The following is a 288,358-nucleotide window of genomic DNA, read 5'->3' on the forward strand; positions in this document are numbered from 1 at the left end:
AATATCAAGGAGAGTTTTGCTTCCGCTCCCATCCTAGTACAACCTGATATTTCGTTAGCCTTCATAGTTGAGGTTGATGCTTCTGAGGTAGGGGTGGGTGCGGTCTTGTCTCAGGGTTCCTCTCCTGCCAAATGGCAACCGTGTGCCTTTTTCTCAAAGAAACTCTCCTCCGCAGAGAGAAATTATGATGTGGGAGATAGGGAATTGTTGGCCATCAAGTTGGCTTTTGAGGAATGGCGCCATTGGCTAGAGGGAGCCAGACACCCTATTACCGTGTTTACTGACCATAAAAATCTGGCCTACTTAGCGTCTGAACCCGAGACAGGCCAGATGGTCTTTGTTCTTTTCAAGGTTTAATTTTGTTGTTACGTTCCGCCCTGGGGTTAAGAATGTGAAGGCAGATGCCCTGTCACGTTGTTTTCCGGGAGGTGGGAATTTTGAAGACCCGGGTCCCATTTTGGCTGAAGGTGTGGTGGTCTCTGCTCTTTTTCCTGAATTGGAGGCAGAGGTGCAGGCAGCCCAGTCAGAAGCTCCTGATCTTTGTCCTCCTGGGAGGTTGTTTGTGCCTCTCCCTTTGAGACACAAGATTTTTAAAGAACACCACGACACGGTCCTTGCTGGGCACCCGGGGGCAAGAGCCACACTGGATCTCATCGCTCGGAGATTCTGGTGGCCTGCGCTTCGTAAGTCGGTTGAGGGTTTTGTGGCAGCTTGCGAGACTTGCGCTCGTGCCAAGGTCCCTCATTCACGGCCATCAGGTCCTCTCCTTCCTTTGCCCATTCCTTCCCGTCCTTGGACACATCTGTCCATGGACTTCATAACGGACTTGCCTCGTTCCTCGGGGAAGTCTGTGATTCTGGTGGTGGTGGACCGTTTTAGCAAAATGGTGCATTTTATCCCTTTTCCTGGTTTGCCCAATGCTAAGACGCTGGCGCAGGCATTTATTGACCACATTGTCAAATTGCATGGGATTCCTTCAGACATAGTCTCTGATAGGGGCACGCAGTTTGTTTCCAGATTCTGGAAGGCTTTCTGTTCTCGCTTGGGGGTTCGGTTGTCATTCTCTTCTGCTTTCCATCCGCAGTCGAATGGCCAGACAGAGCGCGTCAATCAGAATCTGGAGACATATCTGCGCTGTTTTGTGGCGGAGAATCAGAAGGATTGGTGTTCTTTTTTGTCCCTTGCTGAGTTTGCTTTAAATAACCGTCGTCAGGAGTCCTCTGATAAGTCACCATTTTTTGGTGCATATGGGTTCCATCCGCAGTTTGGGACTTTCTCGGGAGAGGGCTCTTCTGGTTTGCCTGATGAGGACAGATTCTCCTCGTCTTTGTCATCTATTTGGCAAAAGATTCAGGATAATCTAAAGAGCATGAGTGAGAGATATAAGCGTGTGGCGGATAAGAGACGTGTGCCTGGTCCGGACCTGAATGTTGGTGATCTGGTGTGGTTGTCTACCAAGAATATCAAATTGAAGGTTTCCTCCTGGAAGTTGGGTCCTAGGTTTATTGGGCCTTACAAGATCCTGTCTGTCATCAATCCTGTTGCCTACCGTCTTGATCTTCCTCAGACTTGGAAGATCCATAATGTTTTTCATAAGTCCTTATTGAAACCTTATGTTCAACCTATTGTACCCTCGCCTTTGCCTCCTCCTCCGATTATGGTTGATGGAAATCTTGAATTTCAGGTCTCTAGGATTGTGGATTCTCGTCTTGTCCGCGGTTCCCTCCAGTACCTCGTTCATTGGGAGGGTTATGGTCCTGAGGAGAGGATGTGGGTCCCAGTGACGGACATTAAATAAGGCCTCTCGTCTCATCAGGGCTTTCCATAGGTCCCATCCTGAGAAGGTGGGCCCTGAGTGTCCGGAGTCCACTCCTAGAGGGAGGGGTACTGTCACAGCCAGACAGCTGAGAAGCGCTCACAGGAGCTTCTCAGATCCTCCTCCTTGAATTTCTTTGTTTTGGTTTAGTTTCTCATCTCGTTAGTCTATCTCAGCTGTCATGCAGTTAGACTGATCGCTACCCTTTAAGTTCCTCCCCATAATGCAGTAGTGTGCGGCTGATACAACTTCCTGGAGTGTGTGTGCATGCTGTTCCCAGTTCCCAGTTCCCAGTCGTCATTCGTCTGCAAGATAAGTGCTGTTTATGTATTTATGATTTTGTCTTTTCTGGATCCAGGTGACCCTGACTCCCTCTGTGTCAGTGTAGGGAGCCGGTGGTCGTGTCCCTTCACTATTGTAGGGTCTTCAGGTAATAGATAGCCGAGGAACGTGGATATGCGGCCATCCACCTTTGGGGTGTTCGCATAGGCTGAGCAGTGAGGGAGAGTGACAGGTCTATTGCAGGGGTCTCCCTTTGTTCCTTAGTTGTGGATCCAGAGAGACATTGTTTATATGGTATTGTCTTGTTTCCTGTACACCATCCATGACAGGCAGGCTGCGGCCTGAGTTCCAGTGAGAAGATCTCCAGGTCTTTTCCATAGGACGTACAAATGCTCTTTCTCAGCCTCTTAAAGAGTCAGGGCATGCACATCTAAATTCTCCCCCAGCCTATGGCTGGTTTTACTTGGGTATTTAAGACACCGTCCCCTAGGCAAGGCTGCCTGAGCTTTAGGTTTCCTACTGTAGTTCGCTAGTTACCAATGAAGGTGTGCTATCTTGACTGACTGCCTGTGTACTGAACTTCCCCTGTGTTACCGACTCTGATCCTCTGCTGTCTGTCTTGATTTTAGCCCGTTTTGCTTATTGATTCATTGCCACCGATCCTGACCTCAGACTAGTCTCTTGGTTACACACAAACTTTTACCTGACTACGTATATTGCCTGACCATTTAGTACTTTGCACCGGTGTCTCTGACCCCGTAGGTCAACTGGCAACTACAGTATACAGCAACCATCCAAAGAGGTAGTAGCCTGGTACTTCCCCCGTACTTCCCCCTTCCATCACATAACTAGAAGAATAAGACTCGGCTTTAGCAGGTTACAGCTAACAGTTACCTATAACACAGCTTTACCTCACATCAGTGTCATTACTATGAGGAAAGCCGCCATCCTGTATCATCATGAATTAACAATTTTCTTAAAGTCGCAAACACATGCAGCGATCCTGGTATGGAGGTGGAGAGGATAGGAGTGGTAATGCAGATAGGAGTTGTAGAAGTCACAGTGGTTGTCCTTCCCAGACCTTCCTGAGGAGGCTGTGCAGCAAAATAATGGAGTAAACTGTAGTGTGGTGCATTATAATGACAATATCGGTTTTGGTGCAACAAATCCACAGTTCTTTACTTAGCTTGTATAGATTGTATATGGAGGCTAGTTTCTCTCTCTTACAATAAGACTGTTCAAGCTCTCCTTTTTCTGACCTAAAGGGATGCACTTTCTCTATTATAAATATATATATATATATATATATATATATATACACTCACCTAAAGAATTATTAGGAACACCATACTAATACGGTGTTGGACCCCCTTTTGCCTTCAGAACTGCCTTAATTCTATGTGGCATTGATTCCACAAGGTGCTGATAGCATTCTTTAGAAATGTTGGCCCATATTGATAGGATAGCATCTTGCGGTTGATGGAGATTTGAGGGATGCACATCCAGGGCACGAAGCTCCCGTTCCACCACATCCCAAAGATGCTCTATTGGGTTGAGATCTGGTGACTGTGGGGGCCATTTTAGTACAGTGAACTCATTGTCATGTTCAAGAAACCAATTTGAAATGATTCGAGCTTTGTGACATGGTGCATTATCCTGCTGGAAGTAGCCATCAGAGGATGGATACATGTTCTCATTCTGTTTACGCCAAATTCGGACTCTACCATTTGAATGTCTCAACAGAAATCGAGACTCATCAGACCAGGCAACATTTTTCCAGTCTTCAACAGTCCAATTTTGGTGAGCTCGTGCAAATTGTAGCCTCTTCTTCCTATTTGTAGTGGAGATGAGTGGTACCCGGTGGGGTCTTCTGCTGTTGTAGCCCATCCGCCTCAAGGTTGTGCGTGTTGTGGCTTCACAAATGCTTTGCTGCATACCTCAGTTGTAACGAGTGGTTATTTCAGTCAACGTTGCTCTTCCATCAGCTTGAATCAGTCGGCCTATTCTCCTCTGACCTCTAGCATCCACAAGGCATTTTTGCCTACAGGACTGGAGCATACTGGATGTTTTTCCCTTTTCACACCATTCTTTGTAAACCCTAGAAATGGTTGTGCGTGAAAATCCCAGTAACTGAGCAGATTGTGAAATACTCAGACCGGCCCGTCTGGCACCAACAACCATGCCACGCTCAAAATTGCTTAAATAACCTTTCTTTCCCATTCTGACATTCAGTTTGGAGTTCAGGAGATTGTCTTGACCAGGACAACACCCCTAAATGCATTGAAGCAACTGCCATGTGATTGGTTGACTAGATAATTGCATTAATGAGAAATAGAACAGGTGTTCCTAATAATTCTTTAGGTGAGTGTATATATATATATATATCACCCCAGAGTTGTGTTAATAAACTTTTTTACCCCACTACAACCTGTTAAGAGCATTTACATTGTCATCTTGTGTAATTTCATAATATACCCACACAAATGTGCATTGAAAGCCTTGTTAATTGTATATTGCTGTAATTTCCATGTTCACCAGCAGGTGGCAGCAATGCGTTAGCAGGGATTAGAGCCAGTTTAGTGTTTCTGAACTGGAATAGTACATTCCAGTTCAGCTCCCCCTTCTGTGAGCAGAAGTGGGCTACGCCCATATCCTGCCTCATGGGGAGGGAAGGAAGTTGAATTAGTGTGTAACCCACCCCTGCTTGGGGAAGGCTGTGCGTGTAGGAGCTCCCAGTTATAGGGATCCAAGCCAGGATCTTGTCTCAGCTGAGACAATTGAACATCATCCCCTGCCTGAGCCTTGCAGCCTCAGCTGGAAGAAGCAAGCAGACAACTCCAGAACTCCAGGAAGAAGCATACCCTGTGATGATAGCTGTGAGTACAGTCCAGAGACCCAGGAGAAGCCAAATTGCTCCTCAGCTAGTCAGTCCCCACACAGCAGAAGATAGACAGAGCAGAAGCCAAATTCCTGCCACATTACAGAGCTATTAAGCAGACATCCTTTCCTGCAAAGCTCCAGGGACATGATAGAGCAGAAGATATTTTCCTGCCACACATTGCCAATACCTGCTGGGACCAAAGACTAATGCTGTACCTTGCTTGGATGAAAGCTACTTTAAGTAAAGACAAGTTTGAACTTTACCAAAGGTCTGGATCTCAATTTCTGCTGCAAATTCCTCAATTACTCCTACTATCACCACACTCATTTTATTTCAAGTGAGCCAGGATCCAGGAGTCCAGCCGTACACAGGTAGGAGACACCGTTGACACTATTGCCACTACCACACAGAGACATTACACCACTCTGGAATTCCTAACCTGGTACGTGAGTTATAACACCTTAAAAGGCCCTGCAACAGTACCCTGCGCACGCTGCAATTGACATCACGAAGAAAACTATAGACTATTATACCCATATCCTGACCACTGCATAATTTGGCGTTCGTGTAACTGCACCCATGGTCCGGCTCATTGCAAAAGTGGCGTCACGAACAGGATAATAGACTATTACACCCATATTCTGACCTACTGCATAATTTGGCGTCCGTGTAACCGTACCATGTTCCTGCTCATTGCATATATTGTGGCAATTCTGCCTCAAAGAGTCCTTGACCATAGCAGCACCAACCAGTTTTATGCCAAACAGGTAGGAAGCCTTCATCCAGAAACAAGTCTCCCAGATCCCAACACAGAGACATGGCTTCTGAGCCCAGCTGCCTATTTAAGGACAGCCAGGTGCTGCCAAAACCCAGACCGGCACTTAAAATCTGGTCCGGTATTTGACCTCACCTGGCTGTGTCACAATATATAGATATATATGTGTGTGTGTATATATATATATATATATATATATATATATTGTAAGGGATCACTCTCTCTCAGGAGGTCGCAATCACAGGCTTCTCTTCTGACAATTGGGTTCAAGTCCAAAAGGTGCTTTATTTTGGCACTTCAGCACCATCACACACATACACATTGAAAATAAACACCTGCCCGTCTGGGCTCTACCTAATACACGTGTTGTCTCTACCTCACCTATAGAGCACAATTCACACACGGGATTAGATCCAGCTTCCTCAGCCATATACGGTCCAGCAGCCTCCAGGCTGTGATCACACCAGCACCCCTGAGAGGAGATTGTCCAGAAGTCCTCCCAACTCTGACTGTGCGACCCTCTTTCCGTAGGCGTCGCTGGGCCCCCCCTAACTTCAGGCTTTACAAAGCCTCGAGGCCCCTCAGCCCTCCTGGCTGAGATCATACAGAGAATCTCAGGCTCCCCTCTCTCTCAGAATTCCTCAGCCTTTCTTCCTCCAATATACAGAGGGTTGTTTTATCCCTCCTTGATTACAGCAGCATGCCTCACCTGCGATCACCTACGGCAAAAGACAATACATGTAGTGGAAGGGTGTGGACTGGCAAATCCCACTACCAAACCTATCCCCCAGTGCACATGAAATCCAGCCCAGAACAACATCTAGACAAAACTGTCTCAGCAAGCTACACTTTGCTGAAACCACTGCAGCTTTCTGGATTTAAGTTATCTTACCCAGCTGAGGTATCTGGGTGGGATATACATGCCTCACAGTACTTATACAGTACACATCACCACATACCGCCCCCTGTTCTTCAGACCGGAGGTCTGAGCATTTTTTCACATTGCACCGTTTCCTCCGGAAGATGTGGCCAGTGTCACCCTTTTCCCTTTATTCTGCCACTTAAAAGCAAGCAGAGCTCGGTTTGTCACAAAAATCTGTTTTGTATCCCACAACCAGTATTTTATGGGAGTCAGCCTTCTGTTCAGGTGCCTGACTGGCTGTTTACCTAGAGCAGACTTCGGGCCGTGAATCGCCTCTTCTGCTTTCTCAGTGGGAATTTGTTGCGACACATTCTCAATCTCATTATTTGTGGCCACTAGGGATGGGCAAATTTCATATTTTGAAATTTGTTTTCGCTTTGTGTTGTGGTATTAACTGAATTGCATTATGGATTCAGTTACCACGGACCATAACACAATTCCATGACGGAATGCATAACGAAATGCCTTTAGAGGCATTCCGTTATTCATTCCATCATAATAGAAGTCTATGGCCTGCATAACGAGTCCATCCAGTTTCCATAATGCAGGAGAGGACTCCATGGTAACGGAATCCATAACACAATTCAGTAAATACCACAACACAAAGCAAAAACGAATTTCAAAATATGAAATTCGCTCATCCCTAGTGGCCACCAATGATTCCCGATGCTTTCGGTACTCAATCCGGTTCATATCATGAACCCACCCAGGCATTCCTTCACCTGCCTGGTTCCCCTCGTTTGTCACGTTACCTTCGTCAACACTGCAAATGAGCTCATAATCCATAGAACACTGTGGAAACTGCTTATCTGCATCTGGTTCGTGTGGTACACTTTCTAGCACTGCCACATTTTCCTGCACATTTAGCACAGTGGGTTCCCTCAGTTGTGTGCTACTAACATTATCAATCAGCATTATAAAATCAAATTTTTACCAGCAGAGGGAGCTTCTTCTCCGATCACAGCCTGCAAAGGAAAAGGGATGTCATCATCATCATCATATATTTCACATAACTCCACATTTTCATTATGCATTTTAATTAACTTCACATGTTCATTCTGCACCTCATCTGCACCATTGTTTTCAATGGTCATTTCCCTTACACCATCATTTAAAGGGACAGGTATAGGTTCTGCAGGAATTTCGTCACTTGCTGCAGAAGAGTCACCTCTTCCCCACCACTCCCAGAACAAGGGGAAATCACAGCCAAACATTACGTTCTGCATGAGCCTTTTTGCAACACCAAGTTCATAAGTCCCAGTTCCCACTGGAGTCTCACACTCAATGAGAGCCACAGGATAGTCTTTGCTATCCCCATGTGTGTCCTGCACACTTAGCTTTTTGTCCAACACATAGTCCCCAGCTATTAAGCTGGCATGTACCAGGCTCACCTGGCTCTCTGCGTACAACAACGCTTGGACTGGACTGCCATTTACCACAATATCACACACTTTTGTCGCAGCCTCGAGTCCCGGTGTCTTAACACCTACCGGCTTGGCACATAGCGACTGCCGCCAGTTCACACCACAGTTCACGGCTTCTGAGGTAGTAGGGCACTGGTCAGCAAAATGTCCAACCTCCAGAGCCTTGCTCACTATCACATTTTCCATCACACACACCATAAGAGGAACGCTCTTAGCCACAGACGTCACGGGTTCGGCGCTCTCAAGTCCTATACGCACATCTCCACAGCGGTCATCATCCTTCTCTTGGATGTTAGGAACCTCCAGCCCTTGGTTCCTGGTCACACGATCACATACAGGCTCCTCAGTGCAGTTGTTGCCATGGGAAACACCTTGGCCTTGAATCCAGTCTTCTTTCTCAAGCCAACGAGTCGCACACTCTGCTGAAGACTTTTCCTCAGATTCTCCAACCGCACAATTTGAAGCACTTTCTCCACTCCATAGCTGCCAAAACAAGAGAAAGTCTCTGCCCAGTATGAATTCCACCTCCAAGGTCTCACATTTCAAGAGCTCCCACTGTACAGAGCCATAGTCCGTTACAAAGGTCAGAGAAACAGTGATATCTGTCTCTGGCCCTCTCTTCACAAAGTCGAGAACGTCGAACATGACCCGAGACACTTGTTGGCAGGAATCTAGAATGACCCCCAGCGGGATTCCCCCAATCACCAACTCGCATGATTTCTCACATGTTTTGTCAGATCTCCTGATCAAACGATCGTCCATTGCACAGTCCTCCAGCTGGCAACACTCCCAGCAATACTTTGTTGCACCTGATAAGCTCCACCAAGCCGCAGCAACTTCCACATAGGATTTCATAGTGACCCAAAATATTTTTTTCTCCACAGGTCAGTCTCTTTCACTTGGGCTTCTGGCCCTTTAAATCACCGCAGGATTTCCTTGCAACACAGCAAAAGTGTCCAGATTTCCAACAGCCACTTTATCCAGACATTGGGCTTAAATTTCTCCAATACAACCTTCAGCAGCACATGCTCTCTTGTCATACCGTAGCCCCTAGCGACACTTTGCCTTTTAACTTTCTGTTCCCCCTAGCAACATCATCGTGCCCTTTTAGAATAGACACTTGCCCATAGCAACCTGCTGTTGCCTTTTTTGCATGGACACTGCCCGCATTCTCCACCAATTGTAGGGGCTCGCTCTCTCTCAGGCTTCCTCAGCCTTTCTCCCTCCAAGTCATACACAGAGGGTTGTTTTATCCCTACTTGATTACAGCAGCAGGCCTCACCTGCGATCACCTCCAGCAAAATACAATATATGTAGTGGAAAGATGTGGACTGGCAGATCCCACTACGAAACCTATCCCCCAATGCACATGAAATCCAGCCCAGAACAACATCTAGACAAAACTGTCTCAACAAACTACACTTTTGCTGAAACCACTGCAGCTTTCTGGATTTCAGTTATCTCACTCAGCTGAGGTATCTGGGTGGGATATACATGCCTCCTAATATATCTCTTAGTCCTCATGCACACGACCGTTGTTGTGTTCCGTTCCGCAAAATGGGGTTCCGTTGTTCCGTGATCCGTTTCCTTTTTTGTTTCCGTGTGTCTTCCTTTATTTTTGGAGGACCACCAGACATGAAGGAAAGTAAAAAAAAGTTTGCCATGCAAATGATAGGAAAAAAACAGACGCGGACGCGCATGACAATCTTGTGTGCCTCTGCGTTTTTTCACGATCCCATTGACTTGAATGGGTCCGCAAACCGTTTTCCGTGGAAAAAATAGGACAGGTAATATTTTTTTGACGGACTGGAACCACGGATCACGGACGCGGATGACAAACGGTGCATTAGCCGAGTTTTCAACGGACCCATTGAAAGTCAAGTCACAGTTAAAGGGGCGGTCACAGTGAAAGTCACAGTTAAAGGGGCGGTCACAGTGAAAGTCACAGTTAAAGGGGCAGTCACAGTGAAAGTCACAGTTAAAGGGGCGGTCACAGTGAAAGTCACAGTTAAAGGGGCGGTGAAAGTGACAGTTAAAGGGGCGGTCATAGTGAAAGTCACAGTTAAAGGGGCAGTCACAGTTAAAGGAGCGGTCACAGTGAAAGTCACAGTTAAAGGGGCGGTCACTGTGAAAGTCACAGTTAAAGGGGCGGTCAGTGTAAAAGTCACAGTTAAAGGGGCGGTCACTGTGAAAGTCACATTAAAAGGGGCGGCCACTGTGAAAGTGACGTTTAAGGGGGCGGTCACAGTTAAAGGGGCGGTCCCAGTGAAAGTCACAGTTAAAGGGGCGGTCACAATGAAAGTGACATTTGAAGGGGCGGTCATAATGAAAGTCACAGTTAAAGGGGCAGTCACAGTGAAAGTCACATTTAAAGGGGCAGGCACTGTAGAGGTCACTGTTATGGGGGAAATTGTTGATATTTTTTACGACACATGGAAACATAAAATGAAATAGGTGAAATATACCCGTGCGAAGCCGGGTCCTTCTGCTAGTATATATATATATATACAGTACAGACCAAAAGTTTGGACACACCTTCTCATTCAAAGAGTTTTCTTTATTTTCATGACTATAAAAATTGTAGTTTCACACTGAAGGCATCAAAACTATGAATTAACACATGTGGAATTATATACATAACAAACAAGTGTGAAACAACTGAAAATATGTCATATTCTAGGTTCTTCAAAGTAGCCACCTTTTGCTTTGATTACTGCTTTGCACACTCTTGGCATTCTCTTGATGAGCTTCAAGAGGAAGTCCCCTGAAATGGTTTTCACTTCACAGGTGTGCTCTGTCAGGTTTATTAAGTGGGATTTCTTGCCTTATAAATGGGGTTGGGACCATCAGTGGCGTTGAGGAGAAGTCAGGTGGATACACAGCTGATAGTCCTACTGAATAGACTGTTAGAATTTGTATTATGGCAAGAAAAAAACAGCTAAGTAAAGAAAAAACGAGTGGCCATCATTACTTTAAGAAATGAAGGTCAGTCAGTCAGCTGAAAAATTGGGAAAACTTTGAAAGTAAGGGCTATTTGACCATGAAGGAGAGTGATGGGGTGCTGCGCCAGATGACCTGGCCTCCACAGTCACCGGACCTGAACCCAATCGAGATGGTTTGGGGTGAGCTGGACCGCAGAGTGAAGGCAAAGGGCCAACAAGTGCTAAGCATCTCTGGGAACTCCTTCAAGACTGTTGGAAGACCATTTCAGGGGACTACCTCTTGAAGCTCATCAAGAGAATGCCAAGAGTGTGCAAAGCAGTAATCAAAGCAAAAGGTGGCTACTTTGAAGAACCTAGAATATGACATATTTTCAGTTGTTTCACACTTGTTTGTTATGTATATAATTCCACATGTGTTAATTCATAGTTTTGATGCCTTCATAGTCATGAAAATAAGGAAAACTCTTTGAATGAGAAGGTGTGTCCAAACTTTTGGTCTGTACTGTATATATATATATATATATTATATAAAAAATGAGTTTCTGTCTGTCTGTCTAGACGTCTGTCTGTACGTTCTTTATGCGCGACCAAACGACTGGACCGATCTTCACCAAATTTGTCACACAGGTATATCAGGTGTCCGGGAAGGTTTTAGACCCGGGTTTCAACTCTGTAGGACTTACCATTCCTGGTGGGCAGTGATCGGAACTGGGTGCCTGCTGAAATCAATCAGCAGGCACCCTGGGTCAATGCCGAGGGGGGTCCTATGACCCCCCTGTATCGGCAATCACTGCGGATTAACCCCCTCTATGCTGCTTGCGGGGTTTGTGTTTGAGTGAGCCCATCGAGTCCCCGAGCTGCTGTAGAGGGGACTCGATGTCTCAGAAAGCAGCCCTATGCCGTGCAGAGGCTGCCTAATGCCTTGCATGGCATCGGGAACTGCCTTCTACGGGAGCCGAGGAGATCCAGCCTCAGGCTGGGTCTCCTAGGCAACCTGTTAGTGTATGACTCAGTGTCATACACTAACAGGCAATGCATTACAATACAGATGTATTGTAATGCATTGCAGAGGGGATCAGACCCCCAAAAGTGAACATCAGAAATAAAGTAAAGAAAAAAAAAGTAACAGAATAGAAGAAAAAAAACGACCATTTCCCCTTATTTTATAATAAAAAACAGAAAAAAAACCACACATATTAGGTATCGCCGCGTCCGTAATGACCGGCTCTATAAATATATCACATGATCCACCCTGTCCGATAAATACCATAAAAAAAAATAAAAAAAAACACGGTGTGGAATAAAGGCATTTTTGTCACCTTATATCACAAAAAATGCAACACCAAGTGATCAAAAAGGCGTATGCCCCACAAAATAGTACCAATTTAACCGTCACCTCATCCCACAAAAAATTAGCACCTACCTAAGACAATCGCCCAAAAAATAAAAAAAAATATGGCTCAGAATATGGAGACACTAAAACATCATTTCTTTGTTTCAAAAATGCTGGTATTGTGTAAAACTTAAGTAAATAAAAAAAAGTATACATGTTAGGTATCGCCGCGTCCGTAAAAACCTGCTCTATAAAAATATCACATGACCTAACCCCTCAGGTGAACATCGTAAATTTTTAAAAATAAAAATGGTGTGAAAAAAAGCCATTTTTGTCACCTTACATCACAAAAAGTTTAATAGCAAGCGATTAAAAAGGCATACGCACCCCAAAATAGTGCCAATCAAACCATCATCTCATCCCGCAAAAAATTAGACCCTACCTAAGATAATTGCCCAAAAACTGAAAAAAACTATGGCTCTCAGACTATGGAGACACTAAAACATGATTTTTTTTGTTTAAAAAAAGAAATCATTGTGTAAAACTTACATAAATATAAAAAAAAGTAGACATATTAGGTATCACCGCGTCTTTAATAACCATCTCTATAAAAATATCACATGACCTAACTCCTCAGGTGAATACCGTAAAAAAAACTTAAAATAAACGTGCAAAAAAAGCAATTTTTTGTCACCTTACATCACACAAAGTGTAATAGCAAGCGATCAAAATGTCATACAAACCCCAAAATAGTGCCAATCAAACCGTAATCTCATCCCGAAAAAAATTAGCCCTACACAAGACAGTCACCCAAAAAATAAATAAAACTATGGCTTTCAGAATTTGGAGACACTAAAGAATCATTATTTTTTATAAATGCTTTGTTATGTAAAACTGAAACAAATAACCAAAAATATTTTGGTATTGTCGCGTCCGTGACAACCTGCTCAAAAAAAATACCACATGATCTACCCTAAAATAGTACCAACAAAACTGCCACCCTATCCCGTAGTTTCCAAAATGTGGTCACTGTTTTGGAGTTTCTACTCTAGGGGTGCATCAGGGGGGCTTCAAATGGGACATGGTGTCAAAAAAACAGTCCAGCAAAATCTGCCTTCCAAAAACCGTATGGCATTCCTTTCCTTCTGCGCCCTGCCGTGTGTCCGTACAGCAGTTTACAGCCACATATTGGTTGTTTCTGTAAACTACAGAATCAGGGCCATAAATATTCCGTTTTGTTTGGCTGTTAACCCCTTAAGGACACAGCCTTTTTTCACCTTAGGACCAGGCCATTTTTTGCAAATCTGACCAGTGTCATTTTAAGTGCTAATAACTTTAAAACGCTTTGACTTATCCAGGCCATTCTGAGATTGTTTTTTCGTCACATATTGTACTTCATGACACTGGTAAAATGAAGTCAAAAAAAATATTTTTTTTGCACAAAAAAATACCTAATTTACCAAAAATTTTGAAAAATTTGCAAATTTCAAAGTTTCAGTTTCTCTACTTCTGTAATACATAGTAATACCCCCACAAATTGTGATGACTTTACATTCCCCATATGTCTACTTCATGTTTGAATTATTTTGGGAATGATATTTTATTTTTTGGGGATGTTATAAGGCTTAGAAGTTTAGAAGCAAATCCTGAAATTTTTCAGAAATTTACAAAAACTCAATTTTTAGGGACCAGTTTTAGGGACCACTTTGCGAGGCTTACATAATAGAAACCACCCAAAAATGACCCCATCTAAGAAACTACACCCCTCAAGTTATTCAAAACTGATTTTGCATACGTTGTTAACCCTTTAGGTGTTGCACAAGAGTTATTGGCAAATGGGGAGGAAATTTGAGAATTTCATTTTTTTGTAAAATTTTTCATTTTAACCCATTTTTTCCACTAACAAAGCAAGGGTTAACAGCCAAACAAGACTGTATATTTATTGCCCTGACTCTGCCGTTTACAGAAACACCCAATATGTGGCCGTAAACTACTGTACGGCCATACAGCGGGGCGTAGAGTGAAAGGTGCGCCGTTTGGTTTTTGGAGGGCTGAATTTTATGGACTGGTTTATTTACACCATGTCCCATTTGAAGCCCCCCTGATGCACCCCTAGAGTAGAAACTCCATAAAAGTGACCCCATCTAAGAAACTACACCCCTCAAGGTATTCAAAACTTATTTTACAAACTTTGTTAACCCTTTAGGTGTTGCACAAGATTTAATGGAAAATAGAGATACAATTTCAAAATTTTACTTTTTTGGCAGATTTTCCATTTTAATATTTTTTTTCCAATTACAAAGCAAGGGTTAACAGCCAAACAAAACTCATTATTTATGGCCCTGATTCTGTAGTTTACAGAAACACCCCATATGTGGCCGTAAACTACTGTACGGCCACACAGCGGGGCGTAGAGTGAAAGGTGCGCCGTTTGGTTTTTGGAGGGCTGATTTTGCTGGACAGTTTTTTTGACACCATGTCCCATTTGAAGCCCCCCTGATGCACCCCTAGATTATAAACTCCATAAAAGTGACCCCATCTAAGAAACTACACCCCTCAAGGTATTCAAAACTGATTTTACAAACTTTGTTAACCCTTTAGGTGTTGCACAAGATTTAATGGAAAATAGAGATACAATTTAAAAATTTCACTTTTTTGGCAGATTTTCCATTTTAATATTTTTTTTCCAGTTACAAAGCAAAGGTTAACAGCCAAACAAAACTCATTATTTATGGCCCTGATTCTGTAGTTTACAGAAACACCCCATATAAGGTCGTAAACCGCTGTACGGGCACACGGCAAGGCGTAGAAGGAAAGGAATGCCATACGGTTTTTGGAAGGCAGGTTTTGCTGGACTGTTTTTTTTTACACCATGTCCCATTTGAAGCCCCCCTGATGCACCCCTAGAGTAGATACTCCAAAAAAGTGACCCCATTTTAGAAACTACGGGATAGGTTGGCAGTTTTGTTGGTACTAGTTTAGGGTACATATGATTTTTGGTTGCTCTATATTACACTTTTTGTGCGCAAGGTAACAAGAAATAGCTTTTTTGGCACCGTTTTTTTTTTGTTATTTACAACATTCATCTGACAGGTTAGATCATGTGGTAATTTTATAGAGCAGGTTGTCACGGACGCGGCGATACCTAATATGTATACAATTTTTTTTATTTATGTAAGTTTTACACAATGATTTCATTTTTAAAACAAAAAAAATGTTTTAGTGTCTCCATAGTCTAAGAGCCATAGTTTTTTCAATTTTTGGGCAATTATCTTAAGTAGGGTCTCATTTTTTGCGGGATGAGATGATGGTTTGATTGGCATCTATTTTGGGGTGCATATGACTTTTTGATTGCTTTCTATTACACTTTTTGTGACGTAAGATGGACCGCTGTATGGAAAGGGTTAAACGGCTGACATCGCATCGCAGATGTCAGCCGTTTATACCACGGTGTCAGCAATGTGCTGGCACCCTGGTATACCCACTGTACTCCAACGATTATTCAAGGAGAGGCGGGCGGGGGATCACGATCCCGCCTGCCGCACCGCCCGCCTCCCACACCGCCCGCAACCCTCCCCCTGCACCTCCCACCGGGCTAAAATCACTCAGGGGTGTAGGGGGGGGGATACAGATATATTTTAGGAATACTAAAGTTTCTGAGAAATGCAGAAATCGCAGCAAACCGCAGGTCTGAATTGACCTGCGGTTTGCCGCGATCGCCGACGCCGCCGTCCTGAAAAAGTGGGGTTTAGAAATTATCTGAAAAATTTCAAGATTTGCTTCTAAACTTCTAACGTCCCCAAAAAATAAAATGGCATTCACAAAATGATCCAAACATGAAGTAGACATATGGGAAATGTAAAATAATGACTATTTTTGGAGGTATTACTATCTATTATAAAAGTAGAGAAATTGAAATCTAGAAATTAGCAAATTTTTCAAAATTTTTGGTAAATGTAATTTTTTTATAACAAAAATTTTTTTTTTTGGACTCCATTTTACCAGTGTCGTGAAGTACAATATGTGACGAAAAAACTGTCTCAGAATGGCCTGGATAAGTAAAAGCATTTTAAAGTTATTCACACAGTGACACTGGTCAGATTTGCAAAAAATGTCCTGGTCCTTAAGGTGAAAATGAGCCCGGTCCTTAAGGGATTAAATATTCAGTCATATGAGGTGTGTCAGTCAATACAAGTTCATATTTAAAGGGTTTCAGAATTTCTGTTATGTAGCTGACTGACATTAGCGATGTGCTAATGTCAGCACTACATAACAGTGTGTTTTTTACATTTGTCCCTGCAGCGATTCTGCTAAAATACACACTTTTACAATATGCTAATGAGCCTCTAGGAGCACTGTGGAGGTCACTTTTAAAAATATACCCGTGCGAAGCCGGATCCCTCTGCTAATATATATATATATATACTTATAAGGTAGACAGTACGGGAAGGTGTGTATATCCCACTCAGATACCTCAGCTGGGTGGGATGGCTAAAATCTGGAGTGCAGTAGTCTCAGCAGCATGTAGGTTGCTGAGATAATGTTGTTTATGGTATATTCTGGGCTGGAGTTTAGTTGGATTGGCGGAAAGGACTGGTAGTGGGATCTGCCAGGTAGGCTGAGGGAACATGAGGCTAAGTTACAGCCTGTAATTTGGGGGACGCAGTGACGCCTGCGGTACAAGAGTCCCAAGGCCAGAGTTGGGAGGACTGCTGAGCCACAATCCCCCAAAGGGACTCGTATTTGTACAGCCTGGGGGCTGGAGAACTGAAAGGAGCAGATGCTGCTCGTGCTGTGCTGGACACTTTTTGCTGGGTTGCAAAGGAGTTGCTGTGTGGAGTTCAAAAGGCCAGAAGCCTGGTGAGAGAGACTGACTTGTGAAAAAAAAAATATATATTTTTTGGGGGGATCTGGCTAAGTGGACTTGGTTGCCGAAATGTCTGTTACCGTGACTTTCATGACGGAATATGCCAGGCGGTGACAGCATATAAAACTGAGAAAACCTGGCCAGGGACCTGGGTTATGGCCCAAGTGAAATGGCGTGCTTTGATGTAGAGCAGGTGGCTTTGAGGGCGCAATTGCAGTGGGCTCGCGAGACAAATTCTCTAACGCTGAGTGGACCATTTGCAAAAGTCCAAGGTGTCGTGGCTGCAGTTGGAGTTCTGGCAACCCCAGGGAAAAAAAGGAGGTGCAAATGTGCACGGGTCCTAAAGGGTGCGGCTGGAGTGACCGACCGGTAAAGGTCTGGAGTCCCGACCATGGCGTTTCTAGTAGCAACGGTTGCATCATGGAGTCTGCAGGTGTTCGTGGTACTAGGAACCAAGAGAAGGTTGGTGAACTCGGTAGAGGTAGAGGTGTCACGTGATGACGTGAGGTCACGTTGCGCCCTCCTCCTCCCCTCTCCGTCCCACTTGCCTGTCCTGCTCTGGCGTACCCTCCGCTCTGCTCCCGGCTCAGAGGCAACACTGGGGTCCGTCCTCTATCATCCTTCCGCCCCGTCTGATGGCTGCTGCCTTGCATCTATCTGCACCTGGTTGTCTCCCCTGCCTGTTTCCTGCTGCCTTCTCCATCTCCCCGTACCTCTCCTCCTTTTGTGCGGCTGGACTTGCTGCTTTTGCCTTCTTGTGCTTCTGTTGTCCCTTCCCTCTGGTTTTGGACGTGCTGAGGGTTGAGACTTGCTCAGAGTGACGCTGGATGCACGTGCTGTGGCTTGGATCTTCCTGCAGAGATTTATTCTGCCTCCTTCGGGTCTGTGCCTGATGCTCTGTCTCCCCCTGTTGTCCAAAATCGGCAGTAAAAAGCTCCTCTCTTTTGTGGATTCTGGCAGCCTTCAAGAGCCTTTATGAAGAACTCATTCTGAGGTTCCCCTCCTGTCCATGAAAATCCTCTGCAGATGGTGAGATCCTTCCATATAGAAATTTAAGTCTTGTGATCTAGCCCCTTGTTTGTTTTTTTCATTTTGTTTTTTGTTTTCCTCTGAAGAGAAAGGGGAAAGAGAAGAGAGGAAAGAGAGAAGGGGAGGAAAAGGGAAGGAGAAAGGAAATAAAAAATAAAAAAAGGGGGAAGTTATAAGCCAAGATGAGGGAAAGGAAGAAAAAGAAAAAAAGAAACAGGAGGGAGAAGGAGGAAAGGAGAAAAAGGAGAAGAAAGGAAGGAAAAAAATTAAATAAATAACAAAAAAACAAGGAGTAAGGAATAGACAATGGTGCCAAAGCCAAATCGGCGCTCCATAGATTCTGCAAAAACAGGGCAGATATCTGCCGAGACAGCAAAAATCGATCAGCATTTGAAATCTCCTCAAGTAATTACCAGAACAACACTTAAAGTGAAGCAGGATGTATGTTCAAAAAAAAACAATACAGGTATTGGTCCAGAAGAGGTAGTGACGCCCAATGAGTGTCCACAGGGGGGAGAGGGAGAAGGGGGTGACGAATCCATGATTCGTACTGCAGAACTCTCTCCAATAGAAGTATTCTAGTCACGGTTAAAAACAGCAGAAAAGTGGTGCAGGAAATTGCCATTCAGCTGGGGGCAGTCCAGTCGGATGTCTCTTTAATAAGAGAAGATATAAAAAAAATAAGGGACAGAGTTACTGTTATGGAAAAATCCATGGGCTCCCTAGTAAAAATATTAAAATTGGATTCTTTCACTTTAAGGATAGACTACAATCGTCTACAAAAAAAACTGATTGATATCGAAGACAGGTCGAGATGTTGCAACGTTAGCATTGTGGTTCTACCCGAGGGTGCAGAGGAAAATAATCCTGTTGGAATGTTACAGTCGTTAATCCTTGATAACTTTGGGAAATAGCACTTTTCCTCCCTTTTTTTGATTGAGAGGGCGCATCGAATCCCTGGGGGAAACCAACAACGGGTACTTTTGGTCAAGACTCTTGTTTCTCGGGACAGAGACATGATTTTAACCCCTTAAGGACTCAGCCCTATTTCACCCTAAGGACTTGGCCATTTTTTGCAAATCTGACCAGTGTCATTTTAAGTGCTGATAACTTTAAAACGCTGTGACTTACCCAGGCCGTTCTGAGATTGTTTTTTCTTCACATATTGTACTTCTTGACACTGGTAAAATTGGGTCAAAAAAGCAAATTTTTTTGCATATAAAAATACCAAATTTACCAAAAATGTTAAAAAATTTGCAAATTTCAAAGTTTCAGTTTCTCTACTTCTGTAAAACATAGTAATACCCCCAAAAATTGTAATGACTTTACATTCCCCATATGTCTACTTCATGTTTGTATCATTTTGGGAATGCCATTTTATTTTTTGGGGATGTTACATAGCTTAGAAGTTTAGAAGCAAATTTAGAAATTTTTTCAGAAATTTTCCAAATCCCACTTTTTATGGACCAGTCCAGGTCTGAAGTCACTTTGTGAGGCTTACGTAATAGAAACCACCAAAAATGACCCTATTTTAGAAACTACACCCCTCAAGGTATTCAAAACTGATTTTACAAACTTTGTTAACCCTTCAGGTCTTCCACAAGACTTCATGGCAAATGGACATAAAATTTAAGAATTTAGATTTTTTTGGAATATTTTCCAATATAATCCATTTTTTCCAGGAACAAAACAAGGGTTAACTGCCAAAAAAAACTCAATATGGGTTGCCCTGATTCTGTAGCTTGCAGAAACACCCCACATGTTGTCCTAAACTACTGTCTGGCCAAACGGGAGGACATAGAAGGAGGGGAACGCCATATGGTTTTTGCAAGGCAGATTTTGCAGGACTGGTTTTGTTTATACCATGTCCCATTTCAAGCCCCCCGTTGCACCCCAAGAATAGAAATTCCAAAAAAGTGACTCAATCTAAGAAAGTACACCCCTCAAGGTATTCAAAACTAGGTTTACAAACGTTGTTAACCCTTTAGGTGTTCCACAAGAGTTAATGGCAGATGGAGAAACAATTTTGGAATTTCTATTTTTTGGAAAATTTTCCATTTTAACCCATTTTTTCCAGTAATAAAGTAAGGGTTAACTGCGAAACAAAACTCAATATGGGTTGCCCTGATTCTGTAGTTTGCAAAAACACCCCATATGTGGTCTTAAATTACTGTTTGGCCAAACGGGAGGACATAGAAGGAGGGGAATGCCATATGGATTTTGGAAGGTAGATTTTGCAGGACTGGTTTTGCTTATACCATGTCCTATTTCAAGCCCCCCGTTGCACCCCTAGAATAGAAATTCCAAAAAAGTGAATCCATCTAAGAAAGTACACCCCTCAAGGTATTTAAAACTGGGTTTACAAACTTTATTAACCCTTTAGGTGTTCCACAAGAGTTAATGGCAGATGGAGAAACAATTTTGGAATTTCTATTTTTTGGAAAATATTCCATTTTAACCCTTAATTTATTACTGGAAAAAATAGGTTAACAGCCAAACAAAACTCAATATGGGTTGCCCTGATTCTGTAGTTTGAAGAAACACCCCATATGTGGTCGTAAACTACCTTTTGGCTAAAAGGCAGGACATAGAAGAAGGGGAACGCCATATGGTTTTTGGAAGGCAGATTTTGCTGGACTGGTTTATATACACCATGTACCCTTTCAAGCCCCCTGATGCACCCCTAGAGTAGAAACTCCATTAAAGTGACCCCATCTAGGAAACTACGGGATAAGGTGGTTGTTGTTTTGGGACTATTTTAGGGTAAACTTTCAAGTTTTATTGATTTTCCAACATAAGAATATCAGGTAGTAAATATGTCACTTGTATAGGCCAATATCAATGTTAACATATGTAAAGTACATCCATGATATATATATTGTATTTTTACATGGTCAATCCAATAACATACTAATACAATTAAATCCAGAACTTGTGATCCTTCTATGAGATATAATTTATTCCAATATCCTAAAATCCAGGTGTGAGTAGTCGTATAGTCGAAATATATTACTAAAACGTGTCATTATATAGTTGTTCATCCACCGCTCTCTCAGGAAATTTGCTACTGTTGAGATAAGGTTGAAAACCTTCTTCCAAAATGGAAGAATAACAGGGCATGGCCACTACATATGGGATAAACTCCCCTTTTCCCCACAGTTCCTCCAACAGTTTGAACTATAGTTAGGATCCATGTGGGCTATACGGGCTGGAGTCAAGTACCATCTAAGCTGTATTTTCCTATTTTGTTTAATGTGGTTAATGCACTTGGCGTTAACTATCGTCCAATGGAAAGCATTTTTCCACTCCTCAACCGTCCAAGAGCTCCCCAACTCTTCTTCCCACTTCTCCATAAAGCTTAGCTATGTTTCTAACGTAGGGCCAATTGCATGATACGCAGTCGCAAGTCCTTTCCCTTGACCTTCCTTACTGATAAAATACATACTAAAAGGAGTAGTCCTAGACAACCGACCAAGGGGAGGTCTCGCCCTGTGTAGCATATGTCTAACTTGGAGGTATTGATAAAAACAAGTGTTAGGGATACCGTAAGTTTGATGTAAGGTCTCAAATGGTTTTATGTTAGAACCCTTGTACAACTGTTCTAGACACAGAATACCCGCTTTCTCCCATTTATCCAACGAGAGACCAGGAACTCCATACGTGAGTGCAACCAGTGGGATCTCAGATCTCGTAGGAGAGAAAAGCTTCCCTTTCTCTATACAGTGGCACCAGGTCCAAGCTGCAGCCTGCATAGTCAAGAGAGAGGGTGAAAGTTTAGGCGCCTCTAAGGAATGGGCAGCAAGAAAGCCTGGGAGAGATCCCATTTTTGTATAAGTGGATTCTAGTTCGTGCCATCTCTGCTGCGAGGAAGGCGCCCACCACTCTTTTGTTTGTTCAATAAGGTTCGCTTTGTAATAATGAGCAAGGTATTATAAGAGTTAAAATTTTAGGTAATATCATCATTTTGATCACATTAATTCTGGCCACCTATGACATAAAAAGCTTAGAGTATTCGGCATAGTCCGCCAATAGTTCTGTTCTCAGGGAATTAAAGTTACTTCTCACTAAATTTTGTATTTGAGATGTTAGTGAAATGCCCAAGTATGTTATGCCATCCTCTGCCCATTGAAATGGAGCTTTCTCTAGGAGCTCCCTTTTGAGAGGGTCTTGGATCGCAAATGGAAGAACATGCGATTTCGTAACATTAAGTTTATATAAAGAAGCTTGTGCATACTCCTTTAAAACTGCCATGACATTTGGCTCTTTCTGGGCAAGTGAGTGATAGCAGTGCATCATCTGCATATAGCCCAATTTTGTGTGATGTGTTCCCCACTAGTATACCTAAAATACATAGGTCTGTGCGGATTCTTTCTGCCAGGGGCTCCATCACCAGCGCAAACACCAATGGTGATAAAGGGCAACCTTGTCTGGTACCGTTTGTTATATCAAAACTTTTGGAATAAAAGCCGGATGTCAATTCACGAGCTGATGGAAGGGAGTATAGGTTAAAAATAGCTGACAGAATAGGTCCTTGGAACCCAAAATGAGTCAGCACCTCTGTCAGAAACCCCCAGTGCACCCTATCAAAGGCTTTTTTTGCATCAAGAGAAACAAAGATCGTGGGTGCACCGGAGGTATCCGCCAGCTGAAGTAGGTCAATCATTCTACAGGTTCCATCTCTGCATTGACGGCCTGGGATGAAACCAACCTGATCTGTGGACACCAATTTAGGAAGGAGGGGTTGTATTCTCAGGGCTAGCAATTTGGAGAATAACTTCAGGTCATTATTGGGTAAATATAATTTTTGGTTGCTCTATATTACACTTTTTTGAGGCAAGGTAACAAAAAATTGAATTTCTAAAATTGTTTCTAAATTCGCTATTAAGTTTTGTGGAACACCTAAAGGGTTAACAAAGTTTGTAAAGTAACTTTTGAATACCTTGAGGGGTGTAGTTTCTTAGATGGGGTCATTTTTTTGGAGTTTCTAGTCTAGGCTACATCAGGGGGGCTTCTAATGGGACATGGTGTAAATAAACCAGTCCATTAAAATCTGCCTTCCAGAAACCATATGGCATTCCCTTCATTCTATGCCCTGCCATGTGACTATATAGCCATTTACGACCACATATGGGGTGTTTCTGCAAACTACAGAATCAGGGCAATACATATTTAGTTTTGTTTGGCTGTTAACCCTTGCTTTATTACCGGAAAAAAAGGATTCAAATGGAAATTTTGCCAAAAAATGGGTGCTTTGGCACCGTTTTTATTTTATATTTTTAACGTTGTTCATCCGAGGGGTTTGGTCAAATGTTATTTTTATAGGGAAGATTCTTACGGACGCAGCGATACCTAATATGTCTACATTTTAAAATCTATTTAGATTTTACACTATATTATAATTTTAGGAACAAAAAAATAATATTTTAGTATCTCCATAGCCTGGGAGCTACAGTATTTTTTTTTTGTTGGGCGACTATCTAATGTAGGGGCTCATTTTTTCCGGGATGAGATGGCGGTTTTATTGGCACTAATTGGGGGTGCATATGACATTTTGATCGCTCGCTATTACACTTTTTGTGATGTTAGATGACAAAAAATTGCTTTTTTTTACACTTTTTTTTAACGCTGTTCATCCGAGGGGGTTGGGTTAAATGTTATTTTTATAGAGAAGATTTCTACGGACGCGGCGATGCCCAATATGTATGGCTCTCAGACTTTGGAGACACTAAGCAGGCATCCTCAAACTGCGGCCCTCCAGATGTAAAACTACAATTCCCACCATGCCCTGCTGATAGCTGTAGGTTGTCTGGGCATGCTGGGAGTTACAGTTTTACAACATCTGGAGGGCCGCAGTTAGAGGATGCGTGCACTTAAACTAATATTTTTGGAGAATTTTTTTTTTTTCCGTGTCTCCAAAGTCTCCAAAGAGCCATAGTTTTTTATGTTCTCTAGGGGACTGTTGGGGATAATAAAAATGTAGTACTCCATGGAAGTGTGATACTCCCTGAAGCAATTGATAACGCAGAGGCCCGGATGATCGGGGCACGTGTCACATTGAGTGGTGGTGTCCTTCCGTATCCCCCTCCTGTGACACACTCTGCACTTTTCGTCCCTTCTTTCCAGTATGGGGGACCACACCTGGAAAATGTTGGCCAGGGACGATCCGGGCGCCTCCAATTCCTGAGGTACTCTGGCCTGCTCTTTCCCGGTCTGAAAAGATCAGGTCCTTGAGGACTGCCTTATAGAATTGTAGGAATGTCCCTGTGCTGCCAGCGCTTCGGGATAGTACAAAAGCGTTGTACAAGGCAACCTGTACCAAGTAGACCGCAACTTTTTTGTACCATGCCCGGGTTTTGCGCATGGCATTATATGGCTTGAGGACTTGATCAGAGAGATCAACTCTTCCCATATACTGATTCTAGTTGACTATACAATCGGGCTTGAGGACCGTTGCCACGGTACCTCGCACAGACACAGGGGTGATGCTGTTACCGTGGATTGTGGACAGTATAAGGACATCCCTTTTGTCCTAATACCTGACCAGCAACAGGTTTCCACTGGTAAGGGCACGGGTCTCACCCCTGGGATAGGTACCTGGAGGGGGTAGGTAGGGAGGCCGCGTTGATTTTTCCGCACGGTCCCACAAGCGGACGTGGATCTGGCGGCAAGGGACCTGAACAAGGGGATACTAGTATAAAAGTTATCCACGTATAGGTGGTAACCCTTATCTAGCAGTGGGTGCATAAGGTCCCACACGAGTTTCCCGCTAACACCCAGAGTGGGGGGACATTCTGGGGGTTCAATACGGGAATCTCGCCCCTCGTACACACAAAATTTGTAAGTGTACCCTGAGGTACTCTCCCAAATTTTGTACATTTTCACGCCATACCTCGCCCGCTTAGTGGGAATGTATTGGAGGAAACTGAGTCTCCCCTTGAATGCAATGAGAGACTCATCAACCACGACCTCCCTTCCAGGTATGTAGGCCTGCGCAAATTTGGCCCCGAAGTGATCGATGACCGGCCGTATCTTATACAGACGGTCATTATCTGAATAATGCAGACATTTCCGGATGGCCTCAAACCGGGGGCGTGTCATGGCCATACTGTAGAGTGGGGTCTGGTAGAGGACGTCCCCACTCCAGTATTGCCTGACACTGGGTTTTTGCACTAGGCCCATGTGCAGCATGAGGCCCCAAAATGTCCTCATCTCGGCTGCACTGACCAGAGTCCAGCCACCGGGTCTAGCCAAACAGGAGCCAGGGTGCGGAGCAACGAACTGTTGGGCGTACAGGTTCGTCTGCTCCACCATCAGATTCACAAATGGGTCACTGAAAAAAAAACTAAAAAAGTCAATTTCAGTGAAGTGGCAGGGGTGGGTCTAGGGTCTCACAGCTAAGTGCTGTGGACCCCAACCACCAGAAACAATAAATCAGATAACGTATTTTTTTTGATTTTTTTCCTAACTAACTTTTCCCTTCTATCCCTGCCTAATGGTGCCTCTCCCTCACTGACCTTAACCTACCTGGAGGGTGATGGGTGCAGGAGGGTAATGGGTGCCGATGGGGGGATCGCAGGAGCTGGTGAGGACGGTGCTGGACGGTGCAGGTGCAGCAGCAGGAAGAGGAGGGGAGAGAGGAGCGCCAGGAGTTTGAATCTCCCGCCTCTCTCCAGGACCAATCAGCACCATAGACAGCAGCCATCAGCACCACGGCCAGCACCGCCTCTCCCAAATGCTCGGACTGTGATTGGTGGTGTGTAATCACACCACCGATCACCGTCCTTTTCCGGTTCATCGGGTCACCGGAGACCCGAATGGACCGGAAACGCAGCAAACCGCAGGTCTGAATTGACCTGCGGCTAGCTGCGATCGCCGATGCGGGGGGGGGGGGGGGGGGTCACATGACCCCCCCGGCATTGTGACAGGATGCCTGATGAATGATTTCAGCGGACATCCTGTTCCGATTAACCCCCGCCGTGCCGCAATCGCGTTTTAAAGTTAGGACGTACAGGTGCGTCCTGAGTCCTTAAGGACTCTGCAAACGTGGCGTACCGGTACATCCTAAGTCCCTAAGGGGTTAAAGAGGGCCAGGGAGTGCTCCCCAACTACGTATAATGGGAGTCAATTTTTCTTTTTCCGCATTTTTCTAAAGAAGTTCAAGAAAAGAGACGTAGCTATTTTGCTGTTAAAAAACGCTTACAGAGTAAGGACATTTAAGTACTCTTTTCTGTATCCAGCTAAACTGCGTATATCATTTAATGGATTAACTCATTTTTTTGACACACCGGATCTGGCCACTGATTGGCTAGACCGGAATAATGTTTAGTCCTGTGGTTTGGTAATTGGTGGGATTGATGGGGAGGGGTGGTGGTCAAAGTTAAGGGATCTGCTGTTTAATAGTAGCGGATCACGGGGTCTGTGGGCCTGGGGGGGTGGCAATGTTTTTGTTGGGTTGATGGGGGGAGGGAGGTGGGGCAAGCAGGAGGGTGGGTCGCGATGTGTCTCTGGAGTTGATGGGGGGCATAACAATGGGGGAGCAGGAGACTTGCTTACTTTAGTTCCAATACTGTTCTATGTCAATCAGAGTGTTAACCTGGAATGTGCGGGGTTTAAGAGATAAACATAAAAAACAAGCTGTATTTGATTTAGCGCAGAGACATTTACCAGCGGTGATATGTTTCTTGGAGACCCATTTCACTAAGGAGACGACCCGACGAGTCACTAGGGGATGGGTCTCACAGGCATTTCACACTACATTTACTAGCTACTCTAGAGGTGTTTCAGTCTTTTTTCACAAAAGGGTTGATTTTGCCTGGCAACCTCTATTGATAGTCAAGGAAGGTTTGTTTTCCTCTATGGGAAACTTTTTGGTAGACTATCTATTCTGGCTTTTATTTATATTCCTCCCCCATTTTCCTTACATGTACTTAATGCTTTTGTTGACTTTTATGGAGAAATTACCAGAATGCCCCACTCTAGAGTGTGGAGACTTTAATTGTGTCATGAACCCTAAGATTGACAGGATTGGTCTGGAAAACGAACCTCAGTTTTGTACGTCCACCCAGGGATCCTCATTGATGCGATTCTGTAATGAGTCCGGTTTGGTTGATATTTGGGAATTTTTAGGCCGTGGGAGACTTGTCTTCTCTTCTGTAATTAGATCAGGAAGATTTGACATAGCCTTGGTAAATAGAAAATATATGAATCTTGTTAAATTAGTTAGATATGAAACCAGGGCTCTTTCGGATCATGTACCCTTATTAATAGAACTACATATAAACTTAGACAGGGTTAATGCAAGATCACCTTTCAGACTAAATCCATACTGGTTTTCAATCTTAGAGAACGAGGACTTAATTAAGAAGGAGATTGGGTATTTCTGGGATGTAAATGATAACTCGAACAAGATTCAGCTGAAATGGGATGCATTCAAAGCTTTCATGAGAGGAATATTTTTCAGCAATTTAAGGAAGGAATATAGGAAGAGAGAAATGAGTTTAAAAGAAGCTAGTGTACAATACACTAATAAGTTTGTTAAGAAAAAAATGAGGAAAACAGAAGAGCCATGCAAAAAGCAAGTTAGGCCTACATGGATTTTTTTACTTGACAAGGCTCAGCAGACCGTTTTACTTTCAGGGGACAAAAATATTTTTCAGAATCAGGACGACCTGGAAAATTGATAGCAAGGATAATATCCAATCAGGACCCAAAAAAAGAAATACTGAGAATCCAGACTTCACAGGGGTTAATAATTGAGGATCCAGAACAGATAAAGTTAAACTTCTTGAAGCACTTTTTAGAGATTTATCATGCTGATAATATGGTTTCAAAGGAGAGGGTTGACTATTATCTGGACTCCATTATTCTCCCAAAGATTACCGAGGAACAGAGGGAAGCCCTGGACAGAGACATATCCCTTCAAGAGCTGGAGGAGGTCCTTAAGGCCTGTTCAGGGAACTCTTCCCCAGGTTTGGATGGTTTCCCATACGAACTGTATAGGCAATATGGGGAACTCATCCTTCCACGCTTACAGTTTTTTTTCCTGGAATCTCTTAGAGATGAAAGGCTCCCTGAATGTCACAGTAGGTAAGATAAGGGAAGGAAACAGAACACGGCAAAGCAAACAAAACAACTGACTAGGCCCCAAATGCTGGGGAACAAAGGGGTCACCTTCTAGTAATCCCTAAAACACTATCCCTAAGCTGTTATGCCCATGTGCATATCTAAATGGTAGACATGCACATGCCCACGTACCTAAGACTATAACACACTGAACCAAACCCTCAGCTGTAGGGAAGAGGGAAAGAGACACCCAGCTCCTTCAAAAACCGAAGGAGCTAGCGTCTCCCTAGAGGCCTAGTCAAAACAGACACAGAAGGAAAAAGGGAAAAGGACTTATCTAGAGATGTGCTGGAGCAGACGATCCACCAAACTTCCAGAGCTTACACAAGACAGAACTATAACCTGCAAAGGCTATAGTGAGGGAGGAATAAATAGCCTCACAAATTACCTAAAGAGCAACACCTGGGAGGAGACGGGATTCTGCTCAAACCCACAACAAAACAATGTCAGATCGAGTCACGTGCAGCAACTCTGACAGATCTCCTCAGAACACCCACAGGGCAGGGCGTGACAGTACCCCCCCCCCCCTCTACGGGTGACAAGGCGGCTAGCATTAACATCGGTAGCCGGAACCCACATTCTTTCCTCGGGACCATATCCCCTCCAATGCACCAGGTACTGAAGGGAACCCTGAATTCTAGAGATCTCTAACTCCAGATTACCATCATCCAAAACAGGAGGAGGAGGCAAAGGAGATGGTTCCGCAGGTTCCACATATTTCTTCAACAAGGACCTCTGAAACACATTATGGATTTTCCAAGCCTGCGGAAGTTCCAGACGAAACGCCACCGGATTGACAATGGCCGAGATTTTGTAAGGGCCAATAAATCTTGGACCCAATTTCCAAGAGGGTACCTTCAGCTTAATGTTCTTAGTGGACAACCACACAAAATCACCCACACACAGGTCCGGACCAGTCATACGTCTCTTGTCAGCCATCCGTTTATATCTTTCACCCATTTTTTTCAAATTAACTTGAATCTTCAGCCAGATAGATGACAAAGAGGAACATAATTTTTTCTCCTCTTCCGGTATCCCAGAAGATTTGGTCCCAGAAAAAGTACCAAACTGAGGGTGAAAACTATATGCGCCAAAAAATTGTGACTTATCAGTTGACTCCTGCCTACGGTTATTCAAGGCAAACTCAGCTAAAGACAAGAACGAGGACCACTCATCTGATTCTCAGCAACAAAACACCTCAAATAGGTCTCCAGGTTTTGGTTAATGCGCTCAGTTTAAACATTCGACTGAGGATGAAAAGCCGAAGAGAAAGACAACTGAATACCCAGATGAGAACAAAACTCCCTCCAAAACCTGGAAACAAATTGGGTCCCCCTATCAGACACCACATCAGAGAGAATGCCATGTAATTTCCCCAATGTTATCAATAAAAACCTGAGCGAGAGTTTTCACATTGGGCAAATCTGATAATGGTACAAAGTGAGCCATCTTGCTGAAGCGGTCCACTACCACCAAAATCACAGTTTTACCCAGAGGAACTCGGCAAATCAGTAATAAAGTCCATGGACAAATGCGTCCACGGACGAGACGGGATGGACAAGGGAAGAAGAGATCCTGATGGCCGAGTGTGAGCCACCTTCGGCGTGCACAGGTCTCACAAGCTGCTACATAACCCTCAACACTTTTACGCAACCCTGGCCACCAGAATCTCTGGGAAATAAGATCTACAGTGGATCTACTTCCAGGATGTCCCGCAAGGACAGTATCATGATGTTCCTTGAACACCTTGTATCGCAATTCAGAAAGAACAAACAACTTGCTTGGAGGACAAGAATCAGGTGCCTCCTCTTGAGCCCCCAACAGTTCCGTCTCCAGCTCGGGGTAAAGAGCAGAAACCACCACCCTATCAGCCAAAATCGGAGCAGGATCCTCTGAATCTCCTCCCCCAGGAAAGCTACGTGACAAAGCATGCGCTTTGACGTTTTTAATCCCAGAGCGATAGGTGACCACAAAATTGAACCTGGTAAAAAACAATTACCATCTAGCCTGTCTAGGATTCAAACGCTTTGCAGATTGCAGGTAAGCCAGATCCTTATGGCCAGTAAATACCGTAATCGGATGAGTAGCCCCTTCTAGCCAATGACGCCACTCTTCAAAGGCCAATTTTATGGCCAACAACTCTCTATTCCAAACATTATAATTTCTTTCGGCGGCCGAGAGTTTTTTTTGGAGAAAAAAGCACACGGGCGCCATTTGCTAGGAGAGGGACCCTGCGACAAAACTGCTCTGACTCCCACTTCTGACGCGTCAACCTCCACAATGAAGGGTTGCATCAGAATGGGAGCAGAAGCAAAACATTTCTTAATAGCAGAAAAAACCTGTAATGCCTCATCCGACCAGGCAGAGAAGTTAGCGCCCTTCCTAGTCATATCTGTCAAAGGTTTGACAATGGTGGAATAATTCAGGATGAATTTTCTGTAGTAATTAGTAAATCCTAAAAACCGCATCAGGGCTTTCTGATTCTCCGGCCGGTCCCATTACAGTACCGCACGGACCTTTTCGGGATCCATACGAAAACCGGAGGCAGAATGCAAGTACCCCAAAAATGGCAGCTCCTGAACAGTAAACACACATTTTTCCAACTTAGCATACAATTTATTCTCCAGAAGGATCAATAACACTTGTCTCAAATGATCCTGATGAGTCTTCATAGCGGGTGAGTAAATTAGTATGTCATCGAGGTAAATAACAACAAACCTCCCCACCAAATGATGAAAAATGTCATTGATAAAGTGCTGAAAGACTGCTGGAGCATTAGTTAAACCAAAGGGCATGACTAGGTTCTCAAAGTGACCCTCGGGGGTATTGAAGGCCGTTTTCCATTCATTTCCTTCCCTGATTCTGATCAGATTATAAGCTCCCCTTAAATCCAACTTAGAAAACACCTTGGCACCGACAATCTGATCAAATAGAACCAGAATCAAGGGAAGGGGATAAGGATCACGGACAGTAATGAGATTCAGTTCCTGGAAATCTAGGCACGGTCTAAGAGATCCGTCCTTCTTCTTTACGAAAAAGAAGCCAGCGGCCATAGGAGACTTAGATGGTCTAATATGTCCCTTTGCCAAACTCTCGGCAATATACTCCCGCATAGCTACTCTTTCGGGTTGAGAAAGCCGAGATTTTGGCAATTTTGCTCCGGGGATAAGATTGACTGGACAATCATACTCTCGGTGAGGGGGCAACTCCTGAGCTCCACAATCTGGGATTACGTCCAAAAAATCGGAAAGAAACTGAGGCAACACCTTAGTGGACACCCCCGAAATAGAGGCACTAATACAGTTGTTCATACAAAATTCACTCCAATTAATGATTTGTCTTGTTTGCCAATGGTAGGGTTATGTTTTAACAACCATGGTAAACCCAGAACCATCGGATCAGGCAAACCTTTCATAACAAAACAAGAAATGAACTCAACATGAGAATCACCCACCCTCAAATGAATATCCTGAACAATATGAGTTAGACATCTTTGCGAGAGGGGGGCGGAATCTATAGCAAACACTAGTATCTCTTTGCTTAATGCGCTAGTTTTAAAACCATGACTCTGAAGAAATTGAAAATCAATAAGATTAACCCCTGCGCCACCAGGCCGGCCTTTGGGGTGTGCGGGCTGTGCGGCCGCACAGGGTGCCATAGCAACAGGGGCGCCGGGCGGCCGACAGCTCGAAATCATGGGCGTAGGAAGCGGGGGGGGGGGACGGACGGATCCCCCCTAGGAAATAATGAGGGGGGGACAGGCAATGTGTGCGGCGGCGGCGGGGCAGGCACTGAGATGAGCCAGGGCTGGAGATGATAGTTCTCTGCCCCGCCGCCGATGTTCTATTCAGCAGCGCAGTGGAGAAGGAGTCTCTCCCTCCCCCTGTGCTGCTGCCCCCGCCGCTGCCAATAAGAAGAGAGACAGGAGGAGGAGAGGAGGGGCTGTGGCCACTGCGCCACCAATGAAGATAACTGACCTGTAATACAAATACAGGAGGCGGGTGCCGGAATCAAATAGCCGACACCCGACCTCTGTGACAGGGAGCTGCGATCAGCGGCAGTTGAGTTAACCCTTCAGGTGTGGTACCTGAGGGGTTAACTGCCGCTGATCGCAGCTCCCTGTCACAAAGGTCGGGTGCCGGCTATTTGATTCCGGCACCCGCCTCCTGTATTTGTATAAGAAACGTTGGTAGCACAGTGCCCCCCCCCCCCCCTTCCCAACACCCCAGTATAAGAAACATTGGTGGCTCAGTGGGAAGTGCCAATGAGGGTTAAAAAAAAATTAAAAAAAATAACTCACCTCCTCCAGTTGATCGCGTAGCTGCCGGTCTCCTGTTCTTTCTTCAGGACCTGTGGTGACGTCACTGAGCTCATCACATGGTCCATTACCATGGTGATGGATCATGTGATGTATCATGTGATGAACACAGTGATGTCACCACAGGTCCTTTGACAGGTCCTGAAGAAAGAACAGGAGACGATCAATTGGAGGAGGTGAGTTAATATTTTTTTTTTTTTTTTAACCCTTATTGGCACTGCCCACTGCACCACCAATGTTTATTATATTGCGCCACCAATGTTTATTATATTGGGGGGGCGCACTGCGCCACCAATGTTTATTATACTGGGGTGTTGGGGGGGCACACTGCACCACCAATGTTTATTATATTGGGGGGGGCGCACTGCGCCAATGTTTATTATATTGGGGGGGCGCACTGCGCCACCAATGTTTATTATACTGGGGTGTTGGGGGGGCGCACTGCGCCACCAATGTTTATCATACTGGGGTGTTGGGGGGGGGCACTGCGCCACCAATGTTTATTATATTGGGGGGGCACTGCGCCACCAATGTTTATTATACTGGGGTGTTGGGGGGGCGCACTGTGCCACCAATGTTTATTATATTGGGGGGGGGCGCACTGCGCCACCAATGTTTATTATATTGACCTTCTACTAAGCATTCTGTATTAAAGAGTGCTATTATTTTCCCTTATAACCATGTTATAAGGGAAAATAATACAGTGAATAGACTTTCATCCTAGCAACCATGCGTGAAAATCGCACCACATCCGCACTTGCTTGAGATTTTCACGCAGCCCCATTAACTTCTATGGGGCCTGCGTTGCGTGAAAAACGCACAACATAGAGCATGCTGCGATTTTCACGCAATGCACAAGTGATGCGTGAAAATCACCGCTCATGTGCACAGCCCCATAGAAGTGAATGGGTCCGGATTCAGTGCGGGTGCATTCCGGTATTTTGAATGCCAGATCTGGCACTAATACATTCCTATGGGGAAAAATGCTGGATCCGGCATTCAGGCAAATCTTCAGTTTTTTTCGCCAGAGATATAACCGTAGCATGCTGCGGTTTTATCTTTTTCACTGATCAGTCAAAATAACTGAACTGAAGACATCCTGATGCATCCTGAACGGATTTCTCTCCATTCAGAATGCATGGGGATATGTCTGATCAGTTCTTTTCTGGTATAGAGCCCCTAGGACGGAACTCTATGCCGGAAAAGAAAAACGCTAGTAGGAAAGTACCCTAAAATATTAAGTTTAAATCTCCCCTTTCCCAATTTTATATATAATCAATAAATAAACATATTACATAGCGCTGTCCAAACTATTAAATTATTAAAAAATATCTCCTATGCGGTGAGCATTCGCCATTTTTTAGTCACCTTGTCACCCCAAAAAATAGGATAGGACTGCTCTATTATGGGCCGAATGTTTCATAAAATGTGAAATGCACGCGGCTTTTTTTGGTGTTTTTTTTTTTTTTGCGCGGTATTGAGTATCGCAATACTTTTTTATGTTGACGAAAGCGAATCAAAATTTTGGTATCAAAACAACCCTACGCCGATCTGATCGGCGTAGCGTTGCCACGATACCAAAATTTTGATTCGGTTTCGATTTGGGGACTAAAAATTTGATTTGGCTCCTAAATTTTTCAGTTCAGGAGCCAATGGCTACTAGGTATTTTTTTTAGTCTGGAGCACTGTGAGCGCTTCCATTGTGGAAGCGAAGCGCTCATCTCCATAGTGATCTGTTTGTATCGCCGTCCTCAGGACAGCGATACAAACAGAAGGCTGCGGAGGAGCAGGGCAGGGAGGTGTGTCCCTTTCCTGTTCCTCTGATAGGCTGCCGGCACTACTAGGCCGGCAGCCTATCGGAGGCCGGAAGGGTGGCGCGATCCGCCTGAGCCATACAGCGCTGGAGTCGGGACACAGTGACAGGCCGGAAGAGGCCTGCATCGCATCGCTCTAAAGATGAAAGCATAAGTGTTAATTATTTTTTTTTATATATATACAATACTTTGTTTTACTGGCACATGATTGGGGGGGGGCTATTACTGGCACTTGATTGGGGGGGCTATTACTGGCACTTGGTTGGGGGGGCTATTACTGGCACTTGATTGGGGAGGCTATTACTGGCACTTGATTGGGGTGGCTATTACTGGCACTTGATTGGGGGGGCTATTACTGGCACTTGATTGGGGGGCTATTACTGGCACATGATTGGGGGGGCTATTACTGGCACATGATTGGGGGGGCTATTACTGGCACATGATTGGGGGGGCTATTACTGGCACATGATTGGGGGGGCTATTACTGGCACATGATTGGGGGGGCTATTACTGGCACATGATTGGGGGGGCTGTTATTACTGGCACATGATTGGGGGGGGCTGTTATTACTGGCACATGATTGGGGGGGTCTGTTATTACTGGCACATGATTGGGGGGGCTGTTATTACTGGCACATGATTGGGGGGGCTGTTATTACTGGCACATGATTGGGGGTCTGTTATTACTGGCACATGATTGGGGGGGGGCTATTACTGGCACATGATTGGGGGGCTGTTATTACTGGCACATGATTGGGGGGGCTGTTATTACTGGCACATGATTGGGGGGCTGTTATTACTGGCTGATGAGAGGCACTGGGGGGCTGATGAGAGGCACTGGGGGCTGATGAGAGGCACTGGGGGGCTGATGAGAGGCACTGGGGGGCTGATGAGAGGCACTGGGGGGCTGATGAGAGGCACTGGGGGTCTGATGAGAGGCACTGGGGGCTGATGAGAGGCACTGGGGGGCTGATGGGAGGCACTGGGGGGCTGATGAGAGGCACTGGGAGGGCTGATGAGAGGCACTGGGGCTCTTATCTGAGGTCTGATTGGGGGTTATTCATATTGGGGTCTGAGCTGAGGTGTGATCTGAGGTCTTATTAACATTGGGGATCTTATTGGGGCTGTTAGCTGAGGTCTGATTAACATTGGGGGTCTGATTGGTGGTCTGACCTGAGGTGTAATGAAAAATATTTTTTTCTTATTGTGCCCACTTCCAGCCCGGAGCCCAGCTGCCCAGAGCACTGATCCGGAGCAGCTTGGAGAAAAAGGCCTCACAGTCTCCCACACTCCTTCTGCCCGGCCAAGCCAGCCAGCACCCCTGAGTCTTCAGAACTGTAAGTGTGTGTGTGTTTGGGGGGGGGGGGGGTTCACACACACACACACACTTAAAATTTAACGATATAAACAACTCGCAGTTTACTGAATAAGAATATACCCGGCGAGCAAAAATGCTGTCCCCCCCCAGATTTTTGGGGGTTCCTACACCCATGCTCGCAATGTAATATGCGGCAGGCGAGGCGGCACTTGTGTTCTCCCTCGGGGCGGGCCCCCCGCCCCCTCCATCTCCCCCTCCCTGTCTGACCTGATTCCTCCTCCCCTGTGTCTGTCCTGTCACCTGATGATCCTCCGTGCTGTGCGTCTGGCACGTCTGCACCATTTCACAGTTCACACTGACCAATCAGCTTTTCGCAGCGCAAAGATCCTGCTGCTGATTGGCCAGTGTGTAGGACTGGAGCAGCAGGCGCTCCGCTCGCATCCCGCTTGTTCCTGTGTCACTTACCGCGTCAAGGTCTGCCGACTACAGCCCGCCCCAGCCCAGACAGACTGAAGGACTGCTCCGGAGACTGTCGAACTGGACTATAAGGTAAGTTACCTTATAGTAATTTACATGCACTAGAAAACTGATCCATACCCTGCCCAATTTAGCAAAGTGGCAAGATTGAGCAAAAAGTCACAATTGTTTGAGCAAAACAAAGCTTGTGCAAAAATGTGTGGCTTCTTAGTGCCACAATTCTGGTGCAGGGGGAATGATAAATCTTCCCATTGTGTTTTCTAGCACCTTCTGAACTATGTTATAGGCACAGGTGCTAACATTGTTGTGCCCATGGAGGGAAAAGTAGGCTAAATTAATGATGGCACACCAGGGCCGGTGTAACATTATACTTCCCTACCTCGTGAGATTTCCCTACTCTCGTCACTTCCGGTCACACCAGACATGACGTGAGGAGGTGTTCAGCACTGCGCAGGCGCACAACGACGGGTTAGGGAAATTTCACAGCAGAGTGCGCATGCGCCGGGAGCCTGCAGCGCCGCGCAGGCGCACAACGACGGGTTAGGGAAATTTCAAAGCAGAGTGAGCATGCGCCGGGAGCCTGCAGCGCTGCGCAAGCGCACAACGACGTGTTAGGGAAATTTCACAGCAGAGTGCGCATGCGCTGGGAGCCTCGACGGCGGTTAGGGTAGGGAAAAATTATGGGCCAGTGCACAGGTGCGGTGATCGGATGGATGTTCTCAGCTGGACACCGGCCAACACTGCGCATGCGCTGGGAGCCTCACCAGCGTTTAGGGTAGGGAAAAATCACTGGCCCGTACGTAATTTTTCCCTTCCCTAACCGCTGGTGAGGCTCCTGCTGCATGTGCAGTGTCGGCCGGTGTCCAGCTGAGAACATCCATCCGATCACTGCGCCTGTGCACTGGCCCATAGTTTTTCCCTACCCTAACCGCCGGCTAGGCTCCTGGCGCATGCGCACTCTGCTGTGAATTTTCCCTAACCTGTCGTTGTGCGCCTGCGCAGCGCTGCACACCTCCTCACGTCATGTCCGATGCGACCGGAAGTGACGAGGGTAGGGAAATCTCACGAAGTAGGGAAGTATAACATTACACCGGCCTTTGGGGTGTGCGGGCTGGTAACTACTTGGTTGGATAGTCAGCCAGCCTATGCCATGATGCCAGCAACAAGCAGTGTTTTTTTATTTTTTGGGGGGGAAGGGGGGCGCCACAAGGTTAGCTCGCACAGGGCGCCTGAACACCTAAGGCCGGTCCTGTGCGCCACTATCAACAAATACCTTTAACTCAAAATTTCCAGAGTCTAGCGCCACCATGGCAGGCAGGAGGAATTGGGTACTGCAGGTAGGATACGAATATGCCTGCTCTGACTCCCCATTCACACTACCAAGAGTATGGGAGCCTTTTTTTTTCTTTGAAGGAATCCCCTATTTGTTTTTATTACCACTTCGAGGTTTAATAAAAGGGCACACATTAACGAAATGACCTTCTTTACCACAGAAGTAACACAGTCTATTCAGCTTCCTAAAATTCCTATTACCAGAGCAAAAAGTAACCTGACCCAATTGCATAGGCTACTCTCCAGTTCCTGATTCAAGTGTCATAGTACCCCGAGGGACAGGAGGGACTGATTCCACATCAGACAGCACCCCCTGCAGGAGGGGAACCTTGCACCTCTCCCTAAGACGTCTATCAATCCGTACGGCCAAAGACATGGCCGCCTCCAAAGATTCAGGATTTTGATGAAATGCAAGAGCATCTTTTAATATCTCAGATAGCCCCTGACAGAACTGACTACGGAGTGCAGGATCATTCCACTCCGAGTCAGTCTATCATCTTCTAAATTCAGCACAATACGGCTCAGCAGTACGTTCTCCCTGGCACAAGCTGCGCAACTTAGATTCAGCCATAGAGACCCGGTCTGGGTCATCATAAATCAGGCCCAGGGTTCTGAAAAATTCATCCACCAACCGGAGGGACTGTGAACCGGTCGGCAGAGAAAAAAACCAAGACTGAGAGTCACCTTTTAGCAGAGAAATAATAATCCCAACTCTTTGGTTTTCGTCTCCAAATGAAATTGAACGCAGACGAAAATACAATTTACAGGACTCCCTGAACCGAACAAAGTTATCACTTCCCCCGGAAAACCTATCAGCGACCAGTACTCTGACACTGTGCAACCGAATTGCGGAGGTCAGCTACCTCCAAAGACAATCCCTGCATGCGATCAACCAAAGCATCAATAGCTTCCATTTTGCAAATAGCAAGGGAAAAATGACGGTATGGCGGGTTATAATGTCATGGTAGGTAAGATAAGGAAAGGAAACAGAACACGGCAAAGCAAACAAAACAACTGACTAGGCCCCAAATGCTAGGGAACAAAAGGGGTCAACTTCTAGTAATCCCTTAAACACTTTCCCTAAGCTGCTATGCCCATGTGCATATCTCAATAGTAGACATGCACATGCCCACGTACCTAAGACTATAACACACTGAACCAAACCCTCAGCTGTAGGGAAGAGGGAAAGAGACACCCAGCTCCTTCAAAAACTGAAGGAGTTAGCATCTCCCTAGAGGCCTAGTCAAAACAGACATAGAAGGAAAAAGGGAAAAGGACTTATCTAGAGATGTGCTGGAGCAGACGATCCACCAAACTTCCAGAGCTCACACAAGGCAGAACTATAACCCACAAAGGCTATAGGGAGAGGGAGGAATAAATAGCCTCACAAATTACCTAAAGAACAACACCTGGGAGGAGGTGGGATTCTGCTCAAACCCACAACAAAATAAACTGTCAGATCGAGTCACGTGCAGCAATTCTGACAGATCTCCTCAGAACACCCACAGGGCAGGGTGTGACACTGAATCAATGACAGAAGCAGTCATTACATTAATTTCCAAAAAAGGAAAAGATCCCTTAGATATGGAGTCTTATAGACCAATATCGCTGTTAAACACTGATATAAAACTAATATCAAAAGTGCTTGCGCTAAGACTTGCCAATGTCATTACTACAATCATTCATTCTGATCAGAATGGTTTTATTGGGGGCGTGGCCTGGACGTCTGCAGAGATGGCGGCGTGATTCCTGAGCTCCGCTGCTCTTGCTCCTAAATCGGGCCAAATCCGCTTACAGCGGCGCGTCACATGGGGAAAAAGTTACCCCTAAAGAAGCCCACCACCCACCCGTTCTCCCGAGGGGAAAGAACCCTGGATACCTACCTTACCCGCGGCTCCCAGCTTCCGTCTTCCCAGAGCGGCCTTCTCCAACGGTCAGTCACAGGCGCCATTACAGTGCAGACGGCTCCTGCCTTCTCTGTCACAGCAGGTGAGAGCAGCGACGCGATAACAGGGGAACCTTCTCTTTGCCCCCTGGCTGTGGATTTAGTGCCAAAGCGGCCCATAGACACCCCTGACCTGGGCCTGGAGTCCCCTGGCTGGTTACAGGGCTCCCAGTATATAACCACCGCCATGCCGCCCAAAATGGCACCTAAGCAAGCCAGACAACCTGCGGCTACGCCGGCACGCCGCCGAGAGTGGGGAGACAGCCCTGATATTGAGGCAGACACAGCTTCTGTCCCTTTGCACCCCCCTGAAGAAATAAATGTTTGGAGCCAACGTACAGCTTCTGCATTACAGCAGATGCCCACAAAAGAGGATTTTAAAGTTATGGTGGCCGGGGTACATGATGCCTTTAAAGCCGAAATTTCCTCTCTAAGAGTGGACTTCCAACAAGTGTCTGCTCGGGTAGATCAAAAAGAAACGGAGCATGATGACACCAGAAGATATGTGTCCAAATTACAGTCTATTATAGCCACTCAATCCCAAGCTATTAAAGGGAATACTAATCATCTGGAAGATCTGGACAACAGAGGACGTCGTAATAATATACGGGTTAGGGGTCTGCTGGAATCGGAGTCTGATGAGGACTTGGACATTATATTGAACGAACTGTTTCATCTGATTTTGGCGCCCCAAACACCGCTAGTCATTAAACTAGATAGGGCCCACAGAGCGCTTAGGCCGAAAAATACTACGTCACAACCACGAGATGTGATCTGTTGCCTACATGACTTCCGCCTGAAAGAATCCATTATGGCCAAAGCGCGCACCTTACGTACGATCTCTTTTAAAGGCTCAAGTGTTCACCTATACCAGGACTTATCTTGGCTGACCCTACAGAAAAGGAGAAACCTTCAACCTCTCTTAGCATGTTTGAAAGATCTCAAAATCCCATACTGTTGGGGCTTTCCCTTTGCCTTGATTGCTACGAAGAATGGCAAGTCCTCTGTATTGCGCACACACGCGGACCTATCCCATTTTTGTTCCTCTTTGCGCCTTAACACTCCGGTCCTTGATAATTGGGAGATCCCAGACCCTCCTTCAGCTCCTGCTCCATCATGGCACACAGTCCAGTGGAAAAGAAACCGACCTCCATTCCAACCGGGAGCATATGGATCTCCCCTTCGTGACGCGCCTCCTTGAAAGCTTATTTTTGAGGGATTGAACCCCTCTGAGGCCTTCAGATGATTATTTTTTGAGCAGCAGCTCTTAGAATTAGTGCAATTGTTTTCATTGCATTGTTTCTCTCTTTTTTTTAAAATCTATTTTGTCTCAGATATTCCCTGAGTTACCATTCTGGCCTCGCCTGTTATGGCGTCCAGTCAGGTCCCTACCAACAGGACTCTATTTGTTGCCCTCTCTCTTTCCCTCACTCTAGATCTTGAGGTGGGACAGACGTGGGCTTTATTTTTCATTTTTGCTCACGTTATATTGAGTCTTGACTGGGTGATCACACCCATTGTTCAGAATTATATATCATGTTCTATGTCATATATGTTGTCCTTTGTCTTTCCCTTTTCCCTTATGTCTCTTCCTCCTAGGTTCCTTATTGATGTTACACTGAGACGAGTTTCAGTATATGGAGAAGGATGCTCACTACAGGGTCCCTCTCTGGTCATTGGCAAGTACCACATACACTCATGATTAAGTGCATTTCTTTGAACGTTAAAGGTCTCAACTCTAACGCAAAGCGACGTCTAGCTCTCACTGAATGTAAATCTCAAAGGGCAGACGTTGTTTTCCTGCAGGAGACACATTTTGACAGAGAGGGCTCCTTTAAGTTTGCGACCAGATCCTATCCGCGAATATATTCAGCCAGTGCTGACACAAAAACTGCTGGGGTTGCTATTCTTTTATCTACTACATGTCCTATACAAGTTGAATCCACACAGATTGATGGTCACGGTAGATGTGTAATACTCCAGGCCTCCCTCCACGGTGCTCCACTTATTTTATGCAATATTTATGCCCCAAATTCGAACCAGATTCCATTCTTGAAGAAGGTTTTTCGGGAACTGGAAAAATATTTGCCAACAACGCTTGTTATAGGCGGAGATTTTAATGTCGCTTTTTCAGAGTATTGGGATAGATTGACCCTCGGGGACGCACCACCGTCTAGAGCCCAGCGGAAATTATCACGCCTCTTTAGAAAGCTAATTAGACAATATGCTCTGTATGACCTATGGAGGGTCAATAATCCTTCGGCTAGGACATATTCATTTTATTCCCACCCTCACAGGACTCATACTCGTATAGATTATTTCTTTGGGAATACACCTGCCCTTAGGATGTTGACAGATGCTGAATTAGGAAATATCACGTGGTCAGACCACGCGCCAATCTCAGTCACGTTTAATCCAAGGGGTGCTCGTCCTAGGGTATGCCAATGAAGCTCTCGGAGTCTACCAAGGGTCTTATATCTGAAATATATGTGCTCCTCTCCTCCCCGGCCTCTCCAGCATCTGTCCGTCATTCATACATGTCTAAATGGGAATCGCTCTTACACCGTTCTATTTCAGTAGATGATTGGAAGATAATTTGGCAGAGAGCTGCGATGACATCAACGTGTGCTATTCATAGAGAGAACACTTACAAAATAATGATGTTTTGGTACCACACCCCACAGTTATTACATAAGTTTAACCCTGATGTTTCGGATCGTTGTTGGAGATGCAACACGGAGGAGGGATCACATATTCATATCTTCTGGGAATGCCAGATTCTAACCCCATTCTGGATTATGGTACAGGAAATTCTATACAGCTTGTTTGAAATAAAATTTCCATTAGACCCTTACATATATTTGCTGAATATTCCACACATACCTTTGAAGAAACACCTATTAAAATTTATGTTATACATCTTGACTGCGGCTAGACGTTTGCTGGCAAGATTCTGGAAAAGGATAGATTGCACATCACGGGCTGAACTCATAGATAGTGTATTAGAAGTCAGACGCCTAGAACATATGTCAGCTACATTGCTTGCCTCGGTGGACAAATTTGACCGGGTTTGGAAGCAATGGGACATGGTGTTTGATGTCTCAAACTGAATGAATCTATACCTTACCTTACCCACCCTAACCCTAATGTGTCAAGTCTTGTCATTCCCCTTTGTATGTCCGAATCTTTCTTATAGTAAATTTTGTATAACTCTACATAGTTAAAGCGAAAAATAGAAACTTTGTTACTTTAATAGCCTATAGGCTTTTATTACAGTACTATTCATCTATGACCACTGTGTATGTACTTTCTCAGACTTATTCAATATAGAGATATACATACACAAAAATATGATGTATGCTAATTTTTTCTTTGCTGTTCAAATGACTTCAGTTATATCTTTGTATCAGGAATAATGTACTCCAAAGTCATGTTTTTTTGTATGTACATGTTTATTCTTGGAAAAAATCGTCAATAAAAAAGACAATTGATAAAAAAAAAGAATGGTTTTATTCCAAATAAGGGCACTCATTATAACATCCACAGATTATTTGCCAACATACAGGCATCGGGAGAGGGATCCCACTCCATCCTGTTTCTTGACGCAACTAAAGCCTTCGACAGGGTGGAGTGGGAATTCCTATGGAAAACTATGGAAAGAAGGAGTTTTGGGAAGTTTAAAAATATGATCCGGCTCTTATATGATTCCCCCGTGGCAAGAGCATTTACGGGAGTTTAACCACAATATTTTCATTATCTAAGGGAACCAGGCAGCGGTGTCCTCTCTCCCCATTATTATTTGATATTTATATTGAACCTTTGGCCACTAATGTAAGGCAAGATCATTTACTGAAAGGTTTTGGGGTACTGGGTGCAGAGGATCGTGTTTCTTTACACGCAGACTATGTACTTTTTTTTTATAGATCAAACCAATAAGACCCTTTCAAGAATGATTAAATTCATTACTCAATTTGGTGAAGTCTCAGGTTTTGACACTAATTGGTCAAAAACTACTTTGATGCTACTAGACAGATTTGCTCTATCAGTTGAAGGATCCCTAATCATGATCAAAATTGCCGTATTTAGGCTTAAACATCTCCCCAAAAATTGAAGAATATATACAACTAAATATATCCCCAATAATTATCAAAGTAATATCAAAGATCACAGTTTGGAATAAACTTCCTTTATCAAGAGCATATAGAGTCTCTTTAGTTAAAATGGTAATTTTACCCCAGTTCCTGTATGTTATTAGGAGCTCGCCTATTTGGATTAAAGATAATTTTCTTAAAATTAATGGAGAGACTCATCAACGAACTACTTTGGAGAAGGAAGCAAGTAAGGTTAAAGTTGGAGTACTCTTATAAATCATTGGAGATGGGAGGTTTAAATCTTCCATACTTTAAGAGATACTTTATTGCTGCGCAGTTATGGTTGTGGAATATGTGGGATAAAAGCCCTCTTTGCAAGTTCTTGGTAGACACCTCTATATATGACAATATGTTCACCTTGTTGGAAGCTGGACATACACTAACTGGGGAACAGGACTACAGAATTAGCAGACTGTTATTTAATAAAGCTTGGACCACTATTAGAACTTGCCTGCACTCCTCTTTGGAATAATTCTCACTTGAAGGAATTGATGGGATTATTGGGGGATCACTTTTGGTTAAAGAATAATATTATATATGTTGCACAAGTGGTGGATAAAGGAGAAATCCTTCCATTACCTATGTTGATTCAAAGAGAAAATTTGGATGGTTGGAGTTGGTTTAGATATTTTCAGTTACGTGCAGCATTGGTGGGAGTTAGGGGAAAAAAAGATTGATAATTGAACTTGACACATCAATTGAAGAAATGATAAATAATTCACTTTGTAGTATGAAGATTTCTTGTTTTAATAAGATATTAATTAAGACACGGTTTAAGAATTTAGTTTCTCCTGGCCAAAAAGCTTGGGAAAATGAATGTTCTAATACTTTCACAATAGATTGGGATAATATATTTGCTAATTTAAGGTTTGTATCACGTTGTAGTTCAATCTAACATTATACACAGAAAATATATCACTCCGATTTGGTTGAATAAATGCGGGTTGAGGGAAACCTCTAATTGTCCAAGATGTAACACACCTGAAGCAGATTTTCTACATCTGTTTTGGTCCTGCTCAGAGATAAGTAACTATTGGAATTTAATTATCGAATATACACTCACCTAAAGAATTATTAGGAACACACTGTTCTATTTCTCATTAATGCAATTATCTAGTCAACCAATCACATGGCAGTTGCTTCAATGCATTTAGGGGTGTGGTCCTCGTCAAGACAATCTCCTGAACTCCAAACTGAATGTCAAAATGGGAAAAAAAGGTGATTTAAGCAATTTTGAGCGTGGCATGGTTGTTGGTGCCAGACGGGCCGGTCTGAGTATTTCACAATCTGCTCAGTTACTGGGATTTTCACGCATAACCATTTCTAGGGTTTACAAAGAATGGTGTGAAAAGGGAAAAACATCCAGTATGCGGCAGTCCTGTGGGCGAAAATGCCTTGTGGATGCTAAAGGTCAGAGGAGAATGGGCCGACTGATTCAAGCTGATAGAAGAGCAACGTTGACTGAAATAACCACTCGTTACAACCGAGGTATGCAGCAAAGCATTTGTGAAGCCACAACACGCACAACCTTGAGGCGGATGGGCTACAACAGCAGAAGACCCCACCGGGTACCACTCACCTCCACTACAAATAGGAAAAAGAGGCTACAATTTGCACAAGCTCACCAAAATTGGACTGTTGAAGACTGGAAAAATGTTGCCTGGTCTGATGAGTCTCGATTTCTGTTGAGACATTCAAATGGTAGAGTCCGAATTTGGCGTAAACAGAATGAGAACATGTATCCATCATGCCTTGTTACCACTGTGCAGGCTGGAGGTGGTGGTGTAATGGTGTGGGGGATATTTTCTGGGCACACTTTAGGCCCCTTAGTGCCAATTGGGCATCGTTTAAATGCCACGGGCTACCTGAGCATTGTTTCTGACCATGTCCATCCCTTCATGACCACCATGTACCCATCCTCTGATGGCTACTTCCAGCAGGATAATGCACCATGTCACAAAGCTCGAATCATTTCAAATTGGTTTCTTGAACATGACAATGAGTTCACTGTACTAAAATGGCCCCCACAGTCACCAGATCTCAACCCAATAGAGCATCTTTGGAATGTGGTGGAACGGGAGCTTCGTGCCCTGGATGTGCATCCCTCAAATCTCCATCAACTGCAAGATGCTATCCTATCAATATGGGCCAACATTTCTAAAGAATGTTATCAGCACCTTGTTGAATCAATGCCACGTAGAATTAAGGCAGTTCTGAAGGCAAAAGGGGGTCCAACACCGTATTAGTATGGTGTCCCTAATAATTCTTTAGGTGAGTGTATACTGTAAAGACTGAGAATAGTGATCCCACTAACCCCACAATGTCTGTTACTGAATGATCTTTCTAATGTAAAGTGCAGTAAAGACACCAGAATACTCCTCACTAGAATAACGTTCTTGGCCCACCTTCTAGTTACAAGAGTATGGTTTCCTTCAAACCCTCAAAATTTAAACGCATAGATTAATTTAGTGAACAAAGTTAAAGGCTATGAATACACTCTATATAAACAAAGGAACAATGGGGATAAATGGAAGAGGATTTGGTCAGCCTGGAAGATTTAGGGAACATTATGACTTCATACTACTTTGTGAATCATGGGTGTAGATTCTCTGGCTCCCTTTATCCCCCCCACGACCATCACGATAAGAGACACATCGAAAAAAAAGAGTGAGGTGGGGATGGGTTGGGAAAACTAAGCATTTGTATTAATTGCACTTTTTAGTTCTCCTGTGTGAGAACATTTTTGTATGGAACTTAATGCAATAAAGCTTATAAAAAAAAAAAAAGAGATGTCTTGGGAATATCCTCGTCTCCTGAGACTGCCAAACCCGTGATGTCACTGGGTAAAAACGTTCCTGTTGTTGATTGTGGGACAGACCCAGTGAAGTTGAGCCAGTGTCAGTTGCTATCTGCTGGGCCGGTAGGTAATAAGTCACCGAGTTGAGAAACTGCTACAAAAATATGTGACAAGGTGGAAAAAGCAGTGTCTGAACAGGTGGGTAATCCTGTTGTGGTTGCTCCCTCACAGGAATCTGCAGGGGAGACGGTAACTATGTTGCCTAAATTGCCTGTGACCAAAGTTAGTTTTGGGATGGCAAAACTCTGAGATCTTATGCTAGCCCGGGTAAGAGGTAGCACGATGGAGAAACCTTGAAGTGATAAAATGCTAAGTGTACGGGACAGTCATGCGGTTCATACGAACTGTCCGGTGGTTTTCACTGAGCGTGAGACTGCGGTGAAAACTGGGACTTATGGACTTGCTGGTGGAAATACGCTCATACATGAGGGAATGTTGGGCCGTTATTTCCTGTTGTTCCGTGACTTGTGGGGGAAATGGAAACACTTCAGCAGTCAGTGACAAACTCCTGCAGAACTGGTAGCAACACTTTAAGTGAAGTGACCATTAGAAACAATGGTGCGCATAAGATGCAAGGTGATTGTGCCAAGTTGGCGGAAATGCATAATGAAAGTGGGATGTCATGTGAAATATGTGATGTTGATAACATGCCTTTTCCATTGCAGGGTGTGGTCAGGGGAGAAGCACCCCCTGGTGGTAAAAATGTAAATGGTGATGAAGCTTTATTTTCTTCATCTGCTATTTTTCATGAAGAACTATATGACTTGATCAAGAGATTTGAAGAATTGGATATAAGTAGTGTGGAGCGAAGCACAGCTCCAACTCAGTGTCTGGAGAATGTGCAGTCTCTCCGGTGTTCTATATTTAATAAGGAAATGTCCCAAGTGGGGATTAGCTCATCAGTGCCCCTAGAGGTCAGGATTAATAATGACACGAGCGGTAAATGACGTATGTGTTGTGACCGATAGCAACTTAGAGAGTGAAGCTACCATGTCAAGGTCCTGCGAAACTAAGGTGGTTACTAGTACTGACCAGACGACAGTTATACCTGATGAGACGAGAGTTAAGTGGGAAGACGTCAGCTTAGTGTCTGAGACCCATACCCAGGCAGTGATAGATGACCTGACATGTCAGTACAGCTGCAGTCAGAAGGATGATTTCTCTCTCTCCACACGGTCCCTAAATACAATAGAGAAGGGACTAGCTGTCTTTACAGAGCAACTGAAGAAGGCTTGATAGGGGTCAAAGGAGGAGACCCAGGAAGAGATGAGTGAATTGAATGGTCTACTGCCTGATATCCAGGAGAAGAGTAAAGACCAGAAAAACACAAAGGACTATAGTAGACATCGACAAAGGGCTTGAAGAGTCCCTGAGTGGAACTCCCTCAGGGTTTCCAAAAGAGAACGTGGGTACTTCTATGTCTGCCAATGTTCAACAGAAGGAGAATAAGGCTATCTCTCTGGCATGGGCTCTTGAGGAAGCGCCTAAGGAGCGAAGTAAAGGTGAAGGACTGGAAAAACACCTTAGAGCAGAATTGAAAGATATTATAAGCTCAAAGGATGACATCGTGAATAACCTCCAAAAGTTAGAAAAATACAAACCAGGACCTGTTAAGACGACGTTGCTGTTCCAGCCAAAGCAGAAAAGATGGAAGATATCTCTGCTGACCAAGTTGATGAGTCTGATAGGGCTGCGGAAGCCAAAAGACTCATGGTAGAGTGTAGTCCGGGCCTGAAAGACGTCCCCTCCGCCTACAAGCCCTTCCAAGTAGCCAGCAGCTTGCTGGGGAAGAAATACGAGGAGGTGGACGACCAGTATGCGGTTCCTGTCTACTACGATGGGCTGGCTCTCCTGAATCCTGCACGAAAGGAGAACAATATCCTGGGTGAGCCTATGGAGAAAATACCAGAAGACTACGAGTCTGGTGAAGTCCCCGGTGCCTCCTACCTTGGTGAGGAAAAGGAGGAGGAATCAAGAAGGAAAATATATGATGCCGTGCCCAAGAAGAATGAGAAAGCTAACAAAAAGTCTAAATGTAAACTCAAAAAAGACAAAGGCCAAATAAGCTAAGGCCAGTGTGTTGGATGACAAGTCCCCAGGTGCTGCAAAGACCAAAGTTACGACGAAAAGAGCGGCTTCTGAAGTGGGAAAAGCCACTAAAGATGCAGCAGACACTGAATCTGCCCCCAAACCCAAAGAAACCCCTGCAGAAAAGAAGGAAAAAGTGGCCCAGATGTGTGGAAAAGGGGCGAGCCTTGAGAAGCACGATCTGCTGAAGCAGCTGTGTAAGACAAAGGGAGAGCGAGATCAAAGAATAGAAAGAGAGGGCCTGCCTGTCACATGGACACTGGAGTCTCTTTGACAATATCTATTAGGAAGAATGTCAGTTTTGGTGATAAACCAAGCTCTGCTGTCATTGGTGTGAAAAAATAAAGGGAAAGGTGTGTGGCGGATGCCCTCTAACGAGAATTCGGTTATTAAAAGTGTTCACCCCCACAGGTGTGAACAGAGGGGGGGGGTGATATGTGATAAGGTGGACAGTACGGGAAGGTGTGTATATCCCACTCAGATACCTCAGCTTGGTGGGATGGCTAAAATCCGGAGTGCAGTAGTCTCAGCAGCATGTAGGTTGCTGAGACAATGTTGTTTATGGTATGTTCTGGGCTGGATTTTAGTTGGATTGGCGGATAGGACTGGTAGTGGGATCTGCCAATCCACACCCTTCCAGGACGGGTGTTCCCTTGGTCCAGAGAGGATCGCAGGTGAGGTCTGCGATAATCAGGCTGGGATAAAGCACCCAGGGTGTCAGTCTGGGAGAGTGTGTTATCCGGGACCAGAGACCTGCAGAGCTTTGGAGTGGTCTCAGCCGGGTAGGCTGGGGGACCACGAGGCTAAGTGACAGCATGTAATTTGGGGGACGCAGTGACACCTGCGGTACAAGGGTCACAAGGCCAGAGTCGAGAGGACTGCTGGGCCACAATCCCCCAAAGGGACTCGTATTTGTACAGCCTGGGGCTGGAGAACTGTTTGGCTGGAAAACCCGGGCCTGATGCCAGGTATTAATTGTGACCTGTGGTTTAGTCAGGGCTTTAGTTAATGTGTTTATGTAGAGCCCACACGGGCAGGCTTTTATTTTGTATAGTTTTTGTTGGTACTTGTGTCGCAATAAAGCACAGTTTTGATAACAAAAATACGTAGTTTGAGAAGTCTGTAAGCATGACCCCAGAAAGAGAGAGCTAACCCTCACAATATATATATATATATATATATATATATATACTAGCAAAAGGACCCGGCTTTGCATGGGAATATTTAATCTATTTCATTTAATGTTTGTGTGTGTCGTTAAAAGATATTGACAGTATCCCCCATTACAGTGACCTCTACAGCACCCCGCTCCTTTAACAGTGAACTCCACAGTTTCCCACCCCTTAACACTGACCTCCACAGTTCCCCACCACTTTAAAATGGGACCTCCACAGCAGCCCATCCCCTTAATTTTGACCTTCACAGCAGCCCACCCCTTTAACAGTGAGTTTCACAGCACCCCACTCCCTTGACAGTGACCTCCTCAGGGGCCTGTCCCCTTAACAGTGACCTCTAACAGTGACTTGCTGCCTTAACAGTGACCTCCACATCAGTTGCACCTTTAATAGTGGCCCCTGCCCCCTTAACAGTGACCTCCACAGTGTCCGCCCCTTTAACAGTGACTTCCACAGCGGTCTGACGCTTAACAGTAACATCCACAGTGAAAGCCTCTTTAACAGTGACCTCCACAGTGCCTGCCCCTTTAACAGTGACCTCTACAGCGCCCTGCCCATTTAATGCTAGGGCTACACGACGACATGGGTTGCATGACATTTTGTCTTGACAATTTTTATGATGATAGGCTATGGTGTCTCACTGCGACATGTGACATGCTGCGACTGCGACACGACAGTCGCCAAAAAATCCATTGGTGCAACATTAATGTCGCGTGACACATGTAGCAGTGTAGTTGTGCCCTATGAGGTCGTTCGGCTTATTGTTGCATGACACATGTTGTCATGTAGCCCTAGCCTAAAGCTGACCTACAGCAGTGAAGAAAAATGGCTGCGTTGTTATGGAAACCTGGAGTAAAACTGTGTGTATGTGGATACTAAGGGCCTGTGAGCTTCTATTGGCTGATAAGGGACATGTGACCATGTGTACGGAAGTTGGGATATGAAGAGAAAGACTTGCAGGCTTGTATTAGCTAATGCAGGTAATCTTTTGGGAATATCTCAGGAACGGTATGTCCTAGAGAGCTAAGACCCGATCTAAAACCTTCCTGGACACCTGATATACAGGGAGTGCATAATTATTAGGCAAGTTGTATTTTTGAGGATTAATTTTATTATTGAACAACAACCATGTTCTCAATGAACCCAAAAAACTCATTAATATCAAAGCTGAATATTTTTGGAAGTATTTTTTTTTTTTTTTTAGTTTTAGCTATTTTAGGGGGATATCTGTGTGTGCAGGTGACTATTACTGTGCATAATTATTAGGCAACTTAACAAAAAACAAATATATACCCATTTCAATTATTTATTTTTACCAGTGAAACCAATATAACATCTCAACATTCACAAATATACATTTCTGACATTCAAAAACAAAACAAAAACAAATCAGTGACCAATATAGCCACCTTTCTTTGCAAGGACACTCAAAAGCCTGCCATCCATGGATTCTGTCAGTGTTTTGTTCTGTTCACCATCAACATTTCGTGCAGCAGCAACCACAGCCTCCCAGACACTGTTCAGAGAGGTGTACTGTTTTCCCTCCTTGTAAATCTCACATTTGATGATAGACCACAGGTTCTCAATGGGGTTCAGATCAGGTGAACAAGGAGGCCATGTCATTAGATTTTCTTCTTTTATACCCTTTCTCGCCAGCCACGCTGTGGAGTACTTGGACGCGTGTGATGGAGCATTGTCCTGCATGAAAATCATGTTTTTCTTGAAGGATGCAGACTTCTTCCTGTACCACTGCTTGAAGAAGGTGTCTTCCAGAAACTGGCAGTAGGACTGGGAGTTGAGCTTGACTCCATCCTCAACCCGAAAAGGCCCCACAAGCTCATCTTTGATGATACCAGCCCAAACCAGTACTCCACCTCCACCTTGCTGGCGTCTGAGTCGGACTGGAGCTCTCTGCCCTTTACCAATCCAGCCACGGGCCCATCCATCTGGCCCATCAAGACTCACTCTCATTTCATCAGTCCATAAAACCTTAGAAAAATCAGTCTTGACGTTTCAGCTTGTGTGTCTTGTTCAGTGGTGGTCGTCTTTCAGCCTTTCTTACCTTGGCCATGTCTCTGAGTATTGCACACCTTGTGCTTTTGGGCACTCCAGTGATGTTGCAGCTCTGAAATATGGCCAAACTGGTGGCAAGTGGCATCTTGGCAGCTGCACGCTTGACTTTTCTCAGTTCATGGGCAGTTATTTTGCGCCTTGGTTTTTCCACACGCTTCTTGCGACCCTGTTGACTATTTTGAATGAAACGCTTGATTGTTCGATGATCACGCTTCAGAAGCTTTGCAATTTTAAGAGTGCTGCATCCCTCTGCAAGATATCTCACTATTTTTGACTTTTCTGAGCCTGTCAAGTCCTTCTTTTGACCCATTTTGCTAAAGGAAAGGAAGTTGCCTAATAATTATGCACACCTAATATAGGGTGTTGATGTCATTAGACCACACCCCTTCTCATTACGGAGATGCACATCACCTAATATGCTTAATTGGTAGTAGGCTTTCGAGCCATTACAGCTTGGAGTAAGACAACATGCATAAAGAGGATGATGTGGTCAAAATACTCATTTGCCTAATAATTCTGCACGCAGTGTAGCTGTGTTCCAAATTTGGTGAAGATTGGTCCAGTTGTTTAGTCGCGCATAAAGAACAGACAGACAGACGTCGGAACAGACAGAAACTCATTGTGTACCGGCATGTTACCTCCACAGTATTCTTTCCCAGATAGTAAGTGATATGTGTACCAAGTTTAGTAGAAATTGATCAATAGATTTTTGGGTTAGAGAGCAATATGTGTGTAGCAAAAATAGTTGCAGCATACAAACTCCATGCAGCTGCTGTGTAGGGGCGTATGACTCCCACAAGATTTCTTTAAGGTAGCAAGGGATGTGTATACCAAGTTTTGTTGAAATCGATGGTTGCGTGTCTGAGTGATCGCGTAACATACATACATACACACACACACACATATATACGTCCTTCTTTTTATATATATATATATATATATATATATATATACATACTGTGTGTGTGTATATATATATATATATATATATATATAGATATATATATATGTATATATATATATATATATATATATATATACATACACGTATTATATCCACATTATCCTCAAAGGAATACAGTCTCTGAACAGGGGACCCTTTCTGCACTTTGGTTATGGTGGGTAGCTTGTCGTTTATAGTGTTCCCACCACATGCAGAGGAGGCTATATCCAGGCAGAAGGCGGTTACCTTTTCCCTTCTAAGGGCGGGCACATAAACTGCTTGCAGTTTATAGGCTAATAGAATCGCCCTACAGGATCTGCTCCTTGCTGCTCTGAGGTGTTCGCTATAGACTGCAGAAGCTTCCTCCTGGAGAAGAAGGGTGGAGCTAGCCCTACCTAGCCTCTTGGGACCTCCCACTCCCTATACAACCTTATGGGGTAGCAGTGCATGCACATAATACATGAAATACCATTATAACACTTTCAGTGTTTTGCAGTGTATTTCAGGACACTGCACACAGTTTCACAAAACATGAAACTACTACACATTTTCCAGATTCATATTAATTAAAAGCACAGGCATCTCACATTCACATTAATCCTTTACCCATAAGTATAAGGGGAATAAAGGGCAATCAACAAACAATATATCAAGATTTGCATGCAAAACACAGTAATTCCTTGTCCTACAAAGGAAAACATATATTTAGGCCTCCTGCACACGAACGTGTGCTGCCCGTTGCCGTATTGCGGACCGCATTTGCGGATCTGCAATACACATGCGCCGCTCCGTGGGCATTCCGCTCAATGGATGGAGATGCGGAATGGTGCGGAACGGAAGCACAGAACGGAACCCTACAGAAACACTATGGAGTGCTTCCATGGGGTTTCGTCCTGTGCTTCTGTTCCGCAAAAAGATAGAACATGTCCTATCTTTTTACGGAACGGCTGGATCGCGGACCCATTAAAGTGAATGGGTCCGCGATACGCTGTGCCTGCCCCACAGTCTGTGTTCGTGCATTGCTGCCCGCATTTTGCAGGCTGCAGCACGGCCACGGGGCGCAGACATTCATGTACAGGAGGCCTTAATCTAATCAAAACAGCAGTAAGTCCATAACAACAGTTTTTAGTGAAATGGTGTGAAGACTTCCTGAATGCTGTCACTTTGACTGTACTAATGCTGTCTTGGTGTTTAAGAGCTTGAAAATGGTTGGATATAGTCCTAGGAGACCACAAACTGTCGTACATTACTTTTCAGGGCAATTGGGGCACTTTCGATTTGGGCTGAATTATTAGGATCTGAAGACAAATTTAGTGCAAATTGGATTTAAAAAGAATTTCAAGAAATTTGCTCGACTCTTCTGCCTACCTTTGGGATCCTGCATGGGTGAAAACTGACCTGCTGCTTTAAAAGCTTTGAAGTGTTACCCAGCTACACACCATGGAAGAGGTCCGGGAAGTGTAGAATGTGTACTTATTTCAAAATGCTACTTAGGCCTTATTAACTAGAGTTGAGGGAACCCGAACTGTAAAGTTCGGGTTCGTACCGAACTTTAGGTTTTTCAGAACCCGGACCCGAACCCGAACAGACACTTATGCACGTCTAATCCTAGATGTGCACTATATGAAATAGACTTTTTTTTTCACCCCAGTAAGCACAAAGCCGTATTTCTGCCTAAATGTGACACTCACTTATGCACGTCTAATCCCAAATGTGCACTATGTGAAACAGATGTTTTTTTTTACCCCAGTAAGCAAAACAGCTTTTTGCTTACTGGGGTAAAAAAAAAAAAAACATCTGTTTCATATAGTGCACATCTAGGATTAAACGTGCATAAGTGAGTGTCACATTTAGGCCAGAAATACAGCTTTTTGCTTTCTGGGGTGAAAAAAACCCCATCTGTTTCATATAGTGCACATCTAGGATTAGACGTGCATAAGTGTCACATTTAGGCCAGAAATACAGCTTTTTGCTTACTGGGGTGAAAAAACCCCATCTGTTTCATATAGTGCACATCTAGGATTAGACGTGCATAAGTAAGTGTCACATTTAGGCCAGAAATACAGCTTTTTGCTTACTGGGGTGAAAAAACCCTCTAATATACTGCACATCTGGGATTAGACGTGCATAAGTGACTGTGAAATTTAGGCCACAAATACGGCTTTCTCATACTGGGGCATACTGGGGTGAAAAAAAACACATCTGTTTCATATAGTGCACATCTAGGATTAGACATGCATAAGTGAGTGTCTCATTTAGGCCAGAAAAAAGGCTTTTTGCTTACTGGGGTGGAAAAAAAACCCATCTGTTTCATATAGTGCACATCTAGGATTAGACATGCATAAGTGAGTGTCACATTTAGGCCAGAAATACAGCTTTTTGCTTACTGGGGTGAAAAAAACCCATCTGTTTCATATAGTGCACATCTAGTATTAAACGTGCATAAGTAAATGAGAAAAAGAGAAAGTTCAGCAGCTCTCACCTGCCCCTCCTTCAGCTGTGAGCACGGATAACCCGAGTCAGGCAACGGGTAATTATATAAAGAAAGGTTGTAGAAATCCAGCTCCACTTTGATAAAGGAAAATAAATTTATTTTGCTTGCGGTAAAATCTCATCCATTAGTTACAAAAATAGCAGTCTTGTCTACGCGTTTCGGGCTACCAAAGACAAATTTCAGCCCTTCCTCATGACACAGGACTGTGTCATGAGGAAGGGCTGAAATTTCGGGTGAAAAAACCCTCTGATATACTGCATATCTGGTATTAGATGTGCATAAGTGACTGTGAAATTTAGGCCACAAATACGGCTTTTTGCTTACTGGGGTGAAAAAATCCTCTGATATACTGCACATCTAGGATTAGACATGCATAAGTGAGTGTCACATTTAGGCCAGAAATACGGCTTTGTGCTTACTGGGGTGAAAAAACCCTCTGATATACTGCACATCTAGGATTAGACATGCATAAGTGAGTGTCACATTTGGGCCAGAAATACGGCTTTGTGCTTACTGGGGTGAAAAAACCCTCTGATATACTGTACATCTAGGATTAGACGTGCATAAATGAGTGTCACATTTAGGCCAGAAATACAGCTTTTTGCTTACTGGGGTGAAAAAACCCTCTGATATACTGCACATCTGGGATTAGACGTGCATAAGTGAGAGTCACATTTTGGCCAGAAATACGGCTTTTTGCTTACTGGGGTGAAAAAACCCTCTGATATACTGCACATCTGGGATTAGACATGCATAAGTGACTGTGAAATTTAGGCCACAAATACGGCTTTTTGCTTACTGGGGTGAAAAAACCCTCTGATATACTGCACATCTGGGATTAGACGTGCATAAGTGAGTCTCGCATTTAGGCCTGAAATACAGCTTTTTGCTTACTGGGGTTATGAAAACCCTCTGATATAGTGCACATCTAGGATTAGACGTGCATAAGTTACTGTGAAATTAAGGCCACAAATACCGCTGTCATATAGAGTAAAAAAAAATTAGTGCCATACCCTACATCAGGGTTTTTATTGGCGGTTAATTATTTTTAACAGACTTAACCACTTTTTACTTTTCTTTGTGAACGCTAGCTATGAGGCAAACATCTAATAAGGGACGCGGTCATGGTCGTGGTGGTGGTGTTGGTGGAGCCTCTGGTGCTGGGAGAGGACGTGGCCGTTCTGCCACAGCAACACGTCCTACTGAACCTACTACCTCAGGTCCCAGTAGCCGCCAGAATCTACAGCGATATTTGGTCGGGCCTAATGCCGTTCTAAGGATGGTAAGGCCTGAGCAAGTATAGGAGCTAGTCAATTGGGTGGCCGACAGTGGATCCAGCACGTTCACATTATCTCCCACCCAGTCTTCTGCAGAAAGCGCACAGGTGGCGCCTGAAACCCATGCCCATCAGTCTGTCACATCACCCCCGTGCATATCGGGGAACCTGTCTGAGCCTCAAGTCATGCAGCAGTCTCTTATGCTGTTTGAAGACTCTGCTGGCAGGGTTTGCCAAGGGTATCCACCTAGCCCTTCCCCAGAGGTGGAAGACATGGAATACAATGACGCACAACCACTTATGTTTCCTGATGAGGACATGGGAATACCACCTCAGCACGTCTCTGATGATGACGAAACACAGGTGCCAACTGCTGCGTCTTTCTGCAGTGTGCAGACCGAAAAGGAGGTCAGGGAGGAAGACTGGGTGGAAGACGATGCAGGGGACGATGAGGTCCTAGACCCCACATGGAATGAAGGTCGTGCCGCTGACTTTCAGAGTTCGGAGAAAGAGGCAGTGGGGAGACCGAGCCAACAGCGTAGCAAAAGAGAGAGCAGGGTGCAAAAGCAGAGCAGCCGTCGCCAAAACAGTTTGCCTGCTACTGGCCACCGTCACCAGGAACCGAGCACACCAAAGGCAGCTTCAAGGAGTTCCCTGGCATGGCACTTCTTCACACAATGTGCTGACGACAAGACCCGAGTGGTTTGCATGCTGTGCCATCAGAGCCTGAAGCGAGGCATTAACGTTCTGAACCTTAGCACAACCTGCATGACCAGGCATCTACATACGAGACACGGTGTCACGCCCATGTTTATGGTCGTGACTCCTGGATCCGCATGCAGTTGCCTGTGGTTTGGTTTTATTGTCAACCACATGGTGAGGGCTGCTTGTATGTTGTTGCCTCACGTGTGGTTGCCGCTGGCAACATGTTTGTACTTGGCAGTATAGCAGCCTGAGCTGTTGCTAGGCAGCTTTCTGTCAGGTGCATGTGGGTACACCTGGCAACCTCTCTTTGTATGTGTGCACTTACTCGGTGTGTTGTGCACAAGGTTGTATGTGTGCATTGTGACACTTTAGGTCACTTGCGGTTGCCCCTGGCAACGTGTGGTGTAGTGTACATGTGGTGGCAGTGTCTCGGCCTTCTGGCTGTTTCCCTGGACATGGTTGCCACGCATGTCGTTGCCGGTGGTAACAGCTGCACTTTGATTGTTGTTTGTACACTTTCCCTTTAAGTGGCAGTCTTCCGTTGCCTGGTGTAGGAAGGGTTTCTGAGTGTGGGTGTGGCCACTTGGGGCTATTTAGCTCCTGCTGGAAGCCAGAAGTCTGAGGGGTACTTCAGCCATGGTTAGCTTGAGTCATCCTCCTGGTTATATACCATCTGCCAGTGAGGGCCACCCTTGTGGTCATAAGTTTACGTATGATGTTATGAAGATGTTTCTGTGGTCTCTTTGTTTATTGCAGCTATGGTTTCCTGGGTTCCTGTGTGATGTGTTGTGTGTGCTGTGTCCGTTTGTGTTGTAGTGGACAGCAGCACTTGTACATGGGTTCCAGGCTGTGTGTCTGTGGCAGGTAGGTGTTGTACTTGTTTCATTTACCTGCCGTTGCCATATGCTGTTTATGTTCCCCTTCCTTTGCAGTCTGGCCAGTGTGACTCTTGTTCGTCCGTGTCTAGGAGGAACAGGTTGTCTTACCCTGCTCCTAGTCCAGGGCCACCCTGAGGGCTAGTAGGGATCTCAGGTTACAGAGTATGAGCCCTCCCATCATCAGGGTTGGCTCATACGGTTAGGAGACAGGGTCAGAATTAGGGACGTATTAGGAGGTGACCTGCTCCCTGATTCCTGTCCTGGCCTAGCAGCGACCACCATCTTCTGTCATCGCACGGCTGAGGGTTTTTCCCATCCTCAGCCGTGACACATGGGCTGCAGTGGAGTAAGCACCTTCAAAACCAAGAAAGGGCTCAGGCCCCGCCTGCTTCCTCTTCTGCTGCTGCCTCGGCCTCTTCCTCCGCCTCTGGAGGAACGTTGGCACCTGCCGCCCAGCAAACAGAGGATGTGCCACCAACAACACCACCTCCGTCACCAAGCATCTCCACCATGTCACACGGAAGCGTTCAGCTCTCCATCCCACAAACTTTTGAGAGAAAGCGTAAATTCCCACCTAGCCACCCTCGATCCCTGGCCCTGAATGCCAGCATTTCTAAACTACTGGCCTATGAAATGCTGTCATTCAGGCTGATGGAGACGGACAACTTCAAACAGCTCATGTCGCTTGCTGTCCCACAGTATGTCGTTCCCAGCCGCAACTACTTCTCCAGGAGAGCCGTGCCCTCCCTGCACAACCAAGTATCGGATAAAATCAAGTGTGCACTGCGCAATGCCATCTGTGGCAAGGTCCACCTAACCACAGATACGTGGACCAGTAAGCATGGCCAGGGATGCTATATCTCCCTAACTGCACACTGGGTAAATGTAGTGGCGGCTGGGCCCCAGGCGGAGAGCTGTTTGGCGCACGTCCTTCCGCCGCCAAGGATCGCAGGGCATCATTCTTTGCCTCCTGTTGCTTCCTCTTCTTACTCAGCTTCCTCCTCCTCTTCTACCACCTCCTCATCCGGTCAGCGACAGACCTTCACCACCAACTTCAGCACAGCCAGGGGTAAACATCAGCAGGCCGTTCTGAAACTGAAGTGTTTGGGGGACAGGCCCCACACCGCGCAGGAGTTGTGGCGGGGTATAGAACAACAGACCGACGAGTGGTTGCTGCCAGTGAGCCTCAAGCCCGGCCTGGTGGTGTGCGATAATGGGCAAAATCTCGTTGCAGCTTTGAGACTAGCCGGTTTGATGCACATCCCTTGCCTGGCGCATGTGCTGAATTTGGTGGTGCAGAAATTCATTCACAACTACCCCGACATGTCAGAGCTGCTGCATAAAGTGCGGGCCGTCTGTGAGCGCTTCCGGTGTTCTCATCCTGCTGCCGCTCGGCTGTCTGCTCTACAGCGTAACTTCGGCTTTCCCGCTCACCTCCTCATATGCGACGTGCCCACGAGGTGGAACTCCACCTTGCACATGCTGGAGAGACTGTTCGAGCAGCAGCAGGCCATAGTGGAGTTTCAGCTGCAGCACGCACGGGTGAGTCGCACTGCGGAACAGCACCACTTCACCACCAATGACTGGGCCTCCATGCGAGACCTGTGTGCCCTGTTGCGCTGTTTCGAGTACTCCACCAACATGGCCAGTGGCGATGACGCCGTTACAATACCACTTCTATGTCTCCTTGAGAAAACACTTAGGGCGATGATGGAAGAGGATGTGGCCCAGGACGAAGAGGAGGAAGAGGGGTCATCTCTAACACTTTCAGGTCAGTCTTTTAGAAGTGGCTCAGAAAGAGGATTTTTGCAACAGCAGAGGCCAGGTACAAATTTGGCCAGCCAGGGCCCACTACTGGAGGACTAGGAGGAGGAGGATGAGGAGGAGGATGGGGATGAAGCATGTTCACAGCGGGGTGGCATCCAACGCAGCTCGGGCCCATCACTGGTGCGTGGCTGGGGGGATACGGAGGACGCAGACGATACACCTCCCACAGAGGACAGCTTGTCCTTACCTCTGGGCAGCCTGGCACACATGAGCGACTACATGCTGCAGTGCCTGCGCAACGAAAGCAGAGTTGCCCACATTTTAACGTGTGCTGACTACTGGGTGGCCACCCTGCTGGATCCCCGTTACAAGACAATGTGCCATCCTTAATTCCCTCACTGGAGCGTGATCGGAAGATGCGCAACTACAGGCGCACGCTGGTAGATGCGCTTCTGAGAGCATTCCCGACTGATGCCGGGGGACAAGTGGAAGCACAAGGCGAAGGCAGGGGAGGAGAAAGGGGTCGCCAACGCAGCTGTGTCAGCGCCAGCACCTCAGAAGGCAGGGTTAGCATGGCCGACATGTGGAAAAGCTTTGTCATCTCGCCGCAACAACCGGCCCCAACTGCTGATATGGAGCGTGTTAGCAGGAGGCAGCATTTGAACAACATGGTGGAACAGTACCTTTGCACACGACTACATGTACTGACTGCCCCATTTAACTTCTGGGTCTCCAAATTGTCCACATGGCCAGAGCTTGCCCTGTATGCCTTGGAGGTGCTGGCCTGCCCTGCAGCCAGTGTACTCTCTGAACGTGTATTTAGCACGGCAGGAGGCGTCATTACAGACAGACGCAGCCGCCTGTCCACAGCCAACGTGGACAAGCTCACGTTTTATCAAAATGAACCAGGCCTGGATCCCACAAGACTTGTCTGTACCTTGGGCAGAATAGACAGTTCTAACAGCCTCAACCATCCATCCTTGTACTCAAGTGCACTTATTCCTTTTTTTTTTTATATGTCCCAATATTTTGGGGGATACCCCTATGTAAAAATGCAAAATAACACACATCTGTGTTGGCTACCTATTCCTCCTTCGCCGCCGTTTGCACCTAGACCGCCACGTGAGCCTACACGGCCACATCCACCCATTCCTCCTACATCATTCCTAATTTTAATTTTTTTAGGTCTTTTATGTTTTTTTTTATTCATTTCCCTATCCACATTTGTTTGCAGAGCATTTGCCATGCTCTTAAGCACATTTTGCTGCTTTTTGCAGCCCTCTAGCTCTTTCCATGACATTTTTACAGCCATTTTAGTGCTCAAAAGTTCGGGTCCCCATTGACTTCAATGGGGTTTGGGTTCGGGGTCAAGTTCGGGTCCCGAACCCGAATTTATTTTTCAAGTTCGGCCGAACCTGCCGAACCCGGACATCCAGGTGTCCGCTCAACTCTATTATTAACACGTTAGTGAGTCACGGATGTGTGCTGTCTGTGTTCTCCATGGATAGCACACATACCTATTGCTTTTAATGTGTTCATTCACACATCCATTAATTTCCGCGGTCTGTAGGGTCGTGGTTACTATATTGAAGCATGCCCTATTTTTGTCCCTTGTGCCCATTATAGTCTGTGGGTCCATGAAAAACCATGGACACAACATGAATGGCATCCGGGTTTAGTCACTGTTTCATTACTAGTAAATGCTCAGCTGAGCATTGTCCGTGTATTACAGATGACACACAGTGGGCAAAAAAGGACACATGGATCAAACACGGATCCTTCACGGACATCTTCACGAATGAACTGCTAACCGTTTTGTCACTAATGTCGTCACAAACACGGATGTGTGTATGAGGCCTTACCCAAACAACAATTTTAGAATCTGCAAATTACTTTAGGAAAGATATGATTCAGACAACATTTTATCCATTTCCCTAGTCATCAGTAGTGGCACTGGAGAGATTTTATTCAGACAGCATTTTATCCACTTCCATGATGGTTCTCTGTAGTGGCACTGGCATTTCCTACATTTGTGGCAGGTACATCTCTGGTTGGTGGTTCTAAGAAAACACCCAATATCAGCCTGGAATCATCAAATACTCAAAACATCAGAGACTAAAGATTAGTAGGAGATACTGTGAATATGTTGCAGATTTTCATGTAGAAAATCCGTAGCATTGAACAGTACCAGTAATGTGGATGATTTTTTAAGTGGTGGACGTGCCTAGGGCTTGATAGAGATGGCGCACAATAGGGTAGTATGTTCACACTGGGTAACCAATAAAACAAGTAAAAGGCTCACCTTGTCTGGTTACGCTAGAATAGGCGTAACACTATTGTGGGCATAACAGGCAAGATCTGGTTCCAGTAAGGCCGGACTAAGAGCGCAGTGATGGGGGAGGCCATCATGAGGATGGTTTGGGTGTGAGGGATAGAGCAGGAAGGGTTAAGGAGACGAGGTAGAGGTGAGGGTGGAGTTATTTGTCATGGTAACGGGGAGGGGCGTGGCTAACGGCCGAGGAAGAGAGAGGAGTGACGGTATGGCGGCCATCTTGGATAGTAAAAGCAAGTTAACGGACGCAGGAGAGTGTGTGCAGGGCTCCTGTTGCAGCTATCGATGTCTGCGATGGAGATGTTTGTGGAGGAGCTGCTGGAGAGACTTAGACGGGAGGCAGAGGTGCGGGGTCCAGGCTGGCTTCAGGAGCAGGTCGTTGGATGCTTGGTGGACCCAGCTGCAGTAGATGCCCGTATGGATCGGGCTGCCCGGCAGTGGCGGGGACACCCGCCGGCGCGCCTAAGCCCAGTATGCACCCCCAGGGTCCAGCGCAGAGTTAGGAGCTTCTCAAGGGAACCTCCGCGGTGGGGGGTGCCAGCGCTGCCTGCTGTGAGGCGCTCCCGCCACAGGAGGATGGACCCAGAGCAGAGGGGGACCCCCTCTCCCCCGCTCTCTGCAGCATGCGCGTCGGATTCACGACCAGGATCTGTGGGTCGGCCCGCTTGGCGAGGTCAGCAAGTTCAGGGTATGCGGGCTGTGCAGGCAGAGATGGAAGACCTACACAGGCCCAGAGTAATGGATGAAGAGGGATCCATCCACCATGTGGCAGGAGCCATGTTACCACGGGCCGAACCATCCAAGCTCGTCCAGAGGGTTTCCCAGGCTTTCCAGGATGAGCGTCCATGTACCTCCAGGAGCTGAGCAGTTGGAGTTTGCGATCATCCGGTGTCCGGACCTGCGGCAGCGGGCGTCACAGCACCCGCGGTGCTTGGTGAGACATCATGGGGCCCCTATTTAGCTAAGGGTTACTCCCCGGGGGGTCGGATGGTCACGGGTGATTTAGGCAGGGGTTTAGGTCAGTTGTTGGGGGGACTGGCAGGTTGGTTAGCGAGTCTCGGGCCGACTGGGGGGTCGCCGCTGCCAGCATGGGGGTTGGGTCAGGGGACCGGGTCGGTGGCGGGTGCAGTTCTGTCAGTGTCGGTGGAAACGCAGGCCGGGGGGGAGAGGAGGGTCCCAGGCTAGACGATAGGGCGCGGGGGGAGGTGTATGTGTGCTATGAAGGCCCCTTGGGGGCTCATTTGAAGACAGAGGTAAAAGAAAAAATTTGGAAAGGGGAATATGTCGAAACTTTTTCGCTGCTCCCCTTAGAACGCTTTAATTTGGATAGAAATAAGAGGGATGACGGTAAAAAAGTGTCACTACCAGAGCTTTGAGACGTTCTCACAGCTCTGTTTCTCCACCCCTGTGATGATGTCACTACTAGAGTTTGGAGGAGTTCTCACTGCTCTGTTTCTCCGCCCCTGTGATGAAGTCTTTACTTTCTGTTTCCTTCCTCCCAGCTGTTCCTCCTGCGGTTGATTTCCCTGCCTTTAAATCACCCCTCCTCCTATTGTAGGGCGTGGATTATATTTCTCATTTCAGTTGTAGCTCTTGCTTGAGTATCTTCACTTGTAGCTATCAGTTCACTGGACCTGTGTTCTGCTGCAGCAAGCACTCCGGATATTGCCAGCTGTCCTTGGATCCGTCTTCTCTGCGGCTGCAGCACCTTCAGCTAAGTGTGCAGACATTGTTGTGTACCTGGTTATTTTCTGACTGGATCTGAGGTGGCCACGGTTCCCTCCATATACTGAGCAGGGCACCGGTGGCCGTGCCCCTTCCACTATTGTAGGGGTTACAGTGGTCATCAGTCTTAGGTACGTGGGCATGCCTCGTTCCGCCATTTGGATCCGGGCATGTGCTTTAGCAGCATAAGGAGAGCTTTGAGGGTCTGACAGGGGTTACCTTTTATCCTCCCTAGTTTGGGTCCGGTCAGTAGCTCTTTTTACTGTGTATACTCTTGTTGCTCACATACAGCCGTGACATTATAATCCACCAAAACCGTCCTTTTTTGACATGGATCCGCTTTCTGGCCTGGTTGACCGCATGCAGGGTCTTTCTTTGGAAGTAGCGGATCTCCGTCAATCTATGACTCAGCTTCAAGCATTGGGCTCTGCTCCGGCTCATGGAGTCTGTTGCGAGCCAAAGGTCTCACTTCCGGAAACGTTCTCCGGGGGCAGTGAGAATTTTGTTCGCTTTAGAGAGGCATGCAAACTCCATTTTTGCTTGTGTCCCCACTCCTCTGGTAAGGAGGAGCAGAGGGTGAGGATTGTCATCTCCCTGCTCAGGGGTAATGCTCAGACTTGGGCTTTTTCGCTGCCATCAGGGGATCCCTCCCTTCGATCCGTGGAAAGATTTTTCGTGGCCCTGGGGCAGATATATGATGACCCGGATCGTGTTGCTCTGGCCGAATCTAACTTACGTGTTTTATGCCAGAACAAACTGTCTGCGGAGCTTTATTGTTCTGAATTTCGGAGATGGGCAGCTGATTCAGGTTGGAATGATGCTGCACTCCGGAGTCAGTTCTGTCATGGTCTCTCAGAGAGATTGAAAGATGCGTTTGCTTTCCATGAGAGACCAACGTCCTTAGAATCTGCCATGTCATTGGCGGTACGCCTTGACAGGCGTCTAAGAGAAAGAAACAAGACCTCTCTGTCCAGCCATTGTCAGTCTAGGGGCAATGGTGCGGACTCATTCAGTGTGCAGGGGCCTCATCCTGTCTCGCTCCCCTCTGAGGAGGAGCCCATGCAGCTAGGTCGACTTGCCCCTGATAAAAGAGGATTTAGTCCTCAGAGTATGGTGTGTTTTTGTTGTGGGGGCATAGGTCATTTGGCAAATGTTTGTCCGTCTAGGAGATTCTTGAACTGTACTAAGAGCGATAATAAGAGAAAAACCTCAAAAGGTAAATCATCAAATTCTGCTTCATCTGCTACTTTGGGCAAAGTTGATGTAGGAATTGATGTTTTTCCTCTGACCTGCAGTTCCCATTTTCTCCTGTCTGCCAGGGTGGCGCTAGAGAGCAAGGTCATTTCTTGTGAGATTTTTGTCGATAGTGGAGCGGCCGTCAATCTTATTGACACTCAATTTGTAGCCATGCATGGTTTTCAGGTTTGCACATTAGAAAAGGATATACCTGTTTTTGCTATTGACTCTGCTCTACTCTCACAGAGATCTCTGAAGGGCATTGTTCACAATATCCGGCTAGCTGTAGGTGACACTCATGTGGAGGATATATCTTGTTTTGTCCTTAACGGATTGCCTTCTCCTCTAGTTTTGGGGTTACCCTAGCTCACTAGACATAACCCCACTATTGATTGGCAAGGAAGGCAAATAAATGAGTGGAGTGACTTTTGTAGAGAGAATTGTCTCACAGCGACTTTTGCAGAGGTGTCTACTAAAACTGTGCCATCATTTCTCTCTGATTTCTCGGACGTGTTTTCCGAGAGCGGTGTTCAGGAGCTACCTCCTCACCGGGAGTTTGAATGTCCCATTAACCTCATTCCCGGCGCCAAGCTGCTAAAAGCACGCCTCTACAATCTCTCACAACCGTAAAGAATCGCAATGCGAACTTATATCTCCGAGAGTCTCGATAAGGGGCATATTCGTCCCTCAAAGTCACCTGTGGCCGCGGAGTTTTTTTTTGTTAAAAAAAAAAGATGGCTCTCTGAGACCTTGCCTAGATTTTAGGGAGCTGAACCGTATCACGATTCGCGATCCCTATCCCCTTCCTCTGATCCCGGACCTCTTCAACCAAATTGTTGGGGCCAAGGTGTTTTCCAAATTGGATTTGAGAGGCGTGTACAACCTGGTCAGGGTCAGAGAGGGGGATGAATGGAAAACGGCCTTTAATACCCCTAACGGGCATTTCGAGAATCTCGTTATGCCTTTCGGCCTGATGAATGCTCCGGCCGTCTTTCAGCATTTTGTTAATAGTATTTTCTACCATTTAATGGGGAAATTTGTATTGGTGTATCTTGATGATATTTTGATTTTTTCCCCTGATGTTCAGACCCATCAGGATCATCTTTTTCAGGTTCTGCAGATTCTGCGGGAAAATAAATTGTACGCCAAGCTGGAGAAATGTCTTTTTATGGTATCGGAGATTCAATTTCTGGGTTTTCTCCTCTCTGCTTCTGGTTTTCGCATGGATCCGGAGAAGGTCCGTGCTGTACTTGAGTGGGAACTTCCTGAGAATCAGAAGGCATTGATGCGCTTTCTGGGTTTTGCGAACTATTACAGAAAGTTCATTTTGAATTATTCCTCTGTTGTCAAACCCCTTACTGACATGACAAAAAAGGGGGCGGATTTTTCCTCTTGGTCGGAGGAGGCGCTTGCAGCCTTTTCTAAGATTAAAGAGAGTTTTGCGTCTGCTCCCGTCTTGGTGCATCCCGATGTTTCCTTACCTTTTATTGTTGAGGTGGATGCTTCCGAGGTGGGTGTGGGTGCAGTTTTGTCCCAGGGCCCTTCTCCTGCCAAATGGCGACCCTGTGCCTTTTTCTCTAAAAAACTCTCCCCGGCAGAGAGAAACTCTTCAAGGAGCATCATGATACGGTTCTTGCTGGTCACCCCGGGAGTAGAGCCACGGTAGATCTCATTGCTCGGAGATTTTGGTGGCCGGCTCTTCGTAAGTCGGTGGAGGGTTTTGTGGCTGCTTGTGAGACGTGCGCTCGCGCTAAGGTCCCTCGTTCACGGCCTTCAGGTTCCCTTCTCCCGTTACCCATACCTTCCCGTCCTTGGACACACCTGTCCATGGACTTTATCACGGATCTTCCTCGTTCCTCGGGGAAGTCGGTGATCCTGGTGGTGGTGGACCGTTTTAGCAAGATGGCTCATTTCGTACCTTTCCCTGGTTTACCCAATGCTAAAACGTTGGCGCAAGCTTTTGTCGACCATATTGTTAAATTGCACTGCATTCCCTCTGATATTGTTTCCGATAGAGGCACGCAGTTTGTGTCCAGGTTCTGGAAGGCTTTCTGTTCTCGCCTGGGGGTTCGGCTGTCCTTCTCTTCTGCTTTTCACCCGCAGTCGAATGGTCAGACTGAGCGCCTCAATCAGAATCTGGAGACATATTTGCGCTGTTTTGTGGCAGAGAACCAGGAGGATTGGTGTTCATTTCTCCCTCTTGCTGAGTTTGCTCTGAACAACCGTCGTCAGGAATCTTCTGATAAGTCACTATTCTTTGGTGCATATGGGTTCCATCCGCAGTTTGGGACATTCTCGGGGGGAGGCTCTTTCTGGTTTACCTGAGGAGGAGAGATTTTCCTCGTCTTTGTCTACCATTTGGCAAAAGATTCAGAGTAATCTTAGAAAGATGAGTGAGAAGTATAAGCGTGTGGCTGATAAGAGACGTGTGCCTGGTCCGGACCTGAATGTGGGTGATCTGGTGTGGTTGTCTACAAGAAATATTAAACTGAAGGTTCCCTCCTGGAAATTGGGTCCCAAGTTTATTGAGCCTTATAAAATCTTGTCAGTCGTCAATCCTGTTGCCTTCCGTCTTGATCTTCCACGGGTTTGGAAGATACATAATGTATTTCACAGATCTCTCTTAAAACCATATGTCCAGCCCACGGTACCCTCCTCTTTGCCTCCTCCTCTGATTTTGGTTGATGGCAATCTGGAGTTTGAGGTTTCCAGAATTGTGGACTCTCGCATTGTCCGCGGTTCTCTTCAGTACCTCGTTCATTGGAAGGGTTATGGTCCTGAGGAGAGGATGTGGGTTTCGGTGTCGGACATTAAAGCCACTCGCCTCATCAGGGCATTTCATAGGGCTCATCCTGAGAAGGTGGGTCCTGGGTGTCCGGAGTCCACCCGTAGAGGGGGGGTACTGTCACTACCAGAGCTTTGAGACGTTCTCACAGCTCTGTTTCTCCACCCCTGTGATGATGTCACTACTAGAATTTGGAGGAGTTCTCACTGCTCTGTTTCTCCGCCCCTGTGATGAAGTCTTTACTTTCTGTTTCCTTCCTCCCAGCTGTTCCTCCTGCGGTTGATTTCCCTGCCTTTAAATCACCCCTCCTCCTATTGTAGGGCGTGGATTATATTTCTCATTTCAGTTGTAGCTCTTGCTTGAGTATCTTTACTTGTAGCTATCAGTTCACTGGACCTGTGTTCTGCTGCAGCAAGCACTCCGGATATTGCCAGCTGTCCTTGGATCCGTCTTCTCTGCGGCTGCAGCACCTTCAGCTAAGTGTGCAGACATTGTTGTGTACCTGGTTATTTTCTGACTGGATCTGAGGTGGCCACGGTTCCCTCCATATACTGAGCAGGGCACCGGTGGCCGTGCCCCTTCCACTATTGTAGGGGTTACAGTGGTCATCAGTCTTAGGTACGTGGGCATGCCTCGTTCCGCCATTTGGATCCGGGCATGTGCTTTTGCAGCATAGGTAGAGCTTTGAGGGTCTGACAGGAGTCACCCTTTATCCTCCCTAGTTTGGGTCCGGTCAGTAGCTCTTTTTACTGTGTATACTCTTGTTGCTCACATACAGCCGTGACAAAAAGAGGAAGATGAAAAACTGCGTTATCGGTTAATCCCACGCATGTTTACCAATTGGCTGCAGGCTTTCGCTATACTGGCGAGCGTCATTGGTAAGAGGTCTCCGGAATGCTGTTCCGCGTTATTCTGTTACAAGGATGATATAGGTGAGGCGTATCGGGTTTACGGTGGGGTTGGGTGGCTCCGCTATGATGAACAGTTCCGACAACGCAAGGCGGTCAGGCCGGATATTAGGTGGGATCACAAGGATATCGGGCTTTGGTTGAAAGTGACGGCCCCGACTAGGACGGGGCAGTCCTTTCGGGGAAGCCTGGGTGGTCCACGCTGGGAACGCTGGCAGCAGCATCAGCGAAGGGATTATGTTTCCTTTTTAATTAAGGGAACTGCAGATTTGGGGCTAATTGCAAGTTTAAACACGAATGCACTTTGTGCGGTGCCCCTCATGGAGCCAACCGTTGTTTTAGGGGGGGAAGACATAAGGGTGGGGATGCGGGTGGAAAAGGGTCGGACGCCGCTGCGGGTGGAAAAGATGCAGGAGTTTCTAGATAGGTACCCGGATTGGGCGGCGGCTAACTTTATAACTAGTGGTTTTAAGTGCGGTTTCCGTATTCCTTCAGTTACGACGGCGGGGCCTCTGGTCCATAAGAATTTGAGGTCCACGCTTGATCACCCGGAAGTGGTTGCTGACAAATTGTTGAAGGGGGTGGAGCTGGGGCGGATGGCGGGACCCTTCAGGGTGCCGCCGTTGGGTGATTTAAAGGTGTCGCCGTAGGGAGTGGTGCCTAAGAAAGAGCGGAACAAGTTTCGGCTCATTCACTATTTTTCATATCCAAAGGGTGTCGGTCAATGACGGTATAGATCCTGAATTGTGTTCGGTGGTGTATACGTCATTTGATGCGGCTGTGAAGTGGGTACGGCGGTGGGGCAAGGGGACGTTATTGGCCAAGGTTGACATTGAAGCTGCTTTCCGCTTGTTACCGTTTCATGAGGAAAGCATGCATTTGTTGAGTTGTTTTTGAGATGGGGGTTATTATGTGGACAGGTGTCTACCTATGGGGTGTTCGCTTTCTTGCGCATATTTTGAGATGTTTTGTTTATTTTTGGAATGGGTAGTGGTGGATGTTTCGGGTTGTTCATCGGTCATTCACTATCTGGACGATTTTTTGTGTTTAGGCCCGGCAGGTTCAAGGGTTTGTTCGTTGTTACTTCATACGTTGCAGTCGGTTTTTGAGCGGTTTGGAGTCCCCCTGGCAAGCGAGAAGACGGTCCGACCGGTGACAGAATTGTGTTTTCTGGGTATTATCGTAGACACTGTAAGGATGGAGTGTAGACTACCAGAGGACAAACTATTGAATCTACGCCAGGAGGTTTCTCAAGCGATAAAACAGAAAAAGATTAGGTTGCGGGATTTGCAGTCCTTGTTGGGAAAACGTAATTTCGCATGTCATATTATGCCGATGGGTCGAATTTTTAATAGACGCTTGGCCGCGGATACAGCGAGTGTTTCCGCGCCATATCACTTTATACGGCTGCTAAAAGAGTTAAAAGGGGATTTACGTGTATGGGCGGAGTTTTTGCAGCAGTACAATGGTGGGACGTTGCTTATGGGGGACGCTTGTGACAATGTTGATTTCGAATTATATACTGATGCGTCGGGGGGAGTTGGTTTTGGGGCTTATTTTCAGGGTCAATGGTGTGCAGGTACATGGCCGGAGACGTGGGTGGCGCGGGGTTGGACTAAGAACCTGGCTCTTTCAGAACTTTTTCCCATTGTCATGGCGGTGGTGTTGTGGGGGGAGAGATTTGCGAATAGGAAGGTGCGTTTCCATCGTGATAATCTGGGGGTGGTGCAGGCCATCAACAGTTTGTTGGCATCTTCCCCTGCAGTGATTAGGCTCTTGCAATTTTTTGTTCTACAGTGTTTGTCGATCAATGCTTGGGTGGTTGCGAAGCATGTTGCTGGGGTGTCTAACTCTGTGGCGGATGCTCTATCTCGTTTACAGTGGGAGCGGTTCCGGCTTCTAGTGCCAGACGCGGAGGAAGTGGGCCTGGAGTTTCAGAATTGGCTTTGGGAGATCCTAGAGGAGCAGTAATGGGCTTGTTGAAGGACTCGCTTAGTCCCGGTACCTGGAGGGCATATGGTAAGGCGTGAAAGACTTGGGTTATGTGGACTGATAGGTTGGAAGCAGGTGTTGAAGACGAGGAGATGACATTGGTGTTGTTACTGGGACATTTGAAAGAAGAAGGTTGGTCTGTTCCTCAGGTAAACCGTTTCATTTCAGGTTTAGCGTTTGGGTTCAGAGGAGGCCTGTTTCGTTTAAGCTGCTGTTAGGGATAGGAGAGAAGTTGGGCGCGGTTTGTAGTTCTGGGTGGGAAGTGGTTTTATTCAAGGTTGCATTTTCGTTAGCCTTTTTTGGGGTGTTTCGATTAGGGGAATTGGTGAGTGGCAGTGCCAGCTGAGCAGGGGAGGGGGGGGGGTTTGAGGGGTGAGGATGTGGACTTGTATTGGAACAGGGTTGTTGTCTTGATCCGGAAGTTAAAAATGGACCAGGAGGGAAAGGGGCACCAGTGTACGCTATTTTCTGTCCCTGGATGTTTTATGTGCCCTGTCCGGTGTGTGGAGGGGTATTTAACGGGTTTGGGGAGGGATTCTGCTCCGTTTTTGCGGCACGAGGATGGTTCGTTTTTGTCCCGGTTCCAATTTCTGGCAGTGTTTAAGAAATGTTTACGGGCTTTAGGGGTGGAGGGAGCTGGGTATTCTGGGCACTCCTTTAGGATTGGAGCTGCGACTGAGGCGGCCAGACTCTGGGCCAGTGAAGATGTACTTAAAAAAATTGGTCGCTGGGAATCGGTTCGTTTCAGGTCTTACGTTCGACCTGGTCTATTATAGATATGCAGTGTTTATTTGTCTGTGTATGTGTTTAATTCTTTTCTAGTGAAGTGGTAGGGTCAGGTGGTTGGGGGTTAGAGGAATGTTGTGGGGGGTGTCCTTCGGGAGGTGCATCGGTTTGTGCGATTGGATCGCCCTCCGGATATTTTGGTGCTTCATGTTGGAGGAAATGACCTGGGTGTGCGACCTTTCACGGAATTGATCAGGGATGTGAAGTTTGACCTCGTTCGGCTTTAGACGTTATTCCTAAGTCTGAGAACGGTTTGGTCGGACATTGTTCCGCGCAAGGTTTGGAGGGGGGCGAGGTCGGTTGAAGGACTCAACAAGGCTCGGGTAAAGGGCGGTAGGCCGATTCATGGCTAGGAACGGGTGGTTGCGGTTCGGCATGAGGAGTTGGAAAAAGGTGTTGGTAGTTTTTGGAGAGCGGATGGGGTACATCTTAACACTGTCGGAATTGATTTGTGGTCTCTGGGGATCCAGGGCGGTATAGAAACAGCGTTAAGGATGTGAAGGGATGCGCAAGCTTAAGTAGGTCAAGCTGCGCGTTGTTGGAGGCGGGGGAGATCCTCGAAATTGGCAAATATGGTGGTACTTGAGGATGGGAGAGCCCCGCGGGAGGGTCTGGACTCTCATGGAAGATATAGAAATAACGAATTAGGCGTCCATCTGTTAATGCCTCCTAGCTGGGTTCAACGGCTGGGGGCAAGATGGAGTCGCCTGTTTTGTACTTCTGTTTATGTGGTTATTGGGGCTTCTAGGACCTCCCTCGTGATTGGTTAATATATGTTTTTGGTTGCTTTGGTATTTATGTTATTTATTTATTTAACCACTTAAGGACCACAGGTTTATACCCCCCTAAAGACCAGGCCCTTTTTTACAAATCGGCACTACACTACTTTCACCGTTTATTGCTCGGTCATGCAACTTACCACCCAAATGAATTTTACCTCCTTTTCTTCTCACTAATAGAGCTTTCATTTGGTGGTATTTCATTGCTGCTGACATTTTTACTTTTTTTGTTATTAATCGAAATTTAACGATTTTTTTGCAAAAAAATGACATTTTTCACTTTCAGTTGTAAAATTTTGCAAAAAAAAACGAGATCCATATAGAAATTTTGCTCTAAATTTATAGTTCTACATGTCTTTGATAAAAAAAAAATGTTTGGGTAAAAAAAAAATGGTTTGGGTAAAAGTTATAGCGTTTACAAACTATGGTACAAAAATGTGAATTTCCGCTTTTTGAAGCAGCTCTGACTTTCTGAGCACCTGTCACGTTTCCTGAGGTTCTACAATGCCCAGACAGTACAAACACCCCACAAATGACCCCATTTCGGAAAGTACACACCCTAAGGTATTCGCTGATGGGCATAGTGAGTTCATAGAACTTTTTATTTTTTGTCACAAGTTAGTGGAAAATGATGATTTTTTTTTTTATTTTTTTTTTTCATACAAAGTCTCATATTCCACTAACTTGTGACAAAAAATAAAAACTTCCATGAACTCACTATGCCCATCAGCGAATACCTTGGGGTCTCTTCTTTCCAAAATGGGGTCACTTGTGGGGTAGTTATACTGCCCTGGCATTCTAGGGGCCCGAATGTGTGGTAAGGAATTTGAAATCAAATTCTGCAAAAAATGACCAGTGAAATCCGAAAGGTGCTCTTTGGAATATGGGCCCCTTTGCCCACCTAGGCTGCAAAAACGTGTCACACATCTGGTATCTCTGTATTCAGGAGAAGTTGGGGAATGTGTTTTGGGGTGTCTTTTTACATATACCCATGCTGGGTGAGATAAATATCTTGGTCAAATGCCAACTTTGTATAAAAAAATGGGAAAAGTTGTCTTTTGCCAAGATATTTCTCTCACCCAGCATGGGTATATGTAAAATGACACCCCAAAACACATTCCCCACCTTCTCCTGAGTACGGCAATACCAGATGTGTGACACTTTTTTGCAGCCTAGGTGGGCAAAGGGGCCCATATTCGAAAGAGCACCTTTCGGATTTCACAGGTCATTTTTTACAGAATTTGATTTCAAACTCCTTACCACACATTCGGGCCCCTAGAATGCCAGGGCAGTATAACTACCCCACAAGTGACCCCATTTTGGAAAGAAGACACCCCAAGGTATTCCGTGAGGGGCATGGCAAGTTCCTAGAATTTTTTATTTTTTGTCACAAGTTAGTGGAAAATGATGATTTTTTTTTTTTTTTTTTTTTTCATACAAAGTCTCATATTCCACTAACTTGTGACAAAAAATAAAAACTTCCATGAACTCACTATGCCCATCAGCGAATACCTTGGGGTCTCTTCTTTCCAAAATGGGGTCACTTGTGGGGTAGTTATACTGCCCTGGCATTCTAGGGGCCCGAATGTGTGGTAAGGAATTTGAAATCAAATTCTGCAAAAAATGACCAGTGAAATCCGAAAGGTGCTCTTTGGAATATGGGCCCCTTTGCCCACCTAGGCTGCAAAAACGTGTCACACATCTGGTATCTCTGTATTCAGGAGAAGTTGGGGAATGTGTTTTGGGGTGTCTTTTTACATATACCCATGCTGGGTGAGATAAATATCTTGGTCAAATGCCAACTTTGTATAAAAAAATGGGAAAAGTTGTCTTTTGCCAAGATATTTCTCTCACCCAGCATGGGTATATGTAAAATGACACCCCAAAACACATTCCCCACCTTCTCCTGAGTACGGGGATACCAGATGTGTGACACGTTTTTGCAGCCTAGGTGGGCAAAGGGGCCCATATTCCAAAGAGCACCTTTCGGATTTCACAGGTCATTTTTTACAGAATTTGATTTCAAACTCCTTACCACACATTTGGGCCCCTAGAATGCCAGGGCAGTATAACTACCCCACAAGTGACCCCATTTTGGAAAGAAGAGACCCCAAGGTATTCGCTGATGGGCATAGTGAGTTCATGGAAGTTTTTATTTTTTGTCACAAGTTAGTGGAATATGAGACTTTGTATGAAAAAAAAAAAAAAAAAAAAAATCAGCATTTTCCACTAACTTGTGACAAAAAATAAAAAATTCTAGGAACTCGCCATGCCCCTCACGGAATACCTTGGGGTGTCTTCTTTCCAAAATGGGGTCACTTGTTGGGTAGTTATACTGCCCTGGCATTTTCCAGGGGCCCTAATGTGTGGTAAGTAGGTAAATGATCTGTGAAATCCTAAAGGTGCTCTTTGGAATGTGGGCCCCTTTGCCCACCTAGGCTGCAAAAAAGTGTCACACATGTGGTATCGCCGTATTCAGGAGAAGTTGGGGAATGTGTTTTGGGGTGTCATTTTACATATACCCATGCTGGGTGAGAGAAATATCTTGGCAAAAGACAACTTTTCCCATTTTTTTATACAAAGTTGGCATTTGACCAAGATATTTCTCTCACCCAGCATGGGTATATGTAAAATGACACCCCAAAACACATTCCCCAACTTCTCCTGAGTACGGCGATACCAGATGTGTGACACTTTTTTGCAGCCTAGATGCGCAAAGGTGCCCAAATTCCTTTTAGGAGGGCATTTTTAGACATTTGGATACCAGACTTCTTCTCACACTTTGGGGCCCCTAGAATGCCAGGGCAGTATAAATACCCCACATGTGACCCCATTTTGGAAAGAAGACACCCCAAGGTATTCAATGAGGGGCATGGCGAGTTCATAGAAAAAAAATTTTTTTGGCACAAGTTAGCGGAAATTGATATTTTTAATTTTTTTCTCACAAAGTCTCCCGTTCCGCTAACTTGGGACAAAAATTTCAATCTTTCATGGACTCAATATGCCCCTCACGGAATACCTGGGGTGTCTTCTTTCCGAAATGGGGTCACATGTGGGGTATTTATACTGCCCTGGCATTCTAGGGGCCCTAAAGCGTGAGAAGAAGTCTGGAATATAAATGTCTAAAAAATTTTACGCATTTGGTTTCCGTGAGGGGTATGGTGAGTTCATGTGAGATTTTATTTTTTGACACAAGTTAGTGGAATATGAGACTTTGTAAGAAAAAAAAAATAATAATTCCGCTAACTTGGGCCAAAAAAATGTCTGAATGGAGCCTTACAGAGGGGTGATCAATGACAGGGGGGTGATCAATGACAGGGGGGTGATCAATGACAGGGGGGGTGATCAATGACAGGGGGGTGATCAGGGAGTCTATATGGGGTGATCACCACAGTCATTGATCATGCCCCTGTAAGGCTTCATTCAGACGTCCGTATGCGTTTTGCGGATCCGATCCATCTATCAGTGCATCCGTAAAAATCATGCGGACATCTGAATGGAGCTTTACAGGGGGGTAATCAATGACAGGGGGGTGATCAGGGAGTCTATATGGGGTGATCACCACAGTCATTGATCATGCCCCTGTAAGGCTTCATTCAGACATCCGGATGCGTTTTGCGGATCCGATCCATCTATCAGCGGATCCGTAAAAATCATGCGGACGTCTGAATGGAGCTTTACAGGGGGGTAATCAATGACAGGGGGGTGATCAGGGAGTCTATATGGGGTGATCACCACAGTCATTGATCACGCGCCTGTAAGGCTTCATTCAGACGTCCGGATGCGTTTTGCGGATCCGATCCATCTATCAGTGGATCCGTAAAAATCATGCGGACGTCTGAATGGAGCTTTACAGGGGGGTAATCAATGACAGGGGGGTAATCAATGACAGGGGGGTGATCAGGGAGTCTATATGGGGTGATCACCACAGTCATTGATCATGCCCCTGTAAGGCTTCATTCAGACGTCCGGATGCGTTTTGCGGATCCGATCCATCTATCAGCGGATCCGTAAAAATCATGCGGACGTCTGAATGGAGCTTTACAGGGGGGTAATCAATGACAGGGGGGTGATCAGGGAGTCTATATGGGGTGATCACCACAGTCATTGATCACGCGCCTGTAAGGCTTCATTCAGACGTCCGGATGCGTTTTGCGGATCCGATCCATCTATCAGTGGATCCGTAAAAATCATGCGGACGTCTGAATGGAGCTTTACAGGGGGGTAATCAATGACAGGGGGGTAATCAATGACGGGGGGGTGATCAGGGAGTCTATATGGGGTGATCACCACAGTCATTGATCACGCCCCTGTAAGGCTTCATTCAGACGTCCGGATGCGTTTTGCGGATCCGATCCATCTATCAGTGCATCCGTAAAAATCATGCGGACATCTGAATGGAGCTTTACAGGGGGGTAATCAATGACAGGGGGGTGATCACCACAGTCATTGATCATGCCCCTGTAAGGCTTCATTCAGACGTCCAGATGCGTTTTGCGGATCCGATCCATCTATCAGTGCATCCGTAAAAATCATGCGGACATCTGAATGGAGCTTTACAGGGGGGTGATCAGGGAGTCTATATGGGGTGATCACCACAGTCATTGATCATGCCCCTGTAAGGCTTCATTCAGACGTCCGGATGCGTTTTGCGGATCGGATCCATCTATCAGTGCATCCGTAAAAATCATGCGGACATCTGAATGGAGCTTTACAGGGGGGTGATCAGGGAGTCTATATGGGGTGATCACCACAGTCATTGATCATGCCCCTGTAAGGCTTCATTCAGACGTCCGGATGCGTTTTGCGGATCCGATCCATCTATCAGTGCATCCGTAAAAATCATGCGGACGTCTGAATGGAGCTTTACAGGGGGGTAATCAATGACAGGGGTGTAATCAATGACAGGGGGGTGATCAGGGAGTCTATATGGGGTGATCACCACAGTCATTGATCATGCCCCTGTAAGGCTTCATTCAGACGTCCGGATGCGTTTTGCGGATCCGATCCATCTATCAGTGGATCCGTAAAAATCATGCGGACGTCTGAATGGAGCTTTACAGGGGGTTGATCAATGACAGGGGGGTAATCAATGACAGGGGGGTGATCAGGGAGTCTATATGGGGTGATCAGGGGCTAATAAGGGGTTAATAAGTGACGGGGGGGGGGGTGTAGTGTAGTGTAGTGGTGCTTGGTGGTACTTTACTGAGCTACCTGTGTCCTCTGGTGGTCGATCCAAACAAAGGGGACCACCAGAGGACCAGGTAGCAGGTATATTAGACGCTGTTATCAAAACAGCGTCTAATATACCTGTTAGGGGTTAAAAAAAAACACATCTCCAGCCTGCCAGCGAACGATCGCCGCTGGCAGGCTGGAGATCAACTCTCTTACCTTCCGTTCCTGTGAGCGCGCGCGCCTGTGTGCGCGCGTTCACAGGAAATCCCGGCTCACGCGAGATGACGCCTATTGGCGTTAGTGTGACCTGGGAGCGCCGCAGAAATGACGCCTTTCGGCGTTAGCGTGACGGTAAGTGGTTAATAAAACGGCTGCTGTGGCCGATTATATCCGAACCGTGGTTGTTTGTGTTATTTATTAACGGGATTAGGGGTAAAAGGAGACCGAACAGGTAGCCAATACCATTGTCATGGGTGTGCTGCCGCAGCTTGTTGGGTTCCTCAGAAGAGATGTCAAGTCTCTCCGGAGGATCGCTTTAGGAGAAGAAAAGAGTTCCTGCTTCGGCGCTTCAACCCCACTTCAGCCGGTCTTTTTAAGTAATAGTACTTCTTTATTCAATAAAAGGTGCATAAAACAACAACGCGTTTCGGGGAATCTTAAGGCCCCTTCATCAGGTTGAAAAAGTACAGCTATGTCACAGTAATGTGAAGACTTAAATACATCATAAAACTGCCAAAAATCGCACAAAAGACGCACCCCTGGGCGGGAACCAGAATTTCGGCCTGCCCCCAGGGGTGGGTAGATGCGACTTTACATATATACATATTAAATTGCAGATCCATTAAATGAACCAAAGGGCACAGTGAAGAGGGGCTTCGGTGGTGGGGATCTTTATTAAGAATGTTGAAATGTGCAAAATCACAGTTGTTAGGATTATAGAGATCGGGCAGAAAACCCAACAGGAGCGCAGATGGTGTGCAGCAGGAAGGAGGGTCACATGATCAGGAGGCCAACGTTCACGTGCCCAGTATCCATGGATGCCGGAGACGCTGCACGCGACGGACTCCGGTCACGTGTTCCCCAAAGGAGCGGAGAGAGAAAGGTCCTCCTGCTGGTGGAGACGAGTGATTAAGGTGATTGGCACCGCTTGGAAAATCGTCACTGGGAGAGGAAGGGATAGTGGCAGGGGCCATAATGGAGGGGAAGATATAAAGGGACACGTGTATACATATATGATATGTATTAAGGCAATTTGCCTGGATTTGTGGGAGGGGCTAGGTTCCGCCTCCAGCCTATTTAAGGCACTCCCCTTACCTGGCTCCTGCACCGTCTGAGGTCTGAGCTTTTGGAGAGGAAGTCGCTTGTGGAGTTACTGGAGAGTTACCTGCGAGTTACTGAGTTTCTGGAAGTTTTTCGTTGCCATCAGTGGTCTGGATTTGGAGCATTCCGGATCCATTCATCCTGCTTCACCTGGTTCACTGTGGGTCGCGTTTTGCCCGTTAAACTGTGAGTCATCCACACGGTACAGCACGGGGCCACACGATTTTGTCCCCTGTACCATTTCATTTCACAATCGTTTTTCTCGCATGTCACGTTTTTCTCGCTCACAAGTCACTTGCCATTTCATGTCTGTCATGCCTGTTGATGATGCATAGGGGATACGACTACACAGTAGACCTACTCCAGTCTCCACCCTGCAGCAAGCCAGCCCAGGTTATTGTTCCTGGGCTTTTTTCCTCCCATTACAGTTCTCACTTCTGTCACCACCCTGCTACTCACTTACATTCATAGCCCCCCCCCCCCCCCCCCGTTTTCATGTCAAACAGCATGGCCAAAAGTTACACACTTGCTCACATAACCTTGCTCAGCACACAGGCCACACTGCTCACACCCTCCCTCCATGGTCAGCACCGCTGGGCACGCTGCTGCTTCAAGGCGACCCCCCCCGCGCTGCCTCCGGTCCTGTTCCGCCGCTCCTCCTGCCACGCTGCCGATGGAGGCCGGCCGCGTCTCAGTGTCTCAGTGTCTGGTTTGCGCACGCGCGGCCGGGGTACTGCGCATGCGTGGCAGTGCGTCGGCGCGTGCGCAGTGTCCCGGCGGCCGTCCGCCGTTGCGGCTGGTGCGGGGTGCCGCCGCTAGGTCTGTCCGGCCTCTTGACTGGCCGGCGGTGCTCCGTGCAGGGAATCCAGCGGCATGTCCCCGCCCACACAGGCTGCGCAGTCCGGGGGGCATCCAGCTGGTTGCCTTTCACACAACCCTCCATGTCAAACACCCCACCACCATCAGGTCAAACAGCTCCCCACACATAAAACACAAACTCGCCACATTGCCCCAGGGTCCAAAACAAAAACAAAAACATTTTTTAATAAATAAATAAAAAAAATAAAAAAATAAGGGAAACCCGCCACGTAGTCCATGGCCACACGTTCCACCACAAAAAAAAAACATACATAATAAAAACGAAATCCATACAGTTCCGCACGATCACACGTGCTGCTACGTAATTTTGCCAAATCATAGGCCTCATTTCACACATTACCCGCACAGGCGCTGCATTATGGCATGTTCACGCTATGATCCTCTCGGGTCATGCTAATGTTCATACCACAGTCAACTCTCGTCATACTGCTTTCTGTCTACCCCCCCTTTTTTTAGGCGGTCAAGCTTAAGCTTAAGCTTATTTGCGTCGCACGTGTGTCCAGTGAATTTTTCTTGCTACCAGGTATGTACACCTGCTCTTAAACGATTTTACTCCTTACATTTCGGATGGTCCCGGTAGGGTCTGCGTGCTGGCTTTAGGGGCGCTATAATCCCACTAGGTAACCCCCTCTTGGCTTCGCCATTAGTTAGTGGTCCCGCGAGGCCAACACCCCGCCTCAAACGTTCGGAGGCAGCCGCCCATCGAGCCACACGTTAGTAAGCCGCCTCGCGTGTTGCATAGAGAGGGCCTCACCTGTCACTCCCTTCCCCTAGTCCTGTCTTACAGTCACCGAGAGGCCAACACTCCTGCCACTACGACAAGTGGCCTCATTAACCCCTTGCGCCAACTCATAGGTAGAGCCTCTCAAGCCGCTTGGCAATTAGCAGGGCCTCATCTGTCACCATGCAAGTATAATTTTTCGCCGTCCGGCCTAGCTAGCCTGCCAGCACGATCCCGTGTTTTCCAATACTAATCAACTGTTTTGTTTTAGTATGTCTCTGGAAGGGATAGAGAACTTCTCCCTACCGGGCACCCCTGCTAGATCCATCACTTCACCCCAGGGAGACGATCTAGCCAGTCCAGCATCCATCAGATCCTGGACAATTCCGCGCATAACGACGGAGTTGAGGAGACTGCATGTTCCCTTCCCCGCCACGGCAAGGAAAGCGGAGCTTTTCCGGCTACTGCGCACGTCAACCAACAACGCGGAGGCAGGGGAAAGACCTAGCCAGTCCAGCACAGGGGACATACATGCCATGCTGTCCTCTATAATGACATCCATGTCCAAGGTCAACGCCAGGTTGGAGAGGCTGGAGTCGGTCACCACGACCCTCTCCTTGGCAGGACCACCACCGGCAGCGGCACCGGCACCATCCGGATTGCCAGTGATCACGCCAACCGTTAGCCTGGAGGACCAAGAAGTCAGCCCGGCGCACATGATACCGGAGCACTTGAAGAGGGATATCCTGGAAGGTAAGGATGTAAACCTGGCCTCCCTTCTGATTGCCTCCCAGGATGTGGTCGAGAACAAAACCTATGCCTACGACGATGTTTCAGTTGTGGTCAAGTCCAGGGATGCCCGCCTGAATAGGAAACTGACTATTCCCGAATTTGTTTTGGCCTTTGGCATCTATAGGGATGTCGTCTGTGCGGTCTACCCCAACAGGAGGGAGAAATTCGACCTCTACATGCACAAACTGGTGGACCTGGGCAACAAATACGGAGGGACAGCTTTCTATGATTACCATAGATCTTTTTCGGCAAAAGTGGCGGGGGCCTTCTGCAGTGTACTCAAGTTGTGCGTAGTAGGTGTTTCTGAGTGTAGTAGTGCAATATACACTAACCTGGTACAGCTGACTCTCTGCAAGGGCAGGTATAGGTAGGAATAGTTCGTGACGCCAGTGCCAAGTAAACGGTGGCACGCCGTTTGCGGATGCAGGAATAATTTGAGGAAACGTGGTGTTAAAACAGAACTTCAACTTTAGTAGTTTGCAGGCAGAGACAATATTGGAAACGCAGTTCCTCAGCATACAGTCGATTTTGCAATTCGGTCGATGCAGGCAATTCAGTACAGCAGGGTAATTACAGAGTGTTAAACACAGGATTTGCAGGCTGAGGAGCTTGCACTCTAACTCTGTCTGATCCTGGAATGTAGCAATTCTTCACCAAGGCCCATTAACCTAAGTCTGGCTTTATATCCTTGATTATGGCTTAAATAAGTACCTCCTCTGTTTCTCTCAGTACCTCTGGCTCCTCTGATCTTTGCCTCAGTCTCTCCTAGCTTCTGAATGGTTCCTCAGGCCCTTAGGCTAAGATGTTCCTGCTTCTGCATATGGGTATTCAGGAGGGAATCTTCTCCTGAACAGCAGGCTTCAGGCCTGGACTTGTCTCAGACATTATCTAATCTCCAACTGTAGATTACAGACACTAGACTCCGTCTGCCTTGCACTTCCCTGTTTGGGCCTTTTACAAACTAGGGCTCCCCAGCTCCCTCTATGGACTAGAAACTGTAATAACACCCCTAGCAGGCCTGTACTGTACATGCAAATCTCAGTAACAGGAAAATACATACATTACATTACATTCTATAAAACTGACATACAACAACTCCCCATAATTAAGGAGGGACGACAGCACACCAAGTGACCTTTGGTAGTAACGGGTATTACAACTCCCGTATACTACATACCCCACTGCTTTAAGCTGAGTACGACCTCGTACTCCATCATGAGTCGCCCAACTGGAATCTCTACCTGAAATAGAAAAAGAGACATGCAGGCATACATATATGCAATTCATCTGCATTTATATTGACATTAGGTCCAATTGGCAAAAATGAAGTGTGGTGACAAGGGGCGTCGTTCTCTTCTCTCAGGATAATGAATGGAACGGGGGCGCTGACCTGGCACAGCGTAACATTATAACCAGGATAGTCCATGACAATGAATAAGTCCATGATAAAACAGTAGAAAACGGTATAAAAGTTCTTGGAGGCTCAAATAACAAACATGAGTCCGTACCCAGGTTATTTCCATATTAAATCACAGAGGCTCTCATGCGGTGGAGTCCATCTCTGGGCACAATACTTTTAAAAGCGTAAGAATCTCGGAGGCTCAGGTATCTTTTGAGTCTGTCTCCGGGCACGGTTCCTTAGTAACAGGTTGCACAATAAAATGACAGCAGGAAAAGTGCTGTAAAACCCCTGATCAACCTGAAAAGGGGGTGAAGGGTAAAAGGTGCAACAAAGGAACAGGCCACAACTTGGCGTGGGGTAGCAAAAGCAGGCAGGAGATCCTGGAAACAAGCCTGGCCTTGCTGACTTTGTAATTTCAGTGGTCAACACCCACCACTGAGCCGTGGACAAACTGGCAGCCGCAACAAAGGACCAGCAACATAGGACTCCTGTCCTGGAAGGGTTAACATTAACTTCTTAGGAAATAAATCACAGGCCTAGCAGGCTGATTACAGTGGCATATCATATCCACTTGGCTCCGCTGGCAAGTACCGCCTGTAGTATTCTTCTACAGGAGGATGGGCCCACATAACAGTGTCAGGGGGCAGCTGTAGGGTAAAGGGGCCCCTAATAGGTATTGGCCCCATAGGCCTAGGGGTGAACCCTCTGGTGGACCGTGCCGGCCCTGGCATGATCACTGCAGGGTGTGACGTGCTTGGCACCGCCGCAGCAAGCGGTCCGGTGCTCTGGGTGCAGCAATTTACGGCAATCGCGGGTCCGGTCTGGGGCACTGACGGAGCGGTGGCAACAGAAGGCGGTCGGCGGGTGGTGACAGGCACCCTTACCTCATCCTTCCTCGGCGGTGTCTGGATCCTGGCGGTGTAGGTCTTACGCAACTCCCGCAACTTCTCCTCCAGCCGGACGATCTGCTCACCGATGCTCTCTGTGTCGGAGTCGCTGTTCTCTGCTGGCGCCGCCGGCGCAGGTACAGTCACCGATGACGCGGACTCGGCCTCTTCAGGTTCTGGACTTGCATCTGGTCTCCGTCCCATCCGGATGTTCTCAAAGGTAGCACTAAGTCTTTTTAACTGCTCCAGCTCTGATATTGTCTTCTCCCAACGAGGCAGCTCGGGGGAAGGATAGGGGCTCACCCATTTCTCCAACACGGTTGGCTGCCAGAAGACATTCGGCCCAATGAAGGAGCTCCGCTCCTGAAAGGCGTGATGGGCCGGCTCTGGAGAGCGTTCCGGTTCTCGCTCGCAGCCAGAGTAGTCTTCTCCTTCTTCTGCCTCCCAATCCTCAGGTCCTCGCTTCGGACGGGTCACAGCAGTCGCATAGGGGCCTCGCAGGCTCTCGGCAGGGGTGTACTCCACTTCCTCTCCCTCGCGGAGGCTGTGCTGGTACGAAGGGAGGTAGTCTCTTTTGACAGACCTTCGATTCACATAGAGGTCTCTGCCAGTAAGATAGTCCTGAATAAACCCGTAGCCACGGGATTTGTCAAACGACAGCACCACTCCCTTTCTCCTTTCCAGGCGGGGTTGGGTGTGTGTATGCTTCTCATGGATGGTCTTGGTTAATTCCTCATACACGATCTTAGTCTTGGTATTCCGCTTGATAGCGGCCTCTCGAATCTCCGCCATCAGGGCAGACCATTTGAACGATGGCTGGAAAAAGTCCCTCCACGAGCCATAGTAGGGCTCGGGTTCTTTCTCCCTTGTGCGGCAGGCGGGTTGCTCCGGTCCCGGAGCGTAGGCCGGTGGAGCCTCCTCTGGCTCTACACCGGTGTCAGTCATCATTTCAATTACAGGTGCGGACGCTGCAGCAACACTCTGCTCACAATCCAACATGCTCGATCCTACTGAGGAGAGCGATAGGGACGCGTCAATTAAAGTAGTCAGCTCCTCCCATTGCACCGGGAGGCCGCCCCCCAGGTATTCCAGTATAGGGAAGGCGGTGTCCATGCTGGCAGACATGCAAATGTCCAGATAAGCCGTGGCGCCTGCCCTTGACCTTCTTCCCGCTTTTTCTTCAGAAAGGCGCCAATTTTTCCCGCCTTTTCGGGATGAAGGTGACGCAGCAGTAAATTCAGCCAGCTCAGCGGCCATCTTTAGGTACAAACGCTGTCTATTCACTGACAGCAAGCAGGAATGTTTAAAGTCCACAAAACCACACTCCAATGCGGCGATTTTCTTCCTCTGGGTAGCGCAACCCTGCACAGCGCTTTTTAGAGGTTTTTGGAACACTTTGGGTACGATTTTCAGTCCACAAAGTCCACTTTCATTAAACAGGAAAATTGTCACTTTGGTCACAGGGCACTTGTATAAGGCACAAAGTTCACGCTTCTTGCACTAGAAAGCGTGCGAATCCTGTTCGTGACGCCAAAAGAGAGGTGCAGTGTACTCAAGTTGTGCGTAGTAGGTGTTTCTGAGTGTAGTAGTGCAATATACACTAACCTGGTACAGCTGACTCTCTGCAAGGGCAGGTATAGGTAGGAATAGTTCGTGACGCCAGTGCCAAGTAAACGGTGGCACGCCGTTTGCGGATGCAGGAATAATTTGAGGAAACGTGGTGTTAAAACAGAACTTCAACTTTAGTAGTTTGCAGGCAGAGACAATATTGGAAACGCAGTTCCTCAGCATACAGTCGATTTTGCAATTCGGTCGATGCAGGCAATTCAGTACAGCAGGGTAATTACAGAGTGTTAAACACAGGATTTGCAGGCTGAGGAGCTTGCACTCTAACTCTGTCTGATCCTGGAATGTAGCAATTCTTCACCAAGGCCCATTAACCTAAGTCTGGCTTTATATCCTTGATTATGGCTTAAATAAGTACCTCCTCTGTTTCTCTCAGTACCTCTGGCTCCTCTGATCTTTGCCTCAGTCTCTCCTAGCTTCTGAATGGTTCCTCAGGCCCTTAGGCTAAGATGTTCCTGCTTCTGCATATGGGTATTCAGGAGGGAATCTTCTCCTGAACAGCAGGCTTCAGGCCTGGACTTGTCTCAGACATTATCTAATCTCCAACTGTAGATTACAGACACTAGACTCCGTCTGCCTTGCACTTCCCTGTTTGGGCCTTTTACAAACTAGGGCTCCCCAGCTCCCTCTATGGACTAGAAACTGTAATAACACCCCTAGCAGGCCTGTACATGCAAATCTCAGTAACAGGAAAATACATACATTACATTACATTCTATAAAACTGACATACAACAACTCCCCATAATTAAGGAGGGACGACAGCACACCAAGTGACCTTTGGTAGTAACGGGTATTACAACTCCCGTATACTACACTTCTCCCAGTACGGAGTCCGCTCCAACTGGGCAAGGATCGACACAGTCATATTTTGTCGTCACTTCGCAGGCCTGAGGACACCAGCCTGCGCATATTGCTCCTCCACAGCCCACACCACAAGTTTCTGTCCCAACTCGGCAGACAGACATGCCCTCTCGCAAGGGGCCGGTCCCTCTGGGGTTTCAGACAAATCAGCCCGTGACAAACTTGGACGGCCAATCAAATTTCTGGGCAAATCCCAGATTTGCAACAATTTCAATGAGGGGTCCTGCAATTTCGGCGGGTGTAGATTGCTACATATATGTACCAAATGTTTCAGGGCACATGCCAAGTCCATGTGTCCAAATAAAATGTTTACAAAGCCGTATCTAACGACCGTCAATGTGCCAGTTTTCACCGCATTCATGTCACAACACCCATCCAGGCATCTTACAGATTTCCTCGTTTCAGGGTTGACAGAAGGATTCCACACAGGTATCCTGCACATACCAACTGGCACCTTGGAATGTCCAAATCTTCAATCCGCCCAACACAACCCCGCTGCAATTGACGCCCTCATAGCCCAAGAAGTAACCGAGGGCTTCGTGTTAGGGCCTTTCAACACCCCCCCTTTCGCCACATGGCGCACCAACCCCATCGGTATCGTCACTGGGAAATCTTCCCTGAAACAGAGGCTCATCGTCGACTTGTCGGCGACCCACGGATCAACCAACCCCAGTCTCAACTCCATCATTCCCTCTGAGGAATTCTCCCTGCAGTACACTACTATAGACCACGCCATCACCGCCATCACACAAGACCGACATCGCCAACGCCTTCAAATTACTACCCATACACCCTACACTGTGGCACCTTCACGGCATCAAGTGGTCTGGAGTCTACTATTTTTTCTCCCGGTTAACCTTTGGATCCAAGAGCAGCCCGGCCATTTTTGACACATTTGCTGAAGCATTATGCTGGTTGCTTCTAAACACAGCAAGGTGCCCGATGGTATTACATTACCTTGATGATTTCCTTCTGGTGGAAGAGAACACTTCCCCCCCCTCAAGTCTCAAAGCCACCATCAAACTGTTCAAGGAACTAGGGGTACCCATCTCCCCCAAGAAAACAGAGGGACCAGACACAGTCATCACCTTCTTGGGTATTCAGTTGGATTCAGCCGCTATGCAAGCCAGTTTGCCATCCGGGAAGATTCAGGACATCCTCGCCCACATAGACAACTACCTTCAACTTGGCACCTGTAACCGCAAAGAACTACAGTCCCTGCTGGGCTCCCTGAACTTTGCCATGCGCATCATACCTCAGGGTCGCGCTTTCATTTCACGACTTCTGCACCTCTTCCCCTTTTTCCTACACGACTCACACAGGTTGTCCCTGGATGCCCACGCTGCGGCAGATCTGGGCATGTGGAAGAGATTTCTATCCACCTGGAATGGCAGGAGCCTGTTCCTCCCCCAGCTATCGGACTCTTCCCCCTCTATCTGGTCAGATGCGGCATCTACCACAGGCTTCGCGGCCATTTTTGGGAACGATTGGCTGTGGGGCAGCTGGCCTTCTGCGGTCCGGGATTTGGAAGGATTTTCCACTACCTCAGCTCTCTTTGAGATCTATCCCATCGTGGCGGCTGCCGTGGTGTGGGGTCATTCATGGGCAAACATGTCTGTCCGGTGCTATTCAGACAACCAGGCGACCTGTCAGATTATCAATAAGGGTCGTTCCAAATCCCTCACAATCATGAGGTTCCTGCGGAAACTCACTTGGTTGGCAGCTTGCAACAATTTTTTCTTACATTGCTTCCATGTCCCAGGGGTGTGCAATACAGCAGCTGACAATCTGTCTCGCTTTAAATTTCAGGCATTTCATCAGGCTCTCCCGTCAGCGACACCCACGGCCACCATCACTCCATCGTTTCCACAGCTCATTCTGGACTAGAAGTCATCATGCGGCATAGCCAGACGTTGTCCCATTTAGCTCTATCTGACAATACGCATAGAACATACAACAGAGCATTCACACTATTCAACAGGTTCCTGTTGGAACACAACATCACGCAACCTTTTGTCATGACTTCTCTTCTGGGGTTTGCTTCTTTCTGCCACCTTAAACTCAAAATGTCATACAACACCATCAAACTATATCTCACCGGCGTTCAACACCATATGCTAATCTCACACCCCAATTACATCAGTTTCATGTCCTCGCACCAAATCAAAACCATACTCAGGGGTATACAGAAGGCGGAGCCCGCACGCTCAGACCAGAGACTACCCATAAACAATCATATTTTCAAAGCATTATCCGACTTACTAGACACCAGGACTTTTGGAGCAGACACCAACTCCATCATCAAAACAGCCATTTACTTAGCCTTCTACGGATTCCTGAGGCCCGGGGAATTCACTACAACCTCCACGACCCAAACCACGCCTTGTCTCCTTTTCTCCCACTTAGCGAAACACATGGATCATTACATCCTGACCTTACCTCACTCCAAGAACAGTCAGCGTATACCCGTCAACATTCCGTATTACCCCACGCACAACAGATGGTGTCCAGTCAGGGTTCTGGATGCTTACATGCAACGTCACAAGTTTCTACCCTCTCAACCGCTACTTCAACTACATGGTTCGGTACTCACCACTACCACCTTCATGACTCATGTCAGGTCGTCCCTCACACAACTGGGCCTCAACGCAACTAACTACTCAGGGCACTCCTTTCGCATAGGGGCCGCGTCCACAGCCTCCAGTGCCAACATCCCTACTCATGTCATTAAGAAATTAGGGCGCTTGAAATCATCCGCTTACTCGTGATACATTCCCAATCCGGTACAAGAGTTAAGAGATGCTTTCCAAAACATGTCGGGTTGAGCTATTCATGTATTAATTGACTACAATAAACTGGTTACTTCCATTTTTGCCCTCTTCTTTCTCAGGCCTACCTCATCCTCGGTTTCGGCACACCACAACCGACTGCGCTTATTTCCCTACTTTCCTAGGGCTCTTCACTGTACTATTAAAAGCGCCTAACACAAGTATTAAGGCAATTTGCCTGGATTTGTGGGAGGGGCTGAGTTCCGCCTCCAGCCTGTTTAAGGCACTCCCCTTACCTGGCTCCTGCACCGTCTGAGGTCTGAGCTTTTGACCCTCCCACCACTCCACTCATTCACACTCATTTCTTCCATATCTTTTTCCCTTGGGTAGGCCCTCTTCTTTCTCAGGCCTACCTCATCCTCGGTTTTGGCACACCACAACCGACTGCGCTTATTTCCCTACTTTCCTAGGGCTCTTCACTGTACTATTGAAAGCGCCTAACACAAATATATATATACAGTACAGACCAAAAGTTTGGACACACCTTCTCATTCAAAGAGTTTTCTTTATTTTCATGACTATGAAAAATGTAGATTCACACTAAAGGCATCAAAACTAGGAATTAACACATGTGGAATTATATACATAGCAAACAAGTGTGAAACAACTGAAAATATGTCATATTCTAGGTTCTTCAAAGTAGTCACCTTTTGCTTTGATTACTGCTTTGCACACTCTTGGCATTCTCTTGATGAGCTTCAAGAGGTAGTCCCCTGAAATGGTTTTCACTTCACAGGTGTGCCCTGTCAGGTTTAATAAGTGGGATTTCTTGCCTTATAAATGGGGTTGGGACCATCAGTTGCGTTGAGGAGAAGTCAGGTGGATACACAGCTGATAGTCCTACTGAATAGACTGTTAGAATTTGTATTATGGCAGGAAAAAAGCAGCTAAGTAAAGAAAAACGAGTGGCCATCATTACTTTAAGAAATGAAGGTCAGTCAGTCAGCCGAAAAATTGGGAAAACTTTGAAAGTAAGGGCTATTTGACCATGAGGGAGAGTGATGGGGTGTTGCGCCAGATGACCTGGCCTCCACAGTCACCGGACCTGAACCCAATCGAGATGGTTTGGGGTGAGCTGGACCGCAGAGTGAAGGCAAAAGGGCCAACAAGTGCTAAGCATCTCTGGGAACTCCTTCAAGACTGTTGGAAGACCATTTCAGGGGACTACCTCTTGAAGCTCAGAATGTGCAAAGCAGTAATCAAAGCAAAAGGTGGCTACTTTGAAGAACCTAGAATATGACATATTTTCAGTTGTTTCACACTTGTTTGTTATGTATATAATTCCACATGTGTTAATTCATAGTTTTGATGCCTTCAAAGTCATGAAAATAAAGAAAACTCTTTGAATGAGGTGTGTCCAAACTTTTGGTCTGTACTGTATATATATATATATATATATATATATATATATAAAGAGGGAATAAATAAGGGGGGTATGAAATGGGAGGGATGATATAGAAGGGACACCTGTAAACCTATACGTATACACACTTGCTTGACATAAGTGGAGCCAGTAGGAATAGGGGATATGTGAGTGTGCTAACTGATGGGCATATGAAAGTTGGGTAGTGATGAATTAAACACTGGGGAATGAATTTAGTCATAATTAGAGTTGAGCGAACACCTGGATGTTCGGATTCGAGAAGTTCGGCCGAACTTCCCGGAAATGTTCGGGTTCGGGAACCGAACCCGACCCGAACTTCGTCCCGAACCCGAACCCCATTGAAGTCAATGGGGACCCAAACTTTTCGGCACTAAAAAGGCTGTAAAACAGCCCAGGAAAGAGCTAGAGGGCTGCAAAAGGCAGCAACATGTAGGTAAATCCCCTGCAAACAAATGTGGATAGGGAAATTAATAAAAAAAATATATATATATATATAAAAATAAACCAATATCAATTGGAGAGAGGTCCCATAGCAGAGAATCTGGCTTCACATCAGCAGAGAATCAGTCTTCATGCCATAGCAGAGAATCTGGCTTCACGTCACCCACCACTGTAACAGTCCATTGTCATATATTTAGGCCCCGGCACCCAGGCAGAGGAGAGAGGTCCCGTAACAGAGAATCTGGCTTCATGTCAGCAGAGAATCAGTCTGCATGTCATAGCAGAGAATCAGGCTTTACGTCACCCAACACTGGAACAGTCCATTGTCAGATATTTAGCCCCAGGCACCCAGGCAGAGGAGAGAGGTCCCGTAACAGAGAAACTGGCTTCATGTCAGCAGAGAATCAGTCTGCATGTCATAGCAGAGAATCAGGCTTCACGTCACCCACCACTGGAACAGGCCACTGTCACATATTTAGGCCCAGGCACCCAGGCAGAGGAGAGAGGTCCCATAACAGAGATTCAGGCTTCATGTCAGCAGAGAATCAGTCTTCATGTCATAGCAGAGAATCAGGCTTCACGTCACCCACCACTGGAACAGGCCACTGTCACATATTTAGGCCCAGGCACCCAGGCAGGGGAGAGAGGTCCCATAACAGAGATTCAGGCTTCATGTCAGCAGAGAATCAGTCTTCATGTCATAGCAGAGATTCAAGCTTCACGTCACCCACCACTGGAACAGGCCACTGTCAAATATTTAGGCCCAGGCACCCAGACAGAGGAGAGAGGTCCCGTAACAGAGAATCTGGCTTCATGTCAGCACAGAATCAGTCTTCATGTCATAGCAGAGAATCAGGCTTCACGTCACCCACCACTGGAACAGGCCACTGTCACACATTTAGGCCCTGGCACCCAGACAGAGGAGAGAGGTCCCGTAACAGAGAATCTGGCTTCATGTCAGCACAGAATCAGTCTTCATGTCATAGCAGAGAATCAGGCTTCACGTCACCCACCACTGGAACAGGCCACTGTCACACATTTAGGCCCCGGCACCCAGACAGAGGAGAGGTTCATTCAACTTTGGGTTGCCCCGCAATATAATGGTAAAATGAAAATAAAAATAGGATTGAATGAGGAAGTGCCCTGGAGTACAATAATATATTGTTAAGGGGAGGTAGTTAATGTCTAATCTGCACAAGGGATGGACAGGTCCCGTGGGATCCATGCCTGGTTCATTTTTATGAACGTCAGCTTGTCCACATTGGCTGTAGACAAGCGGCTGCGTTTGTCTGTAATGACGCCCCCTGCCGTGCTGAATACACGTTCAGACAAAACGCTGGCCGCCGGGCAGGCCAGCACCTCCAAGGCATAAAAGGCTAGCTCTGGCCACGTGGACAATTTGGAGACCCAGAAGTTGAATGGGGCCAAACCGTCAGTACGTGGAGGGGTGTGCACAGGTACTGTTCCACCATGTTAGTGAAATGTTGCCTCCTGCTAACACGTTCCGTATCAGGTGGTGGTGCAGTTAGCTGTGGCGTGGTGACAAAACTTTTCCACATCTCTGCCATGCTAACCCTGCCCTCAGAGGAGCTGGCCGTGACACAGCTGCGTTGGCGACCTCTTGCTCCTCCTCTGCCTTCGCCTTGGGCTTCCACTGGTTCCCCTGTGACATTTGGGAATGCTGTCAGTAGCTGGTCTACCAACGTGCGCTTGTACTCGCGCATCTTCCTATCACGCTCCAGTGTAGGAAGTAAGGTGGGCACATTGTCTTTGTACCGGGGATCCAGCAGGGTGGCAACCCAGTAGTCCGCACACGTTAAAATGTGGGCAACTCTGCTGTCGTTGCGCAGGCACTGCAGCATGTAGTCGCTCATGTGTGCCAGGCTGCCCAGAGGTAAGGACAAGCTGTCCTCTGTGGGAGGCGTATCGTCATCGTCCTGTGTTTCCCCCCAGCAACGCACCAGTGATGGGCCCGAGCTGCTTTGGGTGCCACCCCGCTGTGAACATGCTTCATCCTCATCCTCCTCCACCTCCTCCTCATCCTCGTCCTCCTCGTCCTCCAGTAGTGGGCCCTGTCTGGCCACATTTGTACCTGGCCTCTGGTGTTGCAAAAAACCTCCCTCTGAGTCACTTCGAAGAGACTGGCCTGAAAGTGCTAAAAATGACCCCTCTTCCTCCTCTTCCTCCTGGGCCACCTCCTCTTCCATCATCGCCCTAAGTGTTTTCTCAAGGAGACATAGAAGTGGTATTGTAACGCTGATAACGGCGTCATCGCCACTGGCCATGTTGGTGGAGTACTCGAAACAGCGCAACAGGGCACACAGGTCTCGCATGGAGGCCCAGTCATTGGTGGTGAAGTGGGTCTGATCCGCAGTGCGACTGACCCGTGCGTGCTGCAGCTGAAACTCCACTATGGCCTGCTGCTGATCGCACAGTCTGTCCATCATGTGCAAGGTGGAGTTCCACCTGGTGGGCACATCGCATATGAGGCGGTGAGCGGGAAGGCCGAAGTTACGCTGTAGCGCAGACAGGCGTGCAGCAGCAGGGTGTGAACGCCGGAAGCGCGAACAGACGGCCCACACTTTATGCAGCAGCTCTGACATGTCGGGGTAGTTGCGAATGAACTTCTGCACCACCAAATTCAGCACATGCGCCAGGCAAGGGATGTGCGTCAAACCGGCTAGTCCCAGAGCTGCAATGAGATTTCGCCCATTATCGCACACCACCAGGCCGGGCTTGAGGCTCACCGGCAGCAACCACTCGTCGGTCTGTTGTTCTATACCCCGCCACAACTCCTGTGCGGTGTGGGGCCTGTCCCCCAAACATATGAGTTTCAGAACGGCCTGCTGACGTTTACCCCGGGCTGTGCTGAAGTTGGTGGTGAAGGTGTGTGGCTGACTGGATGAGCAGGTGGAAGAAGAGGAGGAGGAAGCTGAGTAGGAGGAGGAGGAGACAGGAGGCAAAGAATGTTGCCCTGCGATCCTTGGCGGCGGAAGGACGTGCGCCAAACAGCTCTCCGCCTGGGGCCCAGCCGCCACTACATTTACCCAGTGTGCAGTTAGGGAGATATAGCGTCCCTGGCCGTGCATACTGGTCCACGTATCTGTGGTTAGGTGGACCTTGCCACAGATGGCGTTGCGCAGTGCACACTTGATTTTATCCGACACTTGGTTGTGCAGGGAAGGCACAGCTCTCTTGGAGAAGTAGTGCCGGCTGGGAACAACATACTGTGGGACAGCAAGCGACATGAGCTGTTTGAAGCTGTCTGTGTCCACCAGCCTAAATGACAGTATTTCATAGGCCAGTAGTTTAGAAATGCTGGCATTCAGGGCCAGGGATCGAGGGTGGCTAGGTGGGAATTTACGCTTTCTCTCAAATGTTTGTGAGATGGAGAGCTGAACGCTGCCGTGTGACATGGTTGAGATGCTTGGTGACGCAGGTGGTGGTGTTGGTGGTACATCCCATGTTTGATGGGCGGCAGGTGCCAACGTTCCTCCAGAGGTGGAGGAAGAGGTCGAGGCGGCGGCAGCAGCAGAAGAGGCCGAGGCGGCAGCAGCAGAAGAGGTAGCAGGGGGAGCTTGAGTGACTTCTTTGTTTTTAAGGTGTTTACTCCACTGCAGTTCATGCTTTGCATGCAGGTGCCTGGTCATGCAGGTTGTGCTAAGGTTCAGAACGTTAATGCCTCGCTTCAGGCTCTGATGGCACAGCGTGCAAACCACTCGGGTCTTGTCGTCAGCACATTGTTTAAAGAAGTGCCATGCCAGGGAACTCCTTGAAGCTGCCTTTGGGGTGCTCGGTCCCATATGGCGGCGGTCAGTAGCAGGCGGAGTCTCTTGGCGACGGGTGTTCTGATTTTGCCCACTGCTCCCTCTTTGTCTTTTGCTACGCTGTTGGCTCGGTCTCACCACTGCCTCTTCCTCCAAACTGTGAAAATCAGTGGCACGACCTTCATTCCATGTGGGGTCTAGGACCTCATCGTCCCCTGCATCGTCTTCCACCCAGTCTTGATCCCTGACCTCCTGTTCAGTCTGCACACTGCAGAAAGACGCAGCAGTTGGCACCTGTGTTTCGTCATCATCAGAGACGTGCTGAGGTGGTATTCCCATGTCCTCATCATCAGGAAACATAAGTGCTTGTGCGTTAGTGCATTCTATCTCTTCCACCCCTGGGGAAGGGCTAGGTGGATGCCCTTGGGAAACCCTGGCAGCAGAGTCTTCAAACAGCATAAGAGACTGCTGCATAACTTGAGGCTCAGACAGTTTCCCTGATATGCATGGGGGTGATGTGACAGACAGATGGGCTTGGTTTTCATGCGCCATCTGTGCGCTTTCTGCAGAAGACTGGGTGGGAGATAATGTGAATGTGCTGGATGCACTGTCGGCCACCCAATTGACTAATGCCTGTACCTGCTCAGGCCTTACCATCCTTAGAACGGCATTGGGCCCCACCAAATATCCCTGTAAATTCTGGCGGCTACTGGGACCTGAGGTAGTTGGTACACTAGGACGTGTGGCTGTGGCAGAACAGCCACGTCCTCTCCCAGCACCAGAGGGTTCACTAACACCATTACGACCATGTCCACGTCCGCGTCCCTTTCTAGTTGTTTTCCTCATTGTTACCGTTCACCACAATAAGAAAAATATTATTCGGGCCAATGTATTGAATTAAAATTCAGGCCTTTTTTTACAGACACCTAATACTGTCTGGCTATCTATTTAGGTACCGTATTACACTAATACAGGCACACAAGTAATGACAGATTTGGTTGAATATAAATGTGAGGCCTATTTTTTACGCGCTGTGTGACAGATATACCTTTAATCACAGAATTAGACTTGTATCTGCACGGTAGCGTGTGTGTTAAGTTTTTCAGAATGACACTATCAGCACCTTGAATCTAAGATATCCTTTTTGGGATAGATTTAAAGTAGGCCTGATATAGCAGAAACTACTAATTTTGAGAATGGCAAATTTGGGAATAGTTTTTCAACCCAGAACAAAAACTGTGCTTTTACGGTCACTAAATATAACTTGACCAGCTAAAACTGTACTGATTTGGAGGAATAGAAATGTCAGGCCTATTTTTTACACGCTGTGTGACAGATATACCTTTAATCACAGAATTAGACTTGTATCTGCACGGTAGCGTGTGTGTTAAGTTTTTCAGAATGACACTATCAGCACCTTGAATCTAAGATATCCTTTTTGGGATAGATTTAAAGTAGGCCTGATATAGCAGAAACTACTAATTTTGAGAATGGCAAATTTGGGAATAGTTTTTCAACCCAGAACAAAAACTGTGCTTTTATGGTCACTACAAATAATTTGAACAGCTAAAACAGTACAGATTTGGTTGAATATAAATGTGAGGCCTATTTTTTACGCGCTGTGTGACAGATATACCTTTAATCACAGAATTAGACTTGTATCTGCACTGTAGCGTGTGTGTTAAGTTTTTCAGAATGACACTATCAGCACCTTCAATCTAAGATATCCTTTTTGGGATAGATTTAAAGTAGGCCTGATATAGCAGAAACTACTAATTTTGAGAATGGCAAATTTGGGAATAGTTTTTCAACCCAGAACAAAAACTGTGCTTTTACGGTCACTAAATATAACTTGACCAGCTAAAACTGTACTGATTTGGAGGAATAGAAATGTCAGGCCTATTTTTTAGGCGCTGGGTGACAGGCTCAACTTGCCCCTGATGTAGTATATGGCCAAAAAATAGCCACACTATTGATGGTTAAATTCACTTGGGTGACACAGGCTCAGCCTGCACCTGATGTAGTATATGGCCAAAAAATAACCACACTATTGATGGTTAAATGCACTTGATGAAAGCTTGACCCTGATGTAGGATATAGCAAAAAATAACCACACTATTGATGGTTAAATGCACTTGGGTGACACAGGCTCAGCCTGCACCTGATGTAGGATATAGCAAAAAATAACCACACTATTGATGGTTAAATGCACTTGGTGGTAGCTTGTGCTGGCGCACCACAAGCCACAAAATGGCCGCAGATCACCCCAGAAAAAGTGATATAAAAACGCTCTGGGCAGCCTAAAAAAAGTGAGCAATTCAATATCAGCACTTCAATGATCCACAGCTGAAGATCGATCACTGAATTAAGTCTTTTGGAGGAGTTAATCTGCCTAATCTCGCCCTAACGTCGCAGCAGCAACCTCTCCCTACGCTTGTATCAGCAGAGTGACGTGCAGCGCTACGTGACCCAAGCTTATCTAGAGGCTGGGTCACATGCTGCACTGGCCAATCACAGCCATGCCAATAGTAGGCAAGGCTGTGATGGCCTCTTGGGGCAAGTAGTATGACGCTTGTTGATTGGCTGCTTTGCAGCCTTTCAAAAAGCGCCAAGAAAGCGCCGAACCCCGAACCCGAACCCGGACTTTTACGAAAATGTTCGGGTTCGGGTCCGTGTCACGGACACCCCAAAATTCAGTACGAACCCGAACTATACAGTTCGGGTTCGCTCATCCCTAGTCATAATATAAATAAGTATATAAAAAATATAAAATATATATACAGTACAGACCAAAAGTTTGAACACACCTTCTCATTCAAAGAGTTTTCTTTATTTTCATGACTATGAAAATTGTAGATTCACACTGAAGGCATCAAAACTATGAATTAACACATGTGGAATTATATACATAACAAACAAGTGTTAAACAACTGAAAATATGTCATATTCTAGGTTCTTCAAAGTAGCCACCTTTTGCTTTGATTACTGCTTTGCACACTCTTGGCATTCTCTTGTTGAGATTCAAGAGGTCGTCCCCTGAAATGGTTTTCACTTCACAGGTGTGCCCTGTCAGTTTAATAAGTGGGATTTCTTGCCTTATAAATGGGGTTGGGACCATCAGTTGCATTGAGGAGAAGTCAGGTGGATACACAGCTGATAGTCCTACTGAATAGACTGTTAGAATTTGTATTATGGCAAGAAAAAAGCAGCTAAGTAAAGAAAAACGAGTGGCCATCATTACTTTAAGAAATGAAGGTCAGTCAGTCAGCCGAAAAATTGGGAAAACTTTGAAAGTAAGGGCTATTTGACCATGAAGGAGAGTGATGGGGTGCTGCGCCAGATGACCTGGCCTCCACAGTCACCGGACCTGAACCCAATCGAGATGGTTTGGGGTGAGCTGGACCGCAGAGTGAAGGCAAAAGGGCCAACAAGTGCTAAGCATCTCTGGGAACTCCTTCAAGACTGTTGGAAGACCATTTCAGGGGACTACCTCTTGAAGCTCATCAAGAGAATGCCAAGAGTGTGCAAAGCAGTAATCAAAGCAAAAGGTGGCTACTTTGAAGAACCTAGAATATCACATATTTTCAGTTGTTTCACACTTGTTTGTTATGTATATAATTCCACATGTGTTAATTCATAGTTTTGATGCCTTCATAGTCATGAAAATAAAGAAAACTCTTTGAATGAGAAGGTGTGTCCAAACTTTTGGTCTGTACTGTATATATAAAAGATAAAAAATTATTATGTATAAATTATATAAAAACAGGGGGGTATGGATGATGGGTGGGAGAAGAGATCAATAAAACGAATAAAAGATGCCTGGAATAGGGTGATGGGTGGAGGATATGGGGTAGGAGGGGTGAGGAAAGGTCAGAATCTCATCCATACTTTGTAAAAAATCTGTAGCATAAATTAACCTGCACTGGGGATTTGAAATCTGCAGCTTGTCAATTTATGCTATGGATCTCCACCGCAGGTTCCTTACGTTGCAATGGAAAGGATGTAATTTACAGTCATTTCCGTGGTAAAAGCTGTATTTAATATATGAGGCTTTTGCTGCTTTTTAGTTGCAGTTTTTGCAGCTGAACAATCTTAAAAATCCACTGAGGACTTTTGTGTTTTATTTTCAGTCACATGTGGACGATCAGCAGATTTAGGCCCCTTTCACACGGGCGAGAATTCCGCGTGGGTTCAATGCGTGAGGTGAAGATCAGTAGGAGATGCTGTGAATATGTTGCAGATTTTCATGTAGAAAAGCCATAGCATTGAACAGTACCAGTAATGTGGATGATTTTTGAAGTGGTGGACGTGCCTAGGGCTTGATAGAGATGGCGCACAATAGGGTAGTATGTTCACACTGGGTAACCAATAAAACAAGTAAAATGCTCACCTTGTCTGGTTACGCTAGAATAGGCTTAACAGGCAATATCCGGTTCCTGGGTCACATGATCTTTAGTGGTGCTGAACGAAGATAGAAGAACCTTCTATCTTCATTCAGCAGGACCTGCGCTGACGTCACCGCACTCACCACGTGGTGAGCGCGATGATGTCACCGAAGGTCCTTTTCCAGCCAGGTCCTGCAAGAAGAAGAAAAAAGAAGACGAGCCCGGCTGCGCAATCAAGTGGATGAGGTGAGTTAATTTTTTTTTTATTTTTAACTCCACAATGGACCTTTTACTATGCATTCTGAATTAAAGAATGGTATTTGTTTTTCATTATAACCATGTTATAATGGACAATAATAAAATATACAGAACACCGATCCCAAACCCAAACTTCAGTAAAGAAGTCCGGGTTCGGGTCTGGGTACCACAGTCAGTTTTTTATCACGTGTTTGCAAAACGCATTGCACCCGCGCGATAAAAACTGAACATCGGAACGCAATTGCAATCAAAACTGACTGCAATTGCGTACCTTCTCGCACGATTTTGCCTGATCGCAGACCCAATGCATCCGGACCTAATCCGGACACGCTCGTCTGCAAGGGGCCTTAAGGGCTCTTTCACACTTGCGTTGTTGGGATCCGGCGTGCACTTCCGTTGACGGAGGTGCCCGCTGGATCCGTAACACCGCAAGTGAACTGAAAGCATTTGAAGACTTATCAGTCTTCAAAATGCGTTCACTGGTACTATGGCAGCCAGGACGCTATTAAAGTCCTGGTTGCCTTGGTAGTGGTGGGGAGCGGGGGAGCAGTGTGCTTGCCACCCGTGCGGCTCCCGGGGCGCTCCGGGGTGTGATGTCGGTGCGCCCCATGCGCATGGATCACCGCGTCGTCCATGCGCGTGGGGCGCCCCAGGGGCCGCGCGGACGGTGGGTGTGCTGCTCCCCCGCTCCCCACTACACTTTACCATGGCAGACAGGACTTTAGCGTCCTGGCAGCCATGGTAACCATTCAGAAAAAGCTGAACATCGGATCCGGTAATGCGCCGAAACAACGTTTAGCTTAAGGCAGGATCCGGATTAATGCCTTTCAATGGGCATTAATTCTGGATCCGGCCTTGCGGCAAGTGTTCAGGATTTTTTGCCGGAGCAAAAAGCGCAGCATGCTGCGGTATTTTCTCCGGCCAAAAAACGTTCCGGTCCTGAACTGAAGACATCCTGATGCATCCTGAACGGATTTCTCTCCATTCAGAATGCATTGGGATAATCCTGATCAGGATTTTTCCGGCATAGAGCCCCGACGATGGAACTCTATGCCGGAACAGAACAACGCAAGTGTGAAAGAGCCCTAAGTTGTTTTCATGGACTAAAGTTTTTTTTTCACACATCACAGGTATATCAGTTATAATAGCCGAGATTATGACTACAATGTCTCAATACACCCTGATTTCAAAGGGGTTTTCCTGAGTTTTTAGGTCATTAGTATGTGATCATAAGAGTTCTGCCCCCCTGCCAATCAGTTGTTTGAAGAGGCCGCAGTACTGTAGTGAGCAGCTTACCAAGCACAGTGCCGTCCAATGGATAGCAGCTGTGCTTGATATTAAAGCTCAGACTCATTCACTTCATGGGACTGAGCTGTGCCTAGGCCATGTGACTGATGAACGTGACGTCCCTGGCCTAGAAAGAAACACCATATGCTGCAAAACAACACACCGCTCCATGAACACAGCTCGGCAGAATGTGTATTTGTAGTGGAGAAAGCTGCTCCCGTAAAAGGTCTGGCAGCAGCTTATCTCACTGGGGAACAAAAGCATTGGGTGGGGGAGATTCAGGAGCTCCCCACACACATCAGTGTGTTGGCCAAACCTGCTGTTCTCAGCGGCTTTGGCTGACAAAGGTAAAGTGTGTATGACCAACTTTAGCCTACAAAATTCAGGGCAAAGTAGAAGCCAGCTATGTATATTATACTCTGATTAAGGCCTCTTTCACACAAACGTGTGTGTCCCGTGGCCGTGCTGCGAACCGCAAATTGTGGTCCGCAATGCACGGGCACAGACCGTGGGCCAGCCACATGCGGATCGCGGACCCATTCACTTGAATGGGGTCCGCAATCCGTCCGTTCTGCAAAAACAAGTTCTATCTTTTTGCGGAATGGAAGCACGGAACGGAAACCCACAAAAGCACTCCATAGTGCTTTCGTTCCGTGGTTCAGTTCCGTTCCGCACCGCATCTCCGGATTTGCGGACCCATTCAAGTGAATAGTTCCGCATCCGTGATGCAGAATGCACACGGACGGTGCCCTGTGTATTGCGGACCCGCCGTATGTGGGCCGCAATACAGCCACGGGGACACACGGTCGTGTGAAAGAGGCCTAAAAGCCATGGGCAGATAGGCAGGAGTGCAAGGTCCAAATGAACGTAGCCACTGGCTTAGGGCTCCTGCACATGAATGTATTTTCTTTCCGTGTCCATTCCGTTTTTTTGCGGACCGTATGAAAAACCATTCATTTCAATGGGTCCACTGGTCATCAAGTTACTGCATGTGCATTCCGTTTCTGTATGTCCGTTTCACAAAAAAATGGAAAATGTCATATTATTATCCACCTTAGGGACAAGGATAGTACTGTTCTATTAGGGGCCAGCTGTTCGGTTCCGCCAAATACGGAATGCACACGGACGTCATCCGTATTTTTTGCTGATCAGTTTTTTGTGGACCGCAAAATAAATACGGTCGTGTGCATCAGCCCTTAGGAAGACGCCTCAGCACTTACCAGAGCAGCCATGCTAGGAGTTAGACCCCACCACCAATTGAATACTGATGACTTATCCTGAGGATAGGACATCAGCATTAAACACTTGAAAAAAATCTCTTTAACAGACTATCCTTAAGGGCTCGTTCACACGAACGTATTTTGAGTTCCGTATCCGGGCCGTTTTCTGCGTTCCGCATACGGTTCGTATATACGAAACCATTCATTTCAATGGGTCAGCAAAAGATGCGGACAGCACTCTGTGTGGTGTCCGCATCCGTTGCTCCGTTCCGTGGCCCAGCAAAAATTATGAGGCATGTCCTATTCTTGTCCGTTTTGCGGACAACAATAAGCCTTTCTATAATGGCCTCCTGTTCCGTTCCGCAAATTGCATCCGTTTTTGGGGGCCATAACATTGGTCATCAGTGAAGAAAAAATGAATTACAAAACCAGAGAACCCCTTTTAGCTCCCTTTACACAGGCCAACATCGGGCAACATTGGAAAGGAGCATTTCTAGTAATGATTGTTCACGATAATTGCCAGATGAATAGTGTTGAGTGAAGAGAAGCATCCGAAGTGGTTCTCGGTCTTAATTTTAGGAAAAAATGTATTCTAAACTAAGCTGAATTTCCTCACGCTTCATGGTAATGAATCATTTTTCTAAAATATGGCTGGAGTTGTCTTAGAAAGAACTGAAAAAAAAAGAAATTGATGCAGACACCAAAATCATCATTTCGTGCCAGAAGATTGTGCTGTGTAAACAGTGAGCTGCTGTCCAGAAACAATGACTCTATATGGGGGCTACTGTGATTGCTCATCCGTATACAGCGCAGGAGATTGCTGCATGTAAATGCAGCTCTCACTTCCTCTGACGAGCCTGCAATTATTGGGATGAGCTATTCGTTCCCGATAATGCCTTTTCATACTGTCCGTGTAAAGGGGCCTTTAGCTTAGCTGAGTAATTATATTCATAATTACATAGATTCTTTTATCTGCTGTCTTTCTAATTATATGAGGTTTTGTATGGTAGAAAAATGTTCATTCAGAAAGAAACTATGAGCAGTAAATCTCAATAAAATGAATACCATGGCTTCACTACAAGAAAAAATTAAAATCACATTGATTTTATATACTCGTTGTAGGCAAAATAGGATCAAATGCAGCCACAGACAGTGAGAGAGAAGTTCATTTCAAACAGGGCTTTAGACCCAAAACACAAATCAGCCACTGCTCTGCTGAATGCAAACAACATTTAAGTTTCCCTTACGATACAAGTGTCTTAATACTAATCACTCAAACAAAATTACATTGATATATTTTACCTCACACCAGGAGTAAATGTCCACTTTGAGGATAGCAATAGTAATAGTCTTCCCAGACAGGTTGTCTTCTGAGACGCATTTTGCACCTAAATTGCCCAATAATGAGTTGAAGTGCGTTACAAAGAAAACTTGTATTGTCCAGGGCGGGCATGTTAGGCCTAAGAGAAATGTTGGAGAAATATAACAATCCACAATCACTTTTCTGTCAATGTCTCACATTTTCATTGAACCTGTGGGGTCAAACACCCTTAGCCATCGAGCAGTGTATTCTCGACAAGGCATCTGCATTCTCCTGCAGTTTGCCTGACCTGAGTTCAACCGAAAATTTTAAATTTTTGTAATGTGAGAAAGCACTTTGTGACTCTTGTGTTTCTCTCTTTTGCTTGACTCATCCAAATAAGAGGGGAAATGGTCTGTAACCAATCTGAAATGTCGGCCCAGCAGGTAATACCTCAGTAATTCCAGGGTCCACTTGATTCCCAACATGTTCGACAATACTACTAGTGTTTTTAGAGGGTGTTTAAGCTTCCTGCTCAGATATGTGACAGGTTGTTCTTTTCCTCCAACCTTCTGCGAAAGGCAGTATATCTGATTGTCAGTTTGGACCACAAACTCCTTCCTAAAGTCAAGCATAACCAATTATAATTTCTACATAGAGCGGAGCTCAGGTCCTGAGATGCCCCCTCTGCCTCTGTGTACCACTTGACCATGCCAGATTTCCCTTGGTAAGGTTGCAATACCCCAGATAGGGTATCTGCAATTGTTTGTTATATTTTGTAGAGATGAGCGAAGTTATGAAAACGTTGATTCGACTGCTTTGCCGAATTTCGCAAAGAAATTTGCTTTGTGACGAATTTACTTCACCACAAAGCGCATTTGTAGTAGCAGGCGCAATGACGCAGCATTTGAGATAAAAAATAAAGCCTTTCAGGGGTTTAAAAAATAATAATAATACCTCATCCGTTTGAGTGCGAAGAGGCCGCCACGGCCATACTGATTGAAGAAAACAGGCATAGAAAATGATAAATGAGATGGACCTGCTGGCCCACCCTTTTCCCCATCCACGCCATGCTCCCCTTTTTTAGACCTGGTGTGAGCGACGGAAAAGGGGAAAAAGTCACAATCTATGACTGATAGATGCCAAAAATTTGAGTATATCTGTTTGCAAATGACCCCCTATATGTGGGAATTAATTTTGCAATGTTAAGCAAAATAGGATTAAATGCAGTCAGAGACAGTGACACAGAAGTTGATTTCAAACTTATTTTGATGTACAAAATAAACATATAGTTTTTTTTTAATTATTTAAGGTTGCTTTTATGTCAGTTTTATGTCTGACTTGGCTTTGTGTGCCTGCACCAAATTTATGAACTGGTACACCTTAATAATATTTCTGGCAATGTGGTTTACACCTTCAGGTGCAAAAGTAGACCAGGGGTTGCCTGGTGTAGGTTGACACTTTTGCAAAAGTAGCCCATAGTAAATGAGCTATACTCCATGTCTAATCTCACTTTTAGCTCTTACACATAGGCAATTGTGAAAAGTGGCAAGGATCACGAAATGTTGCAAAAATGTCACAGATGTCATGGAAATGTCGCAGTAGGCATGACTTGTGACTTTTTTACTCCACAAAACTGACATATCTGATTTCATAAATGACCCCCATAGCTTTTACATTCATGCCCAAAACACAATACAATCACTGTTCGGCAGAGCGCTAACTAGACATAAGTTTCCCTTACTATACAAGTGGCTTACTACCAACCACTCAAACGCAATTACATTATGGCCCCATGCAAAAGACTTTATTTTTTGTGGATCGGATGTGGACCCATTCATTTCAATGGAGCCACAAAAAATGTGGACAGCAAACCATGGACAAAAATGGTGACAAGCATTGTGTGTTTTGCCTACCCCCTGTTTGTGGATAGCAATACACATATGCCCGCGTGCATGGGGCCTAATGTGTTTTACCTCACTACAAGAGCAACTGTCCATTTTGAGGCTAGCAATCCCAGTAACCAGGGGTGGATTGGCCATAGACCTTACAGAGAAATTTCCCGGTGGTCCGATGTCAAGGGGGCTGCCTGAGCCCTCCTCACGGCCAGCCAGTGGAAGTTTTTGGGGATGCATTTTGTGTCTGCTGGCAGAATTATGTGATGCACTGTGGTATTTGCGTCTGTTGGGGTGGTATAATGTACAACAATATGATATTGCTGGCCCTGCCTTCTATCAGTATCGACCTAACTACAAAACAGGGCCACTTTTAGTATTTTCTTCAGTGCCACTTAAAGTTCCCAGTCCGCCCCTGAGAGTAACAGTCTCTCCAGATATGTTCCAGCTCCTCAGATGGCTTTCTCTATCTAGAGTACACCCGGCACCTAAATAGCCCAGTAATGAGCTGAACTGTTTTACAAAGGAAACTTGTACTGGCCAGGAAGGGAATGATAGGCCCCACTACCAACTTGCCCATCATTCCATAAAAATCCAGCCCCAAAAATAGGACTTACCAAAGTGCTTAGCAAACAACTATTTGCTATGGGATACTCAGCTTTTCCGGATTCCTTATATCTCATCCAGCTTTCCCTGGATAAGATATATAGTTTCTGAAGCCTAGTACACACATGAGAGGAATTTGGGGTAAATATAATGATCCCTGGTCACTTTTCCTGTCACTTTCTCACAATATGTAGAATATTTTATGCTACTACAGATTTTTTATTACCTATATTATTCCTATAAAACACCATAAATTGTATTTGTTAAAGGAAACTATTCATATGCACACTGCAATCACTTTTATTAGATTATCTCGTAAGAAATAAAGACTTCATCATTGACTCAGTCATGCAGGTTAGATATGGAGTCACATAATAAACAAACATCACTTTGACTCACACGATCAGACAGGATTGTTCCAACCTGTTAATCATTAATGCCACTGATCTGATCACCACCATTTTTTCTATCTTTTTAAGACAACAGATAACCCAATTCGCTGCTGATACGTCACATCCAGTGCAATTATCTCTGCCCCTACTTGACTTTTTGTCAAAATAAAAGCACCTGGAACTCTAGGCACCAACCTGTTGATGAACAACTGCCTTTCGTTTGATAGGAGATTCATGCCAACAAAAGGGCGTGTTTATAGATATACTTTAAAATAGCCACCAGTAATTTCTAACCATTCTTTACAGTCTTTGTCAGACCTGAAAAGCAAATAGTCCATGAAGCCCGTGGAGCATTATACAAGGAGAAGGCAGGATCCCAGGTAATTTCTAATTTCCAGGAGCTTCTCGGTGAACGTTCACTTCTATGAATTACGTTATATATTGATGCTTTTTTTTGGGATGATCATTGAACTACATTCAGATTGAACTTGTGCTGTGGACTACTTTTGATGCATTTCATGATTGGGAATACCTGTAGCTCATAGAATGCCAATTGAGCAGTTTTCAGAGACACAGGAAGGAGAGTGTCCTTTCCAAAATGGTGAATCCCACAAAAGGAATAACCCAAGGATTGAGGACTGCTATGAAACTAAGGTGGCTAAAGAACTTTCATTCACACAAGAGGGATTATGTACCGGAGGGGAAGATCAAATTATGCTGACTCCAGGGGATGAAGAAACATCAATTTGCAATGGAATAAAAACAGGTATTTTTATTATTATTATTATTATTATTATTATTATTATTATTATTATTATTATATACACACATATTAAATTCTCACTATGCTCAGTATTAGGGCTATTGCACACCTCCGTTTTGTATAGAGATGTACTAGTGCTTCCATAGAGGTGTATAGTCCCTCTGCTGTATCTTTATTTCTTTGATTTCATATAGAAAGAAAAATATTGTGGCATGCTCCCTCTGAATCCATATGAATAGAAATATTCTGCCTTAGGGCTCATGCACACAAATGTATTTTCTTTCCGTGTCCGTTCCGTTAGTTTTTTTGGGGACTGTATGCAGGACCAATCATTTCAATGGGTCCATATGGGTCCGTATGCCTGTTCTGCAAAAAAATAGAACATGTCCTATTATTATTATTATTATTATTAGGGGCCAGCTGCTCCGTTCCACAAAACAAAGGAATGCATCTGTATTTTTTGCAGATCCGTGTTTTGCGGACCACAAAATACATACGGTCGTGTGCATGATCCCTTAAAAGCATTTTGTCTGCGGAAGAATATCTTATGTTCAAGGAATCCACCGGACAGTGTACAACAGAGGCTCTATGGCTCCGCATTATCGAAGCCATATAAATTACACTACTAAAGTGCTAAACTGTATGAGCCCTAAGTATAACAATGAACTACGGTATACATACTATTTATCTTGTGACTAGGAGGATATAAAGAAACACACAATGAATAAATATATTGACTTGGTGTTTTCATTACTATTTGTATTTAGAGCTGCACATGACAAATGACACATTTTCATCAGACGATGAAGATCTGGATATTATTTATAGGAAAACCAGTGCAATGTGTAACAAGACAACTCAGAAGAAATCAATCACACAGATCATTAGGGATAAAAAGAAGCAGACACAACTTACTCTACAGTGGTAAGTAAAAAATAATAATTGAAGGAGGGAATAGAAAAATGTCACACATTTAAATGCTTTGATGAGTTTTTTTTAAATCTAGTTGTAGTAATATTATATTTGTATAAAATATTTTACATACATAAACACAATTATAACTTTTATACTGAGGTTTAATATGCAAAATAATTTGGTGCCAGACAGTACTACAATACAGAATATAGTGATACTGGAAACTTAAAAATGAATGCTAGGACAGTAAATGTAAATTTCAATTGGGCCAAGAACGAACTGTAGAGCTGAGTTTGTCACTTCTGCCTTTTTATTGCATTGCTTAAGTTGTAAAACTGAACAAAATAGTGAAGAAAAAAGCCAATTTCTGGTATAACCTCTTAATGAGTGCCTAAACAAGATTTTATGGTGGCCATTAAAGGGAACCTGTCACCTCAAAAACGCATATAAAACTGCCAGCATTACCTTATAGTAGCCCCCCAGTCTCTTCATAATCATATGTTTGATCCGGTAGTCTTATGCTCAATAGCTTAAAAAAACTATATTTTAGGCGCCATCAGCCCTATCTTGCCGGTCAGCTTTAAGTCAAGGGGGCAGCGGCTTCCTTGCTTCAAGTCAAGGTAAACACGCCCTCTAACCGTCACCTCTCTTGTTTGATTGACAGCTTGGTAAGGTGCGATCCCGTCTCCGGCTGCCTCTGTTAGCCGGCTTTCAGCGGCGCACCACGCATGCGTGAGACTTCTGTGATCCCAGCCGCACTTCAGGCAGTCAATCAAACAAGAGAGGGAGGGGACGGTTAGGGGGCGTGCTGACCTTGACTTGAAGCGAGTAAGCCGCTGCCTCCTTGACTTGAAGCTGACCAGCAAGATAGCGCTGATGGCGCTTAAAATATCGTTTTTTTAAGCTATTGAGCATCAGACTACAGGATCAAAAATATGATTATGAACAGACTGGGGGCTACTATGAGGCAATGCTGGCAGTTTTTTATGCGTTTTTGAGGTGACAGGTTCCCTTTAAGAGGATGCACTCAGGGGTGCAGGAGTGCCTTTTACAGTGAATGCTGTGTATAAAACAGAAGCAGTGGCAGAGTTAATATGAATTTAACTAATCTCCTGAAGGGAGAAATATGAAAAAAAAGAAGGAAGGAATACTGTGGAAAGAAGGAAGGAAGGAATACTGTGGAAAGAAGGAAGGAAGGAATACTGTGGTGAGAAAAAGGGAGTGAAGAAAGGAAAAATGAAAGAAGGACTAGGTCATGTTAAATATCAAAATGGACATTAGATGCTAGCAGACACAAATATAAATTCCATTTAAAAATTTCTATAAGTGATGAAAAATACCTACGGTAGTTCTAATTTTAAAAATTCAATGGAGTGAATGTATTTAAGGGGTTTTCCAGTAATAATTCTTTTTTATCAACTGCCCACAGCATACCTCCTGAAACTGACGATTCATACCTACCTGCTCCACCCCACTCTATGCTGCAATCGCGGTCTCCATCTAATGTCAGTCTTAATAACAAACTATAATTAAACTAAATAAAACTACACTGAATTATTCAGGGGATTGTACCACGAGAAATATTCTAAATTTTTCAAACCAGCACCTAGATCTGAAATTGCATGTAATTAAATACTTAGTATAGCGATTTAGTTATTTAATAAAATACATCTGTATAGTGCTACCTGCAGTTTGTTCTTTTCCATCTCTCTGTCCACCTTGCTAGGGTGGTTGCACATGCTCAGTTCCATCCTTCAAATGCCACCAGTTCTATCTACTGTTAGAAGCTGCAAAACAGCACCTGTGTCAAAATTTGCATTGATACACTCAAAAATCCATCAATTATAAAGAAAACCCCAAATATGCATAAAATGCTAAAAAAAAATAGACATACTTGTCATAAAAATTGTACAAAATCACTTTAATAGAACAGAAAATAAAAAAAAAGTACATCTCTTTAAACAGTACAAGTGATAAATAGTAAAAAAAAAGTCCTGATCATTAAATATTAGATCGGTGGGGTTATGGCTCACATTGTGGCCTCTTCATTGTATGCACAATGTACGACCATGTGCCTGGTATTTGCTGTTCAGTTTTATTCGCTTGAATAGGACTGAATTGCAGAAAGGCCATGTGACTGATGAATGTGATGCCACAGGCCCAAACAAGAGCCAATAGTGCGTTCCCCTGGCCATTTGACCCCCATCAATATATAAGTCCTAGAAAGCTCATTTATGGCCCATCACACATGCACTGCAAAGGGGCTAAAGGGTCTCATCAAGACAACCTCGTTTTAAACAAAAGTAGCTGGCACATATGGATGAGCCTCTGGATAAACAAGGGGCCGCACCATAAACTGCTTATGCATTTTGTCTATAAACCTTTACTAGGAGGTGAGTAGCACTGGTACTTATAGTAGTGACTTGTCTTTACAGGTTGGAGGAGAATTATATTGTATGTGAAGGAGTTTGCCTGCCCCGATGCATATTGTATGCCCACTATTTAGACTTCTGCAGAAAGGAGAAATTAGAGCCAGCATGTGCAGCAACTTTTGGAAAGGTATGTAATCAGTTTTTACTAAAGAACCTCTTTGGGTATGTTCACATGCCAAAGCTGAAAAAAACCAAAAGTCAAAATGTGAAGTGAATTTGTGATAACTAACCACAGACACACTGTACACTTGCTATGTATTTTGCAAAATATTTATGTTAGGCTACATGCCCAAATTGCAGATCCGCAAAAAAAAAAAAACGGATGACGTTCCGTATGGCATCCGTTTTTTTTGCGGATCCATTGTAATAATACCTATCATTGTCCACAAACTAGAAAAAAATAGGACATGCACTATTTTTTTTGCGGGGCAACAGAACGGACATACTGATGCGGACAGCCCACGGTCTGCTGTCCGCATTTTTTGCGGACCCATTGAAATGAATGGGTCCGCATCCTATCCGCAAAAAAACTGAATGGACACGGAAACAAACAACGTTCGTGTGCATGAGGCCTTACACTAGCATATATATCTGGCATTGCCTGAGTGTACATCTATCTATATAAATATTTTCTAAAGCTATTTCTTTCCTAGAAATACTTAGAATTGTCTTTGACTAAGGCCTCATGCACACGACCGTTCCGTTTTTTGGGGTCCGTAAACCGCGGATCCGCAAAAAACGGATGCAGCCTGTGTGCCTTCCGCAATTTGCGGAACGAAACGGGCGGCCCATTGTAGAAATGCCTATTCTTGTCCGCAAAACGGACAAGAATAGGACATGCTATATTTTTTTTGCGGGGCCACAGAACGGAGCAACGGATGCGGACAGCACACGGAGTGCTTTCCGCATCTTTTGCGGCTCCATTGAAGTGAATGGGTCTGCACCCGAGCCGCAAAAACTGTGGCTCGGATGAGGACCCGAACAATGGTCGAGTGCATGAGGCCTTAATTAGAGAGGTAAAGAAAACATCCACCATTTTTTTAAAATAATTTATGTTTGTTTCTTCTTCATAGGCCCCCATACACATTGATGGGCAAACCTTCTGTTCTCGGCGAGTTCAGCCAACAATGTGTATGGGGAGCTTGCATCCACCCAAAGAATGAGTATGCCTGCAGCGACTTCTTCCTCTCCTCCCACTAAATACACCTTCGGACGAGACTTTGTGTATGCTGGAGCTGGGAGGGAGTCAGGAGAGATCATTCAGCCAATAGCTATTGAATGTATATGGCTGCACTAACACTTTGGTCATGCATGCAAACTTTACAAAACCTGATACTTCCCCAAGTGCCCATTCATGGAGAAGACATCTTTGTATACGTTTTGGGAGTGCCCCTTTGCCTAGAGACTGTTGAATCTTACATCTCCTCTGCATTTCAATCTGCCTCTCATCTCCCTGAACGTGCTGTCTAAGAACTGTTTGTTGTTCATAGAAACTAATCACAGCACAGCTTTCATTTTACTATAGCAAACCTCCCAACAGTCCCAGATTTTTGCAGCTGCCCTGCAGTCCCAGGATGGCTGAGGTATGTCCTGATTTCAACTGTCTCTGCACCCTGAGTACACAGGGATAGTTGAATGCAACAGTGAAGCAGGGCCTGCTTCACCATTCTCTGACCTGTGGCTCCCCAGCATCAGGCGTGATGAGATGACACATTGGGCCTTCTGGGCTGTGTAGGAGAAGCGCGCAGCTGGGGATCAGCCACAGTGCTCCTTCGACACAGCCCAGAAGGCCCAATGTGTCATCTCATCACGCCTGATGCTGGGGAGCCACAGGTCAGAGAATGGTGAAGCAGGCCCTGCTTCACTGTTGCATTCAACTATCCCTGTGTACTCAGGGTGCAGAGACAGTTGAAATCAGGACATACCTCAGCCATCCTGGGACTGCAGGGCAGCTGCAAAAATCTGGGACTGTTGGGAGGTTTGCTATAGTAAAATGAAAGCTGTGCTGTGATTAGTTTCTATGAACAACAAACAGTTCTTAGACAGCACGTTCAGGGAGATGAGAGGCAGATTGAAATGCAGAGGAGATGTAAGATTCAACAGTCTCTAGGCAAAGGGGCTCCAATGACTGGGAGAACGGATATTGTGTGGGGGCACTATGGGGGCATGAATACTGTGTGGGGTCACTATGGGGCATAAATACTGTGCAGGGGCATAACTACTGTATAGGGGCACTATGGGGGCATAAATACTATGCGGGGGTACTAATGGGCCGCCGCTGCTATGGTCCCTCTTTGACCTTTTCAAAATTTGGGAGGTACCATGTACTAGTAGATCTGTGTTTACCCACCTGTGACTCTCTATCTGATGCAAAACTACAACTCCCATCATGCTGAGACAACCGGCAATCATCAGGGTATGAGAGCCAAAGGTTGGTAAACATAGGTCTATGGTATTGTAAGAATTGATGTTGTAAAATGAAGGCTGTGCTGTCATTGGCTTCTATAGGATCAGAATAAGTGAGAAGCAGTGCCTCAGCAGTTACAGTGTATTATTAATGTATGCATTTTAATGCATGTTGCATCAAAAACCCATTACTTTATTACAACCTTCCAGAACAATGTTGGATGGACTTGACAACCCTCCCCCCCTCAATATTTTAAGTTGGATCATGAAGAGTATATGTACCAGGTTTTGTTTAGATCAGGGATGCTCAACCTGCGGCCCTCCAGCTGTTGTAAAACTACAACTCCCACCATGCCCTTCTGTAGGCTAATAGCTGTAGGCTGTCTGAGAATGATGGGAGTTGTAGTTTTGCAAACAGCTGGAGGGCCGCAGGTTGAGCATGCCTGGTTTAGATCCATCAAGTCATGTGGGAGCCTACAAAGAAGAACATTTTTATATGGATATTTGCGTCCAACTTATTCTGCAGCAACGTACAGGTGTCATCCTCCACATCAATCCCTGCCCTCCAGGAGTATACACAGTAAACATAGCACTTACAACATGATTAAGAATAATGTAGAAAGGGAAATCAATTAGCTAAAATGCTAATATTATCTCAAAATCAAATTTTAAAAAGGCGATAGAGGGATTTTGCAGAAAATTAGTGAAAAGCATAAATCCTACTGCCCTATCTTTAGATATTTATTTCCACAGCTCTAAATGTGCCTCAGCCCTGTATATTTTCCTGCTGTACTATCAATCTACAGTATGTCACCAGTCTGTCACCGGTATCGCCTCCATCCATATACAAGTCCATAATACTGTCTCATAGGGAGGGAACAGAAATACACAGAACAGCCCCTTTAAAATATGGATGCAGTATTGATGTAATACAGAAGATATTTGAATAATTTATGGATGCGTCTGTATTTTAAACAATGTCCATAATGGCTGAAGGTAGCCATGTCTGTAAAGTAACATGTACTTATGTAGTAATCTTAAAAGTAATAAGCATGGCTTGCTGATAAAATATACGGTTGTGTGCAACAGATTTACATCTTTAAAAGAGGAGGTTTACCGCTTTACCGGCGTTCTCCATTTAAAAAAAAGAAAAAAAATCCACTGTCCATAATTCAGCATCCGGCCTAGTAGCTGACAACCCCAGGTGTACCCCATACAGAAAAAAAACACGTGTCCGCAGTCCCACAGTCCCCTGCTTCTGGCTGTTTCTGAAAGTAGCTTGGCCCTGTAACTGCTGCAGCCAATCACTGGCCTCAATCGTCACGTGTGTATGAATAGCGAATCACTGCTAGTGACATTCTAGTGACATGTTGTTCAAGTACATATGACCAGTGAGGCCACTGACAGGGGGCCAGAACCAGGGAGGCATTGCTGGAACTGGGGGACTGTGGACACATGTTTTTTTTTTTCTATGAGGTACACTTTCCGACCACTAGAGTTGATTCATTATTCCATCACATTACACACTGCTCATTTCCATGGTTACGACCACCTTGCAATCCATCAGTGGTGGCTGTGCTTGCACACTATAGGAAAAAGTGCTGTACTCTCTGATGCAGAAGACTGAGAGAGCACAAATAGGCCATCGTTCTTTTCCTTTAGGCCTCTTTCACACGGGCGTGTCCGGATTAGGTCCGGATGCGTCCCAGTGCATTGCGGCAAACCCGCGAGAGTAGGAACGCAATTGCAGTCAGTTTTGACTGCGATTGCGTTCCGATGTTCAGTTTTTATCGTGCGGGTGCAATGTGTTTTGCACGCGCGTGATAAAAAACCGACTGTGGTACCCAGACCCGAACTTCTTCACAGAAGTTCAGGTTTAGGTTAGTTGTAGTATAGATTGTATTATTTCCCCTTATAACATGGTTATATAAATATAAATAATTTAACTCACCTTAATCCACTTGTTCGCGCAGCCAGCTTCTCTTCTGTCTTCATCTGTGAGTAGGGATGAGCGAACCCGAACTGTATAGTTCGGGTTCGTACCGAATTTTGGGGTGTCCGTGACACGGACCCGAACCCGAACATTTTCGTAAAAGTCCGGGTTCGGGTTCGGTGTTCGGCGCTTTCTTGGCGCTTTTTGAAAGGCTGCAAAGCAGCCAATCAACAAGCGTCATACTACTTGCCCCAAGAGGCCATCACAGCCATGCCTACTATTGGCATGGCTGTGATTGGCCAGTGCAGCATGTGACCCAGCCTCTATATAAGCTTGGGTCACGTAGCGCTGCACGTCACTCTGCTGATTCAAGCATAGGGAGAGGTTGCTGCTGCGACGTTAGGGCGAGATTAGGCAGATTAACTCCTCCAAATGACTTAATTCAGTGATCGATCTCCAGCTGTGGATCATTGAAGTGCTAATATCGACTTGCTCACTTTTTTTAGGCTGCCCAGAGCGTTTTTATATCACTTTTTTCTGGGGTGATCGGCGGCCATTTTGTGGCTTGTGGTGCGCCAGCACAAGCTATCACCAAGTGTATTTAACCATCAATAGTGTGGTTATTTTTTGCTATAGCCTACATCAGCTGCAGGCTGAGCCTGTGTCACCGAAGTGCATTTAACCATCAACAGTCTGGTTATTTTTTGGCCATATACTACATCAGCTGCAGGCTGAGCCTGTGTCACCGAAGTGCATTTAACCATCAACAGTCTGGTTATTTTTTGGCCATATACTACATCTGGTGCAGGCTGAGCCTGTGTCACCCAAGTGCATTTAACCATCAATAGTGTGGTTATTTTTTGGCCATATACTACATCAGGGGCAAGTTGAGCCTGTCACCCAGCGCCTAAAAAATAGACCTGACATTTCTATTCAACCAAACCTGTACTGTTTTAGCTGGTCAAGTTATTTGCAGTGACCGTAAAAGCACAGTTTTTGTTCTGGGTTGAAAAACTATTCCCAAATTTGCCATTCTAAAAATAACTAGTTTCTGCTATATCAGGCCTACTTGAAATCTATCCCAAAAAGGATATCTTAGATTCAAGGTGCTGATAGTGTCATTCAGAAAAACTTAACACACACGCTACCGTGCAGATACAAGTCTAATTCTGTGATTAAACCTATACCTGTCACACAGTGCAAAAAAAAACAGGCCTCACATTTCTATTCAACCAAATCTGTACTGTTTTAGCTGGTCAAGTTATTTGTAGTGACCGTAAAAGCACAGTTTTTGTTCTGGGTTGAAAAACTATTCCCAAATTTGACATTCTCAAAATTGTGGTGAACGGGAACAATGAGGAAAACATCTAATAAGGGACGCGGACGTGGACATGGTCGTGGTGGTGTTAGTGGACCCTCTGGTGCTGGGAGAGGACGTGGCCGTTCTGCCACAGCCACACGTCCTAGTGAACCAACTACCTCAGGTCCCAGTAGCCAGCAGAATTTACAGCGATATTTGGTGGGGCCCAATGCCGTTCTAAGGATGGTAAGGCCTAAGCAGGTACAGGCATTAGTCAATTGGGTGGCCGACAGTGGATCCAGCACGTTCACATTATCTCCCACCCAGTCTTCTGCAGAAAGCGCACAGATGGCGCATAAAAACCAAGCCCATCGGTCTGTCACATCACCCCCATGCATATCAGGGAAACTGTCTGAGCCTCAAGTTATGCAGCAGTCTCTTATGCTGTTTGAAGACTCTGCTGCCAGGGTTTCCCAAGGGTATCCACCTAGCCCTTCCCCAGGGGTGGAAGAGATAGAATGCACTAACGCACAACCACTTATGTTTCCTGATGATGAGGACATGGGAATACCACCTCAGCACGTCTCTGATGATGACGAAACACAGGTGCCAACTGCTGCGTCTTTCTGCAGTGTGCAGACTGAACAGGAGGTCAGGGATCAAGACTGGGTGGAAGACGATGCAGGGGACGATGAGGTCCTAGACCCCACATGGAATGAAGGTCGTGCCACTGACTTTCACAGTTCGGAGGAAGAGGCAGTGGTGAGACCGAGCCAACAGCGTAGCAAAAGAGGGAGCAGTGGGCAAAATCAGAACACCCGCCGCCAAGAGACTCCGCCTGCTACTGACCGCCGCCATCTGGGACCGAGCACCCCAAAGGCAGCTTCAAGGAGTTCCCTGGCATGGCACTTCTTCAAACAATGTGCTGACGACAAGACCCGAGTGGTTTGCACGCTGTGCCATCAGAGCCTGAAGCGAGGCATTAACGTTCTGAACCTTAGCACAACCTGCATGACCAGGCACCTGCATGCAAAGCATGAACTGCAGTGGAGTAAACACCTTAAAAACAAGGAAGTCATTCAGGCTCCCCCTGCTACCTCTTCTGCTGCTGCCGCCTCGGCCTCTTCTGCTGCTGCAGCCTCGGCCTCTTCCTCGGCCTCTGGAGGAACGTTGGCACCTGCCGCCCAGCAAACATGGGATGTACCACCAACACCAACACCTGCGTCACCAAGCATCTCAACCATGTCACACGGCAGCGTTCAGCTCTCCATCTCACAAACATTTGAGAGAAAGCGTAAATTCCCACCTAGCCACCCTCGATCCCTGGCCCTGAATGCCAGCATTTCTAAACTACTGGCCTATGAAATGCTGTCATTTAGGCTGGTGGACACACACAGCTTCAAACAGCTCATGTCGCTTGCTGTCCCACAGTATGTTGTTCCCAGCCGGCACTACTTCTCCAAGAGAGCCGTGCCTTCCCTGCACAACCAAGTGTCCGATAAAATCAAGTGTGCACTGCGCAACGCCATCTGTGGCAAGGTCCACCTAACCACAGATACGTGGACCAGTAAGCACGGCCAGGGACGCTATATCTCCCTAACTGCACACTGGGTAAATGTAGTGGCGGCTGGGCCCCAGGCGGAGAGCTGTTTGGCGCACGTCCTTCCGCCGCCAAAGATCGCAGGGCAACATTCTTTGCCTCCTGTCTCCTCCTCCTCCTACTCAGCTTCCTCCTCCTCTTCTTCCACCTGCTCATCCAGTCAGCCACACACCTTCACCACCAACTTCAGCACAGCCCGGGGTAAACGTCAGCAGGCCGTTCTGAAACTCATATGTTTGGGGGACAGGCCCCACACCGCACAGGAGTTGTGGGGGGGTACAGAACAACAGACCGACGAGTGGTTGCTGCCGGTGAGCCTCAAGCCCGGCCTGGTGGTGTGCAATAATGGGCGAAATCTCGTTGCAGCTCTGGGACTAGCCGGTTTGACGCACATCCCTTGCCTGGCGCATGTGCTGAATTTGGTGGTGCAGAAGTTCATTCGCAACTACCCCGACATGTCAGAGCTGCTGCATAAAGTGTGGGCCGTCTGTTCGCGCTTCCGGCGTTCACACCCTGCTGCTGCACGCCTGTCTGCGCTACAGCGTAACTTCGGCCTTCCCACTCACCGCCTCATATGCGATGTGCCCACCAGGTGGAACTCCACCTTGCACATGCTGGACAGACTGTGCGAGCAGCAGCAGGCAATAGTGGAGTTTCAGCTGCAGCACGCACGGGTCAGTCGCACTGCGGAACAGCACCACTTCACCACCAATGACTGGGCCTCCATGCGAGACCTGTGTGCCCTGTTGCGCTGTTTCGAGTACTCCACCAACATGGCCAGCGTTACAATACCACTTCTATGTCTCCTTGAGAAAACACTTAGGGCGATGATAGAAGAGGAGGTGGCCCAGGAGGAAGAGGAGGAAGAGGGGTCATTTTTAGCACTTTCAGGCCAGTCTCTTCGAAGTGACTCAGAGGGAGGTTTTTTGCAACAGCAGAGGCCAGGTACAAATGTGGCCAGACAGGGCCCACTACTGGAGGATGAGGAGGACGAGGAGGACGAGGATGAGGAGGAGGTGGAGGAGGATGAGGATGAAGCATGTTCACAGCGGGCTGGCACCCAAAGCAGCTCGGGCCCATCACTGGTGCGTGGCTGGGGGGAAACACAGGACGATGACGATACGCCTCCCACAGAGGACAGCTTGTCCTTACCTCTGGGCAGCCTGGCACACATGAGCGACTACATGCTGCAGTGCCTGCGCAACGACAGCAGAGTTGCCCACATTTTAACGTGTGCGGACTACTGGGTTGCCACCCTGCTGGATCCCCGGTACAAAGACAATGTGCCCACCTTACTTCCTACACTGGAGCGTGATGGGAAGATGCGCGAGTACAAGCGCACGTTGGTAGACGCGCTACTGAGAGCATTCCCAAATGTCACAGGGGAACCAGTGGAAGCCCAAGGCGAAGGCAGAGGAGGAGCAAGAGGTCGCCAACGCAGCTGTGTCACGGCCAGCTCCTCTGAGGACAGGGTTAGCATGGCAGAGATGTGGAAAAGTTTTGTCACCACGCCACAGCTAACTGCACCACCACCTGATACGGAACGTGTTAGCAGGAGGCAACATTTCACTAACATGGTGGAACAGTACCTGTGCACACCCCTCCACGTACTGACTGATGGTTCGGCCCCATTCAACTTCTGGGTCTCCAAATTGTCCACGTGGCCAGAGCTAGCCTTTTATGCCTTGGAGGTGCTGGACTGCCCGGCGGCCAGCGTTTTGTCTGAACGTGTATTCAGCACGGCAGGGGGCGTCATTACAGACAAACGCAGCCGCCTGTCTACAGCCAATGTGGACAAGCTGACGTTCATAAAAATGAACCAGGCATGGATCCCACAGGACCTGTCCATCCCTTGTGCAGATTAGACATTAACTACCTCCCCTTAACAATATATTATTGTACTCCAGGGCACTTCCTCATTCAATCCTATTTTTATTTTCATTTTACCATTATATTGCGGGGCAACCCAAAGTTGAATGAACCTCTCCTCTGTCTGGGTGCCGGGGCCTAAATGTGTGACAGTGGCCTGTTCCAGTGGTGGGTGACGTGAAGCCTGATTCTCTGCTATGACATGAAGACTGATTCTCTGCTGACATGAAGCCTGAATCTCTGTTACGGGACCTCTCTCCTCTGCCTGGGTGCCTGGGCCTAAATATGTGACAGTGGCCTGTTCCAGTGGTGGGTGACGTGAAGCCTGATTCTCTGCTATGACATGAAGACAGATTCTGTGCTGACATAAGACCAGATTCTCTGTTACGGGACCTCTCTCCTCTGTCTGGGTGCCGGGGCCTAAATATGTGACAGTGGCCTGTTCCAGTGGTGGGTGACGTGAAGCCTGATTCTCTGCTATGACATGAAGACTGATTCTGTGCTGACATAAGGCCAGATTCTCTGTTACGGGACCTCTCTCCTCTGCCTGGGTGCCTGGGCCTAAATATGTGACAGTGGCCTGTTCCAGTGGTGGGTGACGTGAAGCCTGATTTTCTGCTATGACATGAAGACTGATTCTGTGCTGACATAAGGCCAGATTCTCTGTTACGGGACCTCTCTCCTCTGCCTGGGTGCCGGGGCCTAAATGTGTGACAGCGGCCTGTTCCAGTGGTGGGTGACGTGAAGCCTGATTCTCTGCTATGACATGAAGACAGATTCTGTGCTGACATAAGGCCAGATTCTCTGTTACGGGACCTCTCTCCTCTGCCTGGGTGCCTGGGCCTAAATGTGTGACAGTGGCCTGTTCCAGTGGTGGGTGACGTGAAGCCTGATTCTCTGCTATGACATGAAGACTGATTCTCTGCTGACATGAAGCCAGATTCTCTGTTACGGGACCTCTCTCCTCTGTCTGGGTGCCGGGGCCTAAATATGTGACAGTGGCCTGTTCCAGTGGTGGGTGACGTGAAGCCTGATTCTCTGCTATAACATGAAGACTGATTCTCTGCTGACATGAAGCCAGATTCTCTGTTACAGGACCTCTCTCCTCTGTCTGGGTGCCGGGGCCTAAATGTGTGACAGTGGCCTGTTCCAGTGGTGGGTGACGTGAAGCCTGATTCTCTGCTATGACATGAAGACTGATTCTGCGCTGACATAAGGCCAGATTCTCTGTTACGGGACCTCTCTCCTCTGCCTGGGTGCCTGGGCCTAAATATATGACAGTGGCCTGTTCCAGTGGTGGGTGACGTGAAGCCTGATTCTCTGCTATGACATGAAGACTGATTCTGTGCTGACATAAGGCCAGATTCTCTGTTACGGGACCTCTCTCCTCTGCCTGGGTGCCGGGGCCTAAATGTGTGACAGCGGCCTGTTCCAGTGGTGGGTGACGTGAAGCCTGATTCTCTGCTATGACATGAAGACAGATTCTGTGCTGACATAAGGCCAGATTCTCTGTTACGGGACCTCTCTCCTCTGCCTGGGTGCCTGGGCCTAAATGTGTGACAGTGGCCTGTTCCAGTGGTGGGTGACGTGAAGCCTAATTCTCTGCTATGACATGAAGACTGATTCTCTGCTGACATGAAGCCAGATTCTCTGTTACGGGACCTCTCTCCTCTGGGTGCCGGGGCCTAAATATGTGACAGTGGCCTGTTCCAGTGGTGGGTGACGTGAAGCCTGATTCTCTGCTATAACATGAAGACTGATTCTCTGCTGACATGAAGCCAGATTCTCTGTTACGGGACCTCTCTCCTCTGTCTGGGTGCCGGGGCCTAAATGTGTGACAGTGGCCTGTTCCAGTGGTGGGTGACGTGAAGCCTGATTCTCTGCTATGACATGAAGACTGATTCTGCGCTGACATAAGGCCAGATTCTCTGTTACGGGACCTCTCTCCTCTGCCTGGGTGCCTGGGCCTAAATATGTGACAGTGGCCTGTTCCAGTGGTGGGTGACGTGAAGCCTGATTCTCTGCTATGACATGAAGACTGATTCTGCGCTGACATAAGGCCAGATTCTCTGTTACGGGACCTCTCTCCTCTGTCTGGGTGCCGGGGCCTAAATGTGTGACAGTGGCCTGTTCCAGTGGTGGGTGACGTGAAGCCTGATTCTCTGCTATGACATGAAGACTGATTCTGCGCTGACATAAGGCCAGATTCTCTGTTACGGGACCTCTCTCCTCTGTCTGGGTGCCGGGGCCTAAATGTGTGACAGTGGCCTGTTCCAGTGGTGGGTGACGTGAAGCCTGATTCTCTGCTATGACATGAAGACAGATTCTGCGCTGACATAAGGCCAGATTCTCTGTTACGGGACCTCTCTCCTCTGTCTGGGTGCCGGGGCCTAAATGTGTGACAGTGGCCTGTTCCAGTGGTGGGTGACGTGAAGCCTGATTCTCTGCTATGACATGAAGACAGATTCTCTGCTATGGCATGAAGAGACTGATTCTCTGCTGACATGAAGCCAGATTCTTTGCTATGGCATGAAGAGACTGATTCTCTGCTGACGTGAAGCCAGATTCTCTGCTATGGGACCTCTGTCCAATTGATATTGGTTCATTTTTATTTTTTTAATTTTTATTTTAATTCATTTCCCTATCCACATTTGTTTGCAGGGGATTTACCTACATGTTGCTGCCTTTTGCAGCCCTCTAGCTCTTTCCTGGGCTGTTTTACAGCCTTTTTAGTGCCCAAAAGTTCGGGTCCCCATTGACTTCAATGGGGTTTGGGTTCGGGACGAAGTTCGGGTCGGGTTCGGATCCCGAACCCGAACATTTCCGGGAAGTTCGGCTGAACTTCTCGAACCCGAACATCCAGGTGTTCGCTCAACTCTATCTGTGAGCAATAGGACCTTTGATGACATCACTGCGTTCATCACATGGTCCATCACATGATCCATCACCATGGTGATGGATCATGTGATGAGCGTAGTAACGTCATCAAAGGTCTTATTGCTCACAGATGAAGACAGAAGAGATGCCGGCTGCGCAAATAAGTGGATTTAGGTGAGTTAAATTATTATTATTATTTTTTTAACCCCTCCAGCCCTATTTTACTATGCTTTCTGTATTCAGAATGCTATTATTTTCCCTTATAACCATGTTATAAGGGGAAATAATAATGATCGGGTCCCCATCCCGATCATCACCTAGCAACCGTGAAAATCGCACTGCATCCACACTTGCTATGGGGCCTGCGTTACGTGAAAAACGCACAAAGAGGAGCATGCTGCGATTTTCACGCAACGCACACGTGATGCGTGAAAATCACTACTCATGTGCACAGCCCCATAGAAATTAATGGGTCAGGATTCAGTGCGGGTGCAATGCATTGCACCTGCGCGGAAAACTCGCGCATGTGAAAGGGGCCTTAGTGTGCAAGCACGCCACCGAGCAGTGTATAATCTGATGGAAAATTTAAATCCAGCCAGCAAAGGAAGCAATATGGACAATCACAATACATTAGTAAGTGGCTTGTATTAAATTTCTCTACATGATAAATGGCAGTGCTGAAGTGACACAACCCCTTTATGACATTTTCCAGTTTGTGTGTACTACTGTGGAAGTGACTGAATGATATCTCCCTCTCCTGCTGACAGTCATAAAGTATTTTTTCTGCATTAGAAGATCTACTTGCATGATAAATTATATCTAGCTGTCTTACATTTAGACTTTTTCTACACCTAAAATAGCCATATAAAATGGTGAATGAGGCGGGCCTGCCAATCCCTTTCCCCTTTCCCCACCATGCCAACAATTTTAGACCTGGCGTGAATGGGGCTTAGATATTAAGAGCCTTCTTAGGCTAATTTCAGACTGGTACTAGAGATCCGGCAGGCCACGGCTTTCTTCCGGATGATTTTCAGCATATATGCTGTGTTGCGACTGGATCTCCCCAGTCCGTAATGTAGCTAAAGGGGTTGTCTGAGTTATTTTTTTTGTTCGTTGTATCTTTCTAACTAACCAAATGTAAGGGGCTTAAATTCACTTACTTCATCTGCAGTAGCTCCCTTTTCAGATTTCACTTAGGGTCACATGACCTTTGATGTCAGCTTCACTCCCTGCTCTGATAAAGTTTTGTGCACAAGCCTGAGGGAGCCTGAGGAGCAGGTCTGTGTTTGTGCACAAGATGTCACTGTACTGCTGCTGTCTGTCTTGTGTCTCCCTCCCACTGCATTCTTCAGGAAAGATTAACCCCTTCAGCAGCACAGACTTAGAGCTGGAGGCTTTGCTGAGCAGCTGTAGGCAGTGACGAGACATATGAGCTGCCCTCCTCATCCTGCAGACACAGAGCTGACAGACTGGAGGAGTTCTGCAGAGCATTGCAGAAGAATAGCTAGGAAGAAGATCCTGTGTGTTTCAGCAGTATCATTGTACAGCTGGAACTTGTAGTCCTACACGTACAACATAAGTATCCCAGCAGTGAGGCATTTCACTCAGGGCAGCACTTTTATTCACTCCCTTTGCAGAGCAGGGGGAGGGGCACAAATATTCATGAGGAAAACCTCAGAGATTGTTGTTATTGCAGGTAAACAAAGGGCCAGAAATGAACCAGTGAAAGGAGGAATTTTTATTTTTTTTACCTAAACATGCTTAGCTTATGTATATATTGCTGACCATCAGATATACAGTCCTATTTTTTTTTTTACATAACTTGGACAACCCCTTTAATAAGGCTAGATGGAGACTTACAGTACAAGCTTCCAGCAATGTCAGAAGGCAAAGAGGTCCGGCAGGCTGTTCCCTGCCAGAACAGGCTGCCGGACCTCTAGCGCTAGTCTGAAGCTAGCTTTAGATTGCCAGTCAGCTAAGCATACCGCAGACTAGTGATGAGCGGCAGGGGCAACATTCGAATTTGCAATATTTAGTGAATATTTGGTAGACTATTCGTTATACAGTTGCAAGAAAAAGTATGTGAACCCTTTGGAATGATATGGATTTCTGCACAAATTGGTCATCAAATGTGATCTGATCTTCATCTTAGTCACAACAATAGACAATCACAGTCTGCTTAAACTAATAACACACAAAGAATTAAATGTTACCATGTTTTTATTGAACACACCATGTAAACATTCACAGTGCAGGTGGAAAAAGTATGTGAACCCTTGGATTTAATAACTGGTTGAACCTCCTTTGGCAGCAATAACTTCAACCAAACGTTTCCTGTAGTTGCAGATCAGACGTGCACAACGGTCAGGAGTAATTGTTGACCATTCCTCTTTACAGAACTGTTTCAGTTCAGCAATATTCTTGGGATGTCTGGTGTGAATTTCTTTCTTGAGGTCATGCCACAGCATCTCAATCGGGTTGAGGTCAGGACTCTGACTGAGCCACTCCAGAAGGCGTATTTTCTTCTGTTTAAGCCATTCTGTTGTTGATTTACTTCTATGCTTTGGGTCGTTGTCCTGTTGCAACACCCATCTTCGGTTGAGATTCAGCTGGTGGACAGATGGCCTTAAGTTCTCCTGCAAAATGTCTTGATAAACTTGGGAATGAATTTTTCCTTCGATGATAGCAATCCGTCCAGGCCCTGATGCAGCAAAGCAGCCCCAAACCATGATGCCCCCACCATACTTCACAGTTGGGATGAGGTTTTGGTGTTGGTGTGCTGTGCCTCTTTTTCTCCACATATAGTGTTGTGTGTTTCTTCCAAACAACTCAACTTTGGTTTCATCTGTCCACAGAATATTTTGCCAGTACTGCTGTGGAACATCCAGGTGCTCTTGTGCAAACTGTAAACGTGCAGCAATGTTTTTTTTGGACAGCAGTGGCTTCCTCTGTGTTATCCTCCCATGAAATCTATTCTTGTTTAGTGTTTTATGTATTGTATATTCGCTAACAGGGATGTTAGCATATGCCAGAAACTTTTGTAAGTCTTTAGCTGACACTCTAGGATTCTTCTTCACCTCATTGAGCAGTCTGTGCTATGCTCTTGCAGTCATATTTACAGGACAGGCACTCCTAGGGAGAGTAGCAGCAGTGCTGAACTTTCTCCATTTATAGAATTTGTCTTACCGTGGACTGATGAACAGCAAGGCTTTTGGAGATACTTTTATAACCCTTTCCAGCTTTATGCAAGTCAACAATTCTTAATCGTAGGTCTTCTGAGAGCTCTTTTGTGCGAGGCATCATTCACATCAGGCAATGCTTCTTGTGAAAAGCAAACATAGAACTGGTGTGTGTTTTTTATAGGGCAGGGCAGCTGTAACCAACACCTCCAATCTCATCTCATTGATTGGACTCCAGTTGGCTGACACCTCACTCCAATTAGCTCTTGGAGATGTCATTAGTCTAGGGGTTCACATACTTTTTCCACCTGCACTGTGAATGTTTACATGGTGTGTTCAATAAAAACAGGGTAACATTTAATTCTTTGTGTGTTATTAGTTTAAGCAGACTGTGATTGTCTATTGTTGTGACTTAGATGAAGATCAGATCACATTTTATGACCAATTTATGCAGAAATCCATATAATTCCAAAGGGTTCACATACTTTTTCTTGCAACTGTATATTCGCAAATTCGAGATTATTTTCTTGATCGCGAAAAATTGGTAATGTAATATTCCTGTAATGCGCGCGAAATACAGGCGTGGGTCACTATAGCTACATTTTTCAAGCTGCTAGAAGTTTCCTGAGACTGGAGAAAATGGTTGGCACGGCAGAACATTACAATAGCTTTATATGCAGATAGAGTGCTCCAATATGATGCGAATATTTAGGCGCAATACGTGCAACTTCACATTTTAACAGGTCTGACTACATATTAATGATTGATGCCTTAAGTATTGTTGTAAACTTGTGACATCACAGCACTATGTATGTATGGACAGCAGAACCTATCAGCTACACTATATCATTATCTAACCTACTGGCTATCTCCCACTAACTATCTGTATTATATATATAAGCTAACTATCTATCTAATGTAATGACACAGGAAAGCAGAGAGCACAGCAATAACACTGCTGTCTCTCTCAGATCTGCAAAATACTGCATACAAGGGATGCTGGGGAGGTTCCTATATAGTAAGGGGTAGGCAACTTTCCTATTGGTTGCTAGGGATGTTGCTAAGCTCAAAGACATTGCAGCCTTCTCATTGGCCCACAAGCAAAAAGGGAGGTTACTGATAAAAAAAAAAATCTAGTATATTCGAAATTACGAATATATATCGAAGTGCCAATATTTGCGATTAATATTTGTTATTTGAATATTCGCGCCCAACACTACTGTAGACCGCTTGTAATCATATTTTACATAAAAAAAACTATAACTTGTACAGAGCAGTAATATGGTCATGTGCCAGTGCGCTGCTTAATGTGTGAAATACATATTTAATTTCACAGTATCATCAATCACCAAATATAGGTTTTTTATATGGAATTACTCCATTTACCACTGACGGCATTACTGATAGCTTGTAGACTCCATGAACTGAATACAAGAGACAATTATAGCCGCTATCATTCTGTGAAGAGGCCATGCAGACACTGTTCTAATAGCCTTTAACAAGTCACAACTATGGCTTTTCTTACTACAGACAGAACATACAGATGTACATTATATTCTGCCATTGGATTCTGCCAGGCAGCTTGGTGGATTTGAATTCTCTGCAGGCCTGAAGGTTTTTATTGCAAATGAACTGTATTCATTTGTATGACTAAATAAAAAAAAATACTCATAACACAATTCCCACTTGTGATATCCAAAGTGGATCAAAGCCAGAGCTAAAAAAAGCCTCAACATCAGGGCAGCCACGTTATCCAATAAGTACCAGGTATATGTTATATTTCATCATAATAAAATTGGGAAATTTGAAAATTATATTTTTTTTCTTAAAGCTTTAAAGTTGGCCATACACTACAAGAGTTGGCTCTTCCCACTGGAAACAAGCTGCTGCCAGGCATGTCTAGCAGCAGCTTATTCTCCTCTTCCCACTTCTATAAACATGTACACTTGGCAGAACCAAATGTGCTTATTATTGTGTTCATATAAACCTGAATGCATCAAAAAATCTTCATTTGTCAAAGTCCAAAGTCAACAAATAAATCCATTAGAGATTAATGAGAATCATTACAAATTTCACAAAATAATTGTCACCAAACAAATTCGAACTTTTAGCAATTTGTTTCAGACGAGTCATGTAAAAAACAGTGCCGGCGCCATTCTACTGTGGATATTGGCGGGTAAAACCATAAGGGAGTAGGAAGATACAGGATTATATGACATTGGGAGGAAGTGTGGGGAGTGCTTGCCCTGATTTGCTCAGAGGCTTAAAGACAGTTTGATCAGCCAATCAGGGGGAGGTATGGAGCCAGATCCTTCTGCACAGAACGAGGAATTGCCATTCTGTGTTCAACTTGTCACCTGAAATAATATCTTGTGGCAGTGCCTGACAAAAAGCTATTACAGACACAAGCTACTAATCTAGTTTGATAGGGACACTATAAGCAGAGTATAGGGAGATAATAGGGATATACAACTGAATATATTTTAGGGACTCCGACTAGGGAAATATAAATATAAAGAAAGTGAGGGGGTTGGGGTCTGGTCACTAAGGCCCCTTTCACATGGGCGAGTATTCCGCGCGGATGCAATGCGTGAGGTGAACGCATTGCACCCGCACTGAATACCGACCCATTCATTTCTATGGGGCTTTTCAGATGAGCAGTGATTTTCACGCATCACTTATGCGTTGCGTGAAAATCGCAGCATGCTCTATATTCTGCGTTTTTCACACAACGCAGGCCCCATAGAAGTGAATGGGGTTGCGTGAAAATCGCAAGCATCCGCAAGCAAGTGCGGATGCGGTGCGATTTTCACGCACGGTTGCTAGGAGACGATCGGGATGGAGACCCGATCATTATTATTTTCCCTTATAACATGGTTATAAGGGAAAGTAATAGCATCCTGAATACAGAATGCAAAGTAAAATAGTGCTGGAGGGGTTAAAAAATAACTAAAAATTTTTTTACTCACCTTAGTCCACTTGATCGTGTAGCCCGGCATCTCCTTGTGTCTCCTTTGTTGAATAGGACCTGTGGTGAGCATTAAATACAGTTACAGGACCTTTGATGACGTCACTCCGGTCATCACATGGTACGTCACATGATCTTTTATCATGGTGATGGATCATGTGATGACCGGAGTGACGTCATCAAAGGTCCTTTACCCAGGTCCTAAAGAAAGAATACAGAAGGAGATGCCGGCTGCGCTATCAAGTGGAATAAGGTGAGTTAATTTTTTTTATTTTTTTTTAACCCCTCCAGCGCTATTTTACTTTGCATTCTGTATTCAGAATGCTATTATTTTCCCTTATAACCATGTTATAAGGGGAAATAATACAATCTACAGAACACCGATCCCAAGCCCGAACTCCTGTGAAGAAGTTCGGGTTTGGGTACCAAACATGCGCGATTTTTCTCACGCGAGTGCAAAACGCATTACAGTGTTTTGCACTCGCGCGGAAAAATCACGGGTGTTCCCGCAACGCACCCGCACATTTTCCCGCAACGCCCGTGTGAAAGAGGCCTAAGAGTTGCGTGTTTCATAAAGCTTGCTGGTAACTCATTTTGCATTACACACCTGCAAGAAAATATTTTTACAGTTCATATACTTATACCCAGCATCCCAATAGCATACATTCTGCTAAAAAGGCTGAGCAATAAAAAAAAAAAAAAACTGTTTACATTGTGTATTTCAGTGCATTATACCCCTGTTAGGCCCCTTTCACACGAGCGAGTATTGCGCCCGCATGGAATCTGGACCCATTCTTTTCAATGGGTCTGTGTACATGAGCGTTGGTTTTCACGCATCACTTGTGCGTTGAGTGAAAATCACAGAATCGCGATTTCCACGCTGGCCCCGTAGAAGTGAATGGGGCTGCATGAAAATCGCATCCGCAAGCAAGTGCAGATGCATTTTTCACTGATGGTTGCTAAGAGATTTTGTTTGTAAACATTCAGTTTTTTTATCACGCGCATGCTAAACGCATTAAATCGCTTTGCACCCGCGCGATAAAAACTGAACGCAATCACAGACAAAATTGAATGAACTTGCTTGCGAAATCGCGCATTTTTCACTGAACGCAGCCACAACGCATCCGGACCTAATCCGCTCACGCTCGTCTGCAAGGGGCCTTACAAAAAGCATTGTATACTAATGCAATAGAACAGGTAGTAACAGCAACAAAATATATTTTGCTCTAAAAACAATTTGCTCTATGTCATCGGATGCAGTTTTTGCCGTATTCCATCCCTTGGACATTTTGCCAGGGGTCCGTAGTGGCACAGTAATGTACCTTCCCCAAAATGTAATAATTTTTTTAAAATGTTGTTCTTCTCTAGATCATCAGCCACAGTTTTTACCATATCCCATTCCTTGGACTTTTGGCCAGGTGTACCCTGTTCTCTGACACCATGGACATTTGGGGAGGCAGATTGGAACAGCTGCCAGAACTGGCCTAGTTTGCTTCCTCTGTTCTGTTTTATCCAGCCTCTAGTGTAAACTCAGAGAGGGTTCTTAGAGTACGAAGTCGTCGTCAGACCTAAACAGACAAACTTTTCACACACTTCCGGCTGAGGCTGATAAATAGATCTGCCATTGCTGACTGTACCCCATCATGCTACTGCTGCTGCCTGCCTACTACCATCATGTTCCATACCGTATGGATACTGCTTCTTCTGGCAACCTCACAGATGCTACTCCCTGCTGCTAATCCACCAACGGCCACTTCCATTAACCTTACTGTCATTACCATTGCCGCTACAACTACTACCCTAACACAGCCGCGCACACATCAACTTACTACCTTATCTGTTCCATGGTGTGCTGCTACTATTGCTGCCATTATTGCCCCTACACACCTTACCACTTCCACATCCACACTGCAATTCTGCTGCTCCCAAATAAAAGGGTGAATTTTTCCAGGGGTAGAGATCTGCCTCCATTAAAGCACAATTTTTAGTCCCAACAAGCCACCGTTTTTTCCCCCAATAAGGGCTCGTTCACACTAATGTTTTTTTGCATTTCATATATGGGCCGTTTGTTGAGTTCCGTATACGGTCCATATACGGAACCATTCATTTCAATGGTTCCGCAAAAAAAATTGAATGTACTCCGTATGCATTCCGTTTCCGTATTTCCGTTTTTCCATTTCGTTCAAATATAGAACATGTCCTATTATTGCCCACAAATCACTTTCCGTGGCTCCAATCAATGGGTCCGCAAAAAAAACTGAACACATACGAAATGTACTCTGTATGTCTTCCGTATCCGTTCCATTTTTGCGGAACCATCTACTGAAAATGTTATGCCCAGCCCAATTTTTTCTATGTAATTACTGTATACTGTATGTGCCATATGGAAAAACGGAATGGAACCAGAAACACTACTGAAACAAAAAACAGAAAAACGGATCTGTTAAAAACGTCCTGCAAAACACTGAAAAAGCCATACGGTCGTGTGAACAAGCCCTAATACTGTGTGTGTTTAACCACATCTATGCCCAATATGGGACAATTATTGAAAGGTTTCTTATATGAAAAGCATAACACATACAGCTGTGCAGTGTGTTTTCAAACATGCTGTTTGTTAACACTGTCAATGATGCATTTAACCATAGCTATGTATATCAGTGTCACTCTGACATTATTTGCTACTGCTGCCATTGCATTAAATAACTTTAAAGGAGGGGGGGTGAAGAGAGAGAGCAAACATTTGTAGAGTCAAAGGAGACATCACAGTGTCATATGCCACTTTTTAGGCCATGGAGCACATTTGATTTGTGACTAATCGATTTGGCCATGAATAGAATTTTTTCAGTCAGAAGGAATTTTCCCCCCTTTAAGTGGGGAAAATTGGCTTGAACCTCACAGGGGTTTTTCGCCTTCCTCTGGATCAACTTGCAGGATAACAGGCCGAACTGGATGGACAGATGTCTTTTTTCGGCCTTATATACTATGTTACTGTGTAAATCAGACACAAAACGAATTTCAAGAAATTAATTCATCTCCAAAATCAATTAATATATTTAAAGGAAAAATAAAACCTTTACTATACTGTGCATTTTCCATCTCTCCATTCTACCTTCTCCTCACAGTATGCATTTTCAGATGCATAACATTAATCCAACCTTCTATAATTCTTCCCTTTTGTCTAGTCCAGTGGTGCCCAACCATTTTTCGTCTGAGGGCTGCACTAGACTTGGTATAAATTTCACGGGCCGGAACCAGGTAGCTTTGCCAGAAAGAAATGCAAACGCTGTGAGGGGGCACGTGTGAGCATTACTACTGTAAAGAGGGCACATATCTGGCATAACTACTGTGAGGGGGCACATATCAGGGTATAACTACTGTGAGGAGGGCACATATCAGGGCATAAATACTGTGAAGAGGGCACATATCTGGGCATAACTACTGTGAGGAGGCACATATCTGGGCATAACTACTGTGAGGGGCACATATCTGGGCATAACTACTGTGAGGGGGCATGTGTGAGCAATACGTCTTTGAAGAGGGCACATATCTTGGCATTATTACTGTAAGGAGCACATATCTGGGCATAACTACTTTGAGGGGCATGTGTGAGCATTACGTCTGTGTAGAGGGCACATATCTTGGTATTATTACTGTGAGGGGGCACATATCTGGGCATAACTACTGTGAGGGGGCATGTGTGAGCATTACTACTGTGAAGAGGGCACATATCTTGCCATTATTACTGTGAGGGGGCATGTGATGTATACATGTGTGTAATGTATGTAGTGCAGTATGTGATGATCACACACTGCACTACATACATTACACACATGTATACATCACATACTGTGCTGTCACCTTCTTCTGTAGGTCTACCTTGATGTCTCGTCTTTAGGCTTCAGTCAGATCCTCCACCGCCATGCTTGCGCCGTGTGCCCGACACCACCAGGAGCTGGCCCCACCTCCTTTCATCTCCCCCCGGCTTCTCCTACAGCAGGGCGCTCTATATCTCCAGTTCCCGCCCAATCTTACCAATCAGGGGCGTAGCTAGAAATGACTGGGCTCCATAGCAAACATTTTTATCGCCCCCCCCTCCCGGATCTCCCACCCCCACATACCACCCCTTCCAGACTTCCAGAGCTCCCACCCAAACACCCCTCCAGGACCTCCCACCCCAACATCCCCACACCCCTCCCTAGATCCCCGGTAAGTGTCATCCACAGATCCCCCCGTAAGTGTCATCCACAGATCCCCCCCATGTCACCCACAGATCCCCCCCTCAGTGTCATCCACAGATCCCTCCCTCAGTGTCATCCACAGATATCCTCCCCACCCAGAGCCGCATCCTAGCTAATTTATTCATTGCACTTGCCTCTGTATAATTGAAGAGAAGCGCCGTAATTTCGAACAGGCGCACTGGCAGAGGCCAGGAAGACGGTGCATGTGCACTTCAATGCCTCTGCCAGTGCGCCTAAGCGAGATTACGGTGCTTCTCTTCAATTTCACAGAGGCAAGTGCAGCGAATAAATTAGCTAGGAGACGGCGCTGGGCGGGGAAATTGCAGGCACAGGCAGCATCGCTTTGCTGCCTGTGCCGTTCACAGCGCGCCCTGCGCTGATAAAGTCCGGTCACTGTGCGGGCCGCATTTGGCCCGCGGGCCGTAGGTTGGGCATCACTGGTCCAGTCTAATGGCTTCTATTTCCCTCGACAGAAGTTGTCCATTCTATTTAATACAGGCTACATTGATCTTGGCCTTCATTTCTCCATTTTTAACGAGTTTCTGACTGAGCAATTTAGCCCCCTTCCTGACCAGGAACATTTTCCGTACGTGCGTCTTTGAAAGCCATAACTTTTTTCTGCTCGGTTATATAAACACATTTTTTGCCTTTTTACAATGACACATGGGACTTAAAAATAAAGCCCCCTTAAAAATAATGTCATTTTTATTTTAGTACTTTTTTAAAATATTTTTTATAGAATGGAAAAATGTTAAAAAAAAAGGGAACAAAAAGTCTGTATTTCACATTTTGTATTTTTTTTGTTTTAATGGCACAATGTACAACTAAAACATTGTATTGCCTTCCCTTTCCATAACAGTCTTTTAGATTTATGCGATGTATAGGTTATAGTGGTTGGGGGCAAGGCTAGAAGCTGTGTTTCAATGTTGTGACTTTTTTATTATTTTTTCCATTTTGTCTTTATTTTTATTTTAATACACTTTGTACCCTACATAAAGTCCTACAAATTTAATTTATTTTTTATTTTACTGATTTTTCCGGTAACTGGGTCTGACATAGTAGCCCCAGTTACATGGGGAATACAGCCCTCAGAAATGTTTTACATACTGCAAAGCCTTTCTACAGAACTGATTTGGGTCTCTTACGACCCAACCAACCACACACTACCAGTCCCTGAGAGTCACATGACCACTGGGACAAGAGCAGGAGTTGGCATTGCCGCTTCCTGATCTCTATACACAGTGCGGTGTACAGAGCAGTAGGAAGGCAGTGGGGAAGGACGGTAAAAAAACACAGCCCCTGCCATTGTTATGGGGAGCCCTGCTGTTATTAACAGCTGTCTCCCCACTCTCGCTAATCATGCAGCTACGGTCCCTGGACGGACATTTTAAAACATCCATGCAGAGATGTATGCAGACTGCCCAGACATATAGAGTCAAAGGGCGGTCTCCAAGGGGTTAAACTAGATATACCTTAGTCGCCATAAAAATAAATCATATCATTTATGATTATTTGCTATGCCAGGAAACCTGAGATTGTCATCCATAGCTTTTCAGGGCAGCTGGAGCATTTTTGATTCAGGTAAAATTTATTCAGATTCAGATTGAATCACCCAACCGATTCAGTCCAAAACTAATTCAAGAAAGTTGTTTATCACTGCCTACAACTGTTAGGCCCCTTTCACACAGGCGAGTATTCCGCGCGGATGCGATGCGGTAGGTGAACGCATTGCACCCGCACTGAATACCGACCCATTCATTTCTATGAGGCTGTTCAGATGAGCGGTGATTTTCACGCATCACTTGTGCGTTGCGTGAAAATCGCAGCATGCTCTATATTCTGCGTTTTTCACGCAACGCAGGTCCCATAGAAGTGAATGGGGTTGCGTGAAAATCGCAAGCATCCGCAAGCAAGTGCGGATGCGGTGTGATTTTCACGCACGGTTGCTAGGAGATGATCGGGATGGAGACCCGATCATTATTATTTTCCCTTATAACATGGTTATAAGGGAAAATAATAGCATTCTGGATACAGAATGCATAGTAAAACAGTGCTGGAGGGGTTAAAAAAAAAAAAAAAATTTAACTCACCTTAGTCCACTTGATCGCGGCCCGGCATCTCCTTCTGTCTCCTTTGTTGAACAGGACCTGTGGTGAGCATTCTTTACAGGTCAAGGACCTTTGATGACGTCACTCCGGTCATCACATGATCCATCACATGATCTTTTACCATGGTGATGGATCATGTGATGACCGGAGTGACGTCATCAAAGGTCCTTGACCTGTAATGGACTCTCACCACAGGTCATGTTCAGCAAAGGAGACAGAAGGAGATGCCGGGCTACGCGATCAAGTGGACTAAGGTGAGTTAAATTATTTTTTATTTTTTTAACCCCTCCAGCGCTATTTCACTATGCATTCTGTATTCAGAATGCTATTATTTTCTCTTATAACCATGTTATAAGGGAAAATAATACAATCTACAGAACACCGATCCCAAGCCCGAACTTCTGTGAAGAAGTTCGGGTTTGGGTACCAAACATGCGCGATTTTTCTCACGCGAGTGCAAAACGCATTACAATGTTTTGCACTCGCGCGGAAAAATCACGGGTGTTCCCGCAACGCACCCGCACATTTTCCCGCAACGCCCGTGTGAAAGAGGCCTTAAGGTGGATTTACACGAGCCGATGAGCAGCCAATGATCGGGAAGGAAGCGTTTCTTCCTGACAATCAGCTGCTCGTTCAGTGGAGGTGAAGCTCTGCATTTTCATGCAGCGATCACCTCTACAGAATGATAACGAGTGGTCGCTATTGCTTGTTCTCATACAGCTGCATTGTTTCTCGGCAGCAGATCACTGTTTAGACAGCACGAATTGCTGCCCAGAAATGATTTACTTGCCTGCAGGAATGACAGTTTCACCGAATGAATGAGTGTTTTGCTTGTTCATCGAAGATCGGCTGAACCTTTAGATGGGCAGATTATCGGGAACATTTGCCCCCACTAATCTGCTTGAATATCTGCACATATTAATCCAACATTAATTTATTCTTTAAAAAATTTATGCCAAGTATTCATGGGTAGTACTGTTCCAAATTACTTTTCCCATTTTTTCATGAAATTAAATTTCTCTTCCCCAATATTTTTTAGTTTTTTCATAACATAGAGATATTACACAGACTTTGCATAAATATCCTCCACATTCCACTGACCGGTATCTGAGATGTACGGTTGACTTTAGTCCCATTTAGGCTGGCTATCAGCTTTCTAATCATTGCTGATATCCTGTAGAATCCCCAACCTATCATGGCAAATACTTATCATGTAGTCATCTAGAGTGTATGTATTCTGGACCATTGTTGTATAAAGGGTTGACTTGGATTGTGTGACTGTTTATATACTGATAGTCACTCTCAGCTTATCTCTCCAGATGATATCACTTGACATTATTGACTAGTCAAACTTGAAAGGGAAAACATTTCAGAGTTTCACTTTATAACTTAGAATCCACATGAGGAAAAAATCCTTTTTTGGTTTCTTACATTCCCATTCCAGGTCATGTTGATGTCTGTAGGTGTCATTACACCACCAAATTATCATTGCATCCAAATATTTCTATGGAAAATAAAAATACTTGTTCTTTAGTTTTTATTTTTCTGTGCTGATTGACTTCTTCATATACTTTATTTTGATAGCATTTTGTGAGCCTGTTGCAAATCCCTTGAAAATACATAGATTTAAAGGAGTTTTCTGGTACTTAGATACTGATAACCTATCAATATCAGATTGGTGATGTAAACTACACAGGGGACAGAGCTTTATGACCAGAGTATTTCAGCTCAGCTCCCATTGACTTGAAGGGGAAATAAGCTGCAGAACACGACATGGGCCGTATAGAATGGATAGTGCCTTGTGCTTCTAGTTCTGGTCACTGTGTCTTCCAGTAATGGCAGCTGGCAAAAACAGCTGTTCGATAGGGGTCAGGTGTCGGATCCCCATAAATCTGATGTTGGTGTCCTATCCTGAGGATAGGCTATCAATATCTAATTACATTTTATTTCCAATAAAATTTGGCTTTGGCCCCAAATTTTTCATTTTCACAAGGCATAACAGGAGAAAATGCACACCAAAATTTGTTACGCATTTTTGAATACGGCAACACCCCATATGTGGTCATAAACTGCTATTTGGGGGCATGGCAGCATTTATAAGGGAAAGAACAGCATCAGGATTTTCGAACATGGAATTTGCTGAAATTGTTTTTAAAATCACTTTTGTATTAAAAATAAGTTATAGTTTGCATCGCCATATACTAACATCCATAACATTTTTATTTTTTCACCAATGTAGCTGTGTGAGGGCTTGTTTTTGAGGGATGGACTGTAGTTTTTATTGAAATCATTTTAGGATACATATTACTTTTTGGTCACTTTTTATGCAATTTTTTTGGGAGGTGAGGTGACAAAAACAGCAAAGTTGTTTAATTTTTTATGGAGTTCACCACACAGGATTAGTAACATGATACTTTTATAGATTACGTTGTTACGGATGTGGTGATACCAATTATGCATAGTTTAATTTTTATCAATTATAAATGAGTGGATAAGGGAAAAGGCAATTTATTATATTTTGTTTTTAATATTTATTTATTTAAATTTAGTTTTTCTTTACTTTTTTTTGTTTTGTTTTATTTCTTTCCCTTTTTTTTGGGGGGGGGGGGGGGGCTGATGACTGTACTATACTCTGCTATACGCTTCTATGGCAGAGGTAGTACTGTCCATTTTACACTGAAACTAAGCGTGATCAGACCCTCAGGGTCTGTCAGGCTTAGATGCTGTGGAGGACACTATCGTCACCAATGGCAAGCCTGGATGCCTTTCTAAGGAATCCGGTTGCCATAATAACTATCGGGCCGCTGCCATTGCAGAGCAGCAGCCTAATGAGGGAGAGAGGGAGCCCCCTCCCTCTGTTAACCCCATAGATGCTGCGGGTGCCTACTGACAGCGACATCTAAAGGGTTAGATGGCTGGAATCGGTGCCAGCACCGATTTCGGCCATTGCAGCAGAGTGTCAGTAGTATGTCACTTTATACTTTATAGTGTCACAGCCCTTGTTAACAGTTCGGGCAGCACTAAATTACCTGCAATCTGGACGTCCAGTTATGTCCAAATGCACCAAGAGGTTAAAGAAGACCTTTCACCACAAAATGTAGCGTAATCTGCAGACAGGATTCGCTGCATAAATGTGTATACAGAGATAGCTGTCAGTTGCTGTACAAGGGGGTGGATTTAAGTTTAGAAAAAGCAGAGATACAGGCATGGGGCCCCGGTGCAAAACTGATCCATGGGGCCCCCTCCCCGTCGCCCCCCCCAACATGCCTCCACCTCCCCCCCCCACTACCACCCCTACCAGTGGTGTAACTATAGTGTTATGGGCCACAGTACAAAAATTTTTAGAAAGAACCGGCAGATTTTCTTACTAAGGGCTCTTTCCGTGCGGCTAATCCGCTGCGTGAATGAGTGCCAAGCCCCATTCTGGACAGCAGAGACACGGAGCAGTAACATAATTGACTGTGATCTTTTTAGTACAAAATCACGGTGACAACTTTATCTCACTGTGATTTTGTAGTAAAAAGATCACAGAGAGGCAAAGAGCATTATCAATCATGTTAATGCTCTGTGTCTCTGCTGTCCAGAACAGGACTTGTCTGTCTTTCACGCGGGGAATTCCCCGCACGGGATCCGCTAGTGTTAAAGAGCCCTAAGCCCACTGCATGGCTACACTCACCCAGTCCTAATAAAATCTGGTCCTACCTCATCCAGAGTGTCGCTGGCGTCGGCGTGATGTCCGCTGGATCCAGAACAAGGTCCCTGTGGTGAGAAAATAGAATAATCACATAAGGAAGGGATGGTGACTGCCCCTGTGAAATCACCAGCAGATTGCACTGTGCTGGCCTGTAAGACTGAGCCATGCCAATGTATAGCAGGGTAATCTAGGACATTTCCCCTAAGTGCAACCACACAGTACTAATGCCCACCTTGTGGCCCCTCACAGTAGTTAAGCCCACCTTTGTTCCTGTTACAGTAGTTATGCCCAGATATGTGGCCCCTCATAGTAGTTATGCCAAATATGTGTCCCCTTACAGTAGTTATGCCCAGATATGTGCCTCCCTCACAGTAGTAATGCCAGAATATGTGTCCCCTCACAGTAGTAATGCCCAGTTATGTGCCCCCTCACAGTAGTAATGCCAAATATGGGCCCCCTCGCAGTAGTAATGCCCAGATTATGTGTCCCCTCACAGTAGTAATGCCAGATTATGTGTCCCCTCACAGTAGTAATGCCAGATTATGTGCCCCCTCACAGTAGTAATGCCAAATATGTGCCCCCTCACAGTAGTAATGCCATATTATGTGTCCCCTCACAGTAGTAATGCCAGATTATGTGCCCCCTCACAGTAGTAATGCCAGATTATGTGCCCCCTCACAGTAGTAATGACAGATTATGTGCCCCTCACAGTAGTAATGTCAGATTATGTGCCCCTCACAGTAGTTATGCCAGATTATGTGCTCTTTCACAGTATTTATGCCCAATTATGTGCCCCCTCAATGTAGATATGCCCAGATATGTGCCCCCTCAGAGTGGTTATGCCAGATTATGTGTCCCCTCACAGTAGTAATGCCAGATTATGTGTCCCCTCATAGTAGTAATGCCAGATTATGTGTCCCCTCACAGTAGTAATGCCAGATTATGTGCCCCCTCACAGTAGTAATGCCAGATTATGTGCCCCCTTACAGTAGTAATGCCAGATTATGTGCCCCTCACCTAGTAATGTCAGATTATGTGCCCCTCACAGTAGTAATGCCAGTTTATGTGCCCCTCACAGTAGTGATAGCAGATTATGTGCCCCATCACCGTATTTATGCCCAGTTATGTGCCCCCTCAAAGTAGATATGCCCAGATATGTGCCCCCTCAGAGTGGTTATGCCAGATTATGTGCCCCTCACATTATATATGCCCACATATGTGCCCCTCATAGTGGTTATGCCAGATTACGTGCCCCCTCACAGTAGTTATGCCTTCATATGTGCCCCCTCATAGTTATGCCTTCATATGTGCCCCCCTCACAGTAGTTATGCCAGATTAGGTGCCCCCTCAAATTAGTTATGCCAGATTAGGTGCCCCTCAGTAGAGATGCCAACTTTTGTGCCCCCTCACTCTAGTTGCGCCCATCAAACCCCCCCTGACCCCAGTCTGCAGCGTTAGAAAAAAAACAAAAACATACTTACCTTCTTCCCTGATGACAGGAGGCAGATTCCCGGGCTTTCAGCTCCCCTCCCACAGCCAGCAGCACGATGTGGGGCCAGCAGGGGGAGCTCCTGAGCTCTGAAGATCAGTGAAGCAGGGAGCAGAGAGGTTTCCCTGCTTCACTATGGAAACGGAACTGCCTGGCAGTTTGAGTGAGTGCGCACTCCCCTCCCCTTCCTTGACCCTCCGCCCCGCCCCTTCCCATATTATACATGTAATGGAGGCATGGAGCGCTCTGATGGTGCCCGAAATTGCCACTGTACTTCATGCCGGGCACCATCAGAGCATTCTATTACATGTGAGTACAGCGGGGCCCTTGCCAGTGGCCTGGGGGGGGGGTAGTCCACAGGCGGCCGGGCCCCCTGAAGTGCAGGGCCCGGTCGCAACTGCGACCCCTGCGACCCCTATATGTACGCCACTGGATACAGGTATAAATGGGTAGATTACAAATTTTACTGAATATTTTTCCACAAAACTAGATATCAATCTGCTCAGCTCCTCCTGCTCTATAACATGCTGCATGCAGATTGCAATGCATTTTGTGGTAACAAGTCTTCTTTAATAGGAACTTTACTAAGGCAAGCCTGGGTGCAGTCACAAGTTTCCCGGCTGCCCCAGCAACTGCATGGTTCCTGGGAACTCCTCACTGGTGAGCAGTTCTGGAGGCAGAGGGAGCCCCCTCTCTCCAGAATACCAGATGCTGTGGAAGCAATTGAAATGGCATCTGAGTGGTTAAATGTCTGTGATCTGAGTTGTCTCTGATCATGGACACTGCCAGTGGACATCTGCTTTGTAAAATAGCAGGCACTTGCCAACTATGGCCCCACTCAACCCCTGAGTAGGCGACTCTGGCATCCGCTGTACTAGTCTATGGGGGGGTTTAGAAGTGGTTAAAGAAAGCTATGCAGAGCGTTTGGATATATGTATCAGAAAAACTGTAACCATGAAACAGATTAATCTTGAGAAATTATTAGTTTAGATTTTTGGACTTCTAATTTTATGATAATGATGTTAAAAGGCGAAGAATCATTTTAACTGAATTTATGTTTATGCCTAGATGGGTTTGTAAAAATGCATTCTTCCTCTTCCCTTGATGCCTTATTTCATCGTCAAAAGTTACAAACATGTAGATAAAAAGTGGATGCCGAGGATTAGAACAATCTGGTCGCTTGCCTTCATAAACAGCGCCACACCTGTCTACAGGTTTTAGGTGGTATTGCAGGTCATCCCCATTTTATTAAATGGAACTTAGTTTTATGTGACACTCTTTCTGGAAGCAGCCATATTTTAATCCTGTCCAGTTTAAGCTTTGATCCTATTGAAAAGCCATAAAGCTAATTAAGTGTACAATTCGGACTGCATTGTGTTTAAAGTTTTCCAACACAATTTATAATTTCTGTTTTGCAGACAATTCGCCAAAAGTTCCCACTTCTGACCACAAGAAGATTAGGCACCAGAGGACATTCAAAGTAAGACTGGTAGTTTATGTACACTGTGTAAATTGTCTGGTTTGCTAAACATTTGGCATATGTCCCTACAATTAAGCAAAATCAATTTTAAGCGAGGGACTGAGACTAAACTGGATGACAAGAAAACAGTGTTACAGCCCCCTAGAAAATACAGAGATGAATAGTAAAATCTAACATCAACCTCATTTATTAGTTGTGATTTAGCTGGTAGAAAAAAAAACTGATGACAGCTGGCCTCATGATAACATGTTATTGCCAGCTTGAGATAGCTTGCTTATATCAATCTGCTTATCAGTCATTGTTTGTGGCAGGGCATGATAACATGAGGTCCTACCGGCGCGCACACAAAACCTGAACATATGTTGCAGGAAATGTATAGTATCTTTCAAATAAAGAGGCCATAAATATAGCAAATTAAATATCTGGCTCCTTTCAAAACCAGCAATTGGGTAAACTGAAATAATATGTTACCAAAAAATCCCTGAGAATTAGTAAAAAGTAGACAAATGGTATATATTTACTCATATGTGCAGCATGAGTGCTATTATAAACTACAGTATGTCTGTAACATGTATTATAAGCTTGTAGACTGCAAACCCTCATGGGCAGGATCCTTTCTCCCTCTGTATCAATCTGTCATTCATTAAAATAACCTGCGGTCACCACTCCTGACATGTCTGTTTTAGTAAATAATTGTAATCTGCCTGCAATTACAATTCTGCAACATCTTTTCTTAGAACTCAGCATTGTGTCTTTCCTGTTTTATTTCATCTAGATTTATCTTAGGAGTAAATTGACAACTGGGTGTTACCCATTGGGGGGGGGGGGTGTTCATACACTCTATCCAATCAGCTTTGACAGTGTCACACTACGTAGGGACACACCCCTTTGATAAGCAGAAGATCCTGAGCACGGCATTTGTCTCTTCAGTGACTGGAGAAGAGTAAACCCTGCAGCTGCTCAGTACCTGAGGCATAGCCTCCAGCCCTGAGTCTGTGCTGCTGATGGTAGAAGGGGTTCAACTCTGCTGAAGAATCCAGTGGGAGGGAAGACAGCTCAACCAGCAGATCAAGCAGTGCAGGGGGCGTGGCTTATCACTCCAACCAGCATAGACTTTACAGTGACTTTCTGTGCACAGAGGCAGACCTGCTCCTCCTGCTCCTCAGGCTTGTGCAAGGAACATCTTCAGAGCAGGGATAGAAGCTGACATCACAGGTCATGTGACTCTCAGCTAACTAGGGGAATAGGGCCACTGTAGATAAAGGAAGTGAATTGAAAACCCCTTACATTTGCTTAGTCAGAAACATACAAAGAACAAAAAGTAACTGGGACAACCCCTTTAAGATATTAACAGTCACATACTCCTGTATATAGTCCCTTAAAGAGGACCTTTCACCTGGATATCTATAGTCTAATTATTATACTACCTTATAGTGCATCCCTCAGCTCCTTTTCCCTGGCTAATAGCGGGGCGCTCTGATTGGAAGATAACCGCACCCAGGAGAACTTCAAGTCCAGGCCTAATATAACCAAGTCACCTCATTAGCATATGAGGTGCCAAAAGATCTGGTGACCACAGCGGACGAATGGGGGGTTCTTTAGAAAAAAGAATTGCCAAGACATTACTGGGGGACACACTATAAGGTAGTATAATAATTAGATTATAGATTTCCAGGTGAAAGGTCCTCTTTAAGAGTCCTTCAAACATTTTTCACACAACAGAAGTTGCTTACTGGTCTATAATTACCTGTAGAAGACCTAGAACCCTTTTTGAATATGAGCACCACATTTGTGTTGTGTCAGTCGCTGGGCATTATGCCAGTCACTAGAGAATCTCCAAAAATCATGAACAAGGGCACAGCAATGACTGAACTGAGATCTTTAAAAACTTGCAGGTGTAATCCATCTGGACTTGCTCACATTTACCTTATTTAACTTATCTTGGACCATATCTACAGTTAGCCAATTGAATATATTATTGGATGTACTAACAGCCCTGGCACCACTAATATCAGCTCCTTTCTCTTCCTTTGTATATAAGAATTTATCTTGTCTCTAATACTAGTAATGTCTTGTGTCTTTTACAATAGGTACCATTATTATGGCATTGGAATAAAGGAAAGCAGTGCTTATTATCATTCAGTTTACTCAGGAAAAGGGCTAACAAGGTAGTATTTATTACTTTATACAAGTGGTCTCCAACCTGTGGCTTTCTCGCTGCTCCAATTGATAGCAAAATGGTCTTAGTACAGCAAAATAATAGAAAATACTGCTAAAGGCTGAGTATTTTTATAAAATTATTGCCTCTTAAAAAAAAAAGAATTGGTTAAAAACATTATTACATATCATGTCAGTACATGTACAGGTGTATTTGTCCATAACAAGCTACACAAGTGCTTAAATATTATAGTAATTCTGATGATGCTATAATAGGTACTATATTATTATTACTGTGAGTACATTTATTTATTTTTTTACAAGGTTTTCCGGAAGCAAGCTGAAGAGTGAGGTGAGTCTTTGAACCTGTATATACGTATTTTATTAGTAGTAGTAGCAATAGTTGTAGTACCACAGTTATTTTCATCAGGATCATTTAAATCATCATTGAAAAGATTGAGCAGTGTTGCGTGCCTCTCAAGTTTCCACTTTTTTGTGCATTCATAAAGTGTCTTCAGCCCTCTTTTCATATAGACAGAGGCAGATTGGCCATAGACCCTACAGGGAAATTTCCCAGTGGGCCACCAGCCAGGTTCTTAATGAGCTGATTCTTTCTTACGCACCCAGCCAGGAGCTGCAGGTGACCTCCTGAATTCAACTGTATCAACATCCTCAGGACAGTAATACAGTCGAATACTGTGGAACAGATGGCAATATATTGTGCTGCACTGTGGTATTTGGTTCAGCTGAAGTGGTATTTTGTGCTGCACTATGGTATTGCTGGCCCTGCCTACTTCTGTTGTCCCTGCCTACATATGTTGGCCCTACCTAATTATGATGCCCCGTCTTCTGTCAATTTGGATCCACCTGCAACATGGGGCCACTTTTTTCCATGGCCACTTTTAGTTCCCAGTCCGCCCCTGCGAATAGAAGTCCATAGGGTACCAGGATGACCTGATCAGTTGTCTGAATGTGTTACTTTGCATGCTGCCCTATTTTGTTCAGTAGATAAAAATAGAAAATGTATGACTTCAATATGATTTATGAGGTTTGCAAACTAAAAACTCAGTCCATCTTGCATGAGTAGATATGAGTCTATCTTTGATTCTTCCCAAATCAAATCACACAATATTCAGATTCCTTACAATCAGAACTTTTTCTAAACTTTAGGTTAAATTTCCAAATTTTAAAATGAATTCGCTGATCTCTAGATCTGGGTTTTGCAGTGTTTTTTTTTATTTGTTTGATGTGCTGATCCAGCCAAAAATGACAACTTTATTTTACAAGATTTTTTTGCTAACCTCTATGCAATGGATCAGTGAAAAACATCTGTGTGCTTTCCATGGTTTTCAAGGACCTATTGAATAAAACAGGTGTTTTCTGTCCTCTGAATTATAACTAAAATTGCTCTAAACTATACTAATACATTGTAGTAGTTTTACTACATGAAAGTAAGCAAGAATGTTCCTATTCAGTAATCAGAGATAATTAAAAATGAATGGGTATGTAAAGACCCCTCACATATCTGACAACTACTGTATAATATTTTCGTGGAAAATATCTGTTTGTTAAATTTGTCTAATTTTATATTTCGGAAAGTGAAGTGAGTCTGGATTACCATAAATTAAGGCAAATTTACCAAACTTCACGTGTTGTTTGGTACATTTGGGCCAAAATTTTTTTTATTAAAAAACAAGTACATTTTGGAGACTGTACTAATGTGTTTGCATCTGAAATCTGTCTAAAAAGTGGTGCAAATTTGGGCATTTTTTTTTTGCAAAATTAGGCTCAATTAGGGTTTGTACACCTTTTTCCGACTTGCTCAGAAAGGGATAGGGCTTATCTGAAGGGGTGGGGCTTCTCATGAAAGAGGCATGGCCTAAGATGTACCCTTTTATGCCAAAATAGTGCCACAATTCAAGTGTACAATTCAGTTTCAGAGAATGCCAACCAATAGTTGGTATACAGCTCGACAAAAGTGTCCACCCTTGCACCACATTTATTACCCAGCCTGAGACCCTGTGTTAAAGCTGGTGCAGGTCTAGACAGCCTGTCTAAGGCCCCTTTCACACGGGCGATTATTCCGCGCGGATGCGATGCGTGAGTTGAACGCATTGCACCCGCACTGAATACGACCCATTCATTTCTATGGGGCTGTTCACATGAGCGGTGATTTTCACGTATCACTTGTGCGTTGCGTGAAAATCGCAGCATGTTCTATATTCTGCGTTTTTCACGCAACGCAGGCCCCATAGAAGTGAATAGGGTTGCGTGAAAATCGCAAGCATCCGCAAGCAAGTGCGGATGCGGTGCGATTTTCACGCACGGTTGCTAGGAGACGATCGGGATGGAGACCCGATCATTATTATTTTCCCTTATAACATGGTTATAAGGGAAAATAATAGCATTCTGAATACAGAATGCATAGTAAAACATCGCTGGAGGGGTTAAAATAAATAAATAAATAATTTAACTCGCCTTAGTCCACTTGATCGCGTAGCCCGGCATCTCCTTCTGTCTTCATCTGATCTCTGTGCAGCAATAGGACCTGTGGTGACGTCACTTCGGTCATCAAATGATCCATCACATGATCTTTTACCATGGTGATGGATCATGTGATGACTGGAATGACGTCACCACAGGTCCTGTTGCTGCACAGAGATCAGATGAAGACAGAAGGAGATGCAGGGCTACGCGATCAAGTGGACTAAGGTGAGTTAAAAAATTTTTTTATTTTTTTTTAACCCCTCCAGCGATGTTTTACTATGCATTCTGTATTCAGAATGCTATTATTTTCCCTTATAACCATGTTATAAGGGAAAATAATTCAATCTACAGAACACCGATCCCAAGCCCGAACTTCTGTGAAGAAGTTCGGGTTTGGGTACCAAACATGCACGATTTTTCTCACGCGAGTGCAAAACGCATTACAATGTTTTGCACTCGCGCGGAAGAATCGCGGGTGTTCCCATAACGCACCCGCACATTTTCCCGCAAAGCCCGTGTGAAATGGGCCTAAAGGTCCTATTTTTCTGCCAATTATTTCCTTCAGAGAGGCCAATTATCAGGAACGAGCATTCATAGGAACACTTATTCTCTATAATTAGCCCAAACATCCAACATAAGATCACACTACTTAAAAGATAAGTAAATCTGGACTATTGTTTTATTTTTTTTTCTCATTTCTCCCTGCCTCAATGTCACCACTCAATGTGCCATATAATGTACTGTAACTGAGAAACTGTAAAAAAAAAAGTTATTTGTCAGATGGGATATGAAAAAACCCAGTTTCACCATTGTTTTTTGGGTTTCATTTTTACATTATGCAGTTAAAATAATGGCATTGTTCTTTGGTCAGTATGAGTTAAAGAAACCAGATTTAGGGGGCACACCAAATACAATGAACAGAGTGCACACCACGGTATTAATGCACGACCATAGAATAAACCAAAAGAAATACTGCATGGTGGCTAGAAACTGGTGGCTGTAGGTATGTGTGTTGGACTCATATTTAGTCCACACACAGTTCAGTAATTGTATACAATGATTTTATTCTGTGGGTTTTGTGTTTTCTAATATATGATTTATTTTTATAACAAGAAGTGCAGCATTGTATGTGGTATTTATTTAGGTTTATTCTATGGTCAGTATGATTATGAAGGGCTTGTTTTCTGTGTGGTGAGCAGTACTTTTAATTGATACCATTTTGGGGTACATAAGATTTCTTGATAATTTTGTATTCCATAATTTTGAGAGCAGGTGAGGAGACCAAAAAACATCAATTCTGACATTAGAATTTTTTAATGGCATTTACCATGTGAGATAAATAACCAGTGATGAGCGGCAGGGGCAATATTCGAATTTGCGATATTTCGCAAGTATTTGGGCGAATATTCGTCATATATACACAAATTCGAGAATTCGTGATTTCCAGTCATTATTTTCTTGATTGCAAAAATCGGCAATCCGAAAATTTGCGATAAAAATTTGCAATACGAAAATTCGCGATCAGCACTACTCCTAAAGTCAAAGATATTGCAGCCTTCTCATTGGCCCGCAAGCAAGAAGCAGTGAGGAATCATGGGTTCTGATGAAAAAAAATCTAGAATATTCGTGTTTACGAACATATAGCACTATATTCTAGATATTCACGAATTCTCGAAATGCCAATATTCGCGCTAAAAATTTGCGATTAGAATATTCGCGATCAACACTATAAATAACATGATATATTAATATTTTAGACATTTTGGTGACATTGCAATATCAATCCTATACATTTTTTTAAAAAATTTTTATATGATAAATGGGGAAAAGTTTTTTGTATGCATTCTTTTATATTTATATATTTTTAAAAAGCTTTTTTTATATATTTTTATTTTGTTGCCTCTAGGGGACTTGATCTGATTATCTGATTGCTTGTAAAATAAACTGCAATATTTGTGTTAGAGGCAGGGTGTAATAGGAGTCAAAATATGGCAGGGTTAGTGACTTCACAAGGCTGCCAAGACAACTGCTCAGCCCACCCTCTATCTAACTACACAGATGTGGCTGTCATTATTGAGAAGTTAAACGTCCAGGATCAGAGTTAACTTCAATCCCAGCGTCTGCAGGTGTTTATCAGCTGTGCAACCCTCCTCATGCACCTGTTATGTACTTGTACATCCAGGCAAGCGAAAGGGGTTAAAAAGTTGCATTTGAGAAATCTGGAATACATCTACTGATCTAGCCCACCATGCCCACTTTCCCACCCTTCTTTTAAATGAGGCAAAAATTACATAAAATCAGGTAACCAGGTAACCAGAGGAATTTTTTGCCTTCCCAAATTTATAGCGTAATGCTCATGACTTTTTTTTTTTTTTTACATCAGCATAGCTGTGTTTTGCTAGATGAACTGTAGTTTATAGGTGTCATTTTGCAAGCAAAAATAGTTGAATAACTAGAGGTTGAAAAAAGACACAGGACCATCTAGTCCAACCTATAATCCTATTGTTTTGATCCAGAGGAAGGCAAAAACCCCTAGGAGGTAGTAGTTGGCAATTGCCCTATTTAAAACGAAAATTTCCATCCTGATTCCAAATCTGATAATCAGAATAAATCCCAGTAGTACAAAGAGTTGGTTAGTGTAGTGCTACTCCCAATCACTTTAATAGTAACAGCACGGCAGTAAGTAGTCCTTTACACACAATGGCCAGAACTGAAGTTCTAGCATCGACTCCAGGTGCCAGAGCTATGGCAGAATAGCTGATCTGTGGGGGTATGGCTTTCTTTGACACAATAGAAAACGGATACATCCCCGATTGACTTTCGATGGTGTTCATGACGGGTCCATCATTGCTATGTTAAAGATAATACAACCGGATCCGTTCATAACGGATGCAGATGGTTGTATTATCAGAACAGAAGTGTTTTTGCTGATCCAGCAAAAACGCTGGTGTGAAATTAGCCTAGGCTTACTGTCCATCAATATCCACAAGTCTTTTTCAGTGGCAGTGAATTAAACTAAATGTGGTAATGTGCACCATGCAAATGGAGCTAAATGAGTGCCAATCAACTTGATTTATTGTTGATCAGTTCTGCTTGCAGGAAGGAAATCTGTAAATGAGCCCTTACTGTATTCACCAAACAATGTAATGAATGATAAGGTCTCCCTGCACTTTAAGTTAATTAACACTTATAACCAGGTGGCTTGTGAGTTAGCAAATCTAATGCTCACTGTATGTCAGATAAACATTCAAAATGAATCCATTAGTTTTACTAAATGATGTAAAAATTTCCTATTCATTAAAAGGGCCATTACTACTGAGAGGCTTTTCTTAGGCATTAATACACTTAATGGCTAATAAAATAACGTAATAGCATTTTTATCATTATAGATAGAATGCAATATTTACAGTCAATTGATCTGCTATAAAATATAGTGTCAATGCAGATTGGGATGGAGGTAGTACATGGTACACTTATTAGCTCATGAAGAAAGTTGTGTTGTGGGCTGGCTTGGTGGGTATACAAGGTGTGCAATAGGCTGTCTGCACACATACACCTAGTTGTTGTCATGGGTAAAAACAACAATTTATCAGAGTTGCAAAGAAAATGATAATTGGCTTTTCAGCCAAGGGTGACAGTATTTCTGAAACTGTGCAGTTTGTAAACTTTTTGCATGCTGCTGTGGTGAAAGTGTATTGTGAGTGGACAAATGGCACCATTCCAAATAAACGTCGTAGAAACTGTGGAGTACCACGCGCCATTGATATGAGATGTGAAAGATGGCTACAACAGAGTACAAGGACAAACCAACACACTACAGTGGAGTAGCTCACTGCGAAAATAAACCAGGAGGCTAAGAGATGTGTGTCTAAAACGGCAGTTCCGCGAATCCTACTTCGTATGGTGCTCCAATGCAGATGGATGGTCACTGCACCTTTGCTAACAAAGTTGGGTGTTGAGCAGTACTCTTCTGTTTGCCGATTTGCGTCAGTCTAGACCTGCACATGGAAAAGTTTCTCCATCATGTTGATAATACTGAGCTGACTGCTACGGCTTCTACTGCTTGTGGTAGCGGAGACAGCGGGAGGTGGATGACTCTGCAGGGGGAGGAGAGGGGCTTCAGACACACATGTGGCAAGTATCTGCTCATCGATATACACCATGTATCCAGGTAATAAAGTACTTTGGCCTCAGGAAAATATTCCCAGCCCCATTTTGCATTGATAGCAAGGGTCTAAAAGCATGCTATCCAGTAGTTGGTAAGGATTTGCCATTCTTGCCAGCATGCCCAAGGACCAAGTTATTTCTAGCTCCACCCCCCACTGAGATGATTGGTCATCATGGCTAGGGTCATCGTCATCATCAACTTTGTCCTCCTGCACATGCGAATCCTCTTTCTCCAACCCCACATTCTCCAGTGGTTTCTCCCATCCTTATCCTCCACTTCCACCTCCATGGGACTTTCTCAATATGGGTCCCCAACAACTACAGGGCGGACAGCAACATGCGTAAGCTGTTCTTCTTCCGCCATCCCTTATTTCACTGAAAGCATCTTCTCTGAGATAAATATCAGGGGAAGACATTGTTGATGCTGCAGTCATCCCTACTGACAAATCTGATTACCTCTTTGAAAGGGCCTGAGTATGTGACAGGCATCTCTAATGAGCTGCCACTGCACCATGCTGAGGTGATCTGGTGCATGAAAAAAATCATTGGACCAGCCCAGGAGGGTGTTCCTTGCCAGATAAGAATAGCTGACATACAAGGATAGTCTCCTGCAAGCCACTGTACTTTTTCAAATAGTGTTGCACAACTAAATTTATCATGTGCGCAAATGCAAGGAGCATGTGTTATTTCCCCAAAATGCAGTGAGGCTACAATGTTTCTGCCAATGTCGCTGACCATCTTGCCCAGTTTGAGTTGGTGGGGAGACAGCCAGTGAGATGTTTACTGCTTGATGTACTTTAACAACTGATCAGCTGTGTGGCTGCTCTCAGGGGAGGGGGAGCAATGCTCTACCTGACTTGGGACAGCAGAATGTCCTCAGAGGAGGATGTAGAGGAGGTGGATAAGTGCCTGGAATAGGAACCAGATTGACACAAACCTGGAGGTGTCAAGCTGATCCACCATGGCATGCATCTTGCCGCACAGCAACTATCGAAAGGAGTGGTCTACGTTCTCCACCACGTGAGAGTACAAGACAACAAAAAAATTTAGTATAAATAATGCTGGTTATGTATCTTCCAGCTGGCAGCCACTTCTATTTTCCCATAGTAGCTGGTGATGCTGCATCATGTGCTAAAATACTACTGCCTACATGTGTGTCTGGATGCCAACGGCTTTTTTGAATCCTGCAGATCTTGCACACGGCAATGCTTTTGTCGTTCTTAGAGGCATAACCAGTTCCAGAGCTGACCACAATAGAAGCAGATCTGGCTCTACAGTTTTTTGGGAGGTTCTGGCCGTACGTTGTCTCTGTTCTTAATTGCAGCCCCCGTGACCACCACCCTCCTCCTATAAAGTTACCTCCTCCTCAGCACCCTGATACAGCTTTCATGTACTATCCAACACACAATCATCATCTTCATCCTCCACACCACTTTTTTCAGACTGTGATATGTCTTTGTGAGTCATGGCCCCCCTTCTAATTCCTTGCTCTGTATTTTGCCTTTCTGCCTCTGTTGCTGTCATTGCCCCTTTCACCACTACCATGGCTACAAATGCCATTACTACCACCACCAACATAGCTAGGCATGGGGTTTCCCTCCCGTGCCTGAACCTCTTTGTCTTGGCAGTCCCACCACTGACTGTTATCACACAAGTCATCAACAGGGAGACTATCTTGAATATCTTCCATAGCACATGAGGTTTGGCTGCCTCTCCATAGGAAAAAAAGAAGGCTCCCCACTAGGAGGTGTCAGTGAACACAGATAATATGCAAGTGAAAGGCTCTGGGGTCGCAAGGAGGAGGAATGCTGTGACCCCTGGCTCCAAGGCTTGTTAAGCTTGGAAGTGATTTCCACATCATCCTGCTGTGACTGAGAGGAGGAGTGAGCCATCAAGTCACAATGTCATCCTCAGCCATTTCCATCTAAAGATCCGTTTTTTTGAGACTGCAAAAAAGGTCCTGCATGTAGTAATTTTTTCTGTCTTAAAAAAAACTAATCTCTGACCGGTTATGTGAAGCCAGCCTTATCCATTTTAAATGGGATTTCTAAGACCTTTTAACTGATTACCTATTCTCTGAATAAATCATCAGTATCTGATTGGTGGGGGTCCAACACCCGGGACACCTGCCAATCAGCTGCTTGAGAAGGCACTAGCGCTCTTAGAAGCGATGGGGCCTTCTCTCTGCTCACCAAGCAGTGTGTCACATGGCCTATGAAAAGCTGTAGAAGGCCGCAGCTCTACTGCTACTGCCTTCTCAAACAACTAATCGGCAGGGGTCTCAAGTGACGGACCCCAACCGATCAGATACCGATGATAGCTCATCAGTGAAAAACTCTTGGAAAACCCCTTTAATATTTCTTTCGTATGTCTTTCCATTTTAGTCTGGTTCCATAACAATAAAAGTGCAGTTTACACAGGTAGACCCAACTTATAATATTAAGCTAGGGTTATGTAAACCCAACTGTAAATGTATACTTGGTCCATACTTTGCTGATATTGTGGCTAAATTGAAAGTTTGGCCTCTGTTTCCATCTTTACAGATTGAAAATATATGAATAATTAGTACAAAATAACTTTTTAATACATGCACTAGTATGGGATATATAGGAACTAATGCCTTTGTTTTACTGCATATGATAATTATATTCAAATTATTTTATTATTTTGGCACTTACAGGGTGGCTTCACTCGAAAATATTCTCTTAATTCGAAGACTGGAACCCTTCTTCCAGAATTTCCTAATGTCCAACATCTTGTTTTACAAGGAACTTTGTCTAAAGAAAAGGTAAAGTTGACACTGTACTTCCAAACTTCCCAAACTTAGATTTCCTAGATAACAAAATGACTGAAATGTGGTATAACTATTTTGTGATGCTATTGCATATGGATAGGATATACCATAACATTAAAATTTGGGGGAAGTCCTACCTCTAGGACACCAAGTGATCCTGAGAATGATAGTATCAAAGTTCCTGCCATTTTTACCTTCTCTGTGTCACACTGCAACACAGCCCCATTCGAATAAATACAGACATGCCTCAATTCCTTGCACATGGGATGGTTGGAATGTCACTGTACAGTAAAAATGAAAAAATAACTGTACTGTTTAAAGGGGTTCTCTTGGAATGATTTGAAATGCCCTCTAGCAATCTGTCCTAGAATGTGAGCTGAGCAGGAATGGTTGCCACCACTTGCAGAGGTGCCTAGAGGGGGAAGCCTCACTGCACTGCTCTACAATAGATGGTATTGATGTGATCCTGCTTATAATATGCCATCATGGCTGAGCAGCCTGACAGGAAAGCTCACCAATATGTAGTGTATGCAAGTGCCAGAGTGTAGTGTGTAGTGGGTCCCTGCCCCATGATGCTATAGGCAGCTCTGAAAGTGGTGGCAACCAGTCCTCCTCACATTCTATGACAGATTGCAGGCGGCCATTTTTTATAATTCCTGGAGAACCCCTTTAACAAGCACTGCAATTCCTTTATTCACAAGATTTGTAAGGGGCTTGGAAGTAACAGTCTTACTGGTTGGTAATCGATGACATAGCTAAATGCTATCACTTAGAACGGTGAACAAAAAGCTAACCATTTCAGTCCATGGCCTTTTTTGTCCTACTTTTACTTTTTGTATTTTGGGAGTAGTGATGAGCAAATTAATTCTTTAGAATTTAAAATTCTGATCTGTTAGAGAGGGATAGAGTACTGATTGAACAGTTTCAGGCTACTGCAAGATTTTTCCCTGGTGGTAGCCTCAAACTGTTCAATCAGTTATTTTTTCATGAAACTCATTTTTACACCTTTGGATTTCTGGGAAAGACATTCAAATGATCTATTCTTCCAAAAAGAAAAACACTAAGCCTATCTGATGCCAGTAGATATGCTAATGTGTATATATTTGTCTCTAAAGTGCAGGGCAGCATTGGCTGGACTACAATGCTCCTCATGCGTACTAGGTTGTCTCCTTAACAAGAAAGAGTACCCCAACAAAGGCCATTCAGCTAACCAGATCAATTTTCTCTTGAGACACTCAGTTTTCTTATCCATTTCAGACATAAAATGGGGATTGTCAGTCCACTTGTCCTTTTAGAAGGAGAACTGACTTGCATGTCTCTTTTGCAGTGCAGTAGTATGTGTGGGTCTCTCTATCTGATTTGCCTAAAATGAATCAAAATAAATTTGGGACAAATTAGGAGTCTGTAAAGTTGATTTGTTCATCTCTAATATATTACTGTGTTTATAATCTTTATCATTCATTTGGATTTTTTATTTGTCCATAAAAAAAATTGTTGATAATATTTAGCCAAGTTATAGCACACTTGTCTAGCTACCATTTTAAATAATAAGTATTGAATTGGAGATTGATTTGCATTATTGTATTAATCCCTCCTTTTGCAGGTGGACACTCTCATCATGATGTACAAAACCCACTGTCAGTGTGTACTTGATAATGCTATCAATGGGAATTTTGAGGAGGTATTAATGAACTTTATTGAACTAGTTTTTAATCTGTGTAGATACTTTTTAAATTTCATCGTGTGACACACCTAAATACACTATTTATGTTTGTATCCTACTTAGATCCAACACTTTTTATTGCACTTTTGGCAAGGAATGCCAGACCATTTGCTTCCCCTGCTTGAAAATCCTGTAATCATTGATATATTTTGTGTTTGTGACTCAATTCTTTACAAGGTAAGCTTTTTATTTCTTTTTTTGAGAAACCTCCATGGGAACTTTTAAAATGTGAATAATCTTTTTCTATTTGTTTTAGGTTCTCACAGATGTCCTTATACCAGCAACGATGCAGGAAATGCCTGAAAGGTGAAATTCTATTTTATTTTTTATTTTTTTATGCTTGCTACTCTTGTTTGTTTCTATATTATCATTATGTTAAATGGTAACTTTATACATAATTTCACCCAAGGTAATTCAGTTATTATGTTGGGCATTTAGTGATCATATTAGAATAGCTTTGAAAATGAACAAATGATATTTAGTTCCTTAAAACCTGAGAAACAAGAATTTTAAAGGTGCTTTCCAGGGAGTTTTTTTTTTTTAAAGAATGCAGATCAGAAGGGGTTAAGGTATCATCATACACCTCCACTGATCCCCTATCACTGCTATTCCAATGTAAGCAGAGTTGAATAATGTTTCCTTTGTACTTTTAACCCCCCCTGACCCATATTGAAAAAAAAAAAAATCAACATGGAAAATCCAACTAACAACAAAACATGTATAAAGTAGTAGGGCACACCACCACTTGGTTCCACAAGTAGAGTTAACAATATTTTATTTATTCGTTGTGACATATAATATTTATTCAAACATACTAAAATACATGGCTAAAAATATCACTTTAAAATTTATAAAATATATAAAACATCCAAAATACAATAGTATAATTTAGTATAATTTACTGGAATTTGGTGTTTTTCTGTATTTGAACAGATTTTATGCAAGCATGCAGTCTCTGCAAAGGGTTTAATTAGCCCAATTGATGTCCCAATAGATAGTATTTGGGTGTTGGTGGTTGATCTAATAATCAGATACAGTTTTTTAAGCAATCACTTGTATAAGTTTGTCTCCACTTGACATAATCGATTTAGTACCGCTATAATGTCGCTGCCTATTTGCAGAAATAAACCGGGATGATTTTACTCACTGTTTTGAATGGTGCCGGTTTTGTTATATCACTTGTGGCGTCCCACGTGTAGTGAAGATATTTATAGGCTGCGGTACAGTGCGGTTTGAATTGCCGCGATAATCAATCCCATGAGATGACAGTACAGAACCGAAGAAATATAAGCGCTTAAAGAAAGGGATCGGTGAATATTCGTTTTCAAGGAAAAGCTGGATATCTGTCTTCCTTTGCTGAAATTTTCTTCCCTGTTGAGAACTAACCCTGTGTAATACAAACAAACAGCGCAGAAGGAATCTACTACCAGGTGACTTTCAAGACAGCACGGCTATATACGAACACTGAGGATCCCGAAATCTTCACCACCCTCACGGCAATTCAAACCGCACTGTACCGCAGCCTATAAAGATCTTCACTACACGTGGGACGCCACAAGTGATATAACAAAACCGTCACCATTCAAAACAGTGAGTAAAATCATCCCTATTTATTTCTGCAAATAGGCAGCGACATTATAGAGGTACTAAATCGATTATGTGAAATGTGAAGTGGAGACGAACTTATAAAGGATACAAGTGATTGCTTAAAAAACTGTATCTGATTATTAGATCGACCACCAACACCCAAATACTATCTATTGGGACATCAATTGGGCTAATTAAACCCCTTTGGAGAGACTGCATGCTTGCATAAAATCTGTTCAAATACAGAAAAACACCAAATTCCAGTAAATTATGCTAAATTATACTATTGTATTTTGGATGTTTTATATATGATATTTTTAGCCATGTATTTTAGTATGTTTGAATAAATATTATATGTCACAACGAATAAATAAAATATTGTTAACTCTCCTTGTGGAACCAAGTGGTGGTGTGCCCTACTACTTTATACCTTTTTAATTACTTTTAGAGGATTGGGTGAATCCTTCCTGATAGGAGCACCCATACCGTTCTTGATTAGTAAGTGAGCCCTCTCTAAATATTTGAATTTAACAACAAAACATAGCAATTTCAGTATGTAGAAGTAGCACACCCATAATACTTCTACTATCACTAAAAGAGCAAATAGCAGCCAGTTGTTAGTAATTCAAAGCACAAAATGTATAAGCTGGGTTATCACAATGCATTTATAAGGCAATAGCGTGGCACATATCTAGACTGCATACAGTTTACTACAAATTGTTAGTGTTTCATGTCAAGTAATAAAGAAGCACATTTAAACCATGTGCTTCATCTGCACTTGCTGTAAAACACCAGCAAATTACTTTAAACCACATGTGGTTTTGCCTTGTGGTCTTAGTCGTGTGACACAGTACCACCCATGACCACCCACACTCAGGGTACATTTAACAACATCTGACAAAAAAAAAAAACTGCACCAAAAATTAGTCAAAACTCTGAGGATGAAACAAAGTACATTTTCTCTACATGCTTTCTGAATGTGTTGTCACCAGAGATTCTTTATTTGCTTATAGAAATTGGAGGATGACATATTTGTTAAAGAGGTTGGCCAACAACCAATATTTATTATTAGGTAATAAGTGTATGATTTCTGGAGATCCAACCACTGGGAACCCACAGTCCCCTGTCTTATGAAGTGACATGCGTGACCACCACTACATTAACTATCTATGGGATGGTAGAGTACAGTACATGACTATCTATTTAAGTCTGATAAAAGTTAAGGGAGTAGTGATCATGCATGTGCACTACTGCTACATTTAAACATTCTTGTCATTACTTGGGATCTCAACAGTTTGGACCCCTATCATACATTTATCACCTATTCTATGAATAGGTCACAAATGCTGTTGATGGATCAACCCCTTTAATGAATAAAATCCTAAAACTGAGGGAGGTTAAACCTTAGTTTTCTCAAAGCTGTTTACATTTATTGGGGAACTTGATAATGTAATACCATCCAAATTTACTTACCAGTTCACATGTGTTATGAATAAAATATATTTCAGTGTGAGGATGTATAGTAGAGTTGATAGAGTATACACATGTACATACAAGATGGACACATATTGATCTATAACACCTTGATGTGTCCTACATTGTGTTTGTAATCTAGTTTGGTTTGTTAGTTTACTAGCAGATATACGAAACTTTGCTAAACATTGGGAACAGTGGGTCACTTCATCATTGGAAAACCTTCCAGAATGTCTCTCAGAAAAGAAATTGCCAATTGCCCGAAGATTTGTGTCATCCTTGAAAAGACAGACTTCATTTTTGCATTTAGCTCAAGTAAGTCTTGGTCGCAGTAAAAAGTAAGCATTGTTAGGTTTATCGTATCCATAAAAATAAAGTGAGACCAGTGCAAAGTCTAGAATCAAATACAGTTGCAAGAAAAAGTATGTGAACTCTTTGGAATGATATGAATTTCTGCACAAATTGGTCATAAAATGTTATCTGATCTTCATCTAAGTCACAACAATAGACAATCACAGTCTGCTTAAACTAATAACACACAAATAATTAAATGTTACCATGGTTTTATTGAACACACCATGTAAACCTTCACAGGTGGAAAAAGTATGTGAACCCCTAGAGTAATGACATCTCCAAGAGCTAAATGAAGTGAAGTGTCAGCCAACTGGAGTCCAATCAATGAGATGAGATTGGAGGTGTTGGTTACAGCTGCCCTGCCCTATAAAAAACACACACCAGTTCTGGGTTTGTTTTTCACAAGAAGCATTGCCTGATGTGAATGATGCCTTGCACAAAAGAGCTATCAGAAGACCTACGATTAAGAATTGTTGACTTGCATGAAGCTGGAAAGGGTATAAAAGTATCTCCAAAAGCTTTGCTGTTCATCAGTCCACGGTAAGACAAATTGTCTATAAATGGAGAAAGTTCAGCACTGCTGCTACTCTCCCTAGGAGTGGCCGTCCTGTAAAGATGACTGCAAGAGCACAGCGCAGACTGCTCAATGAGGTGAAGAAGAATCCTAGAGTGTCAGCTAAAGACTTACAAAAGTCTCTGGCATATGCTAACATCCCTGTTAGCGAATCTACGATACGTAAAACACTAAACAAGAATGGATTTCATGGGAGAATACCACAGAGGAAGCCACTGCTGTCCCAAAGAAACATTGCTGCACGTTTACAGTTTTCACAAGAGCACCTGGATGTTCCACAGCAGTACTGGCAAAATATTCTGTGGACAGATGAAACCAAACTTGAGTTGTTTGGAAGAAACACACAACACTATGGGCCAGATTTATCATGACTCTGACAGCTCACTCCACTTTCACATATGGCTAAAGTCAGTTTTAGCCAAGTCAGATTTATGATCGGCCCTTTAAGACTGTAATAAATGTGGTTTGACGGTAGCAGTTTATCCGCCAGTAAGCAGCTTTACAAAAGTCGCACATCTTTACGAAAAAGTCGCACGTTTTTATGAAAAAGTCGCATGTTCTATTAAAAAGTCTCATAAGATAAGCATGGTCCTCACTGGAGTGAAATTGCGACTTTTTTGCGACTTTTTAAATAGTCCCAATAGTAAATCTGTCTAGAGATTCATTTACATAAGAAAACACGCCCACTTTCAGAAAACTGGCGAGCATAGTGCAGAGCAGAAAAAAGTCGCAAATTTGTGCGCAGTTTTAGCGTTTGGGACTTTTTTTGGGACTTTTTCACTCCATTATTCTGACCTGAGCTAATGATAAATCTGGCCCTATGTGTGGAGAAAAAGAGGCACAGCACACAAACATCAAAACCTCATCCTAACTGTGAAGTATGGTGGTGGAGGCATCATAGTTTGGGGCTGCTTTGCTGCGTCAGGGCCTGGACGGATTGTTATCATCGAAGGAAAAATGAATTTCCAAGTTTATCAAGACATTTTGCAGGAGAACTTAAGGCCACCTGTCCACTAGCTGAAGCTCAACAGAAGATGGGTGTTGCAACAGGACAACGACCCAAAGCATAGAAGTAAATCAACAACAGAATGGCTTAAACAGAAGAAAATACGTCTTCTGGCCCAGTCAGAGTCCTGACCTCAACCCGATTGAGATGCTGTGGCATGACCTCAAGAAAGCGATTCACACCAAACATCCCAAGAATATTGCTGAACTGAAACAGTTCTGTAAAGAGGAATGGTCAAGAGTTACTCCTGACCGTTGTGCACGTCTGATCTGCAACTACAGGAAACATTTGGTTGAAGTTATTGCTGCCAAAGGAGGTTCAACCAGTTATTAAATCCAAGAGTTCACATACTTTTTCCACCTGCACTGTGAATGTTTACATGGTGTGTTCAATAAAAACATGGTAACATTTAATTCTTTGTGTGTTATTAGTTTAAGCAGACTGTGATTGTCTATTGTTGTGACTTAGATGAAGATCAGATCACATTCTATGACCAATTTGTGCAGAAATCCATGTCATTCCAAAGGGTTCACATACTTTTTCTTGCAACTGTATGCAGGTTTGATGCAGTTTTTGAGGTTGTTTTTACAGATAAAACCAGGACTGGATACAATAAAGTCAAGTAATGTATTTTTTTCTTTTTACATCGTTTGTATGATTGGGTTATGTTATGGTGCTACTGGGAGCGTTTCATCCTCTTTATTGTTTACAGTGCTCAGTATGCATAGCACAGTACATCGAATAGCGGCTCTGCTGGATATTGCAGCATTGTGTCGATAAAGTGAATGGGGCAATGCTACAATATCCAGAACAGACACTACTATATTGTAGGAAAAAACACTCAGAATTAATGACTAGGTTTTTCAGTTTCTCCTTATATAATAAAAAAAAAAAATTATTAGTTTTTAAAGTAAGAATAAGGTTAAATTTACAAGTCCATGATTGACCTATGTCAAGTCCAATATCTATCTAAAAGAGGATCTGCATCACAAATCCAACAGTGAAACTCAGATTTCTGCCACAGATTTGGGCCTCAGATGTTCTAGCAGATCTGCAGGAGGATTCAATAGGACTGATCTGTGTAGAACTGATCTATCGTATGACTTTTCTGAGTAGGATCCACGTGGTCATGTTCATGGTTCTTGTCGATTTTTTTCTGTGGAACAGGCTAAAATCTGTGCATTGGATATGAAATTTTAGCTAGATTTGATGAGGAATTAGGTACTGTACAAACTCCATTCCACCCACGACCCTCATCAAGTTCGCAATGGCTAAACCTAGAAGTTGAATATTTCTTATCACAAATAATAAAAATGTAAGTAAACATTCTTTATGTTTTCACTTCCAGATTGCTCGACCTGCTCTGTTTGATCAGAACATAGTGAATGCCATGACGTCTGACATAGAAAAAGTAGACTTGTATAGTATTGGTTCTCAGGCTCTTCTTAGCAGCTGTAGTGGAGCTGACTCGGATATTGACGTCTACACAGAGTGTGAGTTCATATTTTCTCAATAAGTGGATTCGTTTTCTAAGTCTTAGGGCTTATTCAGACAGCCGTATGCTATCCTCAAAAGTGCGGATCAATTTTTTTTGCGGATTAGATGCTGACCCATTCACTTCTATGGGGCCATTTTCTATTCCACGGTTCCGCAAAACAAATGAAACATGTCCTATACTTGTCTGTGAAAATCAGGACATGGCCCCATTGAAGTCTATGGGTCCACAAAAATACTGAATGCTATCAGTTTTTTTGCGGATGCGTTTTTTTGCGGATCTGCAAAAAAACGGATAGCATTCAGTATTTTTGCAGACAGAATACGGCCGTCTGAATGAGCCCTTAATAATATGTTCATGCAAACAGTGCTTTTAGTCAGATTTGAACCCAGGACCCCAGCACTGAATGGCACTAGGGCTTACTGCTAAGTCATCATGCTGCCCAGCTGGTTCCAACTGAAACAGTATAGTGACAATGTCAATACAGTTCAAAGTAGCACTTCTACCATCAAAGGATTTTAACTGAAGGTGGGCATTTGGGTCAGCATCCCGGCTCTTCACATTTTTCCGAATCAACTGCTGTTTTGACAACTAGCTTGGCAGAAACAGACAGAACCGACCAGATCCGACACCTGGCTAGTGGTTACCTTAAGTTGAAAAAAGATGCAAAACATTTTAAGCTACAATCTATATTACTTAGGTAATTCGTTTTCAGGAAAAGTTGCAATCTTGGCTGGGTGAATTCCCCTTCTTAGTAATACATGCAAAATTTGAGTTCTGTAAATTCAGTATGCTGCTGCCCTACCTGCCTCTCATGAACTAGCCCAGCTACATTCCTTTTCTGTTTTTTCATGATTTCCAATTTTCTAGGCACTGATACCACTACTGTGTGATCTCATATTCTCATTACACTCCCAGGGCTATATTTGCTACTCATGCTGTCCAAGGCACTGAGACTGAAAATCCAATTTTGAAAGGAATGTGTTATCTATATTTTTTCTGTCAGTTAAAACAAGTTATATTTAGCATAAATACTTGACTTAAACAATAGGTAATTTTCTGATGACATAATCCCTTTAAAGGGGTTATCCCATGATTAATGTAAAAAATGAAAACCATACATAGTCTAGTACATGACAACCTCTTTCTAACAATCCTAGAACCACATGGATCCAGAGATCTCACTATTTATTGCTCCAATTGTTCTGCAGCTAGAAGCGGTTGAAGTATGGCACTGAGCATATGCTTCCGTCTCAGTGAGCAGGACAAAGAAACTAGAAAACGAACAAACAGCAGGGGGCGCTATACAGCTAGATTTCATTGAATAACTTAATAGCTAAAATACATTTTTAATTACATGCAATTACAAAAGTATTCAGATCCAAGTGCTGGTTCAAAAACTATAGAATATTATTCGTGGGACAACCTCTTTAATTTGCCTGCCACTTTCATTTGTGTTGAGAATGTGTCTTCCTATCACTTTTATTTAGTAAAAATATCATCATAAAATTATAGAAATAATGGCACGCAGACATATGCACTTACTACATACACTCACTACATCAGGGGCGTTGCTAGGGTCTCAAAATATCTGGGGCCTAAGCCCCAATGAATATGGCCTAATTCTCTAAGTCGACCCTCTGCACACACCGCATTGTACTGTATTTGCTATACATCAGCACATACCTGTCACCTCCAGGGCCTCCCAGGTGACATCTTCTCCGATGTAGATCTTCTCTCTCATCATCTTCTCCATTCGGTCCAGACATCTTCTCTCAGCCGTCTCTGCAGACATCTTAGCTTCCTCAATTCTATCATCATCCCCCAACCTGGAGTCCCAACAGTGTTATCCTGCTGCTTGCTGTGCTCCCAAATACCCCAAAATACTATCCTGAAGAAATAATATTGTCCCCCATAGTAATAGTACTCCCGCCAATAGTAATGCCCTTCTAGAATGCCCTCACCCCCCACTAATCCAACTTTCTCTAACCAGAATATCCCTTTAACCTCTAAACAGTCCCGTTAAAATTGGAAAAACCCTCCCAAACATGTCACTTTTTTATTGTAGATTTTTAATGTATGTCTGCAGTAAATCTTGTTGGCGCACAACTCAGGGGTCACTGTTAAATTTTTAACCCCTTTGTGACATCATTAATTTTAGCCTTAAGGACCAATAATATTTTACCCCTTTGTGTTCTAGCAGCCATAACTTATACATTTTTTCTTCTATATATTTTTTTTAATTTGCGGGATTAGTTGTAGGTCTTTTAGGAACCATTTTGGGGCATACATAGTGTAATGATTAACTTTTATTATTTTATTTTTAGAGGAAAGATAAATAAAACAGTAATTTTTACATTATTTTGTGGAATTTTTTAATGGCGTTCACTGTGTGGTAGCTATTAATATAATTTTATTATGTGGGTTGTACAGTGATGATGATGTCATATTTCTATATATCTTTTAAAAAAAATTTCTTCTCCTGTCAGCTCTGTAACTGCTCTCCCTAATCTTCCAGACTGACGGGGGGGGGGGGGGGGGGGGGGTCAGGGGAGACTGCTTTAGCTGCTCACATCTCTGGTTTAGTGCCAGCTAGAGATATGGACTTTGTATGGTATGAAAGCTGACATTCCAAGCTTTCAGACAATACCAATGACAGCAATCTGCTCAGTAGCAGAGAAGATATCACTGTTAGAAATCAGGATGCTGTGAATGCAGCTGAAAGTGAAAGTAAAAGTAAGTTTTACCAGTGATTATTCCTGACTCGATTTCTAACAGTGATTTCTCCTCTGTTCCTTGGATTTTAGCTGTGATTTTGGTCTTGTATGAAAGCCTGGAATGTCAGCTTTCAAACAAGACCAGTTTGCATGTTGCATGTTTCTAGCTGCTACTAAAGATGGCCTGGCGGTCGTTTTGCGGCGAACTTTGCGTGTTTGCGATTCGCCGAACATGCAAACATATGGCGATGTCCGCCGGCGCCATATTATTTTGCATTGAGCCCAACTTTGACCCATGACACACACATCAGGTGGGAAATGACAGCCAATTGAGACATTTCAGCACATGGACACACCGCCACCCTATAACAGAACCCGATCTGGCAGCCATTTTACATTCTGTGTTTTGCCAGTGTAGGGAAAGGTTGCTTTGTGGAGCAGGGCAGACTGTTAGGGACACCAAACGCTAGCTAAGAGGGCCACAAAAGTCCTTTTAAGGACTGTTATAGGTGTGCTATTGATAGGTGTGATATACTGAGGGGTGTGATATACTTAGAATATACTTTCTAACAGAATATATTATAGTAGTTTGTATTGTGCAGCAGTTGTGTGCCGTACTGCTGCGATACCACAGCTATATAGAGGCAAAAACTGATTGAGGGGTGTGATATACCCATAATATACTTTCTAACATAGAAAATATATAGTGCATTTGTATTGTGCAGCAGTTGTGTGCGGTTCTGCTGCGATACCGCAGGTATATAGAGGGACAAGCGCTATTGGAGCAACTATTTGCAATGGTTGTGATATACCTGTTGCCCAAAAAAAACTGATTGAGGGGTGCAAAATACTTGCTTCCACAAAATACTGTTTGAGGGGTGTGATATGCTTGTTTCCACTAAATATTGATTAAGGGGTTCTATATACCTGCTTCCACAAAATTCAGATTAAGGAGTGCGATATACCTGCTTCCACAAAATACTAATTACGTTTTTTTTTATATATACCTGCCTCCACAAAATACTGATTAAGAGGTTTGATATTCCTGCTTCCACAAAATACTGATTGAGGGGTGCTATATACCTGCTTCCACCAAATACAGATTGAGGGGTGCGATATACCTGCTTCCACCAAATATTAATTAAGGGGTTCTATATACCTTCTTCTACAAAATACAGATTGAAGGGTGCGATATACCTGCTTCCACACAATATTGATTAAAGGGTTCTATATACCTGCTTCCACAAAATACAGATTGAGGGTGCGATATACCTGCTTCCACAAAATACTAATTAAGGGCTTTTTATAAACCTGCTTTCACAAAATACAGATTGAAGGGTGCAATATACCTGCTTCCACAAAATACTGATTAAGGGGAGCGATGTACCTGCTTACACAAAATAAAGATTGAGGGGTGCAATATACCTGCTTCCACCAAATATTGATTGAGGCCTGCGATACACCTGCTTCCACAAAATACTGATTAAGTGATTAAGGGGATTGATATACCTGTTTCCACAAAATACTGATTGAGGTCTGCAATATACCTGCTTCCACCAAATATTGATTAGGGGTTCTATATACCTGCTTCCACCAAATATTGATTAAGTGGTTCTATATATCTGCTTCCACAAAATACAGATTGAAGGGTGCGATATACCTGTTTCCACAAAATACTGATTGAGTCCTGCAATATACCTGCTTCCACAAAATATTGATTAAGGGGTTCTATATGCTTTCTTCCATCAAATATGGATTAAGGGGTTCTATATACCTCCTTCCACAAAATACTGATTAAGGGGTTTGATATACCTGCTTCCACAAAATACAGATTGAGGGGTGCGATATACCTGCTTCCACAAAATACCGATTGAGGGGTACAATATACCTGCTTCCACCAAATATTGATTGAGGCCTGCGATACACCTGCTTCCACAAAATACTTATTAAGCAGATTGATATATCTGTTCCCACCAAATACTGATTGAGGCCTGCGATATACCTGCTTCCACCAAATATTGATTAAGTGGTTCTATATACCTTCTTCCACAAAATACAGATTGAGGGGTGCGATATACGTGCTTCCACAAAATACTGATTAAGGGTTATTTATATACCTGCTTCCACAAAATACAGATTGAAGGGTGCAATATACCTGCTTCCACACAATACTGATTAAGGGGTTCTATATACCTGCTTCCACAAAATACAGATTGAGGGGTGAGATATACCTGCTTCCACAAAATACTGATTGAGGGGGTGCGATATACCTACTTCCACAAAATACTGATTGAGGGGATTAAAATACCTGCTTCCACCAAATATTGATTGAGGCCTGCAATACACCTGCTTCCACAAAATATCGATTAAGGGGTTTGATATACCTGCTTCTACAAAATACTGATTGAGGGGTGCAATATACCTGCTTCCACAAAATACTGATTGAGGGTACTTTCACACTTGCGGCAGAGGAATCTGGCAGGTAGTTCCGTTGCTGGAACTGCCTGCCGGATCCTTCAAAACGTATGCCAACTGATGGCATTTGTAAGACTGATCAGGATCCTGATCCGTCTTACAAATGCATTGAAATGCCGAACCGGTCTTTCCGGTGTCATCTGGAAAAAACGGATCCGGCATTTATTTTTTTCACATTTTTTTATTGCGGTATTTTGAATGCCGGATCCGGCACTAATAGATTCCTAGGGAAAAAATGCAGCATCCGGCATTCCGGCAACTGTTCCGGATTTTTGGCCAGAGATAAAACCGTAGCATACTGAACTGAAGACATCCTGATGCATCCTAAACGGATTGCTCTCCATTCAGAATGCATGGGGATAAAACTGATCAGTTCTTTTCCGGTATAGAGCCCCTAGGATGGAACTCTATGCTGGAAAAGAAAAACACTCGTGTGAAAGTACCCTGAGGGGTGCGATATACCTGCTTCCACAAAATTCAGATTGAGGGGTGTGATATACCTGCTTTCACAAAATATTCATTAAGGGGTTCTATATACCTGCTTCCACAAAACACAGATTGAGGAGTGCGATATACCTGCTTCCACAAAATACAGATTGAGAGGTGCGATATACCTGCTTCCACCAAATATTGAGGCTTGCGATACACCTGCTACTACAAAATACCGATTAAGGGGATTGATATACCTGTTTCCACCAAATACTGATTGAGGCCTGCGATATACCTGCTTCCACAAATACTGCTCTTCTCTATGGACTTTGGCACAGGGTAATTTTGAAAATGACAGGCAGAGGAAGAGGCAGGCCATTCCGCAGGGGTGGTAGGGGTCAGGCAGGTGCACCAGGCCGGAGACTAAGTGGGAAGTTGGAGAAGGTGCGTGCGATTACGTCAAAGGACACACCAGAGTTGGTTGAGTGGCTCGCTCAGCCTTCCGCTTCTGCACCCTCCTCACTCTCTGCTGTGTGCACCCCCAAAGAGACCACCACCACCAGCACCACGACCATAGCCACTTCACTCTAGTCAGAGGAATTATTTTCCCATCCATTCCCAGACCTTACCAATGGGCAGCCATTCTTGGCTTCGGATGAGGAAGAGGAGGTAGCAACAGCCGCCACCCAGCGGTCTGACGTACCCAGGTCAGCCCAAGGAGGGTGGTCCCCGCTGTTGCTGCCTACTCCGATATCTCTAATGTCAGTGGTGGTGAAGGTGACGATGATGACGTGCCGATAGACGTCACGTGGGTGCCCACAAAAGAGGAAGAGGATGGTAGTTCAGAGGGAGAGAAGCAGCAAATAGGGAGGAGAAGGAGGAGCAGCAGGCAGAACTCGCAGTGCACAGGAGGCAAAAAGCAGTCTGCAAATGTATCTGGAGTGAGCCATCCACCATGCATGGTCACATCTTGCGCTTCCAGGATGCTGGCACATGGCTCCGCAGCTGCTGACAATAGTGTTGCCATCTGCAGCTTGTGCTGTCAACGCATAAGTCGCGGTAAGCACAACACTCACCTAGGGACGACCGCCTTAAGAAGGCACCTGGCCTCCCATGACCGAGCCCAGTGGGAGCAACGCCGTCAGAACCCACAAAGCCACACTCCCGGCGCTCCACGTCCTGCCCCTTCTCCTTCTCCTCTCTCCTCCCATTTGTCCTCCACTCCACCTTCAACCGTGCCGTCGTCGTGTTCATCTGGCAGAAGGAAGGCTTCCGTGGCCCAAATTTTCTAGCGTAAAAACTTGATGACGCCGGATAACCCTCTGTATTGTGCTGGCGCCCGCAGTGTGATGTACAGTGGATATAAAAAGTCTACACACCCCTGTTAAAATGTCAGGGTTCTGTGATGTAAAAAAAATGAGACAAAGTTAAATCATTACAGAACTTTTTCCACCTTTAATGTGACCTATAAACAGTACAACTCAATTGAAAAACAAACTGAAATCTTTTAGGTAGAAGGAAGAAAAAATATAAAAAGAAAATAATATGGTTGCATAAGTGTGAACACCCTTAAACTAATACTTTGTTGAAGCACCTTTTGTTTTTTTTACAGCACTCAGTCTTTTTGGGTATGAGTCTATCAGCATGGCACATTTTGACTTGGCAAGATTTGCCCACTCTTGTTTGCAAAAACACTCCAAATCTGTCAGATTGCGAGGGCATCTGCTGTGCACAACCCTCTTCAGATCACCCCACAGATTTTCTATCGGATTCAGGTCTGGGCTCTGGCTGGGCCATTCCAAAACTTTAATCTTCTTCTGGTGAAGCCATTCCTTTGTTGATTTGGATGTATGCTTTGGGTCGTTGTCATGCTGAAAGATGAAGTTCCTCTTCATGTTCAGCTTTCAAGCAGAAGCCTGAAGGTTTTGTGCCAATATTGACTAGTATTTGGAACTGTTCATAATTCCCTCTAGCTTAACTAAGGCCCCAGTTCCAGCTGAAGAAAAATAGCCCCAAAGCATGATGCTGCCACCACCATGCTTCACTGTGGGTATGGAGTTCTTTTGGTGATGTGCAGTGTTGTTTTTGAGGCAAACATATCTTTTGGAATTACGGCCAAAAAGTTCAACCTTGGTTTCATCAGACCATAACAATCTTTTCCCACATGCTTTTGGGAGACTTCAAATGTGTTTTTGCAAAATGTAGCCTGGCTTGGATGTTTTTCTTCGTAAGAAAAGGCTTTTGTCTTGCCACTCTACCCCATAGCCCAGACATATGAAGAATACGGGAGATTGTTGTCACATGTACCACACAGCCAGTACTTGCCAGATATTCCTGCAGCTCCTTTAATGTTGCTGTAGGCCTCTTGGTAGCCACCCAGACCAGTTTTCTTCTCGTCTTTTCATCAATTTTGGAGGGACGTCCAGTTCTTGGTAATGTCACTGTCCACGTCCACTGTGTTCCATGGTATATCTAATGCCTTGGAAATTCTTTTGTACCCTTCCCCTGACTGATACCTTTTAACAATGAGATCCCTCTGATGCTTTGGAAGACCAACTAGAGCAGCTGAACTTTATTTGGGGTTAATCAGAGGCACTTTAAATGATGGCAGGTGTATGCTGACTCCTATTTAACATGATTTTGAATGTGATTGCTTAATTCTGAACACAGCTACATCCCCAGTTATAAGAGGGTGTGCACACTTATGCAACCACATTATTTTGTTTTTGTTTTCTCCCCTCCACCTAAAAGATTTTAGTTTGTTTTTAAATTGAATGGTACAGTTTATAGGTCACATTAAAGGTGGAAAAAGTTCTGAAATTATTTATCTTTGTCTCATTTTTTTACAGCACAGAAACCTGACATTTTAACAGGGGTGTGTAGACTTTTTATATCCACTGTATGTATGTTGTCATTAGAACTGAGCGAATTTCTTAAAAGTTAGATTTGGCTGATTCGCCGAATTTCACAAAAAAATTAGCTTTGTGACAAATTACTTTGTCACAAAGCGCATTTTTTTGTAAGTAGCGGGTGCAATGACAGGGAGCCGTGATAGCGCCACCCCCGTCATTGTACCACTTAGATGCCGCATTTATACATGAGTTTGAGTGTAAAACTAACAATAAAAAAAATTATTAAATCAAACTTACCGCCTCCATTTGCTCGCGACGGGCTGGCCGCCGCCATCTTGCTTGAAGATCTTGGCCAAAATTCTGTGCACCGCAAGATTACGTCATGACGCCGGCTGGCATGGTGACGTATGACGTCATCACTCCAGCGTAATCTCGCACAGCACGTGATTTAAGCCGAGATCTTCAAGCAAGATGGAGGGTGGTGGCCCGTAGCGAGCAAATGGAGGAGGTACGGTAAGTTTAAATTCTTTTGTTTTTTATACTGTTTCAGGCTAAATCGATTTGCTGACACGAAGCATGAGGAAATTCGGCTTCTAGGCGAATCAAATTTATCCTGAAATTCAGACCGAATTCCACTTTGTGGGATTCGATTCACTCATCTCTTCTTGTCATCTGTGCATAAAGTAAGCCCAGCCGACCTTCTTAATAGCAGTGCAGTCAGTAGAGGTTCGGGGCAGGGGTATTTTGATTCAGGGCCCTGGCCCCAGATAGAAAGCCATAGCGACGCCCCTGCACTACATATATGCAAATGCAGATATGTAGCCTTACTAAATGCAGGCATACAACATAAACACAATTAGTGCATATATGCACTACACACATGCAGGTGCTGCGCATTCATTACATATAGGCATGCACTTATATGCACATTTACTAAATACAGGAATGCACCTATTCACTATTCACACACATTCATGCTATGTACCTACTGTAAGACATGCACAGTCAATACCCACATACACTGCTATATGTGTACACTACAATGTTGGTCACACTGATCACTGTATGGATACACAATAACAATGGGAGTCTATAACTGAGGAAAATGTGCCACCTTCATGATATTGCACTAAAAAATACACATAACATATATTACTCGAGCACAATGCAGTCCCCATCTGTCAGGGACGAGACCTGTACATCCAACTGCTGAACATTGCAATTATCTCTATTCCTACAACTTTTAGCTATTTTTCACCACAGAGGTTGGTGGTCCTGGTCACTGTCTGATCAAACCGTGTCCTTCACCTGAATGTGTTTGTGCCCTTCCTGTGACAACCCGCAACAAGTTCTTTATGACAGCCAACACAATATATCACAGAACTGACAAGTGACTGACGATAACAATGCATATATATATATTTCCTTTCAGTATGGACACAATGGCTAACTGTATAATATCTGTGACTACATTTGCTGCGCATAGAATAAAATAAGATCCATCTTTCTCTTTTAATCTAGTGTTCCAAGAGCTTAAAGATCTCTTAAAGAAAAACGCCACCGTGGAGTCCTTTATTGAGTGGCTTGATAATGTTGTTGAGCAAAGAGTTATCAAGGTAATTTCATTTTGTATGGATATGGCATCTAAAAATTCAGCTCGAATCTTGAGTATGGAACCTGTTATTTTATATATCCAACATGTGAGTCAAAAAGACTATAATCTATATATAGGGTTGAGCGAACCTGAACTTTACGGTGTTCAGCACCCGAACCCGAACCTGAACATTTCAGTAAAAGTTCGGGTTCGGGTTCGGTGTTCGGGTAATATTAATATACCATCGGATCGGAGTTTTCTCCAATCCGATGGTATATTTTAACTTGAAGCGTCCCCATCACCATGGGAACGCCTCTATGTTAGAATATACCATCGGATTTGAGTTAGACCGTGAAAACTCAGATCCGACAGTATATTCTAACACAGAGGCGTTCCCATAGTGATGGGGACGCTTCAAGTTAGAATATACTGAGAACTGTGGACATAACGGCCCCCTGCTGCCTGGCAGCACCTGATCTCTTACAGGGGGCTGTGATCCACACAATTAACCCCTCAGGTGCAGCACCTGAGGAGTTAATTGTGCGGATCACAGCCCCCTGTAAGAGATCAGGTGCTTCCAGGCAGCAGGGGACCAGACCCCCCTCCCTCCTCAGTATTAAAATCATTAGTGGCCAGTGCGGCCCCCCCTCCCTCCCTCCCCAGTATTAAAATCATTGGTGGCCAGTGCGGCCCCCCCCCTATTAAAATCATTGGTGGCTAGTGCGGCCCCCCCACCCCCTATTAAAATCATTGGTGGCTAGTGCAGCACCCCCACCCACCCCCTATTAAAATAATTGGTGTCCAGTGCGGCCTCCCCTCCCCCCCCCTAATTTAAATCATTGGTTAACAAACCCCCCCCCATTATTGGTGGCAGCAGAGCGGCAGTTCAGATCGGAGTCCCAGTTTAACCGCTGGGGCTCCAATCGGTTACCATGGCAGGCAGGACGCTACTGCAGTCCTGGCTGCCATGGTTACCTAGCACTTTTAGCAGCATTATACTTACATGCGCTGTCTGTGGCCGGCCGGCGCTCCTCCTACTGGTAAGTGAAAGGTCTGTGCGGCGCATTGCTTATAGCACAGACCTGTCACTTACCAGTAGGAGGAGCGCCCGGCCACAGACAGCGCACGTAAGTATAATGCTGCTAAAAGTGCTAAGTAACCATGGCAGCCAGGACTGCAGTAGCGTCCTGGCTGCCATCGTAACCGATCGGAGCCCCAGCGATTAAACTGGGACTCCGATCGGAACTGCCACTCCGCTGCCACCAGTGATGGGGGGGGTTTGTTAACCAATGATTTTAATTAGGGGGGGGAGAGGGGAGGCCGCACTGGACACCAATGATTTTAATAGGGGGGGGCCGCACTAACCACCAATTATTTTAATAGGGGGGTGGGGGTGGGAGGGCCGCACTGGCCACCAATAAGTTTAATATTGGGGAGGGAGGGGGGCTACACTGGCCACCAATGATTTTAATACTGGGGAGGGGGGTGCGGCACCTGAGGGGTTAATTGTGCGGATCACAGCCCCCTGTAAGAGTTCGGGTGCTGCCAGGCAGCAGGGGGCAGTTATGTACACAGTTCTTAGTATATTCTAACTTGAAGCGTCCCCATCACCATGGGAACGCCTCTGTGTTAGAATATACTGTCGTGAAAACTCAGATCTGAAAAAGCTAATACTATTATTTTCCGTTATAACCATGTTATAACGGAAAATAATAAAGTGAAGTTCGGGTCCCCATTGACTTTAATGGGGTTCGGGTCCAAGTTCGGATCAAGTTCTTTTAAAGTTCGGCAGAACTCCCCGAACATCTAGGTGTTCGCTCAACTCTATCTATATACAAAAGAATACACATAGTACAGCAAACGTTTTATGTGCGCACATTCGAATTAGTAAATTCAGCCTTTTCAACAACATTAGACTAGACCAACACTCAGTTCTCAGTTCCAAACATCACTGCTTTGTTGGAGCTTCAAGGCAAAGCAACAAACCATACATAATCCTAGGGTTTAATAATGAATGGAATAAAGAAAATTGGTATTGAACTGTATAAATAGAATAATGCTCTCTAGAGTCACAAATCACTTGTAGTGTGGCAGATTAAAGAGGTTCTCCGGGAATGATTTAAAATGGCAACTAGCAACCTGTCCTACTGTGTGAGTAGAACTGGTTGACACCACCTGCAGAGCTGGCTGGAGGGAAGTGAGTGGGCAGGTCCTCACTACTCTGCTCTACAATAGATGGTAATGATGTGATCCTGCTCTATCACATACCATCATGGCTGAGCAGCCTGACAGGAAATCTCAATAGCTAGTATATGTAAGTCCCAAAGCATAGTGTGCAGTTAAGCCCTAGCTCTGCAAGTGGAGGCAGACTGTATTGTTTCTAGGATAGGTTGCTGACAGCCATTTTAAGTCACTGCTGGAGAACCCATTTGATCTAGATTTGACACATTCATGGAGAATGCTTCCTGTTTAAACATTAAATAGGGTTAGACTTGTCAAACTGGTTTAAAGGAAAACTGGCTTAGGCTACTTTCACACTTGCCGCAAAATGATCCGGCAAGCAGTTCCGTCGCCGGAACTGCCTGCTGGATCATGCAAAACGTATGCCCGCTGATGGCATTTGTAAGACTGATCAGGATCCTGATCAGTCTTAAAAATCCTGATCAGTCAGAAAAATGCATTGAAATGCCAGATCCGTCTTTCCGGTGTCATCCGGCAAAACGGATCCGGCATTTATTTTTTTCACCTTTTTTCCGGTGGGCACATGCGCAGACCGGAAGGACGGATCCGGCATTCTGGGATTTTGAATGACGGATCTGGCACTAATACATTCCTATGGAAAAAAAATACAGGATTCGGCATTCAGGTAAGTCTTCATTTTTTTTGGCCGGAGATAAAACCGTAGCATGCTGCGGTTTTATCTTTTGCCTGATCAGTCGAAAAGACTGAACTGAAGACGTCCTGATGCATCCTAAACGCAATGCTCTGCATTCAGAATGCATGGGGATATACCTGATCAGTTCTTTTCCGGCATTCGATGGAACTCAGTGCCGGAAAAGAAAAACGCAAGTGTGAAAGTACCCTTAGTTGCCCATACCAACCAATCAGAGTCCACCTTTCATATTCCAAAGGACCTTTGAAAAAGGAAAGGTGGAATTTGATTGGTTGCTATGAGAAACAGTTTACCTTTTCACCAGTTTTGAAAAATCTTCCCCTAAGTGTTAAGTTTTAAGAGGCGAAATACAGTCATGGTTCCAATTTTGTGGAAATGGTTCAGGGAGTTATTTTCTGTTATAGCCTTTCAACTCCTCCATGGACAAAATTAGTGATGATCGAGCATGCTCGGCCGGACACCTGTTAGGCTCGAGCATCTCGATGCTCGGCACATGGCGGCACTGGGCCGAGTACTGCATGTGCTCGAGAGCAATGCTCAAATCTTTTCCCTGCACATTTCTTGGCTGCTATGCAGCCAATAAACGTGCAGGGAGGTACTGACACCCACTGTAATGCCGTAGTCATGTTGGCTACTGGCATTACAGTGATTTTCTGGCTGGAACGCGTCATTGGGTGCTATAAAGCACCGATGACACGTGTTAGGCTCAGTCTTAGTCATGGAGAGCTTAGGAAGGGAAAGACAGTGTAGGGAGTGTTATTGAAAGATTTTTATTACAAAAACTTTTCAGAGACCCAAAAGTCCTTTTAAGGACTATTGTGTGTGACAGCAGCAATATATATTTTTAGCGCATCCTGTTCTAAATAGCGTCTAATAGGCCGCTGCGGACAGTTAAATTCTCCGCGCCACATCTCCTGTTTAAAGTGTGCGCATCCAAAAAATATCTGTGACATCCAGTGTACTTTTTCAATAGACGGTGTCCGCTGCGGACAGTGGCATTACCAGTGCCACATCTCCAGTGAAACGTGTGCGCCAATTTTTTTTATCTATGACATACAGTGTACTTTTTACGTAGACGCTTTGGAGAGTGACATTACCGGTGGTACCTCTCCTGTATAAAGTTTCCTCATCCCAAATATCTGTGATATTTCCTGTAAATTTTAATTAGCCGCTGGTGACAGCATTAACAATACCTGCGGGATATCTCCAGTGTGACGTTTCCACATCCCAAATACCTTTTTAAATTTTTACAGGGTCAGCTCACCTGGAGGCCCTCGCATATAATTTTTTAGAGGCTCAGCTAACCTGCAGGCCCTCACCTACAACCTTTTAGAGGGTCAGCTCACCAGCAGGCCCGCACCGTAAATCTTTTACAGGGTCAGCTCACCAGCAGGCCCTCGCATATAATTTTTAGAGGGTCAGCTCACCAGCAGGCCTTCACCTACAATCTTTTAAAAGGTCAGCTCACCAGCAGGGCCTCGTATATAATTTTTTACAGGGTCAGCTTACCAGCAGGCCCTCACCTACAACCTTTTACAGGGTCAGCTCCCCAGCAGGCCCGCACCTAAAATCTTTTACAGGGTCAGCTCATCTGCAGGCCCACACCTAAAATCTTTTACAGGGTCAGCTCACCTGCAGGCCTTCACCTAATTATGCCTAATAGGTAATTTGCACGCATGCTGCCTTGCTTGGATGTGGTAGCCGTAGCCGTTTCTCAGGCTCCCTCTCTGGAATCGAACACCGATTCCCCCTTATCCGTGCTCACCGTGGTTGGCGCTGAAAATAACATTGAAAGTTGATAGGGCAGACATCCGAATGGATCGTCGCCGTCACGGGGGCGTGCGATAGGCTCCAGGTTATCTAGAGTAACCAAAGCGGCAGCAGGCCCTCGCCCATAATGTTTTAGATGGTCAGATCAGCAGGCGCTTGCTCCAAATGTTTTTGAGGTTCACCAGCAGACCATCAATCATAATTTTCCAAGGCTGTGTTTGATGCCCTCTTTTATGTGTAACAAAGGGTGTATTGCCGATTCCTTTTAATTTTTGCCAGCCCTTTCACTTAGTGCATAGGCTTTATGAGTGTAGGAGTCCCACTACATGAACAATTGTACCACAATGTGAATGAGGCCCTCTTTATGTGATATAAAGGTTGTATCGGAGTGCCTCTTCCTTGTAATTTTTGGCAGCACTTGCACTTTATATACAAGTAAATATACAGGAAAGAATGTTTCCTAATAATTTTTCCTCTAAAATCGATTTTATCTTCGGTTTTGTGCATATTATTGTCAGTCTGTAAAAGTGGCGTACTATTCGGACAACATCATTCCCAGCAGCGACCTGGGAGTCCAAGATGCATCCAGACATCCTCCCCATGCTGTTCCAGAATCATTTCGGTGGTGTTTCGGCCCGAGCCACCGAGCAGTACGGTGCTCGATCAACACTAGTTGGCCGGCTTATACAAAGTCCTGATTTCAACCCTAACAAACACTTTTGCAAGGAATTGGAATGCAATTGTTGAACTAGTTCTTCCGGGCGACCCAGTGCCTTACCTTACTAATGTTTTTAAAGCTTCACAGCCATGACTGAAACATAGCAAGAAAGACACTGGGGGAAGATTTATTAATCCAGTCTAATATTCAGACATTGGAAATGTAGATCAGACAGTCTGAAGATGTGCCAGATTTATCAGAGTGGCTCCTGCTGGATGCTAAATTTAGTACATCTTGCTAAAAGTTAGAAAATGTATATCTATATTTACACCACCTATTAGTTGGCTTACTTTGCACCAAAATGTGGATACAATTTTGGCAGAGCATTGTCACATTTATGCCAAACCCCTTTTCCTCTAAGTCACACTTCCTTTTCTGGTGAGGCACAAAAAGTGTCTATAACACATAATAAATTTGGTGCAAGGCATAAATTTGGCATAAATTGAGACACAATTTTAGCACAATTAGTTTATTAGATCTTCCGCACTGTCTAGCATTAATAATGGCAAGGTTTCTAAAGAAGAAAGTATTATTCTACTTTAATCTTTAATATACAGTCCAGTTTTGGGTACCAGTCCATAATAAATATATCAGAAAGCTATAAAAACCTCAATGAAAAGCCAGCAAAAAAAATTCAAGTTGAGGAACAAAATCTATTTACCTTACAGAAAAGATGGGGATATATTTTTTGTGTGACAAGTAGGATTTAGGAAGAAATGTTTCTACTTACGTTATGACAAATTAGTGTATGCCATTTCGAGATATTTTTTTTTACCTTCCATTGAATAAAATAATCTTTATTTGTTGATACCTGTTACATCATAGTTATGATGATGGCAGAGAAGACCTCATTATGAAGAATATGTTTTTATTTTGCTATAATGAGAATGGTTTATCTGGATAAAACCCGCTATCCTACAGCAGGGATCCCCAACCCATGGCTCATGAGTCACATGTCACTCGCAAGTCACTACTGTATGGTTGGCAGGCTGTCTTCTTGACTGTAACATTTACAGATGGCTAACAGACCTCTGCCACATATTTCTGTAGTGCAGCAGAAAGCATTGGCTGAAGTGCGAGGAGAAAGAGCCATAAACTCTAATATTGCTGCAGCTGCCTCCTCCTTTTCCTGCAAGTAATGTTACTTGCACTACCTTGCACATTATAGGCTTTTTCTAGAGGTAGGGAGTGTGAAGCAAGTAGCTTATGCTGATTTCACAATCCCTACCTGGTGGTATGTCCCCAGCATGGCTCCTCATGTGTGCCCCATTACCTTCCCTCCTCCTTGATCTACTCAAGCAATAGTTGTGTAGACAGATGAGGGCAGGTTACAAGTAATTAAAGAAGGGAAGGAAGTAGGTTGGTGAGTAGGTATGGTCTGCTATTTTCAGGACCAGAGCAAAACGTTGTTAGAGCAGAAGGTGTGGCTTAACAAGGTGATGTGGTTATTACAGTTAGAAAACAGCACCAAATTTCTAATAAGGATATATAAGTATTTAGTAACTTGTCTAGATGCCTATTTACAGACATTTGTAAAATAAATCACTAAAGTGGCCATCTCCTTTAAGGAGTGCAAATAGATGCATAGTTTCTCACCTTACAAAGAAACAAAACTATAGGGGTCATTTACTATCAGATATTGCGCTGCAATCTGTGACTTTTCCCCATTCACACCAGGTCTAAAAAAGGGGACATTACGTGGGCAGGGAAGGGTGCGGGCCGTCTCATTTATTATTTTCTATGCCTGTTTTAGGCATAGAAAATGTTCTAAATCTAAGCCAGCAAGGAAGCTGGCGTATATTTAGACTGGTGGTAGATGCGCTAAAGTTATATTGAGGCCTCTACATAACTTCGGCGGATCCACCGCCAGTGCAGGCATTATTAAGACCAGCTTCTAAAATGCCAGTCTTCATAAATGACCACCTATATTTTAAAACTTAAAGGAGTTGTCCAGTGCCTCTGTCTCTTTTGCATAGTCTGACATTAGGGGTGAAAAGACACTGCTGCATGCTGGGTGGGAGAGTTTCTGAGGCAACCATCTAATGTGACCTATTAACTAGAAATGGAGTTGAATATGGCTCATAACAGCCTGTCAGTGCTGAATGTGGCCCTTAGGGTACGGAAGTTGGAGACCAAGGCACTAGAGAGGCTTCTGCCCTAACAACACACTTCTGTCTTAATGGTCATCTCAAATTAATGAGTATAACATTTGATGGGAAGATTCATAGCTGACTCCAACTTACACAGCTCAATTGATTCAGTTCACATAAAACATATATGAATTACTACATTTTAAATAATTTTCGTAAGTTAACTCTTTGGAATTACCTAGATTGTGATTGCTAATAAATTTGGTTTGGTTCATCAAAGTCACAATTATAGACAAACACATTCTAACTAAGCTATTAACGGGCAAACAGTTGTACTTTTCTTGTCTTATATTGAGCACTTTGAGGAAACATCCACAATACAGAGAGATAAAGCAAGTGGACCTTCATGTTAATAACCTGTAGACCCCCCTCCCATTAGCAACAATCACCTCCACCATATGTTTCCTGTAAGTGCAAATTAAATTTGTACAAGATTCCTCCTTGCAAATGTGTTTCAGCTCACCAATATTTCTGGACTATCTGGCATGCACAGCTCTCTTCAGGTGTTGCCACAGCATCTTGACAGGGTTAAGGTCAGGACTTGGCCTTGGCCATTCCAAAATACAAATCAGATTTTTCAACCATTCCTTAGTTGACCTACTTCTATGCTTTGTGCCATTGTTTTGTATTAAATAAGACCAAATAAAAAATCTGTACTTTTCATAGTGAAAGGACAAATGCAGATAAAGTGTCCTGCAAACCTAAGCGAGAAAGCTCTAGCTATTTCAGCTTGAAATTTAATCTTGCATTATTTTCACATATTTACCGTATAATATTATTGCTTATTTTTTAGTTTTAAAATAATAAAAATTACTTTTACACACTCTTTTACTCCAATTTCTGTCATGAATTTGTTTAGTCAATAGAAAGTGTTTTGTTTTGAATGTTGCTAATGATTTATTATTTTCTTTTTCCATTTCCAGGCGAGCAAGCAAAATGGAAAATCCCTGAAGAAAAGAGCTCAGGATTTCTTGCTGAAGTGGAGTTTCTTTGGAGCTCGAGTTATGCACAATCTGACATTAAATAATGCAGCTAGTTTTGGTATTAAATACATTGTAATATATCCATAATCAGATGCATCCATATTAAGATAAATACCAGTATTAGGGCCCATGCACACGGCCGTTGTACGGCCGTTCTGTGCATTGGGGACCGCAATGCATGGGCAACGTCCGTGCAGCGGCCGGGACGGATCCAGACCCATTCAACATGTTCTATTTTTTTGCGGTGCAGAGGCACGGCCAGAAACACCACGGAAGCACTCCGTAGTGCTTCTGTAGGGTTCCAATCTGCGCTTCCGTTCTGCATCTCTGAGATTGCAGACCCATTCAAGTCAATGGGTCCGCATCAGTGATGCGGAGTGCACACGGCCCGGTGCCCATGTATTGCGGACCTGCCATATGCGGGCCGCAATACAGCCACGGGCACTCAACAACTATGTACATGAGCCCTTAATAGAATAAAAAACTCTCCCCTTCTGAATTAGAAGCTACAGCAATTGACTGATTTAATGCACAGCATGAGATTCTTTTAACCATTTATAGTATTATATTTGTCACACTGAACAGTTTTTGATCACTAAGGGTAATTTATTATTGGACACTGCACAGTTAAATACAGAACACAACATTTTCTAAAGTGTATCTACCATCATTTTCCCCCAAAGCTGGTTGGCAGCATTTAGGAGTAACTTTGGTTGGAACTCTGCCCTTAGAATGGTATATTACTAAGGAACATTAAAATAATGAATAATCACTTGACAGAAGAGGGCAACTCAAGACATTATTGTAGAGATGAACAAACCTTTCAAGATTTGGTTAGTTTCAGATCTGCCACCTTTTTGAAAAAAGAAAATTGGTTCAGTCACGAATCGATTCTACCTGAACCAACGAGAGAGAGAGAGGTTCCAGAGTAAAAGATTGCTTCTGTGACCTGCTTATGCCCTAATAGGTCATATGGATGGGCACTAACTTATTGAAAGAATCCCTTATGGCTGCATATAGGGGTACTATAGATGGCAGATAACTCATAGTAATAGCATCAATATAAACTATAACAGCATAGCAGCAGTTGTAATACAACTGGAGTATATATATATATATATATATATATATATGTATATATATATATATATATACAGTTGCAAGAAAAAGTATGTGAACCCTTTGGAATGATATGGTGTTCTGTACAAATTGGTCATAAAATGTGATCTGATCTTCATCTAAGTCACAACAATAGACAATCACAGTCTGCTTAAACTAATAACACTCAAAGAATTAAATGTTACCATGTTTTTATTGAACTCACCATGTAAACATTCACAGATGAGGTGGAAAAAGTATGTGAACCTTTAGACTAATGACATCTCCAAGAGCTAATTGGAGTGAGATGTCAGCCAACTGGAGTCCAATCAATGAGATGAGACTGGAGGTGTTGGTTACAGCTGCCCTGCCCTATAAAAAACACACACCAGTTCTGGGTTTGCTTTTCACAAGAAGCATTGCCTGATGTGAATGATGCCTCGCACGAAAGAGCTCTCAGAAGACCTACGATTAAGAATTGTTGACTTGCATAAAGCTGGAAAGTGTTATAAAAGTATCTCCAAAAGCCTTGCTGTTCATCAGTCCACAGTAAGACAAATTGTCTATAAATGGAGAAAGTTCAGCACTGCTGCTACTCTCCCTAGGAGTGGCCGTCCTGTAAAGATGACTGCAAGAGCACACCGCAGACTGCTCAATGAGGTGAAGAAGAATCCTATAGTGTCAGCTAAAGACTTACAAAAGTCTCTGGCATATGCTAACATCCCTGTTAGCGAATCTACGTAAAACACTAAACAAGAATGGATTTCATGGGAGGATACCTCAGAGGAAGCCACTGCTGTCCAAAAAAAACATTGCTGCACGTTTAAAGTTTGCACATGAGCACCTGGATGTTCCACAACAGTACTGGCAAAATATTCTGTGGACAGATGAAACCAAAGTTGAGTTGTTTGGAAGAAACACACAACACTATGTGTGGAGAAAAAGAGGCACAGCACACCAACATCAAAACCTCATTCCAACTGTGAAGTATGGTGGTGGGGGCATTATGGTTTGTGGCTGCTTTGATGCGTCAGGGCCTGGACGGATTGCTATCATCGAAGGAAAAATGAATTCCCAAGTTTATCAAGACATTTTGCAGGAGAACTTAAGGCCACCTGTCCAACAGCTGAAGCTCAACAGAAGATGGGTGTTGCAACAGGACAACGACCCAAAGCATAGAAGTAAATCAACAATAGAATGGCTTAAACAGAAGAAAATACGCTTTCTGGAGTGGCCCAGTCAGAGTCCTGACCTCAACCCGATTGAGATGCTGTGGCATGACCTCAAGAAAGAAATTCATACCAGACATCCCAACAATATTGCTGAACTGAAACAGTTCTGTAAAGAGGAATGGTCAAGAATTACTCCTGACCGTTGTGCACGTCTGATCTGCAACTACAGGAAATGTTTGGTTGAAGTTATTGCTGCAAAATGAGGTTCAACCAGTTATTAAATCCAAGGGTTCACATACTTTTTCCACCTGCACTGTGAATGTTTACATGGTTTGTTCAGTAAAAACATGGTAACATTTAATTCTTTGTGTGTTATTAGTTTAAGCAGACTGTGATTGTCTATTGTTGTGATTTAGATGAAGATCAGATCACATTTTATGACCAATTTGTGCAGAAATCCATATCATTCCAAAGTGTTCATATACTTTTTCTTGCAACTGTATATATATATATATATATATATATATATATACACACACACACATATATCTCCCAATTGTCATAGTGTTTTCCAATGCAATTGTCTAGATTTGGGTCATGTATATTGCTCTATTTAGTCTGAAATTAATTAACAGTTTAATGGTACAAAAACTTCTTAAAGTATCTTAGGTTCGTCCACATCTGCGTTTCAGCATTCTGTTTCAGCAGAGGTGCAGAGTACCAGAATTGTGGTATCCTGCATAGCCAGACACTGCCATGGCCAGCCAGAATCTCTACGCACTATAATGGGATCCAGCCGGTATGTGTCAGCAGCATTTTTCTGGATATGGTAATTCTGGTACTTTGCTCCTCTGCTGGAAGAGGCTGCTGGAATACTGTAATGCAGATGTGAAGTGAACCTAACCTAAGTAATGATTTGGTACATAATTCCATCTTAGTACAATACCATATAGTTTATGTGTCGATTTAAATAAGATCAAGACAAGTGTAATGTATTCCTAAATGCCTGTCTACCGGTAGTTGACATAGAAAACTTTGTGTTCACTTTTATGTTTAAACAAGAGCTAAAGTAAACTGGAACAGATCAGTGAAGCTTATTGTGGGTCAAGCCATATTTGCTTTTCTTTATTAACGGACATCTTACTTTCATCTGTGTACCCTTTCATCTGATTTGTGTACCATCAAGCAGTAGAAGTATTGAGCTACGTACTTCATTCAACCACAGCTCCCAGAAACTGTTGCTTGTTGACTCTAGTAGGTCATTAAGAGTCCAGCAACTATTTATTCCTTTGTCTTGACTTACTCCTTCTAATGTTGAATGTTGAGATGGTCATGCTGATAACACAATATAAAATTCTTCCATACGTTTGCATGCAGGTTCATTCCATTTAATACGTATGCTGCTTGATGAATATATACTACTAGCAGTGGAGACACAGTTTAACAATGATAAGGAACAAGAGCTCCAGAATTTGTTGGATAAGTACATGAAGAATGCCGGTAGGTTTGTCTATATATTTCATAACATCTACAAAAGCTTAAAGCAATATTTGTGAGAATATCATTAAACCATTTTTTTAAAAAAAAACTCTGATTAGTTAAGTTCTCAAGACTATTTATCCATTTTTGTTGCAGTGTTGTGTATCCTTAAAGGGAATCTGTCACCAGAGATCTCCCTATCAGTTTGCATAGACACATAGCTGCCGTTCACCTGGTTAAAACGCATTTTTTCTTTTATTGATCCGAGGCTCTTTTCCCAAGTTATTATACTTGTTCTTAATATGCAAATTAGGCCTTTGATGCAATGAGCTTATCTCCATTGCTTTTGTTGTTCCCAAGTTCCACCCATTTCTATGGCCAGTCCCTTCCTCACAGCTTTGCGACTGCCTGGCCCTGTCAATCAAAACAGTGTTTCAGGTGCTAGCCGCAGAGATGAGTGGAGCTTGATTGCAACAAGAACAACGGTGATGCCCTTGTTGCACCAAAGGCCTAATTTGCGTATTACAACAAGTATCATAAATCAGGAACGGAGCCTTAGATCAGCAAAAGAAAAACTGCATTTTAACTGGGTGAATGGTAGCTATGTGTCTATGTAAACAGTTAGTTGGATAGTGAGGTTGCTGGTGACAGATTCCCTTTGGGGCCCCCGTAAACATAAGTGTATTGGCAGCTAAACTTGACATTTTAGGTGGCATTAGCCAACAGTCTAATGTGCATGGGAAGCTCCTGACTCTCCCCTAACAGATGATGTTGGGGGAGGGAAAGGATCTGGCAGAATTGTTCATCCAGTCCTTTTGTTGTTCTTGGCGATAAGCCCCTCTTTTCCCATAAAAGATATACACTCTGTGAACCAAGTATGGGGGAGTCAGGAGAGATAGCTGTTGGCCGACAGCTAATCAAGGTGTATAGGCACGATTAGGGCTTGATCCCACACAGTGGTAGCTGCATGTGACAGAAAACCACCACAAAATGTTGTAGTTTTTTTTTTTCAAATACACTGTTAATGGCCTCTCTTTTTTGCAGGCAAACCTCAGTTTTATTCACAAAACCGAGTGGTTATTAACAAGCAAACTTCTGAAATAAAAGCTATTAGGGAAGCTTTAACAAAACTGGTGTAATAGAGAACTAACAGTTGTCCAAATAAACCATCCAGATTCCACCTTTCATTATTCAAAGCTCTGTTGGAAAATGAAAAATGGAATCTGATTGGTTGCTATGAGCAATTAAACCAGTTTTGCTTTGCACCATTTTTTTTATAAATCTCCCCCCATTGTTCTAAAATAGGGGTCATCATAAAAAATATTTTGTTAAAATGTGTAACTGATCTGATCTAATCACCAAATCTCATCGGAGAGGAAGATCTTATAGATATAATGCCAAAAGACACACAAATCACATGTTGTAGGGGAAACATCCTTTCAGAAGTGCTTTTACTCTATAAAGGAATCTAAAGGAATTACCCAGAATACATTGCATGGATGTTCAGGTGGTCATACACATCAATAGACAGAAGTTTGTTGATGGTTTAACTATCATCTGGTGAATGATCATTTTGCAAATATGGCCATACACATTTTAGTCCATAATGGCTGTTCTAGTCGTTCGAGCTGGCCATACATATTCAATGAAACCTGGTAATAGACAAAAGATCTTTCTGGTGACAAGAAAGATCTTTTGTCCATGATTATTCTTTCAATAAAAAAAATTTCATCTGACTATTGGACAAAAATCTCCAATGTTAGTCCTGATCATTTGTTATTAAATTTCACCCGATGAATAGTTGTTATAATAATCGTTTTGGTTGAAAATCGTTTCTTTTCATCAACTGTGGACTGAAAAGAAAAAACTAATATGGCTAAAAATACATATTGTTGATGGCAATAGGATAGATATGTCCTACATTCACCTCTGAAAGATCAGATTGAATAATCTCACTGAAATGTTTCTTGACTCTTTCTATAATGTTCATCTATGTATATTTGCACTATATTCAATTCTTACATAAAAATGAACTGACACGTGAGATTTCACTAAAACAATGCTGTAAGTTCTTAAACTTTCCAGTTTATCTCAGTCTGCCTAACTGAAAATATACTATATAGTATCATGCTTCAGTTTCAGACAAAATGCTTAGCATGGCTACTTTACTGAAAATCTATATTGTTGTATCTTTATAGATGCTAGCAAAGCAACGTTTACTGCATCACCAAGCTCCTGCTTTCTGGCTAGCCGAAGCAAGTCTGTAGGACTTTCAAATGACCCTACAGTAAAAAATGAATGCCTTCAAGAGCAGACTTATTCAAATTTGTCACCCGACCAGCATGCTGGGCTTGTTCGTGGCTTGTACTCCTTCTCAAATGAAGATACTGAAACTATTCCACTAACAGGTAGCATGAAAAAATGTGACTACTAAGTGAACAGTTTATTATCTGATTGAGTAGATTTTTTTTTCTCTACCTAGTTAACAATGTAATGTCCTTAAGCACTAACCTAAATTTCCATGTAAAATTTACATTTTGTAGATCAGATGGAGATATCCCAAAGTACAGCACATCTTATGACTCCACCCATGTCACCGGCCATTCTCAACCGAGGAAGTGTTATAAACCAAGGACCAATGGTTTTGAGGCCCTCCAGTGTGGGTCCCGGAATAGCAAACCATGCTCAGGTTTCTTCATTTTCTGAGCCACTCTACCACAGTCTTTCTGAACCTAACCAGAACTATTTTGGAAGTGGGTCTAACTATCAGGCCATGTTCAGAACTCATGCTCAGTCTGGTAACTTTCAACATAGGCTGGATCAGACTAGATATCCACAGTTAAACGACCAACAAGTCACACGGGATTATTTTACCAGCAGTTGTGCACTGACTCCATTTAGCACCCGTCCACCATCAAACTATGGGTCATCAAATCCTCAGGAAATACAAAGCATGCAATTCTTTAATTCAAGTGGATTCAATTTCGTAAATGGTGCCACTTCTGGAAGCTGTCAGGGTGGAACATATTCTTCAAACACACCCAACGGTATTGTATATAATATTTATTAATGTTTTCTTAATCTTGGCACTGACAAAAGATATTTACACTTAAACCTTTAAAGGGTGTTTCCAGGAGTAGAATATTGACAGCCTGTCCCCAGGACAGGTCATCAATATCTAATCAGTGGAGGTCCAACTGCTGCAGATCAGCTGTTTGAAGGGACCACGATGTTCTGGTGAGCACTGTGACCTCTTCCTAGGGTAGTGATGTTACGTTTATCGGTCATATGACCTATGTGCAACTCCATCCCATTTAATTGAATGGACCTGAGCCGCAATAGCACGCACAACCACTATACAATGTATGGCTCTGTGCTTGGTATACTGAGAGGTGGCCACAACACTCTTCAGGGCCTCATTAAACAGCTGATTGTTGACAATGCTGGGTGTCAGACCCCACCCCATCAGATATCCTGAGGAAATATCAATATTCTTCTCCCAGAAATCCCTTTAAATGTCTTATCATTACAGACATAACCGTAAAGAACATATTTTTTTCAGAGTTGGTTACGTTTTAGGAATGTTCACTGCAAAGGAATTTTTAGCCGTATGGGGGAATTTTTGACAAGTGTCAGGTAGCAGTGCAGGTTTTGTGTTTATTATAGTAAGTGATATTAAAGAGGTTGTCTCAGTTCAGCAAATGGCATTTATCATGTAGAGAAAGTTACTACAAGGCACTTATTAATGTATTGTAATTGTCCATATTGCTTCCTTTGCTGGTTAAACTCATTTTTCCATCACATTATACACTGCTTGTTTCCATGGTTACAGACCACCCTGCAATCCAGCAGTGGCGGCCATGGTTGTGCAATATAGGAAAAAGCACAGATCTCTGGTGGTTGGGACTGCGGGAGGGCCCATAGTCCAGCACTTTTTTCTGTAGTGTGCAAGCACGGCCACCACTGATGGATTGCAGAGTGGTTGTAACCATGGAAACAAGTAGTGTATAGTATGATGGAAAAATTAATCTAGCCAGCAAAGGAGGCAAAATGGACAATCAAAGTACATTAGAAATTACCTTGTATTAACTTTCTCTACATGATAAATGCTATTAGCTGAAGTGAGACAACCTCTTTAAAGCTGATATACCCTCTTCCTTGTCTTGCTGTCCTCTGTACATAGACTGTTTAAATGCAACAAGAGACCTACTGTATGTAGCTATATGTTTACCTAATTTGTAGCAGAGAGATAGTCACACATATACATTCACCCACAACCATATAAAATATCAGATCTGTGAACCTATGAGCAATTCACTGGGCTGTTTCCATGACTTTCATAGACCTTCATGGAAAGTAACCTAGCAGTCTCTTCTTTGCTGCTAAAGGGGATGAGGGACATTGAATGTTATATTACTTTGAATGCATGCAGTATATTGCCCCAGCAGCAGTTTCTGCAGAGAAAATAGGATCTCAGACAGGTTATAGACAGGGCCGTCTTTAGAGTACAGTGATATAAATACTTCCAGTTCTGAAGACTCCAGCGGCTCAGGATCAGTGCTCTGGGCAGCTGGGCTCAGGCTGGAAGTGGGCACCGCTCACCCTAGCATTACAGTGCACCCCAGAGTATGCAGTATACCACCCTATAGTATACAGCACCCCACACTATGCAGTATAGCACCCCACACTATACAGTATACAACACCTCACAGTATACAGTAGAGCAGTATAGCACCCCACAATATACAGCACCTTACAGTATGCAGCACCCCAAACTATACACTATATAGCACCCCACACTATACAGCCCCCCACACTATACAGTACAGCAGTATAGCACTCCACAATATTCAGCACCCACAGTATACAGCACCTCACGGTATACAGCACCCAAAACTATACAGAATACCACACCTCACAGTATACAGTACCCTACAGTATACAGCACCCCAAAATATACAGCCCCCCACAGTATAAAGCACCCCACAATATACAGCACTACCATAGTATACAGTAGAGCAGTATAGCACCCCACTATACTGTAGCTTACAATATATTAGCATTACAGCCCCTGTCACCTCTTCCTGATGTAATCTTCTCAAGAAAAGCTCCACAATTATGGGAAACTTCTCCTGCAGCAACACTCCTGGTAGACAGGACCTGTGATGACCTCATAGCCATGTGACCAGTAATATTGCTAGGTTAATGGTCACATGGTGATGATGTCATCTAATGTCCTAGAAAATCACAGCTCTCACAGTACTCTGCCTGGAGTGCCGGCAGGCAGGCATGGCATGGCAGCACCCTCCTGTGTAGCTGATAGCCTGATACTCGGGGCAGTGGCCAGCAGGGCTCAAGAGGCAGCTGCCTTGGGCGCCCCAGGAGCAACTGGGCCCGGGGAAGCTGCCCCTTTTGCCCCTTGTTAAAGACGGCCCTGGTTATAGATACAGTAGGTAATCTTCATGAACATTATTTGTAAATGTAGTGTGCAACAAATGGATGTACTTCTTCATTGCAGTCACATTAGAAGTATAAATTATACACATACGTTTTACATCGGTCATCTATGATAACCCTGTAAGTCTGCAACTAATTTATGACACGGTGTACACTTACGCGCAACCTTCAGAAGTCCATGAACCTGAACTGAAATCTATGCCAGGCCCTGGCTGACATATATTTCAGAACACCAATAGAAGTACGGTATATATGGTTCAACATTAAACAACAAGCTAATCACACATCCATCATGATTATAGTATCAACTTTTTATTAAACATGTATTACAGACATGATTGGCATACACAAATAAATAAAAAATGGTTAAAAACACCAACACAGTCGTGGTGACCGTACGGCAGGATAAGCATAATAAAGTGCAAGTGCCAAATAGTATGGCTATGAAGAGTACAGATCAAATAACATGTGATAAAAAAAAAATATATAAATTTTATATATATATATATATATATATATATATATATATAAGCGATCCAGTATAATACAAAGTATATAGGCCAATATCTATATAATACAAACCAAATTATTGAGTCCCCGCCTTGTGTCCACCCCTTGAGAAAGCTGACGGCGAAATGTGCATCAGGGCGTGGTGGTGGTCAGACCTGAGGCGGGGACACAATAATCTGGTTGCTATTATATAGATGTTTGCCTATATACTTTGTATTATACTGGATCGCTAAACATATATATATATATATATATATTTATTTATTTATTTCTCTCACATGTTATTTGATCTGTACTCTTCATAGCCATACTATTTGGCTGTGTAATAATAATAATAATAATACTTGTTTATGAACTCTTGAATCTGACAAATGCCATCCGTTTGCGTCCGGAACTGCCTGCCGGAATCCTCTGCCGCAAGTGTGAAAGTACCCTTAACAGTGACTGTATTTCTAAGTTATAACCTCCCTTCTGATCCTCAGCTGTGTATAGTTAGGCCCGTGTAGCAAAGCTTAGGCAGTGGCACCTCACCTTGAAGGGATGATAAAAGCAAACACATTATTTTTCCAACCACTTCCCCCTGCATCACACTGGACTTATTAGTAAATATGTCTTCTTTTCGGGAGGGCGAACAATGCATGGCAGATGCAGTCTAAGTCTATGATTGGTGGAGCAGCAATTTTAGCACCACCAACCAGAGAGCTAGCTACATACACTCTGTCACACTGACCGAGGAGGGAGATGGAAACCGCGGCTGCAGTTCTCCCTTACCACCCACCTGTTGAAGCACACATACTGGATGCATGGATTCCTGGTGGAAGGGGGTGGGGATTGTATTGAACTTGATTACAGAAGGAGAAGGAGGTAGAGGGCATAGGGAGGACGGGGAGCTGAAAGCAGACAGACACTTAAGTTAATAAAAGACTCCCTCAGCATCAGGGGTATAATAGCAATTCATGGGACCTCGTAGCAAAATAAGATGGGGCCCCAACCACTTAGTTTAAGAAATTACAGCAGTATAAGTAGCAATAATTAAAGGTATGTATAAAAGCACCATATATCTGAAAACCTTCATTATAGCAAAAAGGCAGTACAGTATATTGTTTTTCCCACATAAAGGTATAGGGACAGATTTATCATTAGCTCAAGTCAGAATAATGGAGTGAAAAAGTTGAATTTTTTTTTGCAATCGCTAAAACTGCGCAAAAGTTTGCGACTTTTTTGGGCTCTGCGCTATGCTCGCCAGTTTTCTGAAAGTGGGCATGTTTTGTTATGTAAATTAATCTCTAGACAGATTTACTATTGCGACTATTTAAAAAGTTGCAAAAAAGTCGAAAAAAATTGCGCAATTTCACTCCAGTGAGGACCATGCTTATCTTATGCGACTTTTTATTGGAACATGCGACTTTTTTGTAAAGACGTGTGACTTTTGTAAAGCCGCTTACTGACGGATAAACTGCTACCGTCAAACCACATTTATTACAGTCTTAAAGGGCCAATCATAAATCTGACTTTAGCCATATGTGAAAGTGAAGTGAGTTGTCAGAGTAATGATAAATCTGGCCCATAATGTTTTTGCACCTGATAACCTGCCCCCCCCTCACCCCCCCCTGCCAAACCTCTCCTCCCTCCCATCTCTGGGCCCCATAGAAAGTACTATGGCAGCTATGGTTATCGCTACATCCATGATTAGCATGACTTAGTAGGTTGCCTTAAGATAAGCCCCATCACTAGTCTGGTGGTTGGGATGGGGAAATGGCAGCTAGCCCTGTTTTAATAACCCTCTAGACACTGACTCTCTAATGAGCACTTCTACTGGGGTGTACATACTTCCCCCTCCTAGAGTGGTCCCAGAGATCTAGTTTAATATCCTTTGGTACCTGTGACCAGTAATTTACCCTTAAGATTACCATTATAGTTTCCAACTGTCCATAATGCGGAAAGTCACAAAATCCGCAAAATCTGGATGTTTTTTTCCTGCTGTGTACAGTGGCTGGTATGAAAAGACATTGCAATTGTACGTTAATTTAGTGCCTGTGTCAATACATGACATGCACCGTGCAAACAAGGGTCCTCTTACGCAGCCTGAGCCAAATCATGGGGAGTCATACGGGGTTGATGACACAACACAACTTTGTGCACAATTTGAGCTGCCTTTTCAAGAAAATAATTCACATTAACTGGGGAATGAACAGAACACTTAACTGGTGAAAAATTTCACCACTACATAATCCGGTCCATCCTGCGAAGAGTGCTTCACCACATATAACTGCACCGCTGAATGGCAATTAGGCCCTAATATTTTTCTATTTTTACACAAAAATCTTTTCAACAGATTAGTGCAAGTATGAACGGCGAATATATTTTTATTTTACCAGTAATACACAGCAAACTGAGCTGTAAAATATCTCACTGCACCGCACAAGGGCAATTAGGCCCTAATTTTTTTATATTTTTACACAAAAGGCTTTTCAACAGATAAGTGCAACGATGAACGGCGAATATATTTGTATTTCATCACTAATACACGGCAAACTGGGCTGTAAAATATCTCACTGCACCGCAGAACGGCAATTAGGCCCTAATACACGGCAAACTGGGCTGTAAAATATCTCAATGCACCGCAGAACGGCAATTAGGCCGAAGTTTTTTAATATTTTTACACCAAAGGCTTTTCAACAGATAAGTGCAACGAAGAAAGGCGAATATATTTGTATTTCGCCAGTAATACACGGCAAACTGGGCTGTAAAATAACTCACTGCACTGCTGAACGACAATTAGGCCCTAATTTTTTTATATTTTTACACAAAAGGCTTTTCAACAGATAAGTGCAACGAAGAAAGGCGAATATATTTGTATTTCGCCAGTAATACACGGCAAACTGGGCTGTAAAATATCTCACTGCACCGCTGAATGGCAATCGGGCCCAAGTATTTTTCTATTTTTACACAAAAGGCTTTTCAACACATAAGTGCAACAATGAACAGCGAATATATTTGTATTTCGTTGGTAATACATGGCAAACTGGGCTGTAAAATATCTCACTGCACTGCTGAGCGGCAAATAAGCCCTAATTTTTTTCTATTTTTATACAAAAGGCTTTTCAACAGATAAGTGCAACGATGAAAGGCGAATATATTTGCATTTCGCCAGTAATACACAGCAAACTGGGCTGTAAAATATCTTACTGCACCGCTGCCCTCCCCCCTACAACTTTTTTTGGGGACCATCGCACACCACACCGCTGATCAACTTCGGACGGTTGATCAGCGATTTAGAATTTTTTTCATTTTGTTTTTTCAAATTTTTTGCCCTTTTTCTAATTTTTTTAATATTTTTTTTTGTCTGTTAGGTTTAGGGTAAGTTCGCGAACACCCGTGCCCCCACACACACCCACACCAAATAAAGTTTATCATGTACACACACACACACGCACACACACACTCCCCTATGGCCCGCCAGATGTTCTCGGCTGAGGAGGCATACGCCCAGCTTGCCTCCGACTCCGAGAGTCCTAGTGAGGACGAGGATGACCCCACTTTCCTTTTGTCATCCACGTCCTCCTCATCATCTAGCGATGATGATGAACCCCCAAGGCGGCGGAGATGCCGCCAGGCGGAGCAAGGGGACCGCCATGCTAGAGATCCTGTGGCCCACCCTAGTACGAGCAGCTCTGGGGCTCGTACTAGTTTTCCAGCCCACCAGATAAGTCCACCGGAGCCCCCTGCCGGTGAACTTGTCTGGTGTACCCCAGAGCGTTTTGAGCCCGTGATTACTGATTTTGTAGGCCAACCAGGAATCCAGATTTCCACAGTGGGCTTCACTGAATACGACTACTTTAGTCTTTTTTTTTTTCAGTGAGCACTTTATAAATCTCATGGTGGAGCAAACAAACCTGTACGCCCAACAGTTTGTTGCTCAACACCGGGGCTCCTTTTTGGCTAGGCCCAGTGGCTGGACTCCGGTCAGTGCAGCCGAGATGAGGACATTTTGGGGTCTCGTGCTGCACATGGGCCTAGTCAAGAAACCTAGTGTCAGGCATTACTGGAGTGGGGACGTCCTCTACCAGACCCCACTTTACAGTACGGCCATGACACATACCTGGTTTGATGCCATCCGGAAATGCCTGCATTATTCAGATAATGCAGCATGTCCCGCCTATGACCGCCTGTACAAAATCAAGCCGGTCATCGATCACTTTGGGGCCAAATTTGTACAGGCCTATGTACCTGGAAGGGAGGTTGTAGTTGATGAGTCTCTCATTGCTTTCAAGGGGAGACTCATTTTCCGCCAGTATATTCCCTCTAAGCAGGCAAGGTATGGCGTGAAGCTGTACAAACTTTGTGAGAGTACCTCAGGGTACACTTACAAGTTTCGTGTGTGCGAGGGGAAACTTGTGTTCAACCTTATGCACCCACTGCTAGATAAAGGTTACCACCTGTACGTGGATAACTTTTATACTAGTATCCCCTTGTTCCAGTCCCTCGCCTCCAGATCCACGTCCGCTTGTGGGACCGTGCGGAAAAATCAACACGGCCTCCCTACCCACCCCCTCCAGGTACCTATCCCCAGGGGTGAGACCCGTGCCCTTACCAGTGAAAACCTGCTGCTAGTCAGATATAAGGACAAGAGGGATGTCCTTGTACTGTCCACAATTTAAGGTAACGGCATCACCCCTGTCCCTGTGTGCGGCAACGGTTCTCAAGCCCGATTGTACCATCGACTACAATCGGTATTTGGGAGGAGTTGATCTCTCTGATCAAGTCCTCAAGCCATATAATGCCATGCGCAAAACCCGGGCATGGTACAAAAAAGTTGCGGTCTACTTGGTACAGGTTGCCTTGTACAACTCTTTTGTGCTGTCCCAGAGCACTGGCAACACAGGAACATTCCTTCAGTTCTATGAGGCAGTCCTCAAGGCCCTGATCTTTTCTGACCGGGAAAGAGCAGGCCGGAGTACCTCGGGAACTGGAGGCGCCCGTATTGTCACTGGCCAACACTTTCCAGGTGTGGTCCCCAAACTGGAAAGAAGGGATGGTCCCAAAAAAAGTGCAGAGTGTGTAACAGGAGCGGGATACGGAAGGACACCACCACTCAGTGTGACACGTGCCCTAATCATCCGGGCCTCTGCATTGACTGTTGCTTCAGGAAGTACCGCACTTCTATGGAGTACTAAATTCATATCCCAATTTAGCCACTGACAATCGGATAAAAAAACTATGGTTCTCAGACTTGAGACACTAAAAAAAAAAACAATATTATTTAGTAAAACTAAAATAAATAAAACAAGTAGACATATTAGGTATCGCCACGTCCGTAAGAATCTGCTCTATAAAAATACCCCATGGCCTAACCCCTCAGATGAACACGGTCAAAAAAATAAAATAAAAACGGTGCAAAAAAATATGTGTTTTTTGTCACCTTACATCACAAAAATTGTAATAGCAAGCGATCAAAAAGTCATATGCCCCCCAAAATAGTACCAATAAAACCATCTTTTCATCCCGCAAAAAATGAGCCCCTACCCAAGACAAACGGCTAAAAACAAAAAAAAATGACTCTTAGACTATGGAGATACTAAAATGTTTTTGTTTATAAAAAGATATAGTGTAAAGCATAAATAAATTTAAAAAAGTAGACATATTAGGTATCGCCACATCCGTAAGAATCTGCTCTATAAAAATACCCCATGACATAACCCCTCAGATGAACACGGTCAAAAAAATTAAATAAAAACAGCAATTTTTTGGCAAATTTTCCATTCAATCAGTTTTTTTCCAGTAACAAAGCAAGGGTTAACAGCCAAACAAAACTTAATATTTATTACCCTGAATATGCAGTTTACAGAAACACCCCATATGTGGTTGTAAAACTGCTGTATGACTGCTGTATGACCAAACGGCAGGGCGCAGAAGAAAAGGAACGCCGTATGGTTTCTGGAAGGCAGATTTTTATGGCACCATGTCCCATTTGAAGCCCCCCTGATGCACCCCTAAAGTAGAAACTCCATAAAAGTGACCCCATCTAAGAAACTACACCCCTCAAGGTATTTAAAATTGATTTTACAAACTTTATTAACCCTTTAGGTGTTCCTCAACAGTTTATGGAAAATGGAGATGAAATTTCAGAATTTCTATTTTTGGTAACCTTGCCTCACAAAAATGTAATATATATAAACCAAAAATCATATGTACCCTAAAAATAGTCCCAACAAAACTGCCACCTTATCCCGTAGTTTCCAAAATGGGGTCACTTATGGAGTTTCTACTCTAGGGGTGCATCAGGGGGGCTTCAAATGGGACATGGTGTAAATAAACCAGTCCAGCAAAATCTGCCTTCCAAAAGCCACACGGCGCACCTTTCCCTCTACGCCCTACCGTGTGCCCGTCCAGTAGTTTACGGCCACATATTCTGCAAACTACAGAATTGGGGCAATAAATATAGCATTTTGTTTGGCTGTTAACCCTTGGTTTGTTACTGGAAAAAATGGATTAAAATGGAAAATTTGTCAAAAAATTTAAATTCTGAAATTTCATCTCCATTTGCCAATAACTCTTGTGCAACACCTAAAGGGTTTACAAAGTTAGTAAAATCATTTTGAATACCTTGAGGGGTGTAGTTTCTTAGATGGGGTCACTTTTATGGAGTTTGTACTCTAGGGGTGCATCAGGGGGCTTCAAATGGAACATGGTGTAAATAAACCAGTCCAGCAAAATCTGCCTTCCAAAAACCACACGGCGCACCTTTCACTCTACGCCCTACTGTGTGCCCGTCCAGTAGTTTACGGCCACATATGGGGTGTTTCTGCAAACTAAAGAATCGGGGCAATAAATATAGCATTTTGTTTAGCTGTTAACCCTTGCTTTGTTACTGGAAAAAAAAATATTAAAATGAAATTTGAGAATTTACAATTTTTGGCAAATTTTCCATCTCCATTTGCTAATAACTCTTGTGCAACACCTAAAGGGTTAACAAAGTTTGTAAAATCAGTTTTGAATACCTTGAGGGGTGTAGTTTCTTAGATGGGGTCACTTTTATGGAGTTTCTACTCTAGGGGTGCATCAGGGAGCTTCAAATGGGACATGGTGTAAATAAACCAGTCCAGCAAAATCTGCCTTCCTAAAACCACACAGCGCACCTTTCCCTCTACGCCCTACCGTATGCCCGTCCAGTAGTTTACCGCCACATATGGGAAGTTTCTGCAAACTACAGAATCGGGGCAATAAATATAGCATTCTGTTTGGCTGTTAACCCTTGCTTTGTTACTGGAAAAATGGATTAAAATTGAAAATTTGTTAAAAAATTTAAATTCTGAAATTTCATCTCCATTTGCCATTAACTCTTGTGGAACACCTAAAGGGTTAACGACGTTTCTAAAATCAGTTTTGAATACCTTGAGGTTTGTAGTTTCTGGAATGGGGTCATTTTTGGGTGGTTTCTATTATGTAAGCCTCACAAAGTGACTTCAGACCTGAACTGGTCCCTAAAAATTTGGTTTTCGAAAATTTCAGAAAAATTTCAAGATTTGCTTCTAAACTTCTAAGCCTTGTAACGTCCCCAAAAACTAAAATGTCATTCCCAAAATGATCCAAAATTGAAGTAGACATATGGGGAATGTAAAGTAATAACTATTTTTGGAGGTATTACTATGTATTATAGAAGTAGAGAAATTGAAACTTCGAAATTTGCAATTTTTTCCAAAATTTTGTTAAATTTGGTATTTTTATTTTATAAATAAAAATTAATTTTCTTGACTCCATTTTACCAGTGTCATGAAGTACAATATTTGACGAAAAACTATCTCAGAATGGCCTGGATAAGTCAAAGCGTTTTAAAGTTATCACCACATAAAGTGACACTGGTCAGATTTGCAAAAAATGGCCTGGTCCTTAAGGTGAAAATTAGCCCAGTCCTTAAGGAGTTAAACAGTATGAATGTATGAAATGTATGAAACACCTGGTGCCCTCTTTTTAATTTTTTAAACTTCAGATCCACTGATTTCTGGCTCTTTTTCTACAATCCAAGATGCCCATACCACTTCTGCGGCTACCTGATGCATACAGTACACTGGTATTCCAAAATACTTCCTGATTTTCCAACCCTGTCTTCAAGGCAGAAAAAAGTGGGCTACTGAATGCCCCATATGCATTAGATGGTCTGCGACGCAGTGCAGCCATCTTGCATGGCAAAAAAGGGGCCTGGGAATTGGTGGATCTGCAGCTGAAAAGGAGGGCACCAGATAATGTTCTCTTGGTTGATGTGATTTTTTTTTCTTTGTGAACTGGAGGGTCACTTTAATGTCAGAAGAATGCTTACTGCTCTTCACATAGGACCCTGGCACGCAACAGTTGGGGGTTGCGTCCTCTTACTCGGCCATGTGTGCGAGGGAAATCCATTACATATCCACAATAAAATCCATAAAAAATTCGGCATGTAAAGCACTCAGATTTTGCTGCAAATACCATAGTGTATCCATTACAGATTTGCTCCCTTTCAATTTACACTACATGTGGATATAGCCTTAACCTTCCCTTTCCCAACACCCAGGGACCTAATAGACAAATTTTATAAATGTCTCCAAGGTGCTCCCTTACTTCACAAACTACTAGCCTCCAACAGCATCCTTGTAACTCTGATTTCTTCCATCCGTTATTCTTAACAAACATATAATCACTGGCGTAACTAAAGGGGTCGCAGCGGTCGCAGTTGCGACTGGGCCCCTAAGCCAGTGGTGCTGCATATTTCCCTTAATAAGATGCAGTGCATCTTATAAAGGGAATACTAGTGAGCACTTCCATTATGGAAGCGCTCATTAGTCTGCAAGAGGAGGGGGAGAAAAGCGCTATAAGTGCTGTACAGTACTTACCCCTCCTGCTGCTCGCTCTTCCTAGGGCCCGCGCTGCTGTGCCCTGGCCACCTGCAGTGTCAGGACGTACACAGCGTACTCTGACCTGATGCTGCAGGAGATCAGGTGACAGCAGCGCGGGCCCTGGGAAGAGGAGAGCTGGAAGACAGCCTGACTGGGAGAGGAGCAGCAGAGCAGGAGAGGTAAGTTTGTTTATTTATTTTATAGTCTGATCTGAGGTCTCATTGGGGGTCTGAAGGGTCTGATTGAGGGTCTGATTGGGGGTCTGAACGATCTGATTTGGGGCCTGATAGGTCTGATTAGGGGCCTGAAGGGTCTGATTAGGGGCCTGAAGGGTCTGATTGGGGATCTGATTGAGGGTGTAAAGGGTCTGACTGGGGTCTAGAGAGGTCTAATAGGGGTCTGGAGGTCTAATGCGGGTCTGATTGGGGCTCTGGAGATATAATGGGTGTCCAATTGGGGGTATGGAAGTCTAATGGGGGTCCGATTGGGGGTCAAGAGGTCTAATGGGGGTTTGATTGGGTGTCTGGAGGTCTAATGGGGTTCTGATTGGGTGTCTGGAGGTCTAATGGGGGTCTGATTGGGGTCTGGAGGTCTAATGAGGGTCATATATGGGGGTTTGGAGGTCTAATGGGGGTCTGGAGGTCTGGTCTGAGGACTAATGGTGGTCTGGAGGGTCTGTTTGGGGGTCTGGTTGAGGGTCTAAAGGGTCTGACTGGGGATCTAGAGAGGTCTAATGGGGGTTTGATTGGGTGTCTGAAGGTCTAATTTGGTTCTGATTGGGTGTCTGGAGGTCTAATGGGGGTCTGATTGGGGTCTGGAGGTCTAATGAGGGTCAGATATGGGGGTTTGGAGGTCTAATGGGGGTCTGGAGGTCTGGTCTGAGGTCTAATGGTGGTCTGGAGGGTCTGTTTGGGGGTTGTCACGGCGGACGTGCACTCAGACTAACAGATAAACCACCAACCAGGCTCTAGGCGAGAGGCAGGGGAAGGGTCACCTCCTAGCTAATCCCTGACCTCTCTCCCTGCACTGCTCAGCCCACATGCAGACCTTGGTGGTAGATATGATGTCTCCCCGTGCCTGGGCTGAAACACCCTAAATTCCCTGAGATGGTGAAGAGGGGAAATAGGAGCAGCCTGCTTGCACAGAACCTGGATGGGAGAGATGACACAAAACAATTAAACTTGAAACAACACTTATCTTTCTGAGCTGGAACAGACAACCTTCCTTCCTAGCTTCCAAGACCAAAGTGATTCCTATAATCCGCTCAGAGCACTGGGCTGGAGTGCTATTTAAACTAATGACCCCACCCAGTGCACCTGATGGGAGGCGGATCCAGCACGGCTCCAAAACAAAACACTAAACTCGTGCTGCTATTCTGGCCGACATAGTCAGGGCGGGGCATGACAGGGGTCTGGTTGAGGGTCTAAAGGGTCTGACTGGGGATCTAGAGAGGTCTAATGGGGGTCTGATTGGGGGGCTGGAAGTCTAATGGGGGTCCGATTGGGGTCTAGAGGTCTAATGGGGGTCTGATTGGGTGTCTGTAGGTCTAATAGGGGTCATATGGAGGTCTGGAGGTCTAAAGGGGATCTTATATGGAGGTCTGGAGGTTTAACGGGTCTAATCTGAGGTCTTATATTGGAGCGAGGGCTGACATGGAGGTCTAATGGAGGTCTGATATGGGGTCTGACAGAGGTCTAAAGGGGGTCTGGTCTGAGATGTGGGGGGGGGTCTCATCTGGGGTTTGATATGGGGGTCTGATCTGAAAGGTAAAGGGGTATTTTTTCGTACTGGCACACTATCTGTGTGGTACCAGTATTTTCAGGGGGACTGTTTCTGCAGTATAGTATTGGGGGGAAGGGGGTCAGGATGGTGTGTTAAGAAGGTGAGGATGATGGAAAAGTAGGAAAGTAAGATGTCTGTTTGTTAAAGACAAGACGCGGCTAAAAGAAATCATCATGGCGGTCTAGTCTGAAAGGAGAAGATGAGGAAAGAGAATATCTACATCAGAGGAGACCTCAGTGGATATAAGAGGTACATATGTGGCACTGTATTACCAGGGCCGGTGCAAGTATTTTTGCCGCCCTAGGCAAAGATCCATTTTGCCGCCCCCTCATGTCACTCACTCACTGACAGACACACACACACACTGACAGACAGACATGCACTCAGACACTTACTGAATGACGAACACAGAAACTCACTGACAGACAGACATACACTCACTGACAGACAGACATACACTCACTGACAGACAGACACACACTCAGACACTCACTGAATGACGTACACAGAAACTCACTGACAGACATACTCACTGGCAAACACACATACACTCACTGACAGACATACACCTACCCACTGAAACACACACACACACAAACTCACTGACAGACACTCACTCACTGGCAGACAAATACACACATATACTCACTGACAAACATACACATACTCACTGACAAACACACAGACACTTACTGACCTACAGACATCCACACTCACTGACATACACTCACTCACTGAAATACACACACAGACACTCAATGACAGACACACATACATTTACTGACAGAAAGACAGACATACATACACTCACTCACTGACATAAATACACAGGCAGACACTCACTCAATCAAACACTTAAACACTCACCTCCCTGGGGTCCAGTGAGGTGCAGCTCCTCAGTCCTCCAGCACGCCGTTTAGTATGCCGGGGCCGGAATGATGTCATATTCCGGCATCACAGAGGGCGCGCAAGGGAGGAGTGGGGAGCTGCTAGAACAGCCTCCCTTGCCGCCCGCCTCCTCTCCTCCGGTAATTTACTGGCAGAGCAGGCAGCTGCCATCATGGTAAGCAGATGCCTGCTCTGCCATATTTAGGACCTCCTCCTCCTGGCCTAGTTTGCCTATAAGGTTGCACCAACCCTGTGTATTACCCTGTATGTTCTGTAGCGCTGTATGTAATTTTTTTCCAAGTATGTCTTTAAAGGTTTTTTTTTTTCCATAAGAGCACTGCCTTCTCTGCTCTGTTTACCTGCTCACCATTGCAATTGTGGCGGCGAACAGGTGAACAGAGCAGAAAAGGAGAGCAGAGAAAGCAGCTCTCATATGAGCACTGCCCTCTCTTAAAACAACTGATCGGTGGGGGTGCCGGGAGATGCCCACCGGTCTGATATTGATGACCTATCTTGAGGATAGGTCATCAGTAGTAAAAAGAGGACAACCCCTTTAACAGCAGGACTGGAGGGAATGGGTTAGGTTGAGAATTTGGCATGGGGGGGACATTTCAATTTTTGCCTCAGGCAGCAGAAAGGCTAGGTGCACCCCTGCCCCTTGCCATAAAGCACTGAGGGAAGGTGGGGGGGGAGGGGGCCATGCTCGATTTTTGCACCAGGGCACATGAGCCTTTAGCTACGCCCCTGCATATAATAGTTACTCATAAAGTGTTGAAAGAGCTAAAATCACTTTATGTAAAAGGCTAACAGACCCATCTTTCCTATTAACACTCTTACAAAAATGGACATCGAAGCAGAAGTGTGCAGCCTCTCATTTTGCAGCACCTGGACCTTTGTCAATTACCTAATTGCAAAAAAATATATAAAATGTGAAGCATAAACATACTGGCACAGATTTACTAATCATAAAGATGGCATAATGCTTAGCCAAGCTGCCAAGATCTCTGTCAGACTTATCACAGTGGCTCAGGCTGGTTGATAAATCTGGTGAAGGGATAGTCACTTTTATCTGACATAATAAACAAATATTGGTTGGCATACTTTGAGACAGATTTTTATGCCAGAATTGTGGCAAAATGGCACTAGGCCCCACCCCATTGAATCTAATTTATGCCACTTTTTAGACAGATTTTTGGCACAGACACTATAATAAATTTGGGCCACTGCATGCTTTTCGTTTTGAAAGCATACATTATTGAGTATATTCAGATATGTTCATGTGCTGCCACCATGTGCAGTCATCTTTTCTATACCTTTCTTAGACACCCTACATTATAATCTATAAGGTTACATTATTTATCTTATCACGTTACATATGACAAATGTCAGGTACGTAGTTTGAATATTTGGCAAGTAAGGAATTTGGGTTAAGTATACACAATAATTATTATTAGTGTTGAGTGATGAATTTCGGGATGAATTCGATTTGTCGCAAAGCTGTGCTTTCTTGAGCTTTGTGGTGGCGAATCAATTTTATCTGAAACTAGCTGAAGGACCCGGCTTTGCTCTGGTATATTTAATCTATTTCATTTATTGTTTGTGTGTGTGGTTAAAAAATATCAACACTATCCACTATAACAGTGACCTCCACAGCCCCCACCCCTTGAAACTGACCCCCCCACAGTGCCCCGTCCCTTAAAATTGTACTTCCACAGCAGCCCACCCCCTTAACTTTGACCTTTACAGCAGCCTTCCCCTTTAACAGTGAGTTTCACAGCACACCACCCCTTTGACAGTGACTTCCACAGAAGCACGCCCCCTTAACTGTGGCCTTTACAGCAATCTGCCCCTTAACACTGACTTACATAGCAGACCATCCCCTTAACTGTGACCTCCACAGCAGCCTGCCCCTAGGGTGGCCAGAGGTCCAGTTTTAGGCCAGATAGTCCGGCTTTCAGACTCCCTGTCCTCTGTCTGGCACAGGGCCTGGATGGACACAAGGATGTCCTTTTGAACAGCTCACTCTCAGACAGCAGCACTGTGCTGTCTGAGTGTGAGCTGCAGGAAGAAAGTCACCATTCCTCCCACCCCTGCAGCTGACAGAAGTTGATTTTTATCTTCATTTTTTCAATCCCTGTCAGCTGAGGAGGGGGAAGGGGTGGGGCCCAGCTGGATCGGGGCATGTCCTTTTGAACAGCTCACTCTAAGACAGCAGCACTTCTTTACTTCAATAGCGATTATCCTGGTGACGGATTTCCTTTAAAGCTCACCTACAGCAGTGAAGAGAAATGGCTGGATTGTTATGGAAACCTGAAATAAAACTGTGTATGTGGAGACTGGCCTGCGAGCTTCAATTGACTGATAAGGGTCATGTGACCAAGCTTCTATTGGTGAATGCATTTTTTGGGAATATCTCAGGAACGGTACGTCCTAGAGAGCTGAGACCTGGTCTAAAACCTTCCCGGACACCTGATGTGACTGTGTGCCAAATTTCGTTATTGGAAATGCAATGGTGCGGATTCCTTTAGCGAACATACATACATACACACATACAGCTTTATATATTAGATGGTGTAAAAAAATAAATAAAATCATACTTACCTTATCCATTTGCTCACAATGGGCTGGCTGCTGCCATCTTGCTTGAAGATCTTGCATGAAATTCCGTGCACGGTGACATATGATATCATCACGCCAGCTTATGTGATGACTCATCACGGGCCGCTCGAGATTTCTTGCCAGATCTTCAATCAAGATGGCGACAGCTGGCCCGTTGCGAGCAAATTCATGAGGTAAGCATGATTTATTTTTATTTTTTTTACATTTAACACTGTTATTACTATCATATGCCGTGATGAGCTATGAACACGGCATCTGAGGGGTACAATGACGGGGCGTGGTGAAATGGCAATTTTTTTTTTTACATTTGAAAAAGCAGCCAAATTTTGAAATGCTTTGCTCATCACTAATGATGATAAATCAAGTAAGCCCTTGCACAACCAGCAAATTACTGTATGTGAAGACATTTAGTAGTTTTAGATCAGGCTGTTTACATTTTTTTATTTTTCCACCCACATTTTTTTCCAGCAATATGAGCGTTTGCTTTTTACAGGACAAGTTTATTAATGGCACCATTTTATATTCCATATGAAAATTGGTTTAGTTTTTAAGATTTTCACTGTGTGGTAAAAATTTCAAAGACAATTAAAAAAAAAGTTGAAAAAAATTATTTGTATCACCGTTTTCTGACACTCCATTATTCCAATAACCTCTTGGCTTATCCAGATGATCTTTAGAAAACTGCAGACAGGCAGCAATCTTCTTTTAGGAGAGCAAAGGCTTGCTTCTTGGAATCTTGCCATGCACACCATTGTTCTTCAGTGGCCTTCTGCTAATGGACTCCTAAAAATTAATATTAAATAATGTGCAAAAGGCCTTTAGTTGCTTAGAAGTTACTTTGTGACCTTGTGAACTATTACACGCCTTGTTTTTTATGTGATCTTTGTTGCTTGGCCACTGCTGGGGAGAATAATAATGGTCTTGAATTTTTTCTGTTTGTACATAATCTGTTTGACTGTGGATTGGAGGGGTCAAAAACTATTTAGAGATGGTTTTGTAACCTTTTCCAGCCTGATGAGCATCAACAACTCTTCTTCTGAGGTTCGCATAAATTTCATATGTTTGTGCCATGATAGGCTTCCACAAATATGTGTTGTGAAAATCAGACTTTGATTAGATCCCTGTTCTTTAAGTTAAACATATCAGCAATTCACATCTGATTATCACTGCATTGATTGAAAACACCTGACTCTAATTTTATTAAATGATCTGCTATTCCTAAAGGTTTGCATACACTGACAAGCAAAAGGGTAACACAATGTTTTGAACTTTGGACTTTCAGGCTCCATATCTCATTATCCACTACAGCTTTGAATGTGAGACTACCATTATTTTATGGACAATAATCTTGGCTCTCTCATACATAAATTGGACTTGCAACTATGTAGCATATAATTAGTTATGCAGATTCTTGTCATGTAACTGCATTGTTACTGTTTTGCTCCTAAAATTCAAAATTTAAATTTTTATTTTGTTAGTATTTTGTAAATCCACCTTTGGCTTTCAACACTGCCTGAATTCTTCTAGGCATACTCTCGATCATATTCAAGCATGTCTCAACTGAAATCTGTTCCTGGTCTCTTCTACACGTTCCACACGTTCCTCTTCTACACGTTCCATTCCTACACATTGTGGCAGACAATCCAGCACCTCTACCTCATTTTCATCAAACTATTTATTTGTCAATCTCAATGTATGCTTTGGGTCGTTGTCTTGCTGGAACACAGTTGTCCTTTTCATACCCATAGTACTCAAGTGTACCAAGTAACTAGTCTTGTAGGATACTCACATATAGCTCAGCATTTAAACCACCATAGATCCTGGTCAAGCATCCAACGTTTTTGGCTGTGAAACAATACCATATCATCAGGCTTCCTCCACCGACCTTGACAGTTCCTTCAAATTCTCCATCCATTAGCCTCCTTTTCCCTTGTTTCTTCCAGACCCATTTGCACCCATCAGAGCCCAGTCTATTTACTTTTGTCTCATTGCTCCAAATCACCTGTTTCCAATCTTTTACTGTCCACTGTTCATACTCTTTTGAAAACTCGAGCTGACGCTTCTTATGACGATATTGAAGTCGAGCCATCTTCACCTTTTTTCGGGCCACCTTTCCAGACTTGTGTAATGCACATCGCGCAGTGCTTGCATAGACATCTGTGATCCGACTATTAGGAAGCATACAATCCACCTCCACTGCCATGTTTGACGCGCCAGAACTGATAGACCTTGTAATGAGATGATTTCTTGACTACGATATTTTGCCTGAAGGTCAACCTCTTGGATTTGGAATGGATGGACAGACTTCATTTCATATTCTTCCAACTGTCATGGCACTCACATGATGCAGTTTGGCAATTTTCTTGGTCAAAATACCGCTATTGATGAGCTGGACGATGCTGTCTCTCTTTTATTGGGAAGTCTTCTTCATGGCTGATCCTGGATTAGAACAATCCTTTCACTTCGGAATCAACCTAATAACACACTGAGCTATTAGGGAATGTAAGAACAGGTTAAAATCTGTAGTATACAAGAAGAAAAAGATATTTACACCACCAGGAGCAAAACAATAACTATGCAGTTACATGACAAGAATCTGCATAACTAATCATATGCTAAAAGGCTTGGCCACTTTCTGTTTATTTTCCCGAACATGCTACCAATAGGATTTTGCTTCACTTACTACGGGAATGTGACGCGTCATGTCTATTAGCACTTTCACACTGCACATACACTACTTCTTCATCTGAAGTTTTTTTAAATGGAGGTGACAGATGTGGGACCCCTCCATTTAAGTCATTGTTTAGAATAGCAGCAACAAACAGTTCCTAGAGCAGACTGTATTAACTTAGGGGTGGCATGTCACAGAAGACTTTGGCACCGAGCTACTTGTAACAGTATTTTAGTAAGTAGCAAATGATCATATTGGCAGCACATTGGCAAAAATAAGAGAAAATGACTGGCCAGGCAGACAGGGGCAGGGTAAGGTTCAGTAAAGTAGGGTTTAATGAAAAACTAACCCAAATTATGCCATGGTCTTTGTAAAAAATTTAAATCAGACATCACATAGTACCTGACAATACCTTTCTAACAAAGCTATAATTGCACCTGGGTCCAGAGATCTCCACATTCACTGCTCCGATTGCATTGCTAGATCACCTTCAGCCTGGCAGCTCAGGGGGTGTGTCCTTTCTGCTGCAGCTCTCTCCCTGTAACTGCCACAGCTTCTAACATAACATATGGCTGGTGGCAGTGGAAGATTTAAACTGAGCATGTTCGACCAGTTCATTGAGACAAAAAAATAACAAAAAGCAAGTGGTGCTATACAGATACATTTTATTGAATAGCTCACTGGCTATGCAAAATTTGTAATTACATGCAATTCCAAAAGTATTCAGATCCAGGGGCTAGTTTGAAAAAAGTTGAATATGTTTTGTGACATAACCCCTTTAAGTAATTTCAACTTGGAAAATTGGATTCCTACATGTCTTCCAGCAAGGACTATATCACATGAAATCTCATCCTGTATGCTGTCATAGGAACCAGATCAGTCTGCCAGTAGTTTGTTCCAGTCTCCACAGTCTGCACAGTAGAACTCAGCTTCTTCTGAAACCCTCACATACATTTAGGCCTCTTTCACACAGATTGGCTCCGGATGCGTTCAGGGTGTGTTCAGTGAAACTCGCACCATTTTGCAAGCAAGTTCAGTCAGTTTTGTCTGCGATTGTGTTCAGGTGTTCAGTTTTTTCCGCGCGGGTGCAATGCGTTTTGATGCGTTTTTCACGCTCGTGATAAAAAACTGAAGGTTTACAAACAACATCTGTAAGGCACCATCAGTGAAAAAAGCATTGCTTCCGCACTTGCTTCCGGATACTGAAGCCCCATTCATTTCTATGGGGCCAGAACTGATGCGTGAAAAAAAAAGCTCATGTACACAGACCCATTGAAATGAATAGGTCAGGATTCAGTGCGGGTTCTATGCGTTCAACTCGCTCGTGTGAAAGGGGCCTTACTCTACTCACAGGCAGCTTCTATTTTTAAATCAACCAAGTTCAGAAAGGTTAAAACCTGGTGTGTAGTATGAAAGCGCTCACTAGCTCTCGCTTTATAAGAAGTACGGCCATTTCCCCCTCACACTTTTGGGGGGAAAAAGTGCGTCTTATAAAGCAAAAAATACGTTATATAAAAAAAAATTATAGGTGTCAAGTAGAGTTGAGCGAACACCTGGATGTTCGGGTTCGAGAAGTTCGGCCGAACTTCCCGAAAATGTTCGGGTTCGGGATCCGAACCCGATCTGAACTTCGTCCCGAACCCGAACCCCATTGAAGTCAGAGGGGACCCGAACTTTTGGCACTAAAAAGGCTGTAAAACAGCCCAGGAAAGAGCTAGAGGGCTGCAAAAGGCAGCAACATGTAGGTAAATCCCCTGCAAACAAATGTGGATAGGGAAATGAACTAAAATTAAAATTAAAAAAATAAAAATGAACCAATATCAATTGGACAGAGGTCCCATAGCAGAGAATCTGGCTACACGTCAGCAGAGAATCAGTCTCTTCATGCCATAGCAAAGAATCTGGCTTCATGTCAGCAGAGAATCAGTCTCTTCATGCCATAGCAGAGAATCTGGCTTCATGTCAGCGCAGAATCAGTCTTCATGTCATAGCAGAGAATCAGGCTTCACGTCACCCACCACTGGAACAGGCCACTGTCACACATTTAGGCCCAGGCACCCAGGCAGAGGAGAGGTCCCGTAACAGAGAATCTGGCCTTATGTCAGCGCAGAATCTGTCTTCATGTCATAGCAGAGAATCAGGCTTCACGTAACCCACCACTGGAACAGGCCACTGTCACACATTTAGGCCCCGGCACCCAGACAGAGAAGAGCGGTCCCGTAACAGAGAATCTGGCCTTATGTCAGCGCAGAATCTGTCTTCATGTCATAGCAGAGAATCAGGCTTCACGTCACCCACCACTGGAACAGGCCACTGTCACACATTTAGGCCCAGGCACCAAGGCAGAGGAGAGAGGTCCCGTAACAGAGAATCTGGCCTTATGTCAGCGCAGAATCTGTCTTCATGTCATAGCAGAGAATCAGGCTTCACGTCACCCACCACTGGAACAGGCCACTGTCACACATTTAGGCCCCGGCACCCAGACAGAGGAGAGCGGTCCCGTAACAGAGAATCTGGCCTTATGTCAGCGCAGAATCTGTCTTCATGTCATAGCAGAGAATCAGGCTTCACGTCACCCACCACTGGAACAGGCCACTGTCACACATTTAGGCCCAGGCACCCAGGCAGAGGAGAGAGGTCCCGTAACAGAGAATCTGGCCTTATGTCAGCGCAGAATCTGTATTCATGTCATAGCAGAGAATCAGGCTTCACGTCACCCACCACTGGAACAGGCCACTGTCACACATTTAGGCCCCGGCACCCAGACAGAGGAGAGCGGTCCCGTAACAGAGAATCTGGCCTTATGTCAGCGCAGAATCTGTCTTCATGTCATAGCAGAGAATCAGGCTTCACGTCACCCACCACTGGAACAGGCCACTGTCACACATTTAGGCCCCGGCACCCAGACAGAGGAGAGCGGTCCCGTAACAGAGAATCTGGCCTTATGTCAGCGCAGAATCTGTCTTCATGTCATAGCAGAGAATCAGGCTTCACGTCACCCACCACTGGAACAGGCCACTGTCACACATTTAGGCCCAGGCACCCAGGCAGAGGAGAGAGGTCCCGTAACAGAGAATCTGGCCTTATGTCAGCGCAGAATCTGTATTCATGTCATAGCAGAGAATCAGGCTTCACGTCACCCACCACTGGAACAGGCCACTGTCACACATTTAGGCCCCGGCACCCAGACAGAGGAGAGCGGTCCCGTAACAGAGAATCTGGCCTTATGTCAGCGCAGAATCTGTCTTCATGTCATAGCAGAGAATCAGGCTTCACGTCACCCACCACTGGAACAGGCCACTGTCACACATTTAGGCCCAGGCACCCAGGCAGAGGAGAGAGGTCCCGTAACAGAGAATCTGGCCTTATGTCAGCGCAGAATCTGTATTCATGTCATAGCAGAGAATCATGCTTCACGTCACCCACCACTGGAACAGGCCACTGTCACACATTTAGGCCCCGGCACCCAGACAGAGGAGAGCGGTCCCGTAACAGAGAATCTGGCCTTATGTCAGCGCAGAATCTGTCTTCATGTCATAGCAGAGAATCAGGCTTCACGTCACCCACCACTGGAACAGGCCACTGTCACACATTTAGGCCTCGGCACCCAGACAGAGGAGAGCGGTCCCGTAACAGAGAATCTGGCCTTATGTCAGCGCAGAATCTGTCTTCATGTCATAGCAGAGAATCAGGCTTCACGTCACCCACCACTGGAACAGGCCACTGTCACACATTTAGGCCCAGGCACCCAGGCAGAGGAGAGAGGTCCCGTAACAGAGAATCTGGCCTTATGTCAGCGCAGAATCTGTATTCATGTCATAGCAGAGAATCAGGCTTCACGTCACCCACCACTGGAACAGGCCACTGTCACACATTTAGGCCCCGGCACCCAGACAGAGGAGAGCGGTCCCGTAACAGAGAATCTGGCCTTATGTCAGCGCAGAATCTGTCTTCATGTCATAGCAGAGAATCAGGCTTCACGTCACCCACCACTGGAACAGGCCACTGTCACACATTTAGGCCCAGGCACCCAGGCAGAGGAGAGAGGTCCCGTAACAGAGAATCTGGCCTCATGTCAGCGCAGAATCTGTATTCATGTCATAGCAGAGAATCAGGCTTCACGTCACCCACCACTGGAACAGGCCACTGTCACACATTTAGACCTCGGCACCCAGACAGAGGAGAGCGGTCCCGTAACAGAGAATCTGGCCTTATGTCAGCGCAGAATCTGTCTTCATGTCATAGCAGAGAATCAGGCTTCACGTCACCCACCACTGGAACAGGCCACTGTCACACATTTAGGCCCAGGCACCCAGGCAGAGGAGAGAGGTCCCGTAACAGAGAATCTGGCCTTATGTCAGCGCAGAATCTGTATTCATATCATAGCAGAGAATCAGGCTTCACGTCACCCACCACTGGAACAGGCCACTGTCACACATTTAGGCCCCGGCACCCAGACAGAGGAGAGCGGTCCCGTAACAGAGAATCTGGCCTTATGTCAGCGCAGAATCTGTATTCATGTCATAGCAGAGAATCAGGCTTCACGTCACCCACCACTGGAACAGGCCACTGTCACACATTTAGGCCCCGGCACCCAGACAGAGGAGAGCGGTCCCGTAACAGAGAATCTGGCCTTATGTCAGCGCAGAATCTGTATTCATGTCATAGCAGAGAATCAGGCTTCACGTCACCCACCACTGGAACAGGCCACTGTCACACATTTAGGCCCCGGCACCCAGACAGAGGAGAGGTTCATTCAACTTTGGGTTGCCCCGCAATATAATGGTAAAATGAAATTAAAAATAGTATTGAATGAGGAAGTGCCCTGGAGTAGAATAATATATTGTTAAGGGGAGGTAGTTAATATCTAATCTGCACAAGGGATGGACAGGTCCTGTGGGATCCATGCCTGGTTCATTTTTCTGAACGTCAGCTTGTCCACATTGGCTGTAGACAGGCGGCTGCTTTTATCTGTAATGACGCCCCCTGCCGTGCTGAATACACGTTCAGACAAAACGCTGGCCACCGGGCAGGCCAGCACCTCCAAGGCATAAAAGGCTAGCTCTGGCCACGTGGACAATTTGGAGACCCAGAAGTTGAATGGGGCCGAACCATCAGTCAGTACGTGGAGGGGTGTGCACAGGTACTGTTCCACCATGTTAGTGAAATGTTGCCTCCTGCTAACACGTTCCGTATCAGGTGGTGGTGCACTTAGCTGTGGCGTGTTGACAAAACTTTTCCACATCTCAGCCATGCTAACCCTGCCCTCAGAGGAGCTGGGCGTGACACAGCTGCGTTGGCGACCTCTTGCTCCTCCTCAGCCTTCGCCTTGGGCTTCCACTGGTTCCCCTGTGACATTTGGGAATGCTCTCAGTAGCGCGTCTACCAACGTGCGCTTGTACTCGGGCAACTTCCTATCACGCTCCAGTGTAGGAAGTAAGGTGGGCACATTGTCTTTGTACCGGGGATCCAGCAGGGTGGCAACCCAGTAGTCCGCACACGTTAAAATGTGGGCAACTCTGCTGTCGTTGCGCAGGCACTGCAGCATGTAGTCGCTCATGTGTGCCAGGCTGCCCAGAGGTAAGGACAAGCTGTCCTCTGTGGGAGGCGTATCGTCATCGTCCTGTGTTTCCCCCCAGCCACGCACCAGTGATGGGCCCGAGCTGCTTTGGGTGCCACCCCGCTGTGAACATGCTTCATCCTCATCCTCCTCCACCTCCTCCTCATCCTCGTCCTCCTCGTCCTCCAGTAGTGGGCCCTGTCTGGCCACATTTGTACCTGGCCTCTGGTGTTGCAAAAAACCTCCCTCTGAGTCACTTCGAAGAGACTGGCCTGAAAGTGCTAAAAATGACCCCTCTTCCTCCTCTTCCTCCTGGGCCACCTCCTCTTCCATCATCGCCCTAAGTGTTTTCTCAAGGAGACATAGAAGTGGTATTGTAACGCTGATAACGGCGTCATCGCCACTGGCCATGTTGGTGGAGTATTCGAAACAGCGCAACAGGGCACACAGGTCTCGCATGGAGGCCCAGTCATTGGTGGTGAAGTGGGTCTGATCCACAGTGCGACTGACCCGTGCGTGCTGCAGCTGAAACTCCACTATGGCCTGCTGCTGCTCGCACAGTCTGTCCAGCATATGCAAGGTGGAGTTCCACCTGGTGGGCACGTCGCATATGAGGCGGTGAGCGGGAAGGCCGAAGTTACGCTGTAGCGCAGACAGGCGAGCAGCGGCAGGGTGTGAACGCCGGAAGCGCGAACAGACGGCCCGCACTTTATGCAGCAGCTCTGACATGTCGGGGTAGTTGCGAATGAACTTCTGCACCACCAAATTCAGCACATGCGCCAAGCAAGGGATGTGCCTCAAACCGGCTAGTCCCAGAGCTGCAACGAGATTTCGCCCATTATCGCACACCACCAGGCCGGGCTTGAGGCTCACCGGCAGCAACCACTCGTCGGTCTGTTGTTCTATACCCCGCCACAACTCCTGTGCGGTGTGGGGCTTGTCCCCCAAACATATGAGTTTCAGAATGGCCTGCTGACGTTTACCCCGTGCTGTGCTGAAGTTGGTGGTGAAGGTGTGTGGCTGACTGGATGAGCAGGTGGAAGAAGAGGAGGAGGAAGCTGAGTAGGAGGAGGAGGAGACAGGAGGCAAAGAATGTTGCCCTGCAATCCTTGGCGGCGGAAGGACGTGCGCCAAACAGCTCTCCGCCTGGGGCCCAGCCGCCACTACATTTACCCAGTGTGCAGTTAGGGAGATATAGCGTCCCTGGCCGTGCTTACTGGTCCACGTATCTGTGGTTAGGTGGACCTTGCCACAGATGGCGTTGCGCAGTGCACACTTGATTTTATCGGACACTTGTTTGTGCAGGGAAGGCACGGCTCTCTTGGAGAAGTAGTGGCGGCTGGGAACAACATACTGTGGGACAGCAAGTGACATGAGCTGTTTGAAGCTGTGTGTGTCCACCAGCCTAAATGACAGCATTTCATAGGCCAGTAGTTTAGAAATGCTGGCATTCAGGGCCAGGGATCGAGGGTGGCTAGGTGGGAATTTACGCTTTCTCTCAAATGTTTGTGAGATGGAGAGCTGAACGCTGCCCTGTGACATGGTTGAGATGCTTGGTGACGCAGGTGGTGGTGTTGGTGGTACATCCCATGTTTGCTGGGCGGCAGGTGCCAACGTTCCTCCAGAGGCGGAGGAAGAGGCCGAGGCGGCGGCAGCAGCAGCAGAAGAGGCCGAGGCGGCGGCAGCAGCAGAAGAGGCCGAGGCGGCAGCAGCAGCAGAAGAGGCCGAGGCGGCAGCAGCAGAAGAGGTAGCAGGGGGAGCCTGAGTGACTTCCTTGTTTTTAAGGTGTTTACTCCACTGCAGTTCATGCTTTGCATGCAGTTGCCTGGTCATGCAGGTTGTGCTAAGGTTCAGAACGTTAATGCCTTGCTTCAGGCTCTGATGGCACAGCGTGCAAACCACTCGGGTCTTGTCGTCAGCACATTGTTTGAAGAAGTGCCATGCCAGGGAACTCCTTGAAGCTGCCTTTGGGGTGCTCGGTCCCAGATGGCGGCGGTCAGTAGCAGGCGGAGTCTCTTGGCGGCGGGTGTTCTGATTTTGCCCACTGCTCCCTCTTTTGCTACGCTGTTGGCTCGGTCTCACCACTGCCTCTTCCTCCGAACTGTGAAAGTCAGTGGCACGACCTTCATTCCATGTGGGGTCTAGGACCTCATCGTCCCCTGCATCGTCTTCCACCCAGTCTTGATCCCTGACCTCCTGTTCAGTCTGCACACTGCAGAAAGACGCAGCAGTTGGCACCTGTGTTTCGTCATCATCAGAGACGTGCTGAGGTGGTATTCCCATGTCCTCATCATCAGGAAAAATAAGTGGTTGTGCGTTAGTGCATTCTATCTCTTCCACCCCTGGGGAAGGGCTAGGTGGATGCCCTTGGGAAACCCTGGCAGCAGAGTCTTCAAACAGCATAAGAGACTGCTGCATAACTTGAGGCTCAGACAGTTTCCCTGATATGCATGGGGGTGATGTGACAGACCGATGGGCTTGGTTTTCATGCGCCATCTGTGCGCTTTCTGCAGAAGACTGGGTGGGAGATAATGTGAACGTGCTGGATCCACTGTCGGCCACCCAATTGACTAATGCCTGTACCTGCTCAGGCCTTACCATCCTTAGAACGGCATTGGGCCCCACCAAATATCGCTGTAAATTCTGCTGGCTACTGGGACCTGAGGTAGTTGGTTCACTAGGACGTGTGGCTGTGGCAGAACGGCCACGTCCTCTCCCAGCACCAGAGGGTCCACTAACACCACCACGACCATGTCTGCGTCCCTTATTAGATGTTTTCCTCATTGTTCCCGTTCACCACAATTTTGAGAATGGCAAATTTGGGAATGCTTTTTCAACCCAGAACAAAAAGTGTGCTTTTACGGTCACTACAAATAACTTGACCAGCTAAAACACTGCAGATTTGGTTGAATAGAGATGTGAGACCTGTTTTTTTTTTGCGCTGTGTGACAGGTATAGGTTTAATCACAGAATCACACTTCTATCAGCACGCTAGCGTGTGTCTTAGGTTTTTCTGAATGACACTATCAATACCTTCAATGTAAGATTTTCTTTTTGGGATAGATTTCAAGTAGGCCTCAAATACCAGAAACTAGTTATTTTGAGAATGGCAAATTTGGGAATGCTTTTTCAACCCAGAACAAAAAGTCTGCTTTTACGGTCACTACAAATAACTTGACCAGCTAAAACAGTGTAGATTTGTTTGAATAGAGATGTGAGACCTGTTTTTTTTTTGCGCTGTGTGACAGGTATAGGTTTAATCACAGAATCACACTTCTATCAGCACGCTAGCGTGTGTCTTAGGTTTTTCTGAATGACACTATCAATACCTTCAATGTAAGATTTTCTTTTTGGGATAGATTTCAAGTAGGCCTCAAATACCAGAAACTAGTTATTTTGAGAATGGCAAATTTGGGAATGCTTTTTCAACCCAGAACAAAAAGTCTGCTTTTACGGTCACTACAAATAACTTGACCAGCTAAAACAGTGCAGATTTGGTTGAATAGAGATGTGAGACCTGGTTTTTTTTGCGCTGTGTGACAGGTATAGGTTTAATCACAGAATCACACTTCTATCAGCACGCTAGCGTGTGTCTTAGGTTTTTCTGAATGACACTATCAATACCTTCAATGTAAGATTTTCTTTTTGGGATAGATTTCAAGTAGGCCTCAAATACCAGAAACTAGTTATTTTGAGAATGGCAAATTTGGGAATGCTTTTTCAACCCAGAACAAAAAGTGTGCTTTTACGGTCACTACAAATAACTTGACCAGCTAAAACAGTGCAGATTTGGTTGAATAGAGATGTGAGACCTGTTTTTTTTTGCGCTGTGTGACAGGTATAGGTTTAATCACAGAATCACACTTCTATCAGCACGCTAGCGTGTGTCTTAGGTTTTTCTGAATGACACTATCAATACCTTCAATGTAAGATTTTCTTTTTGGGATAGATTTCAAGTAGGCCTCAAATACCAGAAACTAGTTATTTTGAGAATGGCAAATTTGGGAATGCTTTTTCAACCCAGAACAAAAAGTCTGCTTTTACGGTCACTACAAATAACTTGACCAGCTAAAACAGTGCAGATTTGGTTGAATAGAGATGTGAGACCTGTTTTTTTTTGCGCTGTGTGACAGGTATAGGTTTAATCACAGAATCACACTTCTATCAGCACGCTAGCGTGTGTCTTAGGTTTTTCTGAATGACACTATCAATACCTTCAATGTAAGATTTTCTTTTTGGGATAGATTTCAAGTAGGCCTCAAATACCAGAAACTAGTTATTTTGAGAATGGCAAATTTGGGAATGCTTTTTCAACCCAGAACAAAAAGTCTGCTTTTACGGTCACTACAAATAACTTGACCAGCTAAAACAGTGCAGATTTGGTTGAATAGAGATGTGAGACCTGTTTTTTTTTGCGCTGTGTGACAGGTATAGGTTTAATCACAGAATCACACTTCTATCATCACGCTAGCGTGTGTCTTAGGTTTTTCTGAATGACACTATCAATACCTTCAATGTAAGATTTTCTTTTTGGGATAGATTTCAAGTAGGCCTCAAATACCAGAAACTAGTTATTTTGAGAATGGCAAATTTGGGAATGCTTTTTCAACCCAGAACAAAAAGTCTGCTTTTACGGTCACTACAAATAACTTGACCAGCTAAAACAGTGCAGATTTGGTTGAATAGAGATGTGAGACCTGTTTTTTTTTGCGCTGTGTGACAGGTATAGGTTTAATCACAGAATCACACTTCTATCAGCACGCTAGTGTGTGTCTTAGGTTTTTCTGAATGACACTATCAATACCTTCAATGTAAGATTTTCTTTTTGGGATAGATTTCAAGTAGGCCTCAAATACCAGAAACTAGTTATTTTGAGAATGGCAAATTTGGGAATGCTTTTTCAACCCAGAACAAAAAGTCTGCTTTTACGGTCACTACAAATAACTTGACCAGCTAAAACAGTGCAGATTTGGTTGAATAGAGATGTGAGACCTGTTTTTTTTTGCGCTGTGTGACAGGTATAGGTTTAATCACAGAATCACACTTCTATCATCACGCTAGCGTGTGTCTTAGGTTTTTTTGAATGACACTATCAATACCTTCAATGTAAGATTTTCTTTTTGGGATAGATTTCAAGTAGGCCTCAAATACCAGAAACTAGTTATTTTGAGAATGGCAAATTTGGGAATGCTTTTTCAACCCAGAAAAAAAAGTGTGCTTTTACGGTCAATACAAATAACTTGACCAGCTAAAACAGTACAGATTTGGTTGAATAGAAATGTCAGGTCTATTTTTTAGGCGCTGGGTGACAGGCTCAACTTGCCCCTGATGTAATATATGGCCAAAAAATAACCACACTGTTGATGGTTAAATGCACTTGGGTGACACAGGCTCAGCCTGCACCAGATGTAGTATATGGCCAAAAAATAATCAGACTGTTGATGGTTAAATGCAATTGGGTGACACAGGCTCAGCCTGCACCAGATGTAGTATATGGCCAAAAAATAATCAGACTGTTGATGGTTAAATGCACTTGGGTGACACAGGCTCAGCCTGCAGCTGATGTAGGATATAGCACAAAATTACCACACTATCGATGGTTAAATACACTTGGGTGACACAGGCTCAGCCTGCAGCTGATGTAGTATATGGCCAAATTTATAATCAGACTGTTGATGGTTAAATGCACTTGGGTGACACAGGCTCAGCCTGCAGCTGATGTAGTATATGGCCAAAAAATAACCAGACTGTTGATGGTTAAATGCACTTCGGTGACACAGTCTCAGCCTGCAGCTGATGTAGGATATAGCACAAAATAACCACACTATCGATGGTTAAATAAACTTGGTGATAGCTCGTGCTGGCGCACCACAAGTCACAAAATGGCCGCCGATCACCCCAGAAAAAAAGTGATCTAAAAACGCTCTGGGCAGCCTCAAAAAAGTGAGCAAGTCAATAATAGCACTTCAATGATCCACAGCTGCAGATCGATCACAGAATGAAGTCTTTTGGAGGAGTTAATCTGCCTAATCTCGCCCTAACGTCGCAGCTGCAACCTCTCCCTATACTGATCATAGCAGAGTGACGTGCGGCGCTACGTGACTCCAGCTTAAATAGAGGCTGGGTCACATGGTGCACTGGCCAATCACAGCCATGCCAATAGTAGGCATGGCTGTGATGGCCTCTTGGGCCAAGTAGTATGACGCTTGTTGATTGGCTGCTTTGCAGGCTTTCAAAAAGCGCCAAGAAAGCGCCGAACACTGAACCCGAACCCGGACTTTTACGAAAATGTTCGGGTTCGGGTCCGTGTCAAGGACACCCCAAAATTCGGTACGAACCCGAACTATACAGTTCGGGTTCGCTCATCCCTAGTGTCAAGAAAACATAAGAGACTAAAGCCTGTAAGGTTACATTCCACATAAGGCATTCTGATAATCAGTTTCGGCAGAATACCAGAATTACCATATCTGGCATAGCCAGACACCACTGGTGCCCGCTTCATATCCGTTCACTGTAGATGCAGTGGAATTGTTCTGGCAGAAAGCTAGCATTCGGTGTTCGGCTATGTCAGATACAGCAATTACAATATACCGATCCTCTGCCACAACTGAATAGCAGAATGCCATTCACAAATGTGAACGTGGTCTTAAGTGTTAGGTCTTCTTTTATTTTTCCATTTTATTTTATGACTGCTTTGTTTTCTTGTATTTCTTTTTACTTTAACTCTCTTTTTGTTACTTTCTAATAAAAGTTTAAAAACTGTATTATGTTTAGTCCTTGTATCCTATGAAAGTATCCATAGCCTTTCTAAGAATGTTTGTTTAACTGTTGACTGCTGGAGAGCAGAGTGTATGTGTTGGACAACCAGTCGGCCCCCAAAATTGGATACGTGATGGCAATATGTATTTGGAGTGCATGGACTCTGTGTTGTAGTGAGTTTTAGTTTGCAGCCTGAGTGGCAGGTGAGTGCAAGATAATAATTTATGATAAGCTATATTACAAATTTTCATATATTTGTCTGCACTATTGAGTTGTATGTATGACAGGTCAGACTTAAAGCAAAGCTTTTGCCTATGTTTTAGAAACATACCAGTAGCCATTATTTATTATAAGGATATTGTCTAAATTAGTCACATTTTAATTGTAATAGAACACGTTTGGTTCTAAGGGGTTTATGAAGCTAAATGGCATTCATAGTTATCAGATATCATTATTTTCAGACTATTTATGAATTCTCTGAATGCATGCCATCAATATAAACAATTCAACAGTTGTCTCGTCAAGACAACCATTGTCTTCACCTCCTTAAAGGGAACCTGTCACCAGTTTTATGGTATCCTAACTAAGGGCAACATAAATATGTGATTGATTCTCTTAGCACAATGCTGGGTCACTTTCTTTAATTGACCCAGTCATGCTGCCAACATCTTGTATTGAAAAGCTCCAGCTGATAATGATGAGTCATGAATATTCATGAGCTCCTGACTCTCCCCGCCCACCTGCTGCTGATTGACAGTTTGTTTCCATATTAACCAGCAGTAGGTGGGCGGGGGAGTGGCTATAGCTCTGAATTAAATATACGCTGGACTCAATGACATCACGCCGGACTCAAATCAGCTCATTAGCATGTGGCATCTTTGTGTGTATATTATGAGGTAACCATCTGTCACACCAGTAAGTGAATACATCTAAGGTACTTTTTAGTAGTTAATGATTGTATATAATTAGTTAGATTATAATCAAATGTCCACACGACAGGTTCCCTTTAAAGGGCACATGTGACGTCTCAGAAGATAACCCCCGCTTGGGATACCACTATGAGAGTTGCCATGTAAAAAAGGGGTCCTATTGTGGCAAACTCAAACTATTCTTGTAGTACATGGACAGTCATTCATCTAAATGGCCTCCATGTAATACTGCATTTTCTCTATAGCAGCAGATAGGGTAATGGCTGGCAACACACGGCTTCCCCTGGGAATTACATGCATGGCATACATGGGCAGGCTTTATATACCAGAACGGGGGCCACTAATACCGAGAGGCTTTACACTTTCTCTCATAGTGGGCAATTCTAAACAGGGTACCCCACCCTCTGTGGCATCCATTTGCATTAAATTCTTCTTTCTCTAAAGTTCCTTTAAAAATATAGTTTTTGAATTCTAATAGGATCTACCTCTGACAACACATCCAAACTCTAATACACTTTATTTTTCCTCACAGGTTACTTTGGAAACAATATAAACTATGCAGAATCCCATCGGCTTGGTTCAATGATTGATCAGCACGTATCAGTTATTAGCAGCATTAGTTCCATTCGACCTTTGCATTCATTTAATGATATTCAGGATCCACTTAATATATTAGATGACAGTGGAAGAAAACAAGTGGGATCCTACTATGCCGATTCATCACCACCACCTACACTTTGTCGCAATTCAGTGGGTAAGGCAAAGTCATATTTTAAAATTTCTTTAGAAAACAATAGAACATCAATCATTTTCTTGAAAAAGGGGATAGTTGTCGCCATTGTTACTTTGTGTATAGCGAAAACTGTCATTGACATTCTATTTCAGCTGTCATATTTGGATTTTTTTCATTCATGAATAGACTAGATATTTCCACCACACAGGTGCTCCTGAAATAAACTAATAAATTCAACAGCAAATCTTTTCTGCTTTAAATCCACAGTGTCTAACATGCAGAGTGGAATACCTGTCTCCTCTTCTCAGTGCATATATGGTACATCTGGACAATATGCTGACCAAGGCTCTGTAGAGTCTAATGAGCCCAGAGAGATGTTGTCCTCTTTGCCTCCAATCAACACAGTCTTTATGGGAGCTACTTCAGGAAGCACATAATGCAACACTGATGTCATAAAATTAAGAACTTGCTGCACAATAAAACAGAGATATCATAATGAATGAAACAATGAAAAGACTTATGATAATAATGAATTTTTAGATGTTCTTGTCTGAATGGAATTGTACCTAAAACTGAAATCCAATACTTGAGGAATGAGTCCTGGAATGGAGGAGATTTGAAACAGTAACAAATTACACAGACAAAGCATACTGCTCAATCTTTAAGCTACCTGAACTCCCACAGCAATTTCAGCCAAATAATGACTGGGAGCAGACTTGTCTATTTTTCTTTTATTTGGGAAATTGTGAGTAATTAAAAATCTTCTAAATCTTCCAGTCTTGTTTTAGGACATATTTAGTTGAAATATAGTTACATTTCTGACATCATAGATAGAGCAACTGAATGTAAGATAAAAATGTCCAAATCATTTTAGTACTACAGTATAAATTATACGGATTAAGTCCCTAAGATGAAATTTGTACAAATGTTTCATGAAGGCTGCACAGCCCTGAGAACACTTCTAATATCTACAGTAATGAAACGAATAATTATTATAACTATTCTTGTTGACATACAAAATATATTCTACTGACCATGAATAGCAGTCACTGCTATTATTGTGTGTATCATGAAGCCATATTACTTCCTATCTGAGCTGGTATGCAGAAAGGGGACAACCAAGCACAGAATAGCTTCTCAACAATATGGCAAGTTGGACTTTCTCATCTCAGAATTAGGGCTCATTTACATGACCTTTGCCTGTTTTGCAGTCCGCAAACAGTCCTATCCTTGTCCGTAATCCAGACAAGAATACAACATATTCTATATTTTTACGGGTGTAACAGAACGGACAAATGGATGCTGACAGCATGCACTGTGCTGTCTGCATCTTTTGCGGCCTCATTGAAGTGAATGGGTCCACAGCCAACCCACAAAAAATGCAGATTTCACGAGCCCTTAAGGATGAGTATTTTCCCCTTCCCTTTCTTCTACCCTATATCATGTTGGAAGCCTGTCCAGAAAGGTCCACATCCTATTTAGAATTTTTCAAAACGAATAAACCATGAACCCAAAAGGTCTAACTTAAAATGGGTATCAATGAAATCATAAGAGATATAAACTACCATATCACATCATCTATGAATATTATTTGATGTACATATACTTGTAAATGAATGTCTATTTGTAAATATATATATATACAGTATATAAACATATTTTAATATCTGTATTATATCATTCTTATTTATTGTTGCTAAAGAGTATTTGTTTACTAGAAATTGCCTGACATACTCAGGACCTGTTTTTTTCTACCTCCAATGTTGTTTACAAGATTAATATTATCTAACAATAAATGTCAAACTTTACTTCTGCTCATTAAAAAATTCTGCTCAAAAATTGTTGTTTCTTTAATCTATATTACATTCAGAAATAGCCAATAATTACTGTAGTGAGAATGCATAGAGTAATGAAAGAAACCCTAAAAGCTTTTCTGATTTCTCATACATTGCAGATTTATCTCTTTACTTAAACTAACAGAATATATAGTTTGCTATATAGTATTGCATTACATCTTTTTACCCTTTGACCTGTCTAAAAAGTTTAAATTCCAATTTTTAAAAGTGGTGTCTATGTGCAGGTAAGTAATTTTCATGTGACCTTTTACTCAGTTGACCGGCCCATTACATGCTTGAATTAGATGAATGGTTAGAACTGCTCATGGTGGTACAGGCCTACATGTCCACTCCATGTAAAAAGCAAAGGAACGACTGAACATTCTATTTGTTCTGCCACAGGATACTTAAGTGTTAAAGAGGACACGTCACCTTTCCTTTCATGCCCCTTTTAGCAACTACTTGCATTCCCCATGCAATAACAATTGTGGAGCATCTATTCATGTGCATCTATTCTTATGACTCTGTGTTGTGCCATTCCTTTATTATTCCTGCTAAAGGTTATGAATGAATTGCTAGCAGTTTACACTAAAGGTCCAAATGGATGTTACCTGTTGGAGGTGGGTCCTTGCACAGTCTAATATTGGTAGCATAGATTGGATAATGTCAAATTGTGCAGAAACACACCCTAATCTTGTAATACCCATCTGGACCTTCATTGCAAACTTCTAACAATTAATTTATAATGTCTACAAGGAAATAATAAAGGAATGGTTCAACACAAAGTCATAAAAAATACCATAGATGTTCCAGAATTCCAGAATTGTTATCACAAAGGGCATGCAAGTAGTTTCTAAAAAAAACATGTCAAGAGAGGTTGAAGGACCTCTTTAAGAATTTGCAGCTTTAAACAGTTGATCAGAATGGGTGGGTTGCTGTAGGGTTCCCAGCAGTGGTAACTCCCCAAAAGAGAGAATCTACTACCAAGGATCATTAGTCTCCAGTGTAGCTCAGACCACAGAGCAGATAAGTCCTGAAGAGTTTCTCCAGAACTTAAATGCTGATGACATATCCCTAGTATATTACAAGAAAATTTAGACTAGAACCTTCAGAATCACAGGTGCATATCCATGAAGCAAACATGATTATAAAAAAGAAAATCGCTGCACACCATTATACATACAAACAATAGAGCTAAGAAATGGGGGTCATTCTATAAAAAAAAGTGGTATAATACCTACTACAAATGAGTCAATGGAAGCTCTTAGCGCACTTGTTTGATCAAACGTGTGTCGGGCCCATCTACCAGACGTTAAGGTGGCTTCCGCAGATGGGTCCCTAACACTAGTATACTGCCTCTCTTTGGACTTACCTAAGCCTACAATGTTCAGGGCAGTGTAGGAACCAGCTACATACGTACTCTGCTCAGATGTCCCAGGTAGATGGGCGTGTCCAGTCTAAAAGAGGCGCTACCCTCAATCAATACTACAAGAAAATTTTGACTAGAACCTTCAGAATCACAGGTGCATATGCAATGGCCCCGACACACGTTTGATCAAATATGTGTGCTAAGAGCTTCCATTGACTTATTTATAGTAGGTATTATACCACTTTTATTTAGAATATCCCTAGTATGGACATCAACATTGTAAAAAGAGGGTCTGCCCATGTTGTGAAGTTTCTGTGAGCTCTGCATCCCCTTCATTGTTCACACAGACACAGTAAATATCCATTATTTATCCTAAGGAAAATCTAGCAATAATATTATTTTAAACTTTTATGTTCAATATTTCCATTGAAGTCAATGGGAGCAGTCCTGTAGCGGCAATCTACCCCTACTACAAGACTTCCTGAGGATAGGCCATCACTTACTAAAGGCTGGACAACCTCTTTAAGTATATATCTTTTTGTTTTAGTCTACCATTACCTGTGTCCAGTAGACATTTGTGATGCTAGACTGTTCTACAGTGGTCCACCAAATTACAATGGTCTCGGTTTGCAACATTTTCCACATAAAATGTTGTTTTTGGACCATCATAACTATATGATGAAACCATATGAAACCCTATTCAAATACAATGCTACAGATCTGTCCAAATCTGTGACACATGTGATTGGCTGGATGATCACAATAATAAAACACCTACACTGCTGAAGTGCATGGACTGATTGGCTGTCTTGCAGTGCCTACAATACAATATGTTAGTACATGTCCTATACCATTCTTCACCTGTACCAGGCTGAGCTGCTCTTTTGCACACCCAGTGAGGGTGGCTGTATTTTTAGTGAATCTGTCTACTGTACAGAAGCCTGAAGAAATTACAAAGGTTTCAGCAGTTCATTCAACTTTTATATGCAAGGACTTGCAGTATCTGTATTAGTACTCTGCATATTTTTCTTGTTAATTTTATCTTATATTTCGGATTTTGGACATTTGGGGGGCTTTGGAACTAATTTCTATGTTACTGTATAGTTTGCATAAGTTGTGATCTCATGTTGCAATATCTTCAACTTGCAATGGTCATCCAGGAACCAATTAATATTATAACTTGAAGGATCACTATAGCTAGTCTCCTCATGTTACATATGGTTTGAGCAAGATTTAGCTTTTTACTTTCAAGGCACAGATGGATATACAATTTTAAAACACATAAAAGATTACAATAAACATATGAAATATGAAAACTGACTTGGTTTCCTGTTGGCTTGGTTGATCATTATCCTTGTTCAAATAATGGACCACATGTTCCATTCACTCATGGTTGCTACAACAAAGGTTGACAGAACAATAAATGTAACATCTAAGAAGACTAATTAGTACATCATTTTATAAGACTGCCAATGGTCAGGTTATGATTTTCAGATGTATGAGAAACTAAAAAGGGCACATTCTACTTATCCTTCTTTTTGAATATACACCTGATTTTAGCTTCAAAACTGATCAAACCATATCAAAACCTGGACATGTACAGGCAGCCTAACTCAAAAAGACAAAATGCAAGATTACGTACATGGTTTTAAAGGGAACCTGTCACCTCCCAAAACCATCTCAAGCCGCCAGCAGTACCTGCGTGTAGCCAGCAGTGTGTTTCTGATGATGCCTTTCTTACTGAAGGCAGATGCAGCAAAAGTACTGAAAACGTTGTTTTATCCCCTGCCCGGTGCGCTTCACACATGCTTGAAGTCAATGGGGCAGCGGCCTCCTTGCTTCAAGTCACGGTAACCACGCCCCCTTCCCTGCCCCTTCGCTGTTGACTGACAGCCGGCTGTTCGGCAAATGCAGCCGAAGCGCTTAAGCGCTGTCAATCACAGTGAATGGGGCAGGAAAGGGGGCGTGCTTATCTTGACTTGAAGCAAGGAGGCCGCTGCCCCATTGACTTCAAGTATGCGTGGAGAAGCGCGCCGGGCAGGGGATAAATTAGTACTTTTGCTGCATCTGCCTTCAGGAAGGAAGGCATCATCAGAAACACACTGGCTGGCTACACGCAGGTACTGCTAGCGGTCTGGGATGGTTTTGGGAGGTGACAGGTTCCCGTTAAATAGGAACAATCTATTTTCAGAAAAATGCTATACCTTGTATGGCTTTCCCAGTTCATTACAGGGAGGATTCTATCATTTCTAGATGACTCTACAGTTGTAACCTATTAAAATGTACTACTTTTTGCAATGTTTGCTAATCTGTTAGGTAACTCTGAGGTTTTAATGGGTTTTCCAGACTAATAAAGGATATAGAGTATAAAATAATACATATATATATATATATATATATATATATACACTGCTCAAAAAAATAAAGGGAACACTTAAACAACACAATGTAACTCCAAGTCAATCACACTTCTGTGAAATCAAACTGTCCACTTAGGAAGCAACACTGACAATCAATTTCACATGCTGTTGTGCAAATGGGAAGGACAACAGGTGGAAATTATAGGCAATTAGCAAGACACCCCCAATAAAGGAGTGGTTCTGCAGGTGGTGACCACAGACCACTTCTCAGTTCCTATGCTTCCTGGCTGATGTTTTGGTCACTTTTGAATGCTGGCGGTGCTTTCACTCTAGTGGTAGCATGAGACGGAGTCTACAACCCACACAAGTGGCTCAGGTAGTGCAGCTTATCCAGGATGGCACATCAATGCAAGCTGTGGCAAGAAGGTTTGCTGTGTCTGTCAGCGTAGTGTCCAGAGCATGGAGGCGCTACCAGGAGACAGGCCAGTACATTAGGAGACGTGGAGGAGGCCGTAGGAGGGCAACAACCCAGCAGCAGGACCGCTACCTCCGCCTTTGTGCAAGGAGGAACAGGAGGAGCACTGCCAGAGCCCTGCAAAATGACCTCCAGCAGGCCACAAATTGCATGTGTCTGCTCAAACGGTCAGAAATAGACTCCATGAGGGTGATATGAGGGCCCGACGTCCACAGGTGGGGGTTGTGCTTACAGCCCAACACCCTGCAGGACGTTTGGCATTTGCCAGAGAACACCAAGATTGGCAAATTCGCCACTGGCGCCCTGTGCTCTTCACAGATGAAAGCAGGTTCACACTGAGCACATGTGACAGACGTGACAGAGTCTGGAGACGCCGTGGAGAACGTTCTGCTGCCTGCAACATCCTCCAGCATGACCGGTTTGGCATTGGGTCAGTAATGGTGTGGGGTGGCATTTCTTTGGAGGGCTGCACAGCCCTCCATGTGCTCGCCAGAGGTAGCCTGACTGCCATTAGGTACCGAGATGAGATCCTCAGACCCCTTGTGAGACCATATGCTGGTGCAGTTGGCCCTGGGTTCCTCCTAATGCAAGACAATGCTAGACCTCATGTGGCTGGAGTGTGTCAGCAGTTCCTGCAAGACGAAGGCATTGATGCTATGGACTGGCCCACCCGTTCCCCAGACCTGAATCCAATTGAGCACATCTGGGACATCATGTCTCACTTTATCCACCAACGTCACGTTGCACCACAGACTGTCCAGGAGTTGGCAGATGCTTTCGTCCAGGTCTGGGAGGAGATCCCTCAGGGTACCGTCCGCCACCTCATCAGAAGCATGCACAGGCGTTGTAGGGAGGTCATACAGGCACGTGGAGGCCACACACACTACTGAGCCTCATTTTGACTTGTTTTAAGGACATTACAAAGTTGGATCAGCCTGTAGTGTGTTTTTCCACTTTAATTTTGAGTGTGACTCCAAATCCAGACCTCCATGGGTTAAAAAATTTGATTTCCATTTTTTTATTTTTGTGTGATTTTGTTGTCAGCACATTCAACTATGTAAAGAACAAAGTATTTCAGAAGAATATTTAATTAATTCAGATCTAGGATGTGTTATTTTTGTGTTCCCTTTATTTTTTTGAGCAGTATATATATATATATATATATATATATATATATATATCAGTGCTCACCAGGTGATGTCACCATAGATCAGAAGTAGTTATTAGTTACTTTGTTTTCATTATCTTATCCAGCTCTGTGCTGCAACTTTATGTTGGTGAAATTAAATTTTCATGACTCATCTTATGCCTCTATATTACAAAGTGTAAGGCAGTGCTTTAATTACTCACTGTCTTCAGACATTAAATGTAGCTCTGCTATCAGATACAGTGCTGTTGTCCTGTTATTTAAGTAAAAAATACAATGCAACAGCTCTCTGTAAACCAACTAAAGTACAAAAAAGTATTCTAATGCTATGCTTAATATGTAAATTTGAGATCTTTGGCAATACATTTTGTGCAAAATTATTTGAGCCCGCCTGCCACACGGCGGGAACCTAACACTAAATTCTACCTGTTATGTGCCATGACGGTTACCATACAATTCAGGGAGTGTAGGTTCCACATGCATGCTGGGCCCACCATAATTTTTGTCATCTTTGGTGCCAAAATGGCCTCAATTAAATCCAGGGAATGCAGGCACCAACATGCAAGCCGAGCCCACTCCACACCTTTCCTGGTGCCAAATGGCCACCAACGAATGCAATGAGAGTCCACCCTATACCTCTCCTGGTGCCAAATGGCATGTGAAACCTACACTCCCTGAATTGCATGGTAGCCGTCATGGCACATAACAATGATAGAATTTAGTGTTAGGTTCCCGTCTTGCAGAGATCGCCTTGACGTGTGGCAGACAGGCCCAAATAATTTTGTACAAAATGTATTTGCCAAGCATCTCTAATTTACACAATAAGCATAGCATTAGCATTAGAATACTTTTTTTTGTATTTTATTTGGTTTACAGAGAGCTGTTGCATTGTATTTTTTACCTTGTGTTTTCAGCCACAGCAACGTGCACCTGAGCATTGGGATGTGCTGACTGACCCTTTTTTTTTCTTTGCGTTCTGTTATTTACTGCATAATCTGCAGCCCAGCATGTGAAACACAATCCCTCCAGTGAAAGGAAGGAAGAAGGTGAATCCAAGGAGTGGTGATTTTGCTGATCTTTATTGTCAAAGTGAGACAGTGGCTGTGTATAATATCTGTTTGTGTTCTCCTATTCTCAAGTACACAATGGCAATGTTCACACAATCAGCGTTCTACAATAGTACAGCAGGTCATCTCAGACCCCCACCTGTGCCGTACTATCACAAAAACAGTTATCAAGGGATTAAAAGTAAACATCTCTGTTAACTATTGCACTGTATATACTTGGCGAACTTTCCTCTTGTGTTTTAAGAGTAATTTTGTTGAATAACCAGCAGATATTTGGTTTGAGATGAAATACTTTATCACATCCAATAATCACCATGGTGAAGACGCTACAACCATAATGCATAAAAGCCACAAATAATATAGAGAATATTGATAAATCTGAATAGTTGTAGAACAGACAATTTTTATATTATTTTATACTTTGATGACTTTTTAATGCTTTTAAAGTATCTATAATATGTGCTGTACCCCAGTTCCCTGCATAAAAGGAAAATACCTACTTATCCTAAGTACAGTGCTGGGGAGATTAGTAAATTACAGGGCCGAATGACTCCCTAACATCAGGAAGTAGTCATAGGAAATGCAGAGGTAGAAGTCACGTCCAAGCTTGATGCTTAATGGGGCTCAAAGATCCCTCTGCTACCTAACAAACCAATATTATTAATGACACATGGTCGGTGGGGGCCTGCTTACAGATTTTTCATTAGGGCCAAGTTACTATTCTGTCCTAAAGAATGATAGCGTTGGGATGCTTACATTTTCTCATGACATTATTATTTATGGATCCATTTTCTTACTGTATATGGGACAGGGTTTACATAAAACATTTTAACTGAGCTAAAGAAACCATGCAATTATAGGAAATTACAGAAGCTACAGAATCAATAGAAGCTATAAAAGTATACTGGGCTATATTTTTTCTGTTCCATCTGGCAAAAATGACCCTTATACCATAACAGATGGTGTTAAATGCAGTGATTACAAAAAATCCTGAAGCTAAAATAGTTTAATTACTAAGTCAATACCACCTCCAACCTTTGCTGAGGCTTTAGAGTAAAAACAACAGACGGTATAAGGCACACAGCAAGACAATGTTTAACTAGAACTTTGCATTAGCGGCTTTGAGGCAGACATTGAATGTTAAAGATCACCCGGTTTGTAGTGATTTTATTAACCAGTCCAGCTCAGTTTACACAGTATGCATATTTGGCATGCACATGATGAACCAAATCTTCTTTTATTAGACTTGTTCATTTATGAAACTTACTACTATATCATACCATTAACATCTAATTGCAAACCTTTTTGGCTCTTTTGTGCACTGGAACATGGTTGTAACTACTATGATAGCAGGCATTGCAGCATTAATAAGAGGTGTGGTGCAGAAAAGGGAAAGGGGGAGAAGATTCAGGGGGCAAAGGTGAGAGCTGCTGAAGATGGTTATAGTTTAAGGGGTCCCACTCCAATATATGGATTAATAATATCTATTTATTGATTTCAAGGTTATAACATTATAATGACAGCCCCACTGGTGCACACAAATATTAGTAATTCTTAGATATTGCATTTATTTAACTTTTGTGCAAAATTATAGTTCTTAATAAGCATACAGTATAGACTTCTTTCCTTACTTTAGCAAGCTGGAGGTTAAAGACTAATCTAATGAGTGCAACAACAGACTTAGACCTTATGCACATAACCGTATCATGGATCTGTGTAGCACAATTTGTATTAGGAAGGCCATAGCCTGCCGCAGCTAATACAATATACAGTATTTATGTACCTCCCTTTTATACAGAAACGCACAGAGGTTTTATTTGCATGAATGTTAGAGGAAATCAAGGGGTGGAATTTCTCATAGACGATGTTGTATGCGTTGTGCATAGTTATAAATTAGGAGCATACTCTGGCAGTCCGCGCACCTAGACTGAAATATACAGCCGCTCAGAACTGCAGTAGAGTTCATTCTTCTTTCCACGTCAGAAAACTAATAAAATTGTTTCATTCACAGGGCCCTCTGGCCCGACCCTTGTCACACACCCTTCTCGGGAAACTGGCAAGGGTAGCGTAGAAACACCACTTGTACCTAGATTTAGACACAATGATATTTAAAAAGTCACAAACACAAGGTTTTCTTTGCTTGAAAACATGCCATATTAATCACATCCTTCCCTAGGGTATGTCCACACAGTCAGGATTCTTGATGTAGTTTTGGAAGCCAAAGCCAAGAGTGGATCATAAAAAGAGAGAAAGTATAAAGGACAGATATGACTTCTCCTCTCTTTTAAATTTACTTTAGGTTTTGGCTTCCAAAACTGCCTTGATAATCCTGAACATGTGGCCATACTGCTAGAAACATTGCTTCTACAATAAATAAAATATGGTCCTTTGGAGGCAACATATGGTAGGTACAGAGTGCTTATGGGTCTGTATTTCTACTATTTATCCAACTTTTCAAGATCCATGCACATGACTAGAGATGAGCGAATTTTTTTAAAATTTCTTTCGACAACTTAGCCAAGAAATTTGATTCTTTACAAATAAATTTGTCACAAATCACTATAAATCAGGTATACCCAGGCCACTCTGCTTTAGGGTACAGCCACACAGAGTGGCCTTGCTGCGGGCAGGTTGTAGCTATGCTGCTGTGAAGAACCTCACTGTATAGTACCTTCTTCACTGCGTGGCACATTTAAAAAGGGGCTGTTGCTGATATGGGGTTTGGCTGGTTAGGTGGGGGACAATATGCATATTATTGCTATTATTGCCTGCAATCTCCTGCAGGTTATTTGACAGTAAACACAGAATATTAATCAGCTCTGCCATACCCACTTCTCCAACCCCAGCTCTCTCCTGCCCTACAGGTGGGAGTCCTTCTTCTGCCAACTGCTTTTTCACCTTTTTGACATCATCTAATATTATTGAGAATATGTCATCAGGAACATCCAGCTCCTCCTCTCTTCACATCTTGCTGACTTTTCTAGGACATGGAGACTTTGAAGATGATTTGGAAGAAGTAAAACAAACAAAAGATGAGGATGGTCATCATTAGGACCTGGCCCCCCTAAGGGGTGCAGACTGGATGTATTGGTTGACACGCTGGCAGTAGAATAATAACGGCTTCTATCTTATTGATATTGAATTACATTTATGTCTGATGTAGGAATAAGTAATACATAAATAAATAAAAGTGACATAAAATAAGTCTCCCTGCAGTCTCTCTCTCCAATATTCTTCTATTAATCGTTTTCAGCAACACTATCCCTAGTGCATTAGCGCTTGCCACGTCTCTCTCTATGCTCAGCTCACAGTACAATGGTGGAGACCGCACAGGATGAGGGTGTTATAGCGCATCGCAGGGGATGGCTTTTTGCGGATTGGCTGGCTGCACAGCATTATGAGTGATCTCGCATTCCCAGGCTTCATACTTTCACTTTGTAACATGTGCAGCCCCCATTTTAGGAAAAACAGATTTATTACCACGAAGCACGAGGAAATTCGGATTTGTTGAGAAGTTTTCCTAAATTTCAGACCAAATTCAGCTTGGAGTAGACAGATTAGCTCACACTACTTTTCACCAGGTATGTGTATGTAATTCTTGTTCTAAATGAGCATTCACATTGTACCAAATGAAAAGAGGACTTTAATTATAATTCTGATCATTTAACTTAGGTTTCTCTGTACGATATATAAAAAAAGTTGCATATCAATTATGCTGGGCATTTCTAGATGCAGCAACATAATCATCTAAGTTATTTGGAGGGTTCAGAGTATGACGTACAAAACGGTCAATTACCCACAGATTATGTATCTGTGTCACACTGTCACAGGAGATAAACAGTGATGACATCTAAATGTTCCACTGTTCACAGTCCAGAAGACTGTGGGATATGAGATGGTGCTGGGCAACCATGAAGATAGCTTGCATCCTGAATTAGAGCAGCTAAATCACATTATGTAGGATTTCAGTATACATAGCTTTACTCACCATTATTTTTGATTGACTAATTAGTAAACCTATATGATCAATTACTAGTCGTATTATTAACACCAGATACATACTCTGTATTGTACAGATACATGTTCTGCATGTAATTATATTGTTCTTTGTAACCATGGATGCTTTCCAAGTGGTATGTGAAAGTATCTAGCTGTTCAGTTTTATATCTGCTCCCTTTGGTTTATACTTACTGTACATGTCACCACATGAAGAATTGTAGCCAGTTATACCAGTCACTTGCCATATAGCGCTGTCAATCACAGCGAAGGGGCAGGGAAGGGGGCGTGGTTACCGTGACTTGAAGCAAGGAGGCCGCTGCCTCCTTGACTTCAAGCCTGACTAGAGAAGCGCGTCGGCAGGGGATTAAAGAACGTTTTTACAGCTTTTGCTTCTCTGCCTGCAGGAATAATTCTATTATTATTATTATTATTATATTATTATTAATTCTATTCTATATGCCTGCAGAAAGAAAATGATCGTTACAAACACGCTGCTGGCTACTCTCAGGTACTGCTGCCGGCTTGGGATGTTTGTTGGAGGTGACAGGTTCCCTTTAAGGGACAGATTTCTGTAGAGGCCACTGTTAAGGGGACGGGGTGTTGTGGAAATCACTGTTAAGGAAATGGGGTACTGTGGAGGTCACTAATAAAGGGGCGGGGTACTGTAGATGTCACTGTTATAGTGGATACTGTCTATATCTTTTAACGACACACACAAACATTAAATGAAATAGATGAAATATACCCATGCAAAGCCGGGCCCTTCTGCTAGTGTGTATATACAAACCGGATTCCAAAAAAGTTGGGACACTATACAAATCGTGAATAAAAACTGAATGCAATGATGTGGAGGTGCCAACTTCTAATATTTTATTCAGAATAGAACATAAATCACAGAACAAAAGTTTAAACTGAGAAAATGTACCATTTTAAGGGAAAAATATGTTGAATCAGAATTTCATGGTGTCAACAAATCCCAAAAAAGTTGGGACAAGGCCATTTTCACCACTGTGTGGCATCTCCCCTTCTTCTTACAACACTCAACAGACGTCTGGGGACCGAGGAGACCAGTTTCTCAAGTTTAGAAATAGGAATGCTCTCCCATTCTTGTCTAATACAGGCCTCTAACTGTTCAATCGTCTTGGGCCTTCTTTGTTGCACCTTCCTCTTTAATTATGATGCGCCAAATGTTCTCTATAGGTGAAAGATCTGGACTGCAGACTGGCCATTTCAGTACCCGGATCCTTCTCCTACGCAGCCATGATGTTGTGATTGATGCAGAATGTGGTCTGGCATTATCTTGTTGAAAAATGCAGGGTCTTCCCTGAAAGAGATGACGTCTGGATGGGAGCATATGTTGTTCTAGAACCTGAATATATTTTTCTGCATTGATGGTGCCTTTCCAGACATGCAAGCTGCCCATGCCACACACACTCATGCAACCCCATACCATCAGAGATGCAGGCTTCTGAACTGAGCATTGATAACAACTTGGGTTGTCCTTGTCCTCTTTGGTCCGGATGACATGGCATCCCAGATTTCCAAAAAGAACTTCGAATCGTGACTCGTCTGACTAATGAACAGTCTTCCATTTTGCCACACTCCATTTTAAATGATCCCTGGCCCAGTGAAAACGCCTGAGCTTGTGGATCTTGCTTAGAAATGGCTTCTTCTTTGCACTGTAGAGTTTGAGCTGGCAACGGCGGATGGCACGGTGGATTGTGTTCACTGACAATGGTTTCTGGAAGTATTCCTGAGCCCATTCTGTGATTTCCTTTACAGTAGCATTCCTGTTTGTGGTGCAGTGTCATTTAAGGGCCCGGAGATCACGGGCATCCAGTATGGTTTTACGGCCTTGACCCTTACGCACAGAGATTGTTCCAGATTCTCTGAATCTTCGGATGATGTTATGCACAGTTGATGATGATAGATGCAAAGTCTTTGCAATTTTTCGCTGGGTAACACCTTTCTGATATTGCTCCACTATCTTTCTGCGCAACATTGTGGGAATTGGTGATCCTCTACCCATCTTGGCTTCTGAGAGACACTGCCACTCTGAGAAGCTCTTTTTATACCCAATCATGTTGCCAATTGACCTAATTACTGTTAATTGGTCTTCCAGCTCTTCGTTATGCTCAAATCTACTTTTTCCAGCCTCTTATTGCTACTTGTCCCAACTTTTTTGGGGATTTGTTGACACCGTGAAAATTGGAATCAACTTATTTTTCCTTTAAAATTATACATTTACTCGGATTAAACGTTTGATCTGTCATCTACGTTCTATTACAAATAAAATATTGACATTTGCCATCTCCACATCATTGCATTCAGTTTTTATTCACAATTTGTTTAGTGTCCCAACTTTTTTGGAATCCGGTTTGTATATATATATATATATATATATATATATATATATAATATGACAGATTCATCTTGTAATTCATGTCCATAGAAAACTTTGTGCTTAGGAATAGTATCCAAAAGACTTCTAATTTTTTTAATTATTGTTCACTCCCCTAGGGGGTTTACACACCTCCTCTATTCCATAAAATCGAAAGCTTCTTATGGAGCCATCGTGTGTCTCAATGAAATGCTTTGCAGCACCTGAGGCTGTGCTGCATTTTTTCCCAATGTCGGCTACATGCTCAGCTATACGGGCCTTGACCTTCCTGGTTGTGCAGCCTATATATGATTTTTCACAGGCTGTATAGTCTATTAGAATTCACAAAGTCATTAATGCAATACTTTCTATTACAGCAGGCATCGGAAAAAAAACTTTTATTTCTTAAGCATAAATACACACATTGCATTTGCTACCTCCACACTTGAAGAAGCCCTTCTGACTAAACCATAATCTGCCCACCACTAGGGACCTGAAAAAGCTTGGAAAAGCATGTCACCCAATGACGCATTTTATGTTATTGTTTAAAACTTTATCTAGTATTTCATCCTGACGTAGGACTGGTAAGTATTTAGAAATTTTTTTTTTATTGCCTTCAAATCATTGCTATAAGTAGTGGAAAAAAACTATATTCACATTATCTTTTTTTTTAGGCTTAATTGGTGCATCATGCAATAACGCATAGTATGATCTGCGTCTAACTTTTTGCTTCACAGCATTCTGCCTCCACTGTTTATAGCCTCTTGCTTCTATTAATATCTTCACATACTTTAGCATAACTATCTAATATATTACAGGCTCCCTTAGCTCTTGTATACTCTTCTGTTGGAATGACTTTAATGGTCTGAATGGGATGGAAACTCTGGAGGTGGAAAATCTCCCTGAGGAAAGTCTAAGACAGTTCAGTAGCAGAGAATAACCAAAACAATGGAACAAAATATTGCATATTTAAGAAGATCCAGCAAGCATCCAGAAGGTAGTAAAACAACCTAACCAAGAGGTAAATCCATGATGAAGTCTTTTGAAATCTCTTTCCAATGCTCAATTGGAAACTGCAGTATCTGTAGGACAACCAAAGGTGTATGCCAGGATAGTTTGCACTCGGCACATAAGGTAAAAGTAGAGACTAATTCCTTAATGTTCTGTTTCCAGACTGGCAACCAATAGTCGTGGCAAAAGAGTTCTCTAGTGTGCTTAACTCCTGGATGACTAGACAGGGGAAACAAATAGGCTTTGTTCAACAACAATTGATACAGAGGTCAGTGGACATAAAGAATACCTTTCTTGGCGGTCTCTAAATGGTTGGGGTCGATAACATACATCCCCAGAAAATGAATCAGAGGCATCATGGAGTCCACCCCTAATATTGAAAACACTTCCATTTGTCACCATTTTTTACACAAATCAGAGTGTTGGCCCCATGCAGATCCCATTTTGTAAAGTAACAGGCCCGATTAACATATTACATAGTTCAGAGATCAATGAAAGAGGATATATGTTTCATGTTGATCTTATTCAATCCATGGTAAATAATGCAGGGTTTCAGTTCCCAACAGACAGAAGATTTTCAGATAAAGGCTTTTTTTCAAATTTTATTAGACAAGGAAGATATAAACTTTGCACCTGAGAAGTGTATGACCTGGAAATAGTGAAATGGTGTGCTTGTAGGGACAATGCCTCAAATGTGTTGTTGCTTGTTTATTGGAGAAAACATCCTCAAACTCTGGGCCATGAGGTGGAAGCCCATCCAGAGAACAAATTGTGAAGAGCGAAAGTGGGGAAAAGTGACCCAGGTCAGGGAGGCAGTCCTGGCAAAAGCAGGAACCTCAGTGGGGATCTGGCTGGATAACCATTCAAGGTCTAAGCCAGAGGAACACCAATGACACATAACAACTAGTGATGAGTGGCAGGGGTCGTATTCGAATTTGTGATATTTCACAAATATTTTGTAGAATATTCGTCGAATATTCTCGAATTCGAATATTCGTTATATTCTACTTTTTTTTTTACTCGAAAATCGGCAAGGTAATGATCACGTAATATGCGAATATTACACGATCAATACAGGCGTGGGTCAAAAACGAATATATAGCACTATAGAATATAGTGCTATGTATTTGTTTTTAGAATATTAGTCATTTTTTTCCATCTGAAGTCAGGATTCCTCCCTGCTTAAGTTACTTGTGCGCCAATGACTCATTGGCCCACAAGCAAGAAGCAGGGAGGAATCATGTGTTCAGATGGAAAAAATGATGAATATTCGATATAACGAATATATAGCACTATATTCTAAATATTCGCGAACTCTCGAAGTGGCGATATTCGAGATAAAAATTAGCTTTTCGAATATTCGTGCTCAACACTAATAACAACTGAAACTGAAGGACCTGAAAAGTAATATATTCAATATGCATAACCTCCACTTGTAAATTAACCTGGACTGTGATGACTGATGTACAGTGATGAACACAGTCCCAAAATTCAATTTGGGTCTGAATCGACCAAGTCAGATGAACGATTCGATTCGAACATGAATTGATTGAACCAGAACCAAAAGTGCAAAAATAATTCTCAAAATTTTTTAGTCTTTAGGATTTATTCACTCACCTCTACTGATGTGACCCTGAGCATTTGGTGAAGCAGCAGCAGAGGAATCTGGAGTCTCTTGACCAGTGCATAGTCAATGAAGTTTTCTGCAGCTGATGATTGGAGAATGGACTTGAAACCCATAGTGACTGGAACTAACAACTTGGTGCCAAGGAAAGAAGGTGTCAGGCCTATGGTGATCTCACTGCCATCTCTGGTACTGTGGATAGAGGATAATTAAATGTCTGAACCAAACAAGGATCTCAGCCAGTATGCTAACTTTCTTCCTACCTTTCCCGGACATCTTCTCTGGTGACTAGGGAAATTAGATCATCAAGGGCTAATGGAATATCATGGCTGGCTAGTTTATCCTTGAAGATAGTTCTTTTTTAAAAGCTACCCCTGCCACCAAAGGCTACTTTCACACTGGCGTTTCTGGGTCCGCTTGTGAGATCCGTTTCAAGGCTCTCACAAGCGGCCCAAAACGGAAACGGTTTAGCCCCAATGCATTCTGAATGGATAAGGATCCGTTCAGAATGCATCAGATTGCCTCCGTTCAGCCTCCATTCCGCTCAGCCAAACTGATCCGTCCTGACTTACGATGTAAGTCAATGGGGACGGATCCGTTTTCACTGACACAATATGGTGCAATTGAAAAGGTATCCGCCTCTAATTGACTTTCAATGTAAGTCAAAACGGATCCATTTGCATTATCATGAACAAAAATTTTATTTATTTTTTGTTCATGGTAATGCAAACGGATCCGTTCTGAACGGATACAAGCGTTTGCATTATAGGTGCGAATCCGTCTGTGCAGATACCAGACGGATCCGCACCTAACGCAGGTGTGAAAGTAGCCTTATTCTATGCCTTCTTTGGTGTCAGTTTATGGAAATTTAAACACATTAGAGTAGAAGCTGCAAAGGAGTTACAGCCAGATTCTTTGAACACCCATCAAAATGTAGCCAGTATGAAGGTCTGTGGTGACGGCCAGGCAAAAGCTCCTACTGTGACAGTGGATTTTTGTAGGCTATCTTGGCTCAGTCAGAGCAAAACTACTGGATACACAGTTCAAAGTGTAAGGTATTGAAGAACCCTTGCCAGGCTTTGAGATCTCCATAAAATTGGGAGGTGGGGAAAGATAAAACAGGAACAAATGTGGAAGTCTCTGGTTATTTGGCGAGAATGTATGTTTGCAGAACCACTGAACAGCAGTTGGAGTACCACAAAGGTTCAAGGCATCCAGATGAATAGAGATTCTCTAGAAAGCCTGTATGATTTCTTTCTGGCAGGATCCTTACTGGATTTCTTGCTCAGTCAGTTCATAGACATACATAGGAAAGGGGGTAGACATAGCAACACCTTTGGAATCCCTGACCTACTGATACTGTAACACTGACTAGACAGCAGTATAAGGAATCCATAGAATAGTTATGGACTGGTGGTGGTAGAATCAGTAGTGCAGTAAGGAAAGGAGTCGACAGTCAAGAGAAAAATAGAATACGATAAGCCAGAGGACGAGACAGAAGCATAGTCAAAAATTAGGCCAGTGGTCAAAGCTAAGAGTAGAGCAACAGTTGTCAGATGAACAAGGGAATAGGCCAAGGTCAGGATAAAGGTCAGTCAGGAGTCAAACCAGGAACAATAGCAAAGAGAATAATAGTCAGTACAGGAATGAACCAAAATCAACAAACAAGGCAGGGCAAGATGATTACCCCCATAAATTGACTACCAAGCCTCAGGACATCTCTGGATACTGGTTGCTCAGCAAGCTGACACTACTGTGTAGCAGAGGAACTGCTGCCCAATTGGTCCTGTGGCGGAAGGCAGGAGCTGGGACAGCAGAGGAAAACTGGATGCAGCCGTCGTTAGTAACCACATGGCAGAACATAAGTGAGTAACATTTTGATGATGCAAATTTCTTTTCTAATGTTTACAGGCCATGCCATGGTATTATTGTCAACTTGAATGGAAATACTAGAGATGCCATTCTGCCATTAAGATGGCTCTTCTTTAATAACCACAGGAAGTGGAGATGTTGATTGGCATGCTTGAAGCTCATAGTAATTGATAAAGCTGAGGGAAAATGAGGATTTGATAATGTAGGGGTGGGTTGCAGAATGGTCTGGGAAGAGCAACCTCAGTGTTGAAGTTTGATTGTAGAGGAAAAGTTGGTTAAACTGTGAAAGAGCAGAAAATTAGGAATATTACCAATGTAATTATTTTGATGAAAAAACATAGGTTCTGTGTTTAAGGTACACTGGGATCAAATAGAATTTTGATATAACTGGCTTAGTACATGGTTCTGTTCTGCATCATTTGAATGTGAACAGTGAAAATTTTTAGGAATATGTATCAAAACTAGTGCATGGTAAATAATTTGGAGCAGCTGCTCATAGCATCAAATCGGATTCCAACTCTCCAAAATGTCAACAGCATTATGATAGACTCTTAGGGCTAACTGCTCTACTTTTCCTTTTCACTAGTTTTGATAAATTTCCCTTATCGATTGAATATGGTAGAATAAGGATATGTTCATTTGGAACACAATTTTTTTTTGCGGAATTTGTAGTTGTAGCCACTGAAAAATCCATTCAATGCATCTAAATGGGGTTGTTTATGTACTTTGTTTTTCAGATAAATGTTACAGTTACGGAATTTCCTGGTCCTGCAAGAAATCTGTTGCATGTGAGTATACCACCCCAAGTCTGTTTCACACGTTTAAAATAAGCTTCTGCCATTTAACACTCTTTTTTATGGTATTTTTTAAAAGGCAATTCATTTTTTCCATTCACTTCTATTAGACTCATCATTTAAGCTATAAAATCAACACCATTGGGGACAATTTTTTACAATTGCATGTTACTAATTTCAGGCTGAAAATATTTTTTTTTTCATTTGGTCTTTATTAAAAAAAAATTGTAGTTTTTGTGCTACAGAGTTAAATTTCAATACATTTGCAAACTGTCGCTTTCTGTTTTACACTGAATCCTTTCATATGACGGCTAGCCTCTCTCCCTCTGAACTCCTGACCGCTCAGAAGCACTCATTATAACTAAATTCCTATCACACTTCTAAGAATATGGCTTAAATGAGTGTTTATGAGCTACACATGAGATGTCAAAGCTTCTATCTGATGGCACTCACTGTGAATAGAAAGCTTGCTAGTTTGCAGAGACATCTGTACCAAAAAAGGGGATAAACATTTTTAATAAAGACCAATTAAAAAATTATTTTATAGTCCAAAATGAGTAGAATCTAATAACAGTGATGGACGAACATCAGCCGGGATGGTTCGCGAACGCGATCGCAGGATGCGATCAAATGTTTGCAAACCGAAAGTTCACGGTGGGCCACATTCACTTTAATGGCAGGTGAACCTGAAAAACCATCAGCTCATATTTGCAGCCACTAAATACTTAGTAGAAGTGCACAAATAGTCCCACAACATGAACAGTGACATACTAGAGGAGGATCATTAACAAAAATTCCAACAAAAAATATGTATCTTAATCAGGGGACATTTTTATGCGTCTTAAAGGGAAATTCTCTAAAATGTGCCCTGTTGGAGCCTAGAAATTTTTATTTTAGGCCACATGGGAGTACGGGCCTTAAAAATTTGGCATTCACCTGATTATGTGGTTCGAGGTACATTGTGCGGTCAATAGATAAAAATTTTACTGTAGGCCACTGGACTACAGGCCCCAAACATTAGGCATTCACTGGACAGAAAAGATCAAGTGATTATGTGGCCGAAGGTATATTACACGGTCAATGGATATCAATTTTACTGCAGGCCAGTACAAATACAGGTCAAATACATATGTTTAAAAGAACAAAAAAAAAAAAATATGGATTAAAAACATGGCTAACAAACCCCCCCCCTCTTGAAAAAAAACCCTAATGATAATAGTTGAAATTCGATAAAACGTGGTCGGCACTGGTGTTGAATTCCTCCGAGGCCCCAACAATTATTCTTTAACCGTACAGAAAAGAACAAGTAAGCATGTGGCTGGAGGTAGATTACACAGTAATTGGATATCAAGCTTACAGCAGGCCAGTGGACTACAGGCCCCAAAAATTATGCATTCGGCGTACAGAAAAGAAAAAGTAAGTATGTGGCTGGAGGTAGATTACACGGTCATTGGATATCAATTTTACAGCAGGCCAGTGGACTACAGGCCCCAAAAATTATGCATTCCGGGTACAGAAAAGATAAAGTAAGTATGTGGCTAACTGGAGGTAGATTACACGGTCATTGGATATAAATTTTACAGCAGAAAAGTGGACTACAGGCCCCAAAAATTATGCATTCAGTGTACAGAAAAGAACAAGTATGTGGCTGGCTGGAGGTAGATTACACAGTCATTGGATATCAATTTTACAGCAGGCCAGTGGACTACAGGCCACAAAAATTATGCATTCAGCGTAGAGAAAAGAACAAGTAAGTATGTGGCTGGAGGTAAATTACACGGTCATTGGATATGAATTTGACAGCAGGTCAGTGGACTACAGGCTCCAAAAATTATGCATTCAGCATACAGAAAACAACAAGTAAGTATGTGGCTGGCTGTAGGTAGATTACACAGTCATTGGATATCAATTTTACAGCAGGCCAGTGAACTATAGGCCCCAAAAACTATGCATTCAGCGTACAGAAAAGAACAAGTATGTGGCTGGCTGGAGGTAGATTACACGGTCATTGGATATTAATTTTACAGCAGGCCGGTGAACTACAGGCTCCAAAAATTATGCATTCAGCGTAAAGAAAAGAACAAGTAAGTATGTGGCTGGAGGTAGATTACACGGTCATTGGATATCAATTTTACAGCAGGCCAGTGGACTACAGGCCCCAAAAATTATGCATGCAGCGTACAGAAACGAACAAGTAAGTATGTTGCTGGCTGGAGGTAGATTACATGGTCATTGGATATCAATTTTACAGCAGGCCAGTGGACTACAGGCCCCAAAAATATATACATTCAGCGTACAGAAAAGAAAAATTAAGTATGTGGCTGGTTGAAGGTAGATTGCACGGTCATTAGATATCAATTTTACAGCAGGCCAGTGAACTACAGGCTCCAAAAATTATGCATTCAGTGTACAGAAAAGAACAAGTAAGTATGTGGCTGGAGGTAGATTGCACGGTCATTGGATATCAATTTTACAGCAGGCCAGTGGAGTACAGGCCCCAAAAATTATGCATTCAGCGTACAGAAAAGAACAAGTAAGTATGTGGCTGGCTGGAGGTAGATTACACAGTCATTGGATATCAATTTTACAGCAGGCCAGTGGACTATAAGCCCCAAAAACGATGCATTCAGCGTACAGAAAAGAACAAGTAAGTATGTGGCTGGAGGTAGATTACACGGTCATTGGATATCAATTTTACAGCAGGCCAGTGGACTACAGGCCCCAAAAATTATGCATTCCGGGTACAGAAAAGATAAAGTAAGTATGTGGCTAACTGGAGGTAGATTACACGGTCATTGGATATAAATTTTACAGCAGAAAAGTGGACTACAGGCCCCAAAAATTATGCATTCAGTGTACAGAAAAGAACAAGTATGTGGCTGGCTGGAGGTAGATTACACAGTCATTGGATATCAATTTTACAGCAGGCCAGTGGACTACAGGCCACAAAAATTATGCATTCAGCGTAGAGAAAAGAACAAGTAAGTATGTGGCTGGAGGTAAATTACACGGTCATTGGATATGAATTTGACAGCAGGTCAGTGGACTACAGGCTCCAAAAATTATGCATTCAGCATACAGAAAACAACAAGTAAGTATGTGGCTGGCTGTAGGTAGATTACACAGTCATTGGATATCAATTTTACAGCAGGCCAGTGAACTATAGGCCCCAAAAACTATGCATTCAGCGTACAGAAAAGAACAAGTATGTGGCTGGCTGGAGGTAGATTACACGGTCATTGGATATTAATTTTACAGCAGGCCGGTGAACTACAGGCTCCAAAAATTATGCATTCAGCGTAAAGAAAAGAACAAGTAAGTATGTGGCTGGAGGTAGATTACACGGTCATTGGATATCAATTTTACAGCAGGCCAGTGGACTACAGGCCCCAAAAATTATGCATGCAGCGTACAGAAACGAACAAGTAAGTATGTTGCTGGCTGGAGGTAGATTACATGGTCATTGGATATCAATTTTACAGCAGGCCAGTGGACTACAGGCCCCAAAAATATATACATTCAGCGTACAGAAAAGAAAAATTAAGTATGTGGCTGGTTGAAGGTAGATTGCACGGTCATTAGATATCAATTTTACAGCAGGCCAGTGAACTACAGGCTCCAAAAATTATGCATTCAGTGTACAGAAAAGAACAAGTAAGTATGTGGCTGGAGGTAGATTGCACGGTCATTGGATATCAATTTTACAGCAGGCCAGTGGAGTACAGGCCCCAAAAATTATGCATTCAGCGTACAGAAAAGAACAAGTAAGTATGTGGCTGGCTGGAGGTAGATTACACAGTCATTGGATATCAATTTTACAGCAGGCCAGTGGACTATAAGCCCCAAAAACGATGCATTCAGCGTACAGAAAAGAACAAGTAAGTATGTGGCTGGAGGTAGATTACACGGTCATTGAATATCAATTTTACAGCAGGCCAGTGGACTACAGGCCCCAAAAATGATGCATGTAGCGTACAGAAAAGAACAAGTAAGTATGTTGCTGGCTGGAGGTAGATTACACGGTCATTGAATATCAATTTTACAGCAGGCCAGTGAACTACAGGCCCCAAAAATTATGCATTCAGCGTACAGAAAATAACAATTAAGTATGTGGCTGGCTGGAGGTAGATTACACGGTCATTGAATATCAATTTTACAGCAGGCCAGTGGACTACAGGCTCCAAAAATTATGCATTCAGTGTACAGAAAAAAACAAGTATGTGGCTGGAGGTAGATTACACGGTCATTGGATATCAATTTACAGCAGGCCAGTGGACTACAGGCCCCAAAAATTATGCATTCAGCGTACAGAAAACAACAAGTAAGTATGTGGCTGGCTGGAGGTAGATTGCACGGTCATTGGATAATATAAATTTTACAGCAAGCCAGTAGACTACAGGCCCCAAAAATTATGCATTCAGCGTACAGAAAGGAACAAGTAAGTATGTGGCTGGCTGGAGGTAGATTACACGGTCATTGGATATCAATTTTACAGCAGGCCAGTGGACTACAAGCCCCAAAAATTATGCATTCAGTGTACAGAAAAGAACAAGCAAGTATGTGGCTGGAGGTAGATTACACGGTCATTTGATATAAATTTTACAGCAGGCCAGTGGACTACACACCACAAAAATTATGTATTTAGCATACAGAAAAGAACAAGTAAGTATGTGGCTGGCTGGAGGTAGATTACACGGTCATTGGAGATCAATTTTACAGCAGGCCAGTGGACTACAGGCCCCAAAAATTATGCATTCAGCGTACAGAAAATATCAAGTGATTATGTGGCTGGAGGTCTATTAGACGGTCAATGGATATCAATTTTACTGAAGGCCACTACAAATACAGGTCGAATACATATGTTTAAAAGAACTAAAATTATAAAAATGGATTAAAAACATGGCTAACGAAATCCCCCCTCTTGAAAAAAAACCCTAATGATAATAGTTGAAACACATGGTCGTCACAGGTGTTGAATTCCTCCGAGGCCCAAAACATTAGGCATTCACCGGACAGAAAAGGCCTTTTTTGCCGCTGTATTTACCTAAGACAGGGACCATTTTTTGTTTTGGGTTGTAGCGGATATTTGTGGGCTGTCATGAGGAAATTCAATTAAACGTGGTCGACTCGTCACATGTTTTGAATTCCTCTGAGATCCATGCCTCATTCATTTTTAGAAATGTGAGGTAGTCCACACTGTCGTGAGCTAGGCGAATGCACTTATCGGTCACAATCCCCCTGCTGCTCTGAACGTCTTTTTGGACAGGACACTAGACGAGGGGCAAGCCAAGAGTTCCATGGCAAATTGTTCCAGCTCTGGCCACAGGTCAAGCCTGCACACCCAGTAGTCCAGGGGTTCCTCGCTTCTCAGAGCGTCCACATCGGCCGTTAACCCAATGTAGTTGGACACCTGTCAGTCTAGGCGTTCCCTGAGGCTGGATATGGAGGGCGGCTGTCGACAGGTTGTATGCAAGAATGATCTCATATCCGAAGTGACCAACAAATCTTCAAACCACCCTCTTCTTGCATGCGCTGTTGGATTGGTACCCGCAACTGTTTCTCTGTGAGTGGAAATTCCACTGCCAGCGCCCGCAAAAGCAGAATGCAGCATTTCTCAAAGCAAGGCCTGGAAGTGCTGCATTCTGACAGCCCTCTATAATGCTGGTAACATGTCGGACATTTTTTGTTTGTACCGGGGGTCTCAGTACGTTGCCACTCAGTACTGGTCCTTGCCCTTAATGCTTTTTATACGGGGGTCCCTCTTCAAACCCTGAAGCATGAAGGCCCCCATTTGCACTAAACTGGAAGCGGTGGAGTGGCCTGGCTCCTGCTCACCATCCAGGATAATGTCATCAACGGTCTCCTCCCCTCAGCCACGTACAACACGAGGGATCCCAGAAAAGTTTCAAGCATGCTCTTTTTGCTCCTCCACCACCCCAGCACCATCCTCCTCTGACTCCTCTTCAGACTCCTGTTGACTTGTCTCAGATAGAGTAGCCCTTCCTGGGAATTCATCCAGCATTGCGACTTCGACAGCTTGATTAATGACACAGTGCAATGCACGCTCCAGAAAGAAGGGGTAAGGTAAGATGTCACTGATGGTGCACTGGCTGCGACTGACCAGTTTGGTGATCTCATGGCCACAGAAGTCTGCATGCATCGCGCATAAGCAGCCACTGGCGCGGTGAAAAAATAACAAGATCCTCAGAACCTGTCCTGCCGCAGAGTTTGTACAGGTAGTCGTTAACTCCACGTTTCTGCTGGAGCAGCCTATCAAGCATATACAAGGTGGAGTTCCAGCGCGTTGAGCAGTCACAAATCAGACGTCTGACAGGCAGGTGGTGTCGCCGCTAAACATCAGCAAGGCGGGGGCGTGGCTAGCAGGACATGTAAGCGGTCGCACGCCGAGTGAGCTCCCGCTTTGACCCGGCCATTTATCCTGGAAAAACCCGCAAATTTGCGTAAAAGCACTGCCTGAACGATAAAAGATTGCTAGCTGACATCAGCTTGCGTGCCAATTGAGCCGGTTTGAGCTGGTTATAGTGATCATGTCAAGGAAAGGCAGAGGAGTAGAAAAAGAACCCCAAGATGGCGCCGGAGCAGGCACGCCGAAGCGGCGGGAACGCGCGGATGAAGTGCAGAAAGAAGCGGCAGCGAAACTGTACCAGTATGCTCGCTCCTCACAGGATTCCAGCAACAAGCGGCGTCCGGAGAATCGGGACCCTGTGTCCCTAGATCAGGGGGACGACTCAGAGCCTGAAGAGACGGAGTCTGCCACAACTGTGAGTAAAAGCGCCAACAGGTTTGCGGCGCTACAGTTGAATAGTGAGGAGATAGACCGAGAAGCCTGTGATGCAGACTCTGGGGAACCTACCCTCAAGGATGTAATGCATGCCATATCCAAATGTGGCAAATCCCTCAATGCCCTGACGGTCCAGGTTGGCGCAATTAAAGAGGATATTTCCATCATAAGGCATGATTTTAAAAAATTAGCAGAAAGAACAACTGCCCTAGAAGATAGAATGGGTGAGGTTGAAGACGAGGTGCAACCTTTAAAGGGAGAGTTAGCAGAACATACCCGAATGTTGAATGTGCTATCTGCAAAGCAGGACGATATGGAGAATCGTTTGCGCCGGAATAACGTCCGCATAGTAGGAGTACCGGAAAGAGTGGAAGGCAGGAACCCCACAGAATTTTTTGAAGCATGGCTGAAAGAGCAGTTTGGACCTGAATCTCTGACACCATTGTTTGCCGTGGAACGTGCCCATAGGGTGCCCACTAGGCCTTTGCCTCCTGGGGCCCCGCCGAGAACAGTCCTGGCTAAGTTATTGCATTATAGAGATAGAGATATCCTGCTCCGTAAGGCCAGAGAAATGCCTGACATCTCCGTGGAGGGGCATAAAATCTCGCTGTACCCGGACTACTCTATGGAGGTCCAGAAAAGAAGAGCCCGGTTTCTGGACATAAAAAAGCGGCTGAGAAGTCTGGGAGTTCCTTACTCCATGTTATACCCAGCCAAGCTGCGAGTGGTAGCCTTGAATACTACAAGCTTTTTTGAAGATCCCAAAGAGGCGACAAAGTGGCTGGACAGAAACGAAAGGCAGATCCGGGTGGAACAACAACCTCCTGCTTGAGGGACATTATCCTTTTTTGTGCGGACGTCTGCTTAAAATATAACTATCTCTCCTATACATATTTCTCTATATGTTGGTATTTTTTGCACTGTTTTCATTTTCATGTTAAATGCAATATAGAGAGGAAAAGAAATGCAAGGGTTCATCTGTAAAATGATGAATAGGAACAGGCATATTATGGGCTATAATAATTGTCAGGGAAGTGCTAGATGGTTAACATCCTAGGGATAGCTCAGTTAATATGTCTTGTAAGTATGAAAAGGATGTTATGTGCTATAAGGTTTTTCTAACATATGTTATATATACGGGTAAAGTGTGGGGTGCGGAGTGGCGACCGAATATAACCATAGTGTGTGTAGGCGACTTTTCGTTAACACATAAAATATACCTAAGTTATTACTTGCTGTGCTCTTTTTGCTGATACCGTTTATCAGCAAAGGATCACAACTGGCCTTGCTGACAGGTTAATGTTAGTCCCACGGGCCTAGTAGCTGGGAGTGTTGTGGGGCCTGTCGGAGAGACCAGTATAACGTAAAGTTCTTTAGTTTTTGCCACCAAATGGCAAGGTTTATGAGGGGGGGGGGATTGGGAAAGGTTATTGGGAAGAGAGATTTCAGGCATGTATGGATGCAAGACTGGATGTGTTTGAAGTGGAATGTGGCGTGCCATCCTCCGGAGAGAAGTGAAAGGAAGGGCAAAGAATTAGGTGGTACTCAAAAAATGTGCAGAAGATGTTTATCCAATACTAATGGCGAACTGCGTTAAATTTCTTAGCTGGAATGTGCGTGGGATTAAAGACACAGCCAAAAGGAGAGCGATCCTGGAGAGCATTCGGCCGTTACATCCTCTCATATGCTGCCTTCAAGAGACACACTTGCTGCCGGAGCAGGTACAGTTGCTTAGGCCATCCTGGGCGGGGGTGGGATTTCACTCCACGTATTCTACATATGCTAGGGGGGTCAGTATTTTAATCCACAAGAACATCCAGTTTTGCTGCATTTCCAGCAAGGTGGATGATGAAGGATGCTATGTATGCCTATATGGTACTTTATACAACCGGCTGTGTGTTGTATGTGGAGTGTACATCCCACCGCCATACTCCCCACTTGTAGTTAGGAAGATTTTATCTTTCATAGCAGATTTCCCTGGGGTTCCAGTTCTCATAATGGGGGATTTCAATAATGTGATATGCCCTAGTATGGATAGAATGGGGATGGCGGGGAAAGCCTCAGCAGGAGATTATACTCCGTTCGGTAGATTATTACAAGAGGTGGCTCTAATAGATATCTGGAGAGAAAAAAACCCGCAGGTACAGCAATACTCATGCTGTTCTAGCTCATTCAGTTCATTGTCTAGAATAGACTTGGCACTGGTGAACAAGGAAATGGGAGGCTTAGTACAAGATATTGCATACCTCGCCAGGCGGCTGACGGATCATTCTCCATTAGTGGTGTCCGCTACCTTTATACCCCCTAGAATAGGGAATGGTCAGTCGTGGACGTTTAATCCTTTTTGGCTGCCTTTATTGGCAGATGTAGGTAGCATCAAGGAGCAACTAGAAGAGTTTTTTAAGACCAATCTACATACAACTTCACGACTAATAGTATGGGATACTATGAAAGCATATTTGAGAGGATTACTCATAGCACAGGTAAACAGGAAAAAAAGTGAAACTAGAGCTAAGGTACAGACATTAACGAGAGCAATGGAAGAGGCTGAAGCCAAATATGTAGATCAACCTCTTGAAAGACATTGGGTGGTATGGGAAGAGGCACAAAAGGAGCTTAATGAGAGGCTATTGATTAACGCTAGAAATAAACAGTTCTTCCAGAAGCAAGTATATTATGAAGAGGGAGAAAAGACAGGAAGAATGTTGGCCATGGTGTCTAGAGCACAACGTACTTCCGGTTATATAGCGACTCTTAAGAACGCATCTGGGGTTCAATGCAATGCTCCGGAACAGATACTGGGGATTATGAAGGAGTTCTATTCGAATTTATATGCATCCAGATTAACAGCTTCAGATGCGGAAATAGATACATTTCTTAGGGGTCTGCAATTGCCGGTACTTACAATTGAACAGCGTGCTACATTAGATTCCCCTATAACAGTCACTGAGATGGAGATAGCGTTATCAAGTATGTCTAACAATAAAGCTCCAGGAAGTGATGGACTGCCGATGGAGATTTACAAGAGGTTTGCCTCGGTGATGCTGCCTCAGTTATTAGAGGTAATTAAGGAGGCAAAGATACAGGGAAAAATGCCCCCCAGCATGACTGAGGCAACGATTGTGGTTATACCGAAACCAGGTAAAGATATATTAGAGGCTGAGTCTTATAGACCTATTTCATTACTCCAGGTGGATGTTAAGATTCTTGCTAAAGTACTGGCCAATCGCTTGAATAAAATAATTTCTAAGCTCATTCACCCGGATCAGGCTGGCTTTATGCCAAATATGTCTACAGCGGTTAACATTAGACGCCTTTTTCTAAATATACAGGGGCAGGCTGACACTTCGGATGCGGCGGTCGCATCTCTTGATGCGGCCAAAGCATTTGATAGTGTGGAGTGGAGATATTTGTGGAAAGTACTGCAGAGGTTGGGATTTGGCGATGCATTTGTAGGATGGATACAGCTCCTTTATAATGGCCCATCAGCTAAAATCAGAGTTAATGGTAATCTTTCTAATAGCTTTATACTACACAGGGGGACGAGGCAAGGCTGCCCTCTGTCACCTCTGCTGTTCGCGATTGCAGTTGAACCACTAGCAGAGGCTATTCGAACTTCAGAGGGGATTAAAGGTTTCACGTATGGTACCCTGACAGAGAAAGTAGCTTTATATGCAGATGACCTGTTATTATTTATGGATAATTGGAAGGAGTCTCTGCAGGCAGCTATGGAGGTGATTGATAGATTTGGGAAAATGTCAGGTCTATGCATTAACTGGTCGAAATCAGTGCTGATGCCTCTGAAGGGAGATAGTGATCGGGTCAGCTCGTGCGTTGAAGGATTACGGGTTGTTCAGTCTTTTAAATATCTGGGCATTCAGATTTCGTGTAAGGACTCGGAATTTGAAAGACTGAACATCACCCCCTTGTTACAAAAATTTAAGCAGAAGGTGAATGCCTGGATAAAACTACCATTATCCTTGATAGGCAGGGCTAACCTTATCAAAATGATAATGATGCCTCAGCTGTTATACTTGTTGCATAACTCTCCAGTATGGCTTCCCTTAAGATTCTTTTATGTGGTCAATGCAATATTTAGAGATCTTATCTGGAAGAAAGGCATACCCCGCATTAAACTGGCGACTTTATGTAGACCCAAAACTAATGGAGGTCTGGGAGTTCCGGATCCATGGATGTATTATCTGGCAGCACAATTGCAGCATATGAGGGGATGGGAGTCAACGGATGAATTGGGCACAGCCAGCAGAATTATTCAGGCTATGGTAAGGAAAGATAACTTGAGAGCATCTCTGGAGGATGGCACGTTTCACAAAATGGGTAGTACATATGGGATACTGCGTTCCATCCATAATACGTGGTGGAAAGCTAGGGAAGTTATAGGCATACAGGGATATTCTGATCTCACTCATATCTGGCCGAATTTCATGTATAAAGAAGTAAATAAAGTTAAGGGAGTTAAAATATGGGAAGAAAAAGGGCTTAAATATATGAGACAGCTGTTTGAAAATAATATCCTTAAAGAATATACTCAGTTACAACAGGAATTTGAGTTGCACAAGTCACAATTTTACTTATTTTTGCAACTTAGACATGCACTGAGAGCCCAAGAACAGGTAGTTGTAGTAGATCCTGCACAGAAAAACTCAGTAATAGATTTGGTAAAGTCTAGTGGAGGTACAGCAGGAGTCATCTCGTTGAACTATGCTTGCCTTATGGAAGCACAGTTTAAAAAACAGGAGTTTACGCTATATGAGAAATGGAGGAAGGATGCCCCGGATTTAACGGAGGAGCAATGGGACACTGTCCTAGAAGAATTTAATCAAGTAGCAGTAAGTGAGGCCCATAGGGTGTCGCAACTCTTGTTGATGCATCGTGTATATAAAACACCGGTCCTTTTGAAGAAAATAGGGTACAGAATGGATGATTGCTGTCCGAGATGCGATGTAGCGAATGCAGACCTAATTCACTTAATGTGGAACTGCCCCAGATTAAGGAGATACTGGAGGGGAGTGGAAGGGATAGTAAGGAATGTATTTGAAGTTAGAATTGATATGTCGATTGTGACCTGCATTTTGGGTTGTGTGAAACTGTCTGAAGTAACACCTGAGAAAAGATTGGCTATCATCCGAGTGCTGTATCAGGCGAGAAAGGTGATAGCGTTTCACTGGTTAGATAGACAACCACCTTCGGTGAGTGAACTAGAAAATAAAGTACATATGCTGATACGCCTTGAAAAATATGTATACCATAAAAGAAACTGTCTAAAAAAATTTGAGAAAATCTGGTCACTATGGATTCAACATTATAATATTCAAGTGTAAGGGAATGGGAATGAGGACGAATGAAGGTATGGAAGAGATTATCGAAAGGGACACAAGGGAGTTCTCTAAGGTTATATGGGAGATTTGAGGGAAATAGTTACCCCAAAGGGCTTTTGAAATGTATACACAGTACTTCATGTGATGTGGTATGTATGTACATGATTAATGTATATTAGAGCTCAAAATAATAAGGATATTTATTGCGATGTAACCATGTATCGTGCTTTGTGATAATGCTCTGCTAACTCACCAGATCTTGTTATTATGGTTTTTACTTGATCTCTCTTGCCATGTAAGGGTTTGTGGGGAGGGTGAGGGGGGGGGCGGGGGGAGTAAGGGGGGAGTTTTTTGGATGTCATAACATCTCTTGTTTTGAAAAACTTAATAAAAACTATTTGATTTAAAAAAAAAACATCAGCAAGGCGAGCCATGGCCGTGTAAGATCTTCTAAAATGGCCAGAGAATTTCCTGGCCTGCCGCAAGACGTCCTGGACCCCAGGGTATTTGGCAACGAATTGCTGCGCGACAAAGTTCAGGACATGTGCCATACACTGCACGTGTGTCATTTTACCCTTTTTCAGCGAGCTCAGCAGATTGGCACAGTTGTCGCACACCACTTTACCAACTGTCAAATTGAGCCGGGTTAGCCACTGATCGACTGCAAAGCTGAAAGGAGTGCAGGGCTGGTGTGGCTCTTGGCTTCCAGGCACAACAGCCGCAGCACAGCATGACAAAGTCTCCCCTGGCACGTCAAATAGGTTCTGGGGAGCTTGGGGGGCGCAGCGAAAGAGGTGGTAGCAGTGGAAAAGTAGGAGTCAGCTTAGGAGGAGACAGAGGATGGAGTAGAAGGAGGAGAAGAAGAGGCAGGCCTGCATGCAATCCGTGACGGTAAGACCAAATCCACACGGGTGCCACAGGTTGCATGCTTGGCAGCCGTCAGGAGGTTCACCCAGTGGGCAGTAAAAGTTATGTATCTTCCCTGGCCATGTTTGCTAGACCACGTGTCTGTGGTCAGATGTATCTTGGCACTGACACTGTGTGCCAGGGATACATTCACTTTCCGCTGAACGTGGCCATATAGCTCCGGGATGCCCTTCTGGGAGAAATATTTCCTTCTGAGGACCTTCCATTGCAGTGTGCCAATGGCTAAAAATTTTCTAAAGGCCTCCGAGTCCACCAGTTTATATGGCAGTAGTTGGCGGTCTAGCAGTTCTGACAAGCCAGCGGTCAGCCATTGGGAAAGAAGGTTATCCGGCGTCATCATCTTTTTATGCTCGAACGTTTGGGCCACGGAAGCCTGCCTTTTGCCAGATGAACGCGACGATGGCACGGTGGAAGGTGGAGTGGAGGACAAATGGGAGTAGAAAGGAGAAGAGGCAGGACGTGGAGCGCCAGGAGTGTGGCTTTGTGGGTTCTGACGGCTTGCTCTCACTGGGCTTGGTGATGGGAGGCCAGGTGCCTTCTTAAGGCGGTCGTCCCTAGGTGAGTGTTGGGCTTACCGTGACTTATGCGTTCACAGCACAGGCTGCAAATGGCAACACTATTGTCACCAGCTGACACGTTAATAAAAGCCCACACTGTGGAGCCATGTGCCGGCGTGCATTGTGGATGGCTCGTTCCAGGTACATTAGCAGTCTGCTTTTTGCCTCCTGTGCACTGTAAGTTCTGTCTGCTCCTCGTCCTTCTCCTCCCTATCTGCTGCTCCGTCTCTCCCTCTAAACTCACATTCTCTTCCTCTCTTGTGGGCACCCACGTGACGTCCATTAACACGTCATCATCTTCACCTTCACCGCCACTGACATTAGAGATTTTGGAGTAGGCAGCAACAGCGGGGAACACCCTCCTTGGGCTGATCTGGGTACTGTCGTCAGGCTGCTGGGTGTCGATCGTTGATCCCTCCTTTTCGTGATCCGATGCCAAGAATGGCTGTGCTTCGGTAAGGTCTTGGAATGGATGGGAAAATAATTCCTCTGACTCGAGCAGATGGGATATGGTGGTGGTGGTAGTGGGGGTGGTGGGGTCTTTGGGGGTGCACACAGCAGAGAGTGAAGAGGATGTAGAGAGAGAGGATGAGGAGGGTGCAGAAGCGGAAGGCTGAGTGAGCCACTCAACTAAGTCTGGTGCGTCCTTTGACGTAAACGCACGCACCTTCTGCAAATTCACACTAAGGCTCCGGCCTGGTGCACCTGCCCGAACCCTACCACCCCTGCGGAATGGCCTGCCTCTTCCTCTGCCTGTCATTTACAAAATGACCCCATACCAAAGTCCCTATAGAACAGAATTATATGTGGAAGAAGGTATATAACACTCCTGCCTGAATCAGTTTTTTTGAGGGGCAACTGGTATATCACACCAGTAGAAATTATTTGTTCTAATAGCGTTTGTCACTCTGTGTAGCTGTGGTAACGCAGCAAAACCGCAAACAAATGCTGCGCTACCCAAAAGCACTATATAGAAAGTATATTATTGGTATATAACACCCCTACCTCAATCACTTTTTTGGGGGGCAACTGGTAAATCACACCAGTAGAAATTATTTGTTCCAATAGCGTTTGTCACTCTGTGTAGCTGCGATAACTCAGCAAAACCGCAAACAAATTGTAATGCAAGGCACCAACAAACAGACCAGTGATGAAAGCAAAAAGGTGTTTATTCACCAGAAACATAAACGTCCAGGACACTTGCTGGTAACAAGGAATAATAACAAAAACCAGGCAAGGAGATTCCAGGAATAGTCCCAACCAGTGCTGAATGATGCTGTGCACTTCGCAGTCGAGTCACTCCAGATCTTGGGTCCGTTGCAAAGGACAAAGTTCCTGGCAGTCTTCAGTCACTAGCAGTTGTGACCTATACCTGGTTGAGGGAAAATAACAGTGGGCACTGATCACCCTGAGAGACCTCCTTTTAAATGCCTGCTGACCAATCCCAGGGTGCCAAGTGTCCACTACCATAGGTGAACAAATTGCCCTGCACCTGAGTACATGGCCTAAGGCAATCACAAGTTGATTAACCCATGGCTGGCTCCCTAATCCACTTTGCTCTTGTGAGTCAGTATATTATGCGCCACTGGTCGACGAAGCGCATAAGAAGCGCGTACTCGCGACCGTGTATCCCTTTGCGAACCTGCCCTCGTGCGTACGCACGGACGCATGATTGACTCAGCGCGAGTATGCGAGCGCGTGGACCCAGATGCGGAAACGGAAGTCGCAGGAGACACCGGAGACAACCCTGGCCGCGGCGTCTTGTCACTCGCCTGGACACTCTGTCCCCGGGACTCCGACGGTCCTCCCCTCCGATGTCCACGCGAACGCATCCCCGCACTGGTTCGCAAAGGGGTCAGCGCTGGTGCATCAGAGACACGCATAACCTGTCCCGCAACTCCACGAGGACCCCTCTTGGTTCCCCTGGAGTGCAAAGCAGGTGAGGATCTTACACAAATGCTGCGCTACCCAAAAGCACTATATAGAAAGTATATTATTGGTATATAACACCCCTACCTCAATCACTTTTTTGGGGGGCAACTGGTAAATCACACCAGTAGAAATTATTTGTTCCAATAGCGTTTGTCACTCTGTGTAGCTGCGATAACTCAGCAAAACCGCAAACAAATGCTGCGCTACCCAAAAGCACTATATAGAAAGTATATTATTGGTATATAACACCCCTGCCTCAATCACTTTTTTGGGGGGTAACTGGTATATCACACCAGTAGAAATTATTTGTTCCAATAGCGTTTGTCACTCTGTGTAGCTGCGATAACTCAGCAAAACTACAAACAAATGCTGCGCTACCCAAATGCACTATATAGAAAGTATATTATTGGTACATAACACCCCTGCTTCAATCTGTTTTTTTGAGGGGCAACTGGTATATCACACCAGAAGAAATTATTTGTTCCAATAGCGTTTGTCACTCTGTGTAGCTGCGATAACTCAGCAAAACCACAAACAAATGCTGCACTACCCAAATGCACTATACAGAAAGTATATTATTGGTATATAACACTCCTGCTTCAATCAGTTTTTTGGGGGGCAGTTGGTATATCACACCAGTAGAAATGATTTGTTCCAATAGCGTTTGGCACGCTGTGTAGCTGCAGTATCGCAGCAGAACCGCACACAACTGCTGCACAATACAAATGCACTATAATATACTTTCTATGTTAGTAAGTATATTATAAGTATATTACTCCGCTCAGTATGTCACACCTATGGATAGCACACCTATACCAGTCCTTAAAAGGACTTTTGTGGACCTATTAGCTAGCGATTTGTGTCCCTAACAGTCTGTCCCTGCTCCACACAGCAACCTCTCCCTACACTGGCAAAAGACTGAATGTAAAATGGTGCCCAGATCAGGTTTATTTATAAGGTAGGGGGTATGTCCTTGTGCTGAAACGTCTCAATTGGCTGTCCTGTACCACCTGATGGATGTGTCATGGGTCAAAGTTCTTCACAATGTAAAAGAATATGGCACCAGTGGACATCGCCATATGTTCGGCGAACCGCGAACGCGCAAAGTTCGCACAAAACCACCGCCGGGCGAATCGCAAGGCCAACTCTATCCAATAAAGCAAAATGTGCCCCCAAAGGTGTTTATAGCCTATAGATATTTTATCTTTTAGTGTATCACTGAATTTTTTTTTTTACGAAAACGTTAAAATAAATCTATTTTATGTACATGTTGACATGCTGTCTATGAGTTTGGAGAACAGTTCAGTCTGTGAATAAATTGTATTTTTCCCTTCTTCCTCTATTTAATGATGTTGGCAACAAAGTTATTGGACTCGTCAACAGCTTTTAATGTTGTCAGATAGATCCTTTATTCCTAATATTAAACTACGAATATGTTTCAAATATAAACATTATCCATTTGTTAATGTATTTGGGCTCTTAAAATATCTGCGTTGGGAAGAATCATGAGTTGACACAAGTTAGCAACAGTGTCCGTTAAAGCATTGGAAGAGTACATAAAACAGATGCTGGCGTGTCTATGTGTGTGGTTTGTTAACATTGCCACCTGTCTCCCATCACAGTTATTAGAGGACATGTGCTAAGCTTTAATACATTGGTAATCTATAGCAAATATTCTGAAAGGAAGTTGCCCAAATATTTTCTTTTGCTTTGTGATTTTACTGATATATAAAGTTCAATGTGTATGGGGACAGGTATTCAGAAGACTGTAATTCACAAGGGTAGTAAAGCCATGATTTTCAAATGTGTTGCTTCCCACTGAAGATATATAAAAACAACTTATCTCTCTTTGCATACCTTGGATATGTACTATATCACACATTTGTATGGTTTACAGGGTAGTTATATTATTTACAGTTTCACAGTTTACTGGGGTATATTATAGCATTTCTGGTAAAATATATATCTGGTATAATAATTACTCTGGTTGTCTAGAGGGGTGAATGGGTTTGCCAGTAATATTCAATGTTCTCTTAGTAAGCTGTGTTGGAGGTTAAGACCTAAAATTCTTGGCGGTTTAGCACAGTGAAAGGATACATGGAAGCACTTAAAATAATTTACCAGTTAACAGTTTAAATCTAAAATATCCAAATATCTGTGGTCACTAATTTTTTAATATAGACTTTTGGTACAGGTCTTCAGATATGCTGCTACTAGTGATGAGCGAGCATGCTCGGCCAAGTACTGGTTCGGCTATGCTCGGCACGTGGCGGTACTTGGCCGAATACCACGTGTGCTCGTCTCATTGCTTGAGTCTCCTCCCCACACGTTTGGCGCCTCCTAAGCAGCCAATCAACGTTCAGGTAAGTAATTCCCTTCAGCGTAATTGCCATAGCCATGTTAGCTATTAGCCTTGCACTGATTGACTGGCCGCAACACGTGATACCAGTTTATATAGGAGCCGATGTCCCGCGCTCGGATCATTCAGCGTCAGGGAGAGCAGACAGTAGGCAGGGACTAATAGCGGTTTGCTGGAAATTCACAGATTTAACTCCAAAAAAGCTATTGAAAGACCAAACAGTCCTCTTAAGGACTACAGTGTGTGTTTGACAGCAGTGCAGTGCAGCACCATTTTTATTTATTTTTACCAGGGGTTACATTCAGCAGTATCAGGGACAGGTGTCTTCAGGAAGGGATAGATAGTGCAGGGCTGGAAAATCGCTTTAAGTATCCATAAGCATTTAAAAGACAGAAAGATTTGATATTAGTGAGATCTACAGTATGCCATCAGAAAGCAGTGTGTTTAGCAGACATTATAATAAGGGGCTTATTCACTAGAGTGTGTCTGCTAGTGAGATCTATAGTACGCCATCAGAAAGCAGTGTGTTTAGCAGACATTATAAAAAGGGGCTTATTCACTAGAGTGTGACTGCAAGTGAGATCTACAGTATGCCATCAGAAAGCAGTGTGTTTAGCAGACATTATAAAAAGGGGCTTATTCACTAGAGTGTGCCTGCTATTGATATCTACAGTATGCCATCAGAAAGCAGTGTGTTTAGCAGACATTATAATAAGGGGCTTATTCACTAGAGTGTGTCTGCAAGTGAGATCTACAGTATGCCATCAGAAAGCAGTGTGTTTAGCAGACATTATAATAAGGGGCTTATTCACTAGAGTGTGTCTGCTAGTGAGATCTACAGTATGCCATCAGAAAGCAGTGTGTTTAGCAGATATTATAATAAGGGGCTTATTCACTAGAGTGGGTCTGCTAGTGAGATCTACAGTATGCCATCAGAAAGCAGTGTGTTTAGCAGACATTATAAAAAGGGGCTTATTCACTAGAGTGTGCCTGCTAGTGATATCTACAGTATGCCATCAGAAAGCAGTGTGTTTAGCAGACATTATAATAAGGGGCTTATTCACTAGAGTGTGTCTGCTAGTGAGATCTACAGTATGCCATCAGAAAGCAGTGTGTTTAGCAGACATTATAAAAAGGGGCTTATTCACTAGAGTGTGCCTGCTAGTGAGATATACACCGCGCCATCAGAGAAAAAAAATTTCGGTGAAAATTAACCTAATTTGTGCCACATCTGTGTGTGCGTTCAATCCGCAACCGTTATATTCAGTACTCCAGCAGAGAATTATTTATATTTTGGGCAAATTTAACTAGTTTTGGGCACATCTGTGTGTGCGTTTAGGCTGCAACCGTATATACAGTATTCCAGCAGAGAGTTATTTGTATTTGGGACACATTTAATTACTTTTGGGCCCATCTGTGTGTGCGTTCAATCCACAAATGTTATATACAGTATTCCAGCAGAGAATACTTTTTATTTGGGACAAATTTAACTACTTTTGGGCACATCTGTGTGTGCGTTCAATCCACAAACGTTATATTCAGTATTCCAGCAGAGAATTATTTGTATTTGGGACAGATTTAACTACTTTGGGGCACATCTGTGTGTGCGTTCAATCCACAAACGTTATATACAGTATTCCAGCAGAGAATACATTTTATTTGGGACAAATTTACCTAGTTTTAGGCACATCTGTGTGTGCGTTTAATCCACCAACTTTATATTCAGTATTTCAGCAGAGAATTATTTGTATTTGGGACACATTTAACTAGTTTTGGGCACATCCAATGTTTTATACGGTCTACTCACCGGTAGGCCCTCTCCTCTATTGTTTTATATTGTCTGCTCACCTGTAGGCCCCCACTACAATGTTTTATAGGGTCCGCTCACCTTCAGGTCCTCACCTCCAATGTTTTATACGGTCTACTCACCGCTAGGCCCTCACTTCGAATGTTTTATACGGTCTGCTCACCTGTAGGCCCCCACTACAATGTTTTATAGGGTCCGCTCACCTTCAGGTCCTCACCTCCAATGTTTTATACGGTCTACTCACCGGTAGGCCCTCACCTCTATTGTTTTATACGGTCTGCTCACCTGTAGGCCCCCACTACAATGTTTTATAGGGTCCGCTCACCTTCAGGCCCTCACCTCCAATGTTTTATACGGTCTGCTCACCGGTAGGCCCTTACTTCGAATGTTTTATACGGTCTGCTCACCTGTAGGCCCTCACTACAATGTTTTATAGGGTCCGCTCACCTTCAGGTCCTCACTTCCAATGTTTTATACGGTCTGCTGACCGATAGGCCCTCACCTCTATTGTTTTATACGGTCTGCTCACCTGTAGGCCCCCACTACAATGTTTTATAGGGTCCGCTCACCTTCAGGCCCTCACCTCCAATGTTTTTTACGGTCTGCTCACTGGTAGGCCCTCACTTCGAATGTTTTATATGGTCTGCTCACCTGTAGGCCCTCACTACAATGTTTTATAGGGTCCACTCACCTTCACACCCTCACTTGTAATGTTTTATGCGGTCTGATCACCTGAAGGCCCTCACATATAATGTTTTAGAGTGTCAGCTGAACAGCAGGCCCTCACATATAATGTTTTAGAAGGTCAGCTCAGCAGCAGGCACTCGCCCTTAATATTTTATAGGGTCACTAGCATGCCCTCGCTCCGAATGTTTTGGAAGGTCACTAGCAGGCCATCAAGGATAATTTTTCAAGGGTGTGTATGATGCCCTCATTTATGTGTAATAAAGGGTGTATTGGAGTGCCAGTTCCTTGTAATATTTGGCAGCCCTTTCACTTAGTGCATTGGCTTTATGAGTGTAGGAGTCCCACTACCTGAACAATTGTACCACAATGTAAATTAGGCCCTCCTTTATGTGATATACATGTTGTATCGGAGTGCCTCTTCCTTGTAATTTTTGGCAGCACTTATGCAGCGTACTCAAGTTAGGGTTAATAGTGTTCCTGGGTGTTGTAGTGCAATTGTGACCACTAACCTGAGACAGCTGACTCTCTGCAAGGGCAGGTAGTGAAAGGTAATGTTCGTGACGCCAGTGCCAAGTAACGGTGGCACACCGTTTGCTGATAGCAGGAATAACTGAGGAACCACGTGATGATAAAACAGAACTTGGATTTTACTTGATCTTAAGTAGTCATCATACATGGACATAGATGGAAGCGCAGTTCCTTTGAAGACAGTTGGTTTCGATACAAAAATGCAGGCAATATATATAGCAAGGTGATCTCAGAGGGTTAAATACAGGACTTGCAGTACAGGCGGCTTGCACTCTATTCCTGACTGATCCTGGAACATGGAAACTATTCCCCAAGGCCCAATGCCCTAGCTCTGGCGTATATCCTTGGGTCTGTAATTATCAAGTACCTCCTCTGCTGTCTTTAGTACCTCTTGCTTTCCCAGACTTGCCTCTGCCTCTCTCAGTTTCCTCAGGCTGGTTAACCGTGGTTTTCCTGCTTCTGCAAATATGGACTCAGGAGGGGAACCTTCTCCTTGGATCTGGAACCCGGTTACAGGGACTGCAATACCCTCTCCTAGTCTGCAAGCTCCAGGCCTGCTCTGCTTTCACAGGCTCATGGCCTGGACTTAACTCAGACATAGTCTGATCTCCTACACAGTCTAAAAATATTCGCTATTCCTCTCCCTGACTGGGCCTTATATAACCTAGGGCTCCCTAGCTCCCTCTAGTGACTCAGAGCTGGAATGACACCCCTAGCTGGCCTGCACGTGCACATTTCACAGTAACAGGGAAGTACATAGCATTACATTACATTATATTTTATGAAGATGACTTATACCAACCTCCCCATAAATAAGGGGAAACGACAGCACACAAGTGACCCTTCTGTAGTGACGGGCATTACAGCTCCCGTACACTACATACCCCGCTGCTTTAAGCTGAGTACGACCTCGTACTCCATCAGGGCCCGCCCAACTGCAATTTTTCCTGAAATAGAAAAAGACACATGCAGGCATACATATATGTAATTCATCTGCATATACATTCATATCAGGTCCAATTGGCAAAGGTGAAGTGTGGTGAAAAGGGGCGTCGTTCTCTTCTCTCAGGATAGTGAGTGGAACTGGGGCGCTGACCTGGCACAGCGGATGTTAAGGAACCAGGATAGTCCATAATAATGAATAAGTCCATAATAAAAGCAATATCTCAGAGGCTCGCACATAGGAAGTCCATCTCTGGGCACATCGACTTGAATAAAAACTGTTAATAAATACGGTCAGCAGCACACATATAAAATTACAATACAGGACTCTGACAATACCAGGGCCATGTTATCCTGGCAAGTCCTGCTTACCCTTTAAAACGGTGCTGACATAAAAGAGCCCTTTCAACCTGAAATGGGGGTTAAAAGGGGAAAACAGTGCAAATAAAGGCACAACTGGGATTTTCAGACGCAGGCAGGGTGTCCCGAAAACAAACATGGGCAGGCTGGTAGCAGTGGTTCACAGTGTCAATTTAGCTTCACGAAAATGCCACCGGCCGTGGAGAACTGGCAGCAAGCTCCATCAGCCTGGAAAACGTAAGGGACAGTTCCTGCAACAAAGGTAATGTCTCTGTGAGGATATACAACAGGGCCAAGCAGGCCTACTCACAGGCGTGTGTCAAACTCTTCTGACTCCTCTTCAGAGGAATAATCACTGGGCTCCCGCAGCAATTGTTCCGGCCTAGCAGGCCATATTTGGAAGCCGTCTCCCCGTACTATTCTGACTGGAGGGGGTCTATCCAGCATAGCTTTCACTTCTGCTTCGGTTCTGGGAAAAGGGACCCACTGGACACACCCAGCGTAACCGAGTCTTTCCACCCGGTATATCCTTCTCTGCAGCAATTCCACAGCCGACGGTCCGCTTGCAGGCGGCTCCAATGGAGGTGAATTAACTCGTTCAGCTTTGACCGCTGCCAAACGTCGGGCTTCAGCACAGACCTCGGCCCTCCGGCAGCTATCCTGGATATCTCGTTCTACCTCCCGCTTTACTGCCTCAGGAGGGGGATACGGGTCAGCAGACCTCTGCAGGACAATGGGCTCCCAGAACACGTCGGGCCCAAAAAAGATCTGGCTGTGCAGGTGAGTGGAGCGGGGCGGCTGGGATCCTGGATCCTTATCTTGGGCTGGTCCGTCACCCTCATTCTCTCCTTCCCAGTTCTCAGGCCGCACCCTAGGGCGGATAACCGCAGTGGCATAGGGTCCCCTCAAACCCTCCGCTGGGGTGTATTCTACTATTTCTCCCATCACAAGGTTGTGCAGGCGGTCGGGCAGATAGTGGCGCTTCACCGAACGCCTATTTACATAGAAGTCTCGGCCTGTCCCCAGCTCTTGAATGAAACCGAAACCCCGGTCCTTATCAAAGGCCACCACAATACCGCGGCGTCGCTCCAACTGTGGCTTACCCTGGAATGGGTCTCCCTGGATGGACTTTGCCATTTCTTCAAATCGTTTCTTCCGCGTGGTAGTCTTTTTGGCCACCGCGGCCCGTAGTTCGGTCATCAGCGTCGGCCATTGCGGGTGCCGGCGGCGGATCACACGTCGATCTGGAGCTTGGTCTTTCAGGCTGATCGTCCAGGCTGGAGGGTCCCAGGTCTCCGGCTTAGGGGAGCTTGGTGGAGTGGCGCCCCACTCTATCATGAGTTCTAGCTCGGGCATCTTAGCGTCCGACGTCTCCATCTTTTTCCCAGCTTCCTTCAGCTCAAACACCGGCTCCTCCCTCGGGCTGGGCAGATCTCTCCTGGTCACAGGCCCGCCCCCTAGGCATAACACAATAGGGAAGGCGGCCACATTATAATCCATCAAGGTGGGTGGTGTCCCAGGGCAGCTTTCTCCTCCCTCTTGGAGGGTTTTGGCGCCAAATATTCGCGCCACTGCAGACAGTGATGGCGCAGGAAGAAGTCCAACGGCGCCAGCGGCCATCTTGGGCGCCATGATGCAGCTATTCAGTGACAGCAAGCAGGATGATAAAAAGTCCATAAAAACACACTCTGATGTGGCGATTTTCTTCCTCTTGATAGCGCAACACTGCACAGCGCTTTTCTGGAGGTTTTAGGGACACTTTTTGTATGTTTTTCAGTCCACAAAGTCCACTTCAAATAAACAGGCAATTTGTCACTTTGGTCACAGGGCAAACTGGATAAGGCACAAAGTTCACGCTTCTTGCACTAGAAAGCGTGCTCATCCTGTTCGTGACGCCAAAAGAGAGCTGCAGCGTACTCAAGTTAGGGTTAATAGTGTTCCTGGGTGTTGTAGTGCAATTGTGACCACTAACCTGAGACAGCTGACTCTCTGCAAGGGCAGGTAGTGAAAGGTAATGTTCGTGACGCCAGTGCCAAGTAACGGTGGCACACCGTTTGCTGATAGCAGGAATAACTGAGGAACCACGTGATGATAAAACAGAACTTGGATTTTACTTGATCTTAAGTAGTCATCATACATGGACATAGATGGAAGCGCAGTTCCTTTGAAGACAGTTGGTTTCGGTACAAAAATGCAGGCAATATATATAGCAAGGTGATCTCAGAGGGTTAAATACAGGACTTGCAGTACAGGCGGCTTGCACTCTATTCCTGACTGATCCTGGAACATGGAAACTATTCCCCAAGGCCCAATGCCCTAGCTCTGGCGTATATCCTTGGGTCTGTAATTATCAAGTACCTCCTCTGCTGTCTTTAGTACCTCTTGCTTTCCCAGACTTGCCTCTGCCTCTCTCAGTTTCCTCAGGCTGGTTAACCGTGGTGTTCCTGCTTCTGCAAATATGGACTCAGGAGGGGAACCTTCTCCTTGGATCTGGAACCCGGTTACAGGGACTGCAATACCCTCTCCTAGTCTGCAAGCTCCAGGCCTGCTCTGCTTTCACAGGCTCATGGCCTGGACTTAACTCAGACATAGTCTGATCTCCTACACAGTCTAAAAATATTCGCTATTCCTCTCCCTGACTGGGCCTTATATAACTCTAGTGACTCAGAGCTGGAATGACACCCCTAGCTGGCCTGCACGTGCACATTTCACAGTAACAGGGAAGTACATAGCATTACATTACATTATATTTTATGAAGATGACTTATACCAACCTCCCCATAAATAAGGGGAAACGACAGCACACAAGTGACCCTTCTGTAGTGACGGGCATTACAGCTCCCGTACACTACACTTACACTGTATATACAATTGAATATACAGGAAAGAATTTTTCCTAACAATTTTTCCTCTAAAAGGTTTCTTTTTTTTGGTTGGGCAGGGTTTTGGGCTTTTTTTTGTCGATCTGTAAAAGTGGCATACAACATGGTTCCCAGCAGCGATATTGGAGTCCAAGATGCATCCAGACATGGTCCCCCTGCTGTTCCTGATCGATTTCAGAGGTGTTTCCATCACTTTCAGACCTTTTCCTATGAACCAGGCACCTTCCGCTCATCCGAGCAGGGGGTTCCTGGTTGTCTCCCATTAACTTCCATTATAATCGGGTGCTCGGCCGAGCACGCGAATATCGCGATGTGTTCGGACCGAGTTCCCGAACACCCGAACACTTTGGTGCTCGCTCATCACTAGCTGCTACCCTTCACAACTACAGCTAGAGGTTTTGTTTGGCTACGGCAGTTTATTTATTTATTTTGCAAAATTAGGTGTTTCACACATCAGATGACTGTGGAGTGCTGTGGAATATGTCAGCGTTCTAAAAGTAAGGACCCATTCACACGTCCGCAATTTCATTCCGCATTTTGCGGAACGGAATTGCGGACCCATTCATTTCTATGGGGCTGCACGATGTGCGGCCCGGCTCCAAAAATGCGAACCCGCACTTCCGGGTCCGCATTTCCGTTCTCCTAAAAAATGCGGACAAGAATAGGCATATTCTATTAGTGCCGGCGATGTGCGGTCCGCAAAATGCGGAACGCACATTGCCGGTGTCCGTTTTTTGCGGATCCGTGAATCCGCAAAACACGTTACAGACGTGTGAATGGGGCCTAACATATATAAATAAATAGTATTAACTTCTTCAGTAATGCATGTCTCTTTCCTTTACACTGTGTTCCCATTTGTATCACCAGCCCTCTTCAGAGTCTGCCTTGTTAACTGTAGTCACTTTTTGGCAAAATGTCTCTGTAACCAGTCCTCACACTGACACCTTTTTCCAGTCAGCTCTCCTCAACCAAGAGACAACTCCCTGTAACCAGTCTACTGCATCTGGTTACCATTGCTATCTGACTCCTGTCATTATTAGGCCTTTTCATATACACACTGGGGGATGTTTATCAAAACTAGTGAGAATGAAAGCTGACTTAGTTGCCTCTAGTAACCAATCAGAATGATCCTTTTATTTTTTAAAGGAACTCTGGAAAATGAAAGTTGGAATCTGATTGGTTACTAGGGGCAACTAAGCCATTTCCTCGTTGCAGCAGTTTTAATAAATCTCCCCCACTGTCTCATATGCTGTCTCTTTCTATTTTCTTATCATCCATACCTTCTCATGGTCAATGGGACAATACTTCTTTCTTTACCTGGGACAAAGGTTTAGGCCTATTGTTTCCCAAACCTTTACTCAGTGTATTTGGACAACTAAAATCACATCACACGCACATCAAACACATCAATACTAGTGGAAATCATGAGTTTTACACAGTTTTCACACAATTACCTGGATTTCTGCACAAATGGTCTGATTGTTATCTGAGTCACAATTATTTGCCTGTTAAATACCCTGTCAATTCAGTGCCATGGCTCCCTGGAGGTCCTTGTTTGTCAGCAGTGATAATGTGCCATACAGTACTTATTGGTAGAGTTGAGTGAAGTTTTGAAAAAAATCGATGCTGTGGGTGGGTTGCGGCCATGCTGCAGTAAAGAACCACGCAGCCAATTAGCCAGCAGCTGCCTTTCATTTAATAATGAAGATCACACTGTATAGTCCAGTGATGGCGAACCTTTTACAGACTGAGCGCCCAAACTGTAACCCAAAACCCACATATTTATCGTAAAGTGCCATCACGGCAATTAAACCTGAATACTACAGTCCAATATAGTATATCTTCCATGTACTTTATCATTTAGCTATAATAGCCTGCCTACATTTAGTGCCCCGTTTGTGCCATTCATAGTGCACCCTGCGCTGATGAATGGCAGGAACAGTCTAAGTCATATTGGTACACCTTAGACTTTTTCCAGCGCATGGGTGCCCACAGAGAGGGCTCTGAGTGCCGCCTCTGGCACCCATGACATAGATTCGCCACCACTGGTATAGTCCTTCTTAATTGTTAATGGCCACGAGACACCTTTAATGCACCTTTAAACAGGGGCTGTTGCTGGTATTGGGTTTGGCTGGTTAGGTGGGGGTACAATATGCTGGCATACTTACTTCTCCAACTCTGGCGCTCACCTGCCTTACAGGTGGGAGACCTTCTACCATCTGCTTTTCCTCCTTTTCCACATCATCTAATATCCATGAGAATATATAATCAGGAATATCCAGCTCCTTTTTTTTCAGCATTTTGCTGACTTTTCTAGGAAGTAAAGCTAACAAAAGATGAGGATAGTCATCATTAAGACCTGGCCCCCATTCTTTTATTAATCATTTTCAGCAACACTGTCCCTAGCACATGAGCACTTTCCACGTCTCTCCCTATGCTCAGCTCACAGGACAATAGCGAAGACCATGCGGGATGAGGTTTTTATAGGGCTGTGACATCACAGGGGATGGCTATCTGCAGATTAGCAGGCTGCCCGGCATTCCTTGGCTTGTCTTCTCTACATTTAGTTTCACTTAGTAACACGTGCAGCTGCCATTTTAGGAAAACCTGATTTGTTACCAAGAAGTGCGAGGAAATTCGGATTTGTTGCAAATCGAAATTTTCAAACTTTGGACCGAGTTCCGCTTCAAATGCTTCACTTTACTCAATACTACTTATTAGCATCACTGTTGTGACAAGTGATTCACTATAGTGGTCAAAGTTGATCCATCACGTCACCACTGCTAGCATGTTAAAAAAGACTGTAGGGAGACCACAGACGCATCAGCACGGGAGTTGGAGAGGATTTAAAGGAGTTTTCTTATCAAAAATAAGCCATTACTCACCCAATATAGTCCTTGCCTCTCCAGTAGCGCCGCTCCGCAAATCCCTGCTGGTGTTTGCTTACACTGCTGCAGTGATGATATGCCCATCAACGCACAATGGCTGCACCCAGTCACTGGCCTCAGCAGTCTCTTGTTGTACACCACTGTGACCAGTGATGGACTGCAGGTGTCACTTGTGTAGATGGGCACGTCAGATCATTGTTTGACATACAACCCCTCTAAGGGCAGGTTTGCATTTGCATTATGGAATTCCATTATAGGGTTCCCTTATAACAGAAAATAATGTAATTTTAGGATGGAATTCAAAACGGAAGCCTTTAAGAGGCCTTGTGTTTTTTTTAGACATTTTGCTAGTTATTCAATTGTTTCTCTCAGAATTCTAATTGAGACAGCAATTTGGATGACTAGCGAAACATCTTCAAGAAAAAATGGTCCAGTTTCTTTGACTTAATACTACTGATTTATTATGTAAAAGCAAAGTGACAGACTCCCATTAAGTTGTATGCAAGTTCCAGTAATATCTCAATTTTTCAGCATCTTACAGCACACCCTGCATTGTAGGCAGCAGGGTGATTCACAAATCCTTTCATGAAGAAATCATACATGGGTCACCTGTTACTACCATAGAGCCCTAGAGTATGGGGACCAATTCAGGTCGTTTTTTTGTCCCCATTTAACAGGGATGTGGTCTACAAAAATGATGCAATATTAGCAAACAAGGAAGTGTAAAATGTACTAAGGATGGGGCATGGACCTCCTATCATTGATGATTAGTAGCGGAGCAGTGTCTTACTGTAGCTATGGCAGCCCCTATTCTCTGTGTTCACCACACCAATTTCTATTGCCTGTGCTCTCTAAAGCAAATTTTTTTTCTTTTATGACAATGATCGGGGTATAGTACGTCTCTAGATCTTACAAACGTTTTTGGGGTTTTTTTGCTCACTGTTTTTGGTGTTATGTTTAATCTTATTGACCTATTATTTTATGGCATATCTAGTAAAAGTTATACACTGCTCAAAAAAATAAAGGGAACACTTAAACAACACAATGTAACTCCAAGTCAATCACACTTCTGTGAAATCAAACTGTCCACTTAGGAAGCAACACTGAGTGACAATCAATTTCACATGCTGTTGGGCAAATGGGATAGACAACAGGTGGAAATTATAGGCAATTAGCAAGACACCCCCAATAAAGGAGTGGTTCAGCAGGTGGTGACCTGACCACTTCTCAGTTCCTATGCTTCCTGGCTGATGTTTTGGTCACTTTTGAATGCTGCCGGTGCTTTCACTCTAGTGGTAGCATGAGACGGAGTCTACAACCTACACAAGTGGCTCAGGTAGTGCAGCTTATCCAGGATGGCACATCAATGCGAGCTGTGGCAAGAAGGTTTGCTGTGTCTGTCAGCATAGTGTCCAGAGCATGGAGGCCCTACCAGGAGACAGGCCAGTACATCAGGAGACGTGGAGGAGGCCGTAGGAGGGCAACAACCCAGCAGCAGGACCGCTACCTCAGCCTTTGTGCAAGGAGGAACACTGCCAGAGCCCTGCAAAATGATCTCCAGCAGGCCACAAATGTGCATGTGTCTGCTCAAACGGTCAGAAACAGACTCCATGAGGGTGATATGAGGGCCCGACGTCCACAGGTGGGGGTTGTGCTTACAGCCCAACACCGTGCAGGACGTTTGGCATTTGCCAGAAAACACCAAGATTGGCAAATTCGCCACTGGCGCCCTGTGCTCTTCACAGATGAAAGGAGGTTCACACTGAGCACATGTGACAGACGTGACAGAGTCTGGAGACGCCGTGGAGAACGTTCTGCTGCCTGCAACATCCTCCAGCATGACCAGTTTGGCATTAGGTCAGTATTGGTGTGGGGTGGCATTACTTTGGAGGGCCGCACAGCCCTCCATGTGCTCGCCAGAGGTAGCCTGACTGCCATTAGGTACCGAGATGAGATCCTCAGACCCCTTGTGAGACCATATGCTGGTGCTGTTGGCCCTGGGTTCCTCCTAATGCAAGACAATGCTAGACCTCATGTGGCTGGAGTGTGTCAGCAGTTCCTGCAAGACGAAGGCATTGATGCTATGGACTGGCCCGCCCGTTCCCCAGACCTGAATCCAATTGAGCACATCTGGGACATCATGTCTCGCTCTATCCACCAACGTCACGTTGCACCACAGACTGTCCAGGAGTTGGCAGATGCTTTAGTCCAGGTCTGGGAGGAGATCCCTCAGGAGACCGTCTGCCACCTCATCAGGAGCATGCACAGGCGTTGTAGGGAGGTCATACAGGCACGTGGAGGCCACACACACTACTGAGCCTCATTTTCACTTGTTTTAAGGACATTACATCAAAGTTGGATCAGCCTGTAGTGTGTTTTTCCACTTTACTTTTGAGGGTGACTCCAAATCCAGACCTCCATGGGTTAAAAAATTAGATTTCCATTTTTTTTTTTTTCCGTGATTTTGTTGTCAGCACATTCAACTATGTAAAGAACAAAGTATTTCAGAAGAATATTTAATTAATTCAGATCTAGGATGTGTTATTTTTGTGTTCCCTTTATTTTTTTGAGCAGTGTATTTTAGAATATTAGAATACCCTGTCCACAGAGGAATTTTTGACTTACTAAAGTTTGGGAAAATGTAGTATGCTTACTGGGATTCAGACTACAGGCATTTAAAACAGGAACCAGCATTATGAAACTAGGGGGTAGGATGCACATTCATGGAGGGCTGACCATTCTCCCATCCAATAAACATCCAAGAATAGAGGTAGCACAGCATACCATAGGTTTTTGTCTTAATATGGAACTTTTATTTTTTCAGACAAGTTGGTTCAGATCTATCAAATACACCACTTTATTATTAGTTCAATGTTTTGGGTGATTAACTGTGTATCAGGCAAGAATTTGATGTCCAACAGGGACAAATTAGAAGTGTTTGAAGACATAATGCCTTAAGAAGGATCTGTAAGTTACAGCTTCCTGTGTCAGTCATTCCTTACAGGGTTTATCCCATGATCAATGTAAAAATGAAAATCAGACATCATATAGTACATGATAATCTCAAAGACAAGAGCCACACAGTATCTAACAAGAGATATGACTGGTGGTAGTTGAAGGATGGAACTGAGCATGTGCATCCACCTCAGCAAGGTGGACAGAGAAATAACGAAAATAACAAACAGTAGGTGATCCTATACCAATACATATTACCTAATATATCAGTGGCTATAATAATTTTTTAATTACATGCAATTAAAAAAGTATTCAGATCTAGGTACTGGTTTGAAAAATGTAGACTATTTTTCATGGGACAACCACTTTAAGGAAGGATATTTGGGCCAACATTTGGAACAAGAGATCATAGTAATGCTCATAATAAGCAGCCTGTATAATTGTGCAACAGCAGCCTGGGAGGAGCGAACGGAGGATGGGATTGGTAGTTGCTCTGACGTAGGGATCACATTGACAATCCTCACACCGATATCCTGCAATGGCCATGGAGTGAAAAGAGGGCACACCCCTTCCTTCCGTTGTTGGGGCTCCTGCCTAATGGTAGTTTGGGTGCCTTTGGTGTTAGATGTTTTGGCAGGGTTCAAGGCAAGAGTGTAAATGCAAGTGCAATGACTGGCTAATAGTGTTGGAGTCAGTGACCAGGCCAGTTGTTGCAAATAAATAGGTCTTTCGTCCCTAAAATGTAGAATAGGAGTAGTAGTTCATCCAACAGTATTAAGACACATAACACAGTTCAATCCTTCCCCAACAGCAATATATTGATAAAGAGCAGCAATATTGGGAGTTACTCCTGTCTATCTCTAAAGTCTCTGTGATGAACCTTAGGGTTGAAGTTGAGGATATTTGGTAAAGGTTCTGTAATTCATAGGCTGAGGAGTAAGGATTTAAGATACGCTGGCCAGAGCATCTCGAAATGTGGAAGGGTGCACTGGCAATATTTCCTCTAACATCAGCAAAATCTATATCAGCCTTAAATGAGCACAGTACTTTGCTGACCTGCACGGTCTTGCAGGTTTGGAACCTTCTAGTCTTACTTTTCTATCTCTCTCTCTATCTGGAGCACTTTGAATAAAGCTTCAACTGTCTAAGAGATGATGGTTCTCTGAGACTCAAGCCTAGGACTGAGGGACAAGCAGGCATCTGTTTTCTCAGTACCACAGTTAGGCTCTCTCTCCACTAATTAGGGGAGTACCCAGGTCCATCTCCAAATAACCTTAAGGGGTTGAGTCAGGATTGTTAACCCTGACCTATCCATACAGTACTATTAAGTAGGTATACACAAATACAATAAATCTTATAATTTCAATTAACGATTCAACAGTAAAACAATCAACCTTTTATGCTGTAACCCTAGTCTGGCATGGAAAAAAATAGGGGGTTGGGTCAGCACAACCTGTATGTGGTGCAGATCACTATGGCGAAATACATATACAAACGGAAAATGCAAATGTGATCGCACACTACATCCAGCACTCTGCCCTCCATGCTGGATGAGACATTGGTTTATATTTTGGCCAAAGCATAGTAAGCCACTCACCGCGTCAAGGTTGTCTCATGAGTGGTCCCTAACTCTTGTTCCTACCTGTTCATGGGCCACGACAGCCACATAAAATCCAGGGAATGCAGGTCAGCATGCAAGCCAAGTACACTTTGCTTGTAACCCCGTCCGGTGCCATTACAGCTTTCATCGGATCCAGGGATGCAAGTACCAACATGCATGCTGAACCCACCATATACTTCTCCTGGAGCCAGATGGCTAATGGTAGGTTCTATACAAGCAGACTCAGTTTTATACTGACTTTAAAACCCCCTATTTTTTTCTTTGTAGTATATATTGGAGGCGTGGCGATCTCCTTGGAGTCATTGCACACCTGACCAGTTAATCTGTCCTTGAGGCTGGTTTTAAAGTCAGTATAAAACTGAGTCTGCTTGTATAGAACCTACCATTAGCCATCTGGCTCCAGGAGAAGTATATGGTGGGTTCAGCATGCATGTTGGTACTTGCATCCCTGGATCCGATGAAAGCTGTAATGGCACCGGACGGGGTTACAAGCAAAGTGTACTTGGCTTGCATGCTGACCTGCATTCCCTGGATTTTATGTGGCTGTCGTGGCCCATGAACAGGTAGGAACAAGAGTTAGGGACCACTCATGAGACAACCTTGACGCGGTGAGTGGCTTACTATGCTTTGGCCAAAATATAAACCAATGTCTCATCCAGCATGGAGGGCAGAGTGCTGGATGTAGTGTGCGATCACATTTGCATTTTCCGTTTGTATATGTATTTCGCCATAGTGATCTGCACCACATACAGGTTGTGCTGACCCAACCCCCTATTTTTTTCTTTGTAGTATATATTGGAGGCGTGGCGATCTCCTTGGAGTCATTGCACACCTAGTCTGGCATACTTCAATTGTTAGAAGATTATTGCCTGATTGGAATGTTAAAACAAAATTATAAACTTTATTGCTGTATTCATTAAAAACAGAGTCAAAGACTCAAAACTCAAATGTGTCAGGCTAGGGTATATCCCAACGGTGCGGGGAAGAGATATACAAATTAAACTTATATCTCCTATCCCTAAATGTATTAATAGGGTATAGGAAAGTATTCTCTTTGAACCCTATTAAAGCTTAGTAACACCGTCAATGTGCCCATTCGCATCAGTGTTACTTTAGAATCTGGACATCAACACCTCCTCAATCACAAGGTACAGTAGGTACCGTATATTGTCTAGTATCACATCACTACCTAATGGAGCTCACTAAAGGGATAGCACTAGAGTGTCTCTCACAGATCGGCAGGAGTCAACCTGCAACAGACTATTGAAAAATTCACTGCCCAGCTGAAAGAAAAGAAACATTCCTTGTCTAATAGGGATATCAAAGATTTCAAGGAGGGGAGAATATTTGTTTATAATTCTAAGCAAAGATCCCCACTTAAGATTGATACAGAACTTTCTTCATTTGAGTGCGAAACAGACAGTGAACATGACGCAGGGAGAGGTAGAGGGGCAAGTCACAGCCAGAGAAGACATTTTTAGTGGTAGAAGCAGCGGGAATCAAGGAAGGAGGGGCAGAAATGATAGAGGGGCTTTTTTAGAGAGCATCCCCCAGTGTCAGATTATTTCCTGCGGAACAAAAAATAATATCCACTCCCAAAATGATTAATATAAGGGATAATAATCTGCAAGTGATGAACTTAAGTTCACGTCCACTACTTGAACCTGAAATACAACTACTCGAAAAGGGGCTGTCTTTTGTTCCTTTACGTGATTTTGAATTATTTACGTGGGTCAAAGATTTAAATTTTTTCGCAAGTAAATTGAAATGGAAAAAATTATTTATCACTCATGATAGGCGGACCTGCCAGGAGTTGGGTATAGATGAACAAGATCTCCCAGATGTACAACTCCTGGCGGAGCAAAATATGGGCGATGGGCCATTCACAAAATTAAAGATGCCCTCAAAAAAGCATCCCCCTGTGAATGACAACACGCCAATTGATACGTTTGTGACGGTTGTTACCGAGCAATTGCGTCTTTTGGAAATGACGCACAGGGAGGTTGGGAAGGGTGGTGGTAACATGACAAGAGAGGAACTGTTGGCCCTTAAACAATTGGAGCTTGATACAGAAATAGTAATCAAGCCATCAGATAAAGGGGGCAACATTGTCATTTTGGACCAGAAAAAATATGAAGAAATATGTATGAATCTTGAATGACCATCAGATATATAAGAAGCTACCCTCTGATCCTACATCTATTTATAAGGAAGAAATAAATGAGATTTTGCATCAGGCCCAAGGAGATAACCTCATTAGCAACAATGGATTCACGTTTTTAAGCCAGGATCATCCAATACTGGCAACATTCTACAGTTGGCTGAAATTGCATAAAGGGCTGACACCGCTTAAAGGGAGACCAATTGTGTCCGGGATGGGAAGTCTCACATCCAATATTAGCACTTATGTGGATACAATTCTACGACCATTCGTGGAGGAACTCCCATCCTATGTGAGGGACACAATGGATGTCCTGAAACGATTAGATGGGATCCAATGTGAGGAGGGCACTTGGCTAGCCAGCCTGGATTGTGAAGCCCTTTATAGTTCCATCCCCCATGACAAAGGGTGCCACGCTTTACGATTTTTTCTCCAACAAAGGGGTGATTATTGCCAACGGCATAATGCCTTCCTCATGAAACTAATCACGTTCATTCTGACACACAATGTGTTTTTATTTGCAGGTCAGATCTTCCACCAGTACAGGGGGGTGGCGATGGGGAGTCCATGTGGCCCGACTTATGCTAACCTCTTCCTGGGCTGGTGGGAGAGTGAGGCCGTGTTCTCTGAGGTTTTAGAGCGACTCACGTCATCGATAATATTTGGATTAGGTTTATTGATGACGTGTTCATCCTGTGGAGAGGGGAGACCGAATTTCATCAATTCGTTGCAAAATTGAATAAGAACCAACTGGGGCTATTTTTTTACATCCACCATAGAGGCCAAGGATATATCATTCTTGGACCTCTTTATCACATTGGATACAGCAGGCAGAATAACAACTAATCTATTCAGAAAACCCACTGCCACGAATAATCTCTTGAGATGGGAGAGTGGCCACCCACTAGCTCTTAAAAGGGGGATCCCTAAAGGGCAGTATCTAAGAGCCCAGAGAAACTGCTCAGAGCTAGCAGATTTTAGGGTGTCAGCGAGGGACCTTCAAGTCCGGTTTAAGAATCGTGGCTACCCTCAGGAATCTTTAAAAAGGGCATACCAGCATGCACTTAGTTGCAATCGTGAACAACTTCTGTGCCCTAAGGTTAGGAATGAGGAAGCTAATACGTGCAGGATTGTCAGCACGTATGATAGATCCCATCGGGAGATCAAGGAGATCATGTCAGCTTACTGGGGGATTTTGAAATCAGACCCCGACATTTGGCACTTGCTGACGCAATATCCCTCCATTACATAACGGCGTAATCGCAATCTAAGATCATCTGGTCCACAGCTTGTGTGTTACCCCAAGACCAGCCAGATCATGGCTGAAAAAGGATGCCAAAGGCACGTTCCCATGTAGAGCATGCTCCTTCTGTAAGTACATCAGGAAGGGCAAATACTTCAGTAGCACAAGCACGGGGCGATGTATGCACTGAGATCCTTTATAAATTGCAAAACAATAGGAGTGATCTATCTTCTAACCTGTGTATACAGTATATCGGCAAAACTAAGCGTGAATTCAGAAAGAACATCTTTCTGACATCAGGAATGAGGCAGAAACACCAGTTGCACTTCATGTAAATGAGTGCTATGTCGGGGAAGGTGCACTAGTTAAGTTTCAGGGTATTGAACATATTATGCGACCTACACGAGGGGTGATGTGGACACTTTATTACTATGCAAAGAAGCTCAGTGGATTTTTAGGATGCAAAACATTAAACCGCAGGGCTTAAATTATGCAATTTATTATGCGTGCTTTAGCCGAGATGTCTTCTTGAGGTTTATGTACCAACTTCTTTTTAGATGAGTCTATCCTTATACAGGATATAAGGATATGAGGGTAATTCAATATTGCGTATTGATTATGGTGAGGAATTATTCACCACGTAAATTGACATACAATTATACCATACATCAAATCGTGGGTACATGTTTGTTCTAACCCACATACGATCTTTACAATCTTTATAAGCAATAATTGTGTGAATACCCTATTTATCTTCAAATTAGCATCTGTTGCATCATGTTTTTCCATCTGACTGTAATTTAACAGGATATAAGTGTAAAAGTCACCCCTTAGGTCTGCAGCTTATTTACATTAAAGGGAACCTGTCACCTCTACTATGCTACCCTCACTGAGCCTTTCTAAATGTTCATTGTGTTACCCTAAACATATAAATGACACTTTTAATTTAATTTGCAGAGGAATTCAATAAGTATTATGCATTTTTGTAGTGACCAGAGAAGAGTCATATTTTCAAGCTCTGACTCATCTCTAGTTAATTTGCATATGTATCAAATCGTTTTTTTTTTACACAATAAAAGCACACAGAGCTATGGGGACTGGGTATTGCGGATGTGCTAGTGGCCATCTAGCAACCCATGTCCTCAGCTCTATACACAAAATCCCGGTGACAGGTTCCCTTTAAATCCATTTCCTGATGGGAAGTATCTATGATGTTTTACCTGACATTTGAGCCTTATATGGATTGTACCAACAAAGGTTTCTGCAGTGAATATATAACCGCCAATTTGAGCCGCCAATAGGTTCCCCCATCTGTGTGGTTGCTATTAACAGCAACACTTCTCAGCACCGCTACACTACACCTTTATTGGGTGCCGCACAGCGGGAGGAGATGTGTGACACACCTCTGCTGCGATTATCTACCCTCTGGGACCGCGCCTGCTGGGGGAGGAGTTGAGCTATTTAGAGCCGGCGTACGGCCAGCCGGTACGGCCGTCACAGCGCCAAAACATGCCATCCTGCACGCCACCCTGTGCGGGTACTTGACTGCATTATATGTACCTACCTACCTCCTTTACCTGCTCCTGATGAAGTGTGGATGTACCACCGCAGAGAAATGCGTAGAGCAGGGGTAGTGAGACACAGAGCTGCATTCAGGAATAGTGTTAGAATGAGGGGTGTCCAGATTAGTTTATCAGCTGTGTCCACCTTGACTCCTGCCGATTTGTGAGAGACGCACTCTAGTGCTATCCCTGTAGTGAGCTCCATTAGGCAGTGATGGGATACTGGACAATATACCTACCTTGTGATTGAGGAGGTATTGATGTCCACATTCCAGAGTTACTGATGCGAATGTGCACATTGACGGTGTTACTAAGCTTTAATAGGGTTCAGAGAGAATACTTTCCTATACCCTATTAATACATTTAGGGATAGGAGATATAAGTTTAATTTGTATATCTCTTCCCCGCACCATGGGGATATACCCTAGCCTGACACATTTGAGTTTAGAGTCTTTGACTCCGTTTTTAATGAATGAAGCAATAAAGTTTATTATTTTGTTTTAACGTTCCAATCAGGCAGTAATCTTCTAGTGTTTCGTTTTAGGGACATCTACATAGTAACAACCATTTACGATCATACTGCAATTGTGCAGACAATGTGCTGCTGTTAATTAATAGACTTTGTTGGAGGAAGAATGACTGCGGTAGCAATCATCACTGCTATATTCACTTTGCAAATGAACACCAATGAACGTGTTTAGCATCCATCAGCACTCATCGTGACTGCATATCAGTCTAATAGAGCCTTAAGCCTGCATCTTTCTACATCGTTAATTTGTGAACGCAAATGCCATAAATTAATTACTAACTTGGATATAAACACAAAAATCTACCTTTTGATCTAAATTGACAGTCCCACTGCATATCGATATAGAATACTGTAAGCTAAATTTCTTAAAAGAGAAAGTAACAAAACCTCTTAGACAACCAAAAGATCCAGAAGCTGTTCACTAATGCCATTTACTACACTGGAGTATGGAGTTCTGTATCCCACCTTAGTACTGTAAATATGTGTAAACAAATGAAAGCATTTTCTCAATCTCATTTAAGTACTTTGGCGCACTCTAGCGGGAGGGAATTCACACTACAACTTCTTTTGAATTCAAAAAGCCACACAGAGTAGAGCAAGTGTTTAGTTTCATAACACAGTGAGCTGAACAAAGGGAATTATTTTTTACACTGAGATTTAATTTCAAGAACAAGAAATTGGAAAAAAAAATGTAGAAAGGGGTTAAAAATGTGATCCTATTTAAGGTAATTTGACCTGCAATTAGCAAATATATGAAACAACCAGCAAACACATAGATCTATGTCAGCTATTCTATAAGCCCTTTTATATTAGGAAATTGAAAGTAATCATTAGTGATGATCGAGCACCAAAGTATTCGGGTGTTCGGCCCGAACACATTGCTATATTCGTGTGCTCGGCCGAGCACCCGAGTATAATGGAAGTCAATGGAAGTCGTGTGCTCTGAAGAGGGGAGGGTGCCTGGTCTGTCGGAAACACCACCGAAATGGATCGGGAACACCATGGGGACAATGTCTGGATGCATCTTGGACTCCCAGGTCGCTGCTGGGAACCATGTTGTCCGAGTTGTACGCCACTTTTACAGACTGACAAAAATACGCACAAAACCCCCCAAAAAATCCATCTTACAGGAAAAATTGTTAGGAAACATTCTTTCCTGTATATTCAATTGTATATAAAGTGCAAGTGCTGAAATAAAATTACAAGCAAGAGGCACTCCGAAACAGCCTGTATATCACATAAAGAAGGGCCTCATTCACATTGTGGTACAATTGTTCAGGTAGTGGGACTCCTACACTGATAAAGCCTATGCACTAAGTGAAAGGGCTGCCAAAAATTACAGGGAACCAGCACTCCAAAACACCCTTTATTACACATAAAGGAAGGCATCATACACACCATTGAAAAATTATGATTGATGGCCTGCTGGTGATCCTCAAAAACATTTGGAGCAAAGGTCTGTTGATCTGACCATCTAAAACCTTAGGGGCCCCCTGCCGCATTGGTGACTCTAGATAACCTCTAGGCGATTGCAGGTCCTCGTGACGGCGACGATCCATTCGGATGTCTGCCTTATCAACTTTCGATGTTATTTTCTGCGCCTACCGTAGTGATCACAGGTAACGGGGAATCAGGGTTAAATGCCAGAGAGGGAGCCTGAGAAACGGCTAACACATCCAAGGAAGGCAAGCGGGTGTCGCTCAAATCACCAACTCGTGGAGGTAGTGGCTATAAATAACAATACAGGACTCTTAAGATGCCCTGTTATTGGAATGAGTAATAAAAAATTACAGGGAATGTCACTGGGGTATTTTGGATGAGGAAACGTTATACAGCCCTGCTGCCGCTTTGTTGACTCTAGATAACTTCTGCCTGATCGCACATCCCCGTGACGTCCACGATCCATTTGGATATCTTCCCTATCAACTTTCGATGTTCTTTTATGCGCCTAACATGGTGACCACCGGTAACGGGGAATCATTGTTCGATTTCGGAGAGGGAGCCTGATAAATGGCTACGGCTACTACTGCAGGGGAGCTGACCCCGTAAAAGATTTAAAGTTTGGGCCTGCTGGTGAGCTGACCCTGTTAAACATTATATGCTAGTGCCTGCGGGTGAGCTTACCCTGTAAAACATTTTATGCGATGGCCTGCAGCTGAGCTGACCCTCTAAAAAGTTCTATGCAAGGGCCTGCATGTGAGCTGACCCTGTAAAAGATTTAAGTCACGGGCCTGCATGTGGGCTGACCCAGTAAAAGATTCGAGTTGCGGGACTGCAGGTGAGCTGAACCATAAAAAAAATTTAGGTGCTGGCCGGCTAGTGAGCTGAGGTGGAACCGAGAAACCCAACTTGAATTTGATGGCTGCATTAATCTGCAGGTGACCATGATACAGCTCCACAGATTGTTTCCATCTGCATCTTTCTAAGCAATCTGTGGCCTTAGTCTTCTATCCAGACTCCGTCATTGCGCCAATATGTGGCCTCCTCATGCTGACATCTCCACACCATGTCACCTTGCCACTCATTTTTATCACTATGCTGCTGCTGATGCAGCTTAAAAAGGCTTAAAGTAATCACCAGGCCCACAATCTAATTAAAGTTTGACGCACAAAACCAAAGTAAAATTGATTTTATAGGAAAAATTTATTGAAAACATTCTTTCCTGTACATTTGCTTGTATATAAAGTGCAAGGGCTGCCAAAAATTACAAGGAAGAGGCACTCCGATACAACCTGTATATCACATAAAGGGCCTCATTCACATTGAGTTGCGGGCCTGCAGGTGAGCTGACCCTGTGAAAGATTTTAGGTTTGGGCCTACAGGTGAGTTGACCCTGTAAAAGATTTGAGTTGCGGGCCTGCAGGTGAGCTGACCAAGTAAAAGATTTTAGGTGTGGGCCTGCTGGTGAGCTGACCCTGTAAAACATTATATGCGAGGGCCTGCCCGGTGAGCTGATGCTCTAAAACATTATATGCGAGGGCCTGCTGCTGAGCTGACCCTCTAAAACATTAGGGGCAAGGGCCTGCTGGTGAGCTGACCCTGTAAAACATTATATGCGAGTGCCTGCTGGTGAGCTGACGCTCTAAAACATTATATGCGAGTGCCTGCTGGTGAGCTAATGCTCTAAAACATTATATGCGAGGGCCTGCTGCTGAGCTGACCCTCTAAAACATTAGGGGCAAGGGCCTGCTGGTGAGCTGACCCTGTAAAACATTATATGCGAGTGCCTGCTGGTGAGCTGACGCTCTAAAACATTATATGCGAGTGCCTACTGGTGAGCTGACGCTCTAAAACATTATATGTGAGTGCCTGCTGGTGAGCTGACGCTTTAAAACATTATATGCGAGGGCATGCTGGTGAGTTGACGCTCTAAAACATTATATGCGAGGGCCTGCTGCTGAACTGACCCTTTAAAACATTAGGGGCGAGGGCCTGCTGCTGAGCTAACCCTCTACAACATTAGGGGCGAGGGCCGGCTGCTAAACTGACCCTCTAAAACATTAGTAGTAAGGGCCTGCTGCTGAACTGACCCTCTAAAACATTAGGGGCGAGGGCCTGCTGCTGAGCTGACCCTCTAAAACATTAAGGGCGAGGGCCTGCTGGTGAGCTGACCCTATAAAAAAATGTGAGTTGAGGGCCTGCAGTTGAGCTGACCCTAATAAAAAAATTTGAGTGGAGGGAATATATACAATCTGGATGAGGAGGAGGAAGAGGAGAAGAAAACAAGATTCAACCATATACTCTTTTTTTGTGGTGGAAAAGGTGCATGGGAGTACACTACAGTAGATTGAGTACATTATAAAAGATAGATTGAAATTGCCTTTATGTTTATCATCAGCTCAGCTCTCCTCTGGTGGAGTTGAGGTCAGGAGCAATCCAGGCCTTGTTAGTTTTTATCTGAGTCAACCTGTCAGCATTGCCAGTGGACAAGCGGACACGCTTTTCTGTTATAATGCCACCAGCAGCACTAAATACACGCTCAGACAAAATGCTGGCAGCAGGGCAGGCCAGCACCTCCGCGGAGGGATCATTTAGGACGCTGACACGATCTGCTTTGTATTTCTTCACCATCTTCCAAAACTTTTCCCTCCTTGGCCACGCTTCAGGATGAGGCTGCTGGCGGGGTGTCATGAAAGTGTCCCATGCCTTGGAGAGTGTTGCCCTGCCTTTGTTGGAACTGCTGTGTGTTCCCTTTGTCTCCCTTCCTTGGTTGCCTAAGAAAAAACGGACTCTGCCGCCAGCGTTGTCAGATGGAAAATTTTGGAGCAATTTTCCAACAAGGGTCTTCTGGTATTGCACCATTTTGCTCGTCCTCTCCACCAGAGGAATGAGAGATGATAAGTTCTCTTTGTAGCGGGGGTCGAGAAGGGTGAACACCCAGTATTCCGTGTTATTTAAAATGCATATAACGCGAGGGTCACTGGAAAGGCAGCCTAACATGAAGTCAGCCATGTGTGCCAGAGTACCAACCGACAAGACGTCGATGTCAACATCAGGATGACTCTCCATCTCCTCATCCTCCTCCTCCTCTTCTGCCCATCCACGCTGAACAGATGGAATTAAAGTTCCATGGGTACTACCCTCTGTATCAGAGACAACTGTCTCCAGCTCCTCCTCCTCTTCATGGACCAATTCGCGCTGAGAAGATGAACTGAGGGTGGGCTGGCTATCACCCTGTTTAATGTCCTCCCCCATTTCCTTGTCTGCCACATTCAGAGCGTCGTTCTTAATTGTGAGCAGCAATCGTTTCAGTAGAAACAGCAGTAGAATGGTTACGCTGATAATAGCGTTATCGCCACTAACCATCTGTGTGGATTCATCAAAGTTTTTTAAAACCTCACAGAGGTCTTACATAAAAGCCCACTCCTCGCTTGTGAATAGTGCCAGTTGACTCGAAAGGAGATGACCATGTTGCAGCTGGTATTCCACAACTGCCCTCTGCTGCTCACAAAGCCTGGCCAACATGTGGAACGTAGAGTTCCAGAACGTGCTCACATTGCACAACAGTCGGTGAGCTGACAGCCGCAAGTGCTGCTGCAGAGTTGACAGACCGGCTGAAGCTGTGAACGACTTGTGGAAATGGGCACACACGTGGCATGCCTTCACTAGTAGCTCTGGCAAATTGGGGTAGGTTTTAATAAACCACTGAACCATTAAGTTTAAGACGTGGGCTATGCATGGGATGTGTGTCAGGTTGCTGAGCTCCAAAGCCGCCACCAAGTTACGGCCATTGTCAGACACAACCATGCCTGGTTGTAGGTTGAGGGTGTCCGACCACCAAATACATGTGGCGTCCTTAGCCAAGCTGTATTAGGTGGACAGACACCCTCACCTTAGGGTGCCGTCCTACTTGGAAGTGCGACCATACACTCCATCTGAATGTTTTCTTCTGGGACCAACCGTTCTCCTGGATAGAAGAAACACTAGCCCCGTGTCCCCTGATGAATCTGGGCTATTTTTAAATGGATGAAACGCGTTGGTACACATACATCCTTTTTTATGCACATCTCTATAGTTTTCTGTGCACTCTTTACTATCTCTAGTCTTTGGGTTCTAGTACACCTTGATCTTTGATCTGTATCTCTACAACAAAATACACACTGACTCTACGATTAGGGCAACGTGTGTTACCGCCACAGGTGAGCTACTCCAGTATCCCATCTTTTTATACTGGGAGGTGAGAGAGAACCTAGGAAAATCAAAGGGGCAGTAACATTTAAAACATGATATTTATTAGTATGAATAAAACATATATAGTCCCCTTACAAAAAAAAACAGACAGACACAGTCGGGACCTGGGTACTTGTGAGCCACTAAGATGCGGGTCACAGTACACAGAGTCCCTAGGGCGAGCCCTTTATTAAGGCTGTGTGGACCCCAAGGGTCAAGAGGAGCCACAATTGGTGCTCAGAAACACCCCAGCGTGGACATCCTGAATCCCAATTGGAGAACAGGTAAATGCCCAGTCAGGGTGAAAAATAAGGGTAGATCTTACCGGTAATAAGTCAAACCATGCGTGTATCCAGCGGACACAGGAGACAACCGGAAATAAGTTATTTTCCCAGCATGTGGATAAGGTGTTCCTATGCGGGGGAGGGGTTCTTCATAGGTTAGTTAGTGTCAGTGATGTACTACTGAGCACGGGTGGAGAAGGGCAGACTGAAATGCATCACTCAGAAGGCTTAGTCTATTTGCACTAAGAAAAACCTCATAACCACATAAGAGACTATGCTTATGTTAGGCAGTTGGGAGGGAGGTGCTGGCTACCTCTAACCACTTAATGATAAGTAACGTGGTTAATTTGTATCTAGAGTGCGTATGGCAGAGTCCAGGTACATAATCAGGCCTAGGTGGCATCCATCTGGTGGGACCGGCATCAATCGGTTTGTGTGAGGCCGGGTGTATGGCGTCTTGGCTGCCAGACGCCATACACCCGGCCTCACACAAACCGATTGATGCCGGTCCGGCCAGATGGATGCCACACGCACCTAGGCCTGATTATGTACCTGGACTCTGCCATACGCACTCTAGATACAAATTAACCACGTTACTTATCATTAAGTGGTTAGAGGTAGCCAGCACCTCCCTCCCAACTGCCTAACATAAGCATAGTCTCTTATGTGGTTATGAGGTTTTTCTTAGTGCAAATAGACTAAGCCTTCTGAGTGATGCATTTCAGTCTGCCCTTCTCCACCCGTGCTCAGTAGTACATCACTGACACTAAGTGGTTTAGGCAGCAGCTACTAGTACTAACCCCCGTCCCCTGACGATTCTAGGGGTTGTTTGTAGTACTATTTTTTCCGTGTATGTTCTATTGAAGAAACGCGTAGGGACACATGAACATACCTCCTTTATATCCACGGTTCTGCCATCATTTATTCTAGTTTCACTAGATTAGGTGTCCTATTCATCACCCTGGCAGGGTCTCATAGGGACCTTATACCAGGGTAAGGTTCCGGATGGGACCACCCCTTGCGGGGCACAGATACCGTGTTAGGGTATTAGGGTCGTAGTAGGTCAAGCAGGGTACAACAGGGACAGCTTATCTCCCTGCGGCCCTTGATTCGGCATGACCTAACCTATGAAGAACCCCTCCCCCTCATAGGAACACCTTATCCACATGCTGGGAAAAGAACTTATTTCCGGTTGTCTCCTGTGTCCGCTGGATACACGCATGGTTTGACTTATTACCGGTGTGAGAGAAGGATTTATTATTTTATGCATATATAATGAGAATATTCTGTAGTACACATTTCTGTCCACTAGATGGCTGCAAACCATATGTATGAGAAGGTCAATGAGGGAGGGGGAAAGAGGGGATTACATTACAGTCTTCAAATACACCTATAGACTCAGTGAAACCACTCCTATCAGGATAAGGAGCCAATAGTCTCTTCTTAAGGAACACCCCTTTTGTGATGTCATGTCTGCTATTTAAGTGAATGTACTGTGAATAAAACGCTCTCGCCTGCTCTTCTACCAATGGCTCAGGAAAGATGAGAAGATGCTTTCATGAAACCACCTAGGTTGTCTGGTCTCATTATAAAGCTGTATGGGATGCACATACTTATTCTTCTAATTGATTTGGCACCACACAAAGAAGAAGGAGAAGCGCATGAATTGCGCTAACAAAATGGCGCCGAGCTTGGGGCAGATAGCTTGCGTAACTTCCGATTCAAACGCCACGAAAGCGACTTAAACGGAACCATCAGACGAGATCACATGCCGGCAAGGTAAGAAAGCTTTATTTCTTACAAATCTCCTCTGTAACTTCCGCTTTTGTGGGTTCTCAAGAGTTGAATTGGTGTTATCGCGATAAAAGGGTTCAAGTTATAGCTGATCTGTCTGTTAGAAAGAACCTGCTGAAATATTCCTTCTTTGTGTGGTAGAACATGCTGAAACTAAATGGAAATTGTTAGACAGCTGAGCCGGATATCCTGTGACGTAGAATTAGTTCCCAGCCCAATATTCTGACGAGAATTTGAGGAAAGGGTTAATACCAATTGCCATAGGCAATTGGAAGTTATTAAGATTTTGTATCCCGGTGAATTGACGAGGGGTCTTCACTTTGAGAGATTGTGGGGTCAATACTATTATATCATTTGAGCTGTGTGCAACTGCGCTTAAGTTTGTGGGTTCGGTGGCGATTACTTATAGTAATCGGATTCCGTTTGAGCTTTGTGCAACTACGCTTAAGTTTGCGGGTTTGATAAGTAGCAATTGTTAGAGCTTTGTGCAACTACAATAATGGGAAATTCTAATGTTGCAGGACAGAGTAAAGAGATATTAACGGCGGCTCAGTTGATGAGAGGAAAAAGAAAGGAAAAGTTTCAGTTAGAAATAAAAGTTGAAAGCATTCTGTCATACTAAGTAGCAGCGATTTCCGGTATTATCCGTAAATATGCAGTTTTGTGTAAAAGTTCCCCCTAGAGATTGCAAATGCAGTAGGAGATAGATTAAATTAAAGTTTGTGGAAAAGTGTATATGGAAAGTTGAAAGTAATTGAGGAGAATGGACAATATTGCTATAGTAAAATGGAGGATTTGGGTGTGGTAGGGAACAGAACAAAGAAGTTTGCCATGCGGCATTCCCTTCCCCCCCCCCACATGTGTTGTAACTTAAAGAAAAAAAAAAAGAGTAATCCTGGGTCTTGTGGTCCATCAAAGACTACCTATTGCTTTTTCTGTCAGCTCCTCCTCTACACCAGGTGCTGGAATGTGCTAATCAGCACCACCCACTGTGCCTTCTGCTCTCTCTATCTCTTCCCCACCCCCCAAAACTCTTTCCTTAGGCCTTATGGGGGATGAGTGTGTGTGCGAGTAACATGTTGTTTGTTTGAGGATCTCAAAAGACAGGATACAATCCTATCAGTTTCCAACACTGGATTATATCCAGTGATGTCTGAAAATAACCCTTCCCAATTGTATGTCCCATCAGTTAAAAAGGTACCTGCAGTAATTGCCCCTATGATGCCTACTAGAAATATTCCCATGATGCTAGTTGGAAGTGTCCAGTCTACTCAATCTAGATTGCACCCATTCTAAAGTCCTTATTCAGGTATGAGTGAAAATGTAGGGATATCTGCATCATTATATGATGTATGACATCTTCCACACCCAGTAGTAACATCAATTTTGCCACGATGAATAGATTTCCCAATTCAGAGGACTTACTTATGCTGCTTTATAGAAAATTAGTTAAAATATGGAGAGTTTTCTCATATTATTTATGAGATTTGGAAAATTTAGTCCAATGTAGAGCTGGGGATTTAATGCATAGTGAAGATCATTGAGTCTGGAAGGAAGTGTTTAGGTCATCAGTCAGTCACATTGTCATCAGGACAGAGAGTGTGGAGAAAGTTTTCACTAGACTCCAGAAAAGTTGGGTGGATTTGGATTTTTGAGATTACTTTAGCTATGCATGAGAAAATCCTAAATGCTGCCTTTGTGTATGATCTTGAGAATCATCTAGAAAGGTCTAGTGTTGGCTAGGCTTGAGAGAAGTTAATTTTGTCCCTATTTTGTCATATTGTTAAAGTTAAATCAAACAAAGACCTAAGGCGGAGGTGGCTGCCTATCAGTCCTCCCCACAAGGGAGGGGGGGGGGGAAGACTTTGTATGTACTCCACTTTCTCGCCTGTGGGAGGAAGACAAATGTTCAGCCCCTTCAAATGAAACACCCATAGGAAATTAACAACCCAGAATCAAATGCTGGATCCCTGTTATCTATACAGTCCTTAGGATCTAATTCCATTGCCTTATAGCAAACATGCTCCATGATCTCTTATGACTGAGGATAGTATCACATGTGTAGGAGCATATAGTAATGCAATTTCTACTCCTCTCACCAATTAATCACTGTCTTAAGGGTGTGCAAAATTTGATCCGATCACTCTGCTGCATCTGGAAGGGGGGAGGCTGGGAGTAGTAAATACAAATACTCTTTCCCACCTCTGTAAATAAAAATAAAAAGTGCTTTCTGGGAGTAGTAAATAAAAATATAAAAATTCAAATTTAATGTCTCCATCCAATTAATAACCACATTTTTGAGTTTCTGGTAGATCATTTCAGGTTCCTGGAAGATGGATCACCTCAGACAGGATATGCTTTTCCTACTTAATCTGATGTTGTCAAGAAAGAACCACTCCCTCCAGCAATGGTAGTGCAGGAGACAGAGCTGAAGACACTCGCTGAG

General features: G+C 44.1%; 1 protein-coding gene across 1 annotated transcript; it reads left to right on the plus strand.

Moving 5' to 3' along the window:
- Nucleotides 1-106,520: 106,520 nt before the first annotated feature.
- On the plus strand, nucleotides 106,521-220,587 carry RFX6 (regulatory factor X6). Its single transcript, XM_040428912.1, has 19 exons — nucleotides 106,521-106,740; nucleotides 107,505-107,661; nucleotides 110,088-110,211; nucleotides 141,164-141,225; nucleotides 143,316-143,393; nucleotides 143,707-143,734; nucleotides 152,717-152,824; nucleotides 154,434-154,511; nucleotides 154,617-154,730; nucleotides 154,810-154,859; nucleotides 157,769-157,928; nucleotides 160,896-161,040; nucleotides 171,037-171,131; nucleotides 179,564-179,681; nucleotides 183,271-183,393; nucleotides 185,571-185,780; nucleotides 185,916-186,419; nucleotides 219,950-220,171; nucleotides 220,418-220,587. The coding sequence occupies exons 1-19, from the start codon at nucleotides 106,521-106,523 to the stop codon at nucleotides 220,585-220,587; spliced, it is 2,766 nt and encodes a 921-aa protein (XP_040284846.1).
- The last annotated feature ends 67,771 nt before the right edge of the window (nucleotides 220,588-288,358 follow it).

The sequence above is a fragment of the Bufo bufo genome, chromosome 4 (genome assembly GCF_905171765.1).
Source record: "Bufo bufo chromosome 4, aBufBuf1.1, whole genome shotgun sequence".
NCBI lineage: Eukaryota > Metazoa > Chordata > Amphibia > Anura > Bufonidae > Bufo > Bufo bufo.

Coding starts and splice junctions, on each gene's coding strand:
- RFX6 (XM_040428912.1), top strand. CDS start 106,521: ATGCCAATTGAGCAGTTTTCAGAGACACAGGAAGGAGAGTGTCCTTTC. Junction 107,662..110,087: donor ACACAACTTACTCTACAGTG/GTAAGTAAAAAA, acceptor TTGTCTTTACAG/GTTGGAGGAGAATTATATTG. Junction 110,212..141,163: donor GTGCAGCAACTTTTGGAAAG/GTATGTAATCAG, acceptor TCTGTTTTGCAG/ACAATTCGCCAAAAGTTCCC.